Below are 213826 nucleotides of genomic sequence, written 5' to 3'. Positions count from 1 at the left end.
CAACTAAAGGCCATCGATATCTTGGTTGCAAATCCTATATTGAATAATATGTGTAAGTGCTTTTTGCTTCCAATAAACTACATACAATTATTCTGAACGGAGAGTAAGATATAATTAGGGTAGCTTTTCGAGAAAATGAAACTAGTTAATAAAATACATGATTTTTTTAAAAAAAGAAGATTTAAAAAAATTTTGTAATAGAAAATTTTGAAATGTGAGAAGCTACTGAATAATAGCTCGAGACATTTTTCGAGTACTAACGTGTGGAACTGAAGGCTTTAATTTCATTTCATGATCAAAGTGAAGTTTAACAAAAGTTGGGCAGTTGTTTTTTCGATGTCATTTATTTGCGCAGCATTTGCAGAGGGTTTTAAGTACTGAATGAATACCAAATAAATGCAAACCAATTAGGCTAAGCCTTACCAGAGAATGCAGTTCCTTCTAAAGTCAATGGAATGACTAATCCTAACCAAGATATTTGCACAGCTAGTTCAAATAAACAATTAATAGTAACTAGGTTATGAAGGCCATTACGGGATTTAAGTCAGCTTTTATAAATACGTGTTTTTCTTGCAAATTAAGGAAAATGATTCACGTCGATGCAAATATTGGCTATAGAGCAAATAACACACAAACAACTTTAAGATTGCGCCTACAATTAAGATGGCTAAAACTGAATAAAGCTTAGTTACCATTTGACTAATAAAAATTCTTAGTAAACTTAACATTAAAAACAAAAAATTATTCCCGGTAAGATAATAATTTAGATAAAAATGTTTTGGCACTTGTACCGATAACACTAGAGTGCGAGTACTAAATCCGTGCGCAATAATTAGTACTAATTAGAACCATTTCATACAGAACCTTTGTTTTCTATTGTTTAGTTATCAGCACTCTATAATTTTTGAAGTCGTTAACTTGAACATTGTCAGTTGTATACGAACTAAATTAGTGCGGAATTCTTATGAGTTTTATTCTCTTAAGAACAGCTTATTCAACGTTAGCCAATGAAAAACATTGCCTTACTTTAATTTCAAGTGAAGCATGTGATCGCAATCTCAGTTGCTTAAGCTGAATATAAAGTAAAACAATTTTGGCCCATAATTATCATTAATAGAACTCCTCGGCTCTGGAGCGCTCGAACGTAATGTTGTCGCATTTCAGACCACGTGTCATTCCCTTGAGAATAATATTCTTCGTTTGAGTTGTATCCATATTCATGTGTCTTCTCATGTGCAAGCGAGCGCAAACCTTAAACAAAGAAATGATACTCTAGGGAATGACAGGTGGTCTGAAATGGGAAAGCATTACGTCAGAGCCGAGGATGTCTATTGTATGGTCCCTGAAACAACTTTTTTCGATGTTTATTCCTAGTTCAGTGTTACGTTTTCTAATCATCTGTTATTAAAGACTCACGTGTTTTTCTGTAGCTGTTTGTTGTTTTATCTTCTGTCTTGTTCTGCTAAGGATCTCAAATCGCTTACCAAACATTGATCCTAGCACTTCGAGAGTTTCCAGAGCAAGGTCGTGATAAATTTATTGGATAACAGCATTGATTTATCCACTGGATAAGGGATTTACTCGTTGGATAGCGCTATCCACCCTCGGTACAACCGGGGTCTGGTTCTGGCAAAGAGATTTTCATGTTCTTTACCTAATCAGTTGAGGGCACGAAAAGGGGCGGTGCCACCTAATTACCCCTCGTTTAATGTTTGAATATCAGTATTTGGTAATTGAAAAGCTCGAGTTGGGAGCCTTGAATTGTGGCCCCGTCACTTATAGATGCTCTACTAAACTCCATCTATCTAATCTAGATAAACTAGTCACTGATACCCCTATCGCGTAAACCCTTCGAGGGGTACGATACACAGCCAGAGAGAATCTGGAGGTTATCTCCAGTTGAATACAATTTATACTGGTCTTTTGTTATATCTATTGTGACTCTTCCTATTGATTGTAAAGCTGGTATTGTTTTTATTGTATTGCGTTGTCAGCTGTGCTGTAGAATTATATTACACTGGAGATAAGCCGGACAAGGGAGAATTAGCAATAGTTGACTACTCAAAATGGCTTTGGACTTTAAGAAAAGCGCTTCAATGCAGAAAGTGTTCAGGCGATCTATTTTGATATTACGTAACTTCTAAGGTTCTTCCTCCCAAACTTCTTTCTTTTACTCAATACTTATTCATTTATCCAGTAACAAAATAACCACCCTTATTAAGAATTTTTCGATCTTCTCTTTTTCTTCTTCTGCTTCTTCTTCTTATTCATTACCACTGTTTTTTATTTCGATTCCTTTCTCTTCTGGTGATACGAACGAGCTAACGACCTCCAAGCTAAACTTCACTTCATGGGGCAAGTTCTTGTGTTTTTTCAAGGCGTAAAGTTTCCCTTAAAACACACCGCTTGCTCATTCGATGATCTATGAAAACAAATCAAGAAGTTAAACTAAACCGTAAGAAATTTCTCAAAATGATTCTTGCACACAATAAGGTGTATATATGGCAGCTGTGTCCGTATGTAAGTTGTATCAGTGCGTCTGCTGTGTACAATAAGGTGCGCACAGTGTACCAGTTGTATCAGTGTGTCTGATGTGTACAATAAGGTGTGCACAGTGTACCAGTGGTATCGGTGCGTCTGATGTGTACAATAAGGTGTGCACAGTGTACCAGTGGTATCGGTGTGCCTGATGTGTACAATAGGGTGTACACAGTGTACCAGTTGTATCAGTGTGTCTGATGTGTACAATAAGGTGCGCACAGTGTACCAGTTGTATCAGTGTGTCTGATGTGTACAATAAGGTGCGCACAGTGTACCAGTTGTATCAGTGTGTCTGATGTGTACAATAAGGTGCGCACAGTGTACCAGTTGTATCAGTGTGTCTGATGTGTACAATAAGGTGTGCACAGTGTACCAGTTGTATCAGTGTGTCTGATGTGTACAATAAGGTGCGCGCAGTGTACCAGTTGTATCAGTGTGTCTGATGTGTACAATAAGGTGTGCACAGTGTACCAGTTGTATTGGTGTGTCTGATGTATACAATAAGGTGCGCATAGTGTACCAGTTGTATCAGTGTGTCTGATGTGTACAATAAGGTGTGCACAGTGTACCAGTTGTATCAGTGTGTCTGATGTATACAATAAGGTGCACATAGTGTACCAGTTGTATCAGTGTGTCTTATGTGTACAATAAGGTGTGCAAGTGTACCAGTTGTATCAGTGTGTCTGATGTGTACAATAAGGTGTGCACAGTGTACCAGTGGTATCGGTGTGTCTGATGTGTACAATAAGGTACGCACAGTGTACCAGTGGTATCAGTGTGTCTGATGTGTATAATAAGGTGCGCACAGTGTACCAAACACACTGAACAAAGTATTTATCGGAAGTGTCACCATGAAGGCATTTGTGTAATGACTTGACAAGAACTATGTTTGAAAGCAGAAATATTGAAGTTATTTTAGAATTATTTTAGGGAAAAGGGATTTTGGTAGTGAATTTGACCTCCATGACCGCTTTCAATACGTGGCAGAAGATTTGAAGCATTTGAAATAAATTCATACGTATATATATGTAAAGGACAGAGATTTAATTTGAGATTGAAAGAAGAGCGCTGGGATTAAACAATTAGCCGATGAGTCACTAATACTGATTGAGCTCCTGGTAGTCAGAGGCACGTACAGTTTTTAATCCTGTAATGCTAGATATTGATCGTGATGACGAACGTATACCACAGGCAAAGAATTACTGAAGGAGTTTAAATTGACCGGTAATATATTTATTTCTTCTGTAGAGTTAGGAAATTAGAAAAGCGAGTTTTTATGTTGAGGAAACGTTACGTAAACTATTGTTAAGACTTCAAAGTCACGTTTTCCTTCACTATGTATGCATATTTATGAAGTGTTAACGTAAAGAATGATGGACAAAGAAATGTAGGAAAGAGCAAAGAAGGCAAAAACAAGGAACGAAGAAAGAAATAGAGAAATAAGAAAAAAAAAAAAGTATGTAAAAAAATCCAATTAATGATTCAAGAAATGAATAAGAAAGAGGGGAGAAACTATAAAAAATCACCAACACATTTTTTCAAATGGCACAGCTGAGGTGTAAGAATACCTAATGCGCTTAGATTAATAAAAAAGTGTCAAAATGTCAAAAAGCTAACATACAGCTAATCTAAGTAAAATGCGCCTTTGTTTCTATTTATTCAAAACTACCAAAAAAATATTTTGAGGGGCTATTAGATAATGAAGCGATTCATAGTTAATTATCGAAAAAATCGCGCATGTGCGGTGATAGGTGCCAAGGTCATCCTCAAATATAGAAATCGAGAGAATCCAAGAAGATGCCTGCGGAAGAGGCTAGACTTAACGAAATCTGCCGGATGACTTGCTTAGATAGTTAGCTGTTCATTATATTCAGATAGTAAGTGACTGACAAGAGAATATCAAGACTTACGTCTATGCCGATTACAAGGCGGATGAACACCAAGGCATGGTACCAGAAGACGTAGAATCTTCCAGTAACTTTGTCGAAACTGAATGCTGAATATCCCGTACACGAGTGGATGGAGTAGAGAATTGATGGTGAGGCTTGATAAGGCGTACACTGCTGTTAGTTCGTTAATTTCTTGGTCTAGTTGATTGAGCAATAATAAAACCTGAAACAAGAAAAAAAACACAAAGACTTTCCTTTAAAATACCTTTTCAGTTGGGGCGAGGGAGCAGATTTTCCTTATTCACAGCATGTGCGATTGCCTTGAGTATTATTTTTTTGTTTAATAGTAAAGCTTGGAATCGTATCCCCCAAAGTCCGGTTAATCAAGTTTTTTAAACCCTGATTAAAATCTAATAAAACTGATAGAGGGGAACTTTTGATGGACTTATTTCCCATACAGATAGAGGTAGTAGTGATAGAATTAAGATAATTTCAAATTTTATAAACACCGTGGATCTGGGAAGTTAAAGTGGCTCAATTGTTCGCGTCAAAGAAGAAAACTATTCTCTCCATTAACACACAAAGGGGAAAATATATTTTCAATTTGTGCTCTCCCTTTATTATTATTATTATCAATATCTTTAGCCTTTTTTTCCTGCCACAAGTAGATGTTTTGGCGCCAAAACTATGCAAGCGCGTGACAGAACTGCTACGAGTGGGCGAAGGTTTCCGACAATCTGCCGAAGTAGAGACCCTAAAGACATTACTTCGGTGATGAACAAAAATTTCTTGTACTCCAAATAATTACCAGCTTTTTCTTGGACGACAACGGACTGATCATCAATATTATTCAAACCTTAAACTTCAGTCAAATATCTTGCTAGATACGTAAATTAGGCTAAGAAAATCTCCCAAGTGGACCCCATAGCTGGACCAGATTGATTCAACAAGAGTTTCAGCGTCTTTAACTAAACATGAGATGTTATATTCTTCTCGAGGAAATAAAAAAATTAAGGAACAATTGAAGAACTCATTAGCAAAACACCTGCATCAACATTTAGCTTAATTTTGCTTTTAAGTAAGCAAATCTAAGATGAAATAAATGTTTGCGAAATAGCAAAGTTGTGAGCAGTAAATACTGTTCTGGTTATACCCAAAAGACTGATCCTTGGGATCGTAATTTTCCCCCGTAATTTTTTGGTTTAATTGTGACGCTGCGTGACCAAGATCATTTCCCAAGGCTATCGCAGTTTTTATAGATATCGAATAATACATACTAGCAAGTTTAAATGGTTCGTATTTGAAGCGTCTTTAGGTTAAGCACCCCCTATCAAGCAGATGTTCTGGCTGAAAAACGAAGAAAACTAGTATTTCGTGGCCCATTTTATGTTTTGCTCTTACGATGTTTCTTAAGATCGCGGGGGGGATTTTTTATCTATTGCGAAAGAACATCGGAAGGGTTTAAGTTGCACGAATCGTCTCATCAACCTCCGGTATCTCAATCTTTACTATAAACAAACGAGTATATTATCAGAGCTGATATGAACTTTACAAAGACTAAGAGAGAGAGAGAGAGAAAAAACGGATTCTATTCAGTTGAAAACCCCCAACGTGACCAAAAGACTGACTTCGAATCGCCAAAGTATATTCTTGTGTTTTGACAGTTAGGATGGTTCCGGCATTAACATCAAGTGTGTTTGCTTGGTGACATGGATTTCAACCCGTTTATTGACTAAGAATTCTCGCTACGTGAACCCAAAGAATTGCAGAAGTCATTTCTAGAGATGCGTCGATATCTCTCTACTGAGACGAGTACTTGGTTCTGAGATAATCCAAATTGTTCCTAACACTAAAATTAAACTACTGCCTTTTTCCCAGCTGCCGCAGGCTTTAAACTGCATTTTTAGTCATTTAGCTCAGCTTTCCTCAATTTCAAAAACTGAATTCATCATGATTGACTCATTAATTAAAATTTGAACGTTAAATGCAACTCACGAAAATTGATCGCTTTACAAAGGGTGGAAAATAAGCTAAAAGCTAGTGTTTCAATTTTATTTTAAGCAGTTGAGTTTATTACTATTTGAGGTAGAAAACGTCATGGTTCTTTTTTAGTATGAATATAGGAGTTGGGCAACACCACTCGATGAAAATTACCAAAGAGCAACAAATTGGATTTTCCGGGCTGATCATATCTGAATAGAGTTGAACCATTTAGTTCCGCTGCCACAGAAAAAAAAACTAATGACCAACTTTCAGGTTTGGACTATTTTCATCAGTTTTCCCGGCAACTCATTAGAATGAAAAAATTAATGGCATTTTGCACGAAGAACGCAACGGTAAAAACGCAGATATAACACAAATAAGATACAATAAGTGGGGAAAAAAATCATATATATATATCCCTCGAAATAGTTTGTATTTACATATTATTTTGAACCAGTTCACCTACCATTACTGGAGTCCAGGTTAGATAAAACAGCGTCCCTAAAACGAAAACGAGCTTGCTAAAGACGACTACAGATGGCCGATCTAGTCTCCCGGTACACGAAGACTCGAAGCTCAGGCTTCCCCGTGGAAAGCGACCTTTAAAATCTTTCAGAACCTTGATCACCACAAAGTTACATACAAAAACTATTACCAGGGTTGAAGATCCTAGGATAAGTACGAATGATGGGTAGATCCGTTCTTGAAAAGTGGAAGCTTTTGAGATGAAAATACAAGGGCAGTAGGTGAATGGCACTCGGATGCCATTGTTGGCGAGTTTCATCAGAGGCATACTCGATATGACAAGAGCAGTGCAACAAAGGATTCCAATCAAGACTTTGACGCGGTGGATCTTCCTTATCACTGCCCTTCTGTAGTATACTGGCTTGATCAAAGCAAGGTAGCGGTCAAGAGACATGCTCGTCACCAAGAGCATGGCGTTTATCTGGAACCAAAAAATACCAACTTGATAAAGCTGGCATCCGAGCTTAGTACCGACCCAATGTCCCATCAACAGTGTCGGTATACCAAGACCTAGAGGAATAGCAACTGAAAATAGATCGTTGACGGCTAGAGCCCCGACGAAGTAGTCGGTGACGGTTCTGTTGCGAGCCTTCTTGATAAAAAATACAGCTAGTGCCGGCAGTACGTTGCCAACGAATGTCGCAGCTTCCAAGAGAATCGTTATGAGTCCGGAGACATCTACTTGGATCGTTGAAGGATGTTTCGCTCTCCTGGTCCATCTGAATGAAGATCCATTCATTTTTCAAACCCTTTTAGTCTACATCCATTGCCGAGTCTGCATGCGTCGACTGATCGATGCTAACACCAGATAACGTACCTGTATCTGAAAAGTATTATCAAATAATCAGCCTGAGACGGAAGGCACTCTATTCATGCCAAACTTAGAACTGAATATAAAACTTCATTTCCTAACTCAATTGCCAGTCAGTTTGTTTAAAACTAATGATAAACTAATACATCACTCTGGCTGCATTACTCTCAGTCATGCATGGTTCGAGAATAGACTGATAAACGTACTTACCTCACTCACACATACAGCTTTGTACTCCAGCACGTCTTGCAATAACGTTTTCCACAAGTCTCAGTGTATCGATATCCCACGCAGGATCCAGAAATCCACTTGTCCTTTATCCAGTTACAAGAATATATGTCACCCAACCGTTACATGACCAAAATATCAATATTGTGCTTCTAATTCATCACGTGCCAGTCATAAAGAAGCATAAAAAACGCGCGTGAGCATTAATTTGTTTTTATCTCCAGAATCTTCTGATTGGTTGAACACAGCCAATCAGAGAAAAACGTAATGTTCGTTATGAGGTATCGGCCTCAAGACATGTGCATTCTAGCTCTTTCTTAACGAGGGAAGCGGCTTGATTGCAACAAGCTAATTCAAAAACTCATCAATAATTCATAAGCTTTTGGACCAATCCGATGGTGCGTTTCATCTCACGTGAACGTAAACCTAGCACACTGAAAATGACTGGAGGGTTTTCAAAAAAAAAATCTTTGTTGTGATCAAATATCCTTAAAGATACCAAATCGCTAATTTCATGTTCCCTATGATACGACGAGCGGCATCCAGGATACTTTTATATACTTTGTGTCTCTCCCCTCTCTAGTCTTTGGAGTTTCGGGTTCTTTTCTCATGTGAGCAGGGTTTGTTAGGTCTTAATCTTGATTCGAGAGGCTCTTTTCCGAGTTCTTAATACAGTCTGATTTTTCTCCCTCCTCAAAACCTACTTAACAAGGTAAAATCTATATCGAGCTGTGAGTTCAGACATGAGTCTGTCAGACTGTTTCAAGTATCGCGGCTTAAATGTAAGTTTTTTAAATCTCACAATCAACAAGCATCTTCTTTTGCCCGACGCATCATTCTCTTGACAGAACGATCGAGTACAAAGACCAGTTTTCATATGCTTGCCAGATATTTTTTTCGAAAACCTCGACTTTTTGAGCCTTTTTTTTTTTTTACATCATAAATTTGTTTTCGACATTTTTTTTCATATCTTCATTAGAATAGCGAGTTGCACCGGACGTGTTGAGTCTTGTCCATTTATTTCGTTTTTCAGATCCGCACACTGTTTGAAACGCTAAAATTAAATTAGAATCAAAATCAAAAATATCCCCCCCCCCTCCCCCCCCCCCCCCCCCCCCCAAAAAAAAAGCTGGGACCTGATAGACCCCTTGTCCAAATTTCCAATCTGGGGGTCGCAAAGCAAAAGAATTCCCTTTCTTTTGAGAACTGAAATATTTTTTGATGTTAATATTGTTTTGGCCTCCGGGTATACGGATTTAGTCTAAGGAATCTATACCTATATCTCTTTGAGTCGCTTTCAATGGACTGGTGCAGATTTCAAAGAGGAAAAAAACTATCCAAGCTTTATCAGTTCCATGGACAAGAGGGATAGACTAAAACTGCAAGCGTGCTTGAGTCAGAAAATTGTTTTTTTACGGAAGAGGCACAAACAAACACTCACAGTATACATTTTAAAAACATTAAAAAAAACACACAAATAATACAAGAAAGAAAATGACTTGTGGCAATTACAACAGCTGTTCTCCCGTTCAGGATCTATTATCGAAAGGAAATGATCGAGATAAGTTAAAAAACACAGGCACGGTATTCAATTTCTATCTCACGGCTCTCTATCAAACACAAGATATTTTTAAGGACGTTCATGGGCAAAAGATCCCTATAGTCAGATTTCTTTTAAATTTTCCACGACGAAGAACATCATACTAGAAGTAAAATCCTATTTCAATTATGCACAAAATATGTAATTTCGATTTGATCCCATTATCAATTTTTTTCCTTTAAAGTTAGGTATTACCGAGTACTTCCAAAAACCAAAATAAAAAAGGTGGGTCCCCGACTTTGTTTTCGAGCTATACAAGATTAAAAACGTTTTTATGATATTTTGCTTGTCAAAACACTATTGGAATGACGTCATCACGATGAGCCCGCCCTCACTAAATTCATGCGTAGAAAGGATGCGCGCGAACAATGCCCATGAACGTCCTCAACATCGAAGTAATTTTAGCCAAGATGGTATAAAAGGGGTAGATTTTTTCTTAGACAGCGTGCGAGAGATCCTGTTCGAAGGCCTGAAAAGTTAATTTCCCTCGAATGCAAATTTTGATTAAAGAACTGTATCATGTACACGGAAATTGGTGTAGTATTATATTGGTAACATAGCAAAAAATTTCAAAATGATTCATTTCCTTTAGAAACACCGAATTATTTAATGAAAGTATTTTTTAAATCAAATTACGAAAAAATTCTCGAGTATGAAGTCGTGAAAAGCTTTGAATTCAAGCTTTCGACGGAAGTAAATCAAGGGCTTTTTTGCTGTATATCGAAACCATGAGATCTTTGTCTGATATAGGAACACTCGAGAATCAATAATCAACATTGGCGTTCCTTTTGTCCGGTGCGTGATTTATGCAAGACTGAATTGAATAGTTGGTTGGGATAAGGGAATGCCGGAGCCGGCGATATTGAATAGCCTTTGGAAATCGGAGCTGTACTACAGTTTAGATATCATGGATGGACAAAAAAATAGCAATTGACTAGTGTCTGTTTGGTCTAAGACATGCAACATCAAATCTTTCCGTTTCGTTTTTAGTGATCAAAACAATAAACGGAAAGAGCACACGTACGCAAATTGATGACGCACGGGAGTAGGGTAAGGCGAAATTTAAACTGCATCCGGGAATTTACATGGCGCACGCGTTATTAAGAAGTTAAGACACACGATACAGCATTGCACGCAACATTGCATGCAACAAATCTGAAGTTGAATCGCGCTCTACTCTTGCAAAATTGCGCGCAAAAAAATTCATCGTGTGAACAGGGCTGCAACAATTTCGAACCAATCAACTTGCAGCAAATATATAACCGCTGATTAAATCTCTTAACATAGCGCGCTGACACAAGCGGTGTTGCAAGATTTTGTTGCAACGCGTGCCACTCTGATTCAAATTTGTTGTGTGCAATGTTGCACCGTGTGTCCGCACCTTTATTTATGCTTTCTTGAATTGTTCTTTTGGCTTTAGATTGTTATGGTTATTTAATGTACGAGTTAAACGTTGGTTAAAAATGGGCGCAATGTCTCACTCGTGATGTTGTTATAAGAACGTGCGAAGTAAATCCAAAACTGTCAAGAAACTAATTGCAATAGCGCAGCGCAATCGTGACGTCATAAAAACGAAGGCAAAGGCGAAATTCGGACAAACAAACTTACAAGTTTACTTTCAGCAGATAATTTTCACAGCCGATCGCAGTTGATCTTAGTTTACATGAATTATTGTTGTAACTTTAAGTAAAAATAATGAAATCGGTTCGTATAATCCTCGAAGCGAATAAACAGAATGCAATGTTTGTTCGAATCTTTAAGCTATTTTTAGAATCAGTGCGCTGCGCCATTGTTGCGGTAAAGTATTTCCTGCCAACGTCATCGCAAAATAAGTCACATGCAAAAAATTATTTCTAATTAATTTTTTGACATTTTATCGTCAATTGCCCAGTTATTCAGTGTCGGGCTAATATACTAGTGCTAAAAGGGTTTCTGCTAAGCTATCTTCCCGGTTGAACGTACCAATAATACAGCAATTTTGGCCAGTATATAATGTTATGACGTTAAACGGTTTCAAAAAATTGAAAATAATTAAATAAAAATTGAAAATAATCAAAAGCAACTAGTGTTAAAAAATAGACATAATGCTTAAATATTGAATGCTAGCTGTACTTGGATCTCACTGGAGAATTCTAGCTATTCTATGGAGCTTTCATTCCGAAGTCCACAATCGAATTGTAACGACTTCTTGTTACATAGCATTGTGGGGCATAATGTGGTGAAGCGATCAAGAAGCTCCGCCACCTCCCGTATTCACTCAATCCCACAATTCTTTGCAACACGATGTCGTTACCAGTCTTCCTTTGGACTTCGGAATGACAAATAAACATAGTTAATAAGTTAAAAAGTAATATGATTTATGAAGCTTGGATAAGCAATTGGCATCAATACTTTTGCACCTCATATTTTAGGTGTGACATAAAAAGATTGCATGAGACATGGTATACACTGTGTCATGCTATAAAAAGAAAACAATTTTGACGATTGGGCTTCACTTAGGGACTTGGGTCTAATGTTGATTAACCAGAGAATCGATAATTTGTGGCAAAAAGTGATGGTAACCCTAAAAATCAGAGTGCATCAAAGGCTATTTATTTTAATGATTTTTTTCATCTTTTTTTTATAATCCCTAATTAGGATTTTATGCAAGAGGTCTCATTAACTATCCCGAGGATGAGGGAAAACTGGTTCTAATTGGCATTACAGTGCATTTTGGGGATATTTTAGCAGACATTTTTAAGATGAGTTCCATTTAGTCCCCAAAATGCACTGCAATGCCAACTAGAACCAGTTTTAACCCTCATCCTTGGAATAGCTAATTAGACACATGTATCATACATGTACATACTGGCTATTTTTATAGATATTTTGCCAGTTGAGTCCCCTGGTTTCCAAAGGTTATGTTTTGCTGCATAGGGTTTGTTAAGAAACCTTGGTTACCATTTGAAAAATCTGAGAAAACAGTCACTTCACATCAAGTGAACCTCAATGAGAGGCAAATGTTTTCTATGGGAAATGCTTCCAGTTGAGTAAAAGTAAAGTAAAAGTAAAAGACATATCTTGAGTCACGGAGTGATCAGGTACATGTACAGCGGTTGTATCAGTCGTGGTGGTTATATTAATAGAGGGTTTCTGCATTATTTGATCTTGGTTTTTTGATCTTTTCCATATTCTTTGTGATGGTGTCATGGAGAATAAGCTAGAAAGATAAAATATAATTACTACATGTAAACCAATAGATCTTATTTGTTTGGATGTAAGATTTTCCGATTTCAGATCTGGCATGGGTCATTCCATTGACAATGTGATTTATCTTCTCAGGCCTGACTAGTAAACAAAGAAATAATACTCAAGAGAGTATTATTTAGCACCACATGGACAAGTTTTTTACACCAAATGATAAAAACTTGACTGCACTTCATTCAAGTGGTGTAAAAGAGTTGTCCATATGCATGTTATAACATTGGCATCACATGGTTGATTTCAAATGCACTTGTGGTTGACATAACAGATGCTACAAAGGTGATAAAAAATCACAACTGCCTCAGTCTACTGGGAAGAGTATTAGGTGTATTACTAAAACCACCAGATGCTATGAAGACGATAAAAAATATCTGGTTATGTTAACTTGCAGTTAATATAACAGATGCTACGAAGGTGATAAAAAATCATAACTTCTTTGGTCTACTTGAAAGAGTATTTCTAAAACCAATGGATCAAAACTTACATAGTGGTTTCTCAGTTCACAGCAGCACAGCCTCAAACTAATAAATTCTTTTTCATCAAGTTCTTGGACTGCATGTCTATAATCCTCCTATAAGTTATGATTAAAAGAGGGAAATAAGACCTGAATACTTAGAAAACTTATTAGTTAATGTATAAAGTACCATCAAGTACTTGGGGGGGATTTGGGGCAGGGAGGTGAACTGTGTGCCAAGATTGGACATAGTACAATTAGTCTAGAATGCAGTCTTTGGAAGCCGAGACTTTAAACTTTCAGTGTATTTAACAACAGGTGTGGAGTTATGGTATAGTAAACGTTTTTAGGATTATCACATTGTCAGGCAAAAAGACCATCTGTGTATAATATTGTATGAGGCTTAACTGAATTCCCCCCATCCCCCCTGTCTATAAGGACTCTGTTCATTCATACATGTACAGTACCATGATTACAGTACAATAATAATATGATAATAATAACCAATTCTTTCCTACAATTAAAACTGGCTAAAATTACAATGAGGAAAATCTATATATATACACACTTATATCATGAGAAATTGAACTACATGTAATAAAATCTTCCCAACTACAGTATTACAAGCTTAAAAAGCCTTGGTAAACTCTGGACACAAGGCAGTAAAACCTATCCAGATGTTAAAAAACTTTTGGTATATATTTTTTTCTGAATAACTAGCCTGTGTCTAGCATGACTAACTCTGGTTAAGACAATCTGAACCAGAGTCAAAGTCAGACTGCAGAAAGGTTATGAATTACCCATATCCTATATTGACCATTGACCTTGAAATTGCTAAAGTCGTGAACGAAACTTTTATTCCCACAAAACCTTTGATTTTAGGAGTTGCGTTTCTATAATTAACAGGAAGAGATAACTAGCTAAAAACTAGTAAGAGCTGCATCAGTGTTTCTAATGAAACAGTAATGATAAAAAGGTAAATTATACACCGTGAAAAGATGTAATTAACAGAAAGGAAATGAATGAATAGAGTGCAAAAGAACAGCTTTTACAAGTTTACTTACAAGCTGTGGATACTTGACAACTTTTGATATGATTTTTCCTCTGGTCACAAAATATCTGTACACCAATGACACAATGTATAAATTAATTAAATATGATAATATCTTAACATCGCTGCAACAAGTACTGTATGGTGCCATGACATGAAGTATTGTTGTTGTTATACAACTTTAGATACATGATTTTTAATAAAAAGTTCTTACCGTGCTATCTGGTCTAAGAAAGAAGCTGCTTCTCCTTCTATTCTCTGTACCTCACTAAGAGCTTCTTCCTACAAACAATGGAATGACGAGTTTTGTTTCTTCAGTTAGTACAGTATATCAGACTATGCATTGTTTTGGACATTTTTCATCCTATAGTATTTCTTTAATTGTTTTTACAACATGACAAATAATTCAAATTTTTGGGTCACCCTTGGTGCCTTGGATTTCTTTAAGGCAAAGATGGAGCCAGAGATGTCTTACTTCCCCTATTTATCCTGGGTCTTGCTTACACAGGGGTAGATTGGCCCCTCTCAAACTGTATTAATTAGAGATTGCGCTGATGAAACTTGTAAAACTATCTGGCTGTAATACACAACTAGCAGCATAATAAATTGTTTACTGTTCTGTACGAAACAAAAAACTGAGAAAGAGTGCAAGAAAAACAACCATGTTCAAAATGGTCAAAATACCCAGGAATCAAGTGTGTCGAAAATAAATCATAATCACAATCCCTTATTAAATGTCAAAATATTATTAAGAATTTAACATACTTGTATAGAGACACCAAAATTGTTTCCATCTTCGATTCTTGGAATCAAAAGCTGGATCCACATCTTGATCTAAAACAGACATATTTATGAAGGGCATGTCAGAAATATCAATACAAAACAATTACATAAGAATATTGATACATCTTTTAAATATGTCCAGCATGACCTTTAAACAGAAACTGCAAAAATATACTTTTAAATTCCAATACTTAATTTTACAGTTTCATTCAGTGACCACGAATAATAGTTTCAAGTTGAGGCTGGAGTTTCTGCACATAGCAAAACTATACTTTTTATCATGCGCGGTTCCTCCAACCTCAGCTTGGAAATATTATTTGTAGTCACTGAAGGAACTGTAAAATAAGGAGTATCAGAATTTACTGACAGAAGAGTCAATCTGTGGAATCCACTGTTAAATCCCCATTGTTTTTATTTTTAATCTAATATATCTGACAATTAACATAAAATTCAAAGAAGTCCAAGCATAATTTACCATGTTGCATTTTTCCATGAGGATTTGAATGTTCGGCTTCAATAATATGACTAAATCCTGAATAAACTGCAAAAAGGAAGGAAAATGCAAATCTAAGTAAAATTATATGCACATGTTTATGCACAAAGGAGAAATTGCATTCATGATATTTATCTTGTCTCCTTACCTGGTTACACGGAACAAGATCAACAGCAACTAAAAAGAAAATAATACTCAAAAATAAGAAAGAGTAACTCTTACCAATGTTTTAATTGCTACGAACTTATCAGGACAACAGTCACGACATGGAAACTCAAAAATAAACACTGCTGTCAATCAGGCATACAGTTTTTTTCTCTGATGTTGACTTAATCAACTATGTACAGTATATTATGTAAAAGTACTGAACAATTTATTTGATTGAAAGCAGCGTATTGTCCTATTTCCCTGTCGCTGTTATCTTGATCAACATGTACACTGTAGCATAAAAGCAGTACTAAAGTATGGTTAATAAATCTACCAGTAAATTTAAATCAAATTTGCAGCGAGAGGCAGTGCATTTAGAAGCGCAGACCACTCATGCTTTCTATTAAATCATTTGCCACGAAAGTGGTGACAGGTTAATCAGGTTAATCAACATTAGAGTACTGAAAATCAATTAAATTGCTATCCTAATGACATAAACACTTTTGATTGCTTGTAGCCTATTGCTGATTATTCCTCAAGACTTGTTTTGATCAGTACACAGCACTGAAAACAATAGTAAGTTGTTGTTAAATTGTTACTAATCTTCTCACCCAGTTCTGCCATTTGTTCAATTTCTTCACCATGGGATAGCTTCCTTTTCTTGTTTGTATGCTGACAACAAAAAGGTTTAAAAATTAAAGCCAAATGTTGCTGGTCATAATAACTATATATGCAATAGACCTTTCCCAAATTCGCTTGAATGACCAAGAAAAAATGGTTTGAAGTTGATACTGAACTTGATTCTTTGAATACCGGTCTCTTCGAACCAGTCTTTTTGACCCAGGTCTTTTCGAACCAGGTCCAGGTCTTTTCGAACCACCCATATACACTTTCGATCCACATACATACACATTCGATCCAATGCAGTTGTGAAATATTTTATAGATGTTTAGTGTTTTCTTTCGGAAATTTTACAGAAATATCACAGAAGAAGTGAATTAATCCAACTGAGTGAACCAAGTATCGTGTGTGATATGTGTTAGTATCGCTTACGAAATCAGTAAGTTAGCCCCCCTAGTCTTTAGCCAAGAAAAAATGTTTTCTCCTTCATTTATATGAATGTCCTAGTGAATAAAGTGAAGGAATATCATGAAGAAGTCCAAAACTTTAGAAGCGAATGATTACTGTTGTGTGACAATCGTGTATGACAATTACACGTAGCGTGTGTGTTGTTACTGTGAATGAAACCGGTAAACCTTCTATTTGGTAACGAGTTATTTATTGATTTTTGGAATCTTCTTCAAAAACGTTTTTATTTTCAAGATGCTTTAAAATACCTTTCAAACAAATAAAGTAGGGGAGCAAACATCGCGAATTAGTTAAAAACTTTTAAGTCTGTAAAAGCTGCAAACGAATAGATATTGTGTGACGTGTTACATGTGAAACTTGTCAATGAAACCGGCAAACTATCCGATTTATGTAAGAAATATCAAGGGTGTCAGGACAGATGGATGTGTGATTGTTTCAGTTATTCTGATTGAATTGATATATGTTTGTTTCTAAATGGATACTAAATCAAGACAGGTTAAAGGCGTTTGTTTGAAAAAGTTCGTGACACTGATGTGTCATCATGCCCAGCCAAACTCATAGTACAACGCGCATAGTTTCAATTTCTTTTTTGATCATAATCTTTTATTCTTTTACATTAACTATGTACACAGCATATAGAACGTGTTATATATGCTTTAGTTATATAGGTGGATTGAAAGTGTATATAGGTGGTTCGAAAAGACCTGGACCTGGTTTGAAAAGACCTGTTTCATGAACAGTCATGCAAATTCTGGAAAGGTCTATAAAGGGAAAAGCATAATCAAATGAAGACATTTAGAATAAATTAGATTGCTCAGTTTTCACCAAACATGCTTCCATGTGATCTCCGCTCTATCAGGCACAACGAATTAGCCAATCAGCAAATGTTTCGTTTGTACTTCAAGTATTCCTAATTTCTAATTTGTTAAAATGTAGCAAATAAAATACACCCATTAAAAGATTTACCAAATAACTTTTAGAAGTAGCATATTTTGTTGTCATTGGTGGAAAATATTTAGTTTTATCAGGAGATAATAGAAAACACTTGCAAACTTTTGCTGTGACAAACAGTGCATTGCGCGCCTAGATTTGAAATCTCCTGGTTGCCATATGATGAACTATCTATTTTCCCATCACTAACCTTGTCAACATCATTATATTTGCCATCTTTGGGGTGTGATATTGGAATAATGGACTTACTATGAACTTCAGGAATCTTAGTCATACTGAATTGACCAGACTGGAAAATATAAATATGTGCATTGCACAAAAATTAGTAATCTTCAACATCTTTCACACTTGGAATAGTAACAAGCTAGATGGAAAAGTGTGTAAATTGACTTTAGACATATTTATAAAAAGGAAGCGAGCCAATTAATCAGCTTAAATAACTCCCTGATATTTAGAGCCTTTTTGACAAGCAAAGTCTCCACAACCCACATTATTTTTTGCATTGTGGTAAAAGTTATTCAATAATCCAATTTATTATATAGTTAGGATAGTATGCGCGTGCTGATTGGTTGAAAACTGTGCTTTATTAGTGAATGAAGCACAGTGCTGACGCCATGCGGGTGCACGAAGTTTTTTCTTTTTGCATAAATAAATTCAATACCAAAAAAAAGTAAATATAACGAATAAAACAGCTTTTTCCCTGCTCCGTTCAGTAATAAAGCACTTAGGAAGCACTGTAACCACTCAAGAAGTGTGAAAAGCACTCGCCTACACCTTGTGCTTCTTCTTGCACTTCTTTCGTCACTTCCTGCAAGCTTTATTACTGAATGGAGCATGGAAAAAGCTGTTTTATTATAATTAATGTTAATGGTCCACCAAATTGAACTCTGCTTAGAGGTTCCTGTACAGCTACAGGTGTATTTCAAAAACGGTTGGTGAAGGCTTCGTCGCATGTTGCTTACTAAGCTTAAAACGTATTATACATGTAGTATTATATTTATATGTAAATAATGCCAGCACAGAACTTCTAGAAACTTCATATTGTTGTGACTTTTCACTGATTGAATTCAAATTGCTCATAGTGCCTTTTGGGCTTGGTATACAGCATACAACAAAACCTTCACCAAGATTTTTTTATATAGCTGTAGATATTAGTGGCATGCAACCCTTGCCATGAGAATAAAAGGACAGCCATGTTGGTTGACATGACAACAAAAAACTACACCACAGGACAGTATACAAAAACTGTACCTGTTTATGGTTTGGGATTCCTGTGCTTTTATTAGAAGCAAAGACATCCAAAGACAAATACCTCTATAGGGCACATTCTTGGACATTAACCTTTAAGAATATTATTACATAAGGACTGCTGAAGCTATTACTTATATTGCCTTAATTGAAGGAGGAAGTGGAGATGTCTATGAAGTAAGCTGACGATGACGTAACGACAAATGCAAATTACCTTACGACTCGAAAGAGAAAGTAATTGAATGCCAAACTGAGATTCTTAAAACTGTTATACGGAAATATCTTACCTTAAGGAGGCCGTCCAATTCAGCTACCTTCTCGGGAAAAAATTTCGTAATCACTTCTTCAGCCTAGAAGAAAGAAAAGCACGAATAATTAGGTGCATTGGACATCACGTACAGGACCGGGTGAAGAGGGTCTCACTTCAGAGAGATCGTCATTCAAACGAGGAAAACTTACTTCTTCGCTGAACTTGTTGTGAAACTTCGTCAACTGTTAAAAAGGAATGACGAAAATCTTTAAGTTACATAGATATGAGTTCAGAATGGCTCACGTTGTTAGTAGGAAAATTTTGTGGTTGGTTCTCAAAGCTTGTATAATTTCTAGAATCATTCAGATCGAAGCCTATCTTATTAGGAGAAACGAGATATCGTAAAATAAACTCACTTTATCTCTGGGCATTTTTCTGATATGTCGTTAAAAAGGCTTTATAAATCAAAAAATTAAAAATCCTCTTTTTCTCTTGTGAAGACAGCAGATCTGTTACAAAATGCCGCTAAAAAAAGAACCACGCGTTGATCACGCTGACCCAGTCCTTGAACTGCTCGTGGATTCGTATTCCGAGTGATTTCCGATGTCTCGTCGAATTTTCATGCTTGATCCACAGGAATCCCAAACTGCTACTGATAATTCCTTTCCTTTTCTTTTCTATTTTGAAATGTATATTGAAACAAATACTTAAAACTACTCAAACTACTATTTATAGTCATATCATATTATTAAAACTGATAAAAATAGCGTTTCCTTTAAAAGATTTACATTTATTTCCAGTTCCAACTCCAACCCCAAGGGAGGGAGAGGTGGGTAACTTGGACATTAAGTGTTCTTTATCAAAATCATTTTATCAGCTGGAAAAACGCCTGTGAGGTTCGTTTTTCTACCAATCTTAGTCATGCCATTTCTGAAAACTAAAATAGCACTAAACACTATTTCTTACTCCTATAAAGGTGGAGAGAGTGGGGGGAACCACTGAACCACCCCTAGTGACGGACCTGGGAAAGCCAAATAGGTGTATGATGGTGGTGGTTAGTTGAGAGCTCAGCATTTCAACAGCATTTGGTGTTTAGAAGATTGAAGTTTAATTCTAGCCCAGGGAAAAGAGTGTATTTTTCATTTTATGGACAATCACAACATTTCACATGACAGTACCTATGTAGCTGTTATTTCCATATGAGAGCACACAGTATTTAGGCCCATAGTCAAACATACCCGCCCGAATATTAGTTATGGTTATTTGTTATAGTTATGGTTATTTGAGTAACTCTTTTTTAGAAAAATATTCTTTTGATTTAGGATGTTACTTGAAAAATAATATTTGATTGATTAAAAACTAAGTTACACTCCAACTGAATTCTTTGATAGCATAACCTTATTGTTTAGACATATTTATATTAAATTATAAAGTCATATTACAGCTATTTAACCCACTGAAATATAAATTAAAGACATAAACAGTTTTCTTCCATAATTTAATATAACTAATAGTATAAATGATATATTTATTTTTGCTACATTTTTGGCAAAAAATTCAATTGCTTGCTTCCAATGGTCATCTAGTGTCTAAATTATCTTAGATTTCTTTTCCTAGATTCAACTTTTACTTTGCTTGATAGATTCAACAAATACCTTCTTACAATTAAATCAAAAACAAATGAATACCTGTTTGAAAAATCAAAACATAAATAAAAACACAAGTATGTAACAGGTTAAAATTATAGATACCAAAAAAAAAAATCAAAATATTATCATTTCTTTCGAATAATATAATTCATATTTAATTATAGAACTTCAAATTGTGAAAAAATTCCTTTACATGTAAATAATTTTTGAAAAGTTTCATTCATATTAAGCCAAAAATTATTGCAATATATTTATGTGTGCATGATGCATATACATGTATCAATGCACATACATTGCACAAGTCAATTTTAAATATTATGATTCAATAAAATTCATTTATCTAATATTTTTATTCATTAGAGGTGGAATATGATATCTGGTATTTGGCCCACTGATATTGATGTGCCATTTGGACTTGTGTACTCAAAAAAAGTGAAATTAGTTTCTTCAACTATAACATTTCTTTGGCCATCTGTCCCACTCATTGAGCATGGCCCTTTCATTAGAACATTTATAGTGTAAATGACATTTTTCACCACAGCAATGCTTTCCTCAAATAAAATATCCTGGACAATGTCAGTAGTATTTGCCGAGTAGGAAACTTTATTATGAGAGACAATTTTGTCTTGGATCAGTACCTCAACATAGACCTTATAATCACCATTAGTCTTACTTGGTCCATAAACCCCAATACCTTTCATATAAATGCTCTGATCTGTCATGAACTTAATGCCATCATTTTTTCTGGTATCACAAAACCAGTCACTACCACAACAGCTTTTAAACCGTGAACATCTGTAAGACTTTTGGAGTTGCAAGGGCTTTGGCACACGAGGAATAATCTCAAATGGGACTTTGGTTTCAAGGCTAGATATAAAAAACAGGAATATACTTGTAACTTCCTCGTAAGAGAGTAGTCCAGTTCTGGCAACTTCATCAGCAAACTCAACAGGAGACATCACTGGAAAACGAATAAATTTTAAAGCTTTTGAAGCAATGTTTCTTAAATTTTCAGGAGTTTGGTCCAAGTTTTTTCGAGTACATTCTACGTTTGCCCATCGCTTGACAGCGTGAAATAGAGAAACTTCTCTGGTAGTGAGAGAGCTTCTTTGGACAAGCATTACCAGTGTATTGAGATCTAGCTCAGTAAACTGTTCCGATTCCAATACTTTAGACGTGTGTAAGTCAATAACATGCCAACACTCGTCTTCTAGGAGTTTCTCGTTTAGAAAAAGCGCATGACTAAGCACTGTCAGAACATTATCAGGGTTCAAATTTTTCTTGACAAAAGCTATGCACTTGTCACCTAGAACAGGTAAGAGGTACTTCTTGGCCAAGTACAACACTCCAAGCACATTATCAAGCGTAAGAAACACCTTATCTGTATAAATAAAACGTAGGAGTTCAACAAAAGCATCAAGATCGGCATCTGTGACGACAATTTCACCGTCTTTTTCAGCCAGTTTTCCATAGAACATTGCAAGAAAGACAGGGCTACTGATAGCTAATACGTATTTATGTCCAGGTATTCGCTCTTTTTCGTTACCAACCAAGAAGTGCACATCACTGAGTAGCTCATTTTTAAACATCTTTTCATTTCTTTCGCGAACAGTAGAGGCTTTGAGCTGCCATTTATCGGAACTCATAGTCAACCCCTCCACTGCAGCCATCTTTGTTGACATTTTTGAATGAATGAAAATGACGTCGAACTGGTTTATGGGTAATTTTAAAGATCCGCGCACAGGCAACCCAATAACTGATTTTATAGTTACCCATTATTTTAAAATTGCCAACTATAATACCTAGATTTCTATGAGCCCTTAATCTTGTAAGTGTCATACTTTGAACTAGAATTTAACCCTATTTTTACGCAGAGAGAAATAAATCACTTGCTTTACATGGGTCTTAAGTTTTGTTTGAAATAATGTATATGGTCTTTGGTATGAAGCCAAACTTTACTCTGACTACACCCCATCTTAATGTATGAAGTGAAAATTCCCTTACAAATGCTGAATGTAAAAATATATATATCAAATATCAATTTATAAAAATGTATGAATATATCAAATCCCCAATAAAGATATATCAAATAAAGCTCAATTATTATCAGTTTCAATCTATCATCTTGTTTGATCTTTGATTCAAACATTGAATTTCCCAAACTAGCTCAGTCTTCAGCTTACCCAGTGAACTAAGAATGGAATACAAATATTACTTCAAAGCGTGTATGATGCAGGATTTGGTGGTGGTTGTGGTGGGAGGGGGAGCGGACATTATTTCTAACAGATCTGGAGGGTGGGGCTTAGGGGGGGGGGGGGGGGGAGTTGGGGGTGGCGGGTGGCGGGTTTTACCTAATGTTTTGCCACATGGAGCTTAATATTCAAATCCCTCTAGATAATTAATGCGCAGTCCTTTACTTGCGCGTGTAAAAAGTAAAATAACTAAGAATAATTATAAAGTAAAGTGATAAAATAAAATAAGCCGAGACCATAAAACTGAAAAGAGTAATTCTCAACGAGAGCTTCGAAGATTTGAAAAATTTTGAATATTGCGCTCAGAAAAAGCATGGCTACTTTCTTAGCGAGCGAATGCATCTATGTATACAGGAGCCCTAGCTAGGTTTCCGTACCGATTGCGCAAAACTGATTTTTCCAATCAACTTTTAAAGAACTAGTTTAAACCTACAGTAAAGTAAGTTGAAAATATTTACATTACCGATCTTTTCAGTAGCTGGAATTGTAATTAAGAGCTCATTTTCGAAAAACCGTTTTACGTTGGAGATTTCATTTGTTTGTACAATGTTTGTCCTCCTCTTCGCCAAACAAGGAAATATACGTGGCTAATGACTGAGATAACACCGCCACTTCCTTCTATGATTCTCTGCTATTATACCTCACAGACAAAGATACTGTAGAAAAGACTTACTGAATCCTACTCGAAAGTCAATTAGCTCGCTATAGTAGTATCTTTACACCTGTTACGTAAGCTGTTGGTCAGTCAACTGCGTACAATTCAGATGATCAGAAAAAAATGTGTTAGCTAGTGAACTTGATGCTCAATGCTATGAATTGCGAAGGATTTTCAGAGTCTTTTAGAAATAATGATGTTTGTAATTATAATGGAGATGATAAAATTTGTGTTCAAATTTCGGCCCATATATGTAGAAACACAGCAAAAAAACTTTCTTCCATTTTATAACTTCCTCGTGGGATGGAGTTAATAACAATCAATCAAAATTAATAGTCTTCAGATTGAAATAAACTTTCACCGATATTTCGACCAAAGATCGGTTGCGGTGAACGAAACCCCTTGAAATTTTACAATATTTTTTTCTCAAAAAATTCACATTATTCTCAAAATTCTTCAAGAAATGACAAAAAGCTGAAGAAATAACGTAACACATCTTAAAATGCTTCTGCGTGTTTTGCCCATTATAAAGCGTATATATATATTCTAATTGAAATCGAATAAAAGTTCATTAAAGTGAACTTTTGTGCTATTGAAACTGACGCGTCTATATTTTGAATATGTTTGATGTAGGTGCGCTAAACGCGAGGCGATGTTCAACCGAGGGCGTCTTATTGGCATCCTCGACTAATCGATGTGTATCCGGAATCAAGTTCGCCACCTCCACTTTGCTTTTAGTTTCAAATACAAGATTTGATGATGAAGATAATTAATCAGCTATAAAACACCAGGTTGAGAAAAATGAAGCCATGATTAAGATATAGTTATATACGGTGCGCAAAACGAGAAGAACGCCAGAGAAGTCGACAGAGGAAGAATGCATTGTATGGTAGGTTTTGATGGGCGTTGTTATATATTAGTCCAAACTAAACCCGTTTGATATTGCCATATCGTTAGAAATATACACACTCGATATGATGTGAAGCATTTTCAAGAGAGAATAACTTTCCCGAGGCGTTTGGGAGCACTTTTTCTCGATTCCTTTTGGTTCTAATCCTTCTAGGGAGTTCAATAAATCTTAGTTAATGGCTAACGACTCTAATGTGATACTGACGAATTTAAAAAAAGCTATAAGATTAAAAAAAAAAAAAAACTCGAGAAGAATGATGCGTGGAAAAACTGTGCTGACGATATACTTATGATTGATTTTCTAGACCACCTTCTTAGTATTTGATGTATTGATGATGTCGACAGTACTGGTACTGGCAAGGCCCGATAGAACGATGCGCTCGACAAAATATATTTTGAATCTAAAATCCGCGTCAAGCAGCACGATCCCAGAAAGAAAAGACAAGAGAGCTCAGGCTTACATTTCCGGCGGTGAAATTGACGGCCAGCACGGTGGTGGAATATATATCGCAGGCCAAAAAATATCTTCAGAAAGGTAATAAGCTAATGAAGCATGGGTGTGTACAAACCAACTCGCTGCGGCATAGGAAGTTATAACGTTATAATAATATCTAGACTGGGGTGACGGAGATTACTGAGGCACCTTGATGACTCAAACATATAAGGCAATTAAAAAAACACACTAAGAAGATAGACTACGTGCAAGTGAAATGGCTTTTTGAGTTTGGATGTTCATTTATCGCGTAATGAAATTTATGGTTTGGGTATCGGCGTGAGCGGAATAATGGCGCAGGCTAAGGTTTGCCCGAAGCGGCTGTATCTGTATCAATGCTTTTAGTAAGTGCTTGAATTAGACCACTTTAGCTCCACTTGAACTTAATGTTTTCCCATTCCAAGCTATTTCATGCCACGTGTCGTTCTTTTGAGCATCATTTCTTTGTTTAACGGTTGTACTTGAATATTGATACTACTCAAACAAAGCATCATATTCTCAAGATAATGACACGTGGCCTGAAATAGGAAAACATTACGTCCATTTGGAGCTAAAGAGGCTATTCGCTTTATCATATGCCGATTCACTCAATTCGTTGATGAATCGAACGTTTGCAACACCGTTGGCAGACCATTTCTCGAAATTCTCAACCTTTACGTTGACTAGTGTTTTATCAAGCACCAAGCAACATTCCATCGATAAATTAGCTGTGGTTATGATTAATATTTCTGTATTTGATGCTAGTAATGGGAGGAGGTCTCATTCACTAGTAACCTTAACGCACCACGCCAAGCCGACTCCATTGCTGGCACTTAGGGTGGTCACTGCCAGGGTTCGTTGGTTGCTCAATGCTTCTTTACCTCGTTGTTTTACCAATCATTGTTTTTGCGTATTTAACAACAGGGTACGATCTCAAGACGTAGTGCCGCAAATGACAACTCGCCGAGACTACGGTGTGCGTCACTCTGATCCATGTCATACCAAGACTCAAGAATTTAATCTGAAAACTCACTTCAACACCGAGGACAATTTCTCACCGGCTAGTCATAAAAAGACAGTTTGTATAGGTGCTCCTGGTCAGCGGGACTATCCCACTTGCGTCTATGGTCGGTTGGATTGCGTGACATTATATGAAGATGTATCATTCATACGCATGCCCAGTGAAAACTGTAGCACGTGGTATCATGGCGTCATTAATATTCCAGTTGGTTGTCAATGTATGTGGCCAAATTAACTCCAATAGATTTTTTTTCTTTTCTTTTATCCTCGGTGTCCGATCATGTCAGTGCATCAAAAAAGAGTTGAATGCATGGTTCTAAGATTATTCTTGTTTAATCCTGGATAAACTCAGTGATGTTATATCAAGACTGGTTGTCTTGGGAATCAAACATTGGCACCAATAGACCTCCTCCTTTGGGGCGTAATGTTTTCAAATTTCAGAAGACGTGCCATTCCTTTAGAGTATCATTTCTTTGTTTAATGGTTACACACGAGAAGACACATAATCACTCAGACGTAGGATCCTGTTTTCAAGGGAATAACACGTGGCTTGAAGTTAGAAAACATTACGCCCAAGCCGAGAAGGTCTAGTAAGAGCTATTGATGAGCAGGTTTTGACTACAGAACCCTGATTGTGCCATTCGATATTCCCTTGAATAGTACTTCGTTCTTTGCGTAATCATGCTATCTTTCTACAAAGAAGTTTTAAATTATAAAGGTATATGTTGCGAATGAATGTAAATTAAATCAGTTAAGGTTCAAAAATCATAAATTAAGTGAGTGTAATATGTAATAGGTATAATAGGAATATAGTACTTGTAATGTGTCATATTGATTAATAAGGATTTTAATTCAATTTTGAGCTTCAATAAAGAAGTAATGACGACACAATTTGGTATGCTGGTTCTAATTAGTGAACACGCGTTCCTTTTGTCGTAGCGCGTATATATATATATATATGATGAGCCCCACCTTACCTGAATCGACCAGACTATTCATATTTTTATCCTTTTAAAGGATTTCAAATATTCCTTCTTTCAAATCTAGTATAATTAGATCTTAAAAGGTAATCAATATAAAGAGCGTAAAAGTTGTACTAGACTGAAAGCATTGAGATATGCAAGTGCGCTTCATTCCCGCCTTTTCCTCCTTCCTTTATTCAAATCCCTCCCTTGAACACTTAGAAGACAATTTGTAATCATTTAAAAATTTAACTCATCCTATCATCCAACCCCTTAATAGTAAATATATTATAAGCCAACCAGAGTCCATGACATGACATCCCTACCTTTCGATTCTCCCCACAAGCGACCAGCATGGGTTGGTTATCAGTTACTCTCTTTTATTGTTTCCGGCGGAGACTCACTCACTTTTCCACACACGCAAACAAACTCTTAAACATTACTATACTATCTACTGTATACAGTATACCAGATTTTGCACTTACTTCGATATGAAAAAAGTTGGAATTAGAGAGAGTTTTTTAAATACAAATTTTCAGATATTGAAAGAGAGTGCGTTAAGGTCCTGAAGATATGCAGTCTCCATTTGAACCGACCCCAGAATCAACAGCCATCTCTGATATCGATTCTGCTTCAATCGAACTAGTCAAATTATCTTTCTCTGCGGATGAGACGGCACCACTCGTCTTCAGACACACGTTGTTGGCCGAGCCTAAGGCTTCTTCCTCCCTATTGAATTTCTGAACCGCAAGGGCCTCGAAGGAATTCTTGGGTGTCTTTAACCCAAGAAGCACCTCGATGCTGACGTGGTGTTCAGGCCACTCCGTATGCAGTTTGCGTAAGCTGGGTGTGGTGTGCTCTGGGACTTTACTGGTGCGCTCCTCTGACTCTACATCATTGCATTGGGCTTTAAGACCAGCAGATGATGATCTATGATGAGGGTCTGCTGTCTTGTTGTCATCATGTCCACCACTTGTAACAGGATTAGTAGGCTTGGGGAAACCAAGGATTAACGTCCGCTTGATCAAAGAGTAGACGTCGGTGATCATCCCACCTGGTACTTCAGCAAGTCTATCAGTAATATCCAAAGTCTCAACAGTATTAGGAGCATCAGTGGGTACTTCGATGTCAGTACTGTGTGAAGCATCAATATATCCAAGAGTAGCAGCACTATCAGAGGAGGCGGAGGGTGCATCTTTATCTGATGCAGCATTTGGGGCAACAGTGGATAGTTCAATATCAATATTGTCTGAGATATCAATGTTTCCAAGATAGTTAGCATCATCATTAGAGGAGTGTGCCTCTTTATCCGCTGCAGTACCTAAGGCATCACCTTGAACTTTGGTGGCAGCACTACCAGAAGAGCAGGTTGATGCAATTTCCTTACCCTCCAAGCCATGTGTTCTAACAGGAATGTCGTCACTCTCTGATGCATCACTACTGGCAGAAATGGTTCCCTCAACCGCAGAAGTCTTGGATACTTGGATGTGGTCCTGTCCATCATCGGTGAACGAGTCTGTGATTAAAGAGGACATGGATGGTGGAAGCTGACCATCACTTAGTCCCCAACAATCAGATATTTCACCTGAACTCAGAGAGGTTACTTCAGTAAACGATGAAGACTGAGAAACACAATAAGTTGATAACAGGTGTGAAAAAGTCATCAATTTTAGTTACATTATTTGGCTACTATTAAAAATACTTACTGAATCATTGTCTGACATCTCACTTGCCCCAAAAGAACTGACATCAGAGAGTGAAAATATCTGAAAATAGATTAGATTGAAGGAATGTCATCAGCATACTGCAAAATGGATCACAGCAGAAACTATAGCTCACATCTCAAACGGCTGACTTTAAAACACTTACCTCCATTTTAACGAGGTGTTTATCGCCGCCAAGTGATGTGTTATCCAGATTTCTTGTTGCACTATCAAGGTCCACATCCTCTATGGTGCTACCAAAACTTGGATATGCACCGTCCTGGATCTGTTCAGCTTTGCGCACAGGTTGTGCACAGAGTCTGCTAGTATAAGCCTTCCTTGCCCCACCAGGAGAGGCTGTCAGCTGGAGAATTTTGAAGCTTGACTCTGATAGCCTGGCTGGTTCTGAATTTGTACTTACGCCGGCCAATTTTGCTGATTCATCGTGGTTTTTTGTCTCTGGTTCTTTCGTTATCTTGTTCGTTTTGCTTCCTTTTTTGAACCAGGAAAACCAATTCTTCTTCTTCTTCTCAGTTGGTTTACTTGTTTTTCCATCACCCTTGCCCTCCTGCAATCTGCCAACACTCGTTGAGTGTGTAATGGATGAGAACAGAGAGGTCAGGCAAGGGTGAGGTTCGTGATTGGTTCTTCTATGATCAACCAGAGTATCTATAGTCAAAGTTTTAGTGCTGCTGCTGTGGGCGGAGGTGGTGCGTGCAGATGGTTCGTTGACGACTTCTCGTTCTACAACAATTATAAGTAGAGTGGTAAAGAAAAATCACTAATCAAATATTCTATATTTTTCATCGGCGTGAGCTGAGTTTGGTGTTCTTTAGAATACGTACGATGTTCTAATGGTGGAGAAGCGCGCTAATGAACTGTTATTTGATTCCTTCGAATAGCATCATTGATGATGTCACGCGAAAGTAAAATTACCTCCGTAAATCTGTAATTTGTTCAACGTTTATTTATCAAAAATGATAAGATTTTTTAATGTTTTGAAAGCTTGCATGGCGAACTTTTGATTTTGATATAAAGATTAGCAAGGAAGGATATTAAAGGATAATGACTGTTGTAGTTCGGTTTGGACTTACCATCGTCGCCACCAGCAGCATCGTCCAAGATGCAATAGAAGACAAGACTGACAATCCCTTGAAAGAAGTTAGCCACTCGTCCCTCGGGACGGGGCTTCTTCCGTCGGTTGTCTTGTCTTCTTCTGAAGAAGTTCATAACATCTGAGAACAGCAAATCAAAATCAAAGTTTGATGAGTTAATTAATCAAGCGCTTGTCATTCGGAACAATGGTTGAAAAACGATTTAAAAGAAATTGACGATTACTTAAGTCAACTTACTACGTCATAGCGACAAAGAATGTCATGACCAAAGGTGTAAATAGTTCTGGAAATAGAACCCTAAAACTGGTGATTTAATAAAAAATCGATTCTTGTGTAGATTAGCACAACTACTTTCTCAGTGTAAAACTCAGGAACTGATAATTACTTTAATTAGTTGCTTGATTGCTTGATGACGTCACGTGATTGACAACAATGTTATTAATTATCTTATTAACTACTCTTATGATCAATAAGTCAGTCATTTTCCCACTCTGATTTTAGCTATCGTTTTCTGTGAATTAAAAGAAGAAGCATGCGCACTGGTGCTTAGTCACATTACTATTAACTCAGTATTAAAAGTAATTTATCTTCAGAAATCTTTCCCATTGTATTATTTAATTGAATAATGAAAAAGCGTCCCGCGAACGTTGAATGAGTGACCAGGGGTCGTTAGCAAGGCAGGAGGAGAGAGCCTCTCTTCTCCCGCCCTGGTTGTTAGCTATTAGTGGCACTGAAGTAACCTCTTAGGCGTCTGCCGACCTTCCTGATCAGTCCGTAATTCATCTCAGATGACGGATTTTGACTATTATTTGGGATTGGCAAAGAATATTTATAAACTAATTTATCGCACAAATATCAATGTCAAATTCTTTCATTTTCTGGCCTGTTGGCGTAAAACAACAAAAGGCATTTTTGCATTGTATTTTTCGGTTGATCGTTGAAAGTCAAAGGAATATTGAACTATTATTAAGAAGCGCGCGTCTTCATGTCAACAAGTTCGCATCTGATCAATGAATTCATGTGATATTGTTGCCACTGATTTTCGAGTTTCCAGGTACGATTGCGCATGTCTTGTCAGCAGACCACGTTAAAGATTCGTGTTTGAAAGAACCGAAACGCCTTTCATATTCATCTATAGTTTATTTGCTTTGCTACTCAACGATAGACAACGTCGTAGATGAGTTGGTTGACTTGCGTCACAAAATGACGTATTATCTTAATAATCCCATTTTAATTAATAATTCAAATTCTTTTTAATTATTATCGTTGGTCAATTTTACCAAGTTCATCGCTAAACATACAAAGGAAAAGTTGAACAAATTTTGTTCAATAAAAAGTCGTTGGTGTTCCTACATCAACCAGAAATGATGATGATATATCACTAAGGAGATTTCAAATCCCCCCCAAAAAATACAAAAGGTTTTTCAGTCTTTTTTCCAAGATTAATATTTCTGCGTCTTACGTTTGTCTTTTTTCGGACAATAGTTGGATTTTAACACCTTCCGACTCAAAATGAATTTTAAAACCCTTCCTTCCCTAACTAATTAAATTCTAGTCTTCATTAGCGTCAGTTAAGTGTGTGCTCCTGGGGCGTTCGTTTTACGACTAGTTTCCCAACTCCATTAGTTGAATTTATCGTTTTGATAAAATAGTCATTAGAAGATAACAAGAAGCAAGAAAATTGTACACAGAGATTGAATTACGTATGCTATAGCACCGTTTTTAATTTAATTGAGACTCATGTTTATAAGCAAAGACTTTATTCACAGAAAACTACTCAATTGGTTTCCATCAAAGGTAAGTAAAATTATCGAATATTCATAATTCCGTGTTCGTACTTTTAAATGTAGAAATCTTCTTTGGGGTTTCTTTGTGAATAGTGAGTAGGACGTTCGCTAATAAATTATATTCATTCACAGAAAAGAAAAGTTTTTTTATTGCTAACTGAAGGACACGAGTTCAGCGTAACTCCTTGTGTAGTGCAGCGCGGGGAGACCAGTTCAGTACAAGAAAGTCAGTTCAAAAACATGGGTTATGAATGTAGACCCCGACTCGTCATGCCTTGTATGATAACAATACCGCGGGCTTGCGGTGTTTGGAACAAACGCTTACTTGATGCGCTCTGCCTTCAAATCAAATAAGCTTGTTTAGGGTTCTCAGAAGAAACCATAATTTGAATTTAAAATTGTGGCAAATTTCACACGAAGCGACTAGTGTTTCTCGATTTGTTTCCTTGCGTTCACCACTCTTAGAAAAACAAGCAAACAGTGCTTGGGCATTCTCCTAACGAGGTAAGTTATTAGAATATTTCAGTTTTGACTGTCAGTATTGAACAAACCATGAATTATCACAGTGATGCAGAAAAAAAGATATTCTTTTATTCGTTTATTAAAACTTTCAAATGCTTATAACAATTCTCTCCTTTACTGCAATACTCTTTCCTTTCTTCCTTTCTTGCTTTTCAATTCTCTCGTTTTTCTTCTCTTCCTTATTCCTACTTATTCAATTCAATTTTCGGCAAGGATTTTGAATGCATGTTTAGCCTATCTAAGAATCTTAGAGGATGAAGATGATAACTGATTGCGCAGAAGACCTAAAAGCACTAAATACTAATGTAACATGCATGCAAACGTACCACAATGCTACAAAAATATATTTCACCAAAAGGTTAACTTCGGATAACTCCAAGAATGAAGCCAACCAATTCATTCACATATTTATTAAATGTTAATACCTTTTCTTAGGGGTTTCAACCGTCTTCTAAATAACTAGTGGATCAAAATCTGGGATTATTCTTCGATGTCCGGATAGCTAGTTCACTTCAGGGAGATTTTAGACTGATTAAAGATTTTCAATAATGATAATAAAGAGAACACTGTGAGTATTATATGGGGTAGACGAAATATGACTTTAATATTAGTGACGACAAATCTGCTTTTTCTTCATACAAATCTGTAAAGCATATTTCCGCAAGGTGGTGTTATTATTCCAAATACTCCATAGATCGGACAGTATGTTAATTAAAAATATTTGAGGAAGGATTAGATATTGTTCATTATCTGATTAGACTTTAGAATATCAATCATGAGATTTCAGTCTTTGGAAAATAAAATCGAAGGCGCATTGGACAAAAAGATTTTATATTTTGATCTTCCGTGGTCTCGTGGTCAAGTTTACTCTCCCAGAGGGGCGCGAGCAATGGTTTTCTAGAGGGTGTAAGTGGGAGCGAATGGGGTTGGAGTTCATTGTTTCGGAGGCAAGACAATGAAGATTTTGTAAAAAATATATTGTAGCCAGGTATGTTGCAACATGCAAGGTCGGTGAGGGGTGTGCATGGAGGCATCGAATGAGATGTGATTTTGCCCAATTTGCGTACATCAAAACGACGAAAAGAAATTAAACGAAAAAAGAACGGAACGAGAAGAGAAAAACTGAGTTGCTGCTGCCATCCCTTTTTTCACACACCGCGTTTCTTTTTTTAGTTGCTTTCTAGGCGTGAGGACTTCTTATTGATAAGCTGTTTGATTTATAGGACTCTTTCTTTGGAAGACTATATATGCATGTTTTGTCATTGCAATCTAAATGTTGACTTTTTTAAAATTTCGTTTATCTTCAATCTTAAAATAAGTTGTTTGCTCCACTAATGGTCGCTTATGAACCAAGATCTATACACGTTTGCTAACAAACTTCTTTTGAGTCACCGATTCTCATTTATTGGATAGTTATGCATGTACCATCTTCGTAGAAACTTTAGCGTCCAAGTTACTCTAGCTCATGGCAACGGTGTGGCTAGGCTTTAGATGTGGGAGAACTATTGAGAAGCAAATCGTTCCAAAGGGCATCGTGAGTCATTTGCATTGTGTTTTTTTCGGTACCAGAACAAAGATCTTTATAATAATAGAACATGATCTCGCTACAAAGAATATTTAAACAGCACAAGTAAACAACCTATTTTGATTGACGGTTTTTCCTACAAACGTGTTGGACTGGACTTTCTTTAGATATCTTTCACCGGATATTGTCTTGTACTGTTTACCTGGTTTCAAAAGCACCCAAATTGTCCAGATTCTATAAAATGATATAGTATTGTAACTGGATACTCCCCTAGGCCTGTAATCATTCGTAACTGATGAGATCGACACCCCCTCTGTAATGATTAGGACGATCTAGATGGTTCAAGCTAGTCCTGGCCTTAAAATTATTTCAACCACAGATATACCGCCAAGGCTAGTAAAGTAAACAGTACCTCCAATAGAAAGGGTAGCCCGCAATTCAAGTGAAATTCACTTGAAATTACCACTTCTGACCAGGCAATGTGGTACAACTTGATTCTAGACACTCTGTGGTGTTGGGATTGGTGAGTTTGGTAATACCACTTCCAGGAAGAGCAGGTTTGTTATAAGCACAGTGTTGTTATATCAGTTCTTTAGAATCACCGAGATCATTCTTCTAACTGGCGTTTTTGTCATGAGTGAATAATTTTAACTATAACAATTGCAGTCATTTTATAACTGACTGGTTTATTTACCAGATCGCGCACATGCAGTAAAAGGACTTTCAAAGGCTTTAATAGGATCAAAGTCGATGAAAAAGCGTGCATTATATTAGTAGGATCTTACATAATCTCAGTCCATGCAGTTGGTGCTGATAGATCGTTGTTTGTTTCATTCAATGTTGACCTAAGTGATTTTTCTAATATCTTTGAGACTGAATATATTAGAGCGTAGCTATATAATGATAATCGATAGATGATTCTAGACGATATTAATATTCGTTTAAATATCACTTAAAAGTACTTAATCGATCTTAGAGTGCCAGGGCTAGTTAACATTCTACGTAGCTATACTTAGCTGATCTGATTGAATATACACCTATATTCTTATAGTCTTACACCAAGATATACTAATAAATCATGTCAACTGTTGCATTGTTCATTCTAATGAACAAAAAAAAAAACAACAACAAAACAAAAACAAACAAAAAAAATGTGGTGGGCTGCCACAAATCGGTCAACCAATATTTGTAACATAGTTTAGAGAGTGCATGTAAGGATCAATGCAACGCAGATAAAATCCGACAGAGTAGATATAGTGCCATAAGGGTTAAGGTCCCTAACTAACAACGCTTGGCTTTAGATTGCTCCACCACATACAAGTTTTCCGTTTTAGAAATATACTCTATAACAGACTTTAAAAAAAAGAGATATACACCTATTTCAATAACATTGTCATCACCAAAGGCGATAGGCATTAGGAGAAAGGCGATGAGGTAGGAATGAGGTAGGAATGACTTGTGTTTCTGCTTCTTATATTCTCACCAAAGACATGCACCTTAGTATTGAGAATGATTCAATGTTATTTGTATTAAACGAAACCATTCCCCTTTGGCGATGACAAAGATATTTGAATTACATGTATACTCCTATGTATAGAGTATAGAGTTCATAGGTTTCCCACGCTTCTCTCGTTATCTCCCAGCATCCCACATGTTTAGATCAGAGTATCAATCAAACCGCGTCAAAAACGGAAAACTGTTTCTCATCTCTTTTACTAGTTTATAAAACAACGAGAGCACAAATTACAGAATTTAAATTTTCAAATGAAAGCGTAAATTCAGAGTGCAGAGAAAAGCAAATGACGTGAGCGTTTTACCAAAATACTCGCATCTTTGAACAATAAAAGCGCGCGTTAGAATTCAATTTTTTATAATATGTAAACACATTTACGGCATGGGCTACACTTCAGCTAAATTTGTCGCATCATTTCTACTCACTCACAAGAAAACTGCCTTACAGCCATATCCTAATTTTCATCATATCTAATATTTCGAAATAATCCAGTTTGTTTTGTTTCATAGGTGTATTTCAAAAGCCAGGAGAGTCTTTGGGTAAATCAGATCTGCACTCTCCTTTTCTTACATTAAAGAGTAACAAATGGCACCAGCAAGCAACGACAAGACTTCAGTAAAACTGTGTCCCAACTGTACGGAATCCAACAACACGGTTCCTATAAACACTACTTGTGCAGCCCTGTGCGTGGTTAGTGTTGCACTCTACATTGTTATCATGGTAGTTGCTGCATTTGGTTGTATCATGATAATCTATGCCTTTGCTTGGAATAAAAAAATCCGCAAGGTAGTCACGACGTATTTTATCGTTAGCTTGGCTGTCTCAGACCTCTTTACTGCGATCGTTGTCATGCCATTTGATGTGGAGCAAATTCTGACAAATTACGAGATGTGGCGACATGGTGCATTCATGTGTACTGTCTGGACAACTCTGTATCTCCTAATGATTCCTACGTCTATACTTAACCTACTTGTTCTGACAGTCGATCGCTATAAAGCACTTAGCGACCCTTTAAACCGGTTCAAGGAATCCCCCTTCATGACGAAGAGACGAGCGCTTGTGATCATCGCCTGTCTTTGGATTTACTGCCTTCTCTTTGCGTTGGTTCCTCACATGGGCTGGAAAGTCTACCCTGATGTAATCGTGCATGGCCAGTGCGTCTTCAACATTTCACCCATATATGGCATGCTCAGCTCGGTATTCAACTTTTTTATTCCTCTGGTTGTCATGTGCGGGCTGTATTTTAAAATTTACCGCATTGCTAACAGCTTACATGCCAACCTGCCAGCTGGGCAACTGGCCTCGCCATCCCGGTCTCCTCATGACACAGGTGTTCAAGATAGAAGAGGAGTAAAATCCAGATCTAAGAAGATTAAAGATCAGAAAATGCTTTTGAAGAACACGCGTGCAGCCAAGACAGTGCTGCTGATTGTCTTCACGTTTGTCCTATGCTGGATGCCTCATACTATCTATAGCTTCATCGTCAGCGGGGCTTGTGACTCATGTTACCATGCCGAGGAGGGCCCAATCTTGGCTGCTGTCTTTTTGATCATGGGCTATGCAAACAGTGCACTGAACCCATTTTTATTTGGATATCATCACCGGCTCTTCAAAAAGACCTTCAAAATTATAATTAACAAGGTGTCAGTCAAATTTAAGTGTCACCGAATCCCTCCTCCAAGACACTTGCCCGTGCGATCACCGTACAGGATTACGAACAGTGGGTCTGTACAAATGTATAATCCATCAGTAGACGACATCTCTGGTAATCAAAACCTTGGAGCTTCATTGACTTCTATAAAAGACGTCGTTGATAAAATATAAAACAGAATATAGCAAGTTCGGAGTATGGACTCGGATTTCTAGACGTCGGGGTTTCGTTTGCATGCGTCCACGATACTCTCGGGGGATAGCATCGCAGGCGTGGGCGGAAACCCCTTAGTAGTATTTTGTTAGTGTTGAATTTGATGATAATCATGTTCATGATTTTGATAATAGTATTACACATCAGCCTCATTCCGGATGTTCTCATTTGGCGACTTTCGCTTATCGGCGTAATAGTCACACCGCCGGAAGAGCATTAATTTCAAATCGAGGTTGCAGATTCGACAGGTAAATGTTTTCAACACCCGTAGTCTCGATTCGGTTTGTAGCCTCAATAAATAATATGGGTGGAGCTAATCAAGGACAGGTACAGATAACGTTTTGATTTTTCGTTTCAAACGCAAATTTCGAGCACGTGCTAAACACTAAAATGGCATTTCAACCAATCAAAAGAATATTTGTCAACGTCTTGATTTGGATAGCCCTATATGGTACATTTCGCTTATGGGGGTAATTGTATCATCACTCTATAATCCCATATAAGCAACTATTGTATATTTGGATCGTTTCCATTCGCATTCTTTCGAGGGAAAACTATGACTTATGGAATTAGTCTTGTATAGTTTGGGATGATATAATTAATCTACAATAGGACTACATGCCTGTCCAATTTGGAAGTATTTGAATTCGAAAAATTCCTCCGACTGCCAAATTGGACTCGGTCTATTGGCCTCTTCCAATTTTGTCAGTCCTCTGAATTTTTTTCATCCAATTCTTTTCAAATTGGACAGCATGAAGTCTTATTACCTAAACTAATAAAGTCATATGGCATTACACTTACACAGGAAATTTAAGAAATGTTCATTAAGAAGAAGAAAAAGGGTAAGACGCCAGGTAGACTAATTGAAATTAGGAAAATTAATGCATGATCAAACCGAGATAAATAAATTCTCTACTTTCACATCTCCATAATACTTTGCGTCTTTGGGGAGTAACCAGAGGGTGAAAACCCACTTATTTTGCTGAAGGCTGATCAGACAATTTTGACAATACCTTGTTTGGTATCCAAAAATAAAACGAAGAAGAAAGAAACAGAAAAAGATAGAAGCTTGAAGACGTTTAAGGTAAATTTTAAATATTTTTTTCGTAAGTCATACATTTTTCCAAAACTCTTGACGATCTATACACGCAAAAATAACTTGGAATAAACTGATAATCAGTTTTGTACAGATAAAAGCAGGTATAGTATAAATTCAATTAAGAAACCTTTCAATTTGGGAAAGTTTTTTGATTGGTTACCCCCCAAAGACGCAAGGCATTATGGGGATGTGAAAGTAGAGAATACGGTAAAATTAATAAAATTATTACCTGTGTTTCAACTGAATTAATGAATATCTTATCAGTTCAAATTATTTTAATCACCAGCTCGAGATTTTTGGTCGAGTTATCGTCGAGATTGTAAGAAAACGTATATAAAATAAAAAAGAAGAAAGCAATTTTTTTTTTAATTGGGTTTTTTTGACCGGAAAATTGAATATATTATTGCTAAAAAATTGCCAATTCACTACGACGTCACTGCTTGTTTATGTGGGGGATAGAAAATTTGCTCCTAGCGAAACAGTTTAAAGTGCAAATGAACCCTTCGACAATACTTTCAATACTGATCATACATGAAGTAAATAGTTGAATGGTAAAATATTTCTTGATTTGAGTGATGCGTTTCTAAATTATGAAGGTTTATACTTTCAATATGCTAATAAGTGTGACGTCTATTAAGGCTTAATTAAATATACAAAATCGAACTGGTTCATAGATACAGTATTTAAAAAGCATCATTATTTTACTCATGGTTTACATGAAAGCTATTTAAAATTTTTATTTTCAAAATGACCAGCATTAAGTATTACTAGTTACAACAAAAACACTCAAATACCTTACCTGACGTCATCATCATTAACATATTGGAAGTATAAACCTTCCTAACTTAGAGACGCGTCACTCAAATCAAGAAATATTTTACCAATCAACTATTTACTTTATGCAGAACCGGTACTGAATGTATTGTCAAAGGGTTCATGTGCACTTTAATCTAAAATGGCCTAGTTTCCAGGTATAATATGTGTTAATATGTACTTAAAAACTATTCTGAGCGTTTGCTGGCTATTCTACTTCTCTTCGTGTTTTGATACGGGTTTTAGAACAATTTTCGGTGAATTTGCGTTGATTTGACCACGTCCGACGACATGATCCTTTGCGTTTAAACAATAGATTGTTGAAGATTGTTTTGATGTGACGTCATAGTGAATTAGGGCAATTGCATTTTTGATTTGCACCGGAAAAAATAGGTTAGAGACTATTATTTAGTAATGAAATTGTGAATGCCACTTTAATCACATTAGCTTTTATTGCCTTTTTCTCATCTACGAAATCCAACATTATAATTACAAAAGTTTCAGCCCGGCCTGTTGGTCTGGTCAAAATCCCTATTCACAAAACAAATAGTAAGATTTGTGGAAGTCTTAACAAGCCTTGCTTGGCGGGTAATGATGACCAAGCAACATTCCTCCAATCTAAAGACAGCAATAACTAAGAATAGAATGTCAGTTAAATTTTTCATTGATGATATAAAAAGATCATTGAGAATAGGAATGGCAATCTAAACGAACAAAGAACACTTATTTGAGAGGTAAGAATTGTTGATGGTGGTGTACCAATCTATCGTAAACCACCACCGTGTAAACTCTATGTAGCAGCTGATGATGTACTTTACATAACCCCTTCCTCAATTTACACACATCAAACCTAACAGTAAATCAGCTGTTCATAGTGAAACACTTTTCCAGAAAATGGAAGTTTGTTTTTCAAGATTACATTTTTTGACCATATTTTTATATGACAAGCTGATGGTGCTTGTCTTTGGGGAGGATATTTTACAGACTGCAGATTTAATTGGCATTTTTTAGCGTGTTTGAAAGCCAGTCAAGGCCCTCGTACAGGCCATCGCCGCTTGTGGCACATGTGGCTTGTATGTACCATTTCCTATCTCTTCTGGAGTGTAATCCAAGTTTGTCAGTAACTTCAGCTGCATTCATTGCGTTGGGTAAATCCTAAAGAAAGGGGTCATACAGTTAATATCCAAAAAGAATTACCAGCAACTCACTCACACAACACATAAAAAGGGAAGGATATATTTTGAACAAATAATTTGTTTTATTCACACGAATTATTTGTTAATATTTGCAATTGAGGATATGTGAAACAAATCAAAAAGAATTACCAGCAACTCACTCACACAACACATAAAAAGGGAAGGATATATTTTGAACAAATAATTTGTTTTATTCACACGAATTATTTGTTAATATTTGCAATTGAGGATATGTGAAACAAATCATTATGAACAAAAAATTGGACAAACGGCATGAACAGTTTCAGATAAAGGACCAAAGCATAGCTTTCAAGTTAACCATCAGCACAAAGATGCGTGTGTCAGAAAAACATAGCAAACTAAACTAATAGACTAAGGTTGTATTTAAAGGAGGATCAAAGTGGCCTTGGCCACCCCTTATGTTAGGAAGAAACCTTCATCATAGTCTCATTCTGAAGCAACTGGATGGACAAAACAATCCGCATGAGAAAGGTCTATTCTTTTAAAAAAAGGAAACATAAAAATTTTGTTTTGTTCTACCCTAAGAATTGATATTTAGTCAAGACTGAAAGTCCTGCTTTTTAGGGTTTCCTGGACCTTTCTATGTTGAAAGTAGCAACCCTGCTACCAACTAATATGTTTTGAGTAACAGGTAAAACAGTATAATAGAGTGCAAACAATTAATCCGTGAAACACTAATTACTAACTAGTACAAAATTGTGCTAATTAAACAATAGAAAACAATGGAATTTGCATGAAATTGTGCTATTTAGTATTACTAAAGTTTCACAGTTATGTTGTTTGCACTCTACCAGTGTCTAACTCTTGTCTGATCTAAGGCTAAGTGTTCATCGGAGGGTAGGCACCTTTGTCTTACAAGGACAACAAGAAAGGCTACAGTGTTTTTATTCAAATTCTGGTTTATTTAACAAATACAATGAAAAAGTGTAGAGTGGTTTGAGCAGAAAGCTATACACTGGGCATGCAAAACAATTAAATTCTAAATTACTTTCAATTTGCTTACCATTATGCTTCAAATTTCCATTTATACAAATCATTTTCAGTAGTACATTTAAAAGCTATAACCAGTTCTAGACTCGAGTCAACACATTATATCCATGAAACAAATGAAAAATCATTTTTATCAAAGGATGTGAAATGCATCTTGAAATGTTAAACAAGGCAAAACAGACAATAGTATGCTATATGTTTGTTGTGCCCTAGCCAATAGAGGCTTTGCACAGCCATGACAGGAGTCTTTTCCCCCTCATTAGACCAAATTAGACCAGATTCAATTTTTCCTGCCTCCTGTCATGGGTGCCATCACATGATGGTGCAAAGCCTTTATACTCGAGCTGACCTACTAGACTAATTGTACTATAAATTTCATTGATATTAACAAAACACATTTTTAATAGTGAATACTTTTTCATGAATATATGTGCACCCTACAATCTATAACTGTTTGTCAACAGGGAATTGGCGTGACATTATGAAACGCTAACAATAAGCTACTACGAAAACATTCTGTTTACAATAAAATTATTTTCTACTGCATACTGTATATTACTGTCATTGTCATTAATTCACATATGAATGCTTGGAGCCCTACTAAACTACCTGAGACTTTTTGCAAAGAAGGCTTGATGCTAATGTCAATAAAATGCAATACTTGATTTTTTCTCGGAAAATGTACACCAAAATATGAGGGCATATTTCATGTAGGAACTATATATTCAAGATTACATTTCAATTGTTTTTTTAAACACCTTTTCTTATAACAAACCAAAAATATGATTGTCCGAATGGGAATAATTGTTCAAGGCTACATGCTTATTTTTTGCTCTTTAGTGTGGTTGAAAGCCAGTCCAGTCCTTCGTACAGACCATCACCACTTGTAGCACATGTGGCTTGAATGTACCATTTTGTATTTCTTGAATTGTGAAGTCCAAGTTTGTCAGTAACTTCAGCTGCATTCATTGCATTTGGTAAATCCTTAAAAATAATATGTTTAAATTACTGTAATTATCTTGAAAGAATTCCATCACATTTCCCAATTTACAATCTACTTACAGTAAATTTAAAAAAGTAAAAATTGCAACATATAAAGCACAAGAGTTTTCCCCCATTTTTCAAGTGCTTTACGATATTCCAATTTCTAAACTGCAGTCAAGTCACAATCAAAGTTTTACTATTTGCCTTTGCACATCTCAGTTGAGTTTGGCAAGGCTAAACATTTTTCATATACCATCGTTCTCAACAGCTAACACCAATGTTTACAAGGCAGCAGCACTACCATAGAAATATTTATTTTCTAACCAATGATTGGGTGGATGTATTGCACAGGGTACAAACCACCCAATCACATTCAATCATTCTAATGGTTGATGCTTTGGAAACATTAGGGACTAAACCAAAAGTATATTTCAAAACATTCAAGACTCCACTGAGATGTTTAGTAAATTATTGCAAGGTTATGCAGCAAGGAAATGTATTGGAATGTGTTGCAAATTGTCCAATCAGAGCAAAAACATTGGCTTCATGTACAACCCTTGGTTTTAAATTAAATAGCACCTAATCTTATTTTCAGTGCCTGTCACACTTCAATGCAAAGTATCAATTCATTTTTTTTAATTAGAAATATTTTAGCCAATTTTATTTAAAAAAATAAGTTTAAGATGCTTTTTTTAAATCACTCAATCTTATCTATTAACTTTCTTTAGAGTCTTAAAAGGTTTAAATGTAATAAATCAACATTCAGAAATAATATTTTAGCATATAGTTATGCTTGCTTAACCTTCACTAGATACTGCGTTTGAAGTCTAAAACCAAATAGGTTGACTAGAGTAAATGCAGATAAAAACATGTCTTTGAGCTACAAACTATTGGTAATACAGGTCTTTGGAAGAAGGTAGGACAATATTTTTTAAACCACATGTACTAAAGCCATCAGTTGACCACAAACCACTTGTGCTAACCTTCATTTTGTTATGAGAAAAATCCATAACTTGGTTTTCAAATTTCATAGAAAATTTATTAAGACATACTGAGTGTGCTTCTATCGAATTTTGGATGCATGCAGGTGGTTAAGCACAATAGAAGCATTAGAGTGCCTTATGCGACTCTAGCTTCTTAATTAAGTGCTTAAACATCCTTCAGCATGCACCCAAAAATTAATGGAAGCACCCAAAGCAATATTACCAATGCTTCTAGAGTATGACTTAGCTTTGTTAATTGAAAATAAATCTTTATCATAAGCTGTGCTACTAAATCACATCACCATTGAGTTTTGGATGCATGCTCATGCTATCTAATTAACCAATCAATATGTTGTGACTATGTTATAACGTTATAATTCTAGATTTACATATTTAAAATCCTACAGAAATCAAAATAATCAAACAAAAATTACAATATGTTGAAAATAAGTCTGCAGTAAAGGATAGTTTAGACCAACAATGATCATAGAAAAACAATGATTTGAATGCTTCATGTATAAAAACATGACTTACATGTACTAAAGCAATGGTGCACCTACTTGCCGTTTTATCTGTAAGCATTTTTACCTTAATATTAATTATTGCAGTGCTTAGTGTCTAAAAGTACAGAGGTTTAATTATCAGCATGACTGGGTTTATCTTTTCTTTAGCTCGTTAGATAACCAGTCTAATCCTTCATAAAGACCATCTCCACTCGTAGCACGTGTAGTCTGGATATACCAGTTTCTATCTCATCTGTCGTGCAATCCTAATTTATTTGTTACATCAGCTGTGTTCATTGTAAAGGAAGATCCTGTTGTGGAAAAACATTAAAAGTTCAGAAAGTTGGTCTTTTTTAGTCAACAAAAGTTTTTTGTAATGAAGAACTAAAACGATGCATGGCAATGCAAAAGGCATAACAATGTTATTAAATTCAGAAACAAAGTAGCAATTTGCAAGCTGGTCATAAACATTTTGGTCTTTTCACATGCATAAAGGTTTACAGAGACCTTACAAAAGCAAGTCTGATTTTACATTACTCAATGTGGTGCAAATAAGCAAGTAAGAGCAAACATAGGTAGGTAGGAGAACAATAGTTTTTAGGTGGTGTTTGAAGGTGTTTCTATAATATGATAATGGATCTTAGTGTACAGTATCAGGTGCAAGACTGTTTTTAATACTGCCAACATGCCTAGCAAAGAAAAAAGATAACTAATAATACAAAGAAACCATTATTTGAAGTGGAGCATTAAAATCTTTATCTACGTACCTGGATCTTTTAGTAAGCTCATCTTTTAGAAGTTTACAAAAGCTGTCAAATCATTCTGGTTTGTTTTGGACGTATTAATCTTGTGTTTAATCCTGATAACAACTGATCATCCATCATACTATTGCATTGAGACAGTACAATAAAAATGACGAACCTTCTACCTTGTCAGTTAGGTAATACGCATTCTCATTTATATAACTTCAACTTGAGTTAAAAGTGGAAACCCGAAAGATAAGGCAATGAAGCAAATATTCTGAGCAGTCAAACAAGAGTGCATTACTCAAAACTACAATATTTGAAAGACTGCAAAGTCAACTTCTAGCTTTGTGGACACCCTGATTTTATGGACATCTTTCTATTCTTGCCATTGTGGAAGCTAACTATTATGGACACCAAGTGATAGTTTGTAGGATGTCCACCATAATGAGAGTTGACTGTATGATCACATTAACTCAATCAACCAGTAGAATGAATGGTACAGTATCAGATTCCAAGACCTAGCATGAAAGTATACAGTGCAACATTTTTTTCTTTGCTTCTTAACTTTTTTTTGTTTGTTTTTACATATCCTCTGGCTTTCCTCTTACCAGTTCATCTTGAATTTTTGTAGATTTTTTTTTGTGCACTCTTTTTATTTCATTTTGAAAAGTTAGATGATTAATTTTGAACAGAACTTTCTTCATATATATGTTACTAGCAATGTTATGCAAAATGTTACTACATAACTGTATGGACATATCAATCAATCCAAAGAAGATTGTTTGATGCTTTGCATAAAACTTCAAACAGGCACTGGATAAGTTTTGATTTTTGTTAGCTTTAGTTTATTTTGAAAGAATAAAATATCGTGACACAAATGTGATCCCAATATTTTTATATATTTTTTTATATTTATTATTATTTTTATATATATTTTTTATACTGGGGGGGGGGGGGGGGGGGCATGGTTTTTTTGCAAAAAAATGAAATGAAATTTGTAGCCTCCTCTAAAATCATTAAATAGGAAACATACCCCTCCCCCTTCAACAATACTAAATACTGGTTTTAAAAATGTACCCCCCCATATTTCCACCACCCCCCCTGGGACATAATAAATGATCGGTCCCTTAACTTCATTATTTCATCTTTTATCAACCTAATATTATGTACATTTTAAAGATCATTGTTATGCTATATTTTCTTTGAAAAGTTACTCAAGCGAACGAGGTAAATAATACCACTGTAGGGAATAACGAATCAAGGACGCTAAATTCCAAACATTCTTTGGGTGCCCAATACATAACATTAGCTCTATGATTTTTAAACCACGACATCAGTTACATTCTGAAGATCAAGCATTTTGCTTTCCGTGATTTTGAAATTATACAACTACCACAATCAATATCTAACCATGAACAACTTGATTGCACAAGTTTCTACGTAATGTATTGCAGTCTTTTTAGTTTGAAGGATAAGTTACGGGGTGACTACCCATTTCGCAATTTCATTTTAAGATCGGAAATAAGAAAAAGAATTTGTTTTCTCGCCAAAAAATTGCTGATACGAGAAGGTTAATCAATGGATATGCTTGAAAGAGATATTTGGCATTAGTTTGTATTTTCCTTCGACCCAATAGAATGTTTCGTAATAACAAATCATTCTACCCCAAGAATCGTTTTACCTATAAAGATCGCTAACAATATAATCAAAAAATTTAAAAAGATCATCTTTTGAAAATGACTCGAATAAAGGGGCAAAACATTTACCTGCTTGTTGGCGAAGACGAGTAAGACTGCATCTCTGAGCTCATCCTCTGCTAACATTCTATTCAATTCTTCTTTCGCTTCACCGATACGTTCACGATCATTACTATCCACCACAAAGATAAGACCTAAACAAAAAAAAAAAAAAAACACATTGAACTCCACTTTCCACAAATTGCTACTAAGATCCAAAAAGAATGTCAGAAAATTTCCAATGGCGGATCAAGATACGAACCTTGAGTGTTCTGGAAATAGTGCCTCCATAATGGTCGAATTTTATCCTGACCGCCGACGTCCCACACAGTGAAACTTATGTTCTTATATTCTACAGTTTCTACGTTAAAACCTAACGGGGAAAGGTATAATAATTAGTAAGAAGTAGGCCAAAGAAAAGTCTTTTTTATAACGAAAATTCAACAGGAAGTGAGACGGGCTCGAAGCAAAGCGTTCAACAGTAACACTCTTACCTATCGTAGGAATCGTAGTAACAATTTCTCCAAGCTTAAGTTTGTAAAGAATTGTAGTTTTACCAGCAGCGTCTAATCCAACCATGAGAATTCTCATCTCCTTTTTGCCAAAGAGGCCTTTAAATAGATTTGAAAATACGCTACCCATGATATGACTGTTCGTTGCTCTTTCCTTCTACGAGAAAAGTAAAAGAAACTCGTTAAAAAATGTCTAAGAGGACTAAAGGACTAACTTAAGTCTAGTTAAACGATCTAAATAAAATTCAGTTACTAGAAAGACCTTTTTAGGGGTTTGAATATGAGTTTTTGAACGAAATTCAGCGAATAAAGGTTTTACCTAAATCAAAATGGCGGCCCAGGTTTTTGTGAAGAGGAAGCTCGTTACTGAGTAGGCGCGTCACATGTGCCACGTCATTACCTAGGATATGGGGGTGGAACATATTGTTGAATTTACCAGGATTGTTAGCAACCCCAGTCATTTCCGGCCTTCCGCTCAAAGATTCAATTTTGGATTCGAAATCGCATCTATTCTATGAAAACCTCTAAAGAAAGCTTCGGTTTCTTAGATCTCTTATATTTAAGGAAATATTAAATCTAATTTCATTGTTACAAGTTTTAAAGTTTTCTATCGCTTGGATAAATAAAACGTTTTTGACTTTCAGTGAACTTTCCGCATCGGCATCGGTTTCAAGGCCGCAAAAAAATTGCTCGCCTAGCCGGCTACGGGCCATGGCTAACAGGAAAAGTGCTTTTTGTGCCTCGGAAAACTAAACTCGTTGCGCAAAATATAAGAATCATTGATGAATTGTGGTATTTTAGGGCGAAAAAATTGAAACTAGGAATAAAACTAGATCGAGCTGCTTCGGGCATGCACAAAGTTACGTTGGGCAATAGAATGAAGTCATATGTTGGAAAAAGGGGGGAAATGTTAGCCGTCTAGTTTGGGTTTCAGATAGCATCTTCCAGTGATGGGCAAATCACTCTTTCATCTAAGTGCAATCTTAGGTAGTAAAGTAAATGGTTCCGGATAACACGATTTCCAGATTTAAAAAAAACTATATGAATGGCCGGACCTACCTCTGTTTATGAAAGTCGACTAACAGTGGCATAAAGTGAAGGACTCCTATTAGCTTTTTGTAAATTTTTGGCCCTTCGGGTAGCGAGAAAATTAACGCTCTTCACTTGACAAATCCTTGTTAAAAGTGAATAAAATCATACAGACCGGTCACTTTTGAATCATGTATTATTTCACCAGTGACTGTGCGCAACTATGCAGCATCATTCCAGCCACGTCATTATTGTTCACGTCAAAAGGTACCTGTACTGAAGCACAGTCAGTTACTCGAGATACTTTCAATGCTGGATGGATTATCCACTAAAAAACACGTCACTGACGCTTCAGAGGAAAGAACTAGAATTGTACAAATGTTATTAGCAAAAACTAGTATAGCGTATTCTTATTCCCCGATTCCGAAATTTCAGTAACAAAGGGAGGAAAAGGAAGGGGAAGAGGGAGAAATCGAGAGGAAAGGCAGGAGGATAAAAAATTCAAGACGCTTAATTCTACGAAAAGAAGAAATAGTTGAAAGTTCTACGAAACAAAGAATGTAAAGTTTACGACCCGGTACTGATCAAGTAACAACAGTCACAAGTACAAAGAACGGAACTACACTTAGCAGTGCTTCTCAGTCCACCAAAATATTTTTATGTCGCGATAAAAAATTGTACTTGTATTGTATTTCGTCCGTGTTATTGAGAGGCGCTGTTAAGGTCTTAAGCACACAACTCTCAACCTGCATGTTGATTTTCGAATCGAACAATGAAAACCGGAGAAAAGCCCTAGTGGAAAGGGAGCGAACAACACATCAAGCAAAGGCTTTTAGTCCTCAGGGAGCAGAGAACCAGTGACTCACAATAGTGGCGGAAGGCCAACGTTTTTAACCCGCGCTACGCCGTCCTTGCCACCGAGTTTAGAAACAAAGCTCCTATCATCGAAAATTAGTAAACGAACTCCAAAACAATAACATGAAATTTATTACTTTCGTATCAGATAAGATGTGACATGCATGCACAAGTCCAAAAACAAAACTAATCGAGGCACAACACATTACATTGCGCGCCTGGTCCAGTCAGCAGTGGTCCACAGGGTTTATCATACAGTCCTCCTTGGAGTCTGCGCTTTTGGGTAATGAGCGAATTAACAAGAGCAATTAAAAAAGCAGCTTCAGGAACAATAATGGCATTAACTGTGGCAATTCGAGGAATATGGTGAAAACATTTACTTTCTGCGCCTTATTAAGACCTCTTGACCTTACTACTTCATGTGAGACTACATGAAATGGCACTATTCCGTAATAAAGTTTACGGTTAGGGTTTTTTGGTTTGGGTTAGGGTTTCAGGACGTTATAATCGATAATCAATAAGTAATAATCCAATAGTGCCATTTCATGTAGTCTTACATGAAGTACGAGCCCATCTTGCATAAATTGTTATTATGTGCGCAATGAATTCTCCTTGAACAGGACCAGGCCTTGCGCTTCGGTTGAAGACATTGTTGCTTCGTTATCAAGTATTCTTTGAGTTGAGGTAAAAAGATAACAACAAGCTTCATGTTGACATGTCGTGCATCCAGAGACTTTATTTTGGTTTTCTAGTTTGGCGCACTCTCGCCTGTTGAAAACTGAATAGATATTGACTACAAGCTTGCTCGTCGTAGGTGAGGACTTCAGTCCGCTAAATAATTGACCTTGCGCACCTCTGTTTAAAAGTGAATATTTGTAGCGCTAGAAGTTCAGAACTAGACTAGTCATGGACTTCTATAGCGCACTTGATTGGCGCACTAAAACATTCCTGACACTATAGATTCTGTGATCTTTTGAGACACTTCAGTTGGCTGCATAGGAATCCCCCTTGTGCATCTTTGTTGAAAAATAAATATCTGTAGCGCACTTCCTTGGCGCAGAAAGCCATTCCCGACACTATAGATTTTGTCATCTTGTAGACACTTCAGTCGGTTGCATAGGAATTGGCCTTGTGCATCTTTGTTAAAAAGTGAGTATCTGTAGCGCGCTTGGTCGGCGCAGTAAAAGATTTCTGACACTATAGATCGTTTCATCTTGTAGACACTTCAGTCGGTTGCATAGGAATTGGCCTTGTGTTTTGGAAGAAAAGTAAATGTTTCTGGCACAGGACCCAACAACATCTCACTGTTGATAAGAACCACACCAACGAATTAGAACGTGAAAAAGTTATCATATTTAGGTGGGGAGGCCAACACAATCATGGAGGAGGTCACACATGACAGAATTGAGGAACGCAAACATCACTTGGGAAAAGGCAAAGAAAACAGCAGAGAACAGAGTGACATGGAGGACAATAGTGAAAGTCCTGTGTTTCCAAAGGAGCGAAGAGGATGCGTAACCCATTTATTCTTTCTTCAAGACGGAATGATAATATAATTCAGGATTATATCGAGGACTACGTCTTGCACTATCACCATGACTACAGCCCTGGCTACCTACCCCGCATTATTATTTCTACAGATGTACTATCAATTTATTTATATGATGGGAAGTTTTTATAAAGTTTTATAGGCGCGCATTTCATAACGAAAAGCCGGCCGATAGTTAACTATTCATCCCGATCCGTATACAATACAATACAATACAATAACTTTATTTATACTTGAATTACAAGATAGCAAGTACATGCTAATATCTCCAAGTTATAAATAACCTAAACTAAAAATTAAAATTACATGATGCTAATATAAAAATATGGATGTAAACAATGAAATAAATATATGTATATATGTAAAATAAAATTAAAATAGAATTATCCTCTACAAAAGGTACAACAGTCAATATCAAATTTGACTTTGGAAATTTCCGATTTAAATTTACTTAATTCGTGCAACAATCTCATGTTGTTTGGAAGAGAATTCCATAACTTACTACCCTGATAAGCCAAGGAATGAAGACCATAACTAGTGGTGTTTACTCTAGGTACTATAAGAATGTTATCACCCCGTAAATTAATGCTACAATTACGTAGTGTAAATAACTTAGAAATATATTCAGGAACCAGTCCGTGCAGAGCCTTAAATACTAATATTAAAATATTGTGCATTCTCCTATTATACAAAGTAGGATGATTAATACGCAACAATAATTCCTCATATGTGCTTTTATGATCATTATAAATAAAACGCAAAGCGCGTTCATTAAGTTTTTCTAATTTGGTTGAATTACCTCTCCCGCAATGATGCCATACAATAGAACAATAATCTAAATGAGGTAAAAAATAGGCATTATATAATTTGACTTTGGCATCAGTATTAATTAGTTTCTTATGTCTTTGTAAGACTTGAATTTGCTTGCCAACCTTCCGTGCTATCTCTGTAATGTGTTTGCTGAATTTTAAATCTCTATCGATAGTTACACCTAGTAACTTGACATCATCTGCAAGACTGACCACCTCAAAATTTAATATTTAATAAACAGTAACGTTATGGGGGAAAAATCCCTTCACGGAACGCAGTGGCGAGGAGGAACCGTACTTCTCGAAAAAGATGGGGGGAGGGGAGCATAAAAAAAATGAAATTGTGGCGCACCTTATTTTAATCCAGTCCTCGCTGTAACGACTCGCCATTAGTGTCTCCAAGTCATCACGACCAATATAATAAGGGGGGCGTTCATTGATGCGCTGAGGTGGACGCTCTAGTAACCCAACAGGGATGTACCTATAATACAAATAACAAACAACAAATAATATGAATACGAACATTCATTCATGATAACAAACAACAATACATAATAACTATGCCGGACTGGGTAGCCTTGAGCTTTTTTGGGTGTTAAAAATGACTGAAATGGGTTAAAAAACGCTGATGCTGAGGGAAAGTGAAGGCACGGTTTTGAACCAATAAGAGTGCGCGTTGCTAGATGACCATATAACATAGCAGCATACACCTATTTCAAAAAATTTTGTCATCGCCAAAGGCGATAGGTGATAGGTCATTCCGAGACATGGAAATGGTTTTGTTGAATACAGAGAACATTGGATCAGTCTCAACACTCCATGTTCTTGAAGAGAATGATAAGAAGAAGAAACACAAGTCATTCCAGCTATTCTTGGATATTGGAATGACCTACCTCATCGCTTTTCGTCTAATGCCTATCGCCTTTGGCGATGTAGCCAGCGCGAGAGTCCCCCGAGAGCCGCTACGCTGGCTATTGGCGATGACGTCTTTTTTTGAAATCGGCGTATACAATGGCTAGCTATACGCTCTATAAAAAAGATTCCTTAAACTATTCTGCTCGTTGCATTGTAGCCCCTGATGTTATAAGTACTTCTGCTAGGATCACAAACAGTGTCTGCATGGTAAAGAAAAGCGTCCATAAGCAGATTGTTCAATTTGTAATCTAAATACCTGCATAAGAACGACAGCCACTCAAGAAGAAAACGCCTGGTTATTTCTACACCCTACGAGAAGGAAGAGGACAATTAACTCGATTAGGCCGTTGCCTTTCATTTTGAACTTCCTTCCCTTGGCATATAAGAACCTTAGGAAATCATTGGGGTGAGGAACGAAATGCATTGTTAAAAAGACTGGGTGTGTGTGGACGTGGGTTCCATTCTTCACCCATTCGCCTGCGCTCTCTCCTTGGTCAAGATACTTTACTTTCACTTTGACGTCACTCTATCCTGGTGTATTCGTGGGTAATGACAAGATTGGCACAATGGGTGTCTGAGGTTTGTAACTTACGACCGAGAAGCATTGTAATATGCAAATATGTTTATTGTTAATCTTCATAGCAAACAAACAAACAAACAAACAAACGAACGAACGATAAACGAACGAACGAACGAACGAACAAACGAACGAACGAACGCACGAACGGAAGAACGAACGGACGAACGACAAGAAAAAGAATAGTAGTCAGTCAATGATAGCATGCGAGCAGCAGAACGTAAATATGGGTTAAGTTATATAAGGAAAAAGGTTGGCTACACAAAAGGTGCACGATTATCTTCATGATTATGAATCGTGCTTAATTAATTAAGTCCATTATCCCGAACCATTAATTTATTTCAAAACTATAATATCTTATTATCCATACTAGCTACCTGAGTGTCTGAGCCCCAGTGTTCTAAACCACAGTTGGCAAATTCTTTAAGCATGTTCAATCTTTCATGAGATGAAATATCCCAGTGCCTATAAAACATTGGATTTAGAGGTAAAATTTCTTATAAACCTAAGCAGTTTTCCAAGAGAAATACTACCAGGTAACATAACAGTGAGAGTGCTCTCTTTCAGTTTCACCAATACAGACGCAATTTTTTTCAAAGAGGCAAAGAAAAAGCAACTATTTTTATTCCACATCGGCAGTTTCACTCTTGACCTCCTGACAATTTTACCATGCACGCCCTGCATTTAGATGGTATTGCAAACAAGAGCACACATATCTGTGCATTACATTAGATTGATTTTGATTGGCTATAAAAGTATGCTTGGGTTTTCCAGAGCCTCTGGCATTTTATCAACCAAGCGCAACAATGACAGGCCTCTGAGGTGGGGAATGCAGCGAGTCCAGCTGTTCCCAACCTTTAGTATAATACTGGTCATTTGTTTTTACCTTTGTTCTTTGATCTCAGTAAAAATCCAAGGTTTGATAAGAGATCCTCTGTAACATCAAATATTAATATTAATATATAAAGTTAACGATAAATATCGTACTTAAAGTTCTGCATTTCCTTGATCAATGTTTTAGGCTACTTGCGGCCAGGATACTAAAAGAGAGTATAGGAAAGGCAAGGAAAGAAAGAGAGGGAGAGACAGAGAGAGAAAGAGAGGGAGAATCCCACTCCTCTGGGTGTTCAAAACCTACCTAGCTATCATAAGACCAGCCACTCCTGTCTGTTCACGTCTCAGCATAGCATCTTCATAGGACAAAACATCCCCATTTCCTAATAAAATACAATACATACAAGTATGCCACAAGATTTGTGCAATGATTCCCCAAGTTTTTTTCCCTTCTGATGTCCCTTCTACTATGTTTACAAAAATATAATGATGAGGTGGTGATTGGAACTGTTTTCTAAGGGTTCCAAGCACTTCCCTTTTCCACCCTCCTCCCCAAAATATATTCTACTGGATGCACTAGGCTAATTATTACAGGTATCAAAGAATATGCAAGTTATGCTCCCCAACTCCCCATTGGCAATTTCATCAAACCGTACAACCCTCTAGACTGATCTACAGTAAGTCATATTATAGCTAAATGACATATCAGAAGAGATAACTAGCTAAAAACTAGGGTGAGCTGCATCAGTGTTTCTAATGAAACAGTAATGATAAAAAGGTAAATTATACACCGTGAAAAAATGAAAAAACATATCAGATTGGGGTTTGAGAAATATGATAATAAATTGATTATAGGCAAGATCTTCATGGGCAAGTCCAGGAGTTTCACTAGAGGGGGGGGGGGGGGGGGGGGGGGGGATGGAGGTGGATTATGGTTTTGGCTGTTCTAGATCTGCCCCTGACTTTTTTAATATCTGACATGTGTCTTACCAAAAAGTGGTACTGGTGCAGCAGCCTCAGCACAAGCTGATATATATTGCCAATCAGCACTCTTGGTGTAACGCTGTTCTCTTGACCTTCCATGTACCTAATGAAGCACATCAAATGTAAATGCATTGCTTGTTGAAAATGAGCCATTTGTCACTAACAGTTTAAAGACCCCCCTTAACCTGGGGATAAAACAACTGGTCAACAAACAATAGCTGGCAAACATTTGCACTTGTCTAGCTAAATGTCTCATAGGCCACTATAAAGCTCTTCAAGAACTTATTTAACAGTACAGATATGTAATATAAAAGACTTGAACTCATTTACATATTTGACATAATGTTTCATTTTAGAAGTTATTCAAGTTTTTCAGGTTTTCTGTGTTGTACCTTTGAAAAGTTGTACCTCTTTTGTCCTGTGTACTCAGACTTTAGAGTGGAGGAAAAAAAAACGTTAAAACTGATCAAATCCAAAATTCAAGTACACAGGGCAAAAAGGTACAACTTTTCAAGCTACAGCTAAGACTTCTTTACTTTATTTTATTGAGGTTTTGAGTATCAGGTTTTCAAGTTTCTCCATACATTTTCTTATAGCGTGACACCACATCCATGTAAACCTAGCTTAAGCCACATAACACCTTTCCTTCTTTGCATTACCTACTTACAGTGATTAAAGAGGCTCCCCAGCTACTGACATTACTGACTAGTTTATGTGCATTCCAGGTCTTCTTGTCATCATGCACTCCAGCTCTCATCTTCACTGTAACAGGGATGTCTAAAACCTACATATGACATAATAATATGTTATGGATAAACTATGCTTTATTCAAGGGGCAAAAACAGCAACATCTGTCAAATAGTTGGAAAAAAGTGTTCAAAATGTTTGTTTGCTGGCCATGTTCTTAGTAAGCCTGATTGTAGGATTTTGGCAAATTTGAGTGCATGTTAGCAATAAGTGGAGCATATAAAATCAACTCAGACATCAATTTTCTTGTCCCCCCAAACAACCTCTGGGTTGATCTAAGTAAGGGCAAATATAATGGCTCCAAAATGGCCAGACACAATGACCAGCAAGATCAGACTGAAGTGCAGTCAGTGTAACAGATTAAGAGAATCGGCCTTCAAATTAAGAAATAAAAGACCCAAAAACCCTGAGATGCAATAATGTCACACAATCATACAAATTAAGTCCAGCAAATGAGCCTTCTGAGGCCCCCAAGAAGCATTTTAGTCATGTCAAACATTTCAAAATTATATATATATTTGCACTTACTTCTACCATTCCCTTTACAATTTCCTGAAATTTTCCTTTTCTTTCCATCAGTGCGCATCCAGCCCCCTGAAATTATATATAATATATAACAGAGTATGACTTTATTTTAATTCTTTTTATTTGTATTTGCTTCCTGAATTTGCATAGTTCTGCAATTGTAGCACATTTAAGATGGTTCTGCCTAATTCATTCCAAACTACAAGCATGTGCAAATTTCTCTCTCTCAATATCTTGACCAGTAGGATACATGTTGATATATCTGTACCTTTGAAAAGACCAAATCGATAGGGCATCCTGTGTTGATATCCACAAAGTCTAAAGACACTTCCTTTTGTAAAAGCTCGGCACATTTGGTCATTGTGTCCGGAAATGATCCACAGACCTGAAAGCATACATAAGATATTAAACACTGGAAAACAAATTTAAAATAATTTTGAATTATGATCATAAACAAACCTGAACTCCAAAAATATCTTCAGTATGATGACGTTTTAGTAATGCCCATTCAGATTGTTGCCCCTATTGAGAACAATAGTAAGAAAATTTGGAAATTGTGTACTTATTTATTTAGTTAACCCAATTAATCCATCAGGCATTTATGCAGCCATCCATTTATCTCATTTCCACTGCTATCAATCTATCTCGATAGGATCCATGCACACATCTGTTCCTGTCCTCATGTAAGTAACCTACATATATCAGTTACACCACCCACTCACTCACCTACTTATTGTATCTATCTACCTACTATCAACTTTCTCAATCATCCTCAATTCCGTTTCCATCTCTGTCTATTAACCAACATAAAAGCATAAATTTAACAGATAATTAAAAGATCCCAAACTCAGTGTCACATGACAGAAGGCTCATTTCATGTCCATTTTCATGATTAAAGCATATAATATTTTTCCTGGGCTCTCAAGTTTTCTTTCCTACTACGAAGATCTTATCTATTTATTCAATCGTTAAGTTATATTCATAAGCATTTTGCAATCGTTCACTAACATGAAATATTCACACTATGAATTCAAAGATTTCCAAGACAAAAAAAACACAAATTCTTAAAAGTACCTGGAGTAAAGTTGTACACATTGCCATTTCACTGCATGTTATATCAGCCCCATACTGTTTACATATCCTTCGATATGGAAGATTGCCTACCTGAAAAGAAACAATATATACTATGGATGTCAGCCAACTGCAGAACTGAGTCAAAAAACATGCCTTGATTTATACACCTCCAAACGTCTACGATTCCAAACAAAAACATTCATCTTGTGGGAAATAAAATTATCAAAGGATGCTGACACGTGAAGAAAGGAATGCAATGCTAAATACTTGATGTTTGTGTGTGGAATCGTAGACGTTTGGAGGTGTGACCGTGGCATGTTTTTTGTCTCAGTTCGGCAGTTCAATGACGTCCGTAGTACAAAATAATGAATGATAGATAAAGATATTCAAAGTCTATATGGCACCATTATTATTCATAAACCTCCTAAATCAAAACTCATCTGACAGAAGGCTAATTACTTACAGTAGTGAGAGGAGCCAGGAATAGCTTGTCCGAGAAATCGATCTATGATAAAAAGTGAAGGATTATGATTGGATTATAAGGAGAATGATGCAATGTTTATACAGTAAACAATAGCATTGTATCGTTAATATGCCAACCAATTCCAACAAATATGGGTTTTATCACTTTTCATTATTAGATTGAATAAAGTGGAAAAGGAAATGGGAAGAAGCCCTAATCTCCCATCCTTCCCCCTGTAGCCTGTTCACTAATACCATGGAGTTTTGGTCTGTAATTAATTAAATAACCAACTAAAACAATTTACATCCTTATCTGTGCACCCATTACAGCAAATTCAAAAAAAGCAACATTCTTGTTATCTTAGGTGACTTTTGTATTATTTGTAACACCCCATAATGATTTTTTTAATCAATCAGAGTAAAAAGGGCCTGGATATGTACAGCAGATTCTATGAATTCATAATTGTACACAAGAGATTCTAATATAAATGGTAGTATATAACATTATGCCATCAAGATATTTTAATACTTTATATGTATTTTTTTATCCCAATTTTCATCCCTAATTCTGGGAAGCAACAGTGGCATAGCAGTTAGGGCACTTGCTTTTCTCCAATGCAACTGTATTCGAGTCCTGCTGGGCTCAGTGTATGTGAGTAGAGTTGTATAATGTTCTCTCCTGTGCTTCAAGGGTTTTTCTCCAAGTTCTCTGGTTTTCCTTCCTCTACAAAAATCAACTCCTATAAAGTCCATTTCAATCATGGAATTCAAACGAGGGCTTAATCAGTGCATAGCAATGAAAACAGTGCAATAAGACTTACCTTTTTCTTTTCACAAGGCCTCAACCTGATTTCACCTTCATCCACAACACTTATATTACTTGGTTCTGCCTTTGATTTCTGCTTTAATGAAGCTAAATACTGATCTGACCTTGGAAAAGAATACTTCTTTTTCCTCAAAGATATTTGAAGGTCCTTGTAAAGTGTATCTTTTGTCCTCAAATGTTTTTTATTTGCAAACAGTTCTTCGTTAACAATGTTTTTATATTCTTCATCAATATGGTTTTTACTAAACCTGCAATTGATACCAAAGTTGCATTTTCCAAACCTTTCAAACACAATGCAGTTTTCTCCAATGTCAGGTGGCTTGTTTTCAAGGTATTTTTGGATAGAATGTCCAAAGTGGCACTGTTCTCCACGAGCACATTCCTCTCCATTGGCAATGAATGAACAGAGCTTAGTACTGCGATCTGGTCTTGGTTGGCGTGGGCGTTTCTTATTCATCCCTCTTTGTTTACCCTTTTTTCTCTTGCTGGGAGGTTCTTCTGACTCTTGGTTGTTTGGATCTTCCTCCTCTGTAACCATTTCTTGTTTATTTTCTTGATCATTTTTGTCCTGATTGTTGTTCTGTACAGGTAGATCCTTACCTTTGCTGTACTTAGAGATATATTCTGCTTTGGAGATTAGAAACCTAGAATTATCAGATAGGTAGCAATTATTGTTAGATTTATATTACATTTTCTACCATTATTTAAATTATGTCATGCTGTAGAGTAGATATTTATGAAGTCCTTCATATTCATACATACACACATACTTTTATTTGTTAAGCAGGTTAACTAAACTACGCAGCCACAGGCTGATGTGGACCTGCTGTCTAACTAATTACAATAATCTATAAATAACTAAATAGAAATATCTAAAAAATAAAAAACAAAAATATAGAAAATCAATTAAACTTATATTCGTTATAATTATTCAATAGATAATAAATGGAAATTCAATAAATAAATAAATACTAAATACTTAAATTTCTAAAATTTCTAAAAGACTAAAAATATAGAAAATCATCATCTTTTTTCGCTATTAAAGAAGCTCTGAATGAAAAATTATTAATGTCTTTAGAAAATTTACGTATAATTTGTTTAAAATTATCCTTACTAACACTTGATTCCAAATTAACAATTCTGTTCATAAAGTTCCAAATAACTGGGCCTCTATATTGAATTGTCCCTTTTCCAACTTCATGTTTTACTCTTGGGATTTCAACTTGGTTTCCCCTACGGGAGGATTTTGCTTTTGTCTTTACTTTGAAGAGGGACTTCATGGAGTATGGAACTTTATCTTGAAGAACATCATGCATTAAAAGGAGAAGGCATCTTTTGTAGATGTAAGAGATTGGTAACCAGTTTAGTTTTTGAAGGTTTTCTTGGTGATGAATGATTCGTGCTGCTCTTGCATGAATGGGATCTAAGGTCTCCATAACTGCAGAACTGCAATTACCCCACACCACTATACCATAGGTTACTGCTGGAATAATGGTTTTAAAATAGATCTCTTCTAATACTTTTACAGGAAGCTTCTTCATTCTTCTCAATGCCCCAACCTTCTGTGTGAAAGATTTCTTCACATGGTCTACATGCATTGACCATGTCAGTCTATTATCAATCACTAAGCCCAAACAAGTAGTATGATCCACAATATTGATATATTTATTTCCAAGATAAATTGGTGGAGCTGGGCCAGTGAAGTGAGTTTTGCTGAGGATCATGACTTCAGACTTGATAGGATGGATACTAAGTCTGTTATTTATACTCCAGAGTTGTAATTGTTCAAGTATTTTGTTTAATTGCAAACAGACTTGGTCAAAGGTCTTCCCCACGCAGTATATAGTAGTATCATCTGCATACATATAGACGTTCCCAAGTGTAATAGCATCAGGTAGGTCGTTGACGTAGATGGTATATAATCTTGGACCAAGGAGTGATCCTTGGGGAACTCCATATTGGACTGTTTCCAAATCAGAAGTACAGCCATTTATAACTGTACACTGATATCTATCTTTCAAATAATGCATCAGCCATTCATGAAGATTACCAGTTAATCCCACAGCCTGAAGCTTGAGTGATAGAATATTATGTGAAATACTATCGAAAGCCTTCCTAAAATCCACGAATATGGCTCCAACTAACATTCCTTTATCCAAATCCATTTTCCATCTAAGGGTAAAGGGCAAGCTGCACCAGTTATAAATACACTGCCACCAAAGCAAGAGTCTCCCATGACCTCACACATGTGTCTCACCATATTGTAGCTTTAGCTTTGGCTTTAGATACCCTAGCTAATACATGTACATGTACATGTAGTGTAAAAGCCTGAGCCTAAGGTTGCATACACGTAGAACTGTATGAGGATATATACATTATAAAAGCATCAATATTTCAGGCAATGCACAGCCACTTTGCAATTCTGCCTGCCTGACCCCGTGTTGGGGACAGAGAGTAGGGGGTTGGTGTATGTGTCTGGGAGAGGGGGTGGGGGGTGGGGGGGTATTGTTGGGATTTCTTGTACACTCAAGCTCTACTATATCTCAAATTATATAAATACTTTTAGCCTAAGAACACTTAAATATATATTAAAAAAGGATTCCCTTACTGTTTTTTTATATGAGCAACACCGGCTGCCAACTTCTTGTCTTGTTGTTTCCCTTCTTGTCTCTTGTGTGATACAGTCGTGTTACTGTCTGATGTATTATCCACGTGGTTGGTGTTTGCAGAACAAGTCTTACTCTGAATAGAACAATCTTCAGACATTTTCGTCTTTGTCTTTCAATTTAGGACCTCAAATCGTAAAAGAAATTGTAATTTTTTGATTCAAATCAAGTTTAATACAGAAGACACGAGACAACACCGGCTTTGAACGTCCAGAACGAAATACTAACCATGATCCCTTGCAGTATGTATCCACCACAGGAACTCCACGTCACCTAATTCAAATATTCTTATAAAACAACAGCACAACATGTACAGCAGAACTCGAGTCAAAAACATCTGATTAATACAGTGATAATGTGTTTTAAATACCTTGAAGATTATACACTTTGGAATGGAATAGAGAAGCAAGTGAGTTTATACAGTGTGGGTAGTAGGCAGGAAAAGGGTGTACATGATATAATGCAGCTAGTCTAAGTGTTTTCCCATTTCAGACCACATATCATTCCCTAGAGTTTTATTTCTTTGTTTAATGGCTGTGCATAAGACGACAAGGATGGTCTTTATCAAAAATTATGATTTTATCCTTATTTATTTATTAAACTTTTCAATGCATAAAAAAGAAATTATATCTAAGGGAAAACAGGAAAACATTCAACACCCAAAGGTCTAGACATGAGGTTTGATCAAATCAAATGACAAATCTTAATTTTAAGCAAAAATGATTCAGAACTCTTTCTGCAGCAAGAAAGCTAGTACTGCATTAAGGTTTAAACTTCATAAACACATGACCTTCAAAATAGTGACTTTGGCTTGGCCCATGATAAAAATAGCTAGCATTTGTACTAGTATAGCACTATACCAAATATTTACATTGTTTTCTTTTGGCTATCACTTATATATAGTCCCCAGTTCCCTGCACCATCTTGAAAGGTAACTGTGTCTGTGTATCAAAGCAAGATTGAATAATAAATAATTGCCAGTAATTGTCCAAGGTGCTAAAAAAGGTCCCTATCACTCAGTGCAAGTTAAGGTCACCAGAATTCTTTTTTCAATGTACAAGCACTAATACCTTTCAAGATGATGCAGAGAAAAGTAAAGGGGTCATTTAGAGGGAAGGCATTTATTTAACCCGTGAAATAAAAAATACTAGTCAACGTGTAATAGTCAAATAGACACAAAAGAAAACAATGGAATTAAGGTCTACCATTGTGTATTAGTCTAATATCTATCACGGGTTAAATGCCTTCACTCTAAACAACTTTGTTTCACGGGCCACTGATAGAGTTCAAACACTAATTAATTAAAGTATGCAAGCTAATTTAAGCTAATTTGATTGTTTTCTATTGCTTAATTAATTAGACATGCTATTTCATGGGTTAATAAGTAAAACCACTCAAGAAGTCCAAAAATTGTTTCTAACAATCGCTAACTATTTTCATTAAGAAAATAAATACTGACAAATATATAACTCAGCGTTTAACTCAGACTTTTACTATAAATTTCATTTACAATTATTAAAATTGATAAATATCTAATTAAAAACAAAATAATCTAGCTATGAAATAATACATCTTCTTGATTTCTTCTGGCAGGATTTATCATGTGTCATCTTGGGCTTATATCTCTTTTTATGTATTGTTTTGCCTAGAGCAGTTAATGTGCATACTTCAAAGACATCTATCAAGTGTTTATCCTTCGTTTTTGATGAGCATTCCAAGTAAAGTACAGAATCAATGAGTTTGGCCATCTCACATCCCTAAATAAATGAAAAAAGAAAATTTATCATGAATTAGACAATGACAATAATTAAAAACTCGGTGTATATATAAGTAACCATATTATTTAAGGGTTTAGTAGGATGACTGGACTTTGAATCATTGTTAGACCATCAATTGTAAAATATTCTTGGCAACCAAAAATATTTTAGGGAAAGGAGAAGGGTAACAGCCTTCTCAAGCAGCACCCTCCCCTCCCCCCCCTTTACCTCCTATGTACATAATAGCATATGGTAATGACAAAATATTTGACATGCTAATTTCTTTACTTGTCTGATATTGAAATTATGAATTACATAGACTGAAATCTTCCTATTGTCGTTCTTGAGTCCACTATGGGGTAGGATAATAATTAAACTTGAAAAATAACGTATACATAAATTAAAACAAGAATATTAAAAAAAAGTTTTATTACTTGTTGGTAGGTGACAGGTATTCTTCTACTCTTGGCAAGTTCTGAGACAACACAAATGTCACTCCGTAAATCAGTTTTACAGCCTACAAGAACTATAGGCTTGTCAACACACATCTCCTTTGCTTCTGTGGTCCACTGGAAGAAATAAGGTAATATAGCTAGTTTGTCATTAAATATTTGGTATATTATTGAGTTTATATAATTTATAAAAATGTATAGTTCTAGAAAATATTCATACCCCACCACGGAGGTAATTTGTAAAGCTAGGACCCCTTTCAAATTTCTTTCAAAAAAACTCTGTAATCTTGTTCTTTCTCTGACCCTCCACTCTATAATTTCCAATTTACTCTGTGGGTGGTATCATCAAGCTGCACTTTGTATGAAAAGCTTAACTTGTTGACCTTCATTCCAAATGGAATATTACCCCTGAGCAGTGGTCTCAGCTTTGTAGGGTTTTGGTGATTAACTTTACTAGAACAGGGTAAAAACATGATTTTTCTGAGGGGAGGGGTGGTAGGCATAATAATTATATACCTTTGTAGAAACACTTTCCAAGGTTTCTGGCCTGCTGATATCAAAGCATATCATAACTACATCACTGCCCTTGTAAGAGAGTGGTCGAACATGGTCAAACTCAGGCTGACCTGGAAAAAAAAGATCAAACATCCATATAAATTATATGACATTATATATATATATATTTTTAACAACTAAAATTAAGCCTATTACTGCACTGTACCACAACTATGATATATACTAAATATAAATAATGGATACAATACAGTTGTTACTATATGCTAAAGTCTAATGTCGCAAACGTATCATGGCTTGAACCAGGAGTCTAAATGTCTAAGTTTGCTGAAGTCAGTAGAATGAACAAATAAATAAAATGCACACGTACTCATAGATTAGTTTTGCACACTCTAGCTTTAATGTTTCCGGATTTAGAAATTAATCAAGAAGAACTCTCTAAGCCCCTGCCTAAGAACCATTGTTTAGACAATCGTGGAAACAAGAAAACAAAAGGAATTACCGAAGGTGGTTTTGAAAACAAAAGACGAATGCTTGGAAAGACTCTTCTAAACCACATTAGCACCCTAGATGTATTCAAATTGTTATCTAAAACTCTTCTAACCTGACGTATCCCACAATGAAAGTTCAATTCTCTCTTCCTCGACCTCTACTTCAGAGGACAAGCTGTTGAAAACAGTAGCTTCGTAGACCTGTAAACAAACACCATGAAACGCTAAACAGAGAATGTATTTGGACGAGAGTAAAACAACCCAATGAACCGGAGAAACAAAAATAAACTGGGATAAAGAAGAGCAGTAAATAATTCACAGTAAATAGAACTTATCCAAGGAATCTATGGTCATAAGATTAACTTGAATTTATAGCCAGAAAAATTCAAAGGACCAAAACAAACAAACGTGAGCGTATTTCTCAATCAAACGTGGCTTACCTCAGGGAAGACGTTCTTCACAAAGACGCTCAAAAGAGCTGTTTTTCCACACTCGCTATCACCAACGAATATAGCCTTGATTTTCGTTTTTCCTGGATCATTCATTCCTTTAACTGGAGATAACGGTTTTCATTGGACCATATTTAAACTCTAAGAATGTTTGATCGGTAGCTATTTCACGGTCTAATATGTTTCCCGCACTCGAAATCTATTTCATATGCCGATGACGACACACGACTCATAAATAGAACCACATGACGCGCTCGATTAACCAATCAGATGCGACCTTTAGGACCTTTGACCGATTTTTCGCACGCGTTGTTGGAATCGAATAATCACGTTTCCATAAAAATAAAATCCTTATAGAAACTCGATTGACGAAAAAGCTATTTTTATTAGACGTTGACAGGTAGCTATAAGATCCTTAATAGAGGACGCTTCCAAGGCCTTGAGGGCATATTATTGAAGAGAAACTGATCACGTGTACATGTATCTATAGCGAAAGACAAGTATTGTTAGCCCTCGAGACCATTGAATCTTAGGAGATGAGGTCGAGAGGATTTTGATGGTCAAATATATAGATGCAAGCAAGTTATATATTAATGTTAAATTCAATTTTTTGGCTTTCGAAGCCGGCACTTTCCGCTAATAGTAGGATATAACGTATATACCCTAGTAGTAGCTCATCCAATCAGAACGCAGCATTGATGATAGATCACTATGGATTAGACTAACGGACAATATCTTTCAGTTTTTATCTAGTCATAACATAATAGCACAGCGCATACTCTGTACTTCAGTAACATTCTTTATCCCATCATCCCTCTATTCGTTCATTCCTTCGCTCCCTTTCATTTCTGCTCATACGACAAAAAGGTTTTTAGAGAGATATACGAGATAAATTATGTTTAGTCAAGCTATTTTTTTCAAGAAAAACTGAAGAGTGCATACCATATCAGTATTCGTGAAAATCCTCGTAAGAAATTGCACAAGTTTGCACAAATTAGTCAGTTCAATAGTCCTCAGTAGACCGTAGACCTCCAAAACTTTACACTAATTTGGACCATTTTTTAAGTTATCTTTTTCACAGATATATAACATACACAAAACACTAGATCAGTACAAAGTTAAAAATAAACACTCTATTCTTTTACTTACTTATTTCTGAAATGCACTTGAATTTCAAATTATAATTCGTTTAGAAACACCATTACTAACAAGTTAGGAATTTTGTAACAAAACTCCTCGTCACGTAAATTATTCTAATAGCCGTATGACTCACTATTGTCGTTGTTACATAAATTATTTTTATTAGTTCTGAATAGAACCCCAACGAATGGAAATATATTTTAGGGATCGTTCATTATTTATCTGGGGGAGGGGGCTGGGTGAGAAAAGGAGGGGCCTCGAAAATTTTTCATGTAGAAAAGGAGGTAGTGTAAGGGGCCCTGGAATTTTTTTATGGATTTAAGGGAGGGGACTTGAAATTTCAGGTGAAGGTCTAAAGATAGTGAAGAGGGGTCTGGAAAAAAATCACTTTATTTGTTGGGGGACCCCTAAAAAAATGGGCGCCTTTTCCAATTTCTCACCCAGCCTCCCCCAGTTAAATAATGAACGGTCCCTTATATCTGCATTCTTCATTTATTGGAGGGGCTGGAATGGCTTGGGTTATGATTATGGACATTAATTTTAATGAAATGATTCTTTTCAATTTCTTATTAGTTCTAAACAGAAAGGTAGTAAACCCTGAAGACTGAAGTTGTATAGTTTAGAGTCCAATTATTTTTGCCGGTCAGGGGTTGGGGGATGCATTGTTTAGCCTGCCTGCAGCCCCGACTATACACTGGTGTTAACCAGAATGACATTAGGGCTGTGCGCAGGGTATAAATGGATAAGTTATTAATCCTTTCAATTTCTTTCACGATTTTGGTGAAAATTCTGGCCTTCCTGGCCTGTTAGAGGAAACTTGTGATGTGAGGGACACTAGAGAAAAACGTTTGTGCATGCGTGCATTTCAGCACGAATTTTGAAGAGTTTGAGTGAGAAAATGTTCGTTTTCTCCAAGAAGAATACAAAAAAAAATCGCGAGCATACTGTTGTATACTTTTGTCAAATTTAGATATGTTTCGGACTAATTTGCATACGGATTCAGAGCATGCGCACACCTTTTTTCTTTCGTGTCGATGTAAGGGGCAAACACTTAGGTTTCTCCCGCATTTTATCGCTTATTTCGCTTCCTTTTCGCACAATTATCGAACATTTCCTGTTGCTTTTCTTCCCTAACCCTTTCTATAACGCTCCCATGCAAAACCTCGTTTCTTGGGTCTCTTGTCATGGTAGTTGTGTCTTCAGCATACTGACATCAAACAATTTGCTCAGATTTGTACCCATTCCATATTTTTTTGAAAATTTCAGAGAACCAGCCATAAGGTGTCTCACTTGACCAAGCACACAATTAAGAGCTTGAATGGTAACCTCGGTCCTTTTCGGAATCAGTCCGGCGCCATTTTGATTACAAGGTTAGTTATCAGTGAATGCAAATGAGAAGAAATAGATATTGGTGCAAGCCACAAGGGTACAGTAGCTTGACAAATAGAAGCCATCTATCAATTAACGCGGAGAGAATTTGATGAGGCGTCGACTTCGGAGAACGGGATAGCAATCTTTTGCACTAGTACCCCCCAGGGGCGGGTTTAGGGGTGGGCCGATGAGGCATTGTTTTTGCATACGGTCTTGATGGTTTTCTCATCAGGGTGAAGTTTTTCGGCCCACTCTTTCTTTGATTCCTGGATCCGCCCCTGCTACCGACTCGGTGCCAAAGGCACGAGCAGTCTTTGTCTGTCTTTCACTAAGGAATCCTGCGGAGATGGTTACAGTTTTGTGCTACAGACTCCTAGGAATTTTTTATGGTTCATAGTTTCATCTATAGGATAGACAAAGTTATCGCTAGTTTTACAGTTTCTCTGATCAAGTTCTGGGACGCACCTAGGGATTAAACCTAAACCTTGTAGGATTTCACTCCCTTGACCACTACCATCACTATCTTTTGGTTTGTATTCCTCTACTCCTGCACTCGTTTTAGCGTCACTTATGATTTTTATCTCGATGTTGAAATAAGATGGCGTCTGTTGATAACCCATCGTGGCAGTCCCGGGTAGCGACGTAACACGTGCAAGATCCTGCTCAGAACCCGTGTCCTCATCTCCGAGCATAAATCTCAAAGGAGTGGATGAACTTCTCGGTCGGTTGTTCTCTAAAGCTAAAGGAGATAAATAAGTTCTTTTTTGGAGCTCTAATGGTGATGGTTTCTCCAAAGCAACAGTCATTATATTTGGCGTTGACGACGTTCGTAGTTTAGTACGAAGCATTGAGTTATTTCGGCGAAAAGTAACATCAGATAATTGTCTGTCATTCAAGAAAGTGAGAGTAGACGAACACCTTGATTTAGTGGTATCTGAACGTGGCTTGGTGATGTTGGATATACGAGCTATTTTCTGGAAACAGGATACCCAAATCTCTCGACAATCTTTATTCATGAACAAGAGAAAGAAAAAGATGATGCAGAGGAAGCCTGGGACTAGGATGATGATGGCGTATAGTGGTGTCAACAGGTTGGGCTCTTGGCAGTCTTTGGAGTACTAAAAGGAAACAAAATGTAAAATTTCTATTTGACTTGTGATCCAGATAACGTTAATAAACTCACGATACAGGGATTGACGTCTAGTGAAATCAAGAAATTGTTCAGTATTGATTAATACTCAAGGCAATGACTCGTGGTCGAAAATGAGAAAACATCACTTACACTCAAACCAACACGGTCTTTGCTGACTGAAAATTTTAACGTAGTTGCAGATTGGATCTGCAGTCGGTTATATTTTATGAAATAATTGGGATAGTACGCGCGCTACGATTGGTCGAAAACCATGTTTGATGAGGGTATCAAACACGCTTGCGTCATCCCTTACAAATGCATCAGAATAATACGATATTTTTTTCGTTTTTTGGCGCGTTTGTTATTTATGCCTTACGTGGGTCTTGTCTTTTTGAGCATCATTTAATTTTTCTTTGGGCGTAATGTTTTCTCACATTAAACATACATCTGTCATTTCCTTGAGTATTATTTTCTTGTTTGTCAGTAAGTTCGGTAGTCTAGTATATATAAAACTGGAATAAATAATCGGCTTATTTTTCAGAGCTTTGGAATGGGAAAACGTTCACGCAAAGTAAAGGTTCTATGGAAAAACTCGACCAGTATTCCTCTATCCAGACTTCACTTTCGGCCAATAACCTCTCGCTATGAAAGAGAATTTAATAAAACGACGCATTGACTCTTCAACATCCGGCAAGACTCCACACCCATTGTTCCGTCACCATCACTGAGTCTTACCTGTAGGCAGTCGAAGTACTTCTTCGCCATATAAACAAGTTCCTCTAGTCGATACTCTTGCGTAGTCGTAATGGACAAGACCACACCCACCACTAGCAGGATCATCACCTTCATACTCGTGAACTGACGCTCGATCCGAAGCATAGACTGGGTTTCTTTGTCTGGTCTGATCGCGTTTCGGGTATGGTCTAATCGAGACTATAACAGAAAAGAAAATCCTATAGTAAATCTCATAATATATTCAAGCGTGCATCAGGTAGTGGGAAACTAAAGGTGACAGACTTTTGTGAGTTTGGCGCAGCAAAACTGAATCAGGTTATATTTACAGCGTATATATTGGAGGACTTGACACACAGCTTTTAAGGGTACTTAGAGCTGCTTGGCCGTTTAAAATCACTAGGAGTGTTTGGTTTATTAGAAGACAAGCCAAACATCAAGTTTTTTCTCCGTTCCTAAAAACGGCAGAAAGAACAACATATTCATCGTTTTCCTGTATTTTGTTGACTCTACCTTTTGCAAGCCTTCTCATTAAAGAAAAGTATTCATTTACTTATATCTACCATTTGGAGATTTTTTTCGATTCTTTTCCACTTATTCTGAAGAATGTTTTGTTTAACTTATTGACTTCTTATATTTGACTTCACGAAACGAAATCACTTAAACTCTCTAAGGCCCCTATGGGTTATACGGCCAATCAAGAGAGTGCTGACTTTGTTTTTCATGAATATACCATGGATATTCACTCATAGCTGTTTCCTTGTAATGCGCCCCTCTCATTTTCTAACTTTATCAAAATCATGTGAGCGACGAAACGGAGTGTCCTTGTATTGTTGGTTATTACTGGCATTAGTCGCGTCCTTAACATACGTAATTGACAGACAGAAAACTCCCCCCTCTAAACCCACGTTACATTTGACGCTTACCCTTCGAATGCACCACGTGACGGACCATAAAAGACACAATGATATACTCAAGGTAATCTGCATAGGTAGAGTTACGGACAGGTACGTCAACACATCTCCAGTAGGACCAGCCGTCATGAAGTCAACAAAAAACATCTTGTATGCTGGGTTAGGATACTTGGAATATATACAGCTGGCCACAATGATAGCGGGCAACACCCAACATAACAAGGACTGGATTATGTGGACGAGGATAGGTCTCTCGAAAAGCAGTCTGTTACCCTTGACAACCACGAGGTATGTGTTGGTAATAAAACACATGGACCAAAAACAAAGGGCTAGAGTGAAGTAGTGGGAGGAAGCTCCTAAAACAAAATGAATAAGCAGCTCAGTGTGAGCTCACAAGTAATCCCCAGCTATGTGCTTACTAAAAGAGCCATCACGCATTCGCTACAATAACATACAAAAATATAGATGGACAATAGCTTTGAACAAACTGATTGTACCGTTATATATTTCTGGTCAATGTCTTTTCTTTATTATGTTCAAACATCAATTTATTATGTTCAACTAACATTAACTGTTATCGCTGGGTTACCAGAAAGGGAACGATTTGTGAACGCGCGCACCCTCTTTCATAACTGGATCAAGTAAAAACTTGAAAATGCTAAGCAGGCAAATTAATCAAGCTGCATACAGTACTGTATTTTGTTCAGTTCAGTCTCATCCATAAAACAAGGAAATAATACTCAAGGGAATGATACATCATTTTAAAAGGGAAAAACAGCGACTTAGAGTAATGATTCCTGGCCCAACCTGAGTGAACTCACCATGGCTCGAACGGAAGCAGTTTTACTGATCAGTTATGACAAAAATATGATCCACTTTAATGACGTACCTTGTATCGTGATGGTAAGGGATGATTGACCTACATGAGACCATTGCTTTGCTTCGCCACAAAACACTTTGTTCAGTCCAATGCGAAGAGGGAGCATTTTACAACAAGCTAAATAAGAAAATCACAACTATAGTTGGTTATTTGACGAGTGAAATGAGATACTGAAAGGTGTTGAACACTTTTGTTAATTAACCATGTTCCAATCAGCTCAGTTAAAATAGACGATGCGTATTGATAATTCGCTGTTACAGCCATACTTACAAAGAAGGATGCAGCAAATGACGATGTAGAAGCGAACGACATGAGGAAATTTACGTCTGAAGAAAAGGATCAAATATATAGAGGATATTACATGGGCGCGCGGAGATACGAAATTTATCTTCGAGTGTTGAAAAGATCTCTCACAAGTGAGCGCAGCGAACGAGTGAGAGATTTTCAACACGAGAAGATAAATTTCGTATCTCCAAGCGCCCATGTAATATTCTGTTTATTATATAATTATCAATGAAGTATGTTTTGGCTTTTTCAGGCAATTCTTCCCGTGTATTTTTGAATAGCCATCGCAATGGTGTTATTTTCACACGTGAAAATAACATGTTATTTTCACGTGTGAAGATATCAATTTTTCGAAATAGAGAAAAATAGATATTTCATTGGTAATTATATAATAAACAACATTATTATTCAACTATATAGTTCGATGCACATTATATCTATTAGTTTATTTATTGAAGGGAAAGAAAATATTAAGAAAATAGGGGAACCCTGAACCTTGATTTTCATTTTGGGACCCTGCAAGAAGCTGAGGGACTTCAAGTTTTGCAATACATTTTTTCCCAGTAGACCTTTCTAACTTAGGAGTAATGTTTTCTCATTTCATGAGTCGAACCTTGAGTCTCAGAGATCGCAATACTGCCGTAAGAACTTACAGAGATTGAATCCTCGACCAAGTGAACATGATGAAGATGGTAGCAAATACAGCAAACCACAGCCCAACTGCCATGAGCCCGTAGTATGTTTTGTAGGTCAGCGGTGACATCGTGGTCCAATTGCAAGGTGCAAAGCACTCATTGGATGATTGATTGTGAATAAGGGGAGCATTGCACTGTTGGATATCTTGAAAAATAATTTATAAAATCAAATTAATATATAATCATCGATGAAATATCTATCTTTCTCGATTAATAAGAATCTTCTACGCCATTGGTAAGCACTTTATATTCCCGTGTTGAGAATATCTTACTCGTTCGCTGCCCTCGCTCGTGAGCCATATTACCAATGTCGTACCCAGAGCCCACGTTCCTATTGGTCAGCACCGAGATTCGGCGAATATCCTACGTAGTCGCGCTTTTGGGGGCTTCTCCCTTTATCCCTTTACTCCTCCCCTCCCCAAATCGCCGCTACAAAGGCTAATTGGCCAAACCCAAAACTCTATGTGAGTTTCAAGCATAATGAGTCTCATCAGTACTGGCTTTTTAACTCGTGGATACGCGAAGCGTAGAAACGATGAGGTATTAGGTAACAGTCAAATTCCATGTTGAAAACATTTTGGATACCCAACTTCAACAGCTATATATCGTGTAATAACGGTCGCTTAATTCTAAAAACTACGAGTATTAACTGGCAGCGGTACATACTTTGAGTATTATTTATTGAATTATTTACGGCAATTCCCTTTACTGTCGAAACTTCATAATCACTAGCAATAAAAACAGGTGACGAAGCGGTGGAACCATCAGATGACGACATCCATTTCCTTGAAAAATAAAAGACAAAAATAAAATACGACTCAACGATTATTTAGAACACCGCTGTTTTAGTCCCCCATAAAAGGTCAGTAGAGAAGTGAATGTTTTTAATCATCAGCGAAACACGAACTGAAAAGGTTTTCTTGTGGTTTAGATAGTTATAATTAAAAGCCGGTAACTCCCAAATGGACAATGATAACTCGTGACTTTTAATTTCAGCAAAAAAGAAGTTTCCCGTATTCGTTTGAATCACTATAATCATACACTACTGTAGTTCAGTACAAGGTTGGAGTTGATATTTACATGACAATTATTGTATCAAGTTCAAACTGATCGTGACCGCGAACACTGACAAGTTCATTAGCGTTAATATAGTCAGATTTTGACCGAAAATCGAGACATGTAGTACAGATGTCAGCGGTTTCCTACATATATATATATATATACTTCATTGTCGTATTTCTAAACGCAGTATTTTACAAATTGTAGGACAAAAAAGTCGAGGTCTATAATCATCACCCACTCTTTCGTTGCGTATGTTTAATAAATATCAATTATAGAGAACGGAAGACGCGAATAATGACGATAAAAAAACGTTATCAAATAGTAGCTCCCCTCTATAAATAGCGTGGGTCTTTACTTCCAGATCAGAAACATTTTGATAATATCATTAAGCAAAATATCATCAACTCACGTGTCATTTTGCCGTTATTTCATTTTCGGTGAAAGGGAAAGGAAAGCATTCGAATGGACACAACTACAATGACACGTTCCGTCACAAGTTGTTTATCAATAAGAACGAATCTTGACCTTGAAGTAATACTGAAAGAATTCTGTGAAGGGGTGCTGAAACATTTCCATCTTCTAACCAAAATCAAAGCGTTCCTCAGTAGATTGTATACGGTTATTAGTTCATTGGTTAGCGATAATAAACATCAAAAAATTCTCAATGTCAAAGTACCATTAATGATATAAGGGACTATCTAATTTATAAGTAATTAGAGGGTTGGTTGTAAATGCTTAAATAAACAAACTATCAATGGAATTAACCCTTCTGACAGCTGATGAATGGCTTAACATTTTTACATCCTTTACAGTTGTGGATAGGCTGCTGGAAGACGATTTTCTATTAAAATAGGGTCCAAAGCCACTTTTATAACACTATCACATGGATAATGATAATTACATTAGTCCGCATCGGCTCCAAATATCTTGCTTTTTTTATCTCCCCGACCGGTACACGTCGTTCGAAAGGTATTGGCACGACTGTACTTCTTTAAGATTAAGAAAAGCTTGACGATTATACAAATGAGATATCATATCATTGCCTTGAGAATTGTAGCGATAGCTTTAGTTCTCTCAGAGAGTATGCCTTATAGTTTCTTATCAGTCTGGAGGATAACTGGAATAAGAGATACATGCATGTCAAGGATATATATACATACTTAACATACTATGGGTCAAGTCTATTGATTTTTCTCTACGAGAACACACTATTAAGAGAAACAAAGATTATATTTTGAATTCTAGATACTCACCAAGTTTCATGTTCTGGAAGGCCGTAAAGATGGTACACGAAGAATACAGTGGGAAGAGAAGCCACACAGACCAGCAGATGATGGACGCTGTAAAAAATAACACGATGGATCTTCGTCTGTTTTTCTTTGTAACTTGATTTAGGCGGATAGAAAGTTTCTTCTGCTTTCATTCTCGTTTTTTTTTGGCAGTACGCGAGAAGTATAACTGGCTTGAATCATGCACCACTAGGACTGATGTACTCACGTAACATTCAAGGCAAAGGTCAGCCCAATAAGCTTTTTCAGTGGCTTAAGTACAAAACTACGTAAGCACTAAGACGTGATGAAATGAAGAGTCTGTTCTTCCCATGAAACAGATGTTGACAGAAATACAATTGCTAGTTCATATTACTGAATTCCAAAGCTAACAGATATCGATTGCTGACATCATTTCCGGGCAAGAGCTTGCTGTACTGATACCAAAACACATTCACGTACAAAAGATGCCAAAACAAACATTTGCGAGAGTCTGTGACACATTCTCTTCTATTTATTTTTAGAGGAAATATGAACATCTAACGAAGTCATTACATATGACAATGATTGACATTGAAGACAATGATAAAAGTAACAAGTTTGATTTTTGCAAGGAAGCGTTTTAGATAATGCCATTCCCATCGAAACTTCTACCCTTTTAAGGAAGAAAAATATTTGTTTCAGTTGATCCATCACCTCGAGAAGGGCAAGCTGATTGGCCTTTGGAAAAATTGACTGACATGTAGAGGACTTGATGGACTATGTATTGCTGGTGCTTAGAACTGCAAAGCATTTTTACAGTCAGGCCACAAGCATTTATGGACCACTAGACTGGAAGTGGGGATGGTGCCACGGGCCAGCGGTACCTTTAACATTCACTTTATACAAAGTGGGTTTCATGCGAGGCAGACGGAGCCTATAGTTTAGTGTCCTTAACTCCGAACAAAGAATTTTCATTGCACACGTGAAACGCTAAATCTAATTATAAACCAAGAATCGAGGCCAGAAATCGATTCAGTGATAGCTGTGGTCTGAACGGCTCTTGGAAGGCTTGAGCGGGTGATGCGTTACTTGCTATATCTTCATTGGAAGAGAGAATATCAGTAAGGTCAAGCTAGGTGTCACGTTCAAGCAATGAGGAGGATGCACCAATATAGTAATAGCCTGCGTAGAAGCGCTCTAGGATATTGGGGGAGGGAGGTAGTGAGGAGATTCCTCCTCTTTCTCCCCAATCGCCTAGAGCGCCGCTACGCAAGCTAATATAGTAATAACCTCACTCGGTGTCTTAGGAGTAACAAAGTGTGACGTCATCAAATTAAATATTTCACATTTCAGTTTTGAAATGTTCATATTTGAAACTCGAGAGGAATCACGTTTGATGCAGCACCAGTTATATATAAAAGAAAATGTATGGGGATATTTTCGTATTAAATTACAAATGTCTAGGATATTTTTAGATACAATACCCGAAAGTAAGACCTGTGAGAGCATGCGGGTTTAAGGTACCTCCTAATATATATTTTTAGCAAAAGACAGCATTTCAAAGAAAACCTCGATCTCATCAGTACTATTTAAAAAAAAAATCAATACGGAATATCTTTAGTCCAAATCCACTTGGGCATGTCAATCCCTAGAGTATAAATTCTTTGTTTGACGCTTGTGCATGAAAAGACTCATGAATATGGACAAGACTCCAACAAAAAATCTTATTATCAAGGAAATGACATGTGGTCTGAAATGAAAAAACATGACGCCAAAGTGGATTTTTCCTTGACAGAGCATCCAAGTAAACTTCAAAATGAAACAAAACTGCCTTTGAAAGTAATCTGGTGCGATTTTACAGAAACTGTCCATAGTTCTTTTATTCGATTCACGTTCATGTTCAAGTTTAAATAAGAACAAGCATTTATGCAATTTATATATAATCTGATATAGGCCGATTCCGAATTCGCTTGACTGACCACGAAACAATGGTTTGAAGTTGAGACAGGACTTGATTCTTTTATTCATCAAGTTCAACCTCGACCTGAAACCACTGTTTCGTGACCAGTCAAGCGAATTCGGGATAGAGTCTATTGATGTCAGTTTTAGTCATTTTAAATAGAGGCCTTTGCTTTTAAACAGGCTGTAATTCTGTCATGATACTATCATATTAGCCATTTTTAGGTTGAGGAAAAAACTGGGTCGAGTTGGCATTGCAGTGCATTGTGGGTCTGGCTTACGGGACAAAACAGAAGAAGTAAACTATTGTAGTCGTCCAGCTTTGACGTAGTATGCATTGCATTGCACGTACATCTACTTGACCCGCGGTGATCACAGAAACTTCTTCGTCAGTGTACTAACGCGCAAATCTTAAAAAGAGGGCAATGCTGGCTGACAGGTGTTGCCTCTTCTTGTTTCCTCCTCCCCAGTCTTCCCCTTCCTCTACCAGAACCAATCAGGAGAGGAGCAGCACTGGATTGATTAAAACACCTCATGGTTCTGCAAATATGACAAGAATCTAAGATTGTTTTCGGGCAAGAATACTCACTCGTGAGCATTACCGTGACACGTAGGCTTCTTCTCTCCCGTATTTCATATTCACGGCCCACCTTGCAGAATATTTTAGTATGATTTACAACAAATTGGCTATACGGATTTAGAGTTAGTTGTGGTAAAGACATCGTCATATCTCACATCATTTACCGTGCTTTCATCTTCATCATCACCGTCGTTGGCTATACGGATTTAGAGTTAGTTGTGGTAAAGACATCGTCATATCTCACATCATTTACCGTACTTTCATCTTCATCATCAATGTCGTTGGCTATACGGATTTAGAGTTAGTTGTGGTAAAGACATCGTCATATCTCACATCATTTACTGTGCTTTCATCTTCATCATCGCCGTCGTTATTATCTGCGTCTTCTTCGCTGAAGCATGAGTACTGGTTAGTGGTGGTGCTTTCAAAATCTCCTATGTCTTGATTCCCTGCATTTCTTAACCTGCTTCTAGACGTGGCAGGACTTTCTTTCGCCTCTTCTATGCTGTGTAGTCCAAAAGCATCAGAGCTGTGACTGTCAAAGTCGCGTAGCAAGGGCTTTGCTTGATTGTCTGTATGGCAATGCGAATTTGAAATAACAGGTGAACTTTGGCAATGTGAGAGACTTTTATGCTTGCGAGTCTTAATTGCATCACTTTCACTCCAGACCCGTTTGTGTTGAGGTGACGAGGACACCATGATGATATCTCCAGTCTTTCTCCAACCTCCTCGCCCGAAAATCCTGTTAACAAGACTGCTTTTATGTCTGCGTATGGGCACCCTTTCCTTGAAGTCTGTTTGTGTTTGAGCGTTGTAAGTAAGAATGTGCACCGTTTGTACAGCTTTCTCATTTGGATCGCACTGTTCCATCAAATATACATTTCCATGGCCAGGAGTACCAACTGCGAATGAGAAATTCCTTCCCCTCTCCGGTCCTCCGAGTAAATGCTGTAAGTTCATCTCACGAAAAGTCCTTGCATTATTCAACTCGGGTCTAAAAAAGATCACGTAGACCTTGGGCCCGTAGATGAGCATCATCAAGCAAAGGTTTGAGAATATAATAGCACAGCAATGGATTATCACTTGATGGATCCCTGGCTGTGGGTTCCCATAATACGCACCCATAAACGTGATCCAAACAACATTGAATGTGAACATTGCAAGTGATATAAACCTGGCATGGTTGTAATTTTCTGGAAAGTTTCTGGATTTAAAGGCAATGGCAGTGCAGATTATACTCAGAAGAATCAAGAATCCACTGGAAACTAAGAACCAAGGATTTTTATGACTGGTGCAGTGAAGAAAGCGGACAAAGTCCGGAAAAGGAATGGTAGAGACTTTTGGTTTGGGAGGGTTCAGGAAAAACCATGTGATGCAAATAGATACTTGTATGGCTGAAAAGATTAGAACACTCATGAAATGCGCTCGCCTGGAAAGCAGGAATTTTCGATGGAAGCCACCACCTCCCATGCGGTTGTTCAGTATGAGAACTGTCCTGTTGATCTTGGCTAACGTTAGCGACAGTATTACCGCAAATACTACAGCAAATAGAAACGCTGAAGCTCGACACTGAAGGTGGCTCGGTTTCCTCATGATGACGAGAGGGAGGAGAAAACCGACTGCTATGCTCAGAAGCAACACCAGGCTGATCTCGAAGCAGCTCGCTCGAACGACAGGACTGCGTCTGTGACGAATGAACACCCAAACAAAAAAGACAGCCAAGAAGAAGCAAAGCAAACTGCAAATACTAATGAAGATACTCCAAGGGTGTGCTCGAGTCAGGTATTTTAGAGGAACATAAACACATTGAGTTCTGTTCTCGTTAGGCAAGTGTTCGGCGATATTACACTCCATACACTCCGTGGCCATGGTGACATTGCTAATGTGACCTGGCGGACATGTTTTGCAATCCCAACAACAAGCAGTGTGCTTGGAGTTACGTTTAACAACGTAGGCCCCAGGAAGACAGGTGTCGCTACATCTTGATATAAGTACTGTGCCCTTTCCCTGGCCCAAGTCAATGACGGAGTCGTTTAGTTTCAGCACTTTGGACAATGATTCGTAACTGCCAATTCGAAGATTTTTTTGTTCATGTTCTTCTCCCTCTTCGCTCTGCTGAAGATTAAAGAAATCATAGCTCCCAGGAGGGTCGCCATGTTGATCTACCGTCAGGTTTTTATTAAAGCCTGTGAGAGTTCTGTTAAACAACAGCGGTAGCAACGACTGTGGGTTAAGGTTTTTAAGACAAAAGGCTCTTTTTTCCGCTTTAGTAGCACCAGAACTGACGTTTAACCGAAAGCAAAAGTCTCTGATCACGTTGGCCAAGATAAACACGCTGTTAATGACGTAATCGACTCTAGCAAACACACTTTGGATTTTCATGACGTTTGAAAGATTTTGTTTTGATTCCGGGTTGGCATTAACATAATTATTTATAAGAGATGTTAACTTTTCATTTTGGACAGCCTCGTTGAGACTTCTCAACCACGGATCCTGATGTATATCTTCTGCAGACTTATTTAGTCTATTCTTTAGATGAACCAAGAATTCCGGTACGGGAGTAACGGCAAACATAATTCCCAAACTTCCTTTTAAAACTGAAAAGTATTGATTAAAAAGGCTAACAGCATTAGACCACGAATCGCTTGCAACCCAAATACGACCTGTCAGATTTAGCGATTCTGCAGCTTGAAGTATAACTTTAGCGCTGCGCTCAGACGCAAACACCAGAACTACACGTGCTTTGTTTGTCTGTTTTATGCTCATCAGCGCCTTTTCAATTATGTTCTTCGAGGGTAAATACGAAAATATGATGTCATTTGCTAGACATATTCCAAGTCGTTGGATCTCCTGGCGAAACGATTCGCGCAAAGGACCAGCATAGTGGTCATTAGATGACACGAGAGACACGTAGTTCCATTTAAAATGAGCAAATAATTGAGCAATTGCTTTGGCTTGAAGGTTGTCTGGTGGTAGAACTCGAAGAAATGTTTTATAACGGGTCTTGTCACTAAAAACAGCTGAACTAGAAGCATATCCTACTTGAGGGATGTTAAACAAAGTTAATATATTGTTCACGGCTAAGGAAAGTTCACTATTTCCTGCCCCTACTACAGCAATAATAGCTGAGTGATTATTTCCCATCGAAATATCCCCATTGAGGGAAAATGGATCAGAATGTTTACCCAAAGCCTTTTGAAAATCATCGATGGTCTCCATAGATTTCCTCTTCCTTTGAGTGACAAAAACCAGAGCGTTTTTAACAGCCATATCGAGAGTATTGCACGTATCTCGAATATTATATCCTAGCGACATATCGTAGGGTAGAATACCTCTTTGGTTAACGAGCATTACAGCATATACCATTGCCTCAGCCAGAAACAATCCTTTTGGATATATCTGATGACAATCTTCGTCTGAACTTGTAACACAACTGCATGATTTTGAGTGAATCGGGAACATTCCTCCTAGAATCAAGTCTCCTTCTTGGTATTTATCCAACCTTTCTGGTTTGGCAGTCTTTATCAGAATGAGCAACAGCAGTAGCATTCCAAAAATAAAGGATTGCTTTGTTCTTAATTTCACAATATTGGCCATTTTCCTTGTTATAGCGTCCTTTTCGATTAGCATACTGTTCAACTTGATGGATTGACTTGATTGATTATTCCTTATAAATTATTCACTCGCCAAAAGTCGTTGAGCCAAAACAAAACAGCTCTAACTAAAGGAAGGTCAATAGTTCTTATTAAAACAAAAAAAGACTTTGAATATTCTCGGCAGATTCTCTCGGGCTTGTCTGAAGAGCTGTTTCCTGGAAGGTTCGTAATTACGACCAAGTTCTGCTATATGATACTGTTTTGTACTCAGCACGTGCGTAAAAGCTCACTAGTAGCTTAACTGTTGGACTAGCATCCGTTTTGAAACCTGTTATCGATAAACGACACAAAATCTAATTAACTGACACTTTTTGAAAGCTTCGTATTTCAAATCCCGTTGTTGGTGGCAACCATCGCCGATGGAACCGAGTTGCTGGATCTGAAAATGTGCGACTGAAGATCAGAAAGAAGAACCAAGAAGCTTTAATTAGGAATTCGTGTCAGTATTCAGACTGAACCTGTCTGTGTTAATACTAATAGAACAATACTTCACCAAAATGTCAGGTTTGTCTATTTTTATCCCTTGCCGTTCACTCGAAGCTAAAAATTGAAAGATTTGGAAAGGCAGAAACTCTAACTGCTACCCTGCGAGCAGAGGTGCATGCGCAAGTGCACTCGTGTAAGAGAGCATATTATATCGTGAATTGACGGGGGAAAATGTGCCAGTGACACCCTCAGAAAATCCGGTCTTAAAAAGTAGATCGCCTCAATTAAAATGATCGCTAAGTAAAAGAAGCTTTGCTTATATTATATAACTTAATACTTACGCAACAATATGGAATATTTTTAGGAAAATGTAATAAACAGTAAATCATTTTATTCATTTTTATTCATTTAAAAAGCTATGTTTAGATACAGCATCCGAGTGTCATTTTTTCATTAGCCATAGAGACCCCATACACACAGCTTCCTGCTATATATCATGTTCGTGTGATATGTGTATTTTAATTAACATATTCTGTCTATCCAACTATGCTAGGCGCCTGCTAGCCTGGGCAAAAATTCTAGTTAACTCAGGACAATAACACGTTCTGTTCTCGAGGCTAATATTAGGACTGTCAAAACCGCACCACTCACTCCTCGCCAGGACCCATATCACACTCAATCTGTATTGATCTAAATTAGGTTCGAGGTCAAAACAATTGTCTTATCTGCGGCCCACCTTCCTGGTTTTGTGATAAAGATCACAAGTCCGACTCAATCGTAATATTCACAGCTTTTTAGTGTCGACTGTTATGTGTCACCTTCGCAGTGAAAATATAGTAGATTGAAAATATAGTCGATTGTCGTAGTCGTGGTCGATTGTCGCGGTCGTGGTCGATAGTCGTGGTCGATAGTCGATAGCCGTGGTCGATGGTCGTGGTCAAAGTCGTGGTCGTGGTCCTTTCACAGCCGACCTATCACATGCGTAAAAACACGCTCAGATAAAGATTATGGGTATTTGCCAGGAAATCTTTATTCTACAACTATATTCTGTATTCATAGCCGTGGGTTATCAACAACGTACAACACCACTGAACTTGAATACTTAACATCTTAACCTTGCGAGCCACCACACTCAGATCTATTATGAGTATTTACCAGGGGATCTTTAGTTTAAGATTATACTTAAGTATTCATAAACAAGACCACTCTCTCGTTATGCTCTGAACTTGATTACCCAACCACTCATTTATTCACCTGCCGGGCCACCACGCTCAGATCTAAATTATGAGTATTTGCCAAGGGATCTTGAGTTTAAGATTATACTTAAGCATTCATAGCTGTAGTTGGTAATTCTGCGTGTTCAACAACGTACAAGACCACTCTCTCGTTATGCTTTGAACTTGATTACCCAACCACTCATTTATTCACCTGCCGGGCCACCACGCTCAGATCTATATTATGAGTATTTGCCAGGGGATCCTTAGTTTAAAATTATACATAGGTATTCATAACTTGATAATTCTGTGTGTTCCACAACGTACACACTCTCAAAAAAACAAAACAAAACAAAAATTCACCTGCCGGACCTTCACGCTCATTCTCTACTCTAGTAATGAGTATTCTCTAGGGTTTTGAATATAAGGTTTTAATCTAGAGTTTTCTAATCTTAATTACAAGGGTTGGTATATTAACGAAGTTTTGCCTTAGGAGATCTTAGCAAGATAGCCCAAGGCAAAAACACGGTGAGAAACATAAAACTAAGGAAAAATAACATGGAATTTATAGATGTTTAAATCATTATATTTAGAATAAAAGTAGCCAAAGGAAAAATCCCGGAAATTTTGGCATTAAAAAAAGACGAGACAAGAGATTAACTAATTCATTCTATTGGTTTTTCCCAACGAGGTTTGAGAATGCCTCCTCGGTGCATCAAAGTAATCATAATCTTGGAAACATCAAATGAAGGCGTTTTTGAAAATGTTCAATAATTTATGATTATAATAAAAACGTTTTGTATTATTGATGATGAACAAACGGAAAGAGTTAAAGCAGACCGAAAACCTAGGCTTTTGATTAAGTCTGCCAAACGACGGATTTTTCGTTTGGTTTCCCATTAATTGATGAAAATTTATTTTTCGATATATTTTTAAAGTTCAGAATAGGAGCTTTCGGTAAGTTTGATTAGACGTGTTCATCGATTCTACTTACTAAGAATCTCCTTTTATTGAGTTCTAACACAGCAGAAACGGATAGATTAATCATAACACGGCATTCACGAACGTTTACAAAAACGTTTGAATGCGAGCTGCTTGTACACCAATCATCTTTCGCCATAAATGAAAACGCGTCGACTGATAAATAAGACTAATTATTTCATGAAAGTGGTGGGATTCGAAGGGGTGTCATTACCGGCTGAAGGGAAGGCAAAGACTAAAAACCGGGCTTTTGGACCCAATCAAACTATGGTAAGTCAAATAAGTCTTAATCAAACAGAAAAAAATTGGTTTTATAAGCAGTATTTGTGCATTTCGGTGCTTACGCCACTCACGTTTAGCGGACGCTTTTCTCGCTTTTAAAATGTTGCAAAAAATAATTAAACTCATTAACTTCTTTCGCTTTTCTCGCCCTAGTGACAAACGTTTTTGAATTTCAAGCCGGGTACTTTTTATGTGGAATATTAATGATGTATAATTTGCATAGGCGAGATTAACAGTTTCCACCACTAAACTAGAATCATTAGCATCATGCCTATGCACAGAATTGATTCTTTTCGCAGGTGATTTTGTCTTTACTACAGTAGTGGTCGCTGAAGAACTTCATCAACGAATAATGATCACGCTTCATTTGATCATTCTAAATGCCATTTTCGTGTACGTCTCGCCAGTTAACTCCTTGATTAATACAACTATTATTGACGAAGAAGTATCTGTTTATCAACCAGCAGACGTCATTCTTGGTGGACTTTTTCCCGTTCATTCATCACGACTAGGAGGAAAATGCGGAGATTTAGACATGGAAAGCATTGCGCTTATCGAGGCCATGATTTACACGACTGATAGGGTAAATAGAGAATCTTTAATACCTTGGAATTTAACTCTGGGTTACGATATCCGAGACACTTGCAATCTCGTAGCAGTTTCTTTGAAACGAACTTTAGATTTTCTGTCAGAGAAGAAATACTCGATTACCGATGGCGATTTGGAGCGATGTGGAAGCAATGGCCGACAATCCTGTGATGGCAAACTCGTATCTGTGATTGGTGCTGGACGAAATGAAATTTCTGTGGCTGTTAACAAAGTTTTGAGCGTTTTTGAAATTCCTCAGATCGGCTATGCATCGACTTCGGGGATTTTGAGTGACAAGTCAAGGTTTCCTTCTTTCTCAAGAACAGTTGTTCCTGGATCACATCGACCAAAAGTCATGTCAAAAGTCGTAGCTCACTTCGGATGGACGTACGTTGCTTTGGTGACTTCTAATGATCCCCATTGGAGATCTCTGTCAATTAAATTTAAAAACCTCGCACACTCCAAGGGAATTTGCATCGGAATAGAAGAAACTTTACCAAACAATTCCTCTGCAAAAGAAATGCAGTCTATTATTGCCAGAATCAAGTCGAAAGAGAAATTAAAAATCATTCTGTTATTTACTTCACCTCTTGATACAAATAACATTATCATTAGAGCAGATACTGCGAAAATGACAGGAAGGGTTTGGGTGGCAAGCGAAGTTTTGGCCGGTTCTTCCAGTGTCATGTCGGAGCATGCGAGCGTTACGCAAGGAATGTTGGTCATCGCGAATAAACTGGATTCAGTAGCTGAGTTTGCGAAATACTTTGAAAACTTAAATCCTGCTCAAAACACGAGAAATCCTTGGCTTAGGAATCTGTGGGAAAAGGTCTTTGACTGCTCCTTCATGGAGACTAATAAAAAGATGTGCAAGGGCACGGAGAAAATGAATGGGATACGTCACATGCTGTCGTTTTCACACGTCAATCACGTGATAGATGCTATTATGGCCGTGTGTCACGTGATCAAGAGGATCTGTAAAGAATTTATTCATGTAAATGATACTCGTGGCAAAGAAAAGTGCCTTAACGAACTAACTAAAACCAAAGTATTATCAGAAATGTTTCTGGGGCCCTTCGTATTTCAGAGTTTGTCAAATCGAAAAGTTTATCTCGATTCAAACGGCGATGCTGTTAGCTCTTACAGAATTGAAAATCTCCAGATAAGTTTTCAAGGAGCGAAATTCCAAACCATTGGAATGTACTCTGGTAATACCCTTGACATCGAAAAGAACCAAATACAGTGGCCAAACAAAAGCATCACGCAACCATTCGGAAAGTGCAGTTTCCCATGCAACGCCGGCAGCTATAGAATCCATGTAGGATCAAGATGCTGCTGGAAATGTGCTAAGTGTCCTGTAGGTTCCATAAGCAAAAATGGCCTCAAATGTACTGCGTGCCAAAGTGGCTTCACTTCCAATGAAAATAACACTTCATGCAGAAAGATCATGCATGATTTCTTTGGCTGGGGTACAAAAGAAGCGGATGCAATCATCGCTGTTTCTATAATATCCTTTGTGCTGTCCCTGACAGTATACGTCACACTCATTATATACAAGACAACGCCCATAGTAAGTGGTCTTGGAAGCGATACAAATTTTCGTCTCTTGTGGAGCATTAGCTTCGGGGTGCTGGTTCCATTTGCATACATAGGGTTACCATCTGACAACATGTGCAAGATACAGTCGGTTCTCTTTGGCACCAGTTTGACGTTCACCATGTCATTAGTTCTGGCAAAAGCCAAGCAGTTGACTTCCAAACGAAAGAAACTTGCATCAAGATGGTTGGTACGGATTAACAGTCAAAGTCAATTCATCTTTTCTTTATTTCTGACCATCGTAGAACTCTTCATTTGTATACTTTGGATCATAAACAAGCCACCAAGTGCACAGATTAGAGAGGAGAGCGCTGGTAGAAGCATAGTCGTGTGCGACAACACTACTTCAGCCTGGTACGCCTTGTCTGCTTTCCATATACTTGTCATAAGCATAGCTTGCACATACTTGTCTTATAGCGTCAGAAAGCGTCTGGTCAATTATTCCGAGGCGAAGTACATATTGTATGGTATGATTGCATTTTACACGATATGGGTAATCTTAACCGCAGTTCTCTATGGAACACCAGTTGGTCTACACGATGTCGCCATCAACTGTTTAGCGATTATAGCATCACAGTTGATCTTTTTGGTATTCATATTCTTTCCAAAACTGTATATCGTCTTTTTCAAATCAAAGCTCAACAAGGATGCCGTATTTTATGCGTTGATTTCCGCTGACCACGAAATCGAATGCGCATGTAAAGATTCAAAGGAGAAGCTAGAAGCTGAGCAACCGTCAACTAGACCTCATTCTTTAAGTTTCAGAGAAGTTAGCTCCAGGGAATTTCCAAGTGATTTGAGTCTGGAAACCAAAACCTTTCGCCCATCTTTGTTGAAGAAGCTTTCAGCGTGGCCTTGTTGCGCGTGCTTACAGCGTGACAGCACGTCGGCCGCGGATTTTTCCGATTCTCGTGAGAATGTCAACAATCGTCTAGCTCTAAATTCGTATCCTTTACCAATCATATCGATAGAAGAGGGATCAAGAAGTCAAACAAGTGACCCAGGGTATAACGTCAGGGATGATGTAATTACAAACTATCCTACAGATCGTTGCAATTGTGACTTCCATCCCCCCGAAGACCATGAATACCAGGCAGAGAATATAGTAAGTCTGACAGCAGCAGAGGATCGAGGGGCGATTCGAGGGGCTAAGATCTGGAACAAACAAAACGGGTCGAGTGAAGACAAACTTGGAAAACGAAGATCTCGTTGTGATAATGGTGCTCCATGCGAGAAGCCAGAGGAGAAGCGTATTTCCAGATTGATTATGAAAGGTGGACATATTCAAGAGGATAATTGTCTTGAGGGGGCAGTGATCACAAACGAACACGGTCGTATTTCCGAGAGTACACTGTGAAACACCTTGGATAGACAGACAATTTAGAACAAACTGAGAATTGGACAGACGTAATAGACACAGCGGTAATAGACACAGCGGTACGTCTGCAAGCAGGACACACAGCAAAAGCAAGCACGAGGAGCGCCGCATTCATTACACCCTGTCAGATGAGAACCGCGAAGAAGGCCAGAATGAAAAGTAACCCCCTCTCCCCTCCATTGAAAAAAAAAAAAGTTTGAAGAAACGCAGGAACGATTGCTAGACAGCATGCTCGAAGCTAAGTATCGCGACTAAAGAAAAGTTCAATTTGATTACAACCTATGCCATACCGCAATTTGAAGCTTTACGCTGCTATAAGTGTTTGATGTTTTGTTCACATTGTTTATATTTGATGTTACTTCACCCTGCAGCTTCTGCAGTCACGACAGATCAACTTTTGCTCCATAAAATTAACTTTAAAAAAAATTCCGTTCTGTCTGTAATAAAAACTAATCTCATTACCGCTTGCGTGGGAGGTAATGAAATAATCGAATGTGATAGAAAGCATGAGAGTTGGTGCGCACTTGTGATCTAGCCCATTAAACCATATATCATAAAATGCGCAAACTCCTTATGTAGAAAACTCGCAATATTAGACATTCTGAGCTCGAGCGAAAACTGGGTCGAGTTGGTATTGCAGTGTAATTTAGAGCTGTTTTAGGGGACGAAATGGCCGCCATCTTGGAAATATGTCCCTTTAAAACCGCCTCAAAAATGCACTGCAATCCCAACTTAAACCCAGTTTTTTCTCAACCTTGGAAAGGTTAATAGACCCCTTGCACTCATTACCAATCTTGGGATCAAAACGAAAGAATTTCCTTCTCTTGAGGATGAAATCGTTTTTTAATATCTTTCATTGTCTTGACCTCCAAGTAGGGATTCAATGCAGGGGGTCTATGCGGACGTGCCGTGACCGTGACGGTGTTCCCAAGCATTTTCTTACCAAACACTTATCTCGAGCGCGCTGTGCGGGTTGAACTCACTACGCTTTCATTTGTATTTCGTAATTTTAATAACTTTTTAGCACTGGTTTCAGAGTTTTCTTGTATTAACATTATTATTATTTCTTTATTTTGAATGTGTATATTTTAGCTAGTGTAGATATTTTTTGAAATTTGTAAAGCGCTTATGGACTCTAAGGAATAAGCGCTATATAAATAAATTATTATTATCATTGTTATTATTACGTGATTTTTTATAACGTGACCGTGCCGCGCACCGTGCAGTGCCGTGCCGTGCCGTGCCGTTTCACAGACATACCATATGCTGTCATGAAAAGTATGCGAAGAAAATAAATTCAATGCTCTCAAAACAGGATGCCCTTTCTATAACCGAATCGCTATAAATGTAAGAACACTCATGCTTCTACAACTGACCGTCAAAAATAGTGCTCAGATGTTATCGAACCCTGGAGCAACCCGGCTGCTTCACGTCAAGGCACTAGGGCTAGCTCACATATCGAATTGAAATTTGGCTTAGTTAGGTCTTGCGGAGGGAAGAATACCGGAGAGCCCGGAGAAATCAAGAGAGACACACTGCACATTTACTTGTGACCGGTCGTCATAATTCTTTTAGCAAGGGAAACTATAAGTTGATTGACGACAAAAACAAAAAACAAAACAAAACAAACAAAAGCGCCCATTCGTCTAAAGTCGCAAAAACAAAAAAGCGCTCTAAAAATCATACCTGCTCAAGAGTTCAACGAGTTTTCTCTTAAAGCAAGTCTCCAATGAGAGCCCGAACGAGATAAAATATGGGTGGAAATAAAGGAATTAAAGTGAAACAAATACAGACCAGTAGATCTCGGCGCGAAATGCACTGCGTGTCAAAATAAGAATTTCTTTGTTATGATTTAGAAACCATTTGTGGATTGAATATTCAGTCTATACATCAGTTGGGTTTTGACGTCAACCTTTAATTTTTCATTGCATCTCGGCATGCTCTGATTGATGAATGAAAGCGCCGTGAAATAGACTTAAAGGGGATGTTAACAGTGCAGTGGCTCATTCAATAAAACTAAACTAAATAGGAAAAACACCGGCCAGACTGTTACGCATGTGCACATATAAATCCTTTCTGATAAAATAAGTGGCGAGATGATCAGTTCGTAGCTAAAGTCAATTACTTGTGTCTTTCGCGTATCGTAATGAATGTTCTGGTTGAGTGATAGCAACTATATATTAGGCCCCGTCCACACTATGCCGGATAAATTTGAATCCGAATTTTTATTTATTCGGTTATGCCTACCGTCCACACTAGTCCGGGCGAATCCGGAACAATTCTTAACCAAAACGAATTTTTTCGAATACGATCTCCAGAGTGGAACAATTTGAAAACGCCGGCTAGCCGTATTAGTGTGGACGGAGAACATTTCGTATCCGAAATTTTTCGAATACGGTAACGTCATGATTGTCATGGGAACATGGCGGGAAGACTAAAAATTCACCGCAGGCTCAATTTCAGCTTCGATACACATGCTCAGATGTTCAATGAAGCGTTTTTGCCGCCTCTGATCAGACTAGTGCGGACGCGAAACATTTTATCCGTTTACATGTGTGGACGGAAAACTTTTTTTTCAGTTTCGGTGTGAAAGTTGCGGATTCAAATTTATCCAGCATAGGATATTTATCCGCCTTAGTCACTAAATATAGCTACTATTTGTCAATGTCAACTTTGTTTTTATTTCATGGTTTTACTGCATGCGCTCTACAACGCTAGATAGATTGAAAATAGAAAGTTAACAGTTAACACCTCATTCTATTTGTTCCTCCAATAGAGCTTTCATTTTTTATCAGTTTATTATATTTTCCCGCTTAATTTTTCCAAAAAAGCTAATCCCACGCCCACCAAGGAAATGGACTGACTTAGGATTATCTAGAGAATCAATAGAATCTAGATTTTGAAAAACCTCTCACAAAAAAAAAAAAAAAAAAAAACGTACGTGAGAGAAATGAGAGCGAAAACTGGAACTAAAACCTGCAGCAGGCGGCGTTGAGTTTCATGTGTATTGAAGTATATGACAAAACCATCGAAACTTCATCCCTCTTGAAAGCAGTTTATAAAATAAATTTACTCGCTCGACGGTGGACAGGTTGATAAGAAAAGAGGAAATGATAAGTAGCGTTATTGATTAAAGTATCCTAATATACTTGAAGCGATAAGGTATCCAAAACACGACCCTTCAAAAACCAGTTCTACACAAGCATCTCGGAGCCAGCAAAGTAAATCTTAAGCCATCTGTTTCTGGTGAGTTAATTGTGATAATGTTTCAAACTCTCCGATCCAGACATGAGGCGAGAGCGGTCCGGGTTCGAGCCCCAACTCAGGCTAGATCATATGCGAGTTGAGTTTGTTTTGTGTCGTTCTCACCCCTGCCATGAGGGTTTTCTCCTGGTTTTCCGGTTTTTCTCCCTCCGTAAAAATCAACTTGTGAGTTGAGTGTTGTATGTCGTAAATATAGAATGTAGTGGTAGTGCGTGTGGAGGGAACCTCACGAAAGAGCCCCGCATGGGGACTGGTGGTTGTAAAATATAAGTATAAGTACTAGATGTTTAATCTTTATCTTCGTTCATTCCCTATTCCTGCTTTAGCCGACGAAAAATTCCGAATGATATTTTATTTGGTTTAGAGTGCACTAATTTACGAAGGGTTTTCATGCTGCCTTAAGGGTGCGCTATTCCAAACAAATTCACTGTTATTTTTATTCCTTCCTGCATTCTATTTTGATATTTCATTCCTTTTCCCTATAGTTTTCAACTTATAAAAAGGTTTTAAAAAGGCTCTCTAATAAATAAAGAGTACTATTGTATTTTTAATGGCCGCTTGCTTCATTTTGCACCTTCATTTCTTATGAAGATGAAAACAGTAAAATAAAAAACATTAAAAAAACCATAGCTTTTTTTTTACAAGATTTTTAATACCATAGATAAAATCATTGAAGCCTTGGCTTTATCTCATATTTAAGATTGGTATCATTAATTCCATAATCAGTCATTCAGGAGCCAAGGGTTTCGTATTAATGTCATGACTAAACGCCTGTGTAGATTAAATAGAGCGGTGCTTAAGGCATTTTTCATGAGTTCTCACTCTTATTTGTAATCAAGCTCAAAAGTAACTAAAAGCCGAATTTTCTATTTAAGCAAACAAGAGGCCTTTTCCCGCCTTTACCGATAGCGGTAGTCGCCGTACGCGGCGCCAAATTGGCGCGCTTGCCTTAAATTACTCGGGCAAGTGACACTCTTTGCTAAAAACAACGCGTTTGCTGTCCAAAAACGGATTGCTTCATAACCAAAGCTGTCTAAGAAAGAGTTCATAGTTAATGTATAAGTTTGAACACTGTATCTACGAAGCAATTAATAATACCTGGGATGACGGTGTATTGAAGGAAAAAGATTAATAAAATCTATAAAGGAATAAATTAATAACTTGAGAGAATTAGTGGGGAAAAAACAAAAACAAGAAAAAAATAAAAATAAAAATAAAGTCTTAAAATTTCCTTTCGTTTGACGGGAAAAGGGCAACGAATTCGAGTTATCATTGGGAGAGATTTTTTCGCCTGCTCAAGATCTTTGAGAGTTCGACCGGAGATCCATTGAACATTTATCGAATTCGACCGGAGATTCATTGAACATTTATCGAATCTTGACATTTGTGGAATAGCTTTCCTGTTTAAACACTAACACCCGGAAAACATATTGAAACTTGACCAAATCAAACTCCAAGTCCTCTATCGCTTTTTACTCATCTTTCTTGTCTGAAAGTGCTTTACTCGGTTAAGCATTTTAGATTCTTGTTTTCTGACAATTTACCTATTAGGACTGCTTGAGTTGGCGCCTGGTTGGCGGAAGAACAGGTCTACATTATCATATTAAGAACTGTTCTAAAAACACTAAAAACGGTAGCTCAACCCACGGCAGAAACTACTCCTGACACTTATAATAACTAGTTAGTTCTATGACAAATAACGAGTGAATATCTCTTAAATTTACTGGTTGCCAATGTTTACACAGAACTTTGAAGACTCAAGTTTAGGGTATTCGCATCAATTATCAGTAGTAAGTCAAATGTTGTAGCATTTAATAAACATCGGTTGTCTATGGCTTCTCGTTGATTATAAATATTCTGCTTACTGAAACTAAAAGAAAAAGGGAATACAGGGAAAAAATGAAATTAGGCTTACGATCTTTATCTTTTTATCTCATAATATTTCCTGAAAAAAAAGAATAAAAAACTCGCACAACAATTAAAGTCATTTTAAAATTCTCTTGAAAAATGGTAGTTAATATCAAAACTTTGAAATGGTTTTACTCTCCGTTGAGAAATCTTACTACAATTACTAATCCAACTGCTAAATAACAGCCCCGCTACGGAACGGCTGTGACCAATACGGTAATCACTCATTCACATCCCGCAAGGAGCCAATCAAATCCGTTTGATCTAATTTCATCCACTACAAAATACAATAGCCGTATAACAGGAAAGTCTTAAGGCAATGCGCTACCAAAGTGGGCATTTATACCAACTCTTTTAGCTCTCTCATGTAGACTTCTTTTTGGTCTCTTATAAGTTCTTTTTTTGTTCTGCTACTGCGGGAGGTATGAAGAGACGCGGTCTGGTATTAATACTCACAGCTTCCACTTGGCTTCTAGTGCTACGCAATTCAGCCTGTGCATCAAGTAAGTTTGCGTTTTCTAACCACACTTGTAAATACTACTTGATAGTCAAGTTTGAAAAATACTCAAATGCTTATTTATCATATACTTCTTTAAACTTATTAGAGTACTACATTAAAAATTTCTCAGCCTAGTTTTCTGCTTTTATTCTGCCGCAGCGTCTTTAACAAATTTTCACTATGCGTTCATATCTGCGTGGATTTTTCTCCAGTTGATCGAATTGAAAGCCAGTTGTTTATACGATGCGATAAGCTCCGATAAGAACTAATCCAGTTATTGTTTTCAAACTGCCGGAATGAGGCTAAGGAAACGCAGAGTACTGAAATAAAACAATCATATGTCTCTCACACCGATTCAAATCCCATCTTGCTTAATAAATACAAGCTATTACGTCGTATGAATAGAAAAACACCCATTTCTTATCAAAACGTTGGCATTTTTGATCCTAATCTTTTTGTGGTTTTTTAGAGTGTGATAAAATTTTACAAAGTGCAGTTAATAGTTTGAATAACGCAATGCTTCGTCGATAAATTTGCCCTGATCTGCTTTAGTCGGACGTAACCATAACAACCATGTGGGTCTAACTTCAAGCCGTTATCTGGAGCCGTGCTGGCGAACCTTTAACAGAAGCACCTTTTATTTCTAAGTGTTTTAACTATACTATTAATAGCTTAATATCATTCAAAAAAGCGCCGAAATCAATAATTAACAATAGAATTGTAACTTTTGAATTGAAATTTCTAACACCACGTTCACATTACCGCGTTAGAGATGAAAACTCTCTTCCTCCCCCTCTCCCTGGGGAAGCCATTTTTATCCTTACCCAAGTTTCACACTGCGGAATGAGTTACTTCCAAAGATCATAAACAAGTGCGTTATCTGAAAAAAAAGGTCTCACATAATTCTAATTCTATTTTGAATTTTGAAGTGTTCATAGTATAATATCATGAAACTGAGAGGTATTATATCTACATTAAAGTATTTGCCCTTCGCTTCCTCTTTTAATGCAACTGGCTCCTGAAAGCTTCATTGCCAAGCCATCTGGGTCTCGACGACTCGCTAATAAATATACACTCGGGTTTTTTTCTTTCTTTGCCTTTGTTTTTGTTTTAGTTAGTGAAATGCATGCACAATACTAAAATTCAAATCGGGCTGGGACAACATTTTCTCAGTATTGTTATCGCCTTCACAATAATAACCGTTTATACTGATAGTAGTCTAATAAAAAACTGCAATGTTTCTTAAAAAAGATGCGAGTGATTTTGCTGGTCGGGTCTTGCAAAGATATTATAAAAAGCCTACTTTGTCGAGACAAAAAAAATCAAAATTTTGTTCGAACATTTTTGCCTGATTCAAGCGGTTCGTTCTAATGATATGCATTTTCTGTTGGTACATCCTAGTCATATACAAGGAAGGAAAGCCGCTGATTCTATATTCTTTGTTATTTCACTTTTTCTTTTCCATTAGGAACTAACATTCTTTTATTATACAGGATAGAATGATCACACAATTGTTTCTCGTGACACACCACTGAATGATTCCACGAGGCACTTGTGTTTCCATTGTTCAAACACCGAGCCTCCAGGCGATTTTTATGTATCAAGAAAATACCAGTTACGAGTGGGATATTCCATGGAGAAACCATCGCATGTTCATTTTATCGTATATAATATAAACGTCTAGCGTCTGATGGGTAGAAGTGAAATAACTTGTTTATTCTAGCCTTTTCCAGTTTAAGTGTCTATGACACCTAAATCAATATTTCCAGCATTGATTCTATATAAAGTATATCCATCAACCAGTGTGGCAGAGTGAAGTGTATTCTTTGATTCTTTGTTTATCTATTTATGCTAATAGGTTTGTGTTTCGCACATGTAATATTTGTCAGAAAGAAAGAAAGAAAGAAAGAAAGAAAGAAAGAAAGAAAGAATGAAAGAAAGAATGAATGAAAGAAAGAAAGAATGAATGAATGAATGAATGAAAGAAAGAAAGAAAGAAAGAAAGGAAGAAAGAAAGAAAGAAAGAGTTAAATGGTAAAAATATTTTTATATGATTTGAGCGATGCATCTTGTAGATATCAAGGTTTTATACTTCCAATATATGTTAATGAGTGTGATGTCACAGGAGGCATTATTAAATATACAAACATTTTATAGGGCAGTAAAATATCCTATTTAAAACATCGATGTCTTCTCAGGGTTTATAGAAAGGTTATTATTTTCTCATAGTAATCAGTATTTCAATTTAAAAATGATGACAATAAACTCAAATGCCTACTATGACAACCCACTCATTACTTATATTGGAAGTATAAACCTTGATATCTCCAAGATGCATCACTCAAATCATATAAAGATAATTTACCATTCAACTATTTACTTCATGTAGAATCCATGCTGAAAATATTGATTTAGGTGTTATATGCACTTTAAGTAGACAATGCGCGCCTGGTAAATTCCTTTGTTTTGGCGCCAAAATATTTTTCGCAGCGCACAATAAAAGCTTTCAGTATTCTGACCACCGGTAAACAGGAAAAAAGCCATTTCACTGGCTCAGAACATCAAGTCCGCCATTGGCAATCAAATTTGGTGCACTAGAGAGGTAGATTTCTAGCACGCATGTGATGAAACGTAGCTTGCGCACGGTTACACGGTGCAGTTTCGTTGCCGGGACAACGTATTACGATAGCTACACATTAGAACTTTTCTAAGACGGTGAACATTGGGTGCATTGGGAGCTTTGGTACAAACACGTCTTTTGAGTCCAATATCATTCCGTCATGAACTGCTAGTGTCATCGTTTTGGTGAATTCAAAGTCGCTTCTGCGTGGTACGTTACATAACGACCTCAACTTTTCCCACAACACCTTTGTGCAAAAGGTTGCATGCCAAATAGGGCCCTTTGCAACAAACAGTCAAGTGCTGATATATCACTTTGATAACGAATCAATTCAGCTCAAGGTCCCTTGAGGAAAGCTCTGCTGGTGGCAAACAAACTTTAAATTGCTTCGTATCTTAAAATCGAAAGTATATATCTTATAAGGGAATAAAGGTTTTGAACATGGCATTAGTTATCAAGCTAAAGCTATTTAAATAAAGGAAGTCCGAATTTTTTGCCGACCAGTAACAGTCATGTGACTATTTCCTTCGAATGGATGGCTTTGCACCACCACGTGACGGCAGCCATGTTAGATAGCAGGAACAATACAATCGTTGTACATAAGAAACAATTCGATTCTCGAGAGCAAAGGCATCTTATTGTTCTGCCATCTAACCACAGGCAGTCCAAGCGGTATTATGGGCGTCGGCAAGTGATGGTGCAAAGCCTCTATAGATCGTTTTCTCAAGGTTGCGTGCGTATCCAACTAATATATGCAAATATATGATAATCCTCATTATAAAGCTCCTGTTCTGGAGTCGTGGCCCGTCAAGTTCCTTGAATTTGGATGCGCACGCAGCTATTGTCGTGTCACATTCACTTTACGTATATATGGTTTGTAAGAAAATGGATTGTTCTAAATAACACTATTTTTGAATACTGACAGCCAAACTCCAATGTCTGTGCACCGAGTGTCCAAAAGCTGTGTGTACCTCACACTATGGCTGTTACATCGACGTCAAAGAAAAAAGAATAAATACTACGCATGCGCGGCAGAAGATCACTTATGGCTGTATTGAGGAGTATAATATTACAATTTGTAAGCGGCATGAATGGGACGCCATAAAACGAACTCGAAAACTCCCAATTTGTTGCAGTGATGAAGACCTCTGCAATATGCCCTTACTTCTAAAAGGTATGTCTATTAAAATTATCAGTCCCTGTCAACTCGAGAGACGCGTTTCCTTGAATCTCTCTTTCCTCAATAGCTAATTAACTTCAAATTTATTCGTACAATTCACCGATCCCGAATTCAGTGTTATAGCTAAATTGTGCAGTAGATTTTTTGACATTTATTTTAGTCGAGTTTCATTTCCTGAACGAGAAAGTTTGAAAAACCGAAAGCCACAATTGCCCGTTGTCTTGTCCTTTTGTATAGCCCCTATGCAAGACTCAAGTAAATTGATGGGCGACCCTCTATTAAGCGGCCACTCTTAACTTGAATAGGTGTAATCTAGAGCAGAAACACTCTTTAGGACTTTGGTAGTTGGCGCTTTTTACAGTGGTATAAATTAGTGCACAAATATCATTTTGCACTTTGACAATAGAACCCTTCACAGTTCCCTGCGCCATCTTGAAAGGTATAGCCGTGCCTTTGCATCGAAGCGAGACGAACGGTGAGCTTGCAATGATAGAGACCTTTTTTAACACCTTGAACAATTATTCACATGTCTCTATCATGTGAAAAAGGCACGGCTATCTTTCAAGATGGCGCAGGGAACTGTAAAGGGGACTATTGTCTTTAAATAGTCCGTTTAATAAATGTTTTGACATAATAGTATTTCAATTTCTTGCAGATGTAATTGAAAGAAAACACAAGAGCAAACAGGCATACTGGAAAAGAAGACAGAGACTTCGTGACAACAACAAACAACCTTGTCCTGAAGTTGAGCCTGCAATCCAATTAGCCAGCGTAATATTACCCAGCATCCTCATCGCAGTTGTATTTTTGATTTCGTTTCTTCTTTTCGCGGAGCTAATTCGACATCGCAAGCTTTACGTCTGTGAAAAATCACCCGAGAATCAAATCTCCCCCAAAAGTAAATGCAAATGTACTAATCAAGAATTATCCTATGATTTGACTTCGGACACTAGTTCAAGCTTGACTCTGTCGTCATTATTGGCGAAATACTGAATGTAAAATTTATTTTATTTCATTTTAGAAATATGTGAATAATTGTCCAAGGTGTTAAAGAAGGTCTTTATCATTGTAAGCTCATCGTTCGTCTCGCTAGGCACGGCTATCTTTCAAGATGGCGCAGGGAACTGTGAAGGGGACTATTGTTACTGGCCGGTTTAGACATTAATTTTAGGGAGGGGAGATGATGAAAATAGGGGATTTACGTCCATGACAGAAAGGTGACAGAAAGTAAGTGTACACAAGGAAAACCAGTAAGGACCAACAGTGAATGACAGAGCATAACGAATGAAGATCCACTAACTATACATGCAATTTAGCATGATGCTGAATAAGGTCTTATAACATGTTATAAGATGAGAATATGTGGTAGCACTTATGAAATACAAGATATAGAAATATAGATAAGTTATAGTGCTTGGGAACGAGGTTAATCCGGGCGAAAGTCCCCTGGAAAATAAATTCGGTATAATTCATTTCCGCCCTCGCTGGGAATCGAACCCACGACCTTCGAAGGTCTTATAAGTTTGTGCGAGCGGCAATAAGTACAAACAGTGGAAAAAAGGGACAGCAATACTTGAATATCAGAGCGTTTTACATTATGGGACACTGTTTTAGGGGGCGCTTAATTACTTATATGGCGTCTATTTTGTTTGCTGATAGTGAAAAGTGAAAGAGAAGTGATAGGAAACTGAGTTAATTTTCGAATTTATTTCCTTTCTTAATGCATGCATATGAAATGTCCGACTGATCGATGAAGCGTCCCTCAAAACACCACCATATAATGCGAAGCATTTCTACAGCTCTGGGCCCAGTTGTTCAAAGCCCGATTAGTGCTAATCCTGGGTTATCTCTTAATATGACCTATAGAGTTCATCCTGGATTAGCGCTAATCCAGCTTTGAACAACCCGGCCCTGCAAAGGCTAAGACTAAGGGTGGCCTTATAAGCCACTTAAAACAAGGAAGGTGCCGGAAGGTGATTATTTGGACATCAAGGTCTTTTTTGAATTCGATAAATAGGACGCACTGTTGTCTAGCTTGGGTACAAACAACACTATATAAAGCAACGTGAATTGTACCCAAGCTATAGACCACAAGGCACTAGTTTGCTATCTTAAAAAGCTGTATGGTATGAATGCCTCGATTTTCACCAGTCTCCTCCTTCAACCTTCTCATAAAAATAAGTTCCATAATCGGCACCACAAATTTGATACTAATAAGTGAAATATCCCAAAAGCAATACAACGTCTCAGTACAATGACTTGATTTTTAGTCGTAGCAATTAAATACATGGAAATGATTTTCTACTAAGTTGCCTATTTCTATAGCTGCACTCGCCTATACCTCAGTGACTTAGAATACAACTGAAACACGAGTGATTTGTCCAAGAACTATGAACTATTCTCAATATATCATTCTAAAAAGCAGACTTAAATTCTACTGACGCATTTGTCAGACAGATTGTTAATAGCAATAAAAACCTACTATATTACGATTAAGAGTAAGACTTGCGCACTGTGTGCCGGCCTACATGGTAGTTTTCCACTTGTGTGAACTAAACCCTACTAACGTACTGTTCTGAAAATTTCAAAAAATCGACTCACAGTTTTGAGAAATATTTACAAAGTTTTCGATCGTTAAAGTAGGGACTTGATTGTTATGTGCTTGCTTTATCAAGATTATATACAGATTATATTTGATTATATACAGATCATAACTGATTATGTATACAGATTTTAGAAAACTCATTAATAATTCATGAAGAAAACACAATAGAAATCATGACCATGAAGGAGGTTTTATATCTGATATAGATTCGTCTTCATTTGCATAAACTTTAACTTGGATTTTCTCTATCAAACTTGGTTCATTTCGTAAAGAATTCTGTACAATATGAGAACATACATCATGAGTTTTCTAAGCCGTTCAATAAACTCGCAGATCGTGTTTTATCGGGTCTAAAACCACTCGGCTACGCCTCGTGTTTTATACCCGATAAAACACTCCTGCTCGTTTATTAAACAGTACATAATTGATTATATACAGATTATAATTGATTATATGCAGATAATTGATTACATACAGATCATAATTGATTATATGCAGGTAATTGATTACATACAGATCATAGTTGATTATATGCAGATTATAACTGATTACATATACAGATCTAGATTTGATCACATACAGATTATAATTGTTTATATACAGATCTAGATTTGATTTTTTACCACAATTGTAAATTTTCTCGCGCGCTGATTGGTTAAAAAACGTCGTAAATAAGAGGCCATACCAACAAATGGCGTCATGCAAGATTTCGTGCAGTCTATTTCCTAGAGTTTTGTGAGTTTTGTAGTAAAAAACAAATTTACGATGGTTTAGCGTGGTATGTCCTCTTATTTACCACGATATGACGCCAAACGTTGGTCAAAATTAGTTATGGACCCACTCGGCTTACGCCTCGTGAGTCCATAACATTTTGACCAACTTTTGACGTCATATCGTGGTAAATAAGAGGACATACCACGCTCAACCATCGTAAATTTGTTAAATATACAGATCTAGAATTAGAGACAATCAGATATTCCGCGTCTCTAAGACTTTGATAACTTCTAGATTTGCAGTGGGGTTTTGGGCAATCCTCGTGGCACAAAAATAAACTTAGACCAACTGCGGAAAATAAGGTTCCATAACCATTTTAAATTACTCCTGGCCTTGATTGATGGACGCAGAATAATCATCGGCTTTTGCATTGATACCATTCATTATTAATGTCACAAATGACATTTCTGGTCCAGGTTGGTTTAAAATTTCGAAACTAACCAAAATTGGTCAGTGGTCCCAAAACACCTGTTAGTCCTGTGGCACTCCCTAGCACACGAATTCTAACTCACCGGCTCCGGTTGTCAGTCATGCAGATAAATTCAAGTTTATGTGATTGCAAATAAGCTTTTTACTGATACGGAGTCCACCTTGAATTATAGGAATCCAAGGGGGCAAACGTAAAAAATTTATAAAGCATAGAGTAGCAGGAGTGCGTCCAAATAATTTGAAGTCTTAGTGTTTCACATATTGTTCCAACTACCAGAAAAATCAATTGCTTTTTAGGACCGAGTGTGCTCCTCATTGAAAAGCGTAAACTTATAGAAATCGACATCCTAACACCTGTACGGTCTATGAATTTTTCAAAGGAATTCAAGATGGCCGCTGTATCGCTAAAAAGGCTTATTGGATGGGTAGTGTTCTTGTGGTCTCATATTTTCTGATTGTAAATGATTGGAAAACTTTTAGCTCTTGCAAAAGTTCTAAAGGTATATGACCCCTTCTTCATACTTAATAGACTCCAAATGCAAATTTAATTTTCTGGACATTTCATTAATACTAAAAGTACAAAGTGTTCTTAAAAACTTGCTTTGGTTGCCATTTCTTGATCCGTATTAGAACTGACTGGAACAGGATTTTCCTGTCCCTCCGTGTTACAATCGCTAATGCATGAATTCCGCTTGCGAAGAATTTCCAACATAAACATTATGGAGTTGAGAAAACAGGATACGATAGTCAAGTTGATCAGTAACAACGGCAAGTTAAAGAGAAGTAGTGCCGTCATGGAAGCGTCACTTACGTTATTTTTACTTATAGTCTCTCTAAAATCAAGAATGTAGTCTCCGAAACCTATGGTGGACAGGGTGACGAACGACGCATAGATTCCTTCGAAATAACCAGTTTGATTGAGCGTTACATAAAGTTCTGCGCCGTATGCATGAAGAGCAATGAATGCTGCGAACGAAAACACGACACATTTAAAATGAAGGTTTTTCGTTTCTTGTTTTTGTAGAAAGCGTCTTTCGAAGAAGATAATGAGCTTCTTAACAACGTCGTGCATGAGCTCGCCAGTTGTTTTGAGGGTTACCATGGTGAAGGGTAAGCCAATCACAGCAAAGAAAATGAATACCATTTGTCCCGTTAAGGTTCGAGGGGTCAAGTCACCAAAACCTGTTAACAAACAGGAAACAAAAATACGAATAAAAATACAATTGCATATCTGAATCAAAACAAAATGAAAACAGCTACGTTAAAATACATTTGCCTTGCCAGTAAAAAAAAAAAATATCTTACCAATCGTAGTCAAAGACTGAATGACAAAATCAACAGTTTTCCAATACTTCCAGTCCGGTCTTTCTCTAACCTTCACCGCGCCAGAAATTTTGTTGACCAAAGCATCAAAATGTTCCTCGGAGATATTGGCTCCAAGAAGCCTAGAAATATTGTTTTTGACCTCTTCTAGCATTCTGTTAGCAACTACAGTGTTCGGTTCACCTGTCTGTTCAATGATCATAAATACTGCAGACCAGATCAAGACGTACGCTGTTAAAGCTACTAATCTCTGGAACGCCTTTCTCTTCAAGCTGTATTCAGTCATGATAAAATGTAAACACGACCAAGATTCGAAAACCTTGTTTGAGAAACGTCCTGTAAAACCGTTAAACGGAACGGAGCGGGTAAAAAACTAAGTATAGAGTGTAATGAGAATGGGTCCATAAGATTGATGAAACTGTCATTAACATAAATATGTATTATAAGATTGTTATGGTAATAAATGAGATATCTCTAAGGAAGCCGCGATAAAAATTAAAACACTTGAGGCATTATTTTTCATTTGAATGATAAGTCAGTTTCTGTCGTAGCTCAGCATGAAAGTGACTTCTATTTATTCATAACTACGGGTTCAATAAAGTCGTTCATTTATTTTTCATTATCATCGACCACTCTTTTATATTGCCTTGAAACGAAGAGGTCTAACTAGGCACGAAAAAAACACACAAACAATATAAACTTATATTTCAATAAAACAGTCACCTGAAAAGCTCCAATGCGAAGACCGGCAAGGATTATGGGGAGATATATTTTTTGCATGTTTTCAACTGCTTGATAACTATTACTGATCTAGTGGACTTGAGATCTTTTGCCAGTTACAGACTTTTACTCCTTTAGAGCATCCTTAGTTTGTTTAGTTTAGTTTAGAACTATTTCGCGCTATATACACATGTCTACATGTATAATCAATTTTCAAGGTAAATTAATTATGTAAATAAATAAATTATAAGAAAATTACAAGAAGGAAGAAGAAAAAAAGGAAAAGAAGAAGAAAACTATAAATATCAGTGTGTAGAACTGGAGAGCTAGAGTAGCTTAAAAGTTTTCGAGCTAGTTCAAGCTGCAGTTTGCATCAAAAGCATTACTTATTGACCATGAAATGTTTTCCATGATTCTCATCAATCTTAAAATCTCTCGCTTTTAGTTCGTATTAGTGAATAATGCGTCAGAGCAAAAAAAAAAAAAAAAAAAAAAAAAAAAACTAATAAAAAGCACTAATTCAATATTTGTTGTCAAGAAAACTTGAAAGAAATGAAAAGATCAAATGAATTGACGATTCAAACTAAGAACACAATTTTTGAAATACAAAGACAAAGTTTATTATCTTCGTATTTACGTTGTCTCTGGATGAAGGGCAGGTGTTATGAGCAAATAATAAGATTTTTTATGTGCTTTTTAAAACTCATAAGAATAAAACCTTTACGAATCTGAAACTGAATATCAGCCAAAGAAACAGTATGGGGATACTGAACTAGATGGATTACACGAGCGATGCTCATTTATTCTCGTTTTTCACACTGCTATATGTTAGAAGCAATAGAAGACGTTCAAAACATTAAAACTAAGAACGCCCTGAACAGCAATTGGCGAGAATCAATTTGCGATTTGTGACGGAAAAGAAAAAAAAGCCCCACGCTTTTATATAACTTGGAAATATATGTAAAAAAGCAATAGAAGACGTTAAACAAACGCCCTGAACAGCAATTGGCGAGAGTCAATTGGCGAGTTGTGACGAAAAGGGAAAAAACCCGCGATTTTATTTACCTCGGGCATTCCTAAAATAGGATACCCAAATAAAAACCGTAATCTAACGCTTACCTATATTTATACTATTGTGATTTTTGTCAACTGTACTGATTTTACTGTCATTGAAAACGATCACGAGTTGGAACTTCAAATAAGTGCCACCCGGTTAGCTCAGTTGGTAAGAGCGTCGGTCTGTTGTGCGGGAGGTCGTGGTTCAAGCCTCGGCCGGACCAACACTCAGGGTCTTAAAATAACTGAGGAGAAGGTGCTGCCTTTGTAATAATATCTGCAAATGGTTAGACCTTCAAGTTTTCTCGGACAAGGACTTTAAACCGTAGGCCCTGTCTCCTAACCCTTCCTAACCTACAGTAAAAATGGGGGACATAAAAGAACCACTGAGGACGTAAAAAGAAACCCTGGCAGTGACCACCCTCAGTGCCTACACTTCATACTAACCATCTCTCATGCTTGTAAATTGCATAAAGCAATCTGTCATTCACAACTCCATGTAAAGCGCCTTTGATTATATCCACATATTAAAGGGCGCTATATAAATCATAAATCATTATCATAATCATAATCATAAGTGGGATCGGTTCAAAACTTCACTCAGTGTAATCTTTTAAGTCTATAAATATCACGGGAAACATTAACTAAAGTCGGACTGATTTGCGTAGTCATTTACTTTGTTATTCTCTCATTCTTTCTACGTGTGAGACTGAGCTATGTGAAAGATTGGACTGGCAACAACTTCTGGTTCAAAAGAAGAAGTATGAAACATTTACTATAAGGTCATTTGTGCAGTTGTTAACTTCGTTATTTGAATAGTCTTTCTACATGCGAGAGCTGTGTAATTTTGCGGTCCGGCCAAAGGAAGATTGCTAACGACTTCTGGTGCAAAGCAAGTAGGTTTATAAAAAGAAAACATTCGGGCACCTTTTTGCATGTCAGAGGCACTGTATGCCGAATCCGCGCCCTGGCTTTGAATGGTATACATGAGTTCAAAACGTGAATAGACAAAGGCATAAAATGAAGACCCTGAAATGAAGCATCAAAAATCTCAATAGGTAGAGGTAAACCCTGTGCGAATGAGTCTGCAATCAAGGAACACAGCGGTAATTTAGAACTCGAAACTGGTCTATCCCATCTCTTACATGAGATGCTGCACATAATCATACTTCACACGGCTTATGGATAATTAAAAGCATCAACTTTCCAAGGGTAAAGTCTAAGGAAAGCGATTTTATAGATTCATTCCCAAGGCTGGCTCTCAGTCCTTACTTTAATTCTATATTCCACAGGAAGCCCAAATAAAAACGTTACAAAATTATCATTTTCTTTAATTTTCAGAAGTTGGTATTTTTATAATTATTATATACAAATGCCTTTACAAAGCCCTTAACAAGGCGAAAGCCTCATGCATTAAAAAAGCTATTCTCCAATACCTTAAAACCGATAATTTACGTGGCACGTTTAGTGTGGAATATCAGTCGTAAATATTGGAAATACATGCAGTATTAATCAGTGTCAGTGTTAGTATAACCTTCTAAAACGTAATCATTGCAATGTCAGCTATTCTGAAGTGACCTAAAATAATATTTTATATGCTATTCCTGATGCTTTGATCATGATTTGATAATTAGTATATCAGTTATATGCTAATGTTATTTAAAGTGCCTATCACCCTTCTGACAATATTCTCAGTATTGATTCTACATGGGGTAAGATGTGGAATAACCCGAAAATATTACCTAGTTTGAGTGCGGTTTCTTGAAGTTATGGAGGTTTTTCCATGTCATGTGCTAATTCTGTGATGTATGAGGAGGCATTTATGGTTATTTGTTGTTCCTCGTAATTCGAAACACCGGCTTCTATGGGAAAACTAACTTGCAATCATTTCTATAAGAGCAATGGGGAAAACAATGACGTATTTCAAATTTAATTTATCTGTACCAGTAGTGTTTTGTATATTAAATGATTACTCCTCATACGTCACAGCATTAGCATATGGCATGGAAAAACCTTTAAGACTTCAAGAAGTTGCACTTAAACTATATATTTTTTTAGTGTTATTCAACATCTTACCCCATGTAGAATTAATACTGTGAATATTGTCAGAAGGGTGATAGGCACTTTAATCTTAGTGCATCAGTCCACTTTCCTCTTTATAGTATGCTATGCAGCAAAGTATTCCTCCTCGATTACTGGGTTTCACTTGACGTCATTTCCTGTCTCGTGCAGAATGTTCATCAGCTGAATCGCAAGTTTTCAATTTGCTGGGTTCAACTTGACGTCATTTCCTGTCTCGTGCAGAATGTTCATCAGATGGATCGCAAGTTTTCGAAACAGAATTCTTTCTGGCTGACAGCATATGGTGGTTAGTGTTTGACTTTCATTTTGAACAGATGAGATTCAAAGGCTTTTATCAGCTGATTGAAACCACGCAATAGACTACAGTCCCGTATACGAGCATGTACTGATCAATCTGGTAGACAAAGAGTTTGATAGGACAAGGAACCAGAGATATCGTTCTTTCATTGATTGAATTATCCCAAATTCCATAACCGAAATGTTAGTGACGAGATCACAAGTGGCAACTGCCGTTGAAGAGAGAAGAAAAATCGCTGACAATGAAGAAGATAGTTCCTGTAATGAACACTGTCCCAAGTAAAGTAAGTTCTAAGTAATGAGTTCCCGTTCTTTCATTGATTGAATGATCCAAAATTCCACATGACCGAAATATTAGTGACCAGATCACATTAAGAGTGTAGAAAAGTCGCTGACAATGACGAAGACAGTTAAGACAGTTCCAAGTTAAGTAGCGTTAATTTAATAAAATAAAAATACCGAAACGTTTTCCTGAAGTTCTTGTTATGAAAATCAGTGTCAAGCACGTTGTAGTCGCCAATGGTGAATTTTGTAACGGAAGCGAACATATCATACGGTCAAGACAGTTACATCAGTCAAAACAGCATCTATTAAAAATCGACCCAAGATGAACGACGGTAGAAAAGGTAAGAGTAGTAAAGGTATAGACCAAGGGTGAAGAAGAATCGAAGGAATAGTCTGATATATATGCCATTTGTCGAGACTCAAGTTGCAATCAAAACTAATGTGTAGAATTGAATAAACCATTATGGTACATTAATATAACAGATCTAACCAGATGATCGACGACGTCACCGCTGCTTGTTCTTTTCGATCTCTTCGATTATTGCCAACAGTTTTTGCCTTCCTTTCTTGGTGATGTGAGACCCTACGCCACACGTGACTAAACTGGTCACGTGTTTACTGGAGTATTCCTGTCGAGTAATGAGGATTAGGTTAGCCTTACATCATCACACATGAAGTAAAAAACGCTTGTTATCGCAATTCACAAGTACGACAGTGACGCAACTCAAAGGGGTCGAAGTGAAAGGAATTTAGGATGTAACTGATGTTTTTACCGTGTATAAATAAGGTTTTTTCTGTCTACCTCTATATGCAGTCCATTTAAGACCCACGGGAGAATAGCTTTAATCAGTTTGAATTAGTTAGTTGAGAGGAGGGAGGAAAAACTGGAGACATGGCTGGAAAATGCACAGAGTCAGAAAGAAAGCCAACCAACTCAGCTCACGTGGGGGACTGGGAATCGAATCCCAATCGTGAGGAGAGATGCGAGAAAGAAAGACAGACAGACACCAGGAAGGGGCGAACCTCTCCCCTCACACCTACTTGATAATACAGACACACAGATACAAAAGACGGTAAGACAGACAGACAGACAAACATCATACATTTACCTTGTGTTCACGTATCCATCTCTCCATTTCATTTTCGGTCAAGTAAAAGGCTTTGACATAGGTTTCCACGTATTCTCTATCAGGTATAGGTCTGGTGGACAAAAATAGCACGATGATTGTAAAAACTGGCAGGTTTTCATAGAAACCCAATTTTGCAACTTTCCGCTTCATTGGAACAAAGCAAAAATATATATTTTCGTATTGACACCTAGTTTTGGAATTAATGCAAAGTCACAAGTGGAAAATGATGCATGCGCATACTCTAACTCCCTATTCTTATGCAGTAAGTGAGTAAGTGAGTAAGTGAGTAAGTGAGTAAGTGAGTAAGTGAGTAAGTGAGTAAGTGAGTAAGTGAGTAAGTGAGTAAGTGAGTAAGTAAGTGAGTGAGTAAGTGAGTAAGTGAGTAAGTGAGTAAATGAGTAAGTGAGTAAATGAGTAAGTGAGTAAGTGAGTAAGTGAGTGAGTAAGTGAGTATGTGAGTAAGTGAGTAAGTGAGTAAGAGAGTAAGTGAGTAAGTGAGTAAGTAAGTTAATCATTCATTTCTTTATAATGCGTTCTGATTGGTTATTGTACCTGATATCTGTTAGTTTCTCTAGTTTCATCAAATACTGTTGAAAGTCAAGCTGCATCAAAGCTCGTCCTTCATTACTACACTTCTTTGCACTTGCAAACCTTGAACAAATAAGATAAACTATTAATCACGACCAAATCAATACATATGAGCACATCTCTTAGTGTATTTTGACTGAATATCCAAACATTTGATAGCAAATATTCTGTGCAACAGGTGAAGTGGTCTTATAGAGTGAAGGCATTTAACCCGTGAAATGAAAATTACTAGTCAACGTGCAATAGTCAAATAGACACAAAAGAAAACAATTGAATTAAGGTCTACAAATGTGTTAGTCTAATATCTATTTCACGGGTTTAATGACTTCGCTATACTACCGTGACCGTGTCGTGTCTCGTGGTTCTATTAGACCTCATACAACTCTATTAAGGACAAGACCAAACTCGAACTTTTTTCAGTTTTTTGTGCGCCGAATCTGATTGCATTACCATAGTTTTCGTTGCTGTGCAATGATTGAGATCAACAGTCTCGAAGGGAAATCGGGAAATAGACTACGTGCAATCAAATACCTTGTACCTTTACATATACTTTGATTGACAGCAGTGAATTGCCCGATTTCCATGTCGCGACAGATGCTTGGCTATCATTTCTTTTGAAATCATTTATTTGGAATTAACTACCTCCGTCAACCAATCCCAGTGCTAGGTCACTGCTCATCCAATGAGAATGATCGAATCCAGTTTCATCACATTCAATAACAATATATCTTACAGCAAATTATTACCAACAGTGTGCAGTCAGGAGTAGGATGGGTTCAAAATAGCGAGTTACATTTACAGACTTACCCTTCTACAAATGTTCTATTTGCTAATCGAACACAATGATCCCACAATACAACGTACACTTCCTTGGGGACAGGAATACGTCTGTTGGAAATAATAAATCATTATTAAGGCTGCATTTACGAGGAACCGGACGAATCTTTAACCGGTCAAAAAGTGGAACGTTTAGGGGTTCCTTTCACACGGGACTTAGTCATCCGAACAAAAATTCGCATGCTTATTAGTACTGCAAATTTGGATCCGGTTCCGTGTAAGAACGACGTATTTTTATGCAGGTCAAATCGTTGCGGTACCGTCTAAACGCAGCCGGATTTTGATAGCGTTTTTTACCCTCAATATACCATAACCGTTTCCCCTAGACCTCTATTTGTTTAAGGATAAAATGGAGAAGGACTGGAAATGAGTCTGCGCTCGAGAATCACTTACTTCGAGAGCTGTGTCATCTTCATGCTAAAAACTTGAAATTCCTGAAAAAAGGCACGATTAAGTCATATTTCGTAATTTGCAATTAAATGATCCAGGTTCATAAATTTGGACGTACTTTCACGCGATGTATAGGGTGGTGCCAGGAGAATATTTCCCCTGGTGGTGCTAATGCTAGGTGACTAGGGCAATCTCTTTAGTCTAAATGCCCCGCCTACTCCCACTCCCCCACCTTTCTTCTGTGGGGATAAAAACAAAAGACTTCTCCTTGGGTAAAGAAACAAGGGTCACCCAACCTTGAAATCAATTGTTTGGTATAGGTCCCTTGCAGCACGTCAGAATGTAGCTTTGGAGGACAACAAAATAGTTTTCAAACTCTTAGGAGATTAAAATTCTTTTGTTTTGTTTTGTCCTCCAAATTGAGCTGCGTTGACGTCACATCAAAGGGGTCTATTAGTAGTAATCTTGTTAGAAGGAGGTCAATAACCTAAAATCCAGAAAGCGAGGAACTTATTGACAGACTTACCCTAACTAAGATATCAACATAAGTATTGTGTTGTGACATAATGTCCTTGATATCCCACCGAACACCTTGCATCAACTGCAACGTCTACAGGAAAAAAAAATATTATAAAAATAAATGAATAAATATTTTTAAGTACAATTTTATAGGCGATGAAGAATGTTAAGACAAGAAAACAGGAGAAGACAATCCTGTAAACAAAGAACCACCAGTTAACTCTACCCAAGTCGCGTTGATGAGAGAAGCCCTCGTGACCGTTACCCTAGTCGTAGAAAGGAATTTGCATGACTTTAAAACTAACGACACGGAAAAGGCGTGACGAGACCGGTGACTGTGCTGCGTCTCTGTGTTTGCGCAATCTGATTGGACCAGATTTAGTCGCGCGCTTTACTTTAACCTGTGTATTCAGTTTGTGTCGAAGGTGCACCATAAGGTTAGATGATGTATATTTCATAATCAAATTGAAAACGATATCTCAAATACCTTTTCATAATCGATGACTCGAGCAGCCACTGCTCTGTAGGTGGGTTTACGAATCTCTTGGACTGTAGTTACTGTCTAAAAAAAAAAAAAACACCGCACAAAATTACATAGAAATAAATCCCTGCGATGTTGGCGCCAATATGTATTTATGCCCTGACTTATGGCGCACATGAAAAACTGCCATTAAAATCATAAGATGGGACTTATTGACAGGACGGTATTTCCAGAGTGGGTCTTCTTCCAGAGAACTCTATTGGAATTGAGAACTGTTTTCAGGAGGGTAGCCTCCTATACAGCCGTCGCCCGTGAGGATCTGGGACCGAAACTAATGACGGTTGGGAAGGAGACTATCAGGAGGGGAGAAACCGAAGAATCCGGGAAAAAGCGAGCTGCTTCTTGTGTATTTACCTGTGAGTAAAACTGTGACAAAAAGGCGCGTTTGTTTTGAGGAATCATGGAATCGAGGTGGCTCTGAAGAAACTCGAATTGGTTGGCGAGAAATACTCTGAAAAGAAAAAAAATTACAAGATATGATTATAACTGACATCAGAACAAGTTGTACAATAAATCTCTTTAGTCAAGTCCAACTAGTGGTCTATCATCAATGCTGCGTTCTGATTGGATGAGCTACTACTAGGCTATGAGTTATATCCTGCTAGTACCGGCTTTGAGAGCCAAAAAGTTGAATTTAACTTTAATAGTCCCCTTCACAGTTCCCTATGCCATCTTGCCATCTTGAAAGGTAGCCGTGCCTTTGCATCGAAGCGAGACGAACGGGGAGCTTGCAATGATAGAGACCTTTTTTTAACACCTTGGACAATTATTCGCATGTGTCTATCATCGCAAGCTCACCGTTCGCCTCGCTTCGATGAAAAGGCACAGCTACCTTTCAAGATGGCGCAGGGAACTGTGAAGGGGACTATTGAAGACTTGTTTGCATCTATATCTTTGACCGACTAGTTGGGTTTGACTAAATCAATTAGTCCTCTCGCCCTCATGGCCTATGAGCCAATACCTCAATCGCGCTTCGCGGGCCTCATGAGCTATTGACTCACTCATACCCCATTCAGGCTTGAGGACTAACTGCTAATTAGCTGGTGCGCAATGTTTTTTTTTTCATTTCAGACCAGTCATTTTCTAGAGTATTATTTATTTACCGATATATAAATTATTTGACTCAGAGCAAAAATTATTATAGATTGTACGAGATATTTCGACTGTATCGCACAGTCTTCATCAGTCAAATGAGTGTGGATCATTACAATCTATAATATTTTTTGCTCTTAAGACCAAGATATATTGATAATATTCCAGAGCAAGGGATCAACCTATTTTTCAAGTTGATCATTTCGTTGTTTGACGGTTGTGTATGAGAAGACACATGAGTATTGGATTCAACTCAAACAAAGAATCTTATTTTCAAGAGAATAACACACTATCTGGGACAACACCCAAGGTAAAGAGGTCTATATTCATAGGATTAGGCACAAGGAATGATGACTTACAATGATTCAGTTGCTAGGATTCTTTCCGGAAGGCCATACATGTTGTGTATTTGAAGGTCAACCATGGGTGATAGATGAGGATGTGGAACCTTGAAATTTATGAAAACAACAAATTAATAAATATTCACAGTGCATGGTTGCATCAGTGGCTTATTTCCAGACGGCTAGAATCAGCACTAAGCGTCATTTAAAAAATGTTTTTGCTCAGTCGCTTTCCTTTTTGGGCGCAGTGCAAGATAGTAAAATCGGCCTGAAAATGAAAAAATGAAGTATATTGCTTGGTTATCTTAGTCAGAATGCGTCATACACTTGCACATGACCCTGCGTCTAGGTTCTCCGCCGGTTTAGTTCCTCCATCCACAAAAATCAACTTCTAAATTCTTACTCGATCTACCGGCTGCCTTATCAATTGGGTCGCAAGGCCTGTTAGGCATTAAGCCGTCCACCCAGGAGTGGTAAACGCATTAGATTTAGATAAGGATGATTGAAGGTTATCACAGTCAGTATATGTCCTATGCATGCGCATCAACCTTCGTTACATTGAGTGAAAGAAAGAGAACGATGGATGGATGGATGATTATCATGTGTCCTATTCATTCACTTCGCTCAGCATAACATTAGTCAAACGAGAAGGATGATTGAAGGTTATCATAGTCAGTATATATCCTATGCCAGCGCATCAACCTTCGTTACATTGAGTGAAAGAGAGAGAACGATGGATGGATGGATGATTATCATGTGTCCTATTCATTCGCTTCGCTCAGCATAACAGTCAAACGATAAGGATGATTGGTTATCATAGTCAGTATATGTCCTATGCACACGAATCAACCTTCGTTACACTGAGTGAAAGAAAGAGAACGATGGATGGATGGATGATTATCATGTGTCCTATTCATTCGCTTCGCTCAGCATAACATTAGTCAAACGATAAGGATGATTGAAGGTAATATGCCTTATGCACGCGCATCTACCTTGTTACCACTACTAAAGGAAGAAACGAAGCAAAGAAAATCGATGGTTGTCATGGTTATAATGAGAAGATCAATGCAAACGCGTTACCTTCATGTCGTCCGCGGGTGCTTCCATATTCATTTCTTGTTCAGGACTGAGGATCAGATTATCTGAGATACGCTTTAAAGTCGTCCGTAGTTTTATACTTAAGCCATGTGTACTACCATCCACCTAAAGAAATCAATAAGAAGTCAAACATGCGGCCATTTGGGTTTCCTTGCTATTGAAAATCTGTTACTTGCTGTCAGCCTTGTAAAACATGCCTTATTCCTTTTAGCAAATATAAAGTACGAGTCTTACTCACCAGAACCTCCGGGGAAAAGAAAGATGTTACCTACAACAAGATATAACATAACGATAAATTAGCAAATGCTATACATCAGACGAAATAATTCATTTGTATCGGACTCTATTGATCTTGCGCATATAACGACCTAGAGTAATTATCATGCTCAGGTTGATGAAAAACTGGGTCGAGTTGGTATTGCAATGCATTGTGGGACTATTTATTGGAGATATTTTCAAGTTGACGTCTATCACGTGACCTAAAAAAGTCTCACAACAATGCCAACTCGACCAAGTTCCTCAACCTCGTAATGACTAATAGGGCAACATGCACCTTGTTGAGCAACATCTTATACGAGCTAATACGGGAAACCTGTAACTAGTTGAGCAAAATCGACTCCGCTGTAAGTCACAGAGCGAAAGTCGCACGTATACATATGGCCCGTACAAATCCACACGCAACATTTTTTGTTTGTTTCACGATATGCACGAACTCCTAGTTCTCTTTACTCCTTGCAACAAGAAAATGCCGGATTTTGGAATTCAAGATGGGATGGCACTAGTACGAGGCGCATTCCCTTTAACTTGCAACGCAGTGGTTTTGAAGAGTGATAACACGGGCTAAGCAGCAATGTTGAGGGACGTTTTTTTTTTCCAGTTACTTATATTCTCGTATCTTGAAAAAAAAATTGAAACAGTAGTGAAGTTACCAATACATTGAGTAGGGGAGTACAGAACACAGCACAATCAAAAATAACAATCCTTACCGCGTAGAGATAGTAGTCAAAGAGTTGTGACATGCAGATCACTACGTCAAAGGCGATGGGTTTGAGAACATTCATCATCTGCATGTATTTACCTGACAATAAAAACAAACACTTTCACACACTGACGATACACAAATAAGTGTCAAGTCAAAAGTGGAACTTCGCATGAGCCAAACCTAGTTGAAACAATGGGTAGCAAGGCGGTCTACTTGGATGTAATTAGGTGAAGTTCGACGTTAGACATGAGCCTTAGATTGATATCTTAACTATTGTCAAGTGCAGGTTCAAGGGCAAAATACTTTGCGCAGTTGCGCACTAAAGTGGGCGAATTAGGGTAAAAAAAGAGATTTCTTGATTGGAGTCTTTTGGAGTCGGAGCTTAAGAGTTGAGAAGCACGAAAGGAGTGTACTGCTAGAGCGCCTCTCATCGTTGTGGTGGTCGATTCGCGTTTCCGACTCACTATCATGTGAGTAAAGCTGCTCCTGTTTTTTTTAGGATTTTTCTCCGGTTTACCTTCCTCCAGCTCTACAAATATCACCTCTTCTAAAAAGACCCCTTGCATGTGACGTCAGCGCAGCTCAATTTGGAGGACAAAACAAAAGAACATGTTTCAATCGCCAGAGAGTTAGAAAACCATTGTTATGTCCTTCAAATTGGGCTTCATTCTGACGTGCTGCAACAGGTCTATTCCATTTCGAACATGAAACAAGGGCAACAGGTTTGTTAGTAAGGCTATGAAGTGTTACTGACACTCCCCAAACATGAACAAGTACGGCTGTTTCAAGCCGATCAACATGTTTTCTATTTCGTGAGCTCTGTTCTATTTTCGTTACCCACTGAAAACTTATTCCTTTTTTTGTCGAAAGAAAAAGGTAAATTATCCCCTGCAATATGCCAAGTTACTCACCAAAAACCCTCAACACGTTCAAAGTAGTGTTGGTAATGCAGGGCACGCGAGACAAGAACCGCTGGTGTTTACGACTGAGTAAATATCCATCTGATCTACAAAACAGAAAAGAAACCATATGATATAAAGGTGAGTGACAGTTGTACCACTGCACTGCTTGGCTTCAGGAATCGGGACCGCCTCTGTAGCAAGCAGTTGATGTATTGTATTCATATGAATCACACCTAATACAATAGAGGGAACAACAATATAATACAATAGATTTTCTGAATACATTACATCAACTGAGTGCTCTGTCCAGCCGATCTGAAATAGTAGAATAGTAGACGTAGAAATGACGTCACTGCAAAACTGAGGTGTCGACCTTTGCAACAAAAATATATAACTCATACACCTAAATCCAAAATGGCGCACGGCCGGTTCAAAACGAGGCATCCAGCGCCAAATTTACAAATTTACAGTATTTTCTTATAAATCGATGCTGCAAAATTGTCGTTATCCTGAATGTAAGAAGAAAAGAAAGACAGAACGAGTGAACAAGTGTATACTTTGCATTGACACCCTATTGTTTCTTTGCATTTGGCCCTGGATGCCTCGTTTACATGTACAACAATCGGCCGTGCGCCATTTTGGATTTAGGTGTATAAGTTATTGTGTTCGTTATCAACCTCTTATTATATGACCGTGAATCTTAGAGCCTGGGCACTAGCAAATCGAGCAATCTTATTGGATAGATCGCATCGCGGACTGGTCTAGATTCTCCGGTATTAACCGGTCCGATCGCATATTAATCTTACGGCGAAAACATTTTGTCCTTTTCAATGAAAAGTGGTCATATAATAAAACTCTTATCAACCGAGCTTGGTCGGTCTGTACGGGATAATCTTGACCTCGGTCAAGATTATTCCGTACAGACCTCCCGCTCGGTTAATAAGATCTAATTATTAGCAACGTCATTTTTTTCATTTTGTGGCCTGGAAATCAATAATTTCAAGTGGAAAAGTGCCACCTCAGTTTTGCAAACTTTCCCCATCCTAATTTGCTAACATCTCATATCGGCTGAGTAGTTTCTCCCTTCAGGAATCAGGAAGCATTACTCACCTTCCAGCAGGAATCTCGCCTGTTTTTTCGTCAACGTAATCCAGCTTCAACTCATCTAGAATTGGTTTTACAAACCATGTTCAATAAAACATAAAGTATTTGAAATAAAACACGCGCGCTGATTGGCTGGCTACCGTTCTTATATCAGAGAACACGAGACACGCTCGCGCAAAATTGCTCAAAAATATTTTATAAAACCAATATAAAACGACTGCTTATGGTCTCTGTACTGTGACATAAACACTCTGGGAGCTGTAGAGCACTCAAAAAACGAAAGAAACACTCGGCTACGACTCGTGGTCCTAAGCTTGCTTCTCTCTTGCTTCTCTCTTGCTCTACAGCTCCCAGCGTGTTTATATCACAGTACAGAGACATGCATGCGCGTTTTATATATTACTTATATTATAATAGTAGCACAATAAATTTATAATATGAACTTCGTTGTTGGGGGGAAAAACATGCTTCGTTTTAAAAACCATGTTCATTACAATACGATATAAAAAATTACGAATACTTTCTGATACAAATTTCGCTTGAGTTTTTGAACAAAAACTCCCCATGTTTGCTTGTTTGTGTGTTTACCTGCAATATCCTCATCATCGTCGTCTTCCTCGTCATCATTGTTGCCATCATCTCCGTCAAGCTAACAGGAAAAACAAACATAATAGACCAAAATACTTTTCCTGCTTTAACAGTACTATAACTTGACAAGTGATTGGCAGTTTCAAAGGGCAACCAATAAGGTCGACTCCCTTCAAAAAAACATTTAAGTTTTATTGAACCCTGAAACAACCCCTGGCCGGCAATCAGAGTCAAGGAACGGCTAACTCTCTGATTGAATTAGAATTTAGGCTATTGGGTTTTGCAAACTACATTTAAGACCAAACAAAGTAGAGTTTACAAAAAAAATATCGCGTATGATACAAGTTTCTATTCTTGGAATGGCGTATTTGAAAGTACAACCTTTCCAATTTTCCAGCGGGTAAAAGTCTGTCTGCAGTCCAACATAATTATAACTACATATCTCTCCCTGCCTCCCTCCATGAAGCTCAATATTCCTGAATGCATCAGTTAACACTATTGCTGGTCATTTATAAAGTTGTCAAAGCAACCGAACTGACCCCGTTTTGTGCCATGACGTCTTCCCCTTCATCTTCCACGTACACATCATCGAATGGATTTCCTTGCGTTGCATAACGTGAGAAGAACCCTGAGGGAAAGGTGCAACATCTGTAAGAAACTTCATGCTCCTACTCCAATAGTTGATTGTTAGATTTTCAAGGCTACTGCGAGGGGAAGGGAAATTGGGATGGGGAGGACAAGTGGTACATCCCACAGCCATCCTAAAGCCATCCCAAAGCCATCCTACAGCCATCCTACAGCCATCCCACAGCCATCCCACAGCCATCCTACAGCCATCTTACAGCCATCCCACAGCCATCCCACAACCATCCCACAGCCATCCCAAAGCCATCCCACAGCCATCCCACAGCCATCCCACAGCCATCCCACAGCCATCCCACAGCCATCCCACAGCCATCCCACAGCCATCCCACAGCCATCCCACAGCCATCCCACAGCCATCCCACAGCCATCCCACAGCCATCCCACAGCCATCCCACAGCCATCCCACAGCCATCCCACAGCCATCCCACAGCCATCCCACAGCCATCCCACAGCCATCACACAGCCATCCTACAGCCATCCTTGTACAGCCATCCCACAGCCATCCTACAGCCATCCTTGTACAGCCATCCCACAGCCATCCCACAGCCATCCCACAGCCATCCCACAGCCATCCCACAGCCATCCCACAGCCATCCCACAGCCATCCCACAGCCATCCCACAGCCATCCCACAGCCATCCAACAGCCATCCCACAGCCATCCTACAGCCATCCTACAGCCATCCTACAGCCATCCTTGTACAGCCATCCCACAGCCATCCCACAGCCATCCCACAGCCATCCCACAGCCATCCCACAGCCATCCCACAGCCATCCCACAGCCATCCCACAGCCATCCCACAGCCATCCCACAGCCATCCAACAGCCATCCCACAGCCATCCTACAGCCATCCTACAGCCATCCTTGTACAGCCATCCTTGTACAGCCATCCTACAGCCATCCTACAGCCATCCTACAGCCATCCTACAGCCATCCTACAGCCATCCTACAGCCATCCTACAGCCATCCTACATCATACATCTTCTTCCAAAAATCCAGACCCATTACACTTATTCTGGTATCTTGAAAAAGAAGGCTTTCGAGAGCAGGGATCTAGATACTAAATATTTATTTTTTTCCGGTCCGGTATCCTAAAAAATCGTGCGTTCTGATTGGCTGTTTGAGCGGGCGGTATTTTGTAAGTATCTGCCCGCGCGCGCGGTCCGGTATCCTTTGCCGCTAAACGACAACACAAAACGATTACCAAAACAAGTAAAAAAAATACGGGAAAAAAATAAATAAGTTATTTACCGTCCTATAGTCGGTCCGGATAGGAAAAAACTGTGCCCTCGGTCTTGAACACGGACCTCGGCCTAACGGCCTCGGTCCGTATATTCAAGACCTCGGGCACAGTTTTTCCCTATCCGGACCTCCTGGCCGGTAAATAACATATATGTCTTCAAAAATATAGTAGGTATGATAAACAGAAAGAAAATGAGGTCCGGTCCCCCTGGATACACCTTTGGTTAGATCCGTCAAAACTCTACCAGATAAAAATTGCCATTGACGGGTTACCTGTTTCAGTGGTCACGTTCATGTTCCCGGATGCTGTACGTCGGTGCGTCTTGATCAGCGGTATTTGTTGGTGTTTCATGAATCGAAATTCCTGTAGAAAACAAATATTTAGATCCCCCAACCAATATTCCGATAACAAAGAGTCTCGGCAATCTGGGTATGTTATAAAAGCAATTAAAGCACGCGGTCAGAATGGAGACCGTCCCCTCTGTCACCAACTAGGCATTATCTAACACTTACCTGTAGATCCATGATCTTAAAGGAAGCCTTAACAGGACAGAGCTGCCAGGCCTCGTTCTCTAAAAACATTCTTAACTCCTCCATTCTCGACCTGAAAGGAAATGGCATCGAGACATAAATCATTTTTTTCTACGCAAGCAATATAACTTCTACTCTTTATAGAACACGTTACAGATCACCCCCATGTTAGTGAACCCAACTGAAATCCAGAGTCCAATAACACCTCTATCTGAATTTCCTCTCATAAGGATGAATGAATGTAGAGCTAATTTCGGCCGAGTGTAATGCCATGGCGACGATAAAAGAGAGAGCGTGAGACCGCTGCTCGTCCAATCAAAGTCCTTGGACACTGCAAAGTCTCCATCATGGCACGGCACAGCACGGAACGGCACGGCACGGAACGGCAAGTGCGTACAGTCTGTTATCAAAAGTAATACTATATGATCTGCTCCAGGTTATCAGTAGTTATGCTACTCACCTATGGTAATTCTTGAAGTATTTTACAGACTGTTTTCGAATTGACTCGTTGAGATCTTCTGATTTACTGCCACAGAATTCTTCACCAACCGATATCAATCTACAAGATATTATTGGATTTAACTCAAATGCGTATGTACTTGTAAATGCACTTGTAATCTGCCTAATATAACAGGCGTGTGTTGAGTGGTACATCCATATGGTCTTCAGAGATTCTATTTCCTGCATTTTTGAGGCATTTCTGCGTAAGCAACTGAAGTGGTACAGGAATAGTGTGCAGCATCCCTCCTCTTATCCAACCCCAAACAGTAACTGGATTGATTTATATTTACATCAGGGCATGGTCCCTTGATTACTCCCCCCCCCCCCCCCCCCCCCCCCTTCCGCAAAAATAAGGAGATGAAGTTTGGGATATGGAAATAAGTACAAGAAATGAACTTTTTAAGTTAATGAAACAATACCCTTGTTATTGATATGCTACCTGTTCACGAGGTCCAACACAAAGATGAAGTCATCATACTTGAAGTAGGACAAGTCTGTACCAAGTAAATGAGTCTTGATGCGTTCCTGGACTTCCTGGAAACCAGATGTCATAAACTGATCAGTGAAATGCTACACTATTGATCTGGGTCCGGGGAAGGACTTGATCCCCGGTAGCAGCGGTGAAAAGGCGAGCGCGTTGCAGCTTTACCCTTCACTGAATGATTTTATCGAACCCTCAAACAACCTTTGGGCTAATCTAAGTCAGGGCATGGATAATGTACAGATGGAATAGGGAAAAACAAGGGGAGAACCCAAGAAACTGTACTAACATGTGTTGCCGAGTTCAGGAATCGATATTACTATTTTTATCATTGACATGTGACCCGCGAAGCTTGATGTCTCATTTGCCGATAAGCATTTCGACGGCAATATCATATCAAAAAAACAATATCTTGAGTGAGATTTTGGACTGAATTAAAAATTTAAGAGGATTCAAATGTTTAATTCATTCAAAGATCTCAAGATATTGTTTTTAATTTCAGTTCTTTGATTGACGCCGAGCCGTCGAAATGCTAGTCGGCAAACGAGACATGAAGCTTCTATTCACAGGCCGTACTTTAACGATAATAGTAGTAGAAACATTGCAAAAAAAACCTTTTTTTATACCTTCCATATCCTGTTGAGCCCGTGATCCAGTTTCTGTCTAATATAATTTCTATTGTACGTGGCTTCAGCGGTCTTCTCGTCATCTTTGTTTCCATCAGTGACATCTGATTCAGTGACGTGCATGGCTGGGTCATACTGCTCGTGCCAACGAATCACCTTATGGTAGTTCAGCATTACAGACCACAACACCTGTACATCAAAACAACAACATTAAAGACATCAGATACATGTGCTATAGCATTAGAGAAGTTTTCGTATGAGTGGGAAACGATACGGCTAATTCGTAGCGCAGTGTAGCAGTGCCGTATATCTTACGATAGCATGAGCCGAACCTAATGACATCAAAGAAGACCGCATTGTTTTCCATTGTTTCAATTAGGTTCGGCTCATGTGAAGTTCAACGTTTGGCCTGAGCCTAACTGGAAGACATTAAGAAGGCATTTCAATGTTACGGCATGTCGTACCTTCTACGTTCTGTAAGGCAGTACCTCACGTTTCCCACTCATACAAAAACCGGCGCTTTAGCCGTTTAGACAATAAACAACTCCAGGAGATGACCCTAAAAGTTTTGCTTCTATATTAAAGATTCTTTTATTCTCATATTAAAAAAAGATTCTTTCAGTATTGCATCAGTATTAAAGATTTATTCAAATGCGTAATTGGTAAGTAAGGAAATCATACTCAAGGAAATGACACATGGTTCGAAATGAGTAAAAGTATCAATATATTATCTACTGTACATTGTAGCTAATGAAATCTACTGCAGTATATTTTTAATGTTTTACCTTACAAAGACCCATTAAGCAAGGCGTGAAATGCTGAGTTTGAACTTTCTAGAGTAAGAAAGGTAAGTATGACAAATGAAGGTATACACTGGATAGAGTTAAATAATGAATTACTTTTATGCAGCAATCTCTTCCCAAATGCTTTTCGACACACCATTTGGGTAATTGTGTATTTTATGACCAGCCGACAGGTGCCAGTCAACTGCTGCCTGATTGTCCATGGCCGAGCGTTGCCAGACTATCAGTCGTACGTTGACCATGTGTTGGCCTTATTATGCAACTTCTCGGCAAATATCCCTGCCCTTAATTCTTTGCAACTGTCCCTGCCCTTCTAGGCAACTATCCCTGCCCTTCTCTGCAAATATCCCTGCCCTTCTCTACAACTATCCCTGCCCTTCTCTGCAACTATCCCTGCCCTTCTCTGCAACTATCCCTGCCCTTCTCTGCAACTATCCCTGCCCTTCTCTGCAACTATCCCTGCCCTTCTCTGCAAATGTCCCTGCCCTTCTTTGCAAATATCCCTGCTCTTCTCTGCAAATATCCTAGCCCTTCTCTGCAACTATCCCAGCCCTTCTCTGCAACTATACCTGCCCTTCTCTGCAACTATCTCTGCCCTTTTTCTCCCCTCCTTAGAGTTCTTTCCCTTCCCATACCCTTTATTTCTATCCCTGCTAACCTACACTCTTATCCCAACACTTTTACCAACTGACTTCAATTCCCACTTCTCCCTGATCTACTTCAACAGCCCATTATATTCTCATAATGTTAATACAAAAAGCCATAAGCATGAAATTGTTGTACTTACTTTACAGAGCTCTCCAAAATGTACATGCTGTAGACCATCCTCAGCAACATATTCTGGAGGATCATCCTATAATAAACACAACGCATTAGTATAAACACTTCTATAAACCTCTTTACCTTGGGCATAATGTTTTCCTATTTTAGACCACGTGTCATTCCCTAGAGTATCCTTTCTTTGTTTAGCGATTGCACATGAGAAGGCACATGAATATGGATACAAATGAGGAATCTTATTCTCTAGAGAATAACACTTGGTCTAAAATGGGAAAACAATGTACAAGGTACAGAGGTCTGTTTGATATTATAGGAATATAGGGGATTAAAACATGGTGCTCAAGTGAATCACACACTCTAGTGCTCAAAGCAAGTTTTCTTTTTCTGCAACCCACATAACTCTGGCCACATCAGTTTTTCTGGTGTGTTTAGCAAGTATTATTGGCTATCAAATTCATATATGCCCAAGTTTTTATCTTCTTTTGGGATTTTAATTACAGTACATTAAAACCTTAATAGGTACAGTATCTTGGAATGATGATAATCAAACAGACATACAGTATACAGAAAGCAAGCATAAACTTGAATCTAGGTTTCCATTCACTTCATATTCTCAGAGATGTCATTTACCACATTTTCAAGGGAATCCTGTGCAGGAAGGAGATACGCAACAGGGGCAGCACAGACGGGGGCTGCCCCCCAGGATTTTCAAAAAGTTAGGAGGTTTTGGTAAATATATATTAATAGACCTACAAATGTTAGTCCCCCCCCCCCCCCCCTTAAAAAATGCTGTGCCACTTCTGCACAAACACCTAGTGAACCACCCCTAGATCCACCTCAAAAACCCTAGATGGTTACAATATCTGGTTAGGTGGATATATGAATCTCAAACATGTACACAGTACAGTACAGTATATACTAGTAAGGCATGTGTGTATACAAAGGAAATACAAACAACAATTGGGATGTTTCATGGTGTGACACGAGAAAGCATTATAGAAAATGCAAATGTGTAGATTTGATGTACAGGTGTAGCATATGATGGGAAGGACAAGTAAAATAGTACCAATAAATATAAAAAAAAACCCAGCTTTCCTGCATTCTGATTGGCTGTATATTTTTTATGGTATGGGATAAACATAGTATAACTTGATTTGTCATTGGGAGCATACAGTGTACTGTACCTCAACATGATCCAATATGACAGAGAAGGATACTTGGTTGATATGATTCATGAAGTGGATTATCAATTGATCCATGGAGATCTGCATGAATAACACAACTTGTAAGTTAACGAATATTATGATTATTTGCCCAAGGAGAAGTGATGATTGGTAAATATTTCACAATCCGTGAGTCTTCAAGCAATGAGGTAAAATATATATTAACCATAATCACTGAGCCACAGTGAATAATTTTGTTTTAGCATAATCTTAGAATTGAATATCAGAGGAAAGATGAAATTGGAGGTAAAAAAATAATGTTCTATATTAGTATTACTGGCAAACTTTGGAAAACTTCATAATCATTGCTCTAGAAGTGATTATCATGTCAAAATCATTGTTCACTTGACCAATCACAGAGAGTGAAACTATATTCAAGTCTAAATCATACTAAGTTGAATTATTAATCTGAAGATTTTTGTACTGAACTCATTGATTTTGAAAACCTTTCTTCAGATTTGTTTTTTTTCTTCTGTTCTATCAGGTCATACAGTCTTACATGAAAAACCCACATTGGGTGAAGAAACTGGATCAGATTCGTCAGACTGCAAGACTTACATTTACATTTATGTAATGTAAATGGCCATTGGTTACCTTTATATTAGAACCTCTGGATCCCAGGATATCATAACCTTATTATTCTCAATATGAGCAATAAATGTTTGTTTGAATCCTATTAATGTAGAAAGAAATACCTGTGTTTTGCCAAGATATCTGTATGCAGTTTGTAATCTTTCATAGTAGGCTGGGTCAAAGTTGTTACATATTCGTACCAGGGCAAGGTCAAGTTGTTTCTGTTGAGATAAAAGTACAGAATCAGAGATTTCAATAGATGGTGGCTACCAGTAGTTGATAACAGGGCATTAGGGGATTGGGGAGGGGAGGGAGGCCAGGAAAAATGAAAAGAAGGATCCTCCCCCCCCCCCCCCCTCCAAATCCCCTAAGGGCCCTTCCTCCTTTCCTCCTCTCCAGTCCCACTCCCTTCCCCAATCCCTAAGGGCCTGCGAATGGAAAATCATTAATATTAATCTACATGTATTGCTCAATACAGCCACCTATTTTGACAAGGGAGCCTTCTACTGATTCTGAATCCTCTGAGAATTAACAATAGATTAATAGATTACTCGAATTAACAATTTTAAAAGTGTTTCATACAATGTACATACCTCAATATCAATCAAAGTCTCCTGCAGATTTGAGCTTAATTCGCTGAAAACAAAACATTAGTTACCTGAGTGTATTTTACAGTAATATTATTACACATAGCTCCCTGCTTCTCATTTTTCTGTTTTTTTCTTTCTCGGCTTTTTCCCTTTCATTTCCTTTCCTTTTATTACAGTCAAACTCTGCTTTAAAGAAACTTAATGCCAACTGCATAGTTGGACAATTAATTTTTTATCAGTGGATAGACAGCAACCTGCTTGGTGTTTGGTTCTGAATTAGGCAATAGGCGAACCAATCAACACTGCAGCAGTTTTCCCATTGGAATAGAAATCCTGTCCCACAACTATAAAAAAATCAACTTTTAAGAGTACCACAAGTATAATGAGGCATTTTTTCTTATTTTCACAGGACAGGACAGAAGGCAATCAGAAATTTAAATTCTGAGATTTTCTAACAAATATGTTGAGCTTGTGGGACATAGCAACGGTAACTACGTGGAGTGGAACAATGAATACACCTCTGCTGTGTTCCTGTTCTCTCAGCAGCAAAAGAAAAACATGATTCAGATGCACTATTAACTTACTCATCTGTTCAATACCATCTTTAATTAAAGAATATCAATTAAAAATGGATTAAACATGGTTACCTAATACATTCATAATGCTTGAAAGCTCTGGCTGCTTTTTCACATTCAAGACAGAGAGTTATGGCTCCTGGGTAGTCTTCCTCCTGTTTATAGTTGTACAACAATGGTATAAAAAAACAAGAAAATATAATTAGTGGCTGAATGGAACAAAAAAGTACTACATGTACTTGACAATCCTACCTCTAACATCTCTTTCAATCTGACATCAGTTCTTTGCTGCAAAACAAAATTTACAAATTGGAAAATAAGTAAATGGTGGCAATGCACCTTTTCTGGAATAGAAAACAAGTTGCATTCTGACTGCCACCATGATGTAATGTTACAGATACAATATAAACAGTATATACATGTAGGTGCATAAAATAAAGTTATTGAGTGGGAAACATATACAACAGAATGCAATCTTACCAGTGTCTTGATAGTTCTGAGTGAATCCAATAGAGTAATCAGGTGCTGTTTCTTCCTGTGTTTTGCTAGAATACCAAGACCACCAACAGATACTCCTCTTCTTGCTTTATCTAGATGTCTGTAAGGATAATAAAATAAACCCGCCCACCATCAATCAAAAAATGCCAGAATTAGGCTAGAGGCTATCAGTTTACTAAATACTATGTAAATTTTTGTAATTTTGATTCCAAATACATTAATAAATTGGAATTTTACTAATACAGTACCAATAAAAAGCTTGCTCTTTCTGAAAATAAATAGCTTTTATTTCTGAAAATATGGCAGGCCATAATTCACCATTTTCATGCTAACCATCACATGGTACAAATTGTATTTCAGTAGGAATGTACTGACTTTTAAACAAATTATTTACTTGATTTTCTTAGTTAGCCTTGATTCAAGCATTTCTTAGTGCTCTTTAGAGAAACAGATGAACAAAAAAGGTAAATAAATTTGTTCAAAAGCCATTACATTTGTACAGGAATCTGAGAACAATGTCCGAACTTTTTGGTGACCATAACACAATCCAATACAATTTATACTACGTTATGGCTAGCACAAAAATGGTGAATTGCATAGGGTTCATGAAAACTGATAATCAATCAATACAGCTAGAGCATCAACCCTACAGTTACCACCCATCATCATATACTGACTATGGTTCCTCACCATGGTGTTTCTACATACCTTCTCCCCCTGTCACATATCGACGAAGCATTCTGCAGTGCCTCCTGTAGCTCCATTACTCTTTGAAGTTCCTGGATGTTGATGTGTTATGGTGAGAATCAGATACTCGTAAAGGGGTTGAAACATGGAACAGCCATACATTTCTGTTTCACGATACTCCAGGATATTCTTTTTATTGACAAATTTTTTAAAATTTAAAAAGTCCTCTTGGTTCAAAAAATTACAAAACTAAATCAAAGACAGATATCCCAAATGTTTGACAGAAAGATTCAGTAAATATTCTATTAACAATCAAAAAATTCAGTGTGACATTTGATATGTGAGAGAAGCAGCCATCTTGAGACCAACTCCAAGCATGGTATCAAAACTATCCTAATTTGTATAAATGAATATTCTGGATCATGGCTATAGTGTTACACATTTCAACTCCCTAATGAATTTTTCTTTAATTACTATCATTAAATTATTTTTTAATTAATGATTAATGATATACTTTACACGTACCTGGACATATGCACTATGATTTTCAAGAACTTTTGTGTACAGTTTTTTTGAAACCTTTTTTGAGAAAGAAAAGAAAAAATATTATTAATAACAAAGTTCTTCACAATGACACACACAAAATCAATGAAAATTAATTTGTCCACAGACTTTCTGGGCAGTCCTAGTAGGACCACCGTGTGAAGTTTAATGTAACTGTGACACATGTACATTGCCAACATTACAGTATGTGAATGGAATGCTTTTTCAAGTCTTGTTTTGGGTCAATGCTTGGCCAATGTGCAGCCACCATTTAGGCACCTCTCAGTAAAGTGAGAGTAAAGTGTAAATGAAGTGGCAATGAATTTTTAGGAGATTTGTTACATTAAGGATGGATTTATTGGCAGGCTAAGTAATTATGGAATGATATAAGGAAAGCAAATTCATATAAGCTCATGGGTGCGGTTTGGAAGATATTGTATTTCTGTTATCTTATCTGTGGATCTAGACTGCTTTTCTGAATGCATCTACAGTAGACAAAACTTCAGAAGTGTCTGTAAAATCTTTCTAAGTACAGTATGAGTGAGTAAATGAATGTTGGTAAAGTGTTGGTGATGTGCTGGCCCAGTGTTAACAGTTTGTTAGCCAGCAATCAGGTGATACCCATATAACTAATCAGTCTGTTTACATGCACAGTAATTAAGTGAATCAAGGGAGAGATACATGTATGCACTTGTCTTTCATCTCATCTGTGTTTCAGCTTTGATTTACCCAGCATTACACAAACACAGAGTTTTTTGGTCTCTCACTTTATTTTGGAAATTTTGCCCCAGATAATATATTTTAAAACAAATGCAGCACTTTCTTTTCCACATCTTGTGTCCTCAAAATTGAAACCACAATCTCCAGTGCAATTAAACAATAAATGCCCAATAATGGCAATCTGAAGGTGTGATATTGTAAACAATAACATCATGTATAAAAGATAATAACACTCACAGATTGCAGCTGCTGTCGGAGAGTGTTTCGATATTCTTCAACATCTTCAAGGACCAGCTCCTTTTCTGTAGCTTTCTGAAAATATTCAGTATGATACAAGCATTCAATAATCAACACTTTACTTGAGTAAGTAACAATTTCATTTTATAATGTAGCTAAATAATTAGATAATTAGAGTGGGTGAATATTCATTCATACATGTAACTCATACTATACATATATACAGTACAAACCTTTAGTTCGTAATCACTAGGATCGAATTTAGTATCTGAAAAATACACCTCTTCTATTGTTTCCAGGACCTGAAAATACATGTACAGTACAACAAATATATGTTAACTACAGTAGTTATGCAAGCACACATTTTATATTTATTTATATGTATTTATTTATTTATTTCATTTAGTAGAACTAGTTTAAAGAAAGCCCTGTTAAAACAAAAAGACAAAACCAATACATCCATAATCCCTAATTACTAATAATACAAATAATGAAACACGATATATGAGAAGTTAGCATGCCGCATTCTAAGTAGTTAAGCACTTAAAATGATGTTAGATTCTGTTACATGATCTTTTTAATATTTTTAATGTTTTTAATGGTTGGAATACTGCAACAGCAAATAAAATAATTAAATAAATACAAATCTTTATATTACATCATTATTTTTTCAATGGGCCAGAACTGAGGGCAGGGAGGGATCTCTGCAAGAAGAGTATCCTCTACAGTACAGTATCTACAGTAGTGTTTAGTAATTTCAATTTAGTTAATAATTCTACAGTGCTTATTATCATCATCATCATGACCCTGGCACTGGGAGTCATCAATGAGTCTCCCTCACCAGAGGCTAAGGTTTAAGGCCTCTTCAACATGCATCCTAAAAAAATTTTGAAAACAGAATTTTTTCTTTACTGATTGGCCTTGAAAATGCACCTTTAGAAAACAGATATGCTTGGATAGATGAAACAATTCAAAAACTCTATGTGTAAAAGAAAATTTTTTAAAAATTGGAATGAAAAAATTCTGTCTTCAAAAATATCTGGATATGTGTGGACTAAGTCTAAATACAGTTTATATGACACACTACAGTAACTGTGGTGACAATACATTCAAAAGTGAAACTTTTCCAAGGATAATGAAACAGAGGACACAGTGACTTAGGGACCTTTCTAAAGATCCGACGACAAGTACAAGAATGAGTATGAGAAAGAGTTTTTAGCTTTTAAAGATTGGCACTATCATTTCTTAGTCGTGGTCATGTATATACTGTAGATTGAAACTTTAGATTATAAAAAATCAGAAATTGACTATGATTCAGTGTTACCCACGTGCACATGACCAATTTTAAAACTTACATGACTCGTACTCATACTCATTTTGTACCTTGTCATCAGATCTAAAGGTCACTATTCTCTGATGAAGACAGCTTTAAATAAGAACATAGTAGATTTTTTATTGTCTTCTTTGAATCTTCATGTTTACTTACCTCATCATCTGTTCTGGGATCATCATCAAATTCACGACATGTGTCTTCCTATAAAAAAATGTGGTAAAAAAAACACTTTATCCCTGTCTTCATACAATAATTTAAATACGTGCAAGGCAAAATAAACGATATAAACTGCTACAGTACATGTTTTTTTGCAGGACTGTGTTGTTGGGGTGCAATGCGGTAAAGTCATATGACCTTATGATAAGCTAGTGCAATTTCCTAATTATTAGATAAGTTCAGAAACTAATACATTTAGGTTTATTCTGATAAGGTTGAACATGCATTATCAGGGTGCATGTTATATCATAGCTGCCATGTTGGTTGACAATAACAAAGCATTGCTCATTAACTAAGAACTTTAGTTAGATCAACTAACATAGTTGCTCTTTTTTTTTCGATTATAGCTCAAGGGATTTTTAGTCATGTGATTCCACTCCAAAATGGTGGCCACGAATTCGGTTGAGTTAAGACCAAGCTGAGAGAAAAACTAATACCAGCACGGGAAAGAGCAATGTCAATTTTCAACTTGAGTTTTCTTGGCCAATATAACACCTGACATAATGAATCTTTGTAGGGTTACTAAAGTAAAAGTGCTCTTTACAGTGCTGGTATTGGTTTTTTAATGTAACACATTTCAATTTTCGGGCGCCATTTTGGCAAAGGGTCTATTGCATTGTAAAAAATCACAATCCCCTATAGTATCTTTATCACTATCATAATTGGTATTAAACCCATAGAATGAGAATTAAAACTGGGAGCTAATCCTCTCCAACACTGCCCCACAGGGAAGGGAGGATAGGAAATGAATTTTTTTAACCATTATCTACAGATGTACATAATTCTTCGATTGCACGTTACGTCATCACGGCCATGTCGGTGCCATTTAACAAAAGATTTCTCATTAGCATCCATTGTTAACGGCACCACAATGGCCGCCATGGTTTTGTCTTTTGACTCTCTTTGGAGTGCTTGCAACCCATCAATAATACATTGTAATATTTGTTTTAGACATGGTTTATTCTATTTGATATATAAATATAGAAAATAAACTTAAATTAAATAATTATCTTATTCTAAAATTTATATAATTTATGACAAGACAAATTCATTCCGAAATATGCTCTGATCAATAATTGTTAAATATTTGACTTTGACATTCATAACGAAAGCACTTGTTATATAAACTTAAACCATATTCAATTCAATAAAAAGTATAATTTACTCAATAATTATTTTTTCAATAAATGTCAGTAAAGTAAACTAGCTAAGATTATAAAATCCTCCCACAAATCAATCAAAATAGCAATCAAAAATAAGGTAAAAAATCTTTCACGTATTGAATTAATATACAAAAACTTCGGCATAAAAAGTAAATCTATGTAAGTTTGAGATAAATTTGGTCTTCGATACCTTAAATACGCTGTCTGCAGTCCCATCTGAGAATTCTCCATCGGCTGATTCTCTAGAAGAACGCTTTCGAGAGAAGATAAATTATAAAGACATTGAATGTTAGATTCGCCCACATCATCAAGCTTACCAAAACACAACATTTACATCAACGATAAATATAACAAAAAATACCAAAAAACATTTTTGGGGTATTTTCTAGGACTATGTATCTGTAGCACTCACGTCTAAGCCGAGAAGAGACCGAAATCTAATTCTAAAAGCCATTTTGAAGGGTTATTTTGGCGAGATTAGATGAAATTCTATCATTCTGAACCCTGCCATCTTGTCTACGAGCCTGTGGTACTAACTGGTCAGCAGTGAAACGCTCGAGAGAGAGAGAGAGAGAGAGAGAGAGAGAGAGAGAGAGAGAGAGAGAGAGAGAGAGAGAGAGAGAGCTTGGAAACGAGTACAAAGTGAAATCGTCCGTAGGGAGCATTCATGTTTTGTGAGAGTCCCTACAAACAATAATGTAAAATATTTAGCCCCCTCCACCTTCTAAAAACGAGTTCTCCCTAAGGGAGCTTTTTCATTTATTATTAGTTTTAAGGTCATAGTTAGAGGCCATAAGAAAGTTTTTGGAAATTTGGCCGAGGGGGGAGGGGCTATCAAATGAGCATAGAAGACCGATCTAGAATAAAGCGTGTGCTAGCATCTGCGGACTCCCTAGCAACGACCACCATTATGGTTGATAACAAGAGAAGCTAATGAGGGATATGCTTTGTTATCATCAACCAAGATGGCGGCTATGACGGGATCCCTGTGACATAAACCCGTCAAAGCAACAGATGGGAAAAGGCTCGAAGCAAAGAGAGACGCCTGCGGAGAAGGCTGGATCTAGTAGACCCACCAACGAATGATTAAACAATAGGTGAGGGACAGGATTGGGACTAGACAATGTTGTCCGTCGTCATGGTACGAGGTTGGGAATGGGGGCTCTGGAGATTTTTTGCTTCGTATTAGACGTCAATATAGACCTCTTTAGCTCTGGCGTAATGTTTTACAGGCCTCGTGTTATTCTTTCAGCGAGAATAATATTCTTTGTTTGAGTTGTAGCCATATTCACGCGTCTTCTCGTGCTCTACTGTTAAACATATAAATGATACTCTATGGAATGTCACGTGGTCTGAAATGAAAAAAACACCAAGCTAAATGAAAGAGGTCTATTGTTGAGTTTACCCGTTCCTTTTCGTTAAAATGTTTTTGTTTCACCTCCAGATTCTTTCGACAAGTTTGCAGTGCAATGATGATGATCATAAGGAGAGGCCATGCAATGATACAGAATTAAGTTGAATTGTAGCCATTATTAACAACAGCTACAGATATGTTTATTTTATTTTGCAAAATTCATAAGACAACCAGTATCGTGAAGCTGAACGAATTTTTAACATAAATTTTGTATTTACTGATTTGGGTGACAGAAAAATCTGTGGCAGCACTATTTTTTAAGAAGCTCATTACTGAATCCGGATTCCTCAGCTTGTCTTCTTTTTACATTCATCACAGGGTCGTAGCAAGGTCAAAAATATTGAGGGACGGGGGGGGGGGGGGGGGCTAGGGCTCTCATGCCACGCCCACAGATATTGAAAGATAGCCAAACGTTCATTTGCATCATAAAAAAGAAATTAAACCTTAAACGGGGCAGAGACAGGGGGAGTGGGAGCCCTCATTGCCCGTCCTCTTGCTACGGCCCTGCATCATCTCAAAAAAATTATCGTTCTTAGAGCGAACGTTCAATAATGATTAAGATTCTTTCATATCAATTGGGGTCCATTCTTTCTTTTTCTTTTCGTTTCTATTTACGAGAACATAAATCATAAGAAACACGAATAAAAAGACCAAAGAAAGTAGTGCGCCAAAAAAGAATGACAGGACAGCACCGTACTGGTCGATCATGACACCTCCAAGAATAGCACCAAGACCTCCTCCTAGTCCCCAGTAGATTCCTTGTAGAATGCCTGAAATGAAACGTAATGAAACGTTATTATATTAACCAAATTTGTTTTCGCACGAGAAGAAGACGTCCGGTGTAACACGAAAACCGGACCGGGGCTTTCAATAGCAGATATTTGAGTTACACTCGTCCAAAAATAGACCTCAAGCAAGATGGCGTTTTATACCTACCCTTCTAGTATGCAAATGTTTATTATTGTCTTGGTATTCTCAAATGAGTTTTAACATTTGAATATGAAAGAGATTTTGAAGTGGATTGTGGTAGGTATGAAATGTGGTATGTGATAGGTATGAAACGTTATTAGGGTCATAGGGTCTATTAATGTCAGTTCAGTCTATACATTTCATTGTATTGAAACAAATGCTTGAAGGGGATAGCGTGAGAGATCTAATGTAACTCTAATATCTGCTCTCGTTTTCGCGCAAATAAACCAATCGACTGGTCAGCGAATGCCCATGCCTGGTACGGCTGGACTATCTTTGGCTACAAATTGGCCGCGTTGTTTCCCATGCGAGGCTAACATGGGAATACAAAAGAAATGACACTTTTTTCTCGATTGGATTTGTGACATTTCTTTTGTATTTTCATGTCAGCCTCACACTCAAGGGTCCGTTGGGACTGCGTTGGTGTATAGACTTTAACAAGTTAATGTAAATGAAACCTATTTTAAAGATACTCTGGCGTTTCGGGCGTTTCGAAGAATGACTAACGTAAGTATTCTCACTTTACGAAATTTGTAGACGGTGTTTAAGTTTTCTTCTTCTTCACTCATGATAATAATAGTGTTAGTGCTCATACCTTGCATAGTTGCGGCACCACTCATGGGCGTGGCCCCAGCCATATACGTCACACAAGTCGACCAAGAAGTCCCGTATGCAAGACCTTCCAGCAACTCTAGAGGGAAGGCCCATAATGGATTGCGCATGGTAGCTAATGAGATAAATAGCACAAAATACGAACTGATCGACATAAACGATACAAAAACATGCCCACAGCGATCTGTCATAAAAGAATTTAGGAAAAACGCTATGACAAGTCCTGTTGCTCTCATAAAAGTCGCCGAACCCATTAACAACTTCGAGGCTCCAAGATCTTCGAGATACCAGTTCAAGAAGTTAAAAAGCAATCCATTACTAAAACCTAAAAACCAAGCTATAGTCATGAAGAGAGAGTATTTTGGATCTAGGAGGACTTTCCATACAGCGCACTCGTCGATTTTGCCGCCATTTTTATCATCGTCGTAGTTGAACTCAAATAAAAAAGCCGCAAAGATAAACGCTAAGCCCATTACGACGGCGAATATGTAGAAGAGGTAGTTGTAGTCGTTCATTGATTGACCGCAGTATGTGTATCGTGTTGTTTCTAGCAATGCGCCTACGATGAAAGATGCTGTTGCATATCCAAGCGAGCCGAATAGTCTTGTCTTCCCGTAGTGCTTTTTCCTTTCTTGTAGCTTTTGTAAAAGAGCGGTGTCCGCCAGAATGAACGTGGGTGCCTCGAGAAACTCACCAACCACGATAAGCACCATTAACCATATGAAAACCATGTTAATCTCGTGGGGATCACGAACTATTTGATAATGCTGGCTTGCTGTCGTGTTTCCTGAAGAGCGTCGTTGTTTTAGCGCTTGTTTGTCGGTATTTTGAAGCGATTTCCTCGGAATGACAGCTTTATCAAGGCTTTGTGCAAGTTGGTAGGATTTTGTAGTCCGACTTTTGATAAATGATTCCATTTTCTGTTTTGGTATGTTGAGGAATTTGCTCGAATGGTTTTGCATAAACTCGGCTTCAGCTTCAGGAAAATCAGCAGCTCCACCAGTCATACCAGTTCTAATTACAATATTAGTTTTCACCTTACAGACCGTATTATGAGGTTTGGGGATCAAAAGAGCTAACGTCATTACTAGCCAAGCTGTGATAGAGAAAAGAAGAACGGCTTTGCGTGCTTTGAATTTGTCCGAAAGAACAGACCAAAATGGAGCGCTCGCGAATTGAATCAGCGGACGAATTCCCGCCAAAAGTCCAACCAGACTAGCATTGAGTCCAATCTGACGAAAATACAACGGCATATATGGGAAAGACGATCCAAATCCACCGAAAAAGAAAAAATAGAACGCTTTATATGCAATTGTCGTCCGGTCGATTTTAAACTCGCTTTTTAGCTTCTGTTTGAAAGTCTGTTTCTCATCGTCATCTTGAAGGTCTTGGTTTTCTTGTTCGGCATCCTTGATCAGAGTAGACTCTTCCATTGTAGATTGCATTTACACTGTAGATATTCAATTAAAATCGACAAGTTCTTTACGTTTCCTTTCGAAAACAGGTTATGCCGTATAGCAGGGTGAAGAAGAACCTGTTGGAACCTGTTAAAAATGAAAGAATAATCATAATATTGTACCTTTATTTATTGATCCATAAAAAAACGGAAATTTTTAATATGCATTTATGTCCAATTCAAATCTCTATGTTCTCAAAACGTAGATTTACTGATGAGAACGTTCTGTATTAGCTTACAGAAGCTTGGCTAGTTTTATGCCTTTTATTTGATCAATGACTCTCTTGTTGGCAGGTCACCAATCTCTGAACGTCCCAGAATGCAATGCTATAAAATAACTTCTTCCCGCAGGGTTTCTAGTAAACTGATATGAATACTTGTAAGCCTTGCCACCGCCTCAATTTCTTTCAAAAAATCAACCATGCAGGCATCTTCTGGTGAACAAAATCTATAACTTTTAAGTTATTTTACGTGACTTTAATTTGAAAGTAAAATTTCTTTTATTCAATTGCGATATGTTAAACTCACCAGTGTAAACATATTTCAGTAGACCGGCAAAAATAAATCTATATTCCAGTTTCTAGTTTCATATCGTCTATTTTAATACTTTTTTTTTTTTTTTTTTTTTTTTTTTTTTTGTAATTAAGTACTAATTATTATATTTTTTGTCTCAGTTTTCCAATATTAAAAGATGCTTTAAATAGCCACCAGCTATTTTCCCGCCACCCGCCTCAAACACAACTTCCCGGATGTCCTCTTTGTAAGGAATACGATTTCTAACAAAAAAAAAAAGAATTATAAAAACCAACAAAATAACAACGTTTATTACTTAGAATACAATCTGATCTCATGGCAAGCTCTCAACCATATGTATCTATCAAAAGCCAATGTTCACACGTCTGTGAATAAGGTCATCGGCAAATTAGGTTCTGGAATAACAAGCTATAAATGGCTGTCGAAGCGAGTCACAAGAAAGTCAACTTCACTGCCTCCACCACATGCGAGAAAACAACTAGTCTAGAGAACCACATGTTGGCCAACGACAAACTAGTTTTACAACAGAATGGAATCGCCGCAAGAATTAACACTGACCTGTTGGTCTTCAAGTATTTTTATTTCTTATTTTACGGTGCTGTTGGAACCACCTTTCCATTCATGGGGCAATATTTTCGTCAGATTGGACTCTCCGATGGACAGGTTATGGCGTTAAATGGTGTCCGCCCGACTATCCAGCTACTGTTTTGTCCCTTGTGGGGAGTTCTCGGTGATCGATACATACCTAAAAAGATGCTGGTCCAGTTTTCTTTATTAATATGGCTTATCATGACTATCTCGATGGCGTTTCTCGAACCAACAGATCAAGTCTGCCAGTTTGTACGAATAAATCAAACCCAGACGTCAGTTATAAATTCCACTACTATGAAAACGGGATTCTTCAGAAAAAGGCGTTCGGATATAGAAATAGAACAAATCCCATTACCAAAAACTGAAGTGCTCGCGTCGGGAGCTGGAGAAATTGCGAATCAAGAAGAAGCTCAGATATCTGGGAGTGGATCTATAACAGAGACAGAAAAAGAATCAAACACTATAGAGACAAAACAAGAGCGCCCAATAACTGAAAAAACTTCAATAGAAAAAACGAACTCAAGAAAGGATTCTGAGATTAAAATCCAAAAACGAAACGAGCTACGGCAAAGCCCAGAGACTTTGAACCAGATATTTCTAACAGCTCTTTTTATCATTCTTATTATCGAACTGTTCGCTTGTCCTCTTCTTGTTCTTGTGGACGCTGTTCTGTTAAGTAAACAAAATGAAGAAAACTTCTCGTACGGACAGCAACGAGTATTCGGTTCGTTGGGATATTTTACATTCTTTCTCATTGTCGGTGCTCTGCTGCAGAACTCTTTCCGTCAAGTTTGCGATGACTACAACGCTGATTTTGTGATTTGCTTTTGCTTTTTTGCTTTGATTACAATTATAACACTTGTTGGAACTGTGAAACTACCTTCCATGAAACACATGCAACTCCATTCAGGAACAAGACCTTCGCGTAGACTTATTTCTATATTCTACAATAGACATTATGTGACACTTGCCTTGTACATTATCATGATGGGTTTTGCTCACTCCTTATTGGAAAATTACTTCAACTCGATTCTGATGAGCTCAGACGTTCCCTATAGCTCGTCCATGATAATAAACTTCTTTCGGTTTATGGGAGAGCCAATAGCATTGTTTTTCAGCAGTATGATCCTAAACAGAGCAGGAATCATTAATGTGCTGTTTGGTATTCCTTTAGTGACGTCTTTGAATTTGTTTTTGAGCTCATTTGTGTCCAGTCATTGGCACGTTATTCCACTTGGGTTTCTGGACGGGTGGACTTATGGGATATCATGGGTGGCGTGTGCTACGTACCTGATTGGATCAGCCCCTGATGACTGTACTGCAACTGTTCAAGGTCTGTAAGGGGGTACAATTTTCTATATTCGATTCCATTTAACGTTAATTGATTCGCTATTCCACATTTCTCAATCCATCTCTCATTAATGCATGCATTCATTTATTGACTGCTTCCTTACATCCGGCTTTTTTCCTATTTCCTTGCTTCCTTGCTTCCTTGCTTCCTTGCTTCCTTGCTTCCTTGCTTCCTTGCTTCCTTGCTTCCTTGCTTCCTTGCTTCCTTGCTTCCTTGCTTCCTTGCTTCCTTGCTTCCTTGCTTCCTTGCTTCCTTGCTTCCTTGCTTCCTTGCTTCCTTGCTTCCTTGCTTCCTTGCTTCCTTGTTTCCTTGCTTCCTTTATTCAATTATTCCTGGACACCTGACCTGATATGGAAGCAAACTTGACACTTCGCTCCATCGTCTGTTTACCTCTTCATCCATCCCTTCTCACGATATTAACTTTATCCTTGGGAATATTTTTTTATATCGTAGGATGCTTTCAAAGTGCTTACTGGGGACTCGGAAATGGTTTCCACCTTTTGATTGGCACCAGTCTCTTTGCATTGATTGGTCCTACTGCCTCTCTACGTCTCATCACCATAGTAGCACTCGGTACAACAGTCATCTTTACATTTGGTCTACGAGATCTTCACTTCAGTGAGCGAAATTATTACACAGTTCTAACAAGCAAATTCGAGAGATTATTCGAAGGACGGGTAAAATGCGAAGTTGTTCCTCCATCAAAGGGCTGTGGTTACAAAACAAGCGAGTTGTCATCGCTAAAGAATGGAGATTTTGAGAAGAAAGCAGGGAAGAAAAGTGTGGGCGCGAAGAAAGAGACCAAGAAAATAGAAAAAGAACGCAAACTAGATAATTTATGAATACAGAGAAATCTCATAACGGTTATTTTAACGATCTCAGGATCTAATGCGCTATGATAACCATTTTTCAATGCTAGACATTATTGTGTGTCATTAGCGATCCCATACAAAAGCGTATGTTGTTGGTTATTGCGTGCGACTTCAATGCATTTATAGCCAGTGCAGCAACAAGTTGGTTGCCAGTTGGCTGGCAAGATGTAGTTGGAAGGCTGGTTGGTTTTGTATTTATGGGTATTTAAGGGTTTGGTTAGTTTTTTTGTTTTTTTTTCTCAATGCCTGACATATATATTGCCTTATTTTACTTTCTGTGAACGTTTGTGACCAGCTGGCGGTATTTGATACTAATCATATACTCCTTGATGACCAACCATCAGAGTAATGGCCTCAGTTCTTTGCACCGAGACCGGCCACTCTTAGTCCGAATTGTGTTCGATCGCTTATCATCAGTGACCAAAATTCCATCGTGATAACGTTGTGTTATTTAAGTCAGCTGCTTTCAAAACCATACAAGCTTGTAAACATCAGTTGTCGCCTTTTTCACAAACCTGGCTACATGGTTGTGTTTTATTGATAACATGGTACGAGGATGAGGTCATTATACCAGTGACCATGCATGCTCTAGCAGCCTTCAATGTCACAACTAATAAACCAAGCTTTACAGATGATTCAATAAAGCGTTTTCACACTCATATACTATAGATTGATTCAATTTGCGATGACAAGAGAGAGAGAGAGAGAGAGAGTTACCAGATATAAAGCGCAAAATTCGGCAAAAGGGGAGATGGTTAATAGATGGAAAGTGAATGAATGGGAATATAACAAATTAAAGAAAAACGCAAAAAATGTCAAATTTACACACACGTGCTATCTAACATGGCTAGCATCACGTGATCAGGATCACATCTTGTTAGATTGAAGTACGTTTGTAGACATGCTTAAGGCCCATATATATCCATAGGTCACAGTGCCAAGACCATGAGGGATATCTAGAAACAAAACAGTAATAAACCTTTGAATCTTTTCTTGCTAAACCTGCTTTCATCAGGTGCTGTTATAAACATTTGTAATCATCAAACCAGACAGACGTGATTATCACCAAAATGAGTGACCTCAGTATACACAATCCAAAAAATTTTTCACTGGTGAGAAAATAATTTGAATTAGAGAAAATAATCAGTTGTATGTGTAGTCCTTCGTTGATTTTCGTTACTTAATGTAGAAGTTTTTTTTTTTTTTTTTTTTTTTTTTTTTTTTTTTGCACAATCTGACTCGGGAGAGCCTACGAGCAAGAGCAAGCAAGCAGTTGATGAAGTGTATTTATAAAAAATACTATAAATCAGAACAAAACAGAACAGAACAACAATAGAATACAATAGATTTTCTGAATATATAGGTTCTCCCAATTTAGGAATGGTTGTCATTAAAGAGAAACACCTCTACACTGAAGTGGCCGATCTCCAAGTTTTCAAATACATTTTAGACTGCTATTTTGTTTGTTTCATGAACACCAATTATAATAACGCAAGACTGTATCAGCTGACGAAATGAGCCAATAGGAAGAGGTTTTGCACTGGTGCTTACTAAACCTGACCAATCTCGTTTTGATCTCTTGTTTTTTGATCTGTTCCAAGTCATTTGTTTTCATAATGAATTATTCATCGGTCACCGGTAAGTTACTTGTAAAGGTGACAACATGACCCTGTCTATGTTAAACCACTTGGATCTTTTGGGACCAAAACACGACCACGAACTAAGCCAAAGTAAATCTTCCGATACATAAGACACTTTCACGATAATCTTTTCACATCGAGTAATGCACAAAATTGGATGAAGATGGGTTGTCGAAGTTTAAAGCCTCTTAAAAAGGACAAATCTCAGACGTTTCAAGCAATCAACAAAGATCTTCTGCCGTTCAAGGCCTTCTATTTCTTTTTTCTGAGTGGATTTGGCTCGTTGTTTCCTTATTTGCCAGTTTATTTTCGACAAATTGGACTACCTGCAAGTCATGTGGGATTGCTGATAGGCTTGAGACCTATCGTTCAGCTTGCAAGCGCCCCATTTTGGGCCATCATGGCTGACAAATACAAGAAACGCAAAGCTATTCTGGTTATGTCAATATTAGCTTGGCTTGTGATGACTTTAGCTATGGCTTTCGTTGAGCCCACTGATGGGATCTGCGAAGTGCGAGCAGAGAATGAAACCACATCAAGATTCGTAAATTATACAAAGATTAAGACAGGGTTCTTCCGACGTTCGTTTCCTGAAGAAGAACAAGAGAATGTGTTGGAACAGCGGAGTGCAGACCTCGCTGCAGCTTCAATTATGAAGCAAGTGTCTTCACAAGATGCGTTAAAAACAGAGCTTCATCTTGCATCTTTTCAGAACGTACTGGAAATTAAAGATATATCGAAGCCAAATCATCCAAACGTGGTTTCCACGAAAACAGGACAAACAGACACCAAGGCAACCTCAGACTTGGCTTCCTCATCACCACCAAACTTTTCAAATGACAAAAATATTTTTCGTGTTGATAAAAAACCATCTGATCCAATCGATATTCAACCTGACTGGAAAAATGATCAAAAGAAACTGAAAAGGAGTAAAGAAGGGAATGTTGGAGGGTTTGGCAATAGGAATCAAAATCCACAAAATAATCACATCGACCAAAACAAGAACGCAACAGGAGACGCTGTGTCACAAGTCAATAATAATTCTACCATCACAGATAAAAAGTCAACATCACGTTTTGAAAATTACAATGGTTATCATTCCAAAACTCAAAGAACACTACCAAGACTTTTAGCTTTTACGAAAAAGGCGATTGCAACAGACTTCCAAAGTAAAACGAGGAAAATTCCAGGTTTTTTAGTTGCGAATGTCAGTCAAGGGGACAGCAAAAGTGGCAAAAAAACAGGTGCCAATTTGACAGAGATTAATAACCAGCACGATTCTACGAGCCAGAAAGAAAAAAATCTTCATCAAGAAGATGCTATGCTCCTTTCGTCTCCTCGTAAGACAAGGCACAAAGTAAGAGGAATTGTAGTTCAATTTTCCCAGGGAGATTTTGATAACTCCCATTCTACCAAGGAACAGAACGTTCCTACTCACATGGAATCTGGAAACAAAGAGGTTGAGAGTGGAAGTGCAGAAGTGGAAGCGTCTGGAAGTCACGATGGAGAAACATTGACCACCAGTTACACAGAAAACGTCAAAGATGCTGCACAGAAACTTAAAATACAAATCGCAAAAAGTGTAAACTTTTTAAGTAGCATGGCTGAAAATTCAAGCAAAAGTCTTCTTCATCAAACTATAGCGATGTTTTCACACAAAAATGCAACAATTCCAACTAATTCAGAAGACCAAAGAAATACTTCACAACTTTCCAATGCATTCAGAAACTTAATCAAGTTGAGCCAAAAGTATATCTCTTCAGAGGTCCCTGCTGAAGGTTCAGCAGAGGGTTCCTCTTCTCTCCACACAAAACACGATTTTACTAGCTTGGCTCATTTGATGCTTAACCAAAAGGATGACTTAAAAGACTTGGACAATCTCCATCAAGAAAAGATGGGAAATACCAATAAGGATGTTATTCATCATAACGTTTTGCCCGATCATATCTTACAATACAGCCATAGTAACAAGACAACGGTATTACAAGACGATAATGTGCAGGAAGAAGTTACATCTGGCTCTGGTATGGGAATCCTACGAGAGTTGGCGCCTCCAACTTCAGAATCTCCAATCAGCCAATTTAAAATAAAGTTTATAAATGTCCTAAATTCGAACAAACTAGAAATGAGTCGGATTTTTACAATTTTGCTCATCATAGTGGTAGTAGGAGAATTTTTAGAGTCGCCGTCTTTTACATTAACTGACGCTTCACTTCTCGAAATACTCGGAGAAAACCGACGATTTTACGGAAAACAGCGATTGTGGGGCTCGATAGGCTTCGGAGTGTGTTCGTTTATAGCCGGTCTTTTGCTGGAGCGTTCGGGGCATGTTGTTTGTGGTGAACAGTATACGGATTACACGATTTGTTTCTGTTTTTTCGGTATCCTGATGTTCCTGACTCTTTTCGTTACCACCTCGTTTGACTTCCATTATAGCGACGTACAGTCTAGTAGCGCCAGTGTTTTGTCATCTTTATGCAACCTGCACTATGGATCGTGCCTTCTAGCTGCTTGTGTTATGGGAATAGACTTCAGTATGTGTCATAACTTTTTAACCTGGTTCTTAGATGATCTTGGAGCCACTAAGTCCCTAATGGGCCTGGCTGTAGTCTCACGCGCATTTGCAGATACAATTACATTCTATTTCGCTGGTTCAATTATCAAAGCTATTGGTCAGATTCGCGTGATGATCATGGTGTTCATATCGTATACTGTTATATTACTTACATTATCTATTCTTCATAACCCTTGGTGGGCAATACCTGTTGAGATTCTGGACGGGATTACGTATGCAATGGCATGGTCAGCTTGTACGTCTTATCTTGCTGGTGCTGTCCCTGCTGAGTCTGTGACAACTTTACAAGGTAAGCCTTGAGGTGAATCAGAATCCCACCCTTATGCCTATTAAATGATTTTTAATTATTCCTAAGGAAATGAAAACAAAGAAACCGTGGCTAAAACAACACAGAGGTCACGTACCCTCCAAGATAAAAATTTCACTGTAATAGGCCCCGGAGAGCATCTTGCATATGGACTCCTTTCCTCTCCGGAAAACGACCAGAAACCACAAAAAAAAAGTTAACCACTACGACCACTAATGCCCAATTAAAAGCTAGTTAAGTCTGAGGTGTCCTTTGGGGGGGGGGGGGGGGGGGGGGGGGCACCAAGGATTGTCCCTAAAACCCGCAGGGTCATCCTAATTTCATTTAGAATGGGGACTTGATATTTTAAAACATACCTCATGATCTTAACAACCATGTATTCATCAGGGTGTTTTGTTTCTTGACAGGGATCCTGCAAGGCATCTACTGGGGCCTAGGAACAGGGTCCGGTACCATCACAGGAGGTTACCTCATCCATCATATCGGTGCCGTCTCTACCTTCCGCATGACTGCAGCTTTTACATTCTTGGTTTGTGTTCTGTTCAGCACAATACAGTGGAAATGGACCAGTGGAACAGCTAATGAATACCCACAAACCAAATATACTTACTTGCCAGCAGTAGAGAGTAAAGATACTGAAACTCTTCTGAGAGGATATGAATTACCGAGGGACAAAAGAAGACACGAACGGACAAAAACTAAACTGAATAATCCTTACTGATCGATAGCATCGATATCTTTTATCGCAATCATATGCCTTTCCTGAAATAAAAAAGAAGGTGCATTATGGTCTAGCTTTGGTACAAGCATCTTTCATTCATATTGCCTCATATGGTGTTGTTTATACCAAAGCCAGACCACAATGCATCGTGTTTAACGAAGTTAAGAAAGGTGTGCGCACTGATCAATGTCTTTTATAGGATACAGACAATGATTGCACAACCAATATAGATTTAACTGGCTATCAATGTCATTTCCACGAATGGAATTTTACCACCTGACTGAATAAAATAAATAAACATGAATATTAGATGAATTAGGCATTAAGGAAAGTGCTTGCCCTTCACTGAAGGCTATTTTTCTCCAACGAAGGACTAACGTCCGAAACGTCAGTATATACATATATTATGTCACCATATTACTCTACACGTATAAGAAATGGACCCCTTCACTGTAGCAATTCCAAAATTGCAGCTCAATTTGTATATATATGACAATATAATGAAGGCTCGGTATTCCACAGCCGTTTGTCTTCTAAAATACTCCCATTTCGAGTTCCCTCAGTCTTAGCCTCGAATATTAGTAGAAATGTGTTGTTTTCTTTTATTAAGGCCCATTGTATAGTAGGGGAATGTACGTCCCGTACCCAACAATCATGAATGTTAGATCTTATTAACCGAGCGGGAGGTCTGTACGGGATAATCTTGACCGAGGTCTGTACCCGACCGAGGTCAAGATTATCCCGTACAGACCGACCAAGCTCGGTTGATAAGAGTTTTATTATATGACCACTTTTCATTGAAAAGGACAAAATGTTTTTGCCGTAAGATTAATATGCGATCGGACCGGTTAATACCGGAGAATCTAGACCAGTCCGCGATGCGATCTATCCAATAAGATTGCTCGATTTGCTAGTGTCCAGTCTCTAAGATTCACGGTCATATAATAAAAGTTAATACAAATTCCACGGGTTTTGGTTAAATAGCTAAGTATTATAACGCACAACCGAGACTAAGGCGGAGCAAAGAGAACTCGAACTGAAGTCTAGACCCCCTTTCACCGAGTCCCGAGAGGAATCGTTCTGGCACAAGAAATTAAGACACGGCCTATTGCTTTGTCCCTCAGAACAATTCCTCTAGGAAATCAATGCAAGGGATCCAATGAGCTGCACTATATGTCTCTACCTCTGGAGTACATCATATACTGTAGTAGTACCAAAAACCTTTCAAAAAGTCCCATATTTCATTGAATGGCAAAGTAATATGCGGACGTCAATTACTGACAATAACTTTTTTTCAAAATTACGCGACTAGAATGAGCCAAAATTGGCTCCCGTCAAAATAAAAATGTTCAATGGTCTGAGTTGGTAGTAATGCATAAACAAAAGGGTAGCCTTAATTACTGACACCCTTCAAAATTACGCGACTATGTGACGAGTCAAATATCAGGACGGATTTTGGCTCCCGTCAGACAAACGTTGAATTGGTCTGAGTTGGTAGTTTTCTGAAGAAAGGAAGTCAAACACAAAAAAACTAGATAGTCTATTATTTGCTTGTTAGATATTATGAAATGTGTGTAAACAGCAGAGTAGCCGGTATCTTTGAGTGTCGCCTTAAGCTTTGTTATAAAATAGGTCCAATATTCAAAGATGAGACCAGTTGTAGCCTGGAAGAAACTTTCAGTTCACTCGACTGTATCTTTCATTTGCATGTCACGGTATACTTAGCAATCGGTGCTAACAGTCCTGTCAAGATTAATGGAACAGTGCACCTAACATTGAGAAAAGCCCCTAGATAACCTTAGCTAATGAGTCTTGGATGATATCGTCTTAATATAATTTTTTAATGCTTTATTATAACCTTATAATCTATATTTATAAACAATAACATAGAAGTATACAAGTAGAAAACGGCTGGAATCAGAGAGAAATGGCCTCATGGGTTCCAGGCAGCGTCTGTACCTGTAGAAGAACTCCTGAACTAAATCCCTTCTGTGTGATCAAACAAAAAAACTTTGCTTTCTAGTATAGAAAAATAAAGGTTTTCCTGACTTTTTTCCATCGATTCATTCCCAACTGAGGTAAGAGATTTGCTGCAAGGGTTCCGTATAGTTTTTATCGAGTCATTAGTGTCGAATAGCAAATATTCGATGAATAAAGGATACGGAAAATTAAAATTATTATATGTGACGTGTTCTGAAGGAGAACACAACATCTTAATGGACCAGGAACCCCGCCTTCCATTTCATATGATGTTTTCCCATATTTTATGAACTGACCATGTGTCATTCTATTGAAAATAAGATTCTGTGTTTGAGTCGTATCCATAGTCATGTGTCTGTCTCATGAAATGATACTCTAGGGAATGGCACGTAGTCTGACTGGGCAAAACAATACCGACGCCGAAGCTAAAGAGATTTATCGAAATTCGGCCTGAATACTGTACTGGGACCCATCACATTGTAGTGTTATTTCCAGTTTCTGTAACATGTATTACATGAATAACCTAGGAGTAATACTCTTCTCCTTCTGGACGATATATTTAGCTTATCATATTACATTAAATTACAAACTACTAAACAACAAGGCATTTACAGTCTTTCTTCTTAGGTCAACAGCTCGCTATCTGTGCGACTCAAGCACTCTAGATCCTCCCTGGCAACAAGATACCTCTTGCTCCAGTAGACCTATCCCGAATTCGCTTGACTGACCACGAAACAATGGCTTGAAGTCGAGATTGAACTTGATTCTTTTATTCATCAAGTTCAACCTCGACTTGAAACCATTGTTTCGTGACCAGTCAAGCGACTGATTCGGGATAGGTCTATTCAATCATCCTTCTCCATATGCATTTCTAATCGCGGGACCTATCTTTCTTTAGCTTGAGGGGCAATGGTTCCCTTAACCATATTATTTCAGGATATATAATATGTTGTGCAGGACAATTTTGTGAAATTAATAAAAGTCAATGATTAATGCATTTTTATCAAAGTTTTCCTTACTGTTCGTTTTTACTGGATATCATAAGCTCTTCCTCGTCATAAGCCTAATCCATAGCAACCGGTTCGTATTGGGAGTCTTTACGTTTTTTTCTAGCAACACAACCGTCAGCTATTGGGTAAAAAATTAATAGGATAAGGAGAAGTACAAGCGAGGCGAAGGCAAAGAACTGGAACGTTTTCTGTGATCCTACAGTATGGTACAGGTGCCCGCTAAGGATTGTTCCTCCTCCATTACCAAGTCCATAGAAAATTGCTTGGAGAATTCCTGGAAAAAAAGCATTACAAGATTTTTTAATTATTAACCGTATATAGAGTGACTTTCAGTTTGACGGATAGTCTTACCTTGCATAGTTACAACGGCACCTATCGGAGCACCAATAGTACTCATGTAGTCGATACTGTTAGACCAAACCAGACCATAGATCGAACCGTCAAGAGCTTCCAGAAGTACAGCCAGCCATGGTGACTCGATCACAGAATACCAGTAGAAACATGCGGCATATGACACCAGACAAATGGCCATCGTGTTTAGATTGCCAAGGAAGCTCACGCAGACTCCGCCACAGAAGAAGAAAATCATCTCCCCCAGCTCACGGGCTGCACCAGCTGCTCCCATCACTATAGAAGACCCTCCTTTATCGTCGATATACCAGTTAACGAAATGGAACAATAATCCATAGCAGCATCCAGTGAATATGATCGCTATCATGAAGATGCAATGATTGGCACAACACAATTCGTTCAGCGCTTTTCTGAATGATGATTTGTGATGCTCTTCGTTTTCTTTAAAAGAAAACCAATACGAACAGATAAAAGCGCAAGACACAAAACCAAAATACACGTAAAATATAACGTCATAATTGGGTTTTAAAAGTCCACAGAGAATAAAACTAGTCTTGAAGATAAGATATCCTACTATAGCAGTAGAGATGGCCCATCCTATCGCTCCCCATAATCTGATCCGTCCATAGTAGCTTCGATCGTCTGCAAGCCTATTGAGTAGAGATGCGTCAGAAAGCGCGTACGTAGGGGATTCTAAGAATTCTGCTATAACGATAATCATGAGAAAGATCCAAAACATATAGGTTATTTCTTCATCATCTACTTGTGTTATGAAAGATACGGTCTGATTGAGGCTGTGAACATAATGCTTAACCGTAATAACGTTAGATATTGTTCTCTTATAATTCATTGTCTCAAAAAGGATGCGGTCTGATCCAAGTCTACTCGAGGGATATTTGGAACGAAAAATCTCATCCCGGTGTCGAATGTTCATAGTTTTTTCAACGAATTCCTTTCTTTTCTGCTGTCTAGACATCTGTGATCTCTTGGCCGGTTTCACAGGGTTTTCCACTTGGACGAGTTTGTTCTTCGGGACAAGATTCGGTTTTCCAAGACTCGTCACGAGTGTCCATTCATGATTTTGGCTTTCACGTGGCCTCCATAAATCACTTGTATACACACTTGTCATGTTATTAGTAGAATTAGTATAATTCTCGACACACAGCTGTTTGTGAGGAGTGACGAAGAGAAGGATCAAGGCTTTGATCAGCCATGCTAATACACCACACATCAGGACAATCCTCTCTGCCTTGAAGCGCTCTCCAATTGCAGTCCAAAATGGTGCTCCAAATAACTGGATGAGTGGTCGAATACCAACTATACTACCGGCCTGGAAGCTCGTCAAACCATATTGCTTGAAATAAAGAGGTAGGTAAGGATAGAATGATCCAAAGGCACCATAGAAAAAAAAAGAAAATCCTTTGTAGGCAAACAAATCTCTCTCTACCAAACATTTGAACAAGTTAGCTTTTTCAACGGCTTCTTGCTTGCTTTTGTCAGACTTCATATTTCCCCAATAACACGCGCGTTAAAAATTGAGCCAGTAATGCACTCCGAGCCTGATTAGAAAGATTTCGACTAAGTGCAGTCTGTCTTACTGATTTCTCTCCAGATATTTACCGTTTGACTATACTGCTGAACCGTATCAGGACTTTCCATACAATCCTTGACATATGCAAATCTAAAATTCTTAATTAGAGTTTCAGTTTTGAGCGTTAGAGCACTGTTATCGGCGGAGATTAACTAATATCCTATTGTTTATTACAGCTCCTTCACCCTAGAACTACTGGAATCTCTTGGGATTTCCTCTTTCTTTATGCTGATAATACAAATAAGCCTTAGCGTAAAATCTTGTAAATCAATGATTTTTTTCCCCATTAGAGTCTAATCGCCTAGATTATTTTGCAGGCATATACGGACCATTTAGAGCTCGTCCGTTATGGTCGAACGCTATTTCACATTCTTCCTTTTTTCTGAATAAATCAAAAACTATGTAGCATGCACTTAACATATAAATCAAAAACTATTCATTTTGCTGCGAAACAATAAGTTGAAAACTGACTGAAAAATATACGGGCGAGAGCCAACCTAAACTCGCAAGCAAGATTGACCATTATAAGCGGGTTTAGGTATACTAAATAAAAGAAGAATTTGCAATAATAAACGATATATAGAGTATATTATGTTGATAAACTTTATTGTTTTGTAGACTTTTGATCATAAAGTACGTGACATCAGTGTGATATCAGCAGGCATTTCCGATATGACTGACTAGGCAAAAGTGATTGAAGGTCATTTTGTCTCACTGCGGGTAGCATTTGATTTCCGCTGTGATCCAACCAACCAAAAAAACAACTTGCACCAAACAAAGACTACAAGATTTCACTTGGATCACTGTTTGGTGTTTGCTTTCGTAGATTTGGCGACTGGAATGAGGATTAAAATAAAAAATAAGAAGAAGCGCAAGCCATTTTTTCATATTCTTGGATCTTGGCAGTGACCTTTTTCCTATCGCTAGCATTCCCGAGAGGAATTGTTCTGGGCGACAAAACAATGGATTTTCTTTTTTACATAAGAAAAGACGGCTTATCTTTTTGTCCCCTAGAACAATTCCTCTGGGAAATCAATGCAAGAGGTCTATCGCCAATTGGCTCACGAAACGAGCTTTTTAAAAATAGGTGCATATACATAAAGACTTATACGTAGTTTCATGGTAGTCATGTTGAAGAACAGGAACATGGTAATGTTTTTCCTTGAAAAGCCGTATGACTTTTCCCCGGCTTCTCTTGTTTTGCCCCCACAATATTGGGTAGCCAAGAAACCAGGGTCCCTCATCTTCCTTAAAGGTTTAGATTTTGCAAAAAATTGATGTTCGAGAATTAGCATTCAACAGATTAAAATAGCCGTTATCACTTACGAACAACACTCTGGGCTAGTCAGTATTTGATGAGACTTTCATAAGCTGTGTGCACTGAAGGTCCTCCGGTATTGATACTAGCTGTAGACTAAATGAAAGCAGCGGTAAATGGAAAAGGAATGGAAATCCAGTATCAAATAGGCCTCTTCTGAGTTCGATAACAAAAACAAGATGGATTGTGTTCTATAGCCCCAGTACAAACAACACCCCATGGTGAACATAAGATGTTTGTACCACTACCGAAGATAGACCACAATGCGCAGATTGTTTGCGGTCCCAGAAACAGTCTACAAACTGAAGTGAGCTCAATATGTGCTTAGAGATGAAATAGCTATTAAACTCTGTTTAATAAACACTGCTAAATCCCATTTATTATTATCTATTATAATATGAGATGCGCGCAGCAGTACTGCCCTGTTGGGTGGATTAATTTGTTAATCATCTAAACTAGACCATATCAATTAGATGAACTAAGCAAAATCGATAACCTGTGGAATGATATGTTTAAATTCGAAGCCCATTAAAGTAATGGGCGTATTATATTGAAGTATACAAAAAAGAAAACGTGCGGGCGTGTGCCTGTGAGCAGTTATTAAGCATGTGGGTGTTGGCAGAACACGAGAAAAGAGTTAGGAAGAGCACGACGCGTAGCGGGGCTTCTCAACACTTCTTGAGTGTTCTGCCAATCCCCAAGTACTGTGTAACTGCACACAACACAGCAAGCATTTTTCTTCTTCTATAAAATAGTAATTAAAGTAGCGGTTATTTTGGATACAAATGACAAAAAAGAAACTGCGTTCGTGTGCTGTGGGCTCTCATAAGTATACTATGAACACGCTCAGATCGCAAAATTAATAACAGTTATTTCATGAAGTCTAACAATGGTGCATACGACTGATTGTACAACTGAAGAAGCCTGAACACATTTTGGGTTTAAAGAAAAATGTACATTTACTAATTTGAAGTAAAATTAACAATGTATAAAACAGATGCTTGTTGAGAGAGTCCGGAGAGAGAGAGAGAGAGAGAGAGAGAGAGAGAGAGAGAGAGAGAGAGAGAGAGAGAGAGAGAGAGAGAGAGAGAGAGAGAGAGAGAGGACGTTCGCATTGTTTGTGCGCACTATCTGCGCTTATGGCTTGATGTGTGACGTAGGGTTTTGAAGATCAATCTGACCGCCATTATTCATGATTTTTATTATAATAAATTGAAAAAAGAATTGAAAAAGCTTTCAATGTACGATATTTGGATAAAAAATAAATTAAAAAAAAAAAACGTATTCGGATGAAAACTTCAAAGTATGTTAAGGCCAAAAAGTCACTGAATGTTGCTTGATGGCTAAAAATTCGAGCTAAAACAGGATACAAGTTGTTTGTACATGAATAGCCAAATACACATGATATTATTTTATCATCGGTTACAGATGGTTGTTTCAAGAAATGCTTGGCAATCCATTTAGCTTTTCTACAAAAAAATGACTAATGGATCCTCAAGCAAACATGAATTTTTGACGAGAAAGAGGTCACACTTTGATATCATCTCACTTCCAAGTGATTTCGAAGACCCCCATCGAGCTTCTATGTTGATATTATTCCACCATGCGACGTTTGAGGAAAAAACATTCATGGGAAATGGAATCGTCCTCAAGCGTCCTTAAACCTACGACCAACGTGGCGAGAAGCGGTGATTTGGTTCGTGGGCGAATATGCTTCTGGGTCAAAGGCGCCTTTAGAAAATGTTTTCGATAATTATAACAATATTGACCTGATTATGATAAATCATGTCAATACCAAGTGAGATTCATAACACGCCTTTCTGTCTCAAGTATATATTAGTATTCTTTAGCCGATTCTTTATGCAAAGACATTGAAACAGTGATTATACGTTATATATCTGATTACCTGGGAAACGAATCTGGAATGACACAATGTTGTCGTATAGGCATAATTTGTGTATATTATTTGTGAGTATAAACGAATTTTGCGAACCCTGAGGTCTCTCTACTAAAGCGTAGCGATTGTTTTGAAGCAATATTCAGAGAGACTTTTGATATTCACATTGCACACGTCACTCTAAAGGACACAGATTTTCGTGGACTGTTTCAGAGAAAGAATAGGTCTCTTGATGCAATCGAAGATGGACAAATCCACTGGAAAAAAGACGCGTTCGTTCAAATGTAACGTAGAGAGAGATTTGTTTGCTTACAAAGGATTTTCTTTTTTCCTTTATGGCGCCTTTGGTTCATTCTATCCTTACCTACTTCTCTATTTCAAGCAATATGGTTTGTCGAGCTTCCAGGCCGGTAGTATAGTTGGCATTCGACCACTCATCCAGTTATTTGGAGCACCATTTTGGACTGCAATTGGAGAGCGCTTCAAAGCAGAGAGGATTGTCCTGATGTGTGGTGTATTAGCATGGCTGATCAAAGCCTTGATCCTTCTCTTCGTCACTCCTCACAAACAGCTGTGTGTCGAGAATTATACCAACTCTACTAACAACATAACAAGTGTGTATACAAGTGATTTATGGAGACCACATGAAAGCCAAAATCATGAATGGACACTCGTGACGAGTCTTGGAAAACCGAATCTTGTCCCGAAGAACAAACTCGTCCAAGTGGAAAACCCTGTGAAACCGGCCAAGAGATCACAGATGTCTAGACAGCAGAAAAGAAAGGAATTCGTTGATAAAACTATGAACAATCGACACCGGGATGAGATTTTTCGTTCCAAATATCCCTCGAGTAAACTTGGATCAGACCGCATCCTTTTTGAGACAATGAATTATAAGAGAACAATATCAAATGTTATTACGGTTAAGCATTATGTTCACAGCCTCAATCAGACCGTATCTTTCATAACACAAGTAGACGATGAAGAAATAACCTATATGTTTTGGATCTTTCTCATGATTATCGTTATAGCAGAATTCTTAGAATCCCCTACGTACGCGCTTTCTGACGCATCTCTTCTCAATAGGCTTGCAGACGATCGAAGCTACTATGGACGGATCAGATTATGGGGAGCGATAGGATGGGCCATCTCTACTGCTATAGTAGGATATCTTATCTTCAAGACTAGTTTTATTCTCTGTGGACTTTTAAAACCCAATTATGACGTTATATTTTACGTGTATTTTGGTTTTGTGTCTTGCGCTTTTATCTGTTCGTATTGGTTTTCTTTTAAAGAAAACGAAGAGCATCACAAATCATCATTCAGAAAAGCGCTGAACGAATTGTGTTGTGCCAAACATTGCGTTTTCATGATCGCGATCATATTCACTGGATGCTGCTATGGATTATTGTTCCATTTCGTTAACTGGTATATCGACGATAAAGGAGGGTCTGCGATAGTGATGGGAGCAGCTGGTGCAGCCCGTGAGCTGGGGGAGATGATTTTCTTCTTCTGTGGCGGAGTCTGCGTGAGAATCCTTGGCAATCTAAACACGATGGCCATTTGTCTGGTGTCATATTCGGCATGTTTCTACTGGTATTCTGTGATCGAGTCACCATGGCTGGCTGTACTTCTGGAAGCTCTTGATGGTTCGATCTATGGTCTGGTTTGGTCTAACAGTATCGACTACATGAGTACTATTGGTGCTCCGATAGGTGCCGTTGTAACTATGCAAGGTAAGAAACTATTGATTGAACATACAAGTTTGGTGAGAACGGGTGGTGTGCACTGCTAACGTCGTTGCTTCTCACCAATAAGACCCGGGTTGAATTCCCAGTGTCGTATCTGAGTGGAGGTTTTCTTTTGTTCTCTCCTGTGATTCTCCGATTTTCCTCCCTCCTCAAAACTTAATTTCTAAATTTCGGGCTTTCACCTAATATGGAACTTAAGGTGGCTGCCTACTTTTGAACGTTCGATTTGAGCCCACGATGTGCGCGTGCTCAAAAACCGCTGAAAAATCTACAAGATTTTATTGAAGAACCATACGCGTTTTGAGCTTCAACAGGGCAAAACCCTCAAATTTTGCACGGGACTCTATATTTTTTGATAGCTCATTCGAAAAAACTCCTAAAAATCAAGGTTATATCAACATTTTAGGAAAAGTTTAAATCAGGAACACGTGAAAAATAGATTTTTGTAGGGATTTTTGTTCGACTTTATGAGATTTTTTAAGAGCACCGAAACTGCAAAATATGACAAATCAATGTATCTCTCTGTCTTTTTGTCGAAAATATCTATGTATTATTGTAGAAGGATTGACTAGCCTTCGTTCGTGCAAATATATAGTCTGCAAATAACTATTATCTTATGAATCTTAAATTTTTTTCTAATCACTTCCGGTGGCGCAATTTTTACTCCAAAAGCTCGTGCGTAGGCTCCCATTAAATGCTGATTATCTCGAAAACGAGCTCGGGACACCCTATTTTTCTTTCCAGATTTGGAATCAGCATTAAATTTCAATTCGGAAAATCGAAGTTTTAAGAAAAGCTTAGATCAATTTCCAAAAGTAGGCAGTCACCTTAAGGTTCCAGCCTGTGATATAATGGTTAAAGCCAACAGATCTTAATTGTCTTGATTGCACTGTTAATGAGAAGGAGGAGGAACGTTTCCAGCATTGAAGACGCAACAAACACTGTCTTGTCAGTGATTTTCAATCTGCTTTCAAAAGCTATTGATAGCCAGACTATTCATTAGTTGGTCTCAGTAAGAATCTTTTAATATGTGTGCGGGTTTTTCCCCCAGGAATACTACAAGGTCTTTTCTATGGTCTTGGTAATGGTGGAGGAACAGTTCTCAGCGGTCACCTGTACGATAAACTAGGGCCACAGAAGACGTTTCAAATCTTCGCCAAGGCCTCGCTTGTAATTCTGTTTTGTCTTCTGCTGGGTTATCCATTTGCTAGCACAGGTTTTGCCAGGCAACGAGAGCACATCGGCGAGACAGAATACAAGCCAGTCGTTACGGATTCACACGAGGACGAGCCTGCAATCGGTAGTTCCAATGAGTCAGCAAAAAAAGAGCCTGCTCTTGATGAAAGTCAATAATTTGGAGTTATAAAATATATAATTATCTAATTTGGGGACTCAAACTCTCTGTAAACTACCCTGCTGACAGCGGAGTCTCCTTTTAATGGCCCCCGCCGAGCGAGAGAAATGAAAAGATGACTCTGCCAGCTTGCAGGGATACCTCGCGGAATGACAATGAAACAGCCGCCATGTTGGTTGATCTTACAAGAGAAGCTGGATGAACCGAACATTGTGACTTTGACGTAACTTGCACCCCAAGATTTTAAGTTATCACTGAATTTTTCAGCAAATTTCAAAAAGAGACAGGCAATGATGTCAGTGGTGCATTGAACTGGAAGCCTGAATCTAGGAATACAAAATGACTTTTTGATGTCGAATAACAAAATAAATCAGTATTTAATGTTTTCCGCACTCTTTTCTTAATATATTTAAATTCCAAATTTAGCCTCACATAGACGGTTATCAGTCTTTCTTTGAACTTAGGAAATGCGAATAATTAAAACTCGGATTATAATTTTAAATAATCTCATATAATTATATGATTCTAAATTAAGTCACAAAATAAAAGAAGCGCATTACATTCCCTGGCTTAAGCCCGCGCTTAATCAACATCCAAGTCCACGATGTCAACCTCAAATTGGTCATATAGCCTGTCTTTCGTTTTCTTTTATTATTATTATTATTATTATTATTATTATTATTATTATTATTATTATTATTATTATTATATAACTTCTTCACTTGATGTAGTATTCCGTGTCGCTTATTATTCATTGAAAATATTAATTTTAAATTATAAAATTATATAACTTATAAATATGTTGTATAACAGATATACGAGGGCCGTAAGTAGATATATACATGTCAACAGTTATATGAATGGAATTATGATAAAATAAATCAAAAATTTAGAATTTCTCACTTCAAATATATTATCAGTTGAAGGGTATGTATACAGTCGCCATATAAGATTACCATGTGTTTTAATTAATTCTTAGGTGTCGTTTATCTCAATACAATTTTATTCCAAAGTTTTCCAGCAATTACGACCATGAAACATTAACCAATTGACGTGATGGATTTTGAACGATGTTTGATGTTTGCCCAGTTATGAAAACGCATAATTACTTGTAAAGCGCATTGTATTTTTCTTAAAATATTAAAGAACTGATTCAACTAGAAATTACTCACCATTTAACTCCTTCAATCAATATATCAAAGCACATGGCGGATTTTGGCATAGCCTGTTCGCTCCGGACGTCTGTCACGTCGCAGGACCTCAGCAACTCTCAGTCAAAATTTTATCGGTCATTTCAGGAATGTTGTCTTGCACTGTACTAGAACTGTGAGAATAGCGGTAGATCTGGCGGAGCTATACTTTTCCAAAGAACCACGATAGCGCAGGGGAGGGGGGCGAGTAGGTTGTGAAATACGAAAATGAGAAGAGCAACCAAGAGAGTACATCGAAACGATACTACAATACCCAATTATGCCGGGTAGCCGTATGACCATATTGCAGGTTGAATAGACCTAATCCACTGTTTTCCCATTTCAAGTCACTTGTCATTCCCTAGAGTATCATTTCTTTGTTTAATGGTTGAACACGAGAATACGCATGAATATGGATACAACTCAAATAATCTTATTCTCAAGGGAAACGACACGTGGTCTGAAATGGGCAAAACATTACGCCCAAGTGGATTTGGTCCTGTGAACTATGCTAATAAAAATTCTCACATATATACATACTGAAATTAAACCTGGAACAGTACTCCATTGTTTACACCTTATTTATTATCTTTGCACGAAATGTCATGTATCACCTGAGTGATAGGTTCTCTCATTTGTACAAGACACTAAACAAGATTAATAGACCGTTTTCTCAAGGTTGCGTGCGAATCCAAATTTAAGGAACTTAATGGTGATGATGATTAGTGATGATGCCTCCTTTTAAAATCATAAATTCTCCACTGAGCGCCACTGAGTATGTCATTGAAATATCTTTGCATTTCAAGCGTGATCAAGTTTACGAAAATAGCTTTTGTACAACGTTAATGCAGGTAGTATAGGGAGCGGGATGGGGGGTCTTGCCCGAAATCCGTAGATGGAAATGGGTTCGATGCCGAACTGAGACTCTCCTTGCACCTTTGAAAACATTGTGTACGTCTCCATGGTTAGCGCAATGTCCCTATCGACCACCAGAAATCAAGACAACCACGTAATATCACAAACGAAGTAAAAGATCTCGAGCACTATTTTTACTATTCCACAAGTTTGTTTGTACTATTCTTCGTTTGCAATAGACGTCATAGCCGCCGCCATGTTGGAAGAATTTGACAAAAGATTTTTCAATGAATTCTTTGTTATATCTTCCAACATGGCGGACATCCCTTTTGTTATTGTGCTCTCTTGGGATTGATTGGAAATCAAGAATAGCTAATCCCCAATACTAAGTCGCCAGTCATTAATTATCTCCTAGGAGATAAAGATTAACTAATCCTCTAAGAGGCACTATATTTTTTTATGATTCCCCCTTATTAGTGGTTGCTACTGAGTGATTCCCCTTTTGATTCCTGTCAATATTGACCTGATCCACCCAAGAGGCACTATATATCCTTATGATCCACCCTTATTAGTGGTTGCTACTGAGTGATTCCCCTTTGATTCTTGTCGATAATCAGTTCATCCCCCAAGAGGCGCTATATTTCTTTATGATCCCCCCTTATAAGTGATTGTTACTACCGAGTGATCTCTTCTTTGACCCCCATCAGTTGTCTGCTATGTGATCCCCCCACCCGGTCCCCCCACCCCTTTTAAAAACCCTCCGAACCTCTCGATCTTCGGGCGATAAATAACTAGTCCCCAAGATATGTGCTATTATAATGTTATAGCTCATTGGTATAATTTCATAATATATCGTAACAACCGTATATATTTTTAATTTGATAGTCATTATTTCATTGCCTATAATCTTTATAATTGTGAATTATTGACATAGTTGTTGTACAATTAACGTCAGATTTCCGGGTCTCTTTTGGTGTAGCAAGCTAGCTTTATTGAATTCTGGCTTGCCTCTGGGTTAGGGATTTTGTATTGCAGGGTATTGTTTAGCTCCAATTCTTTTATTGTCTTCGTGGCTCAGGTGTCCTGCAACACCATGGTATGTTGCGTTTTCCCCCCTCGACCTCGGAAGCATGTCTAAATTAATAATTACCCAATATATATTCATTTATTTTGTTCTTATTTAAAAAATATATGTTCCATTTTATTAATTGTTGCATATGTTGATATGGTGATCAGTGCCAGACGTTTATATTAGTTTCAAGCGATGTTTACGAAGATGTTGATGGCGGATCATGTTAGAGTCCATGTAGGTTGTAGTATAGTGGTTCACGTTTTCGTTGTCGATTTTAATATTGGTGCTGTGGTTTGTGTCAAGTTGGTGTCGATGTCGATGTCGATGTCGATGTCGATGTCGATGTCGATGTCGATGTCGATGTCGATGTCGATGTCGATGTCGACGCTGACGTTGATGTTGGCGTTGACGTTGATGTTGATGTTGGCGTTGACGTTGATGTTGATATTAGTGTTGTGTCAGTGTTGATGTATCTGTTGATCATAAATGTTATTGTTGATGATGATGTCTCCAAATATATTAAAGGTATGAACCTCTTATCTGCTGCAGTTCCTTCCACAAAATAGTTGAGGAAATCATCCCTACCTTGATTACCTCTCATTAATCATATCATTACCCTAAGACTCTAGTACTTTAGTTGCTATTATGACTCAATCCTCATCTTCTGACACTTCGTCCTCCGAAATTTCGCCTACCAAATTTTTTCCTTCTTCGTTGTGCTGCGTCTTTGGCTTGCATAAATGCATGGTTATAACTACTAATAATATTACGATGCCAGCTATCCCGAAGGTAAAGAAGGTACCTCTGCTCCCAATCCAGCCATACAGTGTTCCGCCAATCAGGGCTCCTGCACCATTACCAATACCCCAGAACAGTGCATCAACAAAGCCTAAAATACAAAGGTATACACAAGACAGTCTATCATTTTATAATATCATTATATGTCGTCTTTAGCATATGGAAAATGCCGAAAAAGTAGGAAGATTGTTACCCTACGAACTTTTTGTTAAGTTTTTCTCCCTTAAAAATACGTCTAAACCTTTACTTTTTCTTTTTACTTTCAGTCGGCTCTATGAAGGGATTTTGATGGGTATAGCCCTTAGCATATCATATTAGTTTTCTCTTTTCTCTAGTATAAGTACGCCGGCGTTAATTAAATTTACCGTCCAAGTCTGCCGACCCATGCACACGCTTTAAAAAAAAAACAGAACAAAACCAGAGGTGCATAATGTCGATGAATTTTTTTCGAGTTTAAAATTTAAAATCCCTTTGGAAACTCAAAGATGTACTACAATTTGTTGTCAGAAGTTCTTCAATAACCGAATACAATTTTTTGCTTTAAGTCTTTTATTGATTTAATATTGAATATTATCATTTGCGTCCAAAGTAAAGAATGGGAAATAGCTATTTTGGAAGAAGTGACATGTAATTTCATTCGCTTTACTTATCAATACAAAAGTGAAATTAAATGATAAATGGCACTAGATAATTTGATATATATAAAGCTCAAAGGTAAATTCTATGAAAATATAAAACTCACCTTTTGCGATGGTTAGGACTTCGGGCGAAACGTTTAGGCATTTGATGTGTTTTTCACAGCTTCGCCACATCAGGCCAAACGCAGCTCCTTCGATAGCAACTACACCAACCACTACCCACAGATTCTTAATGATCCAATAGCAGAAGAAACAGATTGTGTAGGATATGAGTGAAAATATTATGACATTAATGCGGCCAATAATTGAAACAAAGGAATTGCCAAGGATATAGGACATCAAGACCATGGCCTCTCTCGTTGCACAGGCTGTTGCTATAACTAGAGTGCTTCCACCTAGGTCATCTATGTACCAGTTGAGGAATGGAGCCAAGAAACCTGAACATAAGCTGACGTACATCAAACCAATAAAGAAGGTAGTTCCTTCGAGGTCGAACAGTGTCTTTAAGGCTTTTTTACAAGTGTCGGATCCATTGTCAGCTTTTTGGTCGTAAATGTATTCAAACCACAAAGCATTGACGAATGCCATGCAAACGAAGCCGATACTAAAGTAGAAGACCACTACATAGTACAGTCTAGGGCTTCCACACAGCGCAAAAACTGATTTTGATACAATAGCACCAACGACTAAAACAGCAGTTATCCATCCTATAGATCCCGTTATTCGCATGTTGGAGGGATTCAATTGGTAGTGTTCACTTACGCGGCTGAGCACCGAACCATCGCCCAGCGTAAACGTAGGTGCTTGAAGAAAATCACAGATCACCACAAACATCAAAAAGATCAGAAAGAAGTAGTGAAGTTCGTCCTTGTCCACAGTTATGACGTAGTGGACGGTTGCATTCAAACTTGGATCGAATTTACGGGTTTCTTTGGAAACCTTTCTTGATGCTACTTGCTTTTCTTGAATAAGCATCAAATCATATTTTTCAATCGGTACTGCTGCTAATGGCTGGGAAGAAGGATGGGAGGCTTGAGGTTTCTTTGCTATATCTGATTCATCTCTTTCGGGTGGCAGTCCTTTAGAACCCTGGGTATCTATAGATCTAAATAGCATCTCGTTATCTCTTCCTTTAATCCAACCGCTAAGCGGACTTCCATTCCTCGGGCCATTGTTTTTCGCCACAATATGGTTCAAAACAGCTGGGGTGGTTGGCGTTGCTGTAGGTTTAACTGCTGCTGTAGGTTTGATAGGTACCTCTTTCCAATTATTCTTTTGCTCATCCTTCAGTGCGTCAGACAAAGACACAGACCTGATGTAGGAAAGGTTAGTGGTGGAGTTAACATAACTTTGTAAACAGTACTGTTTACGGGGCTGAACAGCAAGAATCAGCAACAGCTTAACCACGAATGACAAAACACCAGTCAGAAATACCAATTTCTGTACGTGCCATTTATTTGCAACTACGGTCCAGATGGGAGATACTAGACACTGGACGATGGGTGCCAAACCTAGAATGACACCAACATGATAAGGCTTTAAACCAAACTGCTTGAAGTAGAGAGGTAAATACGGTGCAATAGCGCCACACGACGCGTAAAGAAACAGACAAAACGCTTGAGAAGCAAGCAAGTCTGGATCCAGAAGACAAGACGAAATGTTTCGTAAACAAAGCGATACTTGCTTTGCCTTAGACTGGCTTAGTTTTTTCAGAATGGGGTCATTTTCGATGGCTTCTTCTTCTTCTGTTGCTTTCATAACGATGGGGATCTTTTCACATAGCTAAACGTCTCAGGTTAACTGAAGCAGTCAGAAGTCAGAACAAAATGCAAATAGCTAAAGCGATAATGGATTAGCATACGAGCGAGCCATTTCTGTTTCAGTCTCTAACAAGTGTCACTCATCCATGCATAGCTGGTCTTTTGTTTCTTCACTTGGAAACCGTTCGTCCAAAACCGAAAAATAATAAATTTGCCATAAACTTTTTATGAATCTTTAACATTAACTGAATAAATTCGAATTTATTGGTCATATCTTAACGTAGAAAACCTTTTTGACCAAGTTTAATCCAGAAAAACTCGAGTTATTTTTCTAATATCACTAAGGAGGATATATTGACAATGCGTGCAGCTTATTTTCTGAATATTGTTTTCTGAATACTAAATGTTACGCCAAGGGGCAGATGTGGGTGAGAATGGCACGAATGCTCAGTATGGCGCTAAATACCGAGTTAAGCAAATAGGATAAGGAATCCTTTTGTCCCGTCCTCAATAGTTTTCTGGCCAATTATGGTCACCCCAAACCGGTGGGTAGGGGGATAATTTTAAAAGGGTTTACGTGCAGTGCCGAAAATTTTATAAAATTTTTAAAACCTTCATAAGTTAAAGACGCATCACTCAAATCAAGAAATATTTTACCATTCAACTATTTACTACATGTAGAATCAGTACTGAAAGTATTGTCGAAGGAGTTAGTTGCACTTGAACCATGGTTACGGCAGAGATATGGAATCAGATCTTCAAGTCCCGAGAAGACCTTTTCCCCGAAAGTATTTGCCGATAATCAAAAGGGAAAATGCTTTCATTTTGGTTTTGGATGTAGTGAGTACAGTTTTTATACCTTTCCCTTTCTAGTCTTTTTTATTCATTTCATTCTTTTTTTTTTTTTTTTTTTTCCATTTCGTCGTTTTGTTTTGCTTCAATTTTTTTTTTTTTTTTTTCATTACGTAGTTTTGTTTCATTTCAGTTTTTTGTTTTCATTTCATCGTTTTTTTGTTTTTTTATTTTGCTTCAATTTTTTGTTTCGTCGTATAATTTTGTTTCATTTCAATTTTTTGTTTCATTTCATCGTTTTGTTTTGCTTCAAATTTTTTTTCATTACATAGTTTTGTTTCATTTCAGTTTTTAGTTCTCATTTCATCGTTTTTTGTTTGTTGCTTTTTTATATTTTTTTGCTTCAATTTTTTGTTTCGTATAATTTTGTTTCATTTCAAAAAAAATCGTTTCATTTCATTGTTTGATTTCATAATTTTGTTTCGTTTCATTTCATCATTTTTTGTTTCATTTTATAACTTTGTTTCATTAATTTGTTTATTTGCGTATTTAATTTCAAGTTTGGAGCTTGCGTCAATGTTGCAAGGTATTTCAGATTACATAAAAGTAGAAAGTGGCAGCATACGTATCAAAGAATTAAATTGGTATTGATAATACTAATCAAATAATTACGGTGTTTGTTCCGAAGCTACACAATATTCCACCTTGTCTGTCGTACTCATCAAAGGTTTGCTTCGTTCCCCATCATCTTTTTACCAATTCAAAAATCATTGTTTTAAAACATCATGTGAAAATCATTTTTATTTCAATAACCGGGTTATTATATCTTTTGAACTTTTCACATGGCACATGGCACATGGCACATGGCTCACTTGTTATGCTACTGACAAACTAATAACAAAAATGATGATACTTACAACTAAAGTTTGATTGAAAAGGTCATTTACTTCCTTTTTTATCTACGACAATTTAACAAAGAGGACCTGCTTTCGCTAGTCAAGGCATAAGCACAACTGCGTATATGACTGCGCCGTAAAGGCAACTTTGCTGCGATTCAATGGCTAGCGTGGATGCAGCCCAACTTTACTTCTGGTTAACCAGAGTTAAAGTTGGGCTGCAATCTGATCACTTGCGCTTCCACCTGCGTTGCTAACGTTAAAACTGGGATTAAGTTATCAATGGTAAACGATACACTAAATATGTCTGAGTCCTAGTTCTGAGTCAAACTTATGTCAAAATCACTTGTAGTGGGACAGGGTTCTTGCGGAAGGATCTGTAGCTTCGGTCCATCGAGGCATCCACAAATATGGAATCAGATTTTCGTGTCCTGAAAAGGACTCTTCAAATATTTGCCGATAATAGAAGGCCTCTTTGGTTTTGGGTGTATTGAATGGGTACAGTTCCTCTGCCTTGGAGAGAGCTTCATCTGGGACTTGTGTTGAAACATGCTTTTGAAGAATCTCAAACCACGACTTGCCAGGTTCTGTTCCAGAAACTCCATCACTAAAAGCCTCTTTTGGCCTCCAAAGAATGTCTTTGGGCAGCAGATTAGTGCTGTCAAACGCACTTCGTAACAACCATTTCTCCATCCCATCTTGTGGCTGTCGTAGCTCCGCTGGTATGGAAAGAATGTAGGACGTGAAGTCAACATCAAGAAAAGGCACTCGTATTTCCAATCCATGCACCGCTGTGGAACGGTCACTTCTGAGCACGTCAAAAGCATAGAGGTCTTCAAGAAGACGTCTACTCTCTTTATCTGCTTGTTCGGCAGATGGAGCTTTGTGGAAGTAGATGTAGCCTTGACAAAGCTCGTCTGATCCCTCCCCAGAATACACCACCACTGTGTCTGTCTTCTCTTTTATGTATTTGGCAACCAAGTACATCCCGACAGAAGCACGAATGGTGGTTATGTCGTACGATTCCAAGGCATATATCACGTCTCTCAACGCATCGATTCCTTCTTGGGCGCTGAAAGTAACTTCATGATGCTCGCTACCAATGTGGGCCGCTACCTTGCGTGCAGCCAATATATCGGTACTTCCTTCCATTCCTATTGAGAAGGTCTGGATTGGATAGTCAATACCAGATTCTTTCGCCAGTTTTGTGAGTAGTGAGGCTACTAAACTGGAGTCCAGTCCACCTGATAGAAGACACCCAATACGCCGGTCAGCCATCAAACGCTTCCTTACTGCCTCTGTAAACAACTGGCGTATATTTTCCTGGGCGTCACTTGAGGTGGGTGCTACTCTTGTATCAAATACCGGTCTTTTCCCAATGAAAGTGTATGGGCCTTTTTCTATCAGGGTCACTGATCCATTGGGGCTTAGATCATACGAGGCATAATGACCTGGTGGGAACACGTCTAACACCATCTTGTGTCCGTTACTCGCAATGTGCCTCTCGACAGGAACCAGTGACTTGATCTCAGAGCACAGAGCTAAGACACCTTTCTTGTTTGCTTTTCCTTCCAACGTGAACATGGGACGAACGCCAAACGTGTCTCTTCCAAGATGAATTTGTTTTTTCTTGGTGTCAATGATGCAGAAAGCAAACACCCCATCTAGCATTTGGGCAGTCTTTTCTGCACCAAACTTGTCGTACAGATGAAGGATTACCTCACCATCACACTTGGTCATCACGTCGAAGCCATACTTCTCTTCAGTGGCTTTGTGGTTGTAGATTTCTCCGTTATAGATAAGGTACAAGTGAGGCAACTTCTTGACTCTCATTGGCTGCATACCATATAGATCATCCACTACAGCTAGACGGTGGAACACAAGACAACAGTCTTGAAAATGTGGGATGGTCTCCATACGAAAACAGTCGGGACCACGGCCAGAGATGTTCATGGCAAACGATGCATACTTGGGGTAGTCAGGAATACCAAAAATGGCCCAGATCCCACACATGATGGCTTATGGCTGTTGGGATTGAAGAATTGTTTCTGTAAATACATGAAAGAAAAGACATTTTAATTTAGGGGTGGGATTGATTGCAAAGAAAAGAGGATGTTACACTTTTCCATAATGGACACACAAGAAATCATAACTTTCATACAAGAGGGGGGTTGCAATTTCTTGAAGATCATGTATTCTAGTATCAGGATGTTCATTCCAACATCCATGACATCCTTGGATCCTCTTGAAAACTTACTACCCTCTAGTACAACTTATATAAACAACTCATATTTTACAACCATCACTTCCCATTAGGAGCTCTTCCGTGAGGTTCCGCGTGCACTACTACCAGTACATTCTATATTTACAGCATACAATACTCAACTCACATGTTGATTTTTATGGAAGGACATAACTGCAGAACCCAGAGAAAACCTTTGAGCAAGACTCACACACATACATACATACATACTTTTATTCGTTAAAGCAGGTTAGCTAAACTACGCAGCCACAGGCTGATGTGGACCTGCTGTCTAAACTAATTACAATAATATATATAAATAACTAAGTAGAAATTTCTAAAAGACAAGAATATAGAAAATCAATTAAAATGTACTTATGTTTGTTAGAATTATTCAATAAATACTAAAATTTCTAAAATTTCTAAAAGACTAAAAATATAGAAAATCATCATCTTTTTTCGCTATTAAAGAAGCCCTGAATGAAAAATTATTAATGTCTTTAGAAAATTTACGTATAATTTGTTTAAAATTATCCTAACACTTGATTCTAAATTAACAATTCTGTTCATAAAGTTCCAAATAACTGGGCCTCTATATTGAATTGTCCCTTTTCCAACTTCATGTTTTACTCCTGTTATATAGAAGGGTGGAGATGCTTGTTGGAAATTTTGAAAATAACCCATAAGTACCTGAGTCCTGCCCAGTTGGGCGTGGCAACTAATGATCTTCATCCCTAAAAGATATAAATTATCTTGGAGTGCCGAGTGACAGTCAGCTGAGTGAATTTAACTGCCAATTCTGACTGTCATCATGTAATCTCAGGTGTCTTAGGGTAGCTCAGTTGACACGAGTGTCAGTCTGTTTTGTGGAAGGTCATGGTACAAGCCTTGGCCAGACCAACACTCAGGGTCTAAAAAAAAACTGAGGAGGTGCTGCCTTTGTAATAATATCTGCAAATGGCTAGACCTTCAAGTCTACTCGAATAAGGACTTTCAACTGTAGGCCCTGTCTTCCAACCCTTCCTAACCTGCAGTAAAATGGGGGACATAAAAGAACGTGTTGAATTATTCATGTAAGAGTAGGGGATTGTCTCCCAGTTCAACAGCCTATCCCAACCTGGAGGCATAACACTAATGTACTAATTTCACTCATGATTGTAAGCTACATTGATACATTGTATAAATGTGCTATATAAGAACTTCCCATTATCATTATTATTATTATTATCATCATCATCATCATCATTGCCTTAAAAACACCCTAGAGGTTCATGTTACTTTGTTTTAACAGCAAATCAATCTCTGGTCAGCAAATTAATGGCAATACATTATCTCACAGCAACTAGTGCTATACTAAGCAAAACCTGTTTTGGACCTTTTTACAAGCACTCACGTCTATCCTCCTCATTACATATTAAAAATACATTCCAACAAAAATACAAATTCTACTGCAATCATGCAGAAAAACTAAAATCAAGAATAAAAAACTCAATTGAACCTCAGGTATGGTAGGTAGGTCCAAACCTCCTGACCCTACCCCCCTGGATCTACCACTAATCCTGGATGGCTTATGCACCTATCAATATTAAGCCCCAGGTTGAATGAAACAACTGATAAAAGTCAAATCTCCATCCTTAGGCCTTATTTATATGAAAAGAAGTTGTCTCAGGGACCCAAGACAGCCCTTCCCCATGAGATGCACTTTACAGAGCATTGACAAGGAGCTTCACTTCTCCAGTATAACTTAAGTCTCAAGGACATGGAATGTTTCTCTTGTTAAAGTGCCTATCACCCTTCTGACAATATTCACAGTATTGATTCTTTATGAGGTAAGATGTTGAATAATCCGGAAAAAAAATATAGTTTGAGTGCAGCTTCTTGAATTTATAAAGGTTTTTCCATGTCATATGCTAATGCTGTGATGTATGAGAAATAATCATTCAATATACAAAACAATACTGGCACAGATAATCCTACAACTAGTGTGTAAATCAAGCCTACAACTCGCCTACAACAGACGCGTGCATGTTGTATACAATAGTTGTAGGTGAAAATATATAATTACTCCATACAAATCACTGTATTTTCGGCTCGGTTCCAAATGTTTGTCTATTGAATTTGTTAACCAAAAATATGATCAAGCGAAAATTAATTTTTGTGACGTCATCACTTGAGTACTCTATTCGAAGCCTGCAGGCTTAGCCTCGTTTTGATGAATCAATTAAATATGCGCACATATTCAAGAGACGTGAATACGGTAATCCTCCCATTTCCCTCACTGCTACAAATCGACACAACAGACATTTTTAGGAGAATTTTTGTACTAAAAAAATAATTCTTCTAAATAATCTTAATTAAATCTTACTCTGTTATTCTTAATAAAACACATATAAAGATTAAGGCTTTATTAAGTCTTGATCATCGCTTTTATGCATATAACGTGTTTGTATATTTACTATGGAAACAACCTTCTCTCAAAATCGTTTTTACGCCTTTTATATATAAAACACAATTCAACCAGATAGTATTACGAACTGCTATTACTTTAACTGTCGATAAAAAAACCCAAAACATATCCAAAAACTAATTTGTAAAGAGTACATAGACATGTACAATGAAGAAAGCCGTTTTGTCCTTAGTTTATAAGCAAAAGTTTTCTTAAATTTTGTACATAGCTAAAATGTTCGATCGAAATATCAACCTAAGGTGACTAATGCTTTAATATAAGAATACGATATACAGTATATAAAGATCAAATTAGGATCAAAACTTACCACAAAATTCGGTATTTTTTTGTCCTCTTCCAGCGATAACTACTCGTGCACAGGAAAAGTTTTTTCTGATGCAATAAACGAGAAGCGAAACCTATCCGGTACACGTGCAAAACATTTCCATCCAAACAAAACACGGCGCGTTTTCATTGGATAGTTCGGTCGTCTATTGTATGCAAATATTCACATATGTTAATCACAGTGAATTTTCTGATGAATTAGACATCTGTCATGTCTGCTGTCATTTTCAATATTTAAGTGCTTTTAAATAAGCCATTACAAGTCATTAGTAAGCTTTTCATAACAAATAATAAATCACTGAGAGAACTCTAACACTACTATGCCAACTAGTATTAATGATAGCCTTTGTACATTTCTTTTTTTGATTATTTTGAAGACTGGACATGTTTCAAAGAAATAAATAAACGTTAAAACAATTCAGACTGACTTTTAATCTGCTACGAGAACTGTTAACAATCAAAGTTTAAATTTCTTAGTAACTGTGCGACGCCTTTTTTCATTAAAGATCACTGCCATGCAGATATAAAGTGAAAAAATCTAGGTTAGGGTCTTCTGAAGAGAGGGTCTTCATTTTTGATTAATCCTAGAGACTGAAAGAACGAGAATGAATATTTCTCCCCCACCGCAAAAGGAATGCCAAAGATTTTTCCTAACTCTTTGGAAAAAGTGAGATAATGGTTAAAAGAAATTGCAAGAAATCCAAAACAACAATTGTATGTAATAATTTAATTATCAGAAAAAATATGGGCTATAACATCCATTCCGTAGCACTGTACAAATGGCGTACCAGGCGACCACAAATGTCTCACTGTACAACACTTTTAAGGATCTCTACAGCCACACCATGCTATTTCTAGTATAAGTACTACATAAAAGTTGTTTGCGCAATGATCTTGTGGTGATTGCCGGATTACAAACGAGTGAAGAGACGCATATTTGCGGAGGATGGCGTGAACCCGAAAAATAACAAAAACAAATATTGAATAATGGTGTAGATAGATACAAGAAACTAAAATGTTGTTGAATAAGGGGTTTGAGACAAATTCAGAGTCAACATGCTGTTCCACTTGTAATCATGGAATAAAAAGAGACAAACCATAGTGCCTTGTGCACATGTAAAAAGCCATGCATGAAACTAATAATATATCTATTAGAAAAGAAAAATATAATTCAATACTGTTGGCTTTTACCAAGTCCGCAAGGGTCATGATTTGGTTACTGAAGTAAGGGAAAGAAGCATGGGATATGACATACAATGAAAATAGTCTCGTAAAGTATTAATTAAATATGTGGACTGAACTGTTGCAAGCTCAACTGTTGGCAAAAAAACTAATTGAGGGTGCAACTAGTTCAAGCTTGGATTTAAACTTTGATTAAAAAGTTATAATATAGTGATTAATTGAACTCACTGCAAATACAGTCATTTTGATTTGAATCTTGATTTTTCTTTCGCTAAGCCATGGTAACCCGAGTCCAACTCACGTCACCATGGAAACACGAGCAGAACTTCATCCGGAACCCATGATTTCTTAATTTTCAGAATTTTCTAGTTTATCTGATTAGGTGGATCTAAATTTCAAATCAAAAATACTGTGTACGGAACTAAATAATTATACTAAATCACACAAAAAACCAAGTGACTACTAAAAACCTGAACCCATTCCAAAAATATACTTAGGTGACTGAGGCTAGTCTCGAGCGTTCCTGTAATACAATTTGTCAATATTTCCTTTTCTAAACTCAGTTGTGTTCTATGTCCTGGGGGCCCATATTTTCTCTAATCTCATGCTCCGATCCCAACGATCTTCTCTCTACTTTACTGATAAAAATACTTATTGTCAAAAACGGAAGAGAAATTAAATCGCGATCAATTTTTCCGCTAAAATTTGACGTACATTGGATAATGCGATCCCTCAAATATACGTATGGATAATTCAGAGAGGCAAGACATACAATGAGCAGCAGGCTGGCATGAAAGGAGTGCTGCGATTTCTTGACATCAATAAAATACATCAACCCTCACGTAATAACCACTATAAACACTACTGCATGACAGCACCTCAAGCTTTTCTATCCTAACAAATATACTCTCAGAACGATGAGACATAGGTAAAAGGCAGCAGAAGCAATGCAGCCAATGCCATAAAACGACAAATACCACAAGACTATTGGCCTAGACACCGAACCAGTTCATTGATTGACTGTGCTCTTGTTTAAAGACTGTAAGTCACCTAATCATCACTGTAAATAAAAATATGATAGCATCAGTTGTGCTCGTCCCGTAGAGGTTACTTACAGTGATATCTAATCATAACTACTACGAATATCTCTAGGACATTCCATAGGGTAGACTTCGTATGACTATGAAAGGCACGACAAGACTCTGTCAAGGTACGGAATGGACCACTTACAGCGCGGGAAATTAATGCTCGACCAATCAAATGCTTTATGCATGACCGTCACGGTCACGGCACAGCAAATCAGTAAGTTTTCACAGCCATACGAAATTAATTCTGTTTCAAAACTAAATTGATCAGTACCAGAAGTACCGCCAGATTTAAATGTGTCTAATCCATGAAAAAAAAGAGGTAGATGGTTGCAGCCATAGAGGTTTTTTTTTTTTTGCCAAAAGGTGCGGATATGTGAAACTGAACTGGATTATAATTATTCCACAAATAGTAAGCATACAGACACCCATTAGGTGCCTGCTAAACGTGATTAAGGATTACAGGTCATATAACTGACAAATTAGAATAGTAAGACAAAGAATAGCTATAGACTAGCAAAACCCATAGCAGAACTCTAGTGAAGTGGCTGGACGTCAGTTTTCACAATGATTTGAGTGCCTGGATTTCAGCTCATTTGTGGTGGCCTTTTCCCTCCTGGTGGATGACTAACCATTCCTGGTTGAGGGGAATTTGATCCACTAGAGGTTCCTTGTTGACACTGGCTTACGATTTCATTGATTCTAAATTGCGCGTGCTGCAATAAAAATAACATTACTTGGTGTCAAAGATGCAGACAATGTTTAACTCCTACCGGCCTCTGTACCGATATTTTTCTAACGTGACGTTATTTCTGAAGGGTGAACATTCAAAATGACTCAATAAAACGTTTTGGGAATAAAGACCACGATGACAGTTTGCATTGAGACTTTAACCTGAAACTGCGCGCCAAATTATTGGCAATTAGATGACAATTTTGGTCTGTTCAGACCACTGTAACCCTATGTTCTGCTGCTGTCACTAGAATGCATACCATATATTCTTGAAAAAAATTTGTAAGGAATTGCACAAAATTAGTAAGTTCAGTAGACCTCGGTAGACCTACAAAACTTTGCACTAATTCGTACAATTTTGTTAGTTAACTTTTTCACTGATATATGGTATGCACTCTTATAACAAGTAAAAAGATTTTGATTTGTAAGACAACTACATTTATTGTAATATAAAGACACGACGTTTGCGCTTCTTGGGCAGTGTGATTAATGTATTGAAAACGACGTACCTGACTGCTAGCAAAACTTCCTACGATCTGCACGATTGCTTCTTTTGGTTCGCCATCTTGATCTTCCACTGTTGCTACTTTCACATATGTTCTAGTTTCTTTTTCTAGTCCTTTAACCTGTTATTCAAACATTTCACGTTAATGAGGAAAAAATGCCGCACTAAATTATCTCTCGACAATAACGACAACAATTCTCCTTACATTTTGTCCTCTTTTTCCTATAATTCGCCCAACTATATTAGTTTGCTGATCCTTGTTCGTTCGAGCAGTTCCTTTGGTTGGAATAGTAACTTCTGCTCGAAGCTTAAGTTCACCATCAGAATTACTATAGCCTTCTTCAGCGAGTTTGCAATAAACACAGTGTTGGGCCTAAGGAAGGAAAAACATTAGTAAAGTTTTAGAAACTGCAGTTTTTGAAAACAATTTTATATCGTGTCTTTTTTTAAAAGTAGCATCGGCCCTACCCACTACATTACGGTATGGACGTGCGGTGCAGTAATCGCGACGGTGCCATGTCCAAACAATGCCATTGGATGAGCAGTGATCTCGTGCGGATTCCGTTACAGTACCGTGTGCCGTTCTCTTTCACAGTCATACAAACTCTATTCCATAAGATCAAATTATGTACTTACGAAATATTGTGCAAAGGGGTGTCCTACAATTTCCACATATCTTTCTCCGGACTTGTCATCAGGAGTAACATGGACTCTAGTGGCACAACTTAAATTCTTCATGTAGTTACAGAATGAACCTTTAGTACCAATCAAAGCACCAGCATACTTCTGAGGGATGGCCAGCCGTGTACGTATAAGAGGCTACAGAGATCAAAACAAATGATTGAAAAAACGCTGTGCTGGTCTAAACCAGAGTACACCATACGTACACCTTAGTCCAAAATGGGGCACGGCCAAGTGAGTTACATGAAAACGAGGCATCCATCAAAATACAAAGAAATAATATGGTGTCTCAATGTAAAGAAATAATACGGTGTCAATGCAAAATACTGTATATACTTGTTTACTTGTGCTGTCTTTCTTTCATCATTACATTCAGGAACACAACAATTTTGCGGCATCATCAAATTATAAGAAAATACTGTAAATTTGGCCCTGGATGCCTAGTTTTTACCCGGCTGTGCGCCATTTTGCACTTAAGTGTATTATGAATTTAGTACCAACTCGGTTGCAAAGGGAGGATAGTAATTACCTGTGTTTGTAGCTGTGGGAATGGTGGACAGGTGTTGGGGTAAGGATACTGTGCCATGTTCATCATACCTCCACTATTATGGGGCTAGACAAAATAAATAACATATTGTTAATGTGGCTGACTGGAGTACACATTGGTTTATCTACTCTAAAGATGTTATCAATCAGGTTGTCTGTAGAAGATTATACGGCATGTTACTGTACGTAGTTACATTTATAGTGGTAAATGTAGTCTTACCTTTACTCTTACCCATCAAACAGTTAGTAAATTACTGGTAATAGAGGTTAGCAGATAGATTTAATGAAAGAAAGTATTCTTTAACAACTATATAAAATAACAACTCGGGAAAAAATTTGAGCTCCAGATGGGATTCAAACCCATAAATGGTTGTTGAAGAAGAATATTTTCTTTTATTTATTATTTCATCATTCATTACTTTATATGTATAATTTACTTATATTGTTTTCTTTCGAGTGTATTTGACTATTACACATTGACTAGTAATTTTTTTATTTTGTTTCTTGGGGTCAAGATAATCACTTCAAGTCACTAGAAATGTAATATAATAGCACGCATCTTTTAACAGCTGGTGGAAATTAGATCTGTAAGCAGACTAAAGGCCATTCTCCACTCATTACTGAAAACAGCAAGCTAGCAAGTACTCATTTACTTGCTGTTAATTTCCCCTTCTTGCAACTGTATAGCCAATTTCAATAAGCTACTCACTCCAATCCACCATCTTGCCGAGTATTGCTGGCTAAAACTGGGCAAGTACTCACTGCAAGCTATAATAGTTTAAAATTTCATTTCGTTCTGCAAGTCTAGTACTTGCTACAAGGAAAAAAGTACTCGCTAGCTCACACTGTTTTCAGCAAAGAGTGAAGAATGTGCTTAAGTGGGCTATAAGACAATGGCTGTGGCATGCATGAGGTGCAGAAAAGATATGCTTACCTCTCCAAGCATAGGAGCCACTTGGTTGCCATACATCCCTTGATGCCATTGTAGAGGCTGATGAAAGTAAGGTTGATGCAACTGCTTGGATCTCTGCAAGTTGGAAACAAATAACAGTAAGCACTAATTAAATTTTGGTCGCACAAAGTTAAAAAAAACTTAGCATGGGTGGCGTACGACGCGTCTTCTTTCACTGCTGTGAGTCCTACAGTTCAGGTCGCTGGTTTGAACCCTTGCGATCACCACATGTGATCAAGGGTTTTCTCTGGGTTCTCCAGTTTCCTCCCTCCATAAAAGTCAACATGTGAGTTGAGCGTTGTGTGCATAGAACACTGAATGTAGTGGTAGTGCGTGTGAGTGAAAAGTGTCCCCAATTAGTGCAAAAGTGCTAGAACGACTAGACACTCAAATAAAGAGATTTTTTTTTTATTCTGTTCTACCTTACTTTAAAGATTTAACTTCCTTTAAGAAGAATGAATCGATCTTACGACTACAATAAGAACCAGCAGATAAACGGAAAATTGTTCAACTTACAACAAGGTCATCCATATCCTTTTTCAAACACTCATGGACTTTGCTGCTTATGAGTAATTCAGCTTTTCGACAGTTCTCCAAGGCTTCATCTTCCTCAACTTCTGGTTGATCCTCTGTTGCTTTTCTAATTAGACACTTAATGCTTACTATGCGATCACCAGCATTGAGCATGGATGAATGTGCCATTCTGTCTCCCGTGTTTCCACTGCAAGCATCAATATAACCATCACTATTTAGGATACAATTGAAATTACTTGGTAAAACATTTCATTTTTGCCTTTCAGAGTAATGATATGAAATAACATAAGGTTGGAATATTGAAAGATATTTTTTCCATTACAGGATAAGAATTTCAATAAAAATAATATGACATATGGGCTCTCATAGGAAAGTATTTTTGTCTGGGACTAAAAGTCTTGAAAGAACTAACACAAAGCTGATATGGATATCTACAATAGGACACTAACCTAACTTTAATAGAGGTTGCTCCAGTTTCTTCCATGATGCCTTTAAGATTATTGCCTTTTCTCCCTGCAAAAACCAAAATAATTATATAATAAAATAATGTATATAATTATATGAGAATATGTGGACCGCGTAGCACACACAATACATGAAGATATAGAAATATAGATAAGTTATAGTGCCTGGGAACGAGGTTATTCCGGGCGAAAGCCCTTGGAATTAAATTCAGAAAAATTAATTTCCGACCTCGCTGGGAATTGAACCCACGACCTTCGGAATTGTACTACCGATGCTCTACCAGCTGAGCTAGAGGTCAGACTGAGAGCAGGCCGCGGTGAAATAGATGTTAGGTGCTCAACAAAATTGAGCACCTTAATTTGGACTCTACAGAGTACAATTTCAAATTTAATTGTACTCCTCTTGTCCAATCAGAATCAAGTAATTTTGTTGAGTGTATTATAAAGTTTTTAATTAACACATAATGCCAAACCAAAGACAACACAGAACAAAGCAGGCAATTTAAGGCTACAAATAATGACCAGTCATCAAACAATACACCTTATTCGTAGTGTGACAATGTTTTCCCAATACAGCGTGACAAACCTCTGGGGGAATGAAGAGCTATTGTTTTGAAACTTGTCGGGATATCATTGCTATTCCTTTCGTATCCTTTGGGATACTCATGAATTTTTCGAAGAGTAAAAACAAAAGAAAATGAATCCTCTGGAGGTTTGTCACACTGAATTGGGAAAACATTGTCACACCACGAATAAGGTCTATTATTGTTAAAGTCAAATCTTTGCCTTGACGGTCATTTTGACCAGTAAAATTTAATTTGAGCTAGAAATGAGCTAAAAGTAATGTGGCTGGTGATCATGACCAGAAACTTATTGACCATTATTTTAAGCCTTGTAATGTTTAAAAAACACAGGGTGTAACAAGGTAGGATTCAGTGGAATGATACCAGTGCTGGAAAGCTGTATATTTGATTATTTTTTTAAAAATTAAGATCACCATAAAAGCCAGGAGTTTTGAAAATTAATAAAATAAAAGTATCTTTTTAAATCGAAGCAATAACAAAAAAGATATCTTTAAAAACAAAGATATTTATCACTGAAATGAACTACAATGTTGTTTTTTTTCATTTCACGACTTTACTACATTAAAAAATAAATAAAATAAAATAACTTTGTTTAAACAGGATAACACTTGACAGTAATTCAACTGATAAACCCTGAAGGTCCTCTGTTAAAGTCTCTAGTTACAATTAGGGACGGGACCACCATTAAATTCAGGCCAAAAAAAAAAAAAACTAAAACAAGTATTCATTTCCTGTGGACAAGTATACATGTAAATACATATGTAAACTTTTAGCAGCAAGAGAATAGTCATAATAATAATAGATAGATCGGAACATGTTACTCGCTTGACTTACCAATTATTCTTCCAGCATGACTGTCATGGATCACTAGCCTCATCTCTATCTCATTACTATGAGTAAAACAAATAGTAGTTCCATTCATATCTTTAGAACATCTTAAACATTCACAAACACTCAATCAAGAATGTTAATGAGTGTCACATTTATCTTGGTTTATGTTACAACTACTGTGTTTCAGTTATCTTTTAGATCTTTTAGGTTCACTTACCTTCTTAGAGATTCATCAGTTTCGTCACGCATGAGTTTATGGATTTGCATATTAGCTACGCTACATTCTTCTGGGCCTCCACGAACTGTTACTAACTAAGAGAGAAACAAAAATTAAATCAGTTCATCCAAAGGAATACAAAATAACACATGCTGGCAATTTAGTAATAACATTCCACTTAATAAATAATAGCACCAATTAGCATCTGAGTCTGCAGCCCATTGGCAGATACAGCGTACATGTATACTTTGAACTTTAACGGTTGTGTTGTGCTTGTCAATGTCAAAGTATGGTATTGTCAACCTCCATTGAACCAATCAATACACTACAATCAGTATTCACCTAGTGAAAATGCTTGAAAGCACACTCAATCGGGCCATGCACTACAAATTTCCAGTCATACAAAAATTGATCTATTTAAACTTCTTACCTTGTCAACTTCCCTTCTATCTTCTTTACGGTGAATGTCAATACTGTCATAATACCAAACAAGACAATTAATATTAAACACATGACATAGACAAATTAATTACTTTTGTCACCACTTACGAAGTATTCGTTGCCTCTGTTATTTTCTTTATTTTGTTTCCACTTGTTCCAATTATTGCTCCAACCATCTTGCAAGGAATGAGAATCCTTTTTGGAAGAGACAAGTTAAAATAAATCAGGGAATAGGCCCTTTGCAGTTAACGGTCACGTGTCTGTACTGGACTGCAAAATTTTTGTTTTTATATTAAATTGGTGATTCTTTTTAGCTACTCGTAAAGAACTGAATGAAAACATGTGTATCCAGTGTGTTACGAAATGCACTTTTATTACGATTTCTCGAAACAGGTTGTAGAAAGTTTGTTTGCAGTCCAGTAAATTTCACCCAGTGAATTAATCAACACGTGATTGCTTAGCTGCAAAGGGCCTATTGTTTTTCAATACATGTCAGTTTAACACACCTTAAGAAAATGAATGGTTTTTAAATGTTTGACAAAAAGCATGATAGCCTCATTTTACTGCCACTACCAAAATGCATTGCAAATTTTCTGTTTTGATCATAGAGAACGGCAAGGCAAATAATGCAAATCAACATAGCATTTATGAAGACAGTTAGAAAAAGATCCTGGTAGTAATAGTATACAGTGTACAACAGAAATAACACTTCTTTAGTAAGAGAATCCTAACTCTAATTCCTGGAATTGACATTTTGAAAACCTCCAAAATTTTCTATAAAACATAAGATTCCTGCATAAATTCAATTCTTGACAAAAGCAGTATCCTTAATCAATGCTCTCTACTCACTTTACTACCACTATCAAAATGCAAAATTTTCTTTATTGATCAGAAAGAATAGCAAGGCAAGTAATGCAAATTAACGGAGCATTTATGAAGTGTGATAGGCTTAGTAACATGGGTGGCGTACACAGCTAATGTGTCGTCTTTCACCACTGTGGTTCCAAAGGTTTGGGTCACTGGTTCGAGCCCTGTAGACACTACATGTGAATTGAGTTTGTTTGATGCTTTGTTCTCTCCAATGTTACGAGGGTTTTCTCCGGGTTCTACAGTTTCCTTCTTCCATAAAATCAACATGTAAGTTGAGTGTTGTGTGCATAGAACACTGAATGTAATAAATGATACTTATTTATTTGTCGTGCGACTAAGGGGCATTCATAGAAGGATTGCATTGTTTTAACTGCAAACTGCTAGTCTTATCAGGCGATGGTGTAGACTGAATGATGTGTCTGTTATATAGCACTATCTTATCAGAACATCTGTGCTGTGATTTGTTGGTCAGTTCATGCTGAGATTGGCTGTTTGGTTGTTGCGTCTCTGTCCAGAGTATGTTCTTATTGTTGGTATCCACTCTTTAGTCTACACCATCACCTGATGAAGACTATTACTTTGCAGTTGAAAAGTCACGGCCCTTTTACAAATGACCCTCAATCGTAAGACAAATGAATAACTAACATTGTATGTGGTGGTAGTGTGTGTGAGTAAGTGAAAAGTGTCCCTGATAAGTGTGAAACTGCTAGAATGACTAGCCACTTAAATAAAGAGATTCATTTTATGTTATTTATTTTACTTTCCTAGTAGTGGTCTGATTTTTCTTTTTAAATCAAAGACAAAAGTCAAAACAACCTTACTGGAGTGAATGGTACATCCCGCATGTACTAAGGCTTTCTTCAACTGCACTACATTTATCTGCATAAAGATTATGAGGCACTATATCAGTACATAGCATACCTTATGGAGTAGTCATTATCTTTCATGGGCCTTCCACCCCTGCCTCCTCTATACTTTGGTTTGCCATTCCTTTGTTCTCTACCATCATCTATTGGTCCTTGTTGGCCTGGTACATCTGGCCTGCCTTCCTCTGGGGTCATATATGCAAACTGTTACAACAAAGACAAAATGTGGTTAACCAACTGTTAAAAAACTTCTTTATTCTGTTCGAAGAGAGAAAAATTATTGCATGTGAGTGGGTTTATGGTATAACCAACATTTGCTCTCCAACTTGCAATGCAACAATGCTATGAGACAAGTTGCAAAGTTTTGTAGCCGTATTCACGCAATTTTTCTGCTCTGTGTCTGAATAAGGAATACAACTTTAAAGAACCCATCCTCTTAAGTTTGCATTGCCATTGTTATGTATTTCTAATGCTGTCCAGCTCTATAAAAGAGTTTATAGGTATGCACCAGCAGGAGGTCTGGATTGGAAAAAAACTGTGCACAAGGTCCTTAAGATACGGGCAGAGAAAATTAGCTGAGGTCCATTTACTGACTTTAGAAAGATAATTAATTCCCCCCCCCCCCCCCCCCCCCCCCCCATTTACAGTATGTTTTCACTTGTTTTGCGATTCGTTTTGTTATTAGACTGGCAAAAAGTAAAACAAAATATAACCTTGTCTACAATTCTACCTTGCATCTAAGTGAAACAACATTGATTCCTAGGCATATCTGCATAGCCACTGGTAGCAGAATAGCTGGATACAAACCATGTGAATATCAAATTATCAACAAATAAACATTATTATTATATAATTACAAATGAAATATCTACTTTCCTTTCTGTCGAAAAATTGATATCTTCACACGTGAAAATAACATGTTATTTTCACGTGTGAAGATAACACCATTGCGATGGCTATTCGGCAAAAATACACAGAAAGAATTGCCTGAAAAAGCCAAAACATACTTCATTGATAATTATATAATAAACAGAATATTACATGGCTGCTTGGAGATACGAATTTTATCTTCTCTTGCTGAAAATCTCTCACTCGTGAGAGATCTTTTCAACACTCGAAGATAAATTTCGTATCTCCGCGCGCCCATGTAATATCCTCTATTCATTATATAGCACTTTAAGACAGTATGTTTATCAAAAGGTAAACAAAATACTGTAAAAGGTTTGCTACTTGAGACAATCCCAAGTGGTTGACTTAAATTTGGAGACAAAATGTCTTGGTATCAAATTAAATGCAGAATGAATCATAATGCTTTGGTGATTTCATCAACATCAGAAAACTTAAGGAAATTATGCTACATGATGAGAGTAAAAATACAAAAATTCTTAAATGGTAACTCGATTAGACAGCCCAATTAGACAGTCTGAGTTAATGACTATAAGGAAAATAGTATTCAAAATTATACAAAACAATATGCTATCATATAGTTTTGGCTACTATTGTAAATATCAATGGAATCCCTATTTATTATATTGATGGGAGTCAATATTTAATTCTACGTTTTGTCAGTCTGTCAGATATAACACTAACCACCAGATTCAGGATCAAGTCATCTACAGTATTAACTTAAAATAATTATATTACATCATATTTTCAAATAAGTTCCAATTGTTAAACATTGTATGGAAATAGCATGGACAAACAACAACTATTTATAATAGTATAAGCAATCAATGGAGTCAAGGAAAACAACTCAGCCATGATACACATAAAAATTGGAGGGAGAATCCATAGGTCAAGCTTCATGCATCTTTGAAGTTAAACAAGACTTCATTAGGTAAGAAGAAAAAATATTGTATGTAGCGTACAGTTATGTACTATGATTTGGAAAAGATGCAAAACCTGATAGACAACAAGTTTAGTAACTGTTTGGATGTATGAGTCTTTTAAATCTTTTAAGTAACAGTTACAGCTTAAGGGAGAAAAAACTTCCTCTACTGTTAATAATTTACCTTCAGATAATCCTTAAATGGTTTTTTAAGAATCCTTTTCAATAAAACTTTGGAAGGCATTTTGTTACTTACACTAAATACTATGTGGCACACAGATATTGATTATTCCTGTTTATGCTAATACGTATAAATACACTGCTAGGAAACAACCATCACACACAAAAATGTCTGAATATAGAAAATTGAATGAAAGTGGTGTATATAATCTAGAATAATAGATTTTTTTTAAATGTTAAAATGACAAATGACAGGAAGTTATAGTAGTGTTAAGGTGATTCAAGTTAGCAGTGGATCAGCAGCAAGAAAGACAGACTAAATATCAAAGAACATGTACTAATCGTCTCTTATCTGATTAAAATCAAACAACTTAACTAATAAGCATTATAAAAATAACCTCACTACAAGTTATCAGTTACCTACCCTTGCCATAAGAAAAAAATGATTGACTTTTTGCTTGTCGAATAAATTAGTCTTTTGGTAAAATAAATAGCTGGTGCCATGTGCTCTTTCTCTATCTTTGAATATTTCATGAACTACCCTTGGTTAGACCCAGCAGGTTATGTTTTAGCTAATGTAGCCTAAATATTCCAGTAAATGGGATTATCACTGCTAATGGCATTATTGGTACTAAACAAATAGCATGTACTGTATGTAAAATTATTGATCCTCTGTGCAAAGTATTAGCACTTTTTAAATTATACTAAGGCCAAAAAAATAAGTGTGTTTCCTGTTGCATGAGAAAAATAATTGGGGTCGGTAGGTCGGATTTTTTTATTTATTTTTTACTGGATACAACAGTGGAAATTAGCTTACTGGGTACCCTGTGGTGCACTTGGGAATTCAAAAAATATTAGGGTCGGCAAAAATCACCAAGACAATTAGGGTAAGTCACGCAACAGGAAACACACTTAATTTTTTGTTTGGCCTAAGAAGCTGCATTACATTAAATGTCTCTTCTTTTTGCTAAGAGTCATGCACGTGATTAATTATAGATTATGGGCAACATTTAAAAAAATAATCTACGATTTTCCTAAATTTGATGGAATAACAAAATATTAGAAAAGGATTTTACATTGAAGTGTAAATGGCTTCTTGGACATGTACTCAAATGTTATAATCTGCAGAAGACTAACCCTGGTAAAATGTAATGATCTTGTATAGATTTCACAGATAAAATTGGAAAAATGCTAATAACAATTCCTTCAGGAAAGCAAGTTTTTTCTTATTCCAGAACTAAAAAATAACCTCACAATATAGGATTGAGAATTATACACTAATATGGTATGGTATAATTATGGTAACAATGCTACTAGTCCTAGTCCTAATTTTCTCCTAAACTAAAAAACCTTGATATTGACAATACTAATACTAGTGTGGTATGGTTCAAATACCATTATGACAGAGTTATGTTAAGAAGGGTATTAAAAAACATTACTTAGAACTGTATAAAACCTTGAAAGAAATAAAATACTTTAACAGTACATCAAGACAAAAATATTAGCACTTTAAATATCACCATTTTTTCCTGCAGCAGCTAGTTAAAATAAAGTTAACTACATGTACTATATACATTATAAAAATCCTTGACAAGTCAAATCAGATAGGATGCACAAGAAAAAAAAATAAAAATCATATTCTCCGACCATTGCTGAACCAGGTCTTTCTCCTCGCCTTTCAAGGAGTAGTCATAGTTCAACTCAAACAGAATAGCTCAATGCATCTCAATACAGGGGACAAAATTAAGTGAATACAGATTTAGATAAAGTGTTAATGATTCATACCTCGTGTTCTAAATACTACGTTTCTAAAGGTTTACTACGATTTACTACGGTTAACTATGGTTGACCATAATCCATAGAATTACATGTGTGGTTCTAGACCATAAAAACTCAGACGTCTACAATACAGGGGTCATTAAAAACAAGACTAGAACAAGGTTCAGATTACTATATGTTATTACTATACGTCAGTTTATCTCAGAGGTATTTTTAGTAGAAGCACTTAATGCTTTTTACTTTGCCAAGATTTCTAATCTTTATATAAATTTCTTTGACTTCAATAATTTTAAAAGTCTTATGGTGACTCGAAGATGGTACAAATGCATGTTAGACAGAAACCTTGAAATGTGAGCAATTTTGATTCATTTGTGGTGGCTTTGTAGGGAGTTGGGGCAAAGAGCACAGAAACAGGAAGTTGTGGAAGGAAACTCACATAATTGGAGATAAATTTCAACAATGAAAAGCTGTTTCATAATCTAGTCTGTTTTCCTTCAACTAGAAGTCTTTACATTAGATAGTGATTCTCGAAAAAAAATGAAGATACCACCATTTGCTATATTATCAAGTAACAGCGATATTGAAAATCCATTCAAAACACAACTTTGGATGTCTAACATTACTTTGCATAAGTACCTATAGGTACAAAAATCCAATATTCACTCCTTAAGTTTCCAAATACAAAAACACCAGAAGTCAACAGCGTCCTTTTAAATCAAAACAAATAAATAAGAAATCAAAGAAACTAATAATGACTAAGAAATTCAAATAAGCAGAATCCCATAAAAAAACTCTAAATATTTACGATACACTACCTATTAGTGTATCACTGATATTTTAAGTTTTTAACATGTTGATTATTATAAAAATATCATAAATATTGTATATACTATTGCTTTGCTAATAAAATTAACTAATATATTTAAAGTTATTGTTATTGTTTAACCTGTACTTCTTAAAATCTTTTAATCATGTTCAAAACTATGCATTTTGTATATCGTATATTAATACATAATATTGTCATAATCATTAATCTGAAAAATCCTCTATTGAAAAATAGAATACTGAATTTCAATAAGAATTAAAGTACCTGTACCTATCTCCTCATGCCTAAATGACACATAGGGCCTTGGGAAAATTAAAGTATATAGAAAATTTCAAATTGTTTTAAGATAAAGGTTAGAAACAGTATTTATGTAAGGTTTTTTTATAGCCATACATCATGTGAAATATGAAATGTTACATAACAACCAGAGATCGATTAGATGGGGAGACGAAGCAACTTGTGATGAGCTTTGTGAAAATGGCTGGCATTTTACAATGTTTTTGCCAGTAAACATCACATGTAAGTATCCCTATAATCCATAAAAGATCCTTTTTTCCAAGAACTTTCATTCATTTTTAAACGATCTTTACTTTTCCATTTTTTCTTTTTATTTCTTTTTTTAGTTTAATTTTATTTTTTAGTTCAGGTTTATCCTGCTAAACATTATACAACACTTTGAAATGACTGAAAATTGAAATGTCTGGTAGATGGAAGAAAATCTAAATATGGTACTACACATAAAAAATACTTTTAAAATATTTAGTTTGCAATTAAAAATAGCATTCCCTTTTTCATTACAAAATGTGATGGCTTACGCAAAAGCATAAACTGGAAATGACAAGAAACACTAAGTTTTACCGAAACAATTACATCATTACATGCGCTACCATTGGCTGACAGGGTCAATTTTCTTTCATTCGGCACTAGACTGGCGCAGTATGATTATACCTGACAGACATAACTTAATAAATCTATGGTACATATAATTAACATAAAATAGCATATAAACAACCACAGGTTCCTTTGTATCCATTTAATGTATATATGTACCATCAGACAATGTCAAACATCCATTCATCAAAACATACTGCTCTACCTGTCTTGCTAATATCGTAAGACACAGAAGTGACATATATACTATACCTCTGGATGCATGCCACCTTCGGCAAACTGCATGCCTGGTAAACCAGGAACTGGCCTATAAATCAAAAAAAAAAAGCAAACATAGTGTATAGATTGCACATTGATACAATATCGGTGCTTGCAAGTGGATTGATTGTTAACCTTCATGTCCAGGCAGCGATATGGTTCTATAAGGGGTTAAATTCGCCGCTACTACTACTAAAAATATTGTAAAACCAGACTTTATTTCACCCCAAACGCATGGATTAAATTACAGAAAATTTGTCAACTCAAAAAAATTTCAAGTGAGTCAATACAAAAGAATATCTTAATTCTTGAAAGAGATGATGTACGATTAACATGTAAGTGTCCTACTAAATCAATGAGAGCAAATTAGTTTCACATTTCTCAATATTGAACTTCAGTCTAGTCACAAAACAATATAGTCCTTATGTCCTTGTAAAAAATCTATTGTTAGTTTGATAAACACTGTCTGACTTTTGCTTAATTTTGTCGCAAGCTCAGCGGCCTTTGACAGAGGTCAGGAAAAAAAAGCGAGTCTGCTTCTTTACGTCTAGAATAAACTTCGCGATCTTATACCTTAGTGTTCTGATTAAACCTTGCGAGTAGCTTTGAATTAAATAGGTTCACATTACGACCGACTTTAGGGTTTAAGACTAGCAACAAAATCAATTCTTTGACTATTTAACTATTGCTAGACACCCAGGATGAACAGTTTTGTCTCTAGTATGGCAAAATCCTTCAGTCACTGTTGGGGATAGTATGAAAATAATGAAGCCGAATGTTTAGTCTTTCATAAATGCAAATCATAAAAAATTGAAACATTTCTTTAAAATAAGACTACATATACAAAGTGAATTGTCTACTTACCCTTCAGCATCATTGTGTCCTTCAAAGTCCATCACACAACCTATTCACCTGTAAAAAAATCAGGGAAAACCCGCATTAGCCACGTGCATGCTATAAATAGAAGCTAATAGATTGTCAAAAAACGTTACTGTGGATACACAGTCTGCTGTAACTAAAATGATTTAAAGACTAAGTTGTTGCAAATGCATTGGCTAACTTAGACGTCATGAACCGGGTAAAATAATTTGGTTAAAACTTCTACAGACGAAAAATATACAAATGACGACCTTTCTCATGCTCACTTATCTAAGAAGAATCAGAAGTCAGTTAAGAAATTATCACTTCGATGATTATAATTACATTGCCAATTTTTTTCCTAAAAATATCACGTTTTTAACACGGCATATTTGTTATATTTCAACCAATTGAGCAAAGTTCAGCATAATACTCCAATGAAATTCACAATGGCTAAACTTATTCAAAAACATCATTTTAATGCTGATAGAATCAACAAGAAAATAGAAATTTAGCTAGATAGGATACGTATAACTTCAATTTGTCCAAATCATCAGCATACACCAACAAATTATGAATATACCTTATATTCCTACCTGTAAGAATTAAATGTAATTTGGTTTGTACATGTCATGTTCCACTGTGTAGATTTCAAGAAAACTTGTACATTTCACATGAAATTTGAGAGGTACTAATAGTGATAATGAAGTAGAATTCTTCAATTTTATGTTGAAGATCTCTTTCCTTTAAAAAGATGATGGAAAAACTGGAATACTAACTACCAATAATTGGTACAGTATAGGCAGGCATCTTAAAAATACAAAATATCTCATCTTTTACAATTCTAAGTCAAAATTTAAGAGTTTTACTTGAAAAGAAAACGTAACACAGCAATACAAAGGAAAGAAAATTCAAAACCTAAATTTTGGAAAGCTCGCATGAAGGAAACCATTTTTTGTACCAAACCAATCCTTCCCTTACTGTTGAAGACGTTTTTTGGTAATAATATACATATTGTTACTACTATAGGGTAATTACTGAGCAAATAAGAAACAATTCAGGATACATTACCCAAAATGAAAGCCCGAGAATCGTGTTTAGTTGATTGTAAACTGAAATGTTAAACTATATTTTGAAAAGGAGGGAACACGCCTACGAACTTCCCAGCATCTGAAATTCCGAGAAAGCATTTTATCGTCACTTGCGTTACCTTCTACCATCACCAGAGTATTAAAATAATCGACAAAAAATCGTATTTTCAAAACCTTAGACTTAAAAATACCAATTGTTTTTTTGAATATGTGTCTTTCCTACGTTATTGTTTTTCCAAATGAGATTGAAAGTTAATTCAAACGAGTTTTACTTGAATGACCATGATTTGGATAACGAACTGTAACGAGAATATAGAGCCTCGACGAAGATATCATTTCTTGAATTCGTTCCAAAAATCTTAGAAATCTAATACCAGTAAATGGACAAAGAACAATTTAGCGACTTCAACGTGCAGGGAAATGTAAACAAACCAAAAGCAACATTAAAACTTTGTTAAATAGTTCAAACTAGGCAGTTGATGAAGGCGAAGCGTTTCACTGTGTGCGGGCTTAGGGGAAACCACAACCTTCCCTAGAAACGAATCTTTTTACGGCTGAACTCCTTTCAGTCACCAAAAATACCTCATTTGCAGACATTACGCATGTTTTACGTCGCATACTTACGTAAATGGTCACGTATCTTGAATAAGGGAATTCAGCTCTACAACTACTCTACTACTACAACTATGGCGAACTGCAGTCATACCTGTGGAAGGAATTTCATAAGCGTTGTAAAATTGCGTATACAAAAACTCTACGCAGCAGAACTAAGTACGACTGCAAATGTAGTTCAAGACTATCTTAGCTTGATGAGAATGGATTTTTCTAAGGTGAAAATCGTGTTAGGAATTTGAGCCTCGTCTACTTCGAGATAGCGGCTCAAGGCGAAGGCTCTGTTATAACGAAGCCGTGCATGGCTTCGTCTTGCACGCAACTGCTTTTAAAAGTAACTTGCAAACAGCAAATCCCCATGTGTGACAAAGATATAGATAAATACTAAATCGAGTCAACAGGAACACACAAGAGCTTTGAAGACCACCACAGGCGAAGATACGATGCGGGTGAACTTGATCTTGACTACCGAAGCCGTCTTACTCCAAGGTTTACTATGACGAACATGAAAGATTGTCCTGCATGCGTATCGCTTTATCTCCAAAATAACCAAATACGGAGACTCCTATCTTGCTGTTGACAGTTTTCCTGGCAAAAATGGAGACTTCTAGAGCTGGGGTGTTGGACTTACGCGGTAGAAGTAAGTTTACTTACACTAAACAGCTCTATCGCTCTAACTCCATTCACTGTACAACTCGTCCTTTCCTTCGCAAACCAAGCAAGCACCTCACCTGGATAAATGCGACAAAAAAACATCAAAATACGTCAGCACACACACAAAGCTCGTGAGCGACTAAAGAAAAAGTTTAAAAACAGCATCCACTAACAGACAAGGTAAAGTCGAGTGTTGCTATGCTGAAATTAGGGTCGTAGTAGTTGAAATTCTTGGTTCAATGTAGAAAGTTTCAGGACCAAAGCCAAGTCCACGTGCCACCGGTGTTACAAGATCACGTGACCCCGTGACATGTGTCACTCTGACGAATACTAATTACAGCCTCTGATTGGACTGTTCTGTACATGTGATTATTCGCTCTGCTTCAAGTGACGTCACCAAACCTAGCACAAGCCTTCAATGTTCAAGACTGTTACCTTTTTTAGGGTTAAATTGGTCCATATTGCACGTATGCATCTTCGAGGTGCCCGTTACTGTTCCCCGTCTAGGGCTCGTCTCTCGTTGTTGTTTAAATGTTGCATCTGAGTGCTCCCCAGTTAAGATTGATTGTAATTTGCATGTTTTGCATTCTCTGCCACGCCCGGGCCAATGAGATCTCGCGGTGGTCATGTTAGTCACAAACAATTCGCCTTTGTGACATGTTTTCTGACAGCCCAAAACAAAGGGGTTTAATAATACAAAAGTTCAAAAGGGCCATGCTGTAAGACCGTGCCGACCACATCAAATCTTACTTGTCTGAGTCAATGAATTTCCCATAATAATATCTTCAGTATCACTTTCTACATCTATTTGTTCAAGAAGATAAATAAGACACGTACTATCTATTTGTTATTCACGAAAAAAGATTTTGTAATCGTGCTGGTACGTAATTAACATAATAATAAACATATTTGAAGATGAACTTTGTGCCACGGGCTCAACGATGCCGCCAAAAAAAATACTATTTTTACTATTTCACTATTTCGAATCATTTACTCCCGAGATTGGGCCAGAAAGGTGAGAAAAATTATTTTTATAGAGAGAAGGACGCCCAACGAAAAAAATCGTTGAAGTTATTTTAATACAAAATCTCAACTGAAGGTTCAAGAGCTCGTAGAGCACCTGCTAAAAATAACAATGATTGGGCTTATCAAGGACGCAACTAAAAGCGTTAAAAATGTGGTTAAAAGATAATAAAAAATCCCAGAAAAAATCAAAATTCAATGAAAGTACATGGTCACGGCCGAATATGAGTAGCGAAATGACAGTGTAAATTATATTCATAAAATCTTAGTCTCAAATCCAGAGTAGATCTGGCTAGTGTTTGTTACCGGTAAACAAATACTACATATGCAAGTAACATATTGTTTTTAGTTAACAAAAGGGACGTTTAGTAACCTTTGTTGTTTTCCCGCCAAAATATTTCTATAAAAAGGCGCGCCAATTTTTTCTCGGTCCAGTCTTTTAAGTGGAGAATTTTAGTGGGCCAAGAAATGATCAATTAATCATAGCTATAATCCACACTTTTTGTCCTTAGCAAACCACTAGGGAAGGGTGCGGAGGTTACTTCCCCCTTATAATTTTATATTCCTATATCTGAATTCAGTCTCTGGACTCCTTGACCTTTTGTGACACTGATTCACTATCTCCCCATCCCATTTGAAAAGTTCTTCTTCCATAATAGTTGGTTTTCGTATAAAGTTCATAATTCGAACATCACGATTGGATTGACTGCTTGCCATAAGCTGTAAGGCCAACGTTCCATGTTTTATCTGGCACTCTTCCGACATGATCTATTTCTGTTAACCTTGATACACAAATACTAGGTAAGAAGGTTGTGTTTTTGAAGATATGGAGTAGGCATTAGGCCAATTCTTTTCCTGAGATAACGTTCCTCAAGTTGCCACTCATTTTTCAATGTTTGAAGGGTACCCTTATGACTTTTCTGAGTTCGGTAAACAGGATGCATTGTGTTCTAGGTTCGGTATAAACAACACCATATAAGGCATGATGAGCAAAAGGCTAGACCAGAATGCACCAGGACCGGTTATCCTTAATGGCGGAGGGACGGAGGGACGGAGGGACGGAGGGACGGAGGGACGGAGGGACGGAGGGACGGAGGGACGGAGGGACGGAGGGACGGAGGGACGGAGGGTCGGGTGAATTTACGTGGGTTTTACGTGGTTTTGGTAATAGGGAAAAAAAGGAAGGTTTCCTCATTTGTCATCAACCAGAAGAAGGTCACTTGAAATTTTGTACTCGGAGAAAAAAGCAAAAGCAGGAACAATGGTTTTCATTTATTTTGAAACTTAGACTCAGCGCGCCAAAAGTCCTTTAGGTTTTTTCCCTTGAGGCTCAATTGACTTTTCTGGCTATTCAGATATATATAGAAACCAAAACATAAAGCCTCGCCAACTTGGCCTACTGTGGCTGTTCTTGCGGGGGACTTATTAAAGCTGTCCTAAGGCGATGCTTTCGAAATCTCGCAAAAATTTCGTGATGTACATGCACAGTAAGCAATCGATAATAGCTTCTACAGGTCTGTTGAGCGGGGGATCGTGGTTCGAATCCTGACCGGACCAACACTGCAAGCGTTTTAGTGCTTAATCCCCGAACATGATGATTAACCCAGCTTACATATATGCGTTCAGTGTTCCGTGTAATTTTTCTATAAAGGAGGAGAATAGGCCTGTGCAGACATTTCCAGTTCTATTTCACAAACTAAACTGTTTTATTATCGGCAAAATTGTACTCCCATTGGTATAGATTCCTCGTAGAAGTCTACTATTGAAGACAGCAGTATCGGTGCTATCAGCCTCGATACCTGTCCCAGTCGTTTCCGCAAAGGCAGACGGTGCTAGGGACTTTCTTTTGAACAATAGCCTACTGATTAAACACTGAACGTGTGCAGGGGTCCAACTGGAGCAAGATAGATTAATTAGTGCTCAATCAACGGTAGTGTGATTTAGTGATTTTTGCACCTGCTCACATGAAATCTGTTCTTGTTGAATGCAGTATTACAATCCAGCTGAGTTGACCTTGAGTTTGTTGAACAAAATCAAGGACAACCAATCAGAATTGAGGATTCAACATCATATTTTTATTACCATTTTCCATGATTCTGCCCGAAGAGAATCCATGAAATATTAATTTTTCATTCTTTAAATTGATCGTAAATGCTACTAGTTGAACTCATGATGGAATTGTATAGGTTCAATCAACACGATAAATCTACATTGTACTCTGTCCCTGCTAGGAAAATGCTAACCTAAAATAATTGACCTAAACTCTTTCGGGGAACGCAGTCAACTCAGTCGGAATTTTTGATATGTTAATTCTTTGTTTTCCTACGCTTTAAGAGCCCTTCTTCCTCTTAACAATTGGAGCCGAGATTTAAAAAATCAACCTTTCTAGTTACCTCATGCACACTATTTGTGCAGTATTAATTCTAGTCTTTCAACCGCATTCCAAGGACCTGAGTCTGCGCATGATCATGTACATGCTTTTGCCTAAGTATGCCAACTTTAATTTTCAAAACTTTTTTCTTTTGAATATTATCTTTACTTATTAATACATTATCTTGGTCTCCCAAAAATATTCACGAAATGATTGCAACAGTTTTTTCATACTAAAAAGATATCGAGTTATTGAAAAAATTCAATTAAAAGGTTTCCAATAATTTTGCTAGTGTTTCTTCTGTTCAGCACAAAGAAAATATTTATAGAATTTCTCCATGGTAACCAGTAAAACACATACGCAATTTTGCTCTGGACGAAATGAGAATTACTTAGATCCAATCAAAAATGAACATACCCTACGTTCTTCTAAGAATAGAAATCTTTAAGATATTTTTTATTACGTCTCCAATAACTTTACTTAGTTACGAGCATCATGAGGATGAAGCGAGGTGCGACAGAATTTCTTCAGATTTCAATGGTTTTTAGTGCTGTCTTCTTTGTTAAAGGTAATATTTCTTTTCTTTAAGAATTGCCGCAACCTTTGCCAGAATCCACTGAGAATGTTTTTTTTTTTTACTGCGTTATCCTAAGATCCAACTTTTACATGTTAATGTAGCATATCGTCTCCAGTGTTGGCGTTTCTTCATTCACTTGCATATATAAGCATGATCTTAAGTTTCTTTCTAATATTCTAAAATCACAACCTTCGAAGGAAAAAACTGAGTAAATTTAAGAAAGTTAGTCGTGGGGAGTGCAGAGCGAAAAACTCTCGAAATGAAGAGGAAAACACATCAAACAAAACCAAGTCAAGACTGAAACGCGAGTCGATCCTATAACATTCGTCAAACCAAGCACCAATATGCTCTTATCACTGGACTACCTACTACTTCGTATCCTTTCTTTAGCGTTAAGTTAACAAGTCAAACACTAGCCCCGTAAATCGTCTTTATTTCCTCTTTTCTTCAACTGACAAAAATGATGAATGCATATTGATCAATACCGTAGAGGAAAAATACTTTCCTTAACTGACGTTCGGACGTTCAAAAATTTAGCAACGCATATAATTCTCCCACTTCTGACACCATTTCCAACTCGATTAACTTTGAAAGACAATTTTAGCAATTACCAAATGAAAACATGATCATTTTAACGCATTTTAAAAAATATAAACATTGTAAAATATTAGTATAGGAACTGATCGCACGATCGCTCGAGTACAATTCGTGATTCGGAATTGATAGGTACGAAGGGTGTTTTGAAAGTTTTCAAAATTGGACGAGTCGATAGGCTAGTCCAATTTGAGAACTTTCAAAACATCCCTCGTACCTATCAATTCCGAATCGTACGAGAAGATTATGCAATTTTTTGTTTATAATACGCTCAACAAAATTGATTGGGACTCTACAGAGTACAATTTGGGATTTAATTGTACTTCTCTTGTCCAATCAGAATCGAGTAATTTTGTTGAATGTATTATAATAAATATAATTTTCGTGTCATGCATAAAGTTAAACTTTGCGCTCAGAAAAAACTCAAGGTTATAAAATATTTAGCATTTCTAGGCATGCTGAGTTTAGGTACGTTTTGGTTGTGTTATGAAAACAATGATTTCTTAATAGTTAAGAAAATGAGTCTCTCAAATTAAGATAAAGTATGCTTTAAACACTATATCGCGCAGATAAAAAGTCACCTCAACTGAATGCGCGATTTTAGGAAAGTTTTCCTTTGCAAATTGATGATCGCAAGCACTCCCAAGAAAGTCAAAGACGTAGCGACCATGTTAAGACAATACATCCCTCAAATTAAAATAAAGTATGCTTTAAACACTATATCGCGCAGATAAAAAGATATACTTCTCGGACTGTTAACAGTTGCTTGCTGTGCGTTCATCCGCTGATTTATGTGCGGTCACACTTAAAATGTAGTGTTTGAACTTCAGAAATTTATACAAAAAGAAAATACTAAGAAAACACCTCAACTAAATACTCAATTTTCGGGAGAAAGCGAAAACGAATACAATTCAGAATTCAAACGGAAGCTTTGCGCAATGTTTTTTCTTTGCAAATCAATTATTGATGGTTGCAAGAACTCCCAAGAAAGTCAAAGACGTAGCGACCATGTTGGTGCATGCTTTTAACAATGGAAGTTAATGTAGTCCACAAACAGGAGGAAAGAGCTAGGAATAATAGTAACAAATATAATGAAAAAAACGCTAGCATTTTAAATGGAATTTTGTGCTTCGATGTTCGTTAATGAATCACTGAAAAGTGGTAGTAAATAAATTCAAATTAACGTTAATAATCATTTCACCACAATACAGTCTAATCTTTTTCTCGTATTAATTTGCACAACTCTCATGGAAAGCAGGTGTTTTATTTTCTTTTTTCTTTAGTGTAATTTTGAAAATATTAGAATCGAGATATTTTTCACATAGACACTATTATTAAAATCTCTAGTAAGCGACCTCTGGTAACCGACCATCTCCCTTGAACGACCACCTTCTCAAATTCTCGTTTTGGTTTTCATAGTAAACCCTGTTATTAAGATCCCTAGTAAGCGACCTCTGGTGGACGACCTGCCTTGAGCAACCAACTTCTCAAATTCTCGTTTTGTTCTTCATATAAACAATATTAATGTCTTTAGTAAGCGACTACCATAAAGGTTTAATTTTAGATGCTTTAATGCTTTTCCTCTCTCGTGGAAGCGATCACTCCTACTGATCATGACACTTTCTTAATAAACACAATCTATACGGAAACATATGTGTCTTTTATCTTCTTTTTTTTTTTTTTTTTTTTTTTTTTTTGAAAGAATCACCTGTATATTTATTCTAAAACGATTATTTACCTCAGGCTCAGTGAACATCGGGAATAATATCTTCAACTTCGTTTCGGTTATTATTCCCCGATATTCACTTCGCCTTCGGCAAATAATTGTTAAAGAGAGTGTGCGCGCGTTCTTTGTGCTCTCATATAGCTCGCTCTCCCAACCATCAGAATGCGATATTAATTGTGTAACACTTATTTTATAAATGGATGTAAAACTTAGAGATATGTCGCTTGGCTTAGCAAATGATTCGCTGATATTTATCATGTCATGTATCAAAATCAACAGCGTAAATTCAGTTTTATTCTTCCGTTTTCCAACAGGTCAAGACGACTGCAAATCAATGGTGTTTTTCGGTTGCGTCCAAAACAAGGCCCTCTCTGGTCATGTGATCAAGACTCTCCAAGTCTCACCTAGTACAGCAACATGCCCACAGATGTGTTTTATGGAAGCCAATTGTATGTCATACAACATGGGCCCAATAGAAGGAGAGACGAGATCGTGTGATCTGAACGATGCTGACAATGTGCTAGACTATCTGGATGTGGTGGCGAAAGATGGATTTGAATTCTGCACTTTTAAGGTGGGTCTCATTTTACAGGACGGCGCGGCCAGGATTTGGAGTGTGTGAAACGTTTTAGTCACGACTTCGAGCATACACTCCCAACAGCATCCAACAATAGACCCCTTGGATGTGACGTCAAGGCAGCTCAATTTGGAGGACAAAACAAAAGAATTTCAATCTGCAGAGAATTGGAAACCCAATGTTATGTCCTCTAAATTGAGCTGCATTTCGACGTGCTGCAAAGAATCTATATAGCTTATTCCTCTTGTTTCAATGTTCTCCCATTACGTAGACCACTTGTCATTCTCTTCAGAATAAGATTCTTTGTTTGAGTTGTATCCATATTCGTGTGTCTTCTCGTATGTAACCTTCAAACTAAGAAAGTATACTCTTTGGAATGACACGCGGTCTGTAATGGGAAAACGTTGAACCAAGAATGAGGTTGATGTTCACACTGGAAAAATTGATCGAGTTGAGATTATTGAAATATCTTGAAAATATGTTGGAAGTCAAATTTCCAAATTTGTATGTTGATTTCAGAATCCCTGTTCTTCCAGTCCTTGTGCAGCGGGTAAAGTGTGCCTACCTGATGCCTCGTGGAACTCGTTTAACTGTAGTAGTGAGTAATTGTTTCTCTAAAGCCAGGGGTTGTTCCACTGGGAATTTCAGAAGGGTGTTCAGACTATTACAAAGGTTTTACAAGAATTTTGAGAAAAAGGGGGGATGACTAAAATTTGAGATTAATTTGAGCTGAAGGGGTGACTAGTCACCCCTTTACCACCCCTAGATCAGCCCTTATTTCTTGATTATGACAAATATTTACACACGTGGTGTGTAGGGACGATTTACGTTTTACCCCCGCCTTGAAACATTAACACGTGTTTAGGCATTTGTTTTCTGATACATTGATGCGTTTTACAATAGTTTGCTCTAACACCCCAGAAATTAGTGTGGTGGTCTGTGTGTATGGAAAGCTGATGGGGGGAGGGAAGGAGGGCTCTTTTCTAGCTTTTTCGTCGGTCAACTTATCCTCAATGAGTAAGTAGAGAGTGAAACACTTTTCATTACACGTGAATGCTCGCTCTGATAGATGGACGATGGAGCCAATGGACGTCATGGTCTTCCTGTGTCTGTGACCAGACACGCACGCGTCAGTGTGTGGATCCATTCACCCAACAAACGGCAACCGATTGTTCTGGATCATATGAGGAAAAGCGAAATTGTAAAGCAGCAGGTATGTTAAGTTGTTTGTGAAAAAAAATTGTTGTGACGGAAGCTGATTATAGGGCTTCTCAATAAAGTGTGCAAGGGTAGTGGTAGTGAATGACCCTATGATGCAAGCGACCAAAAGCGAGCGCTGAATCGTCTTCGCGACCAAGAGAATAGAGGTTTTGCACAATCACGTACCGGCGACATAATCCAGTTTTGGCTGCCTGTGGTTAGATGGCAGAACAATAAAATCTCTTTGCTCTCGGGATTGAATTCTTTCTCATGTAAAACGATTGTATTGTTCCTGCCATCTAATAGGTTGCCGTCACGTGATGGTGCAAAACCTCTTTATACTCTCTTGTCGCGACTTAGTAGGACTGATTTACATGTAATGCCATGGAAACGTCCTGAGGAGCATTGTTTTACCATAAACAAACTAGTTGAACAGGAAAAAAAGCGATTTTAATTGATTTTTTTCAGTAACTGCTTCATAACAATCGACTTAATTCCATTTGAAATCCAGTGGAAGAAGAGAAGAACCACTGTTTTATAGACCTCAGTCTTAACCTTGGGCGTAAAGTTTCCCCATTTCAAATCTCATACGATTCCCTAGAGTGTTATTTGTTTGTTTAATGTTTATGCATGAGAAAACACATAAATCTTGTTACAACTCTGACAAAAAATCTTCTTCTCAAGAAAAAGACACGTGGTCTGAAATGGTAAAACATCACGCCTATGGTAAAGAGGTCTTTTTCCATTTTATTTCATAACGTTAAGGTTGAGGTTAAGTCGGGGTTTGAATGAGTCATAAACATCCCTGAGAATTCCGCCATTGCACACGCACTGCACACCGCATTGCACATTCGGTCCGCGGCGACCAGAATAAAGACAAAAAACTCTTTTTTGCGGCCAAACTTTATGATAAAAATTATCGCCAACGATAAAAAAACACTTCTTTCAACTTTATACTGAGAATTGGGTCAAACGAAACAGAACAAAGGTTAAAAACTTCATTATAGTCTTGGTATCGCTACGCTTTGCCACTCAAAGTCTTATTGTTGTCAAGGAATATGTGACTGGCTTGCCCACCACTGGCTTGTTGCTATGGGGCAAATTGACACGTGATCAATTCCTGCAAATGGTCTATAGTGCAGTTGTCCACTTGTTTGTATATAGTAAATGCAACATATAAAGGTAGGAAATGTGGAAATGATTTTAGTCAATAGACCCCTTACAGTACGTCGGAATGCAGCTTCCATTTCGCAGGAGATTAAAATTCTTTTGTTGTATCCTCCAAATTGAGCTGCTTTGACGTCACATACAAGGGGTCTATAAAAACTTCTAAATATGAGCATAACCCCCACTCCCACTCCTCCTCCCCCCCCCCCCCTCCCTAGCCTCCTCCTCCCGTGGTCACCAGCTTATGACCTTCTACAATATCTTCCAGGAACAAATACAACTGATGGTACCTTGTGCGTTTTCCCGTTCCTCTACAAAGAGGTATGGTACAATCATTGCACATGTGTCGATTGGAATCATCCTTGGTGTGCAACTACGCAAATCTATGACAAATACGCCTGGGGTAACTGTGTTAATTGAAGAAGGACGTCGATGAGAACCTATTATAGTTATTCCGAGGTTGTGGGGGGGAGGGGGGAAGGGATCGAGTAAATAATAATAATTGAGTTAGTATTGCAATAGGGCAATACGGCAATTGGGCAATCGAATCTGGTCAATCAAATGAACTGTTCGCTAACAGTTTACATACTTGATGTTAGTGTATTGCCCAATTTCCATGTCTTGACTGTTGTCTCGATCAGCGCCGTGTAGCAATTAAAACAGTGGTAAAACTATCAATACATGCAGGATATCGATGAGCTAGCTCATTGCATGTTCACCGTTTTGGGGTTAAATTAGCCTGCGTAACAGGCCCATTTTCTCTCGGCTCCCATCCAGCAACGTCGAGGAACGCCTGCTACTAGATGCTACGCAGGCTAGGGTTAAATGTTCATAATGGAAGGTATCCTCGTGTCAGACTCGCAGCTGAATAAATGTAAGACATACGATTGATCGAAGTTATCTTTGCTAATCTCGTAATGGGCTGCCTGACTTTGATTAGTCGAATAACTACGAATAACTAGTTTTATTTGTAATCTTGCAATTGCTTTAAATAAACTTGTTGTTGTTGTTGTTGTTGCTGTCGTTGTCGTAATAAACTACTTGCTTTTTTTCAATAAGTAATAAATCGTTAAAACCTAAGATTGTCCATTAAATTCCTCCAACCCAATAGATATTTTTACCTTGGGCACAATGTTCTCCCATTTCAGACCACGCGTCATTCCCTGGAGTATTATTTCTTTGTTTAACGGTTGTGCATGATAAGACACATGAATATGGACACGACTACAACACAGAATCTTATTCTCAAGAGAATGACATGTGGTCTAAAATTGAAGAACACCACACTCAAGTCAAAGAGGTCTATTGTGTGACCAACAAACCTCTTTTGATTCGAGACTTCAGTTTCTGACCATAACTAATGATTTCTTGATGAGTTGATTGTGGGATGGGTATTGGTATGGGGAATTTGAGGTGTTGGAAATTGGTGCAATGTACCTCGAAGGGGATCCTGTATCCTATTGTGCCGCACCAGCCTGCGAGCAAAATCTCAAATAAAGATTACAGCTTGTACGTGTCTTCGACAAGCACTATTAGCTATTAGTTCACAGGAACCTTGAACGAAGTCATTAGCACTAAACAAGCAATTAAAGATCTTCAAAAATAATTTACTGTTAAATACTGAATCCTAACGAAATCGAAACCAGCTCTTGGTGACTTGCTCTTGATAATAGGGCCTAAAAAGCCTGTTGCGACGGCTCACAATTCACAATACTGCATACTGAATAGTGCATTCCAAGACTGAAGGGCAATGTGGGTCTCGTTAATTTAAAATGAAAAGTAAATATACAGGACAGTGGCGGATGCAGGGCTTTAAGAGGGGAGTTCATTTTTGCAAATCTCGGCACAACAATAACGTTCTCTTGCATCAGCATTTTTCCCATGAGGCACATCACTGGCCTAGGGGCGCTCCTGATAAGAATAACCTATCCACCAGTCCCATTTTATATTAAATCTCATGAGTTAGTACCATACTTTTATTTATTTATTTAAAAAATTATAAAAAATCCAAGGTACCAGCCGGTGTGCGTTTTTGGGGGGGGCACCCAATGAACCCCCCCCCCCCCCCACTAAATCCGCCACAATAAACAGGAATTAACTCTCTACATGTAGTTAGTATATTGTTTCAGATGGAATACACTAAAAATGGAATAAATAATTGTTATTAGTCCTATTTTAGACAATGTCACTATGACCCACAATGCACTTCGGTCTTGGAATGCACTATTCAGTATGCAGTATTCAGTGTTCAACCTTTTTTGAAATAGCTGTATAACAAGGTCATCATTTAAAAAAATTCCTTTGGGTCAAGGCTTCGGTAAAAAAAAAAAACGGCTTAGTAAACTTCTAGAATATGACTTTGGAAAAGTCACTGCAGTGATACGTCTAAAACCAGACAACCTTGATATTAAAAAGACAGCTAGTTGCACGCCACCGAAATCTTTTTCCCCATATTTAGAATGAAAAAAAACCCCTCAAGGTCCTGAAGGTATCCGCTTAATAGACTGGTACCACCGTATTTACTGTAAAATAAACCTCTATTCAGATATATATTTATATATCTCTGTTTATATTTTTTTAGCTTTTTACGTTGTGACCTTATCTTAGGTAATTTAATGTTTTATATCATACAAAGAAATCTGTGTAGAGACAGGGAACTCAGGTTGTATGATAACATGACTCAGTTTGGTTCGACACGGTTTTCTTAAGATACACCTTTTTCGGAATGGAATTAATCTTTTTTTAATTTCAGACTCCCTAAGAGTAGGATAGCTTATTTGTGACATCCACATTAATCAATGTTCGTCTAATGGCATGCACAGTTGCGAAAAGTATGGTCGTGGAATTAAAAGTGATAGCCCTTCCTCAGTTCATTGGTTGTTTTCGATATGAAAAATCTAGTTTATTCCTAAAGCGAATAATGAAAGCCGCCCTGTAGTGTGACTAAATTTCTCTTTATCCTTTACGTTGAAGGGGCACTTGGATGAAAACGCTCCCAATTTTTGAAATTCCAAATAATTGAAGGATTTGAGGATACAGTAATATGACTCAATTGTGACTATGAAAACCAGATTATTTTTAAAATTTTAGCCTGTGAGCCTTTTGCAGCTGAGAATTTTTTAGTTAAAAGCGAAATGAACAAAAGCGTTGAGTAAATGACGTCATTTACTCACAATTTAGATGCTGAATAAAATTGATAATTTTTATGAGACATTTTACAGTGAAGAAAATATGTTGCTTGGCTACTATCGTGGTCATATAGATAAGTTTAGCCAATTAAATTCAAGTAATTTCCAATCTTTATCCATTTTCATCCAAGTGCCCCTTTTTTCATATAATCTGTCTATACTATGGTATTAAAGCACGAATAATATAACCACCTGGTAACGGTTACTACGTATCACTGCTGTGAACATGACCTTATTTGGCCTGGAAAAGGGCGTAAGTCAATGACTCACTGTATTAACATCAATCTGGAACTTCTTGTATGACGTAAGGATGACGTCAATATAAAGCCAGAACAAAAAACTCAAGCAGTGAAGTCAAAGCCAAATCCAAATAAATTAATGAGTGGTCAGGGAATTTTGTCAGCAAGGTCAGTGACTTATTAGATATCGGCCAGGTAGTATTGTACCTTCCATTAAGGCATAAGGTTTTAGGAATAGTTTTTTTAAAATAAATAATATAGAGTGATATTCAACATTCGGATGCTGACAACCCGGTCATTCTAGCTTGTAATTCATCATGCACTATTCAAAGTACTTTCAAGTCCCACAACACTTTACTTATACGTGAAAAATTTAGCTTCTTTTTAGTGAAGCCTAGACACATGTAGATGGGTGGACTAATTTTCCTTTCCTGAACGAAAGTGATGAGTTTAGACTGGCTTCGATATAACATCCATTAGAACTCGACATCGCACGGTGTGGAAACGTAATCTGTTCGCGTTCGTTTTTCCCAATAAACTGGACAAATTTATTTGTTTGTAATATATCAAACATAAGAAAGGGTTTTGATGAACCACTATTATAGACACTTTTTCAGCGTTCTGGTTTAGGTGTCGACATGACATTATTTTACTTAAAAGTACGGATTTTCATTTTTCTTCTTGGTCGTCATGATTTATCGTATTTTAGCCCCACAAAATGTTATCTATTGGCGACTATTTAATTAAATCTTGATTTTGATGTTTTATCGTATTCAGCGATATTACTAGAGTATTTTTTAAATTATATTTGATTGTACACAATTTAGCGGTCTTTAGACTTGATTTCAACTGTCCATTGCGCGTGAATTTTATCCATACTTTATGAAACAACCTCTGGGCTGTTCAAAGTCAGCGCAAGGCTAACTGACGGATCGAATCAGAATTTAGCGCCTTGGGGTTTGAGGAGGGAGGAAAATCGGAGAACAACCCTCGCTTCAATGGAGAGACCTAACAAACTCTACTCACATGTGACGTCAAATCCAGGAATCAAACCCAAAACTTACTCCCACCCTTGATTCTCATTCTTTGAGTTGACTTAGCAGAAAAAAGTGGAGGCTTCATATCATTGATAGGAGCAACGCCTTTTTTGGTTGCATGTCATGATTTGTCAAGGGTTTACTTCAGGCACTTGATCGTCACGTGACCAGTGGTTACTTCTCCGTTTTCCAATTGGTTGCTTCGATAGAAATGCTGTGAATGACGTTATCATCTACCATAACTGGCAAGCTGCCCTTTAGAAGTTCATCATTTAAATTCTATAGATGGTGAAAATTACGCACTAACACGAAATGATTAACTAAAACTATAATCCTAGGAAATCTCTAGAACTGAAGATGTATGAACAACAGCTTCACAGTATTAATATTAATTGTATTTTATCGTATGTAATAAGTTGTTCTAAATTAATTTACTTAGGGCTATATTGTCTGTTGAATGCTAGTAAGAAGGGCATGTAAAGTTATTATTATTATTATTATTATTTTTATTTTTCACAAACATCATGAAATATTCCCTGTCATCACTTCATTCAATCTGGTCTACCGCTCACGCTAATCTACCTAAGAACATTTTTAACTTTACCATTCGATATATCAACAACTCACTACCTACACGCACGAATCTAGCAAAATGGGGTTTGTCAGCTATTTCTGAGTGCTCCTATTGCGTTTCTTCAGAATCTCTTCGTCATGTTGTTGCTGGATGCCAATACTATCTACCACGTTTCACTTGGAGGCACGATTCCATCTTAAACTTCCTCGCTGCATCACTGCTATCTAAACTCGACAAATCTTCATTATATGCTGACATTGAAGGCTATACCAGCCCCTCGCTTATAACTGGAGATGCTCACCGTCCTGATCTTCTGATAAAAACACTAGACTGTCTTTTTATTCTGGAACTAACAGTTGGTTTTGAAACAAATTTGAAAAATAATGTTGATCGAAAATACAAAAAGTACAAAAATATTATAAGAAAATTAAGTAGTGTTTTTAAATCTGTTAAATTTGTAAATCTCTCGATTAGTTCTGTTGGAGTTTTCTCTGCAGAAAGCTCAACGTTTTTAGAAATGTTCGACCAGCTAGGATACGAGAAAAAGCATAAAATGTATATTATAAGAAAAATAATCAACATTGCCATCAGATCCACATATTTCATTTTTTGTAAACGAAACAAAGACTGGGAAAATCCTGATTTAATGAATTTTTAGTATCTTCATATCATTATATTTCTTACTATTATTGTTGTTTTTTCCCTCCATCTTCTAGTATGTATCCAAGTATATATCTTGAGCTATAAGCCTTTCGTTTCATGTAAAACTAAATTTATCTTTAATTCAAGTAGCCGATTGCAAATTACCTAGTTATTAGCGAGATTTGCAATTGTAAAACAAAAAGCATCACAATAAAGTTTTCATCATTATTATTATTATTATCATCATATTCTTGGTTTTCACTCACGTGACTAACTGCTTGACGACGGTTGCTATCCGCCATGTTGGTGTCGCATATATATAAACAAAGCGTATCGAACCACGTCATTTCACGGGTGTATAGCAACTTTTGTCATGGTTCACTGTATTATTGTAGGCTGTTCAAGTAATAGCAGAAAAGATACGGCTATAGGATTCTTCAGGATACCTTCTGTTGTTGATAAACAAGGAGAAGAAGCTGAAGAACTGAGCAGAGAGAGACGAGAAAGATGGATTATGGCGATAAGTCGCGACGACATACAATGGAAGAATGTTCTGAAAAACGAGAGAGTTTGTGGAAGGCATTTCGAGTCAGGAAGGCCGGCAGCAGCGTGGGATAGATTCAACAACGACTGGGTGCCTACCTTGAATCTTGGTAAAACTAAATATCGCCAAGTAAATAATGAAGCCGTGGAAGCGAGAGCTGCCCGATCAAAGGAAAGACGAAAGAGGTCTCTTGAACAGCTCGAGTATGAGGCTGCTGTTAAACGCCAACAATTAGATGCTAGTGGATTGCCCCTCGAAAATATCGACTTTGCAGAGGGTCCATCTACTGAAGAAGCTGTAGAAGAAGAAGGCCAAGCTTTAAATCTGTGTTCGAGCTGTGATCATGATGATTCCATGTCCTGCTCTGTAAGTCAAACCAACTCATGCCGCGTCCATAGCGTCTTCGTCCAGACTGAAAACGAAAACTGCCAGACTACATCTTCTATGTCTCAAACTGAGGAGTTCGAGTATATGTTTTCGGTAAATGGATATCAGCCTCCAACTAAAGATTATTTTAACACAGACGATAAAGTTCGGTTTTATACTGGATTGCCTTCCACTGAAATTCTGTTGACTATCTTTGGCCACGTTTCTACAAGCATCACTCGGCGTAGTCAAACTCTTAGCAAATTTCAGGAATTTGTCATGGTTCTGATAAAGCTTAGACTTAATATACCGTTTCAAGAACTGGCATACCGTTTCCAAGTATCTCTACCAACAGTATCCAGGATTTTTTCTTTGTGGTTGATTGTAATGGATTCTCGTTTGTCGCCACTCATTTGCTGGCCAGACAGAAATCAGCTATGGGAAACTATGCCAATGTGTTTCCAGCAAGCGTTTGGCAAAAAAGTGACTGTGGTCATAGACTGCTTTGAAGTTTTTATTGATCGACCAACTAATCTTCTAGCCCGGGCACAAACTTTTTCGTCTTATAAACACCACAACACAATAAAAGTATTGATTGGGATTACCCCACAAGGAACCATTTCCTATATATCACAAGCTTGGGGAGGTAGAACCTCAGACAAATATTTGACTGAAAATTGTGGATTACTGGACAAACTAGTGCCTGGTGACATGATAATGGCAGACAGGGGGTTCACAATAGCAGAAAGTGTTGGCCTCAAGCAAGCAAAGCTGGTTATTCCAGCATTCACTAAAGGCAAGACCCAACTGGACCCAGTTGATGTTGAAAAGACGAGGGGCATCGCCAGTGTAAGAATCCATGTGGAAAGGGTCATTGGTCTGCTACGCCGTAAGTACACTATTTTACAGTGTACACTTCCTACTGACTTCCTCATATGCAACGAGAGTGGACCACCAGAATCCAAAGTGCCAGTGATTGACAGAATTATAAGAGTGTGTTCAGCACTTGTTAACTTGTGCCCTCCCATTATACCATTTGATTAGCCCATATCAAATTGTAGTTTGTTGATAAAGAAGGCAAAATGGCAAACAGAAATCCAGAAGAAATTGGCTTTTTATATAAATTATTTCACTTATTAAATATGTGAAATGTTAAGGACCAGTAACTTATGACATCCATCATAATGTTTTTACGATCATAACATACCACTTTCATTCTTTAACATGTTATAACAGGACTACATGATGTCAAATAAAGAAATAATTGGAAAAGAAAAATATTCCTAAGGCTGAAAAAATTTGTATGTGGGCGGTAGCTTTCTACTGAGGAGTTATATTACATATATATAACTTCTAAAAATGGCTAACCTACGTTGTAGTGAAATGGGTTTTTCACTGCCGCCAGTAAGAAAAACATTAGGCTTCAGCTAATTAGTTTTGATTGGCAGCAGCAAAAAACCCATTTCCTCACAAACCACTGGAATATATGGCAGGGTTTGCAGAAACCATACAGTGATAAAGTTTAGTCAGACCATGTCATAATGGTCCATACTTTCTAAAAATTTCATATTTTTATATTGTTATGAACTAAAGAGAAAACTTTGTTTTCATTTCTTAACTCTGAACTAAACATTAGAAATGTAATACTAAATATTCATTATTCTATCCAAACTGTATTAAATAAGTTTTTTAGCTGTAATTTGTGTCACAGCAGTAGTCATTTTTATTAAAGTGCCTACACCACCTCACTAAATATTTTCAGTATTGATTCTACATAAAGTGAGTATTTGAATGGTAAAAGAATTTCATATGATTTGAGTGATGCATCTTAAATATATCAAGGTTTATATTTCCAATATGCTAATAAGTGTGATGTCATTATAAGCAAGATTAAATATACAAAACTTTTCTAGGGCAGCAAAATATTCTGTATATAACATCATTGTCTTTCTCATGATTTATAGAAAACTACTAGCAATTTTTTTTCCTCATAGTAATCAGTGTTGCAATTTAAAAGCGATGAGAAGCAAACTCAAAATCCTATAATGACATCACACTCGTTAACATATTGGAAGTATAAACCTTGATATATTTAAGATGCATCACTCAAATCATATGAAAATATATAGAATCAATACTGAAAATATTAAGAGAGGTGGTATAAGCACTTTAAGAGCGACTGTCTGTAAGGGTCGAGAACCTGATTTCAGCGACCACTTGGTCAAATTCTTCATACTTTGCCTGAAGATACCCTTGGATGGACCATTTACAAAAATCATATTAAAAGATTCCAGCGGATTTTTATTTTTGAGAAAATCCCAAAAGAGTGAAATGGTCGCCAAGCGCCGGTTTTCGGCTTCGATAATCGTCCCAAGGATACCCCAAGAACAAATGGTCGCTGTGGCTACAAAATTCGCCCAATCGAGCTGAAACTTTTCACAAACCTAGGATAACATTTCAGCTTTTAAACTAGCTATAAAACTTTGCTGTATCTGGAAGGAATTATTTATTATATGTCGAAATACTAACGGTACTGAAAAATTACCGAAAGAAAGGAGCTATGTTTATCGAGCAAAAGCATCTACTGGTACCTAATTTTCTTGGGAATAAAATTGATTTCCTTAAAGATAAGCTATTAAAGTTAAACTGTACCAAATTTGAAGCTCAAAATCGAAGTATTTCTCAAGTTATTGCTTTTCAAAAACATTGTTTATTTCTTACTGGTTTAAGGGTCAAATGTCAACAAACTACAACTTCAAAGATTCCAGTTAATGCCGGAGTCGAATTGAATGCTTTATTACATGCATGGAAATTGCACTATCAAAAGACCGAGTTTTCATAGCTATCCATTTTACATTCTGTTACTTTTTGAATGCTAGCGCTGTTTTTAGATATTTCTTTCAGTTTAGGTAGTTTTTTGCCGAAAGTTCCCGTCGCTGGCACTGAGTAAAATTAAACAAACACGTAAACATTTACCTGAATTAATTGTCCTTCTGGCGTTACAAGATATCCACCTTCCATTGCATTACTTCTTGCCACTTCTGCCATTCTGAATCTTCAAAATAATTATTGTTCTTTATAATTTTTCTAGTAAATTTTATTGGTAGTAGAGATTTTATTTCTGAAATCAGCACGTTAGCCAAGGAAATCGAAATAAACCTTGACCTGTCAGAATTGATTAGATCATCAATGACAACTGCTAGCTGCGAGCCTTGATGTCTACTATGACAAATGTTCCTAACTATACGTTTACAAACTATATAAAATTATCATTTTTAATCTCAATAAGAATTTGTATCATTGTCTTACTTTGTTCTTGATGTTTACAGTATAATGAGTCATGTATGATAAACGCAAGTAATTGGAGCAAGTGACAAAATTTAGACTCGTCACGCAAATCTTAAAACTGTACTCGCTCTAGGAACGCCTTGTACTAATTTTTATTTTAGCATGACGAGACTGTTGAATTAATGCAAGACATAGGTAGAACAATTAAGATTCCGTTCGTCCACTGCCGGTATCATATAATATTGTTGAAGATCTACGCCTTTTATGCATCGTTTCCGCAGCTACTAATATTTGATTTTTTTTAAACAGAACCCAATGAATCTAAAGACCAATAAAAAGAATTATTCTTCAGTAGGGGTGCAAAGTTGAGGCTACAGACACTGCCCCCCCCCCCCCCCCCCACATCAGCTACCTATCATATCGGTACACGTTTGTAGTAGCATTGATTATCACGAGAATAGTTCTTGTTAAGAACTAAACTTAAGAACAATAAATCCTCTAGCAGTTCGTGTCCTTTTTACAAGGGCACTTGCTAACGAAGTCCTTCAAAAGTGTAAGGTAGGGCGCTTTGCGACGCACAGGACGCTGAGGTACGTCAAGATCAAGCTGCTCGCAGATGTGTTGGAGCATAGGCACCTTGAGGTCTTTTAACTTGTCTTCCGTATCCATCGTGCACAAGTCGTACTGGTCGTAGACAAGTGGATGTTGTGGCTGGTCAATTTCTTCAATATGTTTCCTTACACTACTAAAGTTTATCTCCTCCTGGACTGCTTGAAGGTCAGCCTCATCGGGATCTTGTTGTCGAGACGCAGCACTCAGGCGAGAAAAATATGATGCAATTTGATGCAACGTCAAAAATTCTGACAGCTTGAACATACGATTCCCGTCTGCGTCACGAGCTCGTCGCATCTCTCGCGCAACTAAGTCGGCGTTCAGCTTTCGACCTGTTGTTTGACCGATGCGAAACTTTGCTTTCATATATGATATTTGTTTGTCGTTGAAACGATATGATTTTTTAGTAGATCTTAGAGCCCAGCCCTTATGGATATCATTCGACGATGCACCTTGTTGTTTTGGGATGGTTATAGTAGGCACCACTCCCACGCCTTCGTCGAGATTGGAACTGTATCCTATCTTGGCGAGATCGAGAAGTGTGTGTTTCTCTACATGTCGTACACACTTCTCGAGAGAGAGATGCTTTTCGAGAGCAAACACCCTCTGAAACACTCGAATGCACCCTTCTTGCGGATAGCAGAACACTCCAGAATTAGGACTCACACCTTGTGTGTTCACCTCTTCACTTTCCTGCAAGACGCTTGTCTCTGGCGGTGCCTTTGTTTTACCACCAAGTGCTCGGAAATCTCCTGGGGAAAACGGCGAATCCAACCAGGCTATATGAGATCCTTCATTGTAAAAATACAAACACATTATTTAGTGTAAAAGCGCTACCCGGGGAATCAGATGCTTCATTCTATTCTGTCTTTTAATTTATTTTTAATTTAATCGTTTAAAAAAGCGTCCTTCCAAAACTGATAATTAAAGAGCCCCCTCTACCTTCGATGCATTGCTTTACTTACCGCTTGATGACTCCACCTTGATTTTCTTCCCGACACCTATCTTGTACGCACGCCAACACCTGATGTAGTCTTTGCTAAATTCAAAGTTATTGAATTTGGTCACTCCAGGAATGCTCTGCTCAACTTCTGGGAACTCGGGAATTGCTTCTAGAGCCACCACCCGCACTCCGTTTATCCCACCATGGGAGAGCAGTGCATCCTTCAGGTCGTTCGAGTTGAGGACATCATTTCCCTCATTTATGAAGGCTCGGATGTGACCTTTACACGTTGCAGCTAACCGGTCAGCAGCTCCTTTGCCACCCTGTGGGTCACTAAAATCCACTCGTTTGATGGTTACCCCAGTGCTAGCTGTTATCTTTTGGCATGACAATATAGTGGGAGCGCTGTGATAGCAAGCAGCATTGTCCTGACGTAAATAAGCATCATTGATTTCAGGATATTCCTTCTTGAGTGTAGACAGGACATGCTGGATGATCGCTATTACCGGTGAGCTCCCCTGGCTGCATGACTGAACGACGTGGACAAAAGTTTGCCACTGAAGCACCCCCTCCACGCGTCTATAAACAACGGAGATGTGCCAGGAGATGCCACGCTTGCCAAACCAGTCTGCCTGAGATTCCCGGTATCGCTGTGGCAGGAATTTCATAGCCCAGTCATTGACTATGAAAACTGCGTTTCTGTCTAGAGTGTCGATGGTATCTAGGCGAGCCTGGTCTTGACGTAGTGAGCGTAGAAGGTGACATTTCCAAGACTGTATGGCAAGCATGGCGGTATTAGCAAGGTAGATTGCTTCATCCTTTTCGTCTTCGTTAGGGTAAGATGCCTCAGATATCGCGTTCGAAATAACTTCCAAGACGTTCTTCAGACTCTCACACTGGTGACAAATCTCCTCATGATTGTGATCACATTTCTCGCACAGTGTGGACTCTTTGTTGTCACTCAGAGCGTACACGACACAGTGGTCTGCAACTTCTGCTGCATTACTAAGGTGGACCTAATAAAGGAATTTATAATAATGATTAATATATTGGACAACAGATTTTAGAATTTGGATGCATCTAAAATAGACCAGTTATCCTTCTAAAGAAGTTTAAGGTTGAAATAACAGGAACACGTGGTTAAGTTTTTACTACCTTGAAATCGCTCTTTAGATACAGTTTAGCAGTTTTCAGCGCGTCGATATGCTGGCGTTCCCAATCTTTGCCTAACTGGCTGTGCTCGCTTACTTGGCGTACTAGTTATATAAGATCATCAAAAGCGCGAGCACCATCTGCGGCAAAGTAATCCAGGCCCTGGAGGGACTTACGAACAGATGCTTTACATTCTGATAAGATTCTTAGCATGGTGCGGTCGCTGAATGGCTCGAAGCTTGTTTCGTCGCAGTACGCCTTGTATTGCTTTACTATTCGCTGGGGTACCACAGTTCGTATAACGTTTGGCACTTCGATCTTTCTACCAGTTGATAGTGTTAGCAGTTTCTGTCCAAATGGTAAGTCTTGTATAAGGTGAGGGCTTGTGATAAATGATAAAAAGTGATCGAGTTGTCCTCGGTTTACGCGCATTCGGATTGTGGGGTGATGTTGGATTGGGGCTCCACGTCCGAACTGCAAGTGGTGCAGGTTAGCAATTGTATAGCGGTATCTGGAGAGTGTTGGAATGAAGTATGTTATTGTTTTGTAGTTAGCAATTCCCGTCATGATTGAAAGAACCTGCCTTCTGCTCTCCCAACTTTCTGCGTTGTTATATGCCTCTGCAAGGGCCTGGAGATATTCTCTCGAGGAATTAGAAATTTCTTCTATTCCAAGGGCTTTATATATTGCTGTCGAAGATTCAATTTCCTGCCACAGAGCTCCTGCATTATTTGGACTGATGGTTGTAAGGACCGCAGCGACAACCTCCACCGCGCGTGCAGTATAACGCCACTTGGTGGTGGCACTTACAGTCTCCAACTCCAGCCATGGTTGTGTGATGGGCGCAACTCCCCGAGAAACCAGAAACCGATTCAGTTTATCACGTGGTTCATCTAGAGAAAGAGCACCAGCATCATCACTCGAGGTAGTACTCCCACTCTCAGGGCTGAGGAAAGTATCATCATGTTGCTGACTTGATATTTTTAGCTTGGAAAACGTCTTGCTTAAGCTGTTAGAGCTGTCGCTGTCCTCACTGGAATGCACTGCTTCTGCACTCTGCTATAGAAGAAGTCGTTAGGAAAATATCAATTTATATACTAATTGGAGTTATTTGGTTTCCCGTTTCACCCCCAGTCAAAATTTTTGTAGACAAAAATCCTCCACAAATAGCGGAAACTGCGACCTATGGAATCACATTAGTATGGTACACAGATTTGACGAATTTTATTACAATTCCGTACCTCAATTGACGCCGCAGAAGTCTTGTCTTCATCAACTATTCTGTTGTTGACATGTTCTCGACATTTGGTGCATATTGCTGTCCAAAAGATTTAGAACAAAATGAGCACCAGTGTAGCTAGTCATAGTTGTAGTAGAAGAGCATTGAAACATGCATAGTTCTAAATATCTCCCTCCAACCTTCCTGACAGTATTTACATCACACATCATGGAACTAACCCTAACCCTAACCTCATGACTAAAGCGGATTAGTACTTACGTAATCCGACGGAAATAAGTATGCCTGTGGTCTTCAAGATCAACCAAGACTGCTTGCTGTTGATGCGGTGACTCCCCTTCGCATTAGCTGTGTGTGTAGCAATACTTTGTGGGGCTGCGCAGTTCGTTCTTCTCGACCGCCACCGGATTCCAAAGTCAGCTCTATGACGCGGGCATATACTTAGTATTTTGTGCTGCTCGTCCACACAGAAAACACCTGAAAAATTCATTTGATATATGCAGCGTAAATTATATTTCCTAAGAATATGAGCTTTTCGGAATAATTACTTACCTGCTCGAGTTAGCAAAAGTTTTAACTCACTCTCGACCCCCTCGTCAGCAGCAAGTTGCAGTGATCGCAGATGACCCTGTACGTCTCTTGTACAGGACCCAAGCGGAATGAAATCCAGATGACCAGGATATTCTGTACTCTGGCCGCAAACAGTAATATCATTCCTCGGAAAAAGTTTCTCCAAAAGAGTGCGATACTCGCAAAAATCCATTATCTGGTCTAAGACAAACTCATGCTATGTGATTGCGAAATTCAGCCCACAATACTACTAGTAAAGGTTACGAAATACTGGAAAACATATATTTGATACCTAGTTTGTTTTGTCACACAAGCACGATTCAGGTATTGTGTTACACATTAATAAGGCCGTAAATGTCTACATTCGTTACGTAACGAATTCTGGGACTGCGAATCTATAGCTTTCACTAAGCATTCACTAATGGTGTCCTTTGTAAGATACCTTGTATTATTTACGAGGGCTTCATATGTGTACTTATTTTAAAATTACGTTAGATGGCTCGACAAACTGTAGATAGGCATCATCTGTTTGTGACTTTTAAGAAGGCCATTGTTTTGCTCTTTCCAAGATATTCAAAGTAGATCAATAAAAGGTACTGAGAACAATAGTAATGTTGAAGATTCAGAATGGCAGAAGTGGCAAGAAGTAATGCAATGGAAGGTGGATATCTTGTAACGCCAGAAGGACAATTAATTCAGGTAAATGTTTACGTGTTTGTTTAATTTTACTCAGTGCCAGCGACGGGAACTTTCGGCAAAAAACTACCTAAACTGAAAGAAATATCTAAAAACAGCGCTAGCATTCAAAAAGTAACAGAATGTAAAATGGATAGCTATGAAAACTCGGTCTTTTGATAGTGCAATTTCCATGCATGTAATAAAGCATTCAATTCGACTCCGGCATTAACTGGAATCTTTGAAGTTGTAGTTTGTTGACATTTGACCCTTAAACCAGTAAGAAATAAACAATGTTTTTGAAAAGCAATAACTTGAGAAATACTTCGATTTTGAGCTTCAAATTTGGTACAGTTTAACTTTAATAGCTTATCTTTAAGGAAATCAATTTTATTCCCAAGAAAATTAGGTACCAGTAGATGCTTTTGCTCGATAAACATAGCTCCTTTCTTTCGGTAATTTTTCAGTACCGTTAGTATTTCGACATATAATAAATAATTCCTTCCAGATACAGCAAAGTTTTATAGCTAGTTTAAAAGCTGAAATGTTATCCTAGGTTTGTGAAAAGTTTCAGCTCGATTGGGCGAATTTTGTAGCCACAGCGACCATTTGTTCTTGGGGTATCCTTGGGACGATTATCGAAGCCGAAAACCGGCGCTTGGCGACCATTTCACTCTTTTGGGATTTTCTCAAAAATAAAAATCCGCTGGAACCTTTTAATATGATTTTTGTAAATGGTCCATCCAAGGGTATCTTCAGGCAAAGTATGAAGAATTTGACCAAGTGGTCGCTGAAATCAGGTTCTCGACCCTTACAGACAGTCGCTCTTAAGTAAATTTCAAAAATGTGGAAAAAGTCTCATTTCACCAGCTTTTAGGCACTCAAGTAAATGTGGTCTCATCTGTGGTATATGAAACATAAAGTCCTGGGGATTAGCACCGTAAACAAGACATGTTGCAAATGCAACTGCAAAAACCCCACAGTCATTTCCACTAGACATTTCCGATTTAGCGGCATAGGGAAAGTATATTCCGCATTCTATAATCCGACCGGAATAGCATAAATTAAAAAGAGCTATCATTATTTTATTCCAGATTTAACCAATAGAATTTTCAAAACTCCTTATCTTACTGTTTTCTCAGCTAGTACAATGTATTATTAGGTAAATAACAACTGAGAAAGAAAGTTTGTAACTATTTTTACTGACGTTACTCCTTCGTCTTACTACTATGGTCCTTAATAGTCAATCCTCTTACTACGAAGAACTAATGTCCCAAACGTCATATACTTATGAACTTTATCATACACCTGTTGTATTCAACGCACCAAAACAGTCACAACTGACTAGTAAGCGCTAGTAGTATCAACATATCTTGAGATTTGTTTACAGTATTAAGCTAGGAATTTTTCTGCTCTCACTAATATAAACATGTGTTACGCCAGTTTGTTTTACTTTTCCGAAAAGTATATCAAAAAGAACATATATAACATTACAGTGTTTTTAGAATTCTTTTCCTTCTATTAGCAAGAGCACCACAAGTTGCTATTACAAAGGGTTGAAATGGCCTCATGTGTCGAAAAATATCCGAGGTCGCTGAGTACATTTTCAGGAATCCAATGTCGTGCTCTACGCGGATACGAAGCGACCTTAGCGCTCTGTTGGCATTCTGTTGTCGTCTGTTGTAAGCAATACGCCTTGGAGTGATAAGAGGTGGGGCGATAGCGTATCCCCCATCAGCTAGCAGCCTTGCTCGTCGTGGTAGATTCCTTCTTCTTCCATGGCCTATAGCAGGAAGTCGTCTGTATGACTCCGCATCGTTCATATGCCCCGGAAATCTGCAAGACGTTTGTTTACTATGAATACGTGTAGTACTAAATTTTGCTTATGTTTGTATTTGTTTTTACATGCAGTAAAATAGCAGCTAGATCGAAATACTTAAGCACAACATGACAACGCTACTATATAGCAAACGTACCCAGCTACAAGGAGTACTACCAAACCATTTGCGTCAACAATTAGTTGTGTACTCATAAAATGGTACTTTTTGTCACCTCTATAAGTCAAGATTACAAGATCTTCTTCTACCTGTAGTTGGCACCCGAGGTGTGTGTCTTGGACTGGTAACTTCTATACCAATTCTTCGTACAATAGCATCAAAGGATTCTAGTGTTTCCCCGGTCATGTACCAAAAGATGTGTGGATGTCTTCGTGCTAAACAATAAACATCTCTGCCACTATTACGATGGTTAAGCAGCAGATTACCAAAAAGTCGGGCTAGGAGATTAGCTCCCGTTGGTGCCGTAGAGACAAGCGCAACGAGTGTGATGAGCAGGTTCCCTATTACATGCATAGGAAATAAAGGGACCAAACGTTGTGGTCTTTGAAGACTCAATTTTATAGCTGCAAAGATAGACAGCAGGGTTACTACAATAAACATTGGGAAAGGTGGGACATCCATTGTTGACTGACGCAAACAGGTAGTGTATTAAACATATATGCAACTTTTTCGTTCGCAATCACGAAACCAAACAAAAATATTTAAAAAAAACATTACGACCAGTGCACGTGTGCACGTGCCTATGTATGCAAATTTTTAGGGCTCTTTTCACTTTTCTTAATCCTGTGAGAAAGGAGCGATGGACAACAACAAGTAAAGAAAACCAAGGAAAAACTACACTCAAGTCGAAGATACTCTTCTTCTTCAAGCTGTGCAAGCATGTGGAAGAGAGTGGAAAAGTGTTTTGAGTTTTATGAGAAGGCATGTTGAGGTTTTGGGAGAAGCAGGTGATCAGTATGTGGCTGAAGGAAATTCCAACAAAGTGTTGCAGGAGCGATTAAGGAAGAGAGCTACTAAACTGCTTAACAACGCTCTTCCTTCAAGGTAAGAATGCTGTTGACCAAAGAAGAAAGGACTCTCAATAACGGTATTATATGGAGTGCGATGATTCTTTTATTTCCTGGTAGGAATGCCAGTGAACAAGCACGTCAAATAGAATAATTGATGAAGAATACTCGTCCGCATCTAGTGTGGAAGAAACTTGTAATGAAGATACTGAAGAAGTTGAAGACATTTGCAGAGCTATCAATGCACGCGAAACAAAGTATGTGTTAGATGCAGAAAAGAACGAACCAAATGACGACCCTGCTGACATCCTT

At 37.4% G+C, this 213826-nt stretch overlaps 22 protein-coding genes and 2 pseudogenes across 34 annotated transcripts; 8 read left to right on the top strand and 16 right to left on the bottom strand.

The window, feature by feature from the left end:
* Positions 1–269: 269 nt before the first annotated feature.
* LOC116301821 (G protein-coupled receptor 52) lies at positions 270–8097 on the bottom strand. 2 transcript variants are annotated; one of them, XM_031710947.2, is made up of 4 exons: positions 7960–8097; positions 6880–7761; positions 4452–4653; positions 270–2422 (listed from the first exon to the last, which is right to left on the bottom strand). In XM_031710947.2, exons 2-4 carry the CDS (start codon positions 7675–7677, stop codon positions 2349–2351), a joined length of 1074 nt encoding a protein of 357 aa, XP_031566807.1. In that variant the 5' UTR covers positions 7678–7761; positions 7960–8097; the 3' UTR covers positions 270–2348. The 2 variants fall into 2 exon arrangements, with proteins under 2 accessions (XP_031566807.1, XP_031566808.1); XM_031710948.2 differs by lacking the exon at positions 7960–8097 and having other exon boundaries at positions 6880–7920.
* A 3470-nt stretch (positions 8098–11567) lies between these two features.
* LOC116301822 (proteasome activator complex subunit 3) lies at positions 11568–19839 on the bottom strand. The gene is made up of 12 exons (XM_031710949.2): positions 19703–19839; positions 19496–19528; positions 19324–19386; positions 17979–18077; positions 16360–16420; positions 15750–15778; positions 15584–15649; positions 15091–15159; positions 14540–14607; positions 14339–14393; positions 13305–13391; positions 11568–12776 (listed from the first exon to the last, which is right to left on the bottom strand). The coding sequence occupies exons 1-12, from the start codon at positions 19715–19717 to the stop codon at positions 12696–12698; spliced, it is 726 nt and encodes a 241-aa protein (XP_031566809.1). The 5' UTR covers positions 19718–19839; the 3' UTR covers positions 11568–12695.
* Positions 19840–21236: 1397 nt separating this feature from the next.
* Positions 21237–22617, bottom strand: LOC116301820 (BTB/POZ domain-containing protein 6 pseudogene; annotated as a pseudogene).
* Positions 22618–35955: 13338 nt separating this feature from the next.
* On the top strand, positions 35956–37194 carry LOC116301809 (octopamine receptor beta-2R-like). Its single transcript, XM_031710927.1, has one exon. The coding sequence runs from the start codon at positions 35956–35958 to the stop codon at positions 37192–37194; it is 1239 nt and encodes a 412-aa protein (XP_031566787.1).
* Positions 37195–39579: 2385 nt separating this feature from the next.
* Positions 39580–47217, bottom strand: LOC116301791 (ADP-ribosylation factor 1). Of its 2 annotated transcripts, none has more exons than XM_031710908.1 (5): positions 47137–47217; positions 46800–46974; positions 46568–46678; positions 46336–46460; positions 39580–40301 (listed from the first exon to the last, which is right to left on the bottom strand). In XM_031710908.1, exons 2-5 carry the CDS (start codon positions 46945–46947, stop codon positions 40140–40142), a joined length of 546 nt encoding a protein of 181 aa, XP_031566768.1. In that variant the 5' UTR covers positions 46948–46974; positions 47137–47217; the 3' UTR covers positions 39580–40139. The 2 variants fall into 2 exon arrangements, with proteins under 2 accessions (XP_031566768.1, XP_031566769.1); XM_031710909.1 differs by lacking the exon at positions 39580–40301 and adding an exon at positions 41232–42337.
* Positions 47218–48817: 1600 nt separating this feature from the next.
* LOC116301789 (tRNA-dihydrouridine(47) synthase [NAD(P)(+)]-like) lies at positions 48818–61996 on the bottom strand. The gene is made up of 15 exons (XM_031710906.2): positions 60612–61996; positions 57999–58647; positions 57179–57220; positions 56716–56805; positions 56101–56163; positions 55910–56026; positions 55645–55710; positions 55037–55153; positions 54376–54472; positions 53690–53768; positions 53438–53485; positions 52929–53016; positions 52231–52283; positions 51412–51540; positions 48818–50005 (listed from the first exon to the last, which is right to left on the bottom strand). Exons 1-15 carry the CDS (start codon positions 60767–60769, stop codon positions 49927–49929), a joined length of 1875 nt encoding a protein of 624 aa, XP_031566766.1. The 5' UTR covers positions 60770–61996; the 3' UTR covers positions 48818–49926.
* A 135-nt stretch (positions 61997–62131) lies between these two features.
* On the bottom strand, positions 62132–64549 carry LOC116301790 (rho-related GTP-binding protein RhoE). The gene is made up of 5 exons (XM_031710907.1): positions 64323–64549; positions 63996–64083; positions 63395–63504; positions 62861–62995; positions 62132–62426 (listed from the first exon to the last, which is right to left on the bottom strand). Exons 1-5 carry the CDS (start codon positions 64425–64427, stop codon positions 62226–62228), a joined length of 639 nt encoding a protein of 212 aa, XP_031566767.1. The 5' UTR covers positions 64428–64549; the 3' UTR covers positions 62132–62225.
* Positions 64550–65058: 509 nt separating this feature from the next.
* On the bottom strand, positions 65059–74221 carry LOC116301788 (uncharacterized). The gene is made up of 8 exons (XM_031710905.2): positions 73796–74221; positions 72147–72265; positions 71439–71625; positions 70771–70826; positions 70510–70617; positions 69633–69976; positions 68710–68907; positions 65059–67960 (listed from the first exon to the last, which is right to left on the bottom strand). Exons 1-8 carry the CDS (start codon positions 73963–73965, stop codon positions 67193–67195), a joined length of 1950 nt encoding a protein of 649 aa, XP_031566765.1. The 5' UTR covers positions 73966–74221; the 3' UTR covers positions 65059–67192.
* Positions 74222–75645: 1424 nt separating this feature from the next.
* On the bottom strand, positions 75646–80783 carry LOC116301787 (metabotropic glutamate receptor 3-like). The gene has a single exon (XM_031710903.2). It carries the CDS (start codon positions 79959–79961, stop codon positions 76617–76619), a length of 3345 nt encoding a protein of 1114 aa, XP_031566763.1. The 5' UTR covers positions 79962–80783; the 3' UTR covers positions 75646–76616.
* A 1797-nt stretch (positions 80784–82580) lies between these two features.
* LOC116301808 (metabotropic glutamate receptor 3-like) lies at positions 82581–87764 on the top strand. Its single transcript, XM_031710926.2, has 2 exons — positions 82581–82878; positions 83190–87764. The coding sequence occupies exon 2, from the start codon at positions 83243–83245 to the stop codon at positions 86429–86431; it is 3189 nt and encodes a 1062-aa protein (XP_031566786.1). The 5' UTR covers positions 82581–82878; positions 83190–83242; the 3' UTR covers positions 86432–87764.
* Positions 87765–91908: 4144 nt separating this feature from the next.
* Positions 91909–97320, top strand: LOC116301807 (uncharacterized). The gene is made up of 3 exons (XM_031710925.2): positions 91909–92127; positions 95669–95917; positions 96579–97320. The coding sequence occupies exons 1-3, from the start codon at positions 92049–92051 to the stop codon at positions 96914–96916; spliced, it is 666 nt and encodes a 221-aa protein (XP_031566785.1). The 5' UTR covers positions 91909–92048; the 3' UTR covers positions 96917–97320.
* Positions 97321–99351: 2031 nt separating this feature from the next.
* On the bottom strand, positions 99352–101422 carry LOC116301795 (potassium channel subfamily K member 9-like). Its single transcript, XM_031710913.1, has 2 exons — positions 101037–101422; positions 99352–100913 (listed from the first exon to the last, which is right to left on the bottom strand). The coding sequence occupies exons 1-2, from the start codon at positions 101338–101340 to the stop codon at positions 100321–100323; spliced, it is 897 nt and encodes a 298-aa protein (XP_031566773.1). The 5' UTR covers positions 101341–101422; the 3' UTR covers positions 99352–100320.
* A 2718-nt stretch (positions 101423–104140) lies between these two features.
* On the bottom strand, positions 104141–130119 carry LOC116301799 (syndetin). The gene is made up of 36 exons (XM_031710917.2): positions 129985–130119; positions 129763–129825; positions 128347–128394; positions 127094–127162; positions 126861–126935; positions 125886–125939; positions 125382–125452; positions 124656–124773; positions 124428–124463; positions 124248–124330; positions 123604–123646; positions 123133–123231; positions 122399–122479; positions 121222–121287; positions 120417–120464; positions 119632–119820; positions 118964–119058; positions 118484–118582; positions 118006–118096; positions 117766–117856; positions 116146–116234; positions 115607–115667; positions 115025–115079; positions 113924–114018; positions 113017–113108; positions 112269–112298; positions 112013–112135; positions 110951–111039; positions 109854–109950; positions 109446–109520; positions 108966–109049; positions 108443–108483; positions 108020–108100; positions 107177–107275; positions 106604–106694; positions 104141–106123 (listed from the first exon to the last, which is right to left on the bottom strand). Exons 1-36 carry the CDS (start codon positions 130024–130026, stop codon positions 106001–106003), a joined length of 2886 nt encoding a protein of 961 aa, XP_031566777.1. The 5' UTR covers positions 130027–130119; the 3' UTR covers positions 104141–106000.
* A 968-nt stretch (positions 130120–131087) lies between these two features.
* On the bottom strand, positions 131088–134438 carry LOC116301805 (major facilitator superfamily domain-containing protein 6). The gene is made up of 2 exons (XM_031710922.2): positions 132551–134438; positions 131088–131756 (listed from the first exon to the last, which is right to left on the bottom strand). Exons 1-2 carry the CDS (start codon positions 134010–134012, stop codon positions 131542–131544), a joined length of 1677 nt encoding a protein of 558 aa, XP_031566782.1. The 5' UTR covers positions 134013–134438; the 3' UTR covers positions 131088–131541.
* Positions 134439–134817: 379 nt separating this feature from the next.
* Positions 134818–138030, top strand: LOC116301800 (major facilitator superfamily domain-containing protein 6). Its single transcript, XM_031710918.1, has 2 exons — positions 134818–136481; positions 136953–138030. The coding sequence occupies exons 1-2, from the start codon at positions 134972–134974 to the stop codon at positions 137339–137341; spliced, it is 1899 nt and encodes a 632-aa protein (XP_031566778.1). The 5' UTR covers positions 134818–134971; the 3' UTR covers positions 137342–138030.
* Positions 138031–139070: 1040 nt separating this feature from the next.
* On the top strand, positions 139071–142929 carry LOC116301798 (uncharacterized). The gene is made up of 2 exons (XM_031710916.2): positions 139071–141875; positions 142301–142929. Exons 1-2 carry the CDS (start codon positions 139169–139171, stop codon positions 142612–142614), a joined length of 3021 nt encoding a protein of 1006 aa, XP_031566776.1. The 5' UTR covers positions 139071–139168; the 3' UTR covers positions 142615–142929.
* A 1518-nt stretch (positions 142930–144447) lies between these two features.
* On the bottom strand, positions 144448–147828 carry LOC116301804 (major facilitator superfamily domain-containing protein 6). The gene is made up of 2 exons (XM_031710921.2): positions 145956–147828; positions 144448–145878 (listed from the first exon to the last, which is right to left on the bottom strand). Exons 1-2 carry the CDS (start codon positions 147460–147462, stop codon positions 145658–145660), a joined length of 1728 nt encoding a protein of 575 aa, XP_031566781.2. The 5' UTR covers positions 147463–147828; the 3' UTR covers positions 144448–145657.
* Positions 147829–150733: 2905 nt separating this feature from the next.
* Positions 150734–154707, top strand: LOC116301803 (major facilitator superfamily domain-containing protein 6-like). Its single transcript, XM_031710920.2, has 2 exons — positions 150734–152497; positions 153564–154707. Exons 1-2 carry the CDS (start codon positions 150994–150996, stop codon positions 153863–153865), a joined length of 1806 nt encoding a protein of 601 aa, XP_031566780.1. The 5' UTR covers positions 150734–150993; the 3' UTR covers positions 153866–154707.
* A 2054-nt stretch (positions 154708–156761) lies between these two features.
* LOC116301801 (major facilitator superfamily domain-containing protein 6) lies at positions 156762–160338 on the bottom strand. Its single transcript, XM_031710919.2, has 2 exons — positions 158524–160338; positions 156762–157872 (listed from the first exon to the last, which is right to left on the bottom strand). The coding sequence occupies exons 1-2, from the start codon at positions 160175–160177 to the stop codon at positions 157634–157636; spliced, it is 1893 nt and encodes a 630-aa protein (XP_031566779.1). The 5' UTR covers positions 160178–160338; the 3' UTR covers positions 156762–157633.
* Positions 160339–161754: 1416 nt separating this feature from the next.
* LOC116301825 (asparagine synthetase [glutamine-hydrolyzing]) lies at positions 161755–167015 on the bottom strand. Its single transcript, XM_031710951.1, has 2 exons — positions 166884–167015; positions 161755–163915 (listed from the first exon to the last, which is right to left on the bottom strand). Exon 2 carries the CDS (start codon positions 163878–163880, stop codon positions 162210–162212), a length of 1671 nt encoding a protein of 556 aa, XP_031566811.1. The 5' UTR covers positions 163881–163915; positions 166884–167015; the 3' UTR covers positions 161755–162209.
* Positions 167016–167610: 595 nt separating this feature from the next.
* Positions 167611–187031, bottom strand: LOC116301827 (insulin-like growth factor 2 mRNA-binding protein 2). 7 transcript variants are annotated; one of them, XM_031710953.2, is made up of 18 exons: positions 186803–187031; positions 186368–186444; positions 185726–185807; positions 184017–184064; positions 183147–183201; positions 177446–177594; positions 175763–175849; positions 175644–175686; positions 175214–175308; positions 175000–175055; positions 173567–173630; positions 173100–173328; positions 172566–172658; positions 171615–171698; positions 171041–171223; positions 170610–170777; positions 170409–170525; positions 167611–169883 (listed from the first exon to the last, which is right to left on the bottom strand). In XM_031710953.2, the coding sequence occupies exons 4-18, from the start codon at positions 184046–184048 to the stop codon at positions 169755–169757; spliced, it is 1584 nt and encodes a 527-aa protein (XP_031566813.1). In that variant the 5' UTR covers positions 184049–184064; positions 185726–185807; positions 186368–186444; positions 186803–187031; the 3' UTR covers positions 167611–169754. The 7 variants fall into 7 exon arrangements, with proteins under 7 accessions (XP_031566813.1, XP_031566812.1, XP_031566815.1 ...); XM_031710952.1 differs by lacking the exon at positions 186803–187031 and adding an exon at positions 186541–186658; XM_031710955.1 differs by lacking the exon at positions 186803–187031 and adding an exon at positions 186541–186658 and having other exon boundaries at positions 173100–173304.
* LOC116301828 (uncharacterized) lies at positions 179070–196616 on the top strand. Of its 5 annotated transcripts, XR_004197781.2 has the most exons (6): positions 190212–190329; positions 192973–193232; positions 193755–193833; positions 194305–194448; positions 195490–195617; positions 195871–196007. XR_004197781.2 is itself a non-coding variant. In XM_031710961.2 (5 exons), the coding sequence occupies exons 2-5, from the start codon at positions 192993–192995 to the stop codon at positions 196020–196022; spliced, it is 615 nt and encodes a 204-aa protein (XP_031566821.1). In that variant the 5' UTR covers positions 179070–179227; positions 192973–192992; the 3' UTR covers positions 196023–196616. The 5 variants fall into 5 exon arrangements, 4 of the variants coding, with proteins under 4 accessions (XP_031566821.1, XP_088892771.1, XP_031566822.1 ...); XM_031710961.2 differs by lacking the exons at positions 190212–190329; positions 195490–195617 and adding an exon at positions 179070–179227 and having other exon boundaries at positions 195871–196616; XM_089036645.1 differs by lacking the exons at positions 190212–190329; positions 195490–195617 and adding an exon at positions 180259–180285 and having other exon boundaries at positions 195871–196616.
* A 4921-nt stretch (positions 196617–201537) lies between these two features.
* LOC148906861 (uncharacterized) lies at positions 201538–203891 on the top strand. The gene has a single exon (XM_089036748.1). It carries the CDS (start codon positions 201656–201658, stop codon positions 203234–203236), a length of 1581 nt encoding a protein of 526 aa, XP_088892874.1. The 5' UTR covers positions 201538–201655; the 3' UTR covers positions 203237–203891.
* A 1992-nt stretch (positions 203892–205883) lies between these two features.
* On the bottom strand, positions 205884–211648 carry LOC148906860 (uncharacterized; annotated as a pseudogene).
* Between the last annotated feature and the right edge of the window lie 2178 nt (positions 211649–213826).

Source organism: Actinia tenebrosa, unplaced genomic scaffold (assembly GCF_029948245.1).
Source record: "Actinia tenebrosa isolate PJP-AT-01 unplaced genomic scaffold, QUT_ActTen_1.0 PGA_scaffold4__44_contigs__length_22323623, whole genome shotgun sequence".
NCBI lineage: Eukaryota > Metazoa > Cnidaria > Anthozoa > Actiniaria > Actiniidae > Actinia > Actinia tenebrosa.
Note: the sequence above shows the minus strand (reverse complement) of the source record. Positions and strands in the feature narration are given on the sequence as shown.

Bases quoted from the DNA above. Each gene is read 5' to 3' on its own strand.
- LOC148906861 (XM_089036748.1), top strand. From the start codon at position 201,656: ATGGTTCACTGTATTATTGTAGGCTGTTCAAGTAATAGCAGAAAAGAT.
- LOC116301801 (XM_031710919.2), bottom strand. From the start codon at position 160,177: ATGAAAGCAACAGAAGAAGAAGAAGCCATCGAAAATGACCCCATTCTG. The intron at 157,873-158,523 runs GTGAGTTTTATA...TTTGTATTTTAG, and splicing joins AGTCCTAACCATCGCAAAAG to GCTTTGTTGATGCACTGTTC.
- LOC116301805 (XM_031710922.2), bottom strand. From the start codon at position 134,012: ATGCAATCTACAATGGAAGAGTCTACTCTGATCAAGGATGCCGAACAA. The intron at 131,757-132,550 runs GTATGAGCACTA...GTTTCATTTCAG, and splicing joins TGGTGCCGCAACTATGCAAG to GCATTCTACAAGGAATCTAC.
- LOC116301787 (XM_031710903.2), bottom strand. From the start codon at position 79,961: ATGCTAATCGAAAAGGACGCTATAACAAGGAAAATGGCCAATATTGTG.
- LOC116301803 (XM_031710920.2), top strand. From the start codon at position 150,994: ATGCAATCGAAGATGGACAAATCCACTGGAAAAAAGACGCGTTCGTTC. The intron at 152,498-153,563 runs GTAAGAAACTAT...TTTTTCCCCCAG, and splicing joins TGCCGTTGTAACTATGCAAG to GAATACTACAAGGTCTTTTC.
- LOC116301808 (XM_031710926.2), top strand. From the start codon at position 83,243: ATGATCACGCTTCATTTGATCATTCTAAATGCCATTTTCGTGTACGTC.
- LOC116301800 (XM_031710918.1), top strand. From the start codon at position 134,972: ATGGCTGTCGAAGCGAGTCACAAGAAAGTCAACTTCACTGCCTCCACC. The intron at 136,482-136,952 runs GTCTGTAAGGGG...TTTATATCGTAG, and splicing joins CTGTACTGCAACTGTTCAAG to GATGCTTTCAAAGTGCTTAC.
- LOC116301790 (XM_031710907.1), bottom strand. From the start codon at position 64,427: ATGAATGATCCAGGAAAAACGAAAATCAAGGCTATATTCGTTGGTGAT. The intron at 62,996-63,394 runs GTATATAATTAT...TATTTCTTCCAG, and splicing joins TGGAAAGTGTTTCTACAAAG to TGGACCACAGAAGCAAAGGA. The intron at 62,427-62,860 runs GTAATAAAACTT...TCATTTATTTAG, and splicing joins TACCTGTCACCTACCAACAA to GGATGTGAGATGGCCAAACT.
- LOC116301828 (XM_031710960.2), top strand. From the start codon at position 190,257: ATGAGGATGAAGCGAGGTGCGACAGAATTTCTTCAGATTTCAATGGTT. The intron at 193,834-194,304 runs GTGAGTAATTGT...TCGCTCTGATAG, and splicing joins GAACTCGTTTAACTGTAGTA to ATGGACGATGGAGCCAATGG. The intron at 194,449-195,870 runs GTATGTTAAGTT...AATATCTTCCAG, and splicing joins GCGAAATTGTAAAGCAGCAG to GAACAAATACAACTGATGGT.
- LOC116301799 (XM_031710917.2), bottom strand. From the start codon at position 130,026: ATGGCTTTTAGAATTAGATTTCGGTCTCTTCTCGGCTTAGAC. The intron at 121,288-122,398 runs GTACAGTACACT...TGTTTATTATAG, and splicing joins TCATATTGGATCATGTTGAG to GATGATCCTCCAGAATATGT. The intron at 109,521-109,853 runs GTAAATACACAA...TTTTTTTTTTAG, and splicing joins TGTCACAGTTTTACTCACAG to ACAGTAACTACAGTCCAAGA.
- LOC116301809 (XM_031710927.1), top strand. From the start codon at position 35,956: ATGGCACCAGCAAGCAACGACAAGACTTCAGTAAAACTGTGTCCCAAC.
- LOC116301791 (XM_031710908.1), bottom strand. From the start codon at position 46,947: ATGGGTAGCGTATTTTCAAATCTATTTAAAGGCCTCTTTGGCAAAAAG. The intron at 46,461-46,567 runs GTTCGTATCTTG...TTTTTTGTTTAG, and splicing joins CTATTTCCAGAACACTCAAG to GTCTTATCTTTGTGGTGGAT. The intron at 40,302-46,335 runs GTAAATGTTTTG...CCCTTTCTTTAG, and splicing joins TCGTCTTCGCCAACAAGCAG to GATTTACCCAACGCAATGAA.
- LOC116301789 (XM_031710906.2), bottom strand. From the start codon at position 60,769: ATGTCTGAAGATTGTTCTATTCAGAGTAAGACTTGTTCTGCAAACACC. The intron at 56,806-57,178 runs GTAAGTAATTAG...GTTTCTTTTCAG, and splicing joins TCCTGGCTCCTCTCACTACT to GTAGGCAATCTTCCATATCG. The intron at 52,284-52,928 runs GTAGCTAGTATG...TCCTTCTCGTAG, and splicing joins ACTGGGGCTCAGACACTCAG to GGTGTAGAAATAACCAGGCG.
- LOC116301827 (XM_031710953.2), bottom strand. From the start codon at position 184,048: ATGGACTTTGAAGGACACAATGATGCTGAAGG. The intron at 171,224-171,614 runs GTAATTACTATC...TGATCTCTGTAG, and splicing joins TCCCACAGCTACAAACACAG to CCTCTTATACGTACACGGCT. The intron at 169,884-170,408 runs GTACGTCGTTTT...TTTTTATTGCAG, and splicing joins GAAGTTTTGCTAGCAGTCAG to CACGCGCAATTTAGAATCAA.
- LOC116301807 (XM_031710925.2), top strand. From the start codon at position 92,049: ATGAAGAGACGCGGTCTGGTATTAATACTCACAGCTTCCACTTGGCTT. The intron at 92,128-95,668 runs GTAAGTTTGCGT...GAATACTGACAG, and splicing joins CAATTCAGCCTGTGCATCAA to CCAAACTCCAATGTCTGTGC. The intron at 95,918-96,578 runs GTATGTCTATTA...AATTTCTTGCAG, and splicing joins TATGCCCTTACTTCTAAAAG to ATGTAATTGAAAGAAAACAC.
- LOC116301821 (XM_031710947.2), bottom strand. From the start codon at position 7,677: ATGAATGGATCTTCATTCAGATGGACCAGGAGAGCGAAACATCCTTCA. The intron at 4,654-6,879 runs GTAGGTGAACTG...TTCTTGTTTCAG, and splicing joins TAACCTGGACTCCAGTAATG to GTTTTATTATTGCTCAATCA. The intron at 2,423-4,451 runs GTAAGTCTTGAT...TTGTTTTCATAG, and splicing joins GCCTTGTAATCGGCATAGAC to ATCATCGAATGAGCAAGCGG.
- LOC116301804 (XM_031710921.2), bottom strand. From the start codon at position 147,462: ATGAAGTCTGACAAAAGCAAGCAAGAAGCCGTTGAAAAAGCTAACTTG. The intron at 145,879-145,955 runs GTAAGACTATCC...CTTTTTTTCCAG, and splicing joins TGCCGTTGTAACTATGCAAG to GAATTCTCCAAGCAATTTTC.
- LOC116301822 (XM_031710949.2), bottom strand. The intron at 15,779-16,359 runs GTGAGAAGATTA...TTTTCTTTTTAG, and splicing joins TGAACAAATGGCAGAACTGG to TTGCTGTTGATCTTGTTCCG. The intron at 14,394-14,539 runs GTAAGAACTTTT...ATTGGTGTACAG, and splicing joins TTCTTAGACCAGATAGCACG to ATATTTTGTGACCAGAGGAA.
- LOC116301795 (XM_031710913.1), bottom strand. From the start codon at position 101,340: ATGACTGAATACAGCTTGAAGAGAAAGGCGTTCCAGAGATTAGTAGCT. The intron at 100,914-101,036 runs GTAAGATATTTT...GTTTGTTAACAG, and splicing joins TCAGTCTTTGACTACGATTG to GTTTTGGTGACTTGACCCCT.
- LOC116301798 (XM_031710916.2), top strand. From the start codon at position 139,169: ATGAAGATGGGTTGTCGAAGTTTAAAGCCTCTTAAAAAGGACAAATCT. The intron at 141,876-142,300 runs GTAAGCCTTGAG...GTTTCTTGACAG, and splicing joins GTCTGTGACAACTTTACAAG to GGATCCTGCAAGGCATCTAC.
- LOC116301825 (XM_031710951.1), bottom strand. From the start codon at position 163,880: ATGTGTGGGATCTGGGCCATTTTTGGTATTCCTGACTACCCCAAGTAT.
- LOC116301788 (XM_031710905.2), bottom strand. From the start codon at position 73,965: ATGAAAGCAGAAGAAACTTTCTATCCGCCTAAATCAAGTTACAAAGAA. The intron at 72,266-73,795 runs GTGAGTATCTAG...TTATTTTTCAAG, and splicing joins CTTCCAGAACATGAAACTTG to GAAATGGATGTCGTCATCTG. The intron at 68,908-69,632 runs GTAAGCGTCAAA...TTTCTGTTATAG, and splicing joins TCACGTGGTGCATTCGAAGG to TCTCGATTAGACCATACCCG.